This window comes from Notolabrus celidotus, chromosome 3 (assembly GCF_009762535.1).
Source record: "Notolabrus celidotus isolate fNotCel1 chromosome 3, fNotCel1.pri, whole genome shotgun sequence".
Taxonomy (NCBI): domain Eukaryota; kingdom Metazoa; phylum Chordata; class Actinopteri; order Labriformes; family Labridae; genus Notolabrus; species Notolabrus celidotus.
In genome coordinates, this window is record NC_048274.1 from 28443273 (window position 1) to 28656191 (window position 212919).

At 39.4% G+C, this 212919-nt stretch overlaps 11 protein-coding genes and 3 long non-coding RNA genes across 23 annotated transcripts; 7 read left to right on the forward strand and 7 right to left on the reverse strand.

The window, feature by feature from the left end:
• The first annotated feature begins 29963 nt into the window (after window positions 1–29963).
• LOC117810698 lies at window positions 29964–40381 on the forward strand. Its single transcript, XR_004630833.1, has 3 exons — window positions 29964–30103; window positions 33240–33395; window positions 40264–40381. It is a non-coding gene; the product is annotated as an uncharacterized LOC117810698 (long non-coding RNA).
• LOC117810697 lies at window positions 37578–39121 on the reverse strand. The gene is made up of 3 exons (XR_004630832.1): window positions 38793–39121; window positions 38505–38605; window positions 37578–37881 (listed from the first exon to the last, which is right to left on the reverse strand). It is a non-coding gene; the product is annotated as an uncharacterized LOC117810697 (long non-coding RNA).
• Window positions 40382–48740: 8359 nt separating the features above from the next.
• ube2q1 (ubiquitin-conjugating enzyme E2Q family member 1) lies at window positions 48741–69202 on the reverse strand. Of its 2 annotated transcripts, XM_034679688.1 has the most exons (13): window positions 68304–69202; window positions 67836–67940; window positions 65041–65163; window positions 62544–62597; window positions 62213–62353; window positions 61622–61706; window positions 59393–59453; window positions 59208–59298; window positions 59053–59111; window positions 58843–58891; window positions 58610–58705; window positions 55612–55678; window positions 48741–51899 (listed from the first exon to the last, which is right to left on the reverse strand). In XM_034679688.1, exons 1-13 carry the CDS (start codon window positions 68460–68462, stop codon window positions 51868–51870), a joined length of 1122 nt encoding a protein of 373 aa, XP_034535579.1. In that variant the 5' UTR covers window positions 68463–69202; the 3' UTR covers window positions 48741–51867. The 2 variants fall into 2 exon arrangements, 1 of the variants encoding a protein (XP_034535579.1); XR_004630694.1 differs by having other exon boundaries at window positions 55612–58705; window positions 68304–69035.
• A 19418-nt stretch (window positions 69203–88620) lies between these two features.
• LOC117810987 lies at window positions 88621–91737 on the reverse strand. Its single transcript, XR_004630896.1, has 2 exons — window positions 91436–91737; window positions 88621–90228 (listed from the first exon to the last, which is right to left on the reverse strand). It is a non-coding gene; the product is annotated as an uncharacterized LOC117810987 (long non-coding RNA).
• chrnb4 (cholinergic receptor, nicotinic, beta 4 (neuronal)) lies at window positions 91488–103751 on the forward strand. Of its 3 annotated transcripts, XM_034681009.1 has the most exons (7): window positions 91488–91856; window positions 96155–96300; window positions 98020–98064; window positions 98315–98424; window positions 99672–100459; window positions 100616–100722; window positions 103026–103751. In XM_034681009.1, the coding sequence occupies exons 1-7, from the start codon at window positions 91805–91807 to the stop codon at window positions 103188–103190; spliced, it is 1413 nt and encodes a 470-aa protein (XP_034536900.1). In that variant the 5' UTR covers window positions 91488–91804; the 3' UTR covers window positions 103191–103751. The 3 variants fall into 3 exon arrangements, with proteins under 3 accessions (XP_034536900.1, XP_034536899.1, XP_034536901.1); XM_034681008.1 differs by having other exon boundaries at window positions 99672–100722; XM_034681010.1 differs by lacking the exons at window positions 91488–91856; window positions 98315–98424 and having other exon boundaries at window positions 96189–96300; window positions 99672–100722.
• A 1486-nt stretch (window positions 103752–105237) lies between these two features.
• On the forward strand, window positions 105238–115898 carry chrna3 (cholinergic receptor, nicotinic, alpha 3). 2 transcript variants are annotated; one of them, XM_034681006.1, is made up of 7 exons: window positions 105238–105316; window positions 107321–107478; window positions 108224–108363; window positions 111225–111269; window positions 113640–113749; window positions 114068–115271; window positions 115354–115898. In XM_034681006.1, exons 2-7 carry the CDS (start codon window positions 107418–107420, stop codon window positions 115489–115491), a joined length of 1698 nt encoding a protein of 565 aa, XP_034536897.1. In that variant the 5' UTR covers window positions 105238–105316; window positions 107321–107417; the 3' UTR covers window positions 115492–115898. The 2 variants fall into 2 exon arrangements, with proteins under 2 accessions (XP_034536897.1, XP_034536898.1); XM_034681007.1 differs by having other exon boundaries at window positions 108276–108363.
• A 7830-nt stretch (window positions 115899–123728) lies between these two features.
• On the reverse strand, window positions 123729–136059 carry LOC117810577 (UDP-glucuronosyltransferase 2A3-like). Its single transcript, XM_034680478.1, has 8 exons — window positions 135903–136059; window positions 135447–135578; window positions 132484–132635; window positions 132270–132314; window positions 131211–131320; window positions 130907–131084; window positions 130133–130828; window positions 123729–129829 (listed from the first exon to the last, which is right to left on the reverse strand). The coding sequence occupies exon 8, from the start codon at window positions 125319–125321 to the stop codon at window positions 123729–123731; it is 1593 nt and encodes a 530-aa protein (XP_034536369.1). The 5' UTR covers window positions 125322–129829; window positions 130133–130828; window positions 130907–131084; window positions 131211–131320; window positions 132270–132314; window positions 132484–132635; window positions 135447–135578; window positions 135903–136059.
• On the reverse strand, window positions 125865–136056 carry LOC117810578 (neuronal acetylcholine receptor subunit alpha-5-like). Of its 2 annotated transcripts, none has more exons than XM_034680479.1 (8): window positions 135903–136056; window positions 135447–135578; window positions 132484–132635; window positions 132270–132314; window positions 131211–131320; window positions 130907–131084; window positions 130133–130828; window positions 125865–129829 (listed from the first exon to the last, which is right to left on the reverse strand). In XM_034680479.1, exon 8 carries the CDS (start codon window positions 127467–127469, stop codon window positions 125877–125879), a length of 1593 nt encoding a protein of 530 aa, XP_034536370.1. In that variant the 5' UTR covers window positions 127470–129829; window positions 130133–130828; window positions 130907–131084; window positions 131211–131320; window positions 132270–132314; window positions 132484–132635; window positions 135447–135578; window positions 135903–136056; the 3' UTR covers window positions 125865–125876. The 2 variants fall into 2 exon arrangements, with proteins under 2 accessions (XP_034536370.1, XP_034536372.1); XM_034680481.1 differs by having other exon boundaries at window positions 129335–129829; window positions 130142–130828.
• Window positions 136060–140314: 4255 nt separating the features above from the next.
• LOC117810579 (UDP-glucuronosyltransferase 2B31-like) lies at window positions 140315–143883 on the forward strand. The gene is made up of 2 exons (XM_034680482.1): window positions 140315–140582; window positions 142000–143883. The coding sequence occupies exon 2, from the start codon at window positions 142000–142002 to the stop codon at window positions 143581–143583; it is 1584 nt and encodes a 527-aa protein (XP_034536373.1). The 5' UTR covers window positions 140315–140582; the 3' UTR covers window positions 143584–143883.
• Window positions 141998–149376, forward strand: LOC117810580 (UDP-glucuronosyltransferase 2B20-like). 2 transcript variants are annotated; one of them, XM_034680484.1, is made up of 2 exons: window positions 141998–142104; window positions 147210–149376. In XM_034680484.1, the coding sequence occupies exon 2, from the start codon at window positions 147212–147214 to the stop codon at window positions 148784–148786; it is 1575 nt and encodes a 524-aa protein (XP_034536375.1). In that variant the 5' UTR covers window positions 141998–142104; window positions 147210–147211; the 3' UTR covers window positions 148787–149376. The 2 variants fall into 2 exon arrangements, with proteins under 2 accessions (XP_034536375.1, XP_034536374.1); XM_034680483.1 differs by lacking the exon at window positions 141998–142104 and adding an exon at window positions 144824–144935.
• Window positions 149377–155348: 5972 nt separating this feature from the next.
• On the forward strand, window positions 155349–161057 carry LOC117810233 (UDP-glucuronosyltransferase 2C1-like). Its single transcript, XM_034679936.1, is given in 4 exon segments — window positions 155349–155480; window positions 157384–157488; window positions 157927–158996; window positions 158999–161057. Coding segments are annotated over 3 exon segments (1608 nt in total). The 5' UTR covers window positions 155349–155480; window positions 157384–157477; the 3' UTR covers window positions 159526–161057.
• Window positions 161058–162480: 1423 nt separating this feature from the next.
• Window positions 162481–164601, reverse strand: LOC117810235 (calcium homeostasis modulator protein 6). The gene is made up of 2 exons (XM_034679939.1): window positions 164117–164601; window positions 162481–163899 (listed from the first exon to the last, which is right to left on the reverse strand). The coding sequence occupies exons 1-2, from the start codon at window positions 164576–164578 to the stop codon at window positions 163747–163749; spliced, it is 615 nt and encodes a 204-aa protein (XP_034535830.1). The 5' UTR covers window positions 164579–164601; the 3' UTR covers window positions 162481–163746.
• Window positions 164602–165960: 1359 nt separating this feature from the next.
• Window positions 165961–195356, forward strand: nptnb (neuroplastin b). The gene is given in 10 exon segments (XM_034679937.1): window positions 165961–166543; window positions 179351–179698; window positions 183981–184155; window positions 185990–186084; window positions 189255–189332; window positions 189335–189387; window positions 189566–189839; window positions 193977–193997; window positions 194089–194162; window positions 194256–195356. Coding segments are annotated over 9 exon segments (1122 nt in total). The 5' UTR covers window positions 165961–166467; the 3' UTR covers window positions 194091–194162; window positions 194256–195356.
• On the reverse strand, window positions 195357–208850 carry rec114 (REC114 meiotic recombination protein). Of its 4 annotated transcripts, none has more exons than XM_034679942.1 (6): window positions 208740–208850; window positions 203954–204042; window positions 198802–198885; window positions 198238–198411; window positions 195962–196036; window positions 195357–195770 (listed from the first exon to the last, which is right to left on the reverse strand). In XM_034679942.1, the coding sequence occupies exons 2-6, from the start codon at window positions 204014–204016 to the stop codon at window positions 195606–195608; spliced, it is 561 nt and encodes a 186-aa protein (XP_034535833.1). In that variant the 5' UTR covers window positions 204017–204042; window positions 208740–208850; the 3' UTR covers window positions 195357–195605. The 4 variants fall into 4 exon arrangements, with proteins under 4 accessions (XP_034535833.1, XP_034535831.1, XP_034535832.1 ...); XM_034679940.1 differs by having other exon boundaries at window positions 195962–196039; XM_034679941.1 differs by lacking the exon at window positions 208740–208850 and adding an exon at window positions 208350–208468 and having other exon boundaries at window positions 195962–196039.
• Window positions 208851–212919: the final 4069 nt, after the last annotated feature.

A 212919-nucleotide genomic window follows, 5' to 3' on the forward strand; every position in this document is an offset into this window, starting at 1 on the left:
TAAGATACTAACTTATTTCAATTTAAACCCAATATTTAAGTACAACTGCTATTACCAAAGTTTTGTTATGCTTTGTCACACTCATATTTTGGGGCCTGGTTGTATTCTCATGGAGATGTGATGCCTCTAAGTTTCACAATAATTCGTCAGAATTGAACAAAACAGTATTCCTGTATTTGAATGAGAAGGTGTCTGCTGAGTTTTGAGAAGAAGCAATGTCCCGGATTTATCGTTGTTCTATCAACTCACGCTACAGATTAACCCAGAACAAGGTGATGCACAGACTGCACTTTTTAAAGACAAAACTACATCACATCTTTCCTTCAGTGTCTTCTGAATGCGATAGATGCTGTTCTGCCGAGGGTCTCCGGCACATCTTTTCTGGTTTTGCCCTGTACTGCACAAGTTCTAGACCTCAATTTTTGAGGTTTTCTCGAAAGCCTTTACTAGAGACATTCAACCAGGCCACAACCTGTCCATCTTTGGATGCTCTATTTCAACTGGTCGTATGATATGCAGATTTCTCTGCATTTAGGCATGGTGGTTGCTAAAAAACGTATTCTCCTCACATGGAAGTCTACCTCACTACCCTGCTTCTTGCATTGGCTCAAAGACATGCTGTATGTTTTACAAATGGAAAAATTGCGTCTGCATAAACCCAACACACGGAGTAAATTTGAATGAGTTTGGGGACCTTTTTGGCGCAATTTCACATCAACCCGTAGTCATAGGAGGGATTTGGGGAGCCTAAATTTAGACCTCTTTACACAAAGTATTCATGTCACCATACCTCATTCCTGAGTTGTTACTTTGGTGATAACAATTTTGAAACATTATTTATGTATCTCTATGAACTGGCAGCAATGTTTTTGTTTATTTGGTTGTATATGTTTGTTTGTTTGTTTGTTTGTTTGTTTGTTTGTTTGTTTGTTTGTTTGTTTGTTCATTTTTCTCTCTGCTAATACTTATCTGTATTAGTTTGTTTAATTAAGTGTGTTTCAATTAGTAATGCATGGTGCTCTGTTTTCAACATATTTGACTTTGTAAAATTGAAAAACTATAAATAAAATATTTATAAAAAAAAAACAGTATCCATGTGCTGTATTGTTGCATTACAACAATGCAAGGCTATAGTAAAAGTGCCACCTGACTCTTTATTTTCTATTTTGTATCTTCGTTTCTTTTTGTGAATATGTGTGTACATGTTATGTTGGTCCAAATCGATGTCAGACAGGAGAGACTGAATAACGAGTGAACAATAATTTGTTTAACAAGATTAGGAATAGGATTCTAAATGGGGAATGTCGTGGTGATTAGACCCTGTCGAGATTTCTTCATTTTCAAATGGGTGATGAGGCCAATGCAGGACAGAATAACCCACGTATGGAGCCTGGACACTGGTGTTGGAGGTGAAGGAAGGATGTGGAATGTGATGAAGGGTGGACATTTGAAGAATTAAACCCAGGCCCTGTTAAGGAATGGAGTTAATTAGGGTGGAATAGGGTTCCAATAACCCATGATAAAATGGCAAACTGATGGAGCCAAGTGGAAAAAAAGTTAAAGTTTGGCAGCAGCAGCAGGATGATTGGTTGATAGAGGTTAGAGGAGACAGACAAAGTAATAGATATGAAGTGATAAGACTGAATGATGAATCAACAGAACAGAATAGAACAGAAATGAATAGAACAGTATTCCTGTTTGAACAGGCGCTAAACTTCACTCCTTAAGATATCCAGAGAAACCTTGAATTATGAATCAATAGAAACAAAAGAGGATGTTTTAAAAGGAAAGTATGTAAGAGGGCTCGGAGTTCAAATCTGCTGTCTGGGTACTTTCTTCTGAATTATAATTATGCGAAAAAAAAACTTATATGCTCTCTAAATTGATTTTTCTCATGCTACATTTTTGTTCATTCAGTGCTGTAATTGGTAACCTATAAATAAAATCACACTGATTAAATTTACATTAAAAGCAATTAGTTTTACAAGTCATACATCCAAAGACAACATTTCATACACAGCCGGTTAAATATTTATAAATGTATAAATGTGGTTTCGTACTATGCAGCCATAATATCAAACAGTGTGTGGTAGCATCTCTCTTTTTTCTTCTCGTTCATCTCTCCCCTGGGCACACGTTAACATAAACTTTTACATATTTTCTGAGCATCACGAATTGTTCTGAGTATTTAATTATTTATTCATTTTATTTTCAATTTAACTTATTTATATTACCTTAATGTGGGACAACTTAAACTTTCTTCCACATTGATTAATTCCCTGAACCATTTATGCCTTTTGTTTGGTAAACAAACTGTACATGCACAGTCCAGTGGTCACCATGGAAACATACTCAAGTAATTAAAGTAGCAGCTGGACATTTGAAGCCAATGCTATGAAATATATATTCTCTGCATCTGATTTTTTTTTCCTGTAATCTGAGCAGGTGTTTTTTACAAACTGGTTTTTCAGCCTTGGGACTGGAACACCTGTGAAGGTGTAACTATCTCCTGTCAGTCATCAACAGTATCACCAAGGTTCACAGGCAAGGAAATCAATATGTAATTGCTCAAGTAGACGGAGGAAGTCTGCCATCGCACTGTGAAGCTCCCACTGTGAATGTAGTGGAGGGAGTAGTATGAACATTAGGTGAGGCAGTACTGATAAACAACAGGACAATTTCCTGTGTTAATGAAGGCTAAATGAAGAATAATTTCCCATCTACTCGGTCAGTGTTGCTTCAGATGAGTATTGAATCTGGGGGAAAAAAGCCACATCTCTCAATTCCTCTCAAGAGCTAATTTTAAGTCAGTTTTGCTCTTGGTAAAAAAAAGGGTTGTTAGCCTGATGTTAGCTTTTATCATTTAGCATAGTCACGCGTCCAGTCAGCCTGGAAAACAATTGGAAAACCCTTATTAACCTTCCTTTTTTGGGTTCCACATTTGTCGATTTAATGGATTTTCTAAGCGTTAAGTTGTCTTCTAAAATGGCCTGAACAGATTTCAGACACACAGAGAGAAGCTCATGGCTCAAGCTAACAGGGGAAGTCAATATAATGTTCTTCAAACAAAACGTACACAGTATAGGTTTCAGTACTGTGTAATATGTTGCCTGCTGGTCCCTAATAAAGCCATGTCACCTCAGAGGGGTTCCATCCCTTGTGTCTGAGCCTGTGCATGGATCAATCCTCCCCATTTCTCCAGCCTGACCGCATAGCTTTGTTTGCTTTCCCATGCCTGTCAGTCAAAGTGCAGGCTGGGATCTTAAGGGCTATACCTCTTTTAGCTTCTCGGCTAGCGACTGTGCTGCTGTCACCTTTGGTTGTCCCAGAAATGCTGCCACTGCAGAGATGAAATGAAGTATTAATGGGCGCCTGTGCTGTGAAGGAGGACAAGGACAGATTACTAATCTGATTTATGTGTGTGGTCTCCCCCGTCTGCCCGGATGCAGGTGCGCATAGATATGAGCAAAACGTACAGTCACTGTTTTATTACAGACTTTGATGGCCACAGTGGAAACAGGTGTAGTATATTGCAGTGAAGTGAAGCCTGACCTTTGTCTGGGGAGCCCTGGATGCGTCTCTTCCCTTAATTTGTTGTAATATTTAGTCAAGGAACTCATTAAACAACACTACTAGTACTTCTTGCTGTCAGTCAGGGGGGGAGAATTACTTTGATGTATGACTTAATAAAAATTCATCAGATTATAATGTTATGTAAATGCCTTTTGTAAAATATTAAAAACGTCATCTAAATAGTAGCATAAATCATTATCTGTTAAAATATCCATATAACATGTATATTCCCACTTTTTTTTCATGTTGATGAAAGATGAGAGTACATGTGTTTTGGATCTGACCTACATAAGGATGGTTCCATTTTTTGTACCTGGATTCGATCTTAATGGCAGTAGAACTCATTTTCAGATCAGTAGTAGTCACAGTTTTGATGTTCATCCACCCACCTAAACAGTAATGATTGCACGTTTGCTGATCCAAGCAGGGGAGTAAACATGTTGTGCTTTTATTGCGTCTATGTCATCATAAATTGTTGGTTTTATTTGCTTGTGGAAAGAACATTTTCATGAAGCTTTCATAGATTTATACCGTCCAAAAAACTATCCTTCCTGATTTTATACTTTGGTTGATAAAGTTTGCATTCAAACTCAGCAAAGGTTGTAGTGATTAATCGTTTTCCAGTACGTGACTGAGATATCATGTATTCTTGAGCTTTTATATATGATATCAGCAGCAGCATGAGATTTTTCTCCTGCTGCTTTGTAAGCCAGGAGCTGCAGCAGCTTGAAATTACTTGGATATTTATTTTTGATTTGTATGTCAGACCTATAGCACGGAGCGAGGCTGAGATGTCTCACTTTTTTTAACGGGATTATTCAAGGGTTTTCTCTGGTGCTCCTAAAATATCAGTTCTTGCACTTTTGTACAAATCATGAAATGTATCCACAGGCTGGCTCAGTGAGGGGGGGGCAGATCTAATCCCAGGTGTTTGATCCTGGCTGAGTGTGACCCTTCCTCTGCGGCAGATTCACCATCTTTTGGGATTCTCATCTCCGGCTGTATTATCATACGATCACGTCTCACTGGACTCTCTCTCTCGTGTATCCTTTTTGCAGATCTAACAGCATGTAATAGTAAAAATTTCAGTCTTTTCAATAATTTAGGGTTCCATCTCTGAATCTTCCTAAATATTTTCTGCTGGTTTTCAGTTTAATGATTCCTCTGTCAGTCAGCAGAAGCCTAAACTTTGTTGGCAAGAGAAAAACTCCAGCAGACATGTTACCTTTTGAACCCGGCTAAGTATGTCACCCAGTTTTGATATAAAACCACACGGTCCAAGCGTGCGAATGAAGGATTTACTGCCTATTAACTGGAATCCAAGTGTGTAGCTTGAACGCATAAGATACTGCAAACCTTTCTTGGAATTTTAAGCAGAAAATGTAGCGTATCATGAGTGATTAATGAAAAACATAAACAGAGGGCTTGAATGCAACACTGATGCGCATTTATTAAGGATTAAATTGCACATGTGTACGAAAATTAATCTGCAGTTTATCACAAACAATTCTGCAGAGGAAGTGAAACAACTCTACTTGGTCGTCTGCATACATTAAAGTTGGATTCTTGCAGAGGACTTTTTGTGGGTGTAAAAACGACAGTTTTATTTCACACCATGTCAGGGATGTGATTGTATTGTTTGGGACTGTGATGTATCAAAGCAGCACGGTTCACAAGCCTGCCTCTTCACTCAGTGTGAAGCAGTCAATGGCCTCTGACGAGTCAAAATCCACAGATGGTCCTCATCTTTTCTCACTGTCTCTTTGTAATGCACTGTTGGTATGCAATGCCATGTTTGGACACCCTGTGGAGAGTTTAAAAATCCTCTGAAGCTTATTACAGAGGGCTTTCACTTGATTTAGATTATGCTTTTATAAGAGGAAAAAACCCTCCAGTCAAATTTAGGTTTTTCCAATTTTAAATGAAAGTTGACATTGTAATTGTAGGGTCATTAAGGCTTTTGCAAAGTGTCATGTAATTTAAAAAACCCTGGGAAGCCTTTTTTAATTTTGAAAACTGTTATGTTCCTTTAATGTGAGAATTTACCCACATACTAATAATCCTCTACATGTGCTGTTTTGCCCTCAGGATATTGCATCAACAAAATGATTATTATGTCGGTCATGCTTCACCTTGAATACGATTTCATTATTCCGAAATACAATTACTTAAATGAGTATTGCCAACAGTTAAACTCATATTGATTGCTTTGCTGCAGGGAACTGTGGCAGGATCCCCAATCCATCCATCCTCGTTCGGTTTTTCATCTTCATTTTCATTTTTAATGCACCTCTCCGACAGCTTAAGTCTCCAACTGTGCAGGTAAACTGTGGCGGGTGTACGATAAGGTGGATCTGGCAATCTTAAAAGCTGCTCCGTTGGCTCCAGTGTTGTGGTTGATGGGGAAACAGGCTCCAGGCTCTGGGTGTGTGTCGGGGGGGATTTCGCTGAATGGAAGAGCTGCATAGAGGTGTAAAGAGTCTCTGGGGTGTTTCTTGGTGAAATACTCTGCGCAGCCATTTTTTGGGGGGGGGTCTGAAGAAGATGAGAAATGTTACCCAGAGGCTTCTTGCATTACTGCTTTTGTCATGCTAATGCAGCCATCATGACTGACAGTGCACGTGTCATCACCAATAACAAAATGATTAGGGTTTCCATGCCATGGATGATGAGTGTGCCCCCAATTCTGCCTTGACTGACATCTTTACACCCCCAACAGCTGCCTTTTTTCCCCTCTATGTAGTAAAAAGTGCACAACTCCCAACAGAAAACTCAGTGGCGAATGCGATATGTGCTCCTCCCCTGCTCTCCCTGAACATGGAGGCAGGCTGCCAAGAACAAATTGAAGGGAACAAACATTGACAGGTCTGCTTGATAATTAATTGTCAGGCAGTTTTTCAGATTGCTTGACTGTGATTCTGTCTGTGCGGCTACATGCTAAACTAGGAAACATTTTCACAGTGACAACAAGCTGATAATGGCTGTAATCTGCTGCAGCTCTATTTTGCAGAATATTACATTTATTACAAATTAAGCCTTTATCTTAACATACAGTTCTATTGTGGTAATGCATACAGGCTGACACTGAAACTGTGATAGTTTATTATCAATAACAGCTGAAAAAAATATGAGCTTTAATAAAAGTACACTTCATATAGAATACATAAAATTGTGCTCTCATTGTATTAATTATTTATTGATGTCTGGCCTGTGTTTTAATGTCGTGGTCGGCTTGCTCCCTTGAATCTTTAATTTATCAATAACCCGTTTGTCTTGTAATTGCATATCGATTCAGCACATTCAATTTGGCTGTTGGTGTAACTTTTTTTGCAGTAAATTCCAACAAAGAAAGAAGAAATCCCTGCAGCCTGATACAATCTTCATTCTCTTGGAGTAAACATTTATTTGCTTTCCAGGTGCACAATAACTATCATTAGCATAACTAAAGACTTTGTCAAGCACCCAGAGACAAAGGCAGTTTACTGTTTACACACAAAAACAACGGCCGAGTTGTGGAGAGAAGCAACTGCTGAGAAATACAAATCTGCTGTGAGATTTCACATGCCACTAAACATGAACATCCAACATTCTTGAGTACCTCTCTAACACCTTCCCAGACAAATTAGACACAGCTCAGTAGCACTCAATGGGCTTCACCCTCGGGAAATTATCACCAGACAATGGGCTTCTCATCTACCTTTTATGTTCAGACGGGGAAAATAGATAGGAAAAGAAGAGTTTTGAGACTCCCTTCAAAGGAAAAAAAAAAGCACAGGAGAGACTGACAGTATATGACAATCACAGAGCTGTGGATGATGAGTAATTTCCTCGCGGGTTTGTCAATGCACAGGAGTGGATCCCTGAGACTCCATAGAAGTGCTGTTTTCAGAGGGATGATTACATCCTGAGGATGATGGATGTGTGGTGGGTAATGTGGGAGACGGGAGAATGTCCAGGCTGCTCAATGGCTGATGACTCGCCACTGGCAGCCATAACCGCAGCCTCATTTAACACATAGCACCAGCTAAACTCTTAATACAGGAGACAGGTGATGTCAATAAACCTGCTCAATTAAGCAGCATGCAATTTTCACACCCCTTTCTTTAAGGCTGGAGTCCATTAAATATAATAAAAGAAAATATAATGAAATCCACACTGTAGCTTACCCCACATGGCAAAAAGGATGAACTTGTCTCTTGGAAAATGTCAAAATGATGTAATGATATTCAACACATCTAGGGATGAGACTTCTTACTTTGGTGGATCTTCTTCTGCAGCTCATCCCCAGGGTGAGCTTACAAAGGTCTTATTTGCATAGGATTTTGGAGTCGAGGAGGCAGTTGAAGTCGAACCCTGTTATCCAGGTGCACTGACCTGTTTCAAGCTGTTGACCCAAACGATCCAGAGCACATTTTCTCAGATACCACCTTTCAGTGACAGGATGAGGAGGAGTGCTGACTCAAAGAAAGCCAGTAAGATAGAGAATATTCAAGAATTTAGAATGTGTTGTATGAAGTATACCAGAATACAAACGGGATGAAGTTTGTTTGACTTGTTTGTTGAACAATATAAAAACATAACTAAGGCACTTTTCTCCAATATGTGCAACAGAAACATAAAAAGAGTCTACATGATGTTGTTGCTGTTTCATGTTTAAATCAAAGACAGAACAGGTTCCCCTGCAGTGAGCCCAAACATTCAGTGCCCCCCCTGGTGACTGGCTGCAGCATAGGTCTTAAAGCCTGCCTCCCCTATTAAAACAGAAGGAACACAGGTCAAGAGAGAATCAAAATACACATTAAATAGAGTTTTCTCAAACATACTTCTTGCCATAACAGTAGTTCTTATCATGTTAATTTATGTCCAAGGTTTCCTTTTTCACAGACGTTTAGTTTGAATTTCTAAACTGATGTTAAAATGTTGACTGATTGACTGCTCTTTTGACAAATTAGGCTCTTGCAGTATTCTTTACCACTTTACCAGAGTAGAGGACAAACGGAGAGACAAAACATAATAACACAAACACAGGAGTCATTGAACTTTCCACAACCATAAGTGTCCTTCAAATGAACACAAGAAACTGTCCTACTGTGGATTGCACCCACATGAGAGATCTTTGACTTCTTATCAGTAAGTCCCATGTTCCATAGCTCCACCAGCCAGATTAGTTATGCACATGCCTTGGCTCCACTAGCGCAACTTGCCAATGCCCATTGGGGCAGTAGTTTGGATTCACCTCCCACAATGGGAGGGGATTGAGGGGCCAGGACCTTATCAGTGTAGAGCCAGTGATTCAAATTAATATTTGTCTTTGTGTGGGCAAAACCAGCTTTAGAAAAAACCCTACTGTTATTCATTTTACAAAGTTTATTCTGATATCTTATAAATAACAATGATAACAATAATTCATAATTTGCCTTTCAAAACTGAGGTCATATGATGCCTAGAAAAAATGTATTGACTCCATGGTGGATCTTGGACACAAAAGTCAGAGTCTACACATGGGCAAAGCTGTGGTTTAGGTTAACATGCTAACGGTAACATTGTAAACTTGCTAAGGTTCAGCTGGTTACCTGTTAATCATGTTTGCAACCTTAACATAGTGTGTTGGCTTGATACATTTTCTAATAAGCACAAAAACAAAAACGACATCTCAGGTTGATGCAGATGCCATTTGTCTTGCAGGTGTTTGGTTCTGTATCAAAGAACTTTTACAAAATAAAACTTGTTGGTAACAAATGATGGAAAAGTCATGGGGTCAACATAATGAATGCAACTGAGAGGTAAGTCTGGGTCAAAGTGTTGACAAGACCAACAGACCACACTGTTGTCAACACGCAAAGATTTGCACAATTTGCAGATCTGTACCGTATCCAAACCTCTCTGCGGTAAGATGCACTCATCGTTATTTGGTATCTACGGTTTGTTCAGTGAGTGTGTAGAAAATTAAACAAACACTGGCTGGGCTGTGAGTTTGTCCTCTCTTGGGGGTCATATAGTTAAATGTAGACTCATAGAATAATGCACGTGTATGACATTCAGTATCTACACACACCACCCAAGAGACCACCGATCCACTGATTAAATCAGTGAGTCTGTTAACCTGATAGCACACACTAGACAAACATAGATTTTCCATTGAAAGGGCCACACTTGTTTTCTCTGGGAAATAGCCACCTTGGCAATAACCCGCAGCAGTTTGTTAGATATATCTTTATGTGCTGTGAACGCTGGGAGAGCTCCAGGTAGTTGTCTTCCTTTTTTTTCTCTGACAATTGTCTCGAAGCAGCTGTAATTCTAGGCCTGTTAGGCTGATAGCAGCCTTCTGGAAACCTCACATTTTACATGTAAGTCGGAGCAATGAAAGAAAAAGGAAACCAATTTCAGTTGTATACCTCTGACAGGTGTAGAACTCATCTGCCCCATGTTATGCATGATGATGCTGTTATATATATATATGAAAGAATGCAGTAGATCATGCATCTTTGTGTGGCATGAAATGTTCTTTTAACAACTCATGCTTATAGCTGCATGTTTGTTTCCCACACTTTACAACATCATCACGTGTATATGTTCTACATCTCATAAAGTATGAATTATGTGAAGGATTCAAACCCAATATGTACTTTTCAGCATGGTGTATGCGCTATCTTTGGACAACATGGAAAAGTGCCTAGAATTCAGAATGAGTTTCCAAAGACATAAACCAAACTTGGCCATGCAACATGGCTTGTATTCATGGACTGGAAAGTAAGCAAACAACTAACTCTTGCTCTGGCAGAATGTTGGTGAAATTGCCTTATTTCAACAAGTTATATTGTAATAAAGAAAAAGACATATTGAACAGCAGAATCCCATTTTGAGTTCCCAAACAACCGTTGCACAGAATAGACTTGGGGTGTTTTGTTTTTGGAACACAATATCTTATCTCTTCAGGGAAAGTGTCCTGATAATGACATTTAAAAAGCTTTTTCCCTGAAGATTTTTTCTTTGCAGAAATAACTCAAACCCCCAACAGCCCACATCCAGCACATGTCTGGCATGGCTGCACACCAGTGTCAGATTAAAGCTTTAATCAGATTGAGTGTTGTGGTACTATGCTGATGATAATACAGCTGTCGGAGACCAGAAGTTCACTGAGCTTAGGTGGACTGGTAAAAATGAATGAGTGATACTTATGACAAAAAAGTAATGCTAACACAACCGTTATGTAAGTGTAACAATTTTTTCTTGCTCAAAAAAGTACAGGTTTTGGTGCCGTTGGACTAGCAGTTTAAGTGCACCCCATAAACAGAGGCGGTAAGTCCTCAACACAGCAGTCGCAGCTTTGACTCCAGGCCTCTAACATTTGCTGCATGTCTTCCCCCACTCTCTGCTCCCCACATTTCCTGTCTCTCTCCAGCTTTCCTGTCCAATAAAGGCAAAAATGCCCAATCACATAACTTAAAAAAAACAAACAAAAACATTGATGTCTTAAATGTTTGAACACTGGTTGCTTTCAGACAGAAAATGAAAGGTGTCCCGGTCATTTAACATCTTTACAGCTGCTGTAAAATGACCTTACAGTGACATCATTCTCCATCATCAAACACAGAGGATCTCTACAGGAAAAAGTAGGAAATCATTGAACCCAGCAGTGCTCTGTGTTCAAATATCTGGGAGTTATTTTGAATTTGTGTTGACTTGTTTAAGCACAACTGATATTGAGTTCTAAATAGAGCAGTGCACACCTATTCTGTTTACTTCTGGGTACAACCAATGTGACAGCTCCCCCCGCGAGAGGATAGTCTATATCTTCACAGCGAGAAAGTTCCGTGAACACTACAGAGACAGAGAAGACGAGTCTCAGAGAAAACCAGGTTCCCTTGTACTAAGAATATCTGTATGCAACAAGGTAAACCACAGTGCTACAAGTTCATGACCTTTGTGTTTTCTTTCATGGATTGAATTAGAAACATGTCAGGCATATCAGCTGTGTGCAAAAAAAAAAACCCTCAAGCATATTGTAGTCTGTAACAGCTTCTAAAAAATGACATATTTTACATCAAGATAGGTAGAGGAGTTACCTTTTTATGCAAGTAGCTAATTTCTTCTTTGTTCCGTCGTAATTAAGTTGTAAATCAGTGACACCTATTCCCATTCCCAAGAGATGACGTGCTGCAGACCGACATGTGACCAGACAGTAACCCACATTATAGGACTTGAGCCAACGCACAAATTGGGGGTTACATGGACAAACCTATTCTTCCCTGAGTCTCGTTTTATCATTTCCTGGGATGGATGCAAGTCGTGTCCCATCTGAGTGAGCATAATTAACACCCGGTGATAAAACCGGGCCCTGAGGGAGCTGTCCACTCACAATATATTTAATTGAAGTAAATGATATAAAAGGATAAATTGTGAGTTATATGGAGCTGCTTTGAGCAAAGGGTTCAACCATAAACTATTATACAAGGCAGAGTCATTTTCTGTGCAACGTTCATTAAATCAAATGGTTCCAGGCAGTGAAAACCAGACGAGGATCCTGGGTTGCTCACTCCTTCCATGCTTCTCCTTTTCTTAATGTGTGTGTCAGAGTGTGTGTTTTTGAGTGCCCGTGCATGGTTATTGCGTACAGCTTGATGTGTGTGTGCATTTCTACATGCTAATCAGCCACCCATGACAGCTCATACTCACCTTTCTGCAGGTCTGTTTGACCTCTGATGGCTCATCACAGGGGTTAAGGCCTCTCCAGATGGACCAAGTGGTTCCTAATCCTCTGACTCTATCAGCATACATTCACAAGTGCATACTAACTAAGTGAAAACTACACACACACATTTGCAGAGCAACACATAAAAGATGTGAACCTGAAGGTGATTGGCACATACACACCCACATTCACCAAACAAATGCATGCACTCAAACACACGCCTCCATGTGTTTTGAATGCTCTTTCAAAACTCAAACCATATTTAGACCGATTACATCCAATCACCATGCAAGGAGGAGGTTTGCAGATGTATCACATTTAGATTCCCTTAGATTCTCTGACAAACATTTTCCTTCTGCAGGTGACATATCCAGACACAGCTTGCATTTTAATACCAGGTAAACAAGGTTTCTGTCAGCAATCACAGTGACAAAACAAAAGCAGAGTGGGAACATGTCCCAATTGCTTTCCCTGGCTCTAGATCATTGTGAGTATTTGATTTTGTTGAGAGATTTGTTTCAACTTCTCATTGCAGTATTTTTTTTTTATGAAAGTTAAAAAGGAAAGACAACCTGGAATAAAAATTAGTGTGTTAGGCATAAATCAATATTCCAGGCTCTCTACCCTGTTACATTTCTGTACGCATTTCTATCTGGCATCTTACTTATTACCAGAATGTTCCAAATTCTTGATTTTGATTGGTCAAAACCGCATAACAATTGCGATTAATTGTTAGCAACAAAAGCAATGCTCGGGAGAACCTGATCACATTATATCAAATCAGTTCTCAGAAAAGAGATTCGGCATATTTCACCTCTGCTTGTTGACACTGTGGCAAAAAAGTTTGTTACTGGGCACAAAGGTGAGAACAGCCTGACAAGTTACTAAGCCATGACCATCTCTGACAGGGAAAAGTAGAGCAAGATCCTGTCCTGCAATCCAGTAGAAGAGTTGGTAATTGGATCTATAAGTTGATAAGTAATTTGGACAGTAGGTGTGTGATAATAGCAAGCAACATTGTTAAAAGCTGAGGCATTTGCCTCATTTTTTTAAAGGTGCATCTACTGCAAAGCTCTAAGAGGAACTGGATTAAGACAGAGATGTCAAGATTCAAGATCCAAAGGTTTTTATTGTCAATTTTCACTGTATATACGAGACATATAGGAAAAACGAGAAGCTGTTTCTCTCTTCCAGCTTATAAAATATCTAAAATTTAAATATAAAATATAATAAAATACATTTCTATAAAACATCCTATGTACACATTGCAGGTCAACATTAACATTCCTTCAGAATTTCACCTTGTCTAATGTTCCCGTCAAAGGAAATGTTCAGTTAAACGTAGCTTTAGTGGGCTAATGATTTAACTTACTGTGAATTGAAATGTTCAGTTTAATATTAATTTGTTCCTCAAGGAAGCTGAAAATAATCTCTCGCCATTGAAGTGTTACCAACTGGGAATTAATTTTTTGTTTGTTTGTTTATTTTTTTGATGTTTACACACAAAAAAACATCTTCAGTATTCTGAAGTATTTTGTGCCAACTTGGAAATTTCTTTAGCTGGTATTGGGATATTACCACCCTTCCAAGTTGAGTCAATACCTCTCTACTTCCATCACTTGACCACCTATTCAGTATACATTATCCCTTAAACGTTATGCAACAAATTTCTCTGCCAGGAAGAAATTAAAACCTTTGCACTTGGACTTTTTAACATGCAGCCAATATTCAAGCTTTAGAGAACAAACCATGAACTTTGAAGAGAAGGTAGAGCAACAAAATGAGGGAATATAAAATAATTCACAAAAGCCAAGAATATCCTCTGACTTATTCAAATTCACAGTGGGATTTCATTATAATGTGGAACTCAGCTGTCTGCCTTGTCAAGTCTGACATACAAAGAGTGACCAGGTAAAGGGTCAGTGGTGTGTTAAAGGCCACTTTGACGCTTGGCTCCTATCTGTCACTTGTGACCTTTTGATGACAGCAAAACTTGGAGCTTCCCTCCTGCCTAAACAGAACTACAGTTTGCACAGCTTGAGTCATCTGCATTTTCTTCATGCTGTCCAGTGATATCCTCAGTTCAGAGCAGGTTTCTTAGAATTCAACCAGGACTTGCTACTGGGGCTGCAAGTATAATAATTTCCATTAACAACTGATGTAACCAGTCTAATTTTAGCCATACTGCACTGCACAAAAAGGGTGACACTTTTGTTTTTTAGGTGACATTATCTCCTGTGTGTTTCATTTGTCTGCAGGATGAATTTTGAATGACAGTTAGGATTTAAGGTATCATTTTGTCATTCACTTTGGTTTGCAAAGACCTGCTGAACTTTCTGTTTATTGTGCTAATAAGAAAACGTAAGCATGCCAAATATCCTAGCTTCAAAATTAGTATGTTAGCAATGCTTTTGTGGGCATGGTAGCATACTGCCATTAGCGATGCGCCCATTGCAAATCTATGCCTTCCAGCCTTTCTAGTCTGTTTTATTATGTAAAGCTAGACAGTAATATAACACAGACTAAATTCAAGTAAATAAACCCTCACATTTGACCATCAATGTTAAAACCTCTGATCAAAGAAAGGAATCATAAACAACCAATACTAAAAGTAAAATGTCAGCTGTTTTCTGTTAATTGAGTGATTCATCCTAAAATCTTCAAGCCAAATGAAATTATGGATCATCTGTGATCAAGTTACCAGTTAACCCTCAACTAACAACTCTGTTAGTGACACATGATCTCAAAGTCTGTTATGTGTGCTGTATCTGCATCATTCTTTTTTAAAAATAAATCTGTGCATGAGTGCATGTGTTTGTATGATGAAAAATGCACACTCAGAAAAGGCCATTACGTGTACTAATGGCAAAATGATGTCAGGGAGGCTTTTTGAGCCACTTAGCTCTGCTGTCGGATCAATAGTGCAGCTTTGGGATTATTTACACTGGCCACATCTCAATTTACTGTAAGGACTTGGTCATCATTCACACATGAATGTATGTCTATGTATCGGGCAGATGTATAGGGCAGTTGTTTGGGTCAAAGACTTGGAAGAACCTGATTAGGTATAGTGGATGTCTATTAGAGTATTGATTTTTGTGCCATTCTGGTTGAGATCATCAGCTAAGTGGGGTGACACATGGACTGGATGTTGACCTGAATCTGTGGGGAATTTATTAAACATGGGAGATGATGAGATATGTTTGCTGACATACAGAGCATAGCTCTGTTAGGTCCAGCTGGTGTCAACCCAAATCATTTATACCAATCATATTTCTGTGAAATACTCAAAACACAGAGGCCCTTTTCTAATCGATCTCTGATCAACAACTGACCTGCGACAGCCAAAATGGTCTTAACTAGGAGAAAGGCACTGGAAATCAAGACATGATGCAAATTCATAAGCACATGCAAAGGTCGAAAAATAAATTAATTCAAATGAAAAAAAGAACAAAACAGCTGTATTAACAGCAAGTGCTTTGCAAATACTCATCCATTTCCATTGTTAATGTTTGATTTGCAATGCAAATATGGAAACACACAAACACAGAAAACAAATGCAAAAGATAAACATTACAAATAGGAAAATTATAACTCAAGTGCTCCAGGCCTGCAGGGGTGCTTCACAGAATAGTTTATGGTATCATATTATTGAAGACTGGATTAGAGTTACAATCATAGCTTTGTTTGTGGTCTAAAACATGTGTGATAGTTGCAAAGATAAATATAACATAGAAAAAGTATTTGATTTGGAATGCAACCAGAAATTGAAATGTCACTGACTAAATATTCCACTGAGCACCCGTAGCGCCTTCCGTTGTCATGTCTCGATTTGCAGTGTTTTCTTTTGCATGTGTTGTCTGTGTTTGTGTGTTTTAGGTTGTGTATGTTGTGTTGCTATGTTGTGTACATGTATGTTTTTGCAGTACATTTGTCGTCTTGCACTTGTTTGGGCTTTTTGCAGAACTCTTCATTTCATTTGCAACAATTGTTGCATTTCGATTGGACTTTTGAGTTTTAGAGCTTGAATGAGATTGTCTGTGCCACTATAATTCTATTTAGGCTGTGTTTGTCTTTAACACGTTGTTTTGGTTAAATCACATTATTATAATGTCTTTGAATATTTGTATGCTTTGTATATTATTAATTGTATTGTTCAGCATGGTGTTTTTCAAGATATTCATCTTTTCATCAGGTACCTTTTAATAAAATGTTTGAAATAAGAAAATAAAATAAAAAACACACATGCAGTATGACAGAAAACAAAATTTAGTTATGCCAAGAGAAAACTCTAAAAAGTGTTATCTTATAAGATTGCAGGTCATATGAGTGCATGATGGTGAGTCGCAAGTTATTGATTGTTTACAAGTTTAGAGTTACAACACACAGGATTACAAATGTGACATCAGAGAGGTGTGATTGATTTTTTGCCAAACCAATAGAGATATAAAAATCCAATGTTAGTTAGATAGATAGATTGGTTCTATCTCTGTGCAGTGATCTAAAAATATCTGCTTTACAAAACAATCCAGGAGGGATCTCCAGTGTGTGTTTACTTCTCCTTTCATTTCAGCAGTCCTTCTGTTTGAATCTGACATCTCATTGTTTATTTCAGCATCTCTTTTCCAGCCCTCAGAGGCCAAGCAGAGCGATGTGACGGTGAGATCTTGTTACATTGCATCTTTGATTCCTGAACCTCTGCCACAGTCCTGCCAAAGCCCCCGCTGCGCTGCGCTGTGCTCCTGTGCCTCCCCACCATTCTCCCTCCCCGTCACACATGAGAGAGGAATACAAATGCCTGCAGTCCCTGAAGCCCAGCCCCCTCCTCCTCCTCCTCCAGCTACACCACCCTCTGCCTGCCTCCCTCCATCCCTGACTGCTCTCCTCCAAGGACAGCCAAAGACATTCTCCTGAGTGAGATAAGAGTGATTTCAGCCAACATGGCAGCACTCACGCAGCCGTCTCCGGCGGGCCGTCGCCTGTAGACATAACTGTTGGAGCCTTAGTGAGAGTGAGACTTTGAATGCATATGTTTGACATGCTGTTGAACCACCAGTGATGTGTCGCACTGCGAAGCCATCAATATTTATCTTTCTTTATCAGGGACAGGGAAGACATCAAAGAAAAAGAACAACATTTCACAGCATACAGCACTTGTCATGTTATAGATCCCGACATACGACCTGGGTTAAGAAGCCAGGGCCTGCAGCATGAATGATGAATGAATGGGACATATTCTCAGTGGTATGCAAACACACCAGATGTCATATGATGCACATTTTGTGTGAACTTCTACTAAGTTTGGACCCTGATATTGGTACAACTGGATCAAGAAGCTGTGCTAACATAACCACTGTGGTTAAGTGATGCTGCCATTAGCGTAAAATCTTCGTTAGCCCTAAAGATAGCTGTACTTACAACTGATTTTGCCCAGTGTGGTATCTCTGAGCGCTGAGGAGTGTTGGTTTTTCACTCAATTTTGCACAGGACCTGAATAATTCAATCAGCCAATGAATTCATCTAGCTAATCAATTAGGTTTGTAAATGTGACAATTTAAAACCCTGTGCTATAAGAGGTAGAGATATTGTTCAGATGCAGCAGGTGACACGTATACTCCAAGACCATGAATTTGTGTTTGTGCCCGTGTGCAGTTCTTGACAGGAAATGTATGAGTTTTATGACCGTCATCTATGAAGTTATTTGCTCCTGGAAGGACAAAGCAGAGAGAGGTGATTAAAAAGCAGAATGAAATGTCACACCTAATAGATACAGAGCCACTCAGAGGAAATGGGAAAGGAGGGCGGAAGGAGGAAGGAAAGGCAAAGAGGAGAGAAGACAAAATGCAAAGAAAAAAGGTCTATACAAAAGTTTAGGTGAGCGCAACTGTGCCTGACAGAGCTTATCAATGCGTGTGCATGTATACTGTGTGTCTCTGTGTGTGTTTGTGTTTGTGTGTGTCCACATGAAGAGCCAAGAGAAATTGGAGAGTGTGACTGAAGGTGTTCTAGGCTCCAGCAATTTCAGGTGTAATTACCCGCACAGAAAATAAGAGGTAAGTGGACTAGACAGAGCCACCTTGAGTCCTCCTTTCCTAACATGCCTCCGCTCCTCTCCTGCTCTGTGCAATACTGTGAGGAAAACATTTACAGCCCTAGAAAATGGAGTATGTGCCACCTTAGCGGGGAGATTTTGGTAGAGTTGCTAACATTTGAAGCCTATTATTGAAAGCCAGTCCTTGAAAACATGTGGAGTTTGCAATGTTATAATACTACCCTACTGTGTGGTTATAGGAGCATTAAATACATTAAAAGTCTACAGGGTGTGTCCAGACTTTTGTGACATGGGTGGCCCAATCAGGGCTCTGACTCACAAAGGGCTAGCATGAATTATGAATGAATGTGCGAACACGCATCTCTGAATTCACCATTTCCATCTCCACTAATTGTGTTTACTTTAACTTCTAACATGGAGGTTTTACACAAGTATGAACATAATCTGAAACATGGTTAGTTCTTTAAAGACCAACCACGTAAAAGTTGGTTCACTGGAATGCTAAAAAGCAATTAAATGGTAAATGGACTTGTACTTATATAGTGCTTTTCTTGTCTGTCTGTTTACTCAAAGTGCTTTTACATACTACTCGTCGCATTCACCCATTCATACCCATTCACTCACTGATGGTAGAGGCTTCTAATGAAAGGGACCATCAGTATTAGCTGATCTCATTCGTACACATTCACACACCACTGAACAACAGCGGGAGCAATTTGGGGTTCAGTGTCTTGCTCAAGGACACTTCAACATGTGACTGCCGGAGCTGGGATCGAACCGCCAACCTTTCGATGGTAAAACGACCGACTCTACCCACTGAGCCAAGCCTTTTTCAACACAGCTCAGTGAGTTAATTCCTAACATAAGTCCTGCCCCTTATTGGGCAAATAACCAATCGTTGTTTAGGGTTCTAGGATGGTACTTGGGATGTCCAATCAGATAATTGTTTGGAAAACACAACATCCTTGATGATGCAACTGCAAATTAAATAACTTGTCTTAGTTTGAAGAGATGAGAAGAAACCAAGGCCAAGAAACTTGTAAATGCTTACGTAGGTGGTAAATATGCTGAGGATCATCAAAAGCTTGTATTTCTTTGGGTTCACTAGTTTCCCATTGCTCACTGTAAGCCTACTGACCCAGTAAAGGCTGTGTTTTTCACCACACCTGTTCTGCTTCCTGATTTTGCTTTTGGGCACAAGATCTATGATCCAATGTTACAAATATTGTCAGGGCGACACGCTGCCAAGGAGCTCAGGTATTGGAAGCAGCCCAGTCCTCCCACTCTTTCCTACCGCATTTGGCTGCTGAGCCTCACTGAAGCTGTTCCAGGTTAAGAAAGTGTATGGTCCAGGAACCTTGACACTGGCTCTTCAATGTGCTTCCTCCGCAGTATTTATACCCCATACCTTTTGTGCTGTTGGACAGTGTAAAACTGGCAAACATCATCAACTCAAAAGCTTTTCAGGAAGAATAGGATCTAAACCTGCCACCTGTCCTGGGCTGGGGAAGAAGGTAACATTGGCATCATGCCTCTTCGGTGGCAAAGCTGGTAACCATCTGTGATATCTTTGAAGTATGAGTTCAGGCTCACAATTTTATCAACAAGACTGCTAGCCGAGCTGGAGAAGAAAAAGTATGTCTTTTCCAAAGCTTGTCTTGTACTGAATCAATGTTTGCCTCTGTAATGTAAAAGTTTTCACAGGATTACGAAGATGTCAAAACTCACCCTGTGAAATCTCTTGTTGATCAGGACCTGTTTTTTTTTTTACACTGCTTGGTAAAATGTAATCAGATCTTCTGCAATAAATTCTTCTTTTTCATTTATCACTTGGGGCATACTTGAAACAGTTTATCAGGATCAGTCAGTACAGGGAGGTATGGGTGTGTATCAATGTAGGTTTTTGAAATGTGTCTGATGGCTCTTTGTTTTGCTGTTGTCATGTTGAGCCTGTAATATTGAGGTCCATGGCATTTGTGTGGAATGAGGTGTCAATGCAAGGAGACATCTTTTAAAGTGTGACCTTCTCAGCAGACACCCCTCCTCTCTCTCCACCTCCTGTGTCTCTTCTTCCTCCTGCATTCCTGCTTTGCCCTTGTTTGTAACTTTTTTTTTTCCTACTGGCCATATGGGCAATGTCGTTTATACAAGGTTTATTGGAGTGCTACTGCTTTCATCAGCCGAATAAATTGTGGGTTGAGAATTCCCTTTAGGGACTGAAACCTGATCAAAGTCATACATATTTCTATTCTCATTTAAGAAAAAAGAAAACAAAAAAAATGGAAGTTTGGACGTATAATATAACAGATACAGATTGTCTTTCATATTCTATAATCACTCTCTTTTTTGTGGTATTAATCACACAACTAATACGTTTTTGTTTTTCCTATCCTCTCTTTTTGTTGGTCGTTTGAAAACTGAATTATGGAACAAGTCAAATCAGAGAAAAGATTCACCCTATGGCAAGGTGAATGAGCTGGCAGGTGATGTGTGTGTGTGTGTGTGTGTGTGTGTGTGTGTGTGTGTGTGTGTGTGTGTGTGTGTGTGTGTGTGTGTGTGTGTGTGTGTGTGTGTGTGTGTGTGAAAACAGTTAATTTTGCCTTGAAATGCCAACTGTCAACTAGTGACATGCTTCAGAGGAACAATTCATATCTGCCTAGCCTACAAACGTCCAATCTCACAATTAACTCAGCTCCCTTCTGAGTTGATGTAAAGGTTAGATATTGAGTAAATCACTGTCTGTGCTTACTCATTGTATGCCTATGAACTGTGTGTAGGATGAACAAGCATATACATATCATTATTAAAGTATTATCCTACTTTTTTATGATAATTGTGCAGTGTACTGTGGGCTACTTTAGTGCTTAAGTGTGACTGACTACAAAATAATTTATTTCTTTGTGGCTGGTAGAGAACAGAATAAAAAAGATGTCCCACCCCTCCTGCAGAAAATGACTAAAACTCCAACTCAAAATAAGGAAAGCATCAGCGTTGAATGTTAGGCTTGTTAGTGCACTTGCTGTAGCACCACTGATGCATGTTAACAAGAAACCTTTTCCAAGGCTGAGTATTTTTTTGCAAAGGTCACACCAGCATCGGGCATGATCACTGCACAATTCTTGATATTCATATGAGTTAACAGAAAAAAGCACAGTTTTTTCCATTAGAGGCTTATTGTGCTTGTCTTTTTAAAAAATATATATATGATGAGTTATTTTACCTTGAGGAAAATATAAATCATGCATCAGTACACTTCCTTTATATTTTAATGATTTCATTACTGATCCTAACTTGGCTCAGGGTTAGATGTCTGGGGGTATCTCATGGGCCCGTCTCAGCCCTCTGTGTTTCCTCATTTTTCTTAATGATTGATTTGGTTTGTTATACTTTCTATTCACTATGCATGAAGCACAGGTGTCACCAGCTGGAACAACATAAGTGTTGCCTCTATAATATGTCAAATGTGTGTGCACTTTGTGGAATTAAAGGCCATCAGTCCCAGCTGTTTCGTAATCTGTTTTGCTTGTGCTCTCTCTCCCTCTCTCACATACACACGCACACATTCTCAGACACTTGCACATACAGTATATTCAGCCTCACTGATGTGTCAGTGTCAGCAGAATGCAGTTTTGTAATCAATTTGGACTCAGGGGCGGAGTGGGTTGATGTTCCTTACTGCAAAGTAAATCCCAGAGTGACTGTTGCTCATATAGTGCAAGCAGGACAATCAATTTCTTCAGTGTGGCCACTGGAGAGCTTGCTGTGTGAAAAATATGAGCTGAGCCAGAGTTCAGGCTGAGAGCGGCACTTTACTCATGTCCTCCTAGAGTAGAGTATACTTAGTTCCCCTGTCCTCATGCAGATGTTTTTTGATTTAACACCACTTCTCAGCCTCATTGAGGTTTCGTTTATACCGCTATTAAATCATAACAGTCCATGACGGCATATTTTCCAATGTAGCACTGTACTTATGCAAATTTAGGACTAACTAGGCGGTAAGAAATATAAATAATACCTTATCATGAACTTAAATTCACATACACAACAGGCCTGACAAATAATTCGATATCTATGGGTTTCGGTCACTATTTTGTAAAAATTAGGTCAGTAGCAGCCTAATTCTTCAAGAATTTAAGAAATTCAGCTCCTTCACTGAATTCAGCATACATTAATATTGCCAGGTGCATGTTTTAGGGCATAACCAACCAAAAAAAATACCACAAATCGTTTGTGATATGCTCAGTGCCAGGCATATTGAGGAAAACCTTCAGTTGCAAGGAAAAACTTTCTTTTAACAGGCAGAAACCTCAAGCAGAACTAGACACGTTAGACAGTCATCTGCCTAGACCAAGTTGGGGTTGGAAAGAGGGATAAAGGAGATTGAGAGAGAGAGAGAGAAAGAGAGAGAGAGAGATAGATAGAGAGAGAGAGAGAGAGAGAGAGAGAGAGAGAGAGAGAGAGAGAGAGAGAGTGAGAGAGAGAGAGAGAGAGAGAGAGAGAGAGAGAGAGAGAGAGAGAGAGAGAGAGAGAGAGATAGTAGTAGTAGTAGTAGTAGTAGTAGTAGTAGTAGTAGTAGTAGTAGCAGTAGTAGTAGCTGTTGCCGCTGGAGTCCGGCATGCCTGTAGTAGCTAGAGTCTGGGACGTCCACACACAGCAGTAGGCCGTCTACAGGAATAATCACCTCTATTCTGTCTCATTTCTTACAGTTTTTCTCAGTTGCTTACACACAAATACTGGTACTTGAGACACAATGATCATAACATGTGACCCATGCACCAATCCCCTGAACCAGTCCTGCAAAACTACAAGCACAATTCCTGCTTTACACTTAAATTGCAGTTCTAAAACCCACTTTTTTTTCAAAACACTACAAACAATTATCTGCATTTGGCACAATTTTCATGAAGAAAATCTCTTGTTTTCACAAGGAACACACTGTCATTCAAAATTCTAAAGTGAATTGCCCTACTATGCACACTGACTGGGCAAACACCTGTCACACAGTTTTACAATTAGCAATCAGAGCTATATTTCCGTCTGCTGCTTGGCCAGGAAAAACATTGCTGGTGATGTGGATGAGGTGTTGTGGCCAGACCAAAACAGAAGAGAGGATGAAGCATAGTTTCTTTATATTTACTGTAACTGTATACAGTAAATTGTTCTGTTGTTTTGTGTGTAGACCACTGTATGATCAACTTTGTGTTGTTTGGGATGCACACTGTGTACACTTTTTTTGGGGGGGGAACAAATAAAATATATTTGTTACTGTGTATTTCTGTGTTTTGAGTATAATTCAATATTCTAAGATATTTCATATCACACTTATCTATGTACTGTCTGTAGTAAGTGTAACACTGAACATAAAAAAGGCCTGTCTCAATATGATGAATGGAGAAGAAGTGTTTTACATTGAGCACATCTTATAAATGTCTATTCATATGGTGGTTCGTGTGCGTGTGTCATTTGAAAACAAAATACAATGTTGAGAAAAAATAACATTGTTTCGAATGCAAAGTTTCACTTTGCAGGAGAATTGAGGGGTTTTGCCCATCCTGTGTGTGTTTTTGATTTGTGTGTAGAGCTCTGTGAGTATGAGGCATGCTTTCAGAAAATGTGTGTAAACAATCGAGAAAAACTTTAAAACATCCCTTTTGAATGTGCTGTTCTCTAGAAACAAATCTGATTCTGAAGATGAAAAATAAATAATCAAAGCTTTCTGGTACACCCCCAAATGACTGATACATACTGCCCGTAAACAAAGTGAAAACTAATGTTATTTCACAGATGAGTCTACAGGTTAACTCACTAAGACAAAGATCAGAAATGACAAATACATCCAGGAAAGAGAAGCGCTCATTACCTATAAAGTTATGTACTCTAACAGGACATGCCAATTTGATGTAGATTCGTCAGAGTCATCTGTATTCCTTTGACGTCTACAGGTTTTATTGGCAATCTCGTAAATGTGATTCTCTGAAATTATGGGCTGCTTTAACAGTGGGGGCATCAGGTTTTTAATCTGGCTTAAAAGCCCATTAAAATCCATGAATCAGTTGGCACGATAAGAAACTGCGGAGGACATTGTCGCCTTTCCCCCTTTAAGAACTGTGTAATTACTTCTCTCGTGTTTTATATAGATTAATGAGGACCCGATTTCCTGGGAATCACTCGTGAGCTATATCTTGTCCATAGAGATGAGGGCAAACATCGTCTTTGTTGACCTAAATCTATATCTATCTAAGAAATTGTGACTTTGGAAAGTTAGTTCCAGGTTGTCCACTTTGTAATTTATTACTCTGGGGGTTTCCATGAGTTTCAAGGACCTCACAAAACTGATGGATTTGCTTCCCAAAAAGGAACCAAGTGTTCCCCAGAAAACTGCTCATCGTCCCAGTGGTCTAATGGATCCATGTCTGTGTAGATCCTTAAAGGGACCAAGGCTGGGTCAGTCAGGACTCAAGAAGATACAGACAAACATATCTATTTTGCAGCCACTGTGGTAAAGTTATTACCCTGTATAGCCTCCACTTGTAGCCCACCACAGTAATCCACATGCTCAGACTCCCATGGGTGCTATAAGGGGTTTGAATTGGACCTATTGCCAGCCCATCATTAGCCTTTGTTAGACACATGGACACACTTCATGACAACAATATTTGCAGCCCATGACTCATCCTGTGGAAGATATATCTGACATTGGGTTTTAAATCAAACTTAGAGTACTGCTTCCTTACAAACCACAGGTATGTTTGTATCTGTGAGGTCGAACACTTTGAGTGCATGACTTTCCTTAAACATCTTATAAAACATTTCTTTGATTATTACAGAGTTTGAATCAATGTTTGCTCAATGTCAGTATTATTCATTACTGCTTTTAGTGGTGCATTTGTCAGCTATTATCATCACCATCTGTCATTCAGAGTAACATAAAAAGCAGCAACCTGTGCTGCTGAGGGATAAAATCAATAGTGGAAAGCTAAAAGCTGCAGTTTCTTGAGTGGCCACTTGGTGCTTGGTCCAACTGCAAGTCAACCCCGTAGACTGTATAAAACATAGACAATAAAGGCAGATTTATACTTCTGCGTTGAATCTACCGCACTTCCTAAGTCGGATCCCCACTCATTGGTTGCACATTAGCCGTGTATTTCATCTCCTCTCTATTCTTCCCTGTAATCATGTTTGTATGATAAACAGCAACATGTATCAGCTGTAGATTAACATAACGTGCTCTGAATCGCTGTGGAAAAGTAAACAGAGATCGTAGCGGGGCCGTAAGCAGGCGACCGGCGATCAGAGAGACTCTACTGCCCTCAAGCATTTCGGCGGAGAGTTGCTGCACGACATGGACACATCGACGCACAAGTATATGGTGCTCATGTCCGCATCAGCCCCTGCTGCGTGGGGGCGATGCAGAAGTATAAATCAACCTTAAAACAACAGTTTCATAACCATGAGTGTTTGTTTCAAATCAGCTCATGGATGTGTTCTGCTGTGGACTGTACCGACCTGAGGGATTGTTGATAATTTGCTTTGGTTGGCAGAAGGGGTGGGACATCAGTCCTGTGGCTCCACCAGCAACATATCACATACAGCTTACTGTATATTAAATACAAACTTCCTTTAAAGTAGCAGCTTTTCCCTACAGTTTATTTACTACTGCTGAACAGTATTTTCAGAGCTGTTGTGAAATATGTAAATCCTCGGCAGTAACATAAAGCAAACCTGTTGAAGCCTACTGGTCCCCTACATCTACATCCTCAAAGCATTAGGGGAAACAGTTGGACATTCAGCATCCTCTGCTCTCATAGCAGCACTCAGGCCCACACACAACTGTTCCTGTTCTCTAATTTATGATTCATATCAAATAAATGCATGGCTAAACTACAAATTATTATCATGCAGTTTGATTCTGGATATTACCTGGATACGTTCCATGGACTGGAAATTATGGCAGAAATCAGTGTGTGTGTGTGTGTGTGTGTGTGTGTGTGTGTGTGTGTGTGTGTGTGTGTGTGTGTGTGTGTGTGTGTGCGTGTGTGTTTGTGTGTGTTTGTGTGTGTAGGAGGGAGGGGGGGGGGGGGGGGGGGGGGGTGGTGTACTATGATTTTTCCTTTCTCTATGCACAGTTACTAATGAGGCACGACAGTCTTCTTTTATACCATCTGTTCCCTCAGCTTTAGTGGAACAGTTGTCAGTCACTCTTCTTTATCAAACCTTAGAGATTCATATAATGGATCTTAAAAATCACAGTGTAGTACAAAAAACAAAAGCCTCTATTCACCCTTGTTGCTAATCACCTTTATTTAATCATACACCTCATGTCCTCAACAGTCTAATAATCAGGACTTTGTATATCAGAAATTTAAGAACTGACATTTTTTTTACAAGAGTATTAGCTATTATTAAAGCTATGTACGGCTTTAGTAGTGTACTTGAGCTCTATCAGGATCTAAAGATGTATCTTTCAAGCAGGGGTGAACAGTAATGAAGTAAATTGTTTTAGTTAATGTTTATATATTCAACAATGTATATCTATTATTGTGGGAAAATTAACTACTTCTACTTCACTACATCTGAAAGACAAATATCATACTTATGTCTCCACCACATTTTTATGAATATTCTTGTTATTCAGTCAGCTGATTTATTATATTTTCTCGTCTAACACCCCGTCCAAAAGACAATAAACTGTGTTTGTGTAGTTCTGCGTGTACTTTGTGAATGAGTGTCTACATCTTGAGCCCATGTTTGAGGTTTCTGAAATGAGGAATGAATTGGATCATTTCAAATGTTTGCACACAAACTTTCTCACAGCCTACAATAATTTGCCATGCAACCTGAGAAAGCATGTGGATGGATGTATAGCTCAACATTTGTTTAATTACAGATTAACATTTTAAAGAAAGTTACCTATGCTTGTAGTGACTTGGTTGCAAAGATGTGGAAAAAAAAACAAAGGGAGCTTTAGCAGCACCAGGAATGTAACTGCAACATTTATCTGGGGGTTAGCTTCAGTGAGGTGGTGCTAATTTTAATGTAAGGTAGCTGGTAGCTTAGTTTACTACACTTTACAAGTAGTTTGCCTATTCCTGACTACATCAGTCAGTAATGGGCAAGAAGCAACTTTGTTCTCAATTGAAATCTACAGCTCAAAAAGAGAAAAATACTATAAAAGGTTTGTAATTACTCACTTGGTATGTCTATCAATTTCTCAATCTCCACTCTCTTTCAATTTCTGCTCCCATTTCCACAGCTCCATCTATCACCGGCCCTTCTACCCTATCTATTTTTATCTCTTGTCTTTCTCAGCTCACTCATTTGTCTCTCAACCTCCCTTTTTCTTGCCCTCTCTCATCCTTTCTGTCTCTTCTTCGTCTTTTCCTGCCTTTTATCAGTGTTATCACACCACCCCTCGGCCTCACTGATGTAAACTGACAAGTGAAATATAGCTAATTGGAAAATCTTGCGCTACTTAATCCCATCTGACAAAAAATCTATTTCCCTTCCCCCCTTCATGGGAACATTCATCAAGTCAGAAACAAACTTGTTGCTGGAGGTAAGTAAGGATCAATCATAAATGAGTCATGAGCTTCCTCTTTGAAAAGAAGGATGACAGTATATTTCCTACAGTGATTTTAAGACTCGGGCAACATTGGTCCTGACACGTGACTGATGGCCATGAGTAAGTTTTATTGATGTGAGGTAAAAATAAACCTTTTTACTGTGTATGTAGAAACATCATTGACTCCTACTTTTTACACATTTTGTTAAGATGTCGAATCTTCAAATGTGAAAACATATATTGCCTATCTTGTGAACAGTTTTTTTAAAATACCAAAATCATCAAAACAAAACCTTTACTTTGAAAAAAAAAAGTGACACCTGCTTTTTTAAGATTTGTGATCATACGTCATTTGCGTTTTACAAACATATTGCTGCAGTTTTCCTATTACCTACCTTACTTTGTGTTGATTCTTGTAAACCCAGAGGCAGAAATATGTGCAATGTCACGCATTAGCAGGTACTTTTGTTTCCTTTGCTGGTACACAAGGATTAATTAAAGATGAATCACCTAATGAAAACATGCTCCAAAGCACAGGTGTACGGTCGCCCTGAAGGGCAACACAACAACATTTCACAAAACACAACGTTTCACAAAAAGACTTCATTTCAATCTTCCATGGACAGTCCTCACCAGGATTCAAACATGGGACCCTTGGATTAAGAGTCAGCATTCACACCACACCAGAGAGCAACTCTGAAATTATTGGCTCTTAAGGTGTTTTCATTTAAAAAATGTTTTGTTGTAGTTTAAAAGTACAGATTATCCACATTGTGAGGAAAGTGTTTAATTTCCACCTCACATTGTAAACCCATGGTGGGATTTGAACCCAGAACCATCACACTGAAAGGAAGCAGGGCTATCCTCAACACCAGGGGGCTGCAGCAATGAGCTCCCTTTTAATACCACCTTCACTAGCAAGGACCACACCAACAACAGAATGAGATTTGAAAGATAGTTTATTGATTACGGATTATTGTATCAATCAACTTTTGAACTCGTAGTCGCTTTGGGGAAGCTTCGTAGGGGATCCGCCGTAGCACCCGAGCACGACGAACCCCCTCAGGGCCCTATGGATAAGCAGGAGAGGAGGAGAGGAGCAGAAGGAGAAAGGGAAGGGAGGGAGGGATGTGGAAATGAGAGCAAGAAAGGAGGAAATGGTCAGGTTTAAATTTATGGGAAAACGGAAGAGGCGTGGTTGAGGTGCAGCCCTGCTCCTAAAATGTTGCTATAATCACCATTTATACCACCTTATACCAACTTATACCACCATCTCCTCTTCCATTCTTTCCAATTTAAAGTTTAAAATTTGTGCAAGGACTCATCTGAGTAGTAGTAATAGAAATATCAGGGGTGACTACCTGCATAAATTGTAATCCCAGATTATTCAATCTGGGATTGAATAAAGGCAGATTGGGTTCCAGCCCAAGATTTTTTGGCCTTACAGCCTTATTTAGAGCTATGGCAGTAGATGGAGTAGGAAACTGAGAAGAAAGAGTGGGGAATAACATGCAGCCCTTCGGCTCGCCACACATGCTGTAAAAGTGCTGGTGGTGAATACTAAAGAAAGAAAGGAAAGGTACTTTATTGATCCCCTTGGGGGAAATTCAATTTTTTCCACTCATGCTATTTTTGGACATGCTACATGACAGTTTTTTTGGTATATACATACAAATGTACACACATGCAGTGAACATGCTCAGGGAGAGCTGTCAGAGTGAGGATACTGCCATCAACCAGCACGCCCCAAGCAGTTGGGGGTTTGGTGCCTTGCTCAAGGGCACCTCGGCAGTGCCCAGACAAGTGAACCAGCACCTCTCCAGCCACCAGTCCACTTGCCAAGCTTCGTCCATACTGGGACTCGAACCGGCGACCCTTCGGTTCCCAAGCCAAGTCCATATGGACTGAGCTACTGCCTACTACAAATGAACCAAAACACTTATTTGTATCTGAAATCTGTAAATAGAGATTGCTGCTGTAGGTTGCTGTTCTTCCTATATGTGTTTTCTCACCTGAGCGATTGTGCGTCAAGCCCTCACTGTTTGCAGCTGTGTCCTAATTGTCTCACCTGTTCCTGAATACCACAATTAACTGACCCTTTTTTTCTTGTGTGGATGTGTTCATGGTTTTTCTGACACAGACTTCCTCTGCTTATTTCTGTTATTTTTTGGACATTGTCACCTTATTTTTGGATATTCTACTCTACCGGCTCCTGACTGATTCAGTAAGTGTTTTCTTCATTAAATCTTAAAGTCTGCCATTAGGTCCCCTCTTTTTGTGATAGTACAAAAAATACAAAAACGTGAGTCTTTGAAGGGGTATAGATATTTTGTTTTGACATGAACTTTAAAAAAAAAGGTACATAATGCAGAATTTTAGTTATACTACAAATATTATCTAAATAATCAAAATGTTATCAAAATGTTACAAGTTTATGAATACATACAGTGGAAGTACGCAGACACATTCTAACTGATCTAGATGGGTTGTCCATGCTTTCACTCATTTTATTAAAACAGAAAACTTTTTTTTTCGAAAATTCAAAGAGCTCTTTGCTTTTCTGGGTCATTTTGCCAAAAGAGCAAGTGTAGCTTTTGATACATTAAGGACCTTTGTTCAATAATACTTCTGTTCTTCTTCTAAAGTACAACATTCAATTAATCCTAATCCAATCCCTAACCCTAATCCAAACCCTTACCCTAATCTAACCACTAACCCTAATTTAAACCCTGATCATAACCCCAATTCGAACCCTACCCTGAACCCTAATCATAACCCTAATCCAAACCCTAACCCTTATCATAACTCTAATCATAACCCTAACCCTTATCATAACCCTAATCCAAACCCTAACCCTAGTTCAAACCCTAAGACTAACCCTAATAATATTCCAAACTCTGATCATAACCCTAACCCTAATCATAACTATAATCATAACCCTAACTCTAACCCTAATCATAACCCAAACCCAAATCATAACCCTAACCTTAAGTTATAGCCTTAACCCTTTTCATAACTATAATCATAACCCTAACTCTAAACCAAATCACAATCCTGACCCTAATAATAACCTCTATCCGTTCACTGGATCGTCCCACCTGCAATATCACAACTCATCCATTAAAACAACCAAGCACTCACACACTGGCACCCCGTCCAGCCCCAACATTTGCCAGGAACACAAACGCATCATCAGTACATTGAGTGATTGCAAACACATAGTTATTAAGCCAGCAGATAAGGGGGGCCAAATAGTCATCCAAGATAGGGACAATTACATCTTAGAGAAACACAGACAGTTAATTAACAGCACATACTATAAACCATTACAGCACTCATTACAATTAGAAACACAAACACTGGTCAGGCAGATTACAGGCACACTTTACAGACAAAAATAATCACAGCCATCATAACCCAAATCATAACTCTAACCCAAATCATAATACTAACCCTAATCCTAACCTCAACCCTAACCCAAATCATAACCCTAACCCAAATCATAATACTAACCCTAATCCTAACCTCAACCCTAAATCTAATAGTAACCTTAATCATAACCTTGACCCTAACAGTAACCCTAACCCTAAGCATAACCTTATTCATAACCCTTACACTAATCACAACCTTAACCCTAGCCCTAACAGTAACCCTAACCCTAATCATAACCTTAAAGGGATATTTCAGTTTTTTTTAAGTGGGGATGTATGAGTTACAGCACAATATTGCTCGTTAGCCACAATGTGTGCCGGTGAGCTCTTCCCCTTTAATGAGAAAAATCCCAGAGGACCGGCAGGTAAGCTAGGCTATTGTCTCTGTGGACGGGGCCTCCTATTTCGTGTAATTTCACCAAAGTTAAGAAAATATGGTCCAGGCACTCATCACGGTGCAAATGCATGCACCAGTAAAAAAAATTGGAGCTATTCAGTTTGCTGTCAGAAACCCCCTTTGTTTTGGACCCACCTGGCAGACTGGTGTTCTTCCGCTGCATGAGCATGAATACATGCCGATAAACTGTTTGGATCAACAAGCACGTAGCATTTTTAGCAGACACTTTTAGGAACAAAAACTACAAACTGCAGAAATGAGTGATTCTGACAGCGACTATGACATGCTGTTCACTGTGGACACAAGATGATTTCTCTATGAACCAGAGTTTACAGAGGAAGAACTCCAGATGCAGACCCAATGTGCCAAAGAAGAAGAGAGGGGAGAAAGTTCTGTGGTAACGAGTGAGCAGGAGAGATCCCACGTTACCTGGTCGTGCCGGTGTGTAAACTGTGAGCCCATGCCAACGAACCCAGAGAGCTTCTGCTGTTGGGAGAGGGACTTATTGTCAATACTTCAGGACCTTTCTGAATTAGAGGATATCAACTGCTCACATACGGCTCCAGTCTGCATCACTCATCATCCAGAGTTCCCTGCATTACAGGAGGTTTGCTTGTTTGAACAGCCGGGATAAAAACAGGTATGTACCATCTTTCAAATTTGCAGAAAAGTGAGTTTAATTCACTCTAAAGACCGACACCGCTTGATCCTGCTATGTGCTTGTTGATCCAAACAGCTGATCGGCGTGTATCATGCACAGATACTGACGGCAAACTGAATAGCTCCAATTTTTTTTTACTGGTGCATACATTTGCACTGTGATGAGTGCCTGGACCATATTTTCTTAACTTTGGCGAAATTACGCGAAATAGGCGGCCCCGTCAGCAGAGAATTGTAGCCTAGCTTACCTGCCAGTCCTCTGGGAATTTTCTCATTAAAGGGGAAGAGCTCACCGGCACACATTGTGGCTAACAGGAGCACTAATGTACTGTAACTCATACTACCCCACTTAAAAAAAAACTGAAATATCCCTTTAACCCTAGCCCTAACAGTAACCCTAACCCTAATCATAACCTTAACCCTAACCCTATACCTAATCTTAACCTTAATCCTAATCCTAACCTTAACCCTAGCCCTAATCATAACCCTAACCTTAAGATTATTTTATATAACAGAGCATTTTGTCTTTCCTATCAAAGCTGGTCATTCTCAATGCCTTATCCCAAAAAAAGTGAATTATTCCTTTACCACTAAAATGTTTACCCTTTGCCCTTAACTTTTCGGGTAATCCCCTTATGACTGCCTAGAAAAAATGTTCTTGTAATAAGAGCAAAGGCACTTTGAGGCTCTTCCTAGCATGTCATTTAGTCATCCACCGCTGTATAATCCCACTCTATCTCCACAGAACGGGCCAGGGCAGCGAATTAATAATACTCTCTGAGGGATGCAGCTCAAACCCTCTCTCAAAAATGAGGTCTGACAAAGTCACTGCTGTAATTGTATAAGCATTGCCACTTTTTGTTCACTTCCAGGCACATCAGTGGGAGTGAGGCTTGCAAGAGCTGCCCTCTTGGCCTTGGAGCTGCTGTCATATCTCTGGCCTGCCAGCTAACCCCTCAGCGGGAAATCAAATACACTTAATGGAGAGAGGAAACATTACCACTGTAATCGAACCTGGAATGAGATAAGTGTGTCACCAGTCACCACCACCTTCCTGAATATCTTTGCTGTGATAGAAAAGCCTTTTAATGTAACTCCAGTGTCAGCGGTCTTCATGCTTTTACTTGAATGGTAGGATGACAAGGCGCTTGTGTGCTGAATGTATTCAGCGACCTTCAGGTGCACCAATGAAGAATGTTAGTGCCAGCAAATTCTGAAAAAATACATTTAAAAATGAATAGTTATAGTACTCCAGTAACTGTATTAAATAATGTGAGTAGACAGAAAAAGGGAAAGAACAGTCATTGACTAATTTCATACAGCTGCCATTTTCCTCTGAAGTCACAGTCATGATTGGGAACTAAAATTCTGTCATTATGTATGATAGCATAATGCATAATGTTTGATCAGCAATAAAAAGAAACACCGAAAAATTTTGAGGGACAATAAATGGCAGATATTTTAAGTTAAAATAACATATTTTAGCTAAAGTCTAGCAACAGCTGATATTAACATTCAGGCACTTCTAAGAAATGTTGAAAGCTGGTATTTGCTGTGGTCTAGCTCATAGGTTTTAAAACATTTTGAGTTGAAACATAGACTGATATCACTCAAAATGTTCTCTTCAATTTTCTTTCTGTGGTTTAATAACCAAGAAACTGACATACCTATTGTTACTCAACCAACAATACGACATAAAACCAAGAACAAAATAGTTTAACACTAAATTAGAATGTGAGCTTCTCACCCTGAGTGTGACAACAAGGCAGCTGTGTGATTATGGTGAAATGCCAAATATGAGCTGTTTTCCCATGTTTCATGATTTTAGTGTTACTTAAAGGGTCACTCAGATACACACACATACACACACATTGGGCCATTTGTCCATTCACAATGGCCCTTAACAGCTCCTGGTGGTGGGCGGCCAGTGGATCAAGTTCTCCCTTTGATTAAGGTCAGTGTTTCTGAGAGCAGAGGCTCAGTGGTGCCGGGCTCACCACAAACCAGCTCCTGTTTCAGGGGAAATGGGCAGAGCTCAGAGGGCAACCTCAAGGTGAAAGACTTAAGAAGTGCTGGGTTGTAGTGGAGGATGATACTGAGTTCACGGCAGAGATCTGTGTTTTTCCTGTTGAGTCAGAGGAATGAGGTTTCCGAGAAATGCTGACAACCTTTGAACGTGAAGTTAGACGTGTGTTTCATTAAAGTTGTTTTAAGTTTTTGTATCTTAGACCTCTTTTTATTAAAATGTGCTTGGCAAATGATAACAGCTATCAAATACCCCAATGGCAGTATTTTTTAACAAATCTGATATTATGTAGGAGCATTATTTTAAAACATTTATATTTATTAGCACCAAGCAGCCATTTTACATGAGTTCTCCAGTCAAAGGAAAAAAATATTCTCTTCCTTTAAAGCTTCTTAAAACTTTTGTACTGAATACTCACTTCTTTGTGAGCAAATATTTAATCCCTCAGCTTTGATGAAAACTGGCAAAGGGGTCGAAATCAATCTGCCGAACACGGTGAGCCATGAGGAGTTCAATTAAGCTGATAAAATACAATTACACAGAATGTCAACGGTTGCCTCTTTTCATACCAGATGCAAATCTAATTTGATTGTTTCTCCTTCCCTAAACAGCCACATTTATATCAATCAGTTGTTACACTAGTAATTTGAAGATTACTTAATTGCTTCATAAGTTTTGATTTTGTTTATTCTGTATTGTGCCAAATGACACTATGGGGGTCTCTCTGTAATACCTGTAATAATATCAGTGCTGAAAAGGCATTTTGTTTTGTGCATATGGTGCACTAACTTAGTGTGCTTATTTTGAACACAAAATTGCAACAACAGGTAATGTCTTAAACATCATATCATATCCTTCAGAAATGCCATCATTGTAATGAAGTCAATTTCTGCAATGGGATGGTAAGACAAATACCCCCCTCTAAATACTGCATTACATCCCAGTCCAAAGATCTGCCTTGGAATTCATTTGTCCTCTTGTCCTGAATGTCAAGCCAACTTACATTGTGTCACACTTCCACAAAGCAATATGGAAGAGAACCAACAGCTTTCTCTCCTCATCTGGAGATACAGTGAAACATTAACAATTAATAATGAAGAAATTCATCAGAAGAGACTATGCATATAGATAGCCTACTTAAGCCGGAAGCCACCATTCACATAACTTGCAGGGAGTGGTGGATAATTAAAGTGGCTCTCCTTCTTTCCTTCCCTTTCTGTGACTAATAGAGAGGCCATGGTGACAGAAGGAGGACACAGCTCTCACAGGACTGTGGTTCATCTATAATAATAGTTACCAAACTCTTTATGAAGTAGGAAGACCCTGAAAGACTGCAGACCTGAATGGCGCATGAAGTCAAAAGTCCTTAAAGTAAAACTCTGTGGTTTCTGCTATGGACTGCAGACTACCTGATTAAAATTTGGGAACTCTTTCAACAGAGATTTAGCGAGCTAAAACAGCCTTAACAGAATCCCCTAAGATGTCTTGAGGCGTATCCCCCTATTACGCCAAAGTTATGTTATTTTTCCTTTAGGTTAAAGTCACTTGGCTGACTCTTTGCCTGACTATTTACCCATCCTTGTCCAATGCTGTGACCTTAACCTGTGGCCAGGCGTAAGTGCCCCTGCAGACAACCCTAGTGTCCCACTGGTTTGATTTTGGCCCAGAAATCCCTGCTAATCCCTAACCTGCATATGAAAAAGTTATCCCTGTGTGATTACATGTTAGCTAAGACAGTTTCATGTTCATCCATGGGCTTCTGTAGTTGGGACCATGACCACCTGTGGACCTACTAATCCTAACCTGACAGATAAAGTGCTCACCTCTGCTAGATCTCAGCCTGAAGTCACCTAATTATACAAATCTCTGGGAATAGGTCATACAGGATTTATTAAATATCATGAGGATTTAGTCCACACTGATCAAATATTCACCCTTCAGCAGGATGGCTCTCATGCAAATCAATCAGAGCTGGGTTCATACAGAACTGTGTTTTTGCACTATTCCTCAGAGTCCTGGAGTTGTAGTGTACACTGGAAACTATTAATGTTGACAGCACGAAAACAATTGTTAATGTGCATACACTGTTTACCTCATAACCTTTCCGATCTGCCATTCCCCTGCTGTTTAAAGCTTCTCACTGGCATTTGTGACCTTAGCTGTTATGGAAACCTTTGCTTGCCGGGGGTGTTAATACTCTAAAACCTAGTTTAAACACATACTCCTGATAAAATACTACTCTAATTTCCTTCTCTCAATTTACTGGAAAAACAAAGAGGAAGACAGACATGACTTATAGCTTTTGTGGCTTGGCTTAGGTTCTGATGATGTTGCAAACTAGAGAATGCAAGACGTCGAAAATCTGCTGAGGCATTATTATGATGATGCATGAAACTTTCCTAAGGGCACCACCTGCAGTTAGATGTGATATTTAAACAGCAGGAGATTCTTCTGCAGCTTTATTACATGATTTTTCATTACTCTTGATGGCAGTTGCAAAATAACACTTTTCCCATGATCCCCATAACCAGAAAAAAAACAGCAGGCATGCTTCGAAAAGGTGTTGAAAAATGAACTTCTGGTATATTGTTAAGAAACATAGTAATTCTCCTACAATGTGTTCAAGGTTCAACAAATAACAACAAATAATACCGATACGCTGTACTACTTTTTAGCCAGGAGTCAATCAATCAATCAATCAATCTTTATTTGTATAGCGCCAAATCACAACAAACGTTATCTCAAGACGCTTTTACAAACATAGGAGGTCTAGACCACACTATGTCAAATTATGAACAGAGACCCAACACCAAGACAGGGTAAGACTCAGTCTGACCCCACCTTAATCCATCATGAGCATTGCACATCGCAGTATTTAGCTAGTTACAGTGGTGAGGAAAAACTTCCTTTTAACAGGCAGAAACCTCAGGCAGAACCAGACTCATGTTAGACAGCCATCATGCCTCGACTGAGTTGGGTCTGGAAAGACAGATAGAGGGGAGTAAGAGAGAGAGGTGATAGTGATGAGACGAGTCGTAGAAGCTGTTGCCGCTGGAGTCCAGCACGTCCGTATCAGCTGGAGTCCAGATCGTCCACAGCAGGAGGACGTCTACGGCAGCTCAGAGGAATCTACGAGACAATGGAGCTCAGGGACTCCAGAAAGGTCTATGGTTAGTAACTTTAATGGGACAGGCAGAGTTAAAGTAAGTGATGAAGGGGTTGGGGGGAAGGAGTATAATCAAAATTTTAATATTTTGATATTTTAATATTATATTGTTTCGTAGTCAGTTTATTTGACTTCACAGTCAAAGCATGAGGTTTATGTCTGTGGTGCAGCCCATTTATTTGAAGAGTGTCATGTCAGGGACATTGAAATTGATTCAAGGGTGTGACAGAGCCCATGTGTTTACTCACATACATGACTGCTGCTCTGTAAATGTCTGCTCGAGGCTGCCAGTCGCATACAAGGGTAATAGAGAGATGTCAGGCTGTGAAAATAACACATTGATACAAAAATAATTCCAATACTTTACACCTTAAAAAATGACATGTGATGGCCAGAGACTTTGATTAGTCATTCATTACATTCATGTTGCCTACATCTTTTTATTTGCCTGTCATGTGTGGCAGGCAGATTTGATTTATTTGGTTAAAATGCTCAAGGTTAGTGTCAAAAATGTAAAGACTGACATATTATAATGTTGTTGTGTTTTTTTTTTTTACAATGGCAAACAATATGTTGCTAAATTGTTTGGAGGCATCCCTGATTTAAACCAGAGATCCTCAAAAACAAATTGAATAAATACAACTTGTGCTGTTTGTAAAATATTGTAAAGATGTAAACCAGAAGCTGATATATGCACATTAAGCTAGGAGATGTTTATCACATTTTAGTGTTAAGAAAAATGAACTGCATTTTCCAACAGCATCAGCAACTCGTATATAAATTGATTCAAAAGCAGAGTCAGGCTAGCTCATTTAAATAGAATCTGTAAAGAGCAGTCAGGCTAGCTAGCACACAATTAAGTATTCAGTAGAAATGCAGAGTCAAGCTAGATAGCTCACATCCTCACACAAATGTTTAATCAGTTCATGAGTCATGCTAGCTTACTTGTGAACTTTAGAAAAAACAGAGCCAAGCTAGCTAGCTCACATATTGTTGTATCTGTCATCTGGAAAAAGGCAGAGGTATCCATTTCACATTTGTGTGATCTGAGAAAAAAAAACACACTAATGTTAGCTGAATTGCACATTTATGCAGTCAATTTTACAGCAAAGTCATGAGTCATGCTGGCTAATACACATTGATGTTATTTGTACAAAAGCAGAGTCATGCTAGCTTTTTCCACCTGTTTCCAGCTTTTATGCTAAGCTATGCTAACCAGTCACCAACTCTAACCTCATGAGGACAACCAAGGAGGGAAGAGAGAAGATGAAGTGCTTCAGCAGGTGTTCTTCCGTCCTCCTCATGGTTGAGTTACTGCAGCCCTCCTTGGGCTGTTGGCCTCTGATAAACCCGCTTTTCTGAGGCCTATGGTGGAAGCCCAGTTTAATGGAATTGCTCTCACCCGGGTAGCGCTGGTCTATTGACTACTCTCTCTGTGAATGAGGACCTCCCTTGGTGAACTGAATGAACCGAAAGATTGATGAGGCTCCACTGTGTGAAATCGGCCTGGCCTCATATCCTATCCAGCCTGAAGGCTCCAAAAGATGTCTATTTAGAGAGTATAATTCATATGTATGTGAAAATGAAATGCCTCCGCTAGTTTGTTGGAAAAGCGATGTAAGCCAACATATGTCACACTAAAGTGAAACTGTCTGGAGGTCCTCAGTGTAATTGGCACAATGTTATAAATATGTCAGTCTCAGTGTTGTGCATTGGCCTCTAAAAATGCAGAGGACAGAAAATGAAAAATTGTTGTAATATAATGTTATAGTACAGAAATAGATGGCTCTGCATAAACTCTCAGCGTGACCCATTTTAAGCCTGAGAGAAATGGTTCATGAGTTTATTAATATATGCTACTTCTCCTAAGTGTATGCTGTTAAAGTTACAAAGACTGAGCGGTCTGTTGTCAGCAGGTAGCAGTGGATGTCTAACATTATGTTATACAACAGATATCTTCTGAGAGTTCAAGAGGCAGGCGACAGGCTGATAAGATGCTTATCACTGCTGAGGCTCTACATCCTTATCTCTCTTATAGAGACTCCTAGCTTTTGGCTCTAAAACACACAGACAATGATCCATTCTCAACAGGAATTCAAACTGTGTGTGGGGATAAAACGAAGTGTTTTCTTGATGTCTTTCTGTTTTTGGTAGCTTGGAAGTTGTGTGAGAAGCTTTTTTTTTTACTTCATATATGTCTAAAAAACTAATTTTGGTAAGGAAGGGTGTTCATCATCATATCTGGAGGACGCAGTCAGGATTAGCAGCTGCATTAGTCTTGAAGATGCACTATCATTTTGTGCAAATAGCAATTCAAGTATTGCTTATGGCAAAAAGCCAATTCTGTTAATGCAATTGTCCCCAAGTAATGGAGAGTCTTTTGTCTTCTCTGTTGGCCCCTGTTTCTTTTGCGGTGGTTGAGCCATTTAGCCAATTTAGCGATCCCATTCATCAGGTCTGTGAGTGCCCCCGTGTCTGATCGTTTGTCACAGGCTTTCATGCGTCTTCGACATCCCTCCTGCTGCTTCTCAAAATAGCGCAGGAGATTAAGAAGAGGAAAGCATTTTAGCCAAGTCCCAGGAGGTCTGTCATGTCATCCCCCTCATCCCTCCCTCAAACCCTCCCATTTTCCACCCCAGTCCCTCCTTTAACATCCACCTTTTCCGTTCCTCCTCTTTCTCCTTCTCCTCTCCATTTCCTCCAGTACTTTCACCTTATGGAGCCATCAAGGGAAATCATTGTCCAGAAGATGTGCTGTGTTGCACCATCAGTTTCAGGCAGACGCATTAGACCAGATGTGGACACATACTGCTGGGGCAGAAGGATACATTTTGACAGCAGATTCTGATGTGAAGTAAAGGTTTATTTATTGCAAATGTTCAAAAATTGAGAGTTTTTTTTTAAATCTACAACTAAGTTCAACAAAAGTGGAAATCAAACCACTGTGGCTACAAACTTTTTCTTTTCCCAGACGATTCTGACAGTTCATAGCAAGAAAAGAACATGTGTAATTAATAACCTCAGCAGTCTCAGTTGCCTGTGTCAGTGAATAATTATGCACGGTTAAATAACCATGGAAAAGGGGCAATTAAATGGCAAAAGGACGTGACTTATTTCAATAATTATACCTGTGTTTTTCCTGCAATCACATGTCTAAAGGTGTTCTGTAAACATTTTAGTAAGTTCCAGAGTCAAACAAGAGGAACTGTTACTTCCTGGAAACATGTAGAAATAATAAACAGCTGCTTTTATCACTGAATATCATATTACAGTTCAAAAACACATCAGATGATACTTTAAAGATAACCCTAGCTTTAGGATGTATGCCCTGTCTTTGCCCTGCAGTTAGTCGCACATCAAGAATACCATTAGAGATTTTCAGTATAGCGCTGCATGGCTCTGCATAAGAATAACTGTTGTGGCCTTACCAGCAGCAACAAGGAACAAACAAAACATTATCTGGCTTAACCTGATGTAATGAAAAAATAATAAGCAGCTTGACCTTGCATTAAATAGTATGAACTGGACGGGGCTCCGCACACACACATACACTTGTCATGGAAACACAGTAGGTAAGGTGACTCATTTATTCAGATGCAAAATAACAAAAGATAGATCTGAAGATCACCCCTGCAACAATAGAGAAATCATAGTAGGCACTCATTATTACAGAATGTTGAGCTTATTGATGGTAAAAAAAAAAGTGATGAGGATTTATAGAGCTCCAATTATGGGGGAAGGATCCATAAAAATAAACTGAGGTTAACATAGAAGAAAACAAAAAGCAATTGAATTTTTAATTAACTCTTTATTCTTCCACTTTTTCTTCTGATCTGCAGCTTTTTAAAGACCCTAGTTTGAGTTCTAAGTATACTGACATGGTATTTTTTATCTACTTATCTTCTGTAGATTTTTTGAATTAGCTATTTTCATTAAGATGCCTCAGAACTTCTACAGAGAGAAGAGAGAGCTTTGAATCGATGCTCAGACAATAATTCAGTTCCATCTCGCCTCCTCAGTGGAGGAGCTGCATGAGGGTTAGATAGATGGTCCATTTCACTGAGATCATTGCTTTTCCTATTGATCGTCCAGTGCAGGTTTAGCCTGAGTCCAAATACGCTGCTGTAGAGATGTATACATAGCAGAGGAGGAACACAACATGCACTTACTGCCCTGAGCTCCCACACCATCATAGCACAATAGGCGATTTGAAGGGCCAAGGATGCATTTTTAACTTAACTGCTTCCCATACAGACCATCCATATGAGTAACTTTGAGGAGCAAGTTACTTTTCTGTCATGTTTTCTTTTGTGATTCACTTGAATGCTTGACATACAGTTTAATCACAGCCTTCGCTGTTGTCACAAGTTATACAAAAGGTACACGACACAATCCTTTCTGGACATTATCTCCCACATGAATGTTTGCTTTTGTCGTCCCTTTTTGTTCCTTCTGGAGGAAACTTTCTGCTACAGTGCCCAAACAGTATTGAGTAAGCATCTGGAATGAGTCATAGCCCCTCTAATGGAAATCCATTTAGCTTTGTCTGAAGTATAAGTCTGCGCAGGGAAGCATATCGCCACGCTGAACTGAACCCTGGGCTATCTTTCAGGAAAGGGAGGACAAGCCGTCAACGTTCAAGGTGAAATCACCTCCGAAACTATCAACAGAAAAAAGAAAAGGATTACTGGGTCATTCTGAGACAAAACAATGAAAAGACATTATGTGCTTGCAACTGATTGCATCTTTATCAAACTATTTCTCTTGTTTTAACTGTTTTCTCACTGGAGAGAGGAGTAATGATCGTATTTCTATGCAGTCAGGTGTAAACACAGAGTCTCAGCTGATTGAAAAGCGAGTGTCCTCACTGAAAGGATTATCTGATCTGTATGAAAGAGCCACAAAGGCTCGGGAATATGAAGCAAAATGCAGATCCATGGATCATTAATATTTACATATACTTTGAGCCCGGGAGAATTGGATTTTGAGGCAGGCCTTTTAGTGTAATGTATGCGTTCTGGCTCTTGATTGTGACGTGTCTGCAGCCTGAGAGGCGAACTGTGAATACATTTGAAGTGAATCGTTTTAATGGAGACATGAAAGAAGGCCTGTGAAGGTCAGTCTCTCATTGCTGCTGTGAGCAAACGTGCTCTCTTCAAGTCTTTGGGTTACCCAACATTAAAAAAGACTGGCTTCCTTTCCAAAGTGGAAGTACTGTAAGTTTTCTCTTTTACCAGTGGATTTATGGGGCTTAGTGGTGATCAGTATTTTAAAGCTGCTGCTGATCAAGAAAAGAACTTCATCTCTAGAAGCTTTTTTACGCAAAAGAAATATATATTCAAACAAGTTTGAACACCAACACTATCACTGGATCCATGAAACCCTTTATTTCACATAACCAGTCGAGTAAAACACGAAGTGTGAAGTTATAAGTTTGTGTACGCCATCATTTGAAATTCCATTTTCTCAAGCAGTAGAAGTGTGAGTGCCTCTATTAAAGTGAAAACACAACTCCTGAATGAGCGATGAGATCCACCACTTTTTTTTTTAATCTCTTTGATCTTGCCCTCTTCTTGTTTTATCATCATCCTGCTCTCTCTTTCTCTTTCAATTTGTGTGTGTGTTTAAAAGAACACAGTATGCGTTGGTTCAAAATATTTTGTGATCACTTGACAATTCTTTGCCCTTTCTCACTACAAATGTTGATGTCCTTGATGAGAGATCTTACTGCTACTTTTTCATGGACAGACATGCTAGATAGATAGATAGATAGATAGATAGATAGATAGATAGATAGATAGATAGATAGATAGATAGATAGATAGATAGATAGATAGATAGGTAGATAGATAGATAGATAGATAGATAGATAGATAGATAGATAGATAGATAGATAGATAGATAGATAGATAGATAGATAGATAGATAGATAGACTTACATCCAAATATACAGCAAAACATTGATGCATCTGCAGGCACTGTCAGCCTAGCGGTCTAAGCAAATGCCCCATTTACAGAGGCTACAGTCCTCATCGCAGCGGTCGCAGGTTAACTTCCGGCTTCGACCATTCGCTTCACGTATCCCCCCACTCTCTGCTCCCCAGATTTCCTGTCTGTCTTTGGCTGTCTTATCCATTAAAGGCAAAAATGCCCCAAAAATATAACTTTAAAACACATTGATCCATACACACATACTGTACATACTTACACACACAGTAGGTACATACATACATACCACAACACATACCAACAAACTTACAGAACATGCAAACATACATAAGGACCTTAAGTAGTCCAAAACACAAAAATTCAGCTTGCATAAGGGCTGACCCCCCGAAAGCTTTTATTAGTCCATCCAGAAACACACACACGCACGCACACACAGGAGGTGTGGGGGGACAAGACTCTTTCATGAGAATGATTAAACTTCCACAATTTTGTTCACCACTGACAGATAATCAGAATGTATTATCTCTTCTTTAGAAAACCTGATTACCCATTTATCCGCCTCTGCAGCCTGATTTTCAAAACTTTTCTACCTCTGATACTGTAGCTACACTTCCAACTCCACTTTTATAATTTATGGGGTAAAAAGGTCACCTAATTTGGTTTGGCAGTGAAATGAAGAATAGCACAAAGTGTTCTCTTCCAACAACAACACAGACAAAGTGTGATCACTGGAGACTTTTATGGCTGTGTATTAACAGTGTGTGTGGGACTGACACCTGTCTTATTGCTCTCCAGATGCTCCGCTCTAACATCAGGTCATTCAGAGTCATGGGGAGATTGGTCCTCGTCCAGCCACTGATTCAGCCTCGTCTTTTAAAGCCAGATGACATTACTGCAGCTCTGTGCCTGTGTCCTCAATTTACTCTAACAAGGCTCACACAGACAACTATAAAAGTGTTGGCTGTCTATTAATACCAGGAATCACCTGCTGTCTGGGAAACCATCTGCTTTTGTTACTGTGACTGTTTAAAGCATCTTTGGGGCTCTGACTGGAGGAGTTGGCAGATGCAGATTGTATTAATTAAATGAGTCGTGAAAAGATTACTGCAGGCTCTTTCAGATATAGTATTGAGACTGTATAGTGAGTATGATTTCCTGTTTCTCCAAGCTTCCTATAGAGGATGCAACATTTTGATCACAAAATAATGAATACAAATTCACATATCTTTAACATCTAAGCTGTTCTACCTTATACTGTATGCAGAACAGTATAGGCCCATAGTATTAGGAGTGCTTTAACAGTAGAAAAGGCTTCTTCTTTGTTCCATTATTATACTGATGGTGTGTTTTTGAGTTTCTAAATATAATCTTTAACCCTCCTGTTATGTTCTTTTCTCTGGAACAGCAATGATGTTCCTGGGTCAATTTTACCCGGGGCATATTCAATTATCCAACAGTGTCATACCCCAAAAAATCCTTTTACACTTTTTTTTTTAATCTAATTTTCTAACTCCATTACTAACCATTCAAATCAAGAGTTAGTGCATTGGTGTTCTTTAATTCTCACAGATCATGGTTCAATGAGGATAACTCACTCATTTTTTCATTCAAATTAATGTTAATACTTTTTTTAATATACATTGGAAAGCCCTAAATATAAATGCAATAGGTTTGTATGACATAGATTTTTGTTTATTTTATTGTATTTATTTTTTTATGTAGTGATGTTGTAGTGACGAGACACCTCTTCTGTCACATGCTGCCCAGATTTTTATGCTGCATTAAGCTGGTGTGGAAGGCATCTACTGCCTAAAATAGACTTTAAAAAGGGTCAATTTGACCCGCAACATAACAGGAGGGTTAAAAATGTAATAGTCTGTGTAAAGATTCAGATAAGAGTATCTTTATCATTCTTGAGTCTTTATGTAGCGTTGCACAGTATAGTTAGCTTAACTCAGGACAAAGACCAGAAAAATCTAAAGCAGCAGGTTTCAGTTTTAATATTTAATATATTCAAACGTGTTCAGGGATTTAGCATTGAAGATCTAGCATTATGTTGAGATTATTGAGCCTGGATGAGCTAGTGAGGTTTTCATTACAAGCTATCTCCTCCTTATTTCAGTCTATATGCTACGTGAACTGGCTGCTAGCTAACTGATAAGTAGATCTAAAGTGGTGTCAGTATTCTCATGTAACTCTCAGCTCAAGTCAATGACCCACTTCCCAAGATGTCCATCCATCCTTCAACACAGCAACAAAACTTAGCAATCAAACACTGTGTACAAAGATACATGTGTCATTAGATGCTATAAGGTATGCCACATGGTAGATCAGTCAGCAAAATCATTGCACCATAACCGTGAATTCAGCGTGAATCTGTGTTTTTACACTTGAGCTGAAGCTGAAGTGAACTGAAGGCAAAGTGGGAAAATTCAAGCTCTGATGGATGCAACCGCTAAGCCTCCGGCTATCAATCAACTCCAGCTGATTCTGAATGCTGCCCACCATGTGCTGTGCTCTGTCCTGGGGTGAAGGAGGAAAAAGTCAGTTATTTCTCGCTGTCTTAGTGTGGGCACCAGCAACTTAATCACAGAGATTCTCCATCTCAGTCCTCTGGGCCCAGAGCTTCAACTCGACTCTTCACAATGTTGTGTCTGAGGCAAGTGACAGGCTGGACGAACAGATTGGCTGAAGCCGGATAATGAGGTCTGGTACTTTTCAGCCAGGAGAGAAGAAAAAAAAAACACACATAGTTCTGTAATAATAGCCAATTAGCCTTTAAATTTGTGGACTGTAGAGTCACACTTGTACGGCTCATCCTCCCCACTACAATCTGCTCTTTTACTTCCTCCTTTACATTCCTGATATCATGAAAAACTACTTTGTGCTTCTTGGTTTGAGTGATTTCTAATATCCATAATTTCCCGGGCAGCAACAGCGTGATCGACCACACTCTCAATAGGTCACGCAGTTATCTGCTTCAGCCCTCCTCCTCATAAAACTGGGATTGATTCAGATATTTATCACAAACCTGACATCTATTAGAGCAGCGCTTCCCAGAGCACCAGGGCCGGCTATAGCCACTGTGGTGCCCATGGCAAGATGAGGACCCAGCCACCCTTACCCCACCCCACCCCAATAGTTCATCCACAAATTTGAGATAAGTTACAACACAACTATATTATAAATTAATTGTTTGATTAAGTCTTACTATAAACTATCACTAAATTATTCCCACTTGTGTTTTGTTCAACAGAAAAGCTCCTCTTGTGCTGCTTTATGCACTCGGAGGACCTTATTTTTAATCTATGTAGCATCTTAATAGTTGAAAATTGTACCTCAACTTTATTTAACTGCATTGAATAATAATTCAACATGTATTGATTTGAGTTGGGAAAAAAAGGGAAATTATCCATTGTGGTGAGGTTTTTCCTTCATATGAGTCGGGCAGAGAAGAGGGTTGACAGTGAAAGCATCAATATGAGGGTTGGCAATGAAAGTGTCCTTCAAATGTTAGATGGAAATGAAACAATGTAAGGTGGTGTAAGGTGGGGGTGTCAGGTGGTGTAAGGTGAAGATGAGCACCAAAGATTAGATCAGGAGTGCATGTAATAATTAGGCATCAGCTACTATAAAGCTACAAGCAGGAATTCTTGATTGTCACCACTGACTCAGACACAGTAGCCCGTAGTTACAAGAGTGCTCTGATGCCATCTGGTGGTAACTTCAAGCACACACACACATACAAACACACATATACACACAACATGGGAAGCTTGAGTAATAGGTGGGGAATGACAAAAAGAAATCTATTTGTACAAAAGCAGAGAGGATAAAATCTGTTCATCCCACTCATCCAGCACACCACCACCTGTTCCAGTCGTTACCTTCAGGAGACTGCTATAAATCACCGCCCACCAAGACAAACTGCCTCAAACACACATTTATACACACTGTGAGTCTTTTCAGATTTACCCTCCACAACCTCCTGGGAAAACTACACTGCTGTCGTGTTGTCACGTGTTGGTAATATTGTGATATATCGTATTGTTGTAGTCCAATCAGGAGTAGAAAAATCTGCTATCATGCCTTTCCTTGAATATCGTTGACATAAACTTGACTTGTGTATTCATTGCATGTTTGTGTGATGTTTTCCTCTGTCACTCTGTACAGTGTGCCATGTGTTGGCTTGTTTACTTAGTGCTATCTTATAAACCATGTAGATACTTCAATTGTGATTTAATAAGAGACTGCAAATTCATGTTTGCTGACAGATAACTTGTGTAGGGCATCAAATTGATGTTAGATATTGCCCACAGTTTCTGAGAAATTGTATTCCCTATTTGTCGTTGAAAATGGGTGATGATGTTGAATGAAGACATTGACTACAACTGCCTTGCTGTTCAGGATTCAAATCAAACTAATTAGACCCCTCATTCAGGAATCAAGGTGTGACTACAGGGTCAAACAAAGAAGGACATCAGAGAGGCACTGATTCGGTTCCTTGGGCAATACGTGGAGGGTGGTTGTGGATGCTACAGCAGCTCTGAACGAAAAAATGCAGCAGGAATGCTTTGATGAAGAACATCCTCTGTTGGGAGACAAGATAAATACATTTTCTTGTGTGCCTTGCCTCATGGAGGAACCTGTAGCTCATCAATAGAGCTCTACTTATTAGTTGAAGGTAATGTAGGGTCTTTTAGCCCCCAGAACTAATTTCCCTAGACAGAAGGGTTCCTGTGCCCCCATTGATGTCTGCGTTTCGACCACGGGCTGAAGTCCCAGGTAGATTGTGCAAATCAGGCCAGTGACGTATGGAGAAAAACATTTTTATTAAATAATATTTTGAAATCTTAATAAAAAACTAAACTAGTATGCATTCCCAGGAACTCCCTCTGTGTTTCAACAACTGTATAAATTCTATAACGTTCAACCGAAAATGTCCCAGGACCTTTGAAAAGTACTACCCCCCAAGCAGGGGCTTTTCAGATGAACTACCCCTGAACTAAATTTAGACCCTGGTTCCTCCGGTCGAAACGCACGCAGTTCAGGGGTAAAGTCCCTAGTTCCGGGGTAAAGTTCCTGCGGTCGAAAAATGCCTATACATTACGTGCCCAGATTGTCCTATTAGTGTGTTTAATTGCAAAAATAAGACAGATATGTGAACTGTTCCTGTAAAAAAAGGGTGATTCATATTCATTCAGTGTTTACAATACAAATAGACAATGGAGATATTTCATAAAATTCTTTATTCATAAACTTGATGCAAGTTTACAAATTACTTTACATGGTCAAAATCACCCTTGCAATGGAAAAAAATGAAACCAAACCAAAGCATGCTAACAGTGCATAACTTTATAACCCGGCCACTGCAGTTAATGAAGCACGGTAAAGAACCCAGAATCAGGCTAATTCAGACCTCAGACCAATGTGTGACTCACCAAAGCAGAGAAGTTAGTCAGATGACATGTGACGGTGTAAGAGACGCTGTTATTCAGTGCACAACAGACTTAAATACACCATTATCCCAAAGGTCAGGTTATAAATGTAGGCTTACAATTGGTCTAATGGCACACAAATCTGCAATGCTACTCAACATGGGAATCCTGGCATCTTTTGGAGGGACTCTAAGCAGGTAGGATGTCCTGCTAGTCCACGTGTCTCGTATATTACCTGACCTGGTTCATTAGAACACAGGGAGAAGTTTTCCTGTGCACTGATGTAGGATATTAGGTAAGCAAATTATTAAAATTTGATAGATCTAGTCATTTTACCACCCCACCCAACCACTCTTTACCTTCAGTAGCTTGGGGAAAAACACCCATTGATATATTGACATGCAAAATACAGCAATATCAAAGAAACAGGGTAGAATGTGGTCTGAACACTTTGTAAAGCGCAGGATAATCATCGGATTATTCCAGGTATTTATGCTTGGTAATTATTTATCAACCTCAAAAAACTCAAGTGTGACAATTTGACAGCAAACCTCACTGCAATGCCTCTTCCTTAAGACTGAGGCATCATTTTTAAAATGGCCCAACAAAATATTGACTTGTCCAATCTTGCATTTCATGACAATATTCTAAAGCAATCTTTTGCAAAGTGTGCAGTATGAATTCCTGAGTTTGCTTCTCCAGAGAATGCAGGGGTGGGCTCGACAATGTGACCGGAATGAAGTGATTAGTAAATTACCAATGGCATCACAACAACTAACAACCATGCCAGAGACCAAAAGTCATGTTGAGATTTTGCTCGTGGTGAAACATGAAAGCAGGGTGAAACCTGTTATACACATCCAGCTAGTCCAAACAAAGTTCAGAAGAAGCTGATGTTTTATACCCATCTCTACCTGTTCTGAAGATATTGGTGGCTGAGGTTAGTATCACTGAGAAAATATACTTAAAATCAACTCAAAATTGAGGAATGCCTGTATGAATTAGCATAACTAAGCTTTCTATGCTGGTTTTTCAGGACAATATACTTAAAACAATGCAAGTAACCACACAATAGAACACCCACAACAAACGTGTAACTGCATTAATTGGAATGATCCACACAGTTTTCTGCATATTATTCACATTACATCAAAGACCCAGCACGCTGAGAGGGGCAGCAGTGCTGAGAGTGGTTATGAATAGTAACCAGAGAGGTGATCATGGGAAGAGCTGGGTCCTTTCCTGTGGCAAATCTGAACAAATATTTATCAAACCGACAGAAATATTCTGGAAATGGAATAGACTCCAGTCGATCTCCCCAGGTGTGAAGCCAGAAGGTATACGGTCGAGACTATTGCTGTGAATTTGAAACTCTGGCTGCATTTTAAAAAACCAGCCGTGAGGTCAAAGAAAGTCAGAAGGCAAAGGTCACTTTTTTCCCTCCCAGACTGTTGGTTATGACTGCCAGGTTGGCAAAGTGCTCAGGATGTGAACCAGCTACAAGAACTAAGCAGGTGACTACACTTTTAAGCTGTTAAGACTTATTTTCTTCAGTACGACAAAACTCCACAAGACTGTGTCTTCACTGCATAGCCTTACTGAGGTTCATCCGGTTTCAGTGATTCGATATGAAAAGCCAAACGTCTGGAATGCCAGAAAACACCTGTATCTGTGCCATTATTGTTACGGCCATTGTAGTTAAGAGGTGCCATTAAAAATGAGGGGAATGGTTTTGTAAATGTTGCCAATAACATGAGGATTACAAATCAATATTTGAAATAAAAACAAAACAAAAACAAAACCGCAGTAGTCATTAAGCTTACATAAGAACATGGCGTACTTTTGTTTCCGTCTGCAAGAGTATCCATGAAGCAACTTTTTCTTATTCTAAATGGGTCTTGAGAAGTTGCAGTTCCCCTGCTGTTAATAGTCAAGGGTATATAGTAATACAGTCTCTGCTAAGCCAAAGACCCAGACAATGTTACATTATAAACAATTAAATCCTTTTGCAGAAATACAAATTTACATGTTTACACATGGAGTTAAAATCAACTACATTACAGTGTGATCATATCCAAACACGCCCCTGCTTTGCCTGCTCTTGTTTCTAGCCACACACTGAACCCATCCTGCAGGGAGAAGTCCCATTGCTGGTTCTGATGATGACAGCAGGATGTTGTTCTTCATTTGGCCTGTCCAACCCAGGCTGGAAAAGTCCTTTGATTCAACCCCCCTACAACCTCAGAGCTTCAAGCTTTAAAAGATAAGAGGTTTGGAAGCGAGCAAGCCTCAGAAGCACATTATTCCAGAGGAGGGATCTTGGCATTTTCAAAGATAATACATGAGCACAATATTACAGAGGCTGTCCATGGAAAGAACAGGCAGCGGTTTTTCCCACTGCCCACATTTAAATATCTTCCCAGCCATCATCGCATCCCATCAGGGAATGTCACATGCCATTCTCAGATCCAGTTTGTGGCCAGGGAGGCAGAGTCCAGCGACTGCAGCATCACACTGCTGGATAAAGCCATGCCACACCTTTCAATTTACAGCCAGCAGGTAACCTCGGCATGCTCAACGCCAAAACCAGAAGGGTGACTTTACGCAATATGAAGTCCACCTGTGCCCTAGAATAAGGATGATTTTTGCTATGAAAACTTAGATCGTAGAAGACAAAAGATGTACAGAGAGATAAATATCTGAAGAGACAACACCCTTGCGAGTAGCTGATGAGAATGTCAGGTGGGGGTGTGTGTTTATGAGCTTGTTTCTGGGTGGTCGCTGAAAGACAAATTTGCTTTGGAGTTCAAACTCTCTTGAAGAGAACAAAATGGTTTGCAGGATTTAAAAAAATTATATTGGTCTCAAGGAAGAAAGAATCAAAGACATGTGGTCCCAGTGCAGGAAAGGCAAGAGTCTGTTTAGCCGTCCTCCTTTGGGGGTGTGTACCAGCCTAGGGGTAAAAAAACAAACACAGTGCATAATTACAAACAGACACAAAGACAACCATTTAGTTTCACCAGCCACTAATATATGATGGTTTATATGATTTCTGCCTCGGGGGCTTATACCACCGTTTACAAGTATGTCAGCCATATTTAGTGCAGACACCCAAAACAACAAGGGGCACAAATGGTCAAGAATTTTAAAAAGCAATGCTTTCAGATGTCCATATTTATAGTCTACTAAAACTAAATGTAGCTCCATGTAGCCTGGCTGAGAAACTCATTTGCATATCTTCTTCTAAATTGAAAGTTCATATGTAGTGTGGTGCTTCCATAGGGCTCAAGAACAAACAACAAAAACTGACCAAACACAAATCCCATTAATGATCCTCCTTGAGTAAGAGATCTGCTTGTGCAATGTTTTCAGTTCTTATCTTGTTGATTCTATTATCAGTTTTGTGTTCATCTGCAACGTACACTCAATACTGCAAAACAACCAAGTGAGAAGCTTTATCAAGAAAGTTTACAAATTTGAACTGCTAATTGAAAGCTGAAAACATGCCCTTGACACGTGTTTTGAACTAGTGTTGTGCGTGAACACGCTCGTACTTTAGTGAATGGTTGAATTGAACGGCTCAGTTTGCAACTCATGAATGGGAAAGTGTAGCTCGCTCTGGAGACCGTGGACGAGTGAATTGAACTGTATTTGGTTTGACTGGTAAAGGAGGGGCTGCCAGCTTGTTAGTGGACACAGGCCCTTAATCATTTAGTCGATTAAATGTGCACATCCCTTACTTTTTGTGTTTGACTGTTCAGTGTTTCCTTTATCTTCAGCCGTTCTGTTTCAGTGGATCTTCACTATCTCACCTACATGGTTATTTACAAAGCAGATTTTCCCTGTGTGTTTGGGTGTTAGAGTCTTGAGCGACTTCTTAGAAACTTTAACCAAATATTAAGCCAATAAATTAGAGTTATATGTGTTTTTCTACGTTTCCAGAACTGTAGTTCTTGTCTTAGGGTAGTCAACAGGGGAGAGGGCAGAAAATCAAGCTGAATAAAAATAAACTTACTTAATGTTTACTCTAATTTTAACTGTTTACTCTAGAAGATGTAAAAATATGCAGGCTGAATGTTGCACTATGAAGGTTTGGCTTAAGCCTCAGACTTTTACACCCAAAACAAGAAGATAAATTATATGTTGTTTAAAGAAAGTATGTGGGTCATGAGCTGAATGGTTGGTTCTTAGTTTTCAGAGCTTTGCACATGATAAACATTCTAAATAATGTCTTTCTTTAAACTGATCCGTTTTGAGTTGTGCTGCTCTATGGCACGTTTAACTGGTAAAGCATACTCTGGGGTTTTCTTGGCTTTAAACTTGGTGTCTGTCTAAGACTCTGCAGTAGCTGACAGTAATTCATTAAGTATGGGAAATGTCAGAAACTGAAGGCGAGGGATTGAAGCATTAGAGGCTGTACAGAAAACGAGAAGCTAGGTGCAGCAAAAAATCAAGAAAAAAAAGAAAATGAATGTGAACTAGTTGATTTTATGGGCAGTGACTTGGTTCTATTTTAATCTGATGAACTATGAACATGAAATAGTTTATTTTAATCTGTGTGAACTGAACTTTGAGCTCGCTAATTTTTAGCGTTAACGTTCACAACACTGTTCAGGAGCGAGCCTTAGTAAATAACCTTTGGTTGATATCACAGCTTTTTCTCTTATTCATTAAGATGCTGCTCAAGTTTTGATGTCTCCATTTGTGAGTTTTTCCATCCATCCATTATCTTGACCGCTTATCCCATTAGGGGTCGCGGGGGGCTGGAGCCTATCCCAGCTGGCTTCGGGCGGAAGGCAGGTTACACCCTTGACAGGTCGCCAACCTATCACAGGGCTAACACAGAGAGACAGACAACCATTCACATACACACTCACACCTATGGGCAATTTAGAGTGACCAATTAACCTGGTAAGCATGTTTTTGGACTGTGGGAGGAAGCCGGAGTACCCGGAGAGAACCCACGCATGCACGGGGAGAACATGTAAACTCCACACAGAAAGGCACCTGCCCGGCCAGGGATTCGAACCAGGAACCTTCTGGCTGTGAGGCAACAGCGCTACCCACTGAACCACCGTGCAGCCCTTTGAGAGTTTTTATACATGTAAAATGTATAATATGACGCCTAATCACATGAAAGTACGTTTAAATTCAAGCTGGAAATCAACCTTATGTCATCATGCCTCCACATCACTCACTCTGTCTCTTCTTCTTCACTTTTATGACAATATCGATCAGACAATCATCCTGCTTCAGTCCTCCTAACAGTTATCATTTCAGTGTTGAATGTTACGACTGTCCTCTGCCCCACTTACTTCTAACTCATTATGTCCTGCATCCTTCCACTGACATCAGCGTCTAAATCCACATTCCTTTGCTAATCAAAACACGACTGAAGATATATGATGATGTAGCGATGGATACTTTCAAAGATTCCTTCTACTGAACACCTGGCATTTAAATCTGTGTTAACTTGTAATGAGGTCTGTTGTAACTGGATTGAATCAACTGCTGGGTTTGTTTAGAAACAGAAATGGGAGACAGCTGTGCAACATTTTATTTGTTATGAATGAAGTATTTCGGTTAATATTCGACTCAAAACTAAAAGATGTGAAAACCCTAACATCTGATGGGCTCGATCTTTTGAGATATTCATTTTAAGAATGTACTGATGAGGGAAACATTTAGTTCTTACAACTTAAGAATAAATGTATCAATAAAATGCTGAGTCATTCATCACAGGACCTTAATATGACATCTGCAAGAGCCAACAGCGTGTAGACTCACTGTCAGCATCACTATGTATGACATTTTTCTATAACAATGGACGGAATGTATTCTATGCAGTATTTCTCGGACTGCAGAACCAACATTTCTATGCCTTTCATATCAGGCATATTCATTTCAGATGTCTGTGCAGTCTTTATAAAGCATTCATGTTGGCAGAAATTACCTTGAAATGTAAAATATACAAACACATTAGGGTAAAAAGTGTCTTCTTGTCTTTCCTCCAGACTCCAGTTACTCCTAATAAAACACCAAGTTTCTCAAAATGTCAGAATAATGCTGATTTTTTTATTTGATTTGATTTTTTAAAAGCGTTCATCTTAAACCAGAAGTTGCGGTGTCCAAAAGATATTTCCAGCTGTCTTTTTCCATTTGCTTTGGATGCTCATCCTTTTCCTTTCACTTTGGTTTGCTGGAAATTCAATTAGTCTTCACGCTAGCTTCGATCATTTTGCTCTAAGGCTCACATAAGCACAACTAAGACCCCTAAAATAAACTGTGGCCTAGTCTTAGTTCATTTTGAAATGAAAATAAAACTATAAATCCTTGATAGTCATGTTGACCACACAGTCAAAGTGACTTCTATTTCAAGACATGACTCTAAAGTGAATATAGAGCATTGAGGATTGATTGCGATGTACTTACAGTTTCTTTGTGTGTTACAGTTATCTATATCCTGCTTTCCTAAATCCTTAAATCCATCAGTGATACCAGCTGAGTGTAATGATGTGGACTAAATTGATGTAAATGTTGTCCCCGTTTGGTACATACACACAGTACAAGCACTAATTTCAGCTTTGAAGCATGGGAGGGATTTGGTTTCAGTAAACGAGGTCAGTTATGCACTCGGTATGAAACTGGAGACAAAAAACACTCACCGTTCTTTTCATGGATCTGAACCAGGGATTTGTAGGACTGCTGTGCTCTGGCGAGATTGTACTGGTTCTGCATTGAAGAAGAAAGTGGAAATCAACCTTAAGAGTCTGCATTGGAAATATGAGGACAGCACAGAATACAAAACAACAATGACAGCTCTTTTCAACAAGCAAAAAAATAAATAAAAGAAGCTTATCTCTCCATCTCCAATTTCAAGAACAAAACTGTGTGTGCTGCAGGATGAGCACCCGTTATCTCCTTGTTTGACCACTCAGAGTTTTTCCACACACACTTGTCATCATTCACATCCGATTTGCTTTTGCACCTGTCGTTCCATGACTGCGAAACCACCAAACCACCCAAGACTCAGACTCGGCCTGTGTTATTTGGTAAGAGTGAAGTGGTTTCATAACAGCCCATTTCCCAGAATTGAAACTATGGCTTTGGTAACCCAAATGTCAGACTTCAAATTTACATCTAAATGACTCATGCTATGCTAGGTAGGACTCATTTGCCATGCATGCTGGGAGACTTAAGACACTATTCTAAACTTAATATTCAAGGCACATCCTTCCTCTTTACCTTTTTTTCCTTGCTGAAGAATTCAGTTCACACACAAAGGTGTTTCACGGAGTAAAAGTCAGCTGAGAATGAAACAATCAAATAAAACAGAATCTCTGCCTGTAGAAGTAGTTTACTTTTAAATAATGCATCTGAAATAAAAAAACTTCTATCTTAATCCACACTACAGGCCACATTATGGCCTGTTTCTCACCCCCGCTACAGGCCATGACACTACAGACCACGTCAGGTCATTTTTTTCTGTTTATATAGGTACATTAAGCTGTTGTGCATTGGGCTCAGCGCAGTGAAATAACCTACCCTCAACGTGCCGCCTGACCACATCCTGTGTTGAATAGAAAACTGAATGAACAACAAAACTACTCTGCTTTAGCAATTCTTTTTCCCCATAAAGATTGAGAGTGACCCTTTAATAATTCTGATTGTCACAGCAGGAACTCAAGCTTCTCTAACGTGTGTGAGCCAATTCACATCAGCCTGGAATTTATTGCAAAATGGCTTGAAACTCAAGGAGCTGGTGTCACTGAATGTTTTAAATATGAAATGAAAGACCTTGAAGCTGAATCTTTAGAATGTTGTTGTTTTTAGTGTATCTTGTTACAACTGCCTCCTAGGTAACAGCTCTTTCTGCGACAAACGTTGTGCTTGTAAAGTGTACTTCGGTTCTCTGTGTGTCTATGTCTGTAACCTGTGGTTTTTTTTGCTGCTGGCAGTCTTGGCCAGGTCTCCCTTGGAAAAAAAATATTTGATCTCAATGGGACCAACCTGGTTAAATAAAGGTTAAATAAAAAAATAAAATAAAACATTCAGAGCATACAGTGTTTTTCTTTCCCTCTGCAAATAAATCAGATGTACTTTCTGAGCATGCTCCTTTAAAAAACAGCCTCTTGATCATCTCTTCCATCTCTGCTGTCCAAGTTCATGACACTGGTTGACAAAAATATACAGATTACTTCCTGATGAAAATTACTCTGCATGCTCAGTCATTATACAATGGGGGTCTAATCAAAGCTTTGATACAAGCCAAAGTCACACTACTGCTCTGTGAAAGTATGCCTCCGAAAAATCAGGCATGTTGCAGTAAACATCCATCCACAAAGCAGAAGCATAACTGCACAAGAATGTTGTTGCACAAGAAGCATAAGCAGGCCTTCATTACAAAGGAACACACGAAAATTGTTTACTAGGAAAGATGAAGTCTCTCAGATAGGTACAAGAGGGCAGACTGTCCACTAATTGATCTCAGATGGCCCCATTGCCTCAGACTGATGAATAACAACTATACACCACGTGTCATTAAATCCCCTCAAGGATTTTCCAAGAGACAGTGACCTCTGCTTTGACAACCAAAGTCTTTAAATTCATCATAAATTCCAAAGTGATGTTGTGCGAAGTAGTGTTCATGAGATATTGCATTCATTATGAGGGGTAAGACAAACAGACATTTTATGACAACTCCAAACACAACTGATAACATTTGAAGGCAAAAAAACAAACAAACAATGTGGAACATTTCAACACATTTCAATCTGCATGATGCGCCAAAATGGGATTTGCATTCATGAGACTCAGTTTGTGAGAGGAATATCTATGCCTCCATGGTATTAATCTAATCTTGTTACAGGCTGCAGGCTCGTCTGAGGGTTTTATAAGTTGTTATTAAGAGGACATAATAAGTACACACGACAACAACTGCAAAGTGCTGAACAAAGAGATCAGAACGTACTCTGCCTAACCCAGCTGTGACACACTGCATCTCACCTTTACGACAAGCGCAAACCTGGTTGTAATCCCAGCCTGGTGCTCATGCTGGTTCGGAGCTGTTTCAACTTGCGAACCAACTCGGCACCAGTTTGTTTTTCCACCTGCTCAAGCCCGTGGAAGAGCCATGTCATGACGTCACTTCTACGTGACCGCTTTTCCCAGCAGCGCTAGTGCAAACTTTCCCTCACAATAACAACGATGGCGGACAACGTAGTGTGCTTGCTGGTGTTCCTCCTGGCTTTTCATAACCACATGAGGTCTCAAAGAGAACTTATCCAACTTAACCAATACTTCTGTGCTACTCATCATGCTTTACATGGACGGCGACTTCACCCCTCGCCCCTGACGTAAGCGGTGTGCGGTTCTAGACCAGCAAAGACTTGGTGCTGCTCTGGAACCTGTTTTCCTGACCGGGAGCCGGTTCTCTTGCAGTCGAAACACAATAAACTGGTTCTCTACTGAGCACCGTCTCTGAACCGGCCTTGAAACTGCCTCGGTGGAAAAGGGGTATTACTGCAGTAGAAGACTCAAACAGCCCACTGCTAAGAGTCAGACAACTAGGCCCAGACCACAACAGTCAGAATATGTGAGGCCAACATTCTCAAAAAACATTTTCTGATCTTGAAGTGAAACCTTGAGTGCTTCCTCACTTACTTTATTGGCTCCGAACTGCACTCTGGCTTTTCCTTTGACTAAAGTGGCATTGATCTGCATGATGACAGACTCAATGGAATAGGCACTGCTCCAACCCTGCAAACAAGAAAGTAAATGTCACTGAAAGGAGGGTTTAAAGAACTGTGAGGTAGATACAAACACACTCCAGAGTTTGACTTCGTGCAGTGCAAATTCACAGACATCTCAGGCTTTAATGAACACATATGAGATACCTGTTTGGTGAGAAGCTCCATGCACAGGGCACCTCCTCCGAGAACATACCTAAAAGCAAGGACAGAAAAAAAGAGTGCTTTTAGTACACTACAATGCAGAGCTCTCTCATAATAAAAGGTAATAATTGAACCTCTTTTCCACTAACTCAGCTTCATGTGAAAAGTGAAAGGATGAAAGACACTTTAAAGTGTACCGCTTAATGAACTCACCCTCCAGAAAGCACAGGCGAAACCACCCGGACAAACGGGGGATCAAAGGGGAAATTATCCTATGGGGACAATACGAAAGAAAATGTGAGTTTTTCAAACTTCAAAGAAACTAAATGATGTTCCAATTCCTTTAATGAAGAGTCAGTTTTACTCACTTTATACGAGAAGTTTAGTAAAATGTAGTCCATTCCTTCCTTTTCCTTTAGAACTTGTAAATCACTGTGTAAGGGGCTATCTGGATCCACCCTGTTGGACATGAAATCATGTAATTAGTCATAGTTTACGCTTGAAGAGAGGGGACTAAAACAGCAGCAATAGGCAAGACCTCAAAGGTACTTACGTCCTTAGTTTGACATGCCATTCATACAGGCTGTCATTAACCAGCTCCACTGAATAGATGCCTGCAAAAGAGTTTCATTAAAGAAGAGTTATCAGATGTTTCCCAATGCCCTGGTTAGATAAACTGTATGGATTAATTCAACCTTCATACTGTGAATAGCAAAGCAATGCAGTGACGTTAGGCTTCAAACCCAGTGTAACTGATTTGTTTGAGATACCTTTATACATACTTTTATCGCAGAGCCGTTACTGATTTTACCTGAACTTTATCTTATTTCATTTATTTATTTTCACTTTGAAAAATATATCATATTTGGAAATAATATTATTCCTTTGGAGTCCTTTTGAAGCAACTTTATGTCTTTTAAAAAAATTGTATTTCTTGATCTTATGACCCCCTTATTTTATTGTATTACTATTATTGTCATTATTATCAATTATGTTATTATTATTATTAGTAGTATTATTATTGTAATTGTTATTATCATTATCATTGTTGTTATTATTATTATTATTATGATGATTATTATTATAAGTAGTATTATTGTCAATGTTATTGTCATAACTATTATCATTATAGTTGTAATTATTATTGTTATTATTATTATTTGGTAAAGTCAGTCACATACAAATGTCAGTTAATTCTGCAACAATGATCTAATACCATGTAAAAGGGTGAGGAGCATCGCAAAAGCCAGGAGGACTGTGGCCAAACAAGGTGAAGCAGGTAGTCTACAGGTTGAAGGAGGAATTATCATTATTATTATATTATCATCATTATTGCTATTATCATTGATAGTAATAATAATGATAATAATATTTACTCATATAGTGCTTTTCAAAACAAGTTACAAAGCACTTTACATTTTATAAATCCAACACAAGTTTTAAAACAAGCATCAAATCAATAAAAAGCTCATCTAAAACAGTGAGATTTCAAAAGTGACTCAATAGATGACAGTGTGTTGGCTTCCCTGATTTCCTCCGAAAGGTCATTCCACAACTTAGAGGCCCAAACACAAAATAATTGATCACCTTTAGTTTTACGGTTTGAGCAAGAAATACTTTATAATGACTCACTGGAGGATCGAAGGCTCGTTGGAGGCCAGCAGTGTATTCTGGTGCTGACCCCCTACGAGCTTTAAAAGTTAACATCACATTTTTTAAATCTGTTCTAAAATCAACAGGGATTTAAAAGGGGTGTGATGTGTTCTCTCTTGCTGGACCTAGTTATGAGTCTGGCTGCAGCATTCTGGATCAGCTGAAGTTTATTGAGGTTGTTTATGTGTGAGACAAGAGAGCAGTGAATTGCAGAAATCTAACCTAGAATAAATAAATGAAAGAGTTTTAACTGATAAAAATTACCTAATTTTTTGAGTGTTTTTGTAATGGTGGACTGGAGTTATGTGTTATGAGGTGAGAGTCGAGAGATGATACCAAGGTTTCTACATGATTCAGTGATGGTAAATGACAGGCGTTTAATGTATTATAAAGACATTATTTTGGTGTAAGTCTGGAGGTAAGGCTGTTCAAATCCTGGCCCTGTCAAAGCATCATAGTCACTGAACCTCAAATGTATTTATGTACTCCCAGGACCCTAATGCCTCAATGGCTGGACGCGCAACAACCATGGGACTCACTTTGGATAAAGTCACGATATAAATGTAAGAATTTCACGTGAAAAAAAAAGATGTCAAAATGAGTCACGTTACATCTGTGGTGTGGCGTTGATAGAAGATATTTTAATCCACAGAATGCACGGCAGGAACTTTCTGCTAAAATTCTGATGAGCTAAAAGGATGAGCAAAGCAGTCTCCCAGGTGTGACGCTTTAGAGACATGACCTTTAGAAATCCCACTGTAGTTTTTTTTTATTCTGTTTGTGCTTCAGATTTCAAAGAAGAAGATTTTGCCTTTTTAGGCTGCAAAGACAGCATGTTCACGAAGTTACAGCCACATAAAAGATGTGTTAAAGTCACAGTTAGGGTGTAGTCACACACTGTACTCCCACCACACCTACAAGAGTGCGGATATGACCACATAAAAACATGCCATACAGAATTAAGTCACTGTTTGTGTCTGCACTAAAATCTAATCGATCAAATGGATATCATTGATCATGGTTCTTGTGCTACAATGCCTTTTTAGGTTTGAACTAATGATTGTTGTTTGCAAGGGTTCTTTTCACTCAGATCTGGAACAAAGAGCAGACCATTGTTCAGTGTGCATACCTGTCTTGTAACTCTGAGACCTGTAGATCTCTCTAAGCTCCTTCATCAGGCGGTCAGAAGCTTGCACTGAACCAGACACAGCCCCCTGCAAACACACAAAACAATGGTAACAATGAAGACTAACAACACAGTGCTTTGCAATTCACCTTGACGTTAAACCTATCATCTGTACTCATCATGTGCCAACATCAAAGAGAACGCACGAGAAAAAAATCACTGCGCCTCCAAAATTTCAAAAACTGTTGAAATGTGTGCAAGAAAAGCATGTCAAATTCATAGTTATTATATAATTATATTTTAAACATATGCAGTAAATCAAGACAGAAAATAGGATGAGAGAGCTAAGAGTCCCTCCAGAACAAAAAGACAGCTGACACCAAGAGACAGCTGAAGACATATGAGGAAAACAAATCACATTTTGTGCTGTCAGTTTTTCTTTTTAAAATTTGTTTCCCTATAACGTTACAATGTCATTTAGCAGACGCTTTGCTATAAGCATTAACAGTGTACCAGTACTGAGAACATACATTAAAAGTGGGCTGTAACATCAATTTTTTGATAAAGCATGTCTTTCATAAACTGAACACTTACATTCAGGTGGTCCTGCCTCTGGTTCTTCCGGATCTTCTCCAGGATGGCCAGATTCTCCTTCTCGATGCCATCATCCTCGGATTTCTTCCCATCTACAGGCTCTTCTTCTTTCATTTCATAGTGGTCCAGATCCTCGATGTCCTGTTGGTGCAGATTTTATATTTTAGAAATTTTGAAGGTGTCCACATGCATTAATGAAAAAAAGACAACACATGGATCATACAAGTCAAGAGATGCGGGGAAACGTGTTCAGCAGTTTATTTTCCTGTGTATGTGCAATCGTGTAAAACAGAGAAGCGACTGTGTGTTAAGACTTAGGCCGAAAACTTACCTCTCCCATCTCCTCCTCTTCCTCTTCCTCAGATGTGACCTCCTCTGTCCCATGCTAGACAAACACAATATACAAAGCATTAACTCAGTCTGAATTATGCAGTCTAACAGAGACTCAATGCATTTTCTGATCTTTTTATGCTATAACCAACTTTTGCTGACCATGACCAAAGCCATCACAGTGAGATTGACTACCCAGGTCCCTGAAGGAGGAAGGGGCCCTTGATGAGGCAGAAATGAAAAACACTTTCGGTTTGCCTTATATTTTCTAAGTTATAGCTGTTGGAAGTTAGTTCAAATGAATACAACAAATGGTCAGAATTCTTAACTCTTCTACTGGGAAAAAAAAGTGGGGTCTCTCTCTGAGGTTCAAGCCATCCCTACTGTATGCGCAAAATGGTTTAGTCCACCCACCAAGAGTGAGTCGACAGGACTGATATGACTGCTGTCAATCTAACCAAGTGAGTGATGCTGCAGCACCATCCCCCCAAAGAAAGACAAATCAAGATATCAAGAGGAAAAGTAAGAAAAGAGAGAGAGAGCGAACACAAGCTGTGTGAAACTGTTTTTAGATAGTCTGTAGGAGCCGTATTATTTGAAAGGTGTTTGTTGTATCTACTTTAGAAGTTTAGTAAGGTAATTGTTTGTATATTGTGTGGTGTTATTTTTTGTTGTTTGTTTATATGGTTCATCGTGTGGTCAACTGATAGGTAAAGCAGGTCATATGTTAGAGGCAGGGATATTCTATTCATTTAAGCCGCTTTGTGCATGTTATCGTGAGTTGATGATCTTTTTTCATTCATTTAAAGTTATAAATAAAAACATCTCTTTTGGGATATCAGTGATTATTTGCTTTAGAGCATCAGACAAGTCAGTAGGCCCAACCTCAGCGAGTTTTGGATCTGTAAATCGCTACGTTGTCTTCCCCCTGAGGGGTCGCAAGACACTAATTGGGGGTTGCGAGATGTCATCCAGAATGTTTTTGTTTTTTTTGTTCAAGTAATCTCAAATTGCATATTCTACCCATTATTGTAAAAATATAGACAAAAAATAATAGTTAAATTTAAAATAAAACCTTGCAAATAAAAAATATTTATTTGTTTTCTGCCTTTCTTTGTTGCCTGATGATTCCTGAGGTTAGGGTTATTTAATAGTTAGCATCAGGGTCATTCATAACAGCACAGGAAACACAGCCACGTGTGAATGTTGGTAGGCTAATTTTCTGTAGACCGGCTAAATGAAGTATGAAGCAACATTTGATCACTTGGAGGGACAGGGGGGGGGTCACAGGCATATTTTGGGGGTCGTGGGCTGAAAGGTTTGGAAACCCCTGCACCAATGAGAAAGTGTAGCTTCTCTACCAGTGAGCTAGCCTTGCTGATGGTTATCAATGGATTGAGTACAATCAGTAGACTAGGTGATATCACTGGTGTTGCACTAGCTTCAAATGTTTTAAATGTATATTTATTGTCAGAAATCATTAATATCAGTAGATTTGTATTCAAAAATCTATCAGGTCATTGAATTTCTTTTCAAGAGGATATTATTGTTGCTCTGTACGGTGTGATCAAATGTAAGCTGTAGTGACTATTATAGTGACATGTTTAAATTGAGTAACTGCAAAGTAAAATAAGTTCATGGTCTGAATAATTTGCAGATTATGAATATAAACCTATGATGACTGATTTAAACCCTAAATGATTGAAAAAAGGGGTGAAAAAAAACTTACAGGTACTTGAAAGTGGTTGAAATGTTGCATATTTTACATGTGTAGTTTATTCTTTGTTTTTTCCTATAGGTGCTACAACTTTTTTAATTCATGCTCCATATTTTTTAAGTATTGTCGACTTTTAACAGAATCATTTAGACGTAATAAGTTGCTTTAATATCAGGAGTGACGACAGAGTTATTGTAACTTTTGTGAGTGGGTTTAGTTCAGCAGAGCATAAAGCAGTCTATTAGTTGACTTTTACTGAAGTAGTGTACTCATCTGCACTTCCCTTTACATACAATGAAGTGTAAAATAGATGTTTATGAAAACATATATAGCAGATGTTGAATTTTCATAAGTTCCGTTTTGTGATTATTTACCCCAATGTTGTTTTGTAACACAAAGTGTTAGTTATTTCATGCTTTTCATGGGTGATTTGCACAACAGAGGTGTGATCATAATGTTGTGCAGGGTTGGCCTGGATTGTGATGATAGGGCCCAATGTGATATCTTTGCATGGGGCCCAGAATTATGAGCGATACCCCTGACCGTGACCACAGGAAGAGCCTCAGGGAACAACTTGATATAAAACACCAAGGCCCTCTGTGATGTAGGCTGCTATGTCATGACTGAGCAAAAGTGGGTTTGAGTGTGCATAATGAAATATTCTCATTTCAATAAGCATGGCATATGCATTTAGAGTAACTAAGTATTGGTCATGTCCTGGCTGTGCTAGTCGATGCAATGCCCCAAGATGTTTTTGACGAGATTAAACAAGACTGCTTGCCTTTCGGTCTTGTCCCACGGGGCCTGCGGGCAGAGGTTGGTCCAGCATCTCCACATCTGGATGTTGGGGAAGGTTGTACAGCCGGCAAAGGTCACAAATGAGTTTCTTCAACTGCTGCAAAAGCTAAAAAAAGGCAAAGCAAAAGAGAAGAGGGGAAACAGATACGCCAAATGAATCAACATTGTGAATGCAGCTATACAACTATGCCACAGGGGAAGCATGTGACAGAAACATTATCACTGGCATGAACAGTAGTTGATTATTACTGTGCCAGCAGATTATAAAAAAAACTGCATGGACGTCGCTAAAATTGTGTTTTGAATATCTCAGGTCCCTTTAAGCAAAACAAGCAATTCATAGATGTGAGAAAAAGACAAAGAATGAATACATTGTTCACTTGGCATTGGTTGCAGGACTTTTTAACTGCAGCACTAGAAAAATGTTAAATCTTGCAATCTTTAAGTACAGTGATAAAATTTAAGCTAATTACCCACTCATGAGCATTTAAACAGAACGATGCATTCCTGCAGAACAACAAACAAATGCAGGAATGCAGGGCTGAGGTTGTTTTCACTGAAGAGAGATAGGCAACATTAGTCATCGAGTCAATGACATTAGTCATTGAGCTGTGTTGTGCCTTTGCAAATTTGGTGCACATCAAATATGGGGTAGCACCAAAACATTTGTGCTCAGTGAGAAAATGATCTAATCTTTCCACAGGAAGACAAGCCATGTCTTTTTTTATCTCACACAACATGAACATTAACTTTCTTAATTATTGTCCAAAATGATGACTCGCTTACGGCGCACGCACACAAAAAGAAAACCTTTGAACGACAAACTAACAGCACTTCTATAAAAAGCATATTTTGTGTCCTACAGACAGTGCTGCATGAATAAGTAGGCTAACTAAGCTCAGGATGTCACACTGCACGAAGGGTTACATAAGAACCTGCTTGTCACACACATTTGACCTCAAATGTTGTCCCAATGATCTAGTGACATGGCCTTTTGGACTGTTGAGAACCTGCTTGTCTGTACTTGCCAGATATACAAGTTCACCCCATTTCCTATTAAGTACAAACACACACACTCATCTATGCAGAACATGTAAGCTGTTTGTTTATGCTTTGCCACCAATACAATGGAAGGAAATTTTAAAAGTATGTTTCTTAGGTGAAAACTCTTTGACTACATGAACAAAGCAAATACCTTGCATCAATGTTGTCAAAACATATTGACATGCACTTTATGGATTTGATGCTGAAACATTGATGAAAAAACATCTCTTTGTGGCCTTCATGATTAATTTATCTGAATAACAGCTACTGAGAAAAAGTTGAGAACAAAATGACACAAAAATATCCTTTATCTATGTCATTTGCCTTTTTTGATGAAGAGCAACACAGAAAGTGGGCATAATGTCACAACAACATAAAGACTAGATTATTGTAACTCACTCTACACCTGCCTAAGCAAACACAACCTTTCAAAACTCCAGTTAGTCCAAAACACTGCTGCCAGACTCCTCACACACACCAAGACAAGGGAACACATCACACCAATGTTTGCCTCTCTTCCCTGGTTGCCTGTGGGTTTTAGAATTGATTTTAAGATTTTAACACTCACTTTTAAAGCAACAATAAATGGACTGGCCCCCGAATACTTAAGCAAATGCCTTAAAATATATGTCCCCAACTACTGCTTGAGATCCTCCAGCAGGTCCCTCTTGGAACTTCCAAGGGCGAAGTTAAAAACCAGAGGCGACCGGGCCTTTGCAGTCAGGGCCCCGTCACTCTGGAATGACCTGCCGGAGGAGATCAGGCAAGCCACATCCTTGTCCTCTTTTAAAAACACACTTTTTTAAATGTGCTTTTACTTCTTAACTCATCACTGACTTCTTAATTTCTGCATGGTTTTTATTATTGTCTTTTACTTAACTAAATTTAGCTCTCCTTACCTTTGTCGTGTGCTTTTGTGTTTTATCTCCCTATGTATTGCACTCTGTAAAGCACTTTGTAAACATGTTTTTAAAAGGTGCTATATAAATAAAATGTATTATTATTATTATTATTATTATTATTATTATCAAGTACAGGCTCATGCTGGGGTATATACCTGGTCAATACTCGTTTAGCAAAGCAATTTAGTAATATGACATCAAGTGTGATCTTTTCTTTCAGTCATATACCTAAAAACATACAATGAATGCATTTTGGCACTAGTAAAGTCAACTCTGTTGTCAACAGCAGGATGCTTTAAGGATAAATTGTCTGATCGTATCTCACTTGATGCCTTTGGCTCCATCTTAAAAGAAAAACAGACCACAGAACAGTGCCTGTGTTTTTAAATGCCGCTTTTGTGATCACAGATTGCACTTTATTGGTAAATTAGTTGCACTTTTAAATTATTGATTGTTTCTACATACTGTCTGTATATATGATCCACGCTGTTGAGTTGTGCTATTTATTTTGACGTGTGCTGCTGACCTCTTGGCCAGGTTGCCATCGTAAATGAGGTCTAGATCTCAATGGGTGTCATCTGGTTAAATAAAGGTTAAATTAAAAAAGAATAAATAAGTAAGCAGTGCATTAAAATGGTTTGCTTGTTCATCTCTGTTGACTTCATTGCTGCATTCAAAGACAGTGGGCTGTCTTGCGGTTCCACGACACCTAATGCGTGTTTGCAGGTAGAGTATTAGATGGCAATCGATGTGATTGAAAAGACAATGTCAGCAGAATCTCAAAGAATTTTACAAAATGGTCACATTAAAAATCAGAAGTCAGGATCATTACCAGGGTGCTTCCTTTTCTCACATCATCCAGCCTCTCCAAAACTTGCGCCAAGCTCGGGTCATCAGAGTCCACAAACCATAATGGCGGCGTAGATGGATACGATTCCTGAATACAGTGGAGAAAACCCGGGACATTACATCATGTCATTTGACACACTTGTGTGTCGCAGGGTTAAACACAGAGTCAGTAAACAACGTCCGATTTGAGTTTGACGACATTAGCATTCAGGGTGCAGTGTTAGCTTACAGCTGTGGTCGGTTGTGAAGAATATTACTATTAAACTGTCACACAAATAGACATCCTAACACTGCGTAGCTACCATTGACTACAATTTACGAAACAACACTTAACCTGCCCTGCATAGCATCAGATTATACAGCTGTGCGTGTAACCTGCTGCGAAGCTAGCAAGTAACCCAGCTAATTTAGCTCGCTAACAACAGAAGAGTATGAATCTCTGCCCCCTCACCGTTATGTTACAGTGGATAATTAACAGCTTTTCTCCAGTTACATTAAACTGGCAGCTCAGCTCGTCAGGTTTCCAGTCGATGATCCTGAAGCGTTCGTGGTTTGGATCAAAAATGGATTCCAAAAACTTCAGTTCGGCCTTCAGCCCCGACACCGACATCTTCCACGCATCTCCGGCCGGGCCGCTGGGGAGGGGGAGAAGTCGGGACTTAGCTGTTAGCTAACTAATGCCACTACACAATCTTTGGTGCTAAATTGGGTCTTAAAAGTGGCACAGAAATGACAGACGGTCCGGATGAAAGATGCTGGGTGTCCACTGCCAGCCTTAACCCGCGTGTGGTGAGATTTCAGCTCAGCCGAAGAGATTTTCTGATGAAGGATTCGCGTTATTTAGCCTTCAAGCTAGCATCTGAAAACAGCGCAGCGCTTTGGCAAGAAGCTAGCTAGCGAGTTAGCCAGCTAGTCCGTTGTTGTTGTCTTTCCGTCTATTGTTATTGTCTGTCTATGACAACAACAGCTTAAGGCTCCCGCGGTGTCCTGTGACCATCTTCTTACAGTCCCATCGTACACTTCCTCATTGGTTATTTAAAGGTGGGGGAACCATGCCAGCTCCACGATCTGAACTTATATTCCGCGGTATGGATCGGGTTTTTCATCCCGGTATACAACTGTAGCTGGCCTCTTGTGGGGTTTAAAGATGGCGTTCTGCAATCTACCCGTTCCCGCAGAGTCCCAGCATTCAGCGCGTCGTCGATATATTTAAGAGTAAAAAAAAAAAAAGCAAAGTTTATAACAGTACATCTTATGTCAATCTTTTATTTTATTTGTGACATAAAAAATATATTATCAATGAACACAACTTAAGTGAGATTGGCCCTTTCCAATAAATAAATTGAAGATGCATGACTTTATTAAAGCTCCTGTGATGAGTTATTATCTGGTTATGACACAACCTGAAATTAACAATGACACCTCTAAATGAGCTATAAGAGCAAAAAAAAAAAGACTATTGACATAAAAACTGACAATTTCTGTTTGATTCAAGCGGCAACCTCCGGTCTCTAAATATGAAGCCCATGCAGAAATGTTATAAACTGCAATTCATCGAGAATCCATTTGAGGCTGGCTGCAGAAACACCGGAAACCACATAGACACCAATTCAAAAAAGACAATCTTTGCAGCATTAATAAAGGCAACGGTTCAGAAGATATTAAGATTACGAGTATTTGGCCTAAAAGAACACATAGCTGTTGGCTAGGAGGATCAAACCCCGCCTCTTTACGTCACAGTATACCTGGTTGAGTTCCGCATTTCCGATATGGCTGCCGCCATCGATTGGCTTCAAAACAGCACTCAGGAGCAGATGGGTGACGTCACGGATGCTACGTCAATTATTTATACAGTCTATGGTTAGGACACAAACTGAAATTAATAGTAGTATCTCTAAATGAGCTACAAGAGCAAAAAAAAAAAAAGACCATTGACATAAAAACTGACAAATTCTGTTTAATTACTTTTAATGCCTAAAGTATTTTCTGCATGGTAGGTGTCAAACAAGGTGATTATTAGAGTGCTAATGAAAAACACTTTTTTTTTCACAGATTCAGGATCATTTCTATATTTGCCTGTTAAAAGGAGGCATGAGGGGTGTTTTTTTTTTTCCTGTAATACACTTTTCATTCTTGTACAAGAAAATAATGGCATCGAAATCAGAGCTGTCTAGAGGGGTCACCAAAGTCTGCACATAAAGTTCCCAATGGAAGCTTTAAGATAGTGTTAAAATGGAAATCATGGTTTGTGAAGTGTTTATGGCTAAAGTTTGTCTCACCAGAAATATGAATATAATATAATATAATATAATAACAATGAACAATGCTAGTGCCCCTACTATACAGTCATTGTTTGATGTGTAGTCTTAACACGGATAAATGATGGAAAAGAGGCTGTTCTGGAACACTCGTACTCGTAACAACCAGACAGTAAGGACACAACCAGACAGTAAGGACACAACAAGACAGTAAGGACAATAAATATAGAGACCTAAAATCTAATCTAAAAATTCTAAATCAAAGTGAATATACTATCTGTACAAAGAAAAGTATATAAATACTTTCAAATACATGCATAAGTTAAATTAGCCTAAGCCAAAGTGCACATTTAGGAGATGAATATAATAAAATATGTTCTGGAATAAATTACAATATTACACGTGGTTATTGAGGTATTGCACCGGAAATCAAAGTATTGCACTTGTATGTGATGTATCACAGGAGTCTTTAGTGGTTTACAGTTTGATTGTTCATGAGGGAAACAGCCTGAGGGTAGAAGTTGCTTGGGTGCCAGGATGTTCTGGTGCTCAGAGCTCTGAAGTGCCGGCTGGAGGGCAGCAGGTCAAAGAGGTGGTGACCCGGGTGAGAGGGGTCTGTGAAGATTTTTTTTTGCCCTTTTCCTCATCCTGGAGGGAAGGCAGGGGGGCACCAATGATCCTCTCTGCAGTCCTGACTGTCCATTGCAGTCTCCTCATGTCTGATTTGGTAGCAGAACCGGACCAGACAGTGAGGGAAGAGCACAGGACAGACTCACTGACTAAGGGTAGAACTGTTTCAGCAGCTCCTATGGTAGGTTGAACTTCTTCAGCTGGCGGAGGAAGTACAGTCTCTGCTGGGCCTTTTTCACTACAGAGTCTATATGGGTCTCCCACTTCAAGTCCTGGGAGATCAATCAATCAATCAACCTTTATTTGTATAGCGCCAAATCACAACAAACGTTATCTCAAGACGCTTTTACAAACATAGGAGGTCTAGACCACTCTATGTCAAATTGTGAATAGAGACCCAACTTCAAGACAGGGTAAGACTCAGTCTGACCCCACCTTAATATATCATCAGCATTGCACATCGCAGTATTTAGCTAGTTACAGTGGCAGAAACCTCAGGCAGAACCAGACTCATGTTAGACAGCCATCATGCTGTGGGGAGTAAGAGAGAGAGATGATAGTGATGAGACGAGTAGTAGAGGCTGTTGCCGCTGGAGTCCAGCAAGTCCGTATAAGCTGGAGTCCAGAACGTCAGCAGCAGGAGGATGCCTACGGCAACTCGGAGGAACCTACGAGACAATGGAGCTCAGGGACTCCAGAAAGGTCTATGATTAGTAACTTTCAATGAGACAGGCAGAGTTAAAGTAAGTGATGAGGGAGTTGGGGGGAAGGGGGTGAGCTAGGATCCCAGTGTGTCAGTGCGCCAGTTCCCCCAGCAGTCTAGGCCTATAGCAGCAATAACAAAAGCTGGTCCAAGCCTGAGCCAGCTCTAACTATAAGCTTTATCAAAAAGGAAGATGAGGGTGCCCAGGAACCTGAGGGACTCCACAGCGGTCACAGTGCTATTCATAAATATAATGCTTTGCTATGCTGTTCAAAGAATCATACATCAAGTACATCATCATCATCTCCTACAAACTTTGTAACTTTCTGTAATATTTGGATTATATGTTGGCACAGTAGTCCGTCTGACCTGAATACAGGCAACACTATTCCAGCCCAATTATTAAAGTCAAATGAAATCAGAGCTGTTTAGTCTTTTCTTGTACCGGTGACCTACCAATTCGGCCTTAATTGTTTTGTCCACATATGCTTTTACTAGAAGTGAGCTGAAATTGTATTTTCCCTCTACCTGAGGCACTGTGGGGTGTAATTCATGTCTGCTCACAAGAAATCAGAATAACAACATTTTGCAGCTTGTGTGCTCTTTATCTTCCCTCAACAGAAAACATGGGCAGTGTACTTCTGTATCAAATAGAGTCCGTAGTATTGCCTGATGTCCACTAGGGGGTAGTGTCTGCTCAGGTTTGTAACAGTAGGTATCAGGGTTGAAGTGGGGTAACATAGGAACACAATGCTCTGGCGTTTGTCCTAATATCTACTGACTTGGGGGTTACTGTGTTTCAAGCTATGAATTTCTATTCTATTTGTATTTCTTGTTCTATGTTGCAAATGTTAACATAACTGAAATTGTAAACAAAAATGTCATGACAGTATGCACCTTGGCACAGGGACTATCCTTTAATTACTATCTTTGGGTAATAGAACTTGGATTCATTTTGACTTTCAGGTTGAGAGCCAAAAAGGTTAAATACCAGGAAGCTGGCAGGGACTCTTCAGAAAGCATTTGTTTTAGTCAATGAATTCAATTAGATAGATAGTGGGGTTTTGTTTGGGAGCACAGCAAACCTTAAAAGCAGAGTTTAAAAGCAATTTCCGTTTGTGTGTAAGCCTGTATCAGGAGAGATTTGGGAGTAGCTAACTGGCCCAGAGTAGTGCTTTCCTGTCACCTATAATTATTCTATCATGATGTTTCCCCTTTCACTAGGAAAATGCTTTCTTTCACTTGTCCCCATCCACTAAGTACTCTTGGGTAAAGATTGGTGGACAAAGGCAATTCACTGAAACAAGCTGCTTTGAGGCAATTCAGTTTAGCACAATTTGTTTTATTGTTGCTTTTAGAGTTAAACCTTTCTTTGAGTCATTGGAGACTAATGCATAGAAGGGTCATGTGTTGCCACTCTGTAGTTTTATTTTTTTTTAATACAAACAACATATATCAACTCTATGATACTTAAATGTTATTAGGTCAAGTAAATCGAACAAATGGAGACTAAATAAAGGCAATTAGAGGTATGTATGAATGCTATGCCACCCCTGCATCAGTCAGTGCCTCAGTTTGGCTACCTCAGTCAAAAAAAAAATGCTGGACACTCCCCTATCTCTGATCTGTCACATGAATATGTAGCAAGAACTCACAAGAACCACAGTACTTTCAGCTCTCCAAGCTAGATATGTCAGGGTTTTAAGTTTCAGCGTTGAGGAACAACATATTGATTTGCCATTTATAAGGACCATAAATTAAAGGACAGGGTTGCTTGACACTTATGTCCAAGGCTATGTGGGCCACTGGTAATATGTATGAACCTACAGCTGCAGACCTGTGAGTAGTGATGATCAGGGATTACCCATGAATCTATTTTCAGGGGTCAAACACAGCACATTTTGTCTTCAGACACACTCAGCCACAATGCCCCACATATTCATCCACATATGTGTGTTAACAAATTTGTTAGTTTTCTGAAGAATATTGTAACTGCATTGCAATAAACTAACAATCTACCTGAACTCGCTGTGTGCAGTGAGGTCAGGGTCTTTCCTAATGTAATGTTTTCTTGTAAAAGGTCAAGGTTCCAGTCTATCAAACACTGTAATCTTTTTATTTTCAGTCGGGAGAGCATAGGTGGTGGTGTACAATCATCGAGGGTAAGTGGAAAACACTTTTCAGGGTGATTGTCAAGGTGTTAAAGCTGAAAACAGGACTTTTCAATGGATTGCAAAAAATACATACAGTACATGGAATTGAAGTAATGACATACACTTAAAATAGGTGTGTTGCTTGCATTCATTCTGTAGTTCTGTTATTGGGATTACTGCATTTTGCACCTATGTGGTCTTTTCAGCAGCAGGTTAAATCAATTAGTGTATGTTCTTGATTTGTAATTACACTGCAATGCTTGCTTATTGATGACAGTATTGAAGCACTTGCCCTCAACATGGATGTACCATTGCAGTGTTATGTTAAAGAAGACAGCAGCTGTAAAATACTCGTCTAAATGCAATTAGACCTCGAGTTGTCACCAGACATATTAATTACCCCGGAGCATGTCCTCTTAAATTTTAACCAGTCATTCATGAAATTCCTGAACAAAATACACAGCGCATTAATATGTCATGTTGTTTTTCACATGTGTAAATTAGATGGCACAGGGACAGATATTATATGTGTGAAGAAGGAGGCATGTATATGAATGGGAGGAGATGGACAAATGAGAAATGCATACAAACCTGAATGCGTGAATAACATTTCATTTATTTTAGGGTCATTAAACGTTACCTACTTCTTAGAGAGCATACCCTAAGGCTACCACAAAGCTTGTCAAAGGTCAGAGGAATCTAAAATAAACATCTTTGGTTGAATCCCGATGGTCTTCTCAGCCTTGTTTTATGATTGAGCAGCTGGCGTGTAGTTTGTCACAGCGGGCTTGTGTACGCACTAATAAAGAGGCAGATTGCTGTTGTCCTCCGTGATTTATCCTGCTCTTCTGCCCTCCATCTGCACTAGACCAAAAGTTAATTAAAACCCTGCCTTGTCTTCTCATTCCATCCCAGACAGCAAGAGCAAATCATCTCCCACCATTCACAGTCTTTATTATTTCTTTATGAACAACGCCAGAGCTGAAGTCAAAGGGTGAAGCATGACGTCTTTACTACCTTTATTTTAGCTGAACTTCATTATAAGATGTAAATGCTTGCATGTTTTATTTCTGTCGTCCCATACGGATACTCTATTACAAATTGTTGTGTGTGAATAACAGATAGCACAATCCCTATTCAACTTTATACTGCCTGGCCTGTCTATGAACAGTAGGAACATAACATTAACAACACAGCAGAAACAAAACTGAACCAACTGATACTTCCTGCCCTTTATTCTAAATGTTTCCCTTCATAGATGAGTATATTTCACTGATAAGCTCAGTTCATTAGCTCACTAAAACTGTCTTTATCATCAGCATTAGTTAGGAAGAAGTGCTTAAAACAACATTTGCATCAAAGGCACTGCTGTGTTTAACCTCTGTCCTGTGCATGGCATAGGAGGTGTTTAGAATGTTTAGCTTTGGATACCTGAAGCCATTCCTCACCCAGTCCTGCTGCTGATTCACCACATACAGCAGGGCCGTTTGTCAGAGGAAACAGCACCATTCCCACCATCCAGGAGTGATAGTCAATTTTCTCCAAGGGAACAGTGAGTTATGGAGGAGAGACTGAGGAGAAGACAGTTCACATCCAGGACACAGGGCCCTCATAGTGAGGGTGTCAAATGTCATTGCATCATCCGAACACCTGAAAGAGATAGTTGGTTATTAAAAGAGAGTCTTCTCAAAACCGTAGCTGGACACAAGTACTTAACAGCTTTAAGACTCTACGGTTCATCAGTCAAGCCTTTTTGCAAGCATACTTCTTTTTTTGTTGCCATTTGTTACCATTGCTTCAGAGTTATTCACAATGCAATTTCAGAAAACACGCATGAATCGTCAAAACCAAGCACAATCATTTTGAGCTGTCGATTTGCACTGGATCGGTGGCTGTGAATAGGAATCATAAACACAATACAGCATCACCAATTTATCAATACCTAAAATAAAAACTTGACATCAACCTCACACAAATAATACTGAGCAAGGCCCAGCAGCATCAGCTGCAGTCTTTGCGGTCCACACTCTTAGTGACAGAAGTGATTACACTAGGGAGTAACACCTGTGCACAGCCCTTCACACTTATTTCCAATATGTAATGGAAGGCTTACCCTTAAACTGACAAGCATCTTGGGAAAGTGGCCTCCAGAGGACAATGATAGGTTTCTGTGGTTCTCTCGATACCTTGCAAATATCCTGCACCCAGAACACTTGCTTGAAAATGAACTGAAATACTGATAAGATGAGACAGCAGGCAATGTGGGGTAATGTACAAAACTGGACAATAGAAATGATTCTGGGCCAAAAAGTTTGAATCTATGTACTGACAGGACAAAAAAAAGCACTCAATCTTTCTTTTGAGAAGGAAATAAAAGAAAAGAATACATAAAAAAGATGAGGTATATTGTGGCATAGCAATACAGTGGATAGCAGCTGGTTTCACAACATTTTTTACCCCATTGCCTGTCCAATCATAATTACATTAAAGAGACACTTGTCATTTTAATGGGTCTTAGTCAATCTAAGTATTTCCTCAATGAGTCCATGGGGAGCCATTATTTTTAAATGTACTGAATAAAGAGCAAATGTAACCTTGAACAGAAGTCAAACAGACGTGTCTCTGCAGTCCCTTTATTTTAATGCTAAAATAGTAGAACTTTAAATGGCGTTATATTTTAAGGCAGTTTTGGATAGTCACAGGTGCTACATTGATTATTGTTTCTTTTAAGTCACCATCATGTTTTGTTGATTCTGATGACCCTTTCGGACAGAATCAGTGTTGTTTTTCTGGGCTTAAGATTGCTTTTCACATGAACATTATCACCCACTGTTGTAAAGGCCTGGCTCCTGCAAAAGCATACATTTGATGTTCAAACAAATAAATGAAAAACAGATCATTTGTCGATACACTTTTATACTACTTTTCTTTGTTCAGGACAACTTTCTACATGAGGCAGAGTCATCAGACAATGTATTTATTTGTAGCTCCTTAAATTGATTAACTGTAACATAACAACAACAAAACTTTGAGGACCCTACCTGATTTTGCTTACAAAAGGGGATTGAGCATAACAGTTAACATTACTTGTCATAGCTTTGGTTTCATGATATGTGCTCTGGTGCCCCTCTGAATGTCAGAATAACGTATATATGCCCACAGTTTAACTCTTTGGCTCTCGAAGAGCAGGGAAGGCATGTGTTGGCATAAACATTGAATCCTGTTTATAGCCATTTTGCTCTTTTAAAGTTCTATTTTTGGACCTTTTTTTTGCCTTTATTCAATAAGACAGCTGAAGAGAGACAGGAAAAGTGGGGAGCAGTGAGTCGGGGAAGACATGCAGCAAATAGCCGGGGCCTGGATTCTGCAACAAGGACTACAGCCTCCATAAACGGGGCACATGCTTAAACCGCTCGGACAACAGTGCCCTGAACATGGTCTCTCTTGAATGAGTACCAAATATTGACTCTGCATTCTTCACAGAAAATACACAATTGAATGCAGGCATGGAAATTCAGCGTAAATGAACAACAACGATCTTGTTGCTGATAATCTAATTTTACAGTGTAGTTCATGAAGAGGCCTCAGGACTGACACTATTTCAATTATCATGGTTAGGGCAGATTACCAAATAACACAGGACCTTCCACTGGGAGAATAGTTTTGAGTGGAAAGAAAAGTTCATCTCGGGCTTTTTGAAACTACCCCAAGATAATGTCCCTTAACTTTACCATCTAGTTAAACTTAACATGGACATATAGTAAGATGAGAACCATGTGGAGAGAAGTAGACCTACCACATGCTTCTGTAGGACTCTCAACCAACACTGCCATGAGATGCTAAAGATGCCTTATGCACCTGATGCCATCTTAATGTGACAAAGCATGAGTATATCAGACAACCTGGGATGAGAATGGGTTACAGCGGCAATAAGAGCAGAACAACATGACACTCAAAATTCCTTCAACATGAATAATGTAGAATGTCTCATCAATGATGCTGCATGCTGGTTTTGATATAGCTTGAGTCCAGGATCATGTGCTGTTCATGCCTTGCAGCTTTTAAACGTATTGCCAAACATAAATTCATATTAAAGCCAAGACATACATTGATGTAGAGTAAAGGTCTGGTCTAACACTCAGGGATATATAGAGTAGGGGTCTGTAAAAACAAGCACTTTATGGTGAAAGGGGAAAGCATGAACCAGTGCACATAGAAATAGTTTGATGGCTGCTCTTATGCCTTGTAAAGCCATGTATTTTTCATAAGTTTTACAGTGTAATGGATAAATGGACTGTGTTGTGTCAATCTAATTGGATAAAGGTTATCTGTGGGACATCGCTGCTCAGTGGGATCTGTGGTTCCTCATGTGGTCTAACCAAGTAAGCTGCAGCTTAATCACATTCAAGCCAAAGTCTGTTTACTTTCTGGGGCACTGCTGCTCTGGCAGCGAAGTGGGCTGGTGGAAGGACTCTCGTAAATGAGCACACCAATGCCAATCTAGCCCTCATAATGCTAATACAGAGTATAAGGCCAGTGAGAGGCATTGACAGGCTGGCAGCAAGGGGAAGGAGACCATGCTAAAATCAATTAGCTAAGAGGACAAATATAATCTAAATCATATCGTGTCTGGCCCTGGGCAACGTGCCTAAAGAGGACGCACATGCAGGCAGAGATTAACATTTGTTTTCTATGGGCCAGGGCTCTGACTGAGGTGCTGACTGTGGAGCATACACATATTGTATCATTAGCTAAGCAGGCACCACACTGAAATTGCAGATCAAACATCAAATACATCATCAGCTTCATCAGGACACAGTATATTTCTGCTGCATAAGATTGAGCGTAAGGTCAATCCACTACACCAGCAAACATTGGGAAACTGTAGCAAGAGAAATACGCTTTTCTGGGATTGGCCAGATATGGAGAAGTGAAAGTAAAATAGGCATTTTCGAATGTATTTCCAAAGCTCTATTTTTTTCATCACACAGCTATTCCTAATCTATATGTCTATCTATCTTAAATCCAGTGTTCTGAGGGAGAACTGTGACTGAGGAGAAAACAAACTTGGAAAGTTTTGAAGTTGCCTTTTACCTGTCCACCTGTTAAGTGTCTTCCTGTTCAGTCCTCTGAGTGCAGCCAAGGTGTGGAGAACAGGGAGTGGTATCAAACAATGAGAGTAAAGCTGGGACATATGGTGTCTATGCTGAGAAGCTGTATGTGGCAGATAACATTTTCCACCTATGATTATGATCACTGTGGAGATTTCAAGAAGGAGAGGGTCTCAAAGGGTGCAACATACCATCTGGATTCCTGCGGGCTGTGACACATCCAATTTACCTCTGCCTGTGGACCAGTCAGTTACCTCTCTGTAGAGCTCACCAGGCCAACAGCCAGAGAGATTAGATGAAGTTAGACCCAACAACAAGCACTTTTCTGAGAGGTCAAACTGCTCTCTGCAGTGAGGAAATGCAGTGTTTTTGCCATAAAACTGAGAGCAAATTGTGTAAGACACTACTGTGTTGCTATCTGCATATAGCAGTGAATAGATGTAGATGGGAAAACCTTACAAAAGCTTAAAATAGAGAGCAGCATTTTTTTTTTTTACAAATGTTCTTATAAGCCTGATGTGCTGTAAAACTTTTCCTTCAGATGTCCCCTATAACAGCCATTACACTGTAAATGAACTTAATGCGTTTTGAGGATTAGCAGTCCATAACTAAGTTTTGCTATGCTAGGAGAACAACACACATCTCATCAAAGCAAGGACATTGCCCAAACCTCTTTCTCTGGTCTAATGCCAAGGACAGTCTTTCATTTAGATAATCATCACAACTTGATCATTAAGCTCAGGATGAAAAGTCATAAGTCACATTTCATGGAACAAAGATCTCTCTCTGATAAATCACTGAGCTTTCTTTATAGACTAATGTCTTCATATCATACAAACAAAGGGATATCGAAGCAATACAATGCCACACTGAAGAAATAAATCATCCTCTAATTAGATTAGATAACTCAAATATCTAATTAACACTCAAGGGCATGAGGCATTCAATTAATTTTCTTATGACTAGCTAATATCAGTATATGAACGGAATAGCTAGCTGTCTGTTTATCTCTGCTTCATGTTTCAGTCAACCTAAAGATTTTTCAGCATTGTCATATACACAGTTTTTGTTCTCCTGCACTTTAAAAGAACACTGCAGTGTTGTTAGAATGTTACTAAGTTATGAGTTGCTGTAACTTCACTATTATTTGCAGGAACTAGTACAGTATGTAGTTACTTTTCAAATAAATAAATAAAGCAACAATTTAAATTGACTCATTTGTTACTACACGTGAAATAGCCAAAAACTATACATACGATTACAGTAATTATCCGACTTGAGGACTGAGGTCACGCTTAATCTCAAAAAGCACTGAACCAAGCAACACGCTGCTACTTAGCTAGCTAGCTGCTAAAGAGCCACAAGTGACTCGGGTGTAGCTCACGTCAGCTTGGCAGAGCAAGGAGGAGCTGCCCCTTCTAAACAGCCTAAATCTTGATTTTAAAGCACAGCTAGCTCCACCATCTCTGGCCAGGATGGAATAAAAGTACTGATTACAAGGTATTTTGTTGAAGGCATGCTTCCCATATCAACTGTTGAGTCCATTGCTGTCAGAGAACTCATCAGTGAGGCAAGAGGCCATGTACGTTAAGACGCCGTGTACGTTAAGAGCACTGAGGCAAAAAGAAGTAACACTAAAGTTAGTAACTAATCACTCTTACAATGCAGTAACTCAGTTAGCAATTCAGTTATTTTGATAGAAGAAAACAGTAATTGTAACTATTTATTAATTTTCAGTACCTTGCAAAACACTGTTGAAAGGTAAATATAAAGTAACAACCATCTAGCATGTATTGGCGCAAAAACTGCAAGCACCATTCAAGCCTACTGCTCTACATTATTCTGAACACAATTCACTTGTCATGTAAAGCAATGCTTGTGTCTAAGAGTCCAAGCTAGCATTCTGTTCATTATGGTGAAACAGTATGTAATACTTTTAGCATGTTCAAAACCTTCTATTAACCCAAGTACTTGAAATGGAAAGCGATTTCAGGGATACTTTGATGTATGCGCTGTATGATTTGATGTATTAAGTGCACACTTATATATACTGTTCAGATACAGCATATTTCTTTGATTTAACAATTTTCTTTTCCAGCTGTCTGTCAACAGCTTGCCAAAAAGTGTGGGCTCCCTGTTTTGAGAGTTTGGTATAAATAAGCCATCTGATTACAGCTTTGCATTAAATAAACATGCTTCGAGTGGTATCATCTTTATTATCTGAGGCTTCAACAGAAAGTAGGTGAGTGCGTAGCCCCCCAAAAGTGACCACAAGTTTTGCATAAAAGGCACTTTTTTTAGAATGATTTTTTTGTGGAATTAAAGTAAATTATGTCTTTCATCACTGCAATCTTTCATCATGGTTATGTTCAAGCACTGGGAGGGTAGATGGGGATTAGATACTGTATTTAGTTGTTACTGACTGACTGTTCAGTAAGTGCATAAATCTTTTTCAGGGACAGCCTAAACTTTGATTTCCTGAATTACGTAATAATTCATGATAGCACCATCTGGAGGAATATGCAAGACAGCCACAGGATGGGAAGCATCTTTTTTGAGTACACCCCCAAAGGTAACACACTACCCTCTTCACCTGGGGGTGTTTGCTCTTAGCTAATTGATGAATGGTTGGATTTACAAGTGGACAACACAGCCTCTCATCCAATTTGTTTCACTTATTTTGGAGTAACTACCAGCCAGGCTGCCTGTGGTTAGTTGATTATCTCGACCCAGCATCATTAGCAGCCCGTCCAGACAGACACTCAGCAATCAGTCACATCGCCATCTGAGCCCGGCCCACCATGATGAGCTCTCTGTGATGATGAGGCTCTTTGTGGTCTCCTGGGTACCCTGTATGACAGAAAGGCTTCATCCTCTCCATCCCTCTCCCTGGAGAGTTGCTTTGATGGTAACTCGGATACAGAATTGAATCACAGAGACATAACACTGGCCAAATGTACAGATGTCATTAACTCAAGATGCTGTATCCAGTTCACCACAGTAAAAGGATTTAGTTGCATCATGAAAGCTGCAGTCACACACAGGTCAGTAATATGAAACACAAAATGTTGTCCTATAATGAAGGTACTTCATTTCCAGGTACTCCTGATGACTTCATCTTAACTTTTTATGTAGCTGCAATGTTTATAAGTTACCACATCATGGATTTTCCTAAATAAACTCATACAATTTTGAATTAAAGTATTTTTATTGGAGAGCTGAGGGATCATTTTTATTAAAAACTAACACATCTTTATATGAGTAAGACTCCCACCTCATCTTACCATGGACTTAATTTTGTTCTACTTTTGTGAAGATGCATCCTCCCACTGGGACCCATCCTGGTGTATTACCCATCTCACACTGCTGGTCAGGCCCAGGCGGGTCATTTCCATGTCCAGCACTGATAGGCATTGATTTAATCCACATTACTTTGACCCCACATATGAGCCACAGGAGAGGAGTTCAGCTCTCATTGTCCAATACTATCAGAGTTGCAATGTCAGTCTCACTTCATCATAATTATGGTATCTTCCAGCTATGACCAACATCTCCTTTCTTTTCTTTGTTCAGCACAGGTTAGTTCAGAAGAATAAAAGTAGCATGAGTATATTTAATGTAACAATTTCAATGTCAGACAGGCTATTTTATTTCCAAAACAAACAGATAAAAACATGATTATGTGCAGTGTATTACCGTAATGGACGTCTCCTAAAATGAAATATTACTGTAATATATTTTTATGAAAAAATGAATGTCAAAATTTAGATGAAAACTTCCAATTTTTGCTCTAATGTTAGAGGTTTAGTGGCATTTAAATTTACAGTGTACTCATATTTTTCAAGGGGTTATGTTAATGGTGAGAATAGACTACAATTTGGGATTTCATTACTTGTCGTTTTTTGTGCATAAACTAAGCAACAATCAATATTCTACATCTGTCTCATAAAACAGCATTTCACCACATTCCTAACCTCTCACCAAGTAACATGTTTGCTTCTCTGCCCAACTAGCTCAAGCAAATTCAACAACAGAATGCTGAAAGATCAAGTGACTTATCTAATATTTGCTGGAATTACCTTGCATGAGTAAATAACTAACATTTTGTAACACAGCTGGAACATTGTGTTTGTTTTGTGCCATACTTGGCTTTCTTTTTAAAGCATGGCAGTCTTTGCCTTAAGTGTCAGATGTTTTCTGCTGCCATGATTCAGTCTTCAACTCACACTCTGAGGACAATGGCAGTGAGGATTTGAAATCATTTGGATTTTATTAAGAGGCAGTCAATTTTCATTAGACAGCTCAGATAATGAAGTGATGACCTAGTTTCTTTATCAGCACCTGAAAGCACATCTGTCTACCTAATAACAACAACATTTTATATCAAACACTTTCAAATGCCTTGACTCTGTTTATCATTCTGCACTGACATTTGTTACCAGTGACCCATGATTGCATGGTATATTCTAAGAGTTGGATGGTGACATTCAGTGACATCCCTTCATATATGAAGCTCATACAAGAATATCACCCCACTGTTCTTCTTCACCACCACCGCCTTAAACCGAGGGTCCGTTTTTCTTTCTATACTTTTCCCATTGCTTTTTTCCCCTTGTTATGGTGATTTTAATTGTTCAGCATTTCTGTTGCCTTTGATCCTGCTCTTCCCTGCCTCAATCTTCTTCTGTCCCTTCCTCCTTCTTCTTCAAATTTCCCTGCCTCAATCTTGTGCTGACCCTACCTCAACTTTCTACTTTCCCTCCACTGGACTTGAACCTGGATCCATCAGACTGTCCACAACACCACTGAGCTGCTTGGCAGTGCATGCTTTTTTTTTGTTTGTTTCATTCCACCACTTTGTTGTAATATTACTCAACCACATTGTGAGGAAACTGTTTAATTTCCATCTCACATTGGAAGCCTGTTGTGGGATTTAAACTCAGAACCATCAGATTGAAAGGTAGCAGGCCTATCCTTAACACCACAGGTCTTGCCAGAAGAGCTATCTTTTGTAGGTCTTTTCATTCCACGATTTGGATGTTGTACTTCAAAAGCACAGTTCAAACTACAGTGCAAGGAAAGTGTTTTATTTCCATCTCTCATGGACAGTCCATCTCAGGGATTCGAACCCAGGATACATGCATGGAAAGGCATATGCCCTGTTCACCACTCCACAGAGATGCATGGTTTCATTTAATGGTGCCTCAAAAGCACAACTCATCTCCATTGTGATGAAAACATTTCATGTCTACCACACAATAGGCCTCTGTCCAGAATTTGAACCGTAAACTATATCACTGAAAGCACACAGTACCAATCACCTCATCACAGGCCTGCCTGGCAGTGCTTACCTATTCTGTGTTTTCATTTAAACATGTTATTGGGATACTTTAAAGCACATGTTAGACAGTGTGAAAGAAATGCTCCTCACATGGAAAGCCTCAGTCCAGGATGTAAACCCAGAATTGTGAAATGCTGTTTTGTGAAATGCTGTTTTCTGTAATGTCGTCATGTTTCCTAAAATGCTGTTGTTATTTGCCTTTCAGGGACACCGTACCTTTCACTTTAATATAAGAATGCATCCCATTTGGTTACTTTAATGGCCAGCAATCAATCTTTCTTCTTCTCTTTATAACTGCTTAGTTGTCTGTCTTTTAACTGCCTCTGTAATTGACTCGATATCCTTGTAAATGAGAGTTGACTCTAAATGATCTCTTGGGTATAAATAAAGGTTGATTGATCGATTGATTGTCTATGTAAGGGATAATGTTAAGTGAGCAGGTAGTTATGCGAATTAAAATGAGTAAATAAAATGGTGAGTGAGACCCAAACCCCAAGTGGAGGGTTCTTGTCTCACCCTTGAGGGATTCTAATTTGCAAAACCACCCCTCATTATAACATGTTTAATGCCCAGCTACTAACTAAAGACATACATGTTTTCATACATTGATTTAAAGATGATTTTACTGGCATATAGATTAACTACTTATACATCTTAAAAGATAATCCCCCTTATTCCAAGGTCTGTAAAGCTTCCAGCTATGGATGCAACAGTATTGTCAATTTCACAATGTTGTGAAAACAAAAAAATCTTGATATTGTCGTTGACCTGTGAGTATGAAACATTGGTGGGAACTACAAGGACCATCATCCCATGTTTGCCCATCATTTTTGCTTTCTGACTCAGATCTAGCACAGTAAAAGTAGCTAACACCAATGTTAGTGGGGAGGGAGAACAGAGAAACAATTTAAAAAATGTGGATGATCCAGCTGCTTTTAAATCTGACTTGTACAAGCATTTTTTTAACTGTATCAAGAAATGAGAGAGGATAAAAAGTGATAGGTAACTTTTCTCAATCAGAGATGGTTTGGGCCCAGTAGCTCCTCAGGCTGCTCTCACATCTGCGCCTGTTAACTGTCATTATTTCCCAATTGCGAAGACCAGCCTGGAAACTAATTTTCTTACCACAATGTTTACTCATTTATAATGCTAACAAAAGCTAAAATTTTGCCACAGCATCATCAGACAGAGGTGAAATGTGCCTGAGTCCTTTCCAATCCCTGTGTACATTTGCTGTTAAGAATTACTCATGTTGTTATTGGGTTTTGACCAATCCGAACTAAGAAACAGTAACACAGTAATTCTTTCACTTTTTTCTTTACCAGCTCTTGTTTCTACACCATTAAGTGTCAATTTTTTTGCCTTATCTTGTAATGAAAGTAGAAAAGAAAGATGGACAGAATGTGCATTGCATTGCTTCAAACCTGCTCTTGTCCCAGACACACCTCTCCAAGCACATTAAGATCTCATCCAGGGCAGAAAGAATCGATTCCAGTCAGCGGTGATTGTGAGGAAGCATGTCAGTAAATAGTGCCTATGTAAGAGACCTCACAGTGACAAATGGGATGAGTTGTAACAGTTAACACAGAGGCATATAGAGGTGCTTTGATGGAATTTTCAAAGCTGCAGAAATTCTTGCAGTCAGACAAAATTACGCATGCTAATACAAAAATGTCTGCACATGCACTGCAAATACACAAACACATGTACTCTCAAATAATTCAACACATAAAAACAGACTTTTGAGTGTACACAAAGATCTATTGCCCCCCAGTTTTGTATTCTATCTATTTTTAAAGATGTATACTGTTACCAGAGAACCATTTAAACCCAACAGAGAGCAAATCCAGACAGTCTTTTATTCCAGTTTCTGCTCTGTCAGCCTCGGAAGTTCCTACTTATGACATACAATTTGCTAAACTCTTTCAACTTTCAGTTCACTCCAAAAAAGCTTGGCTGGCTGAATCCACCCCACAAGCCCCTTGACTATGGACCTGAGGAGAAGGCCACCTGTAAATCAGACCTCTGGGTGAATCAGGGATGGCCCAGACCAATTAATCTCATAAGGATTTGTGGGGCAGCACCTTAAGACAGGTGTGGTTTATAACCTGAACTGAGCTGTAAAAAATATCACCATGGAGTACATTCAGGAGGTCACATTAAGTCCTGCTCTATCTGCAGGTGTCACGTAAGATAATTTATCTTCCTCACTCTTGCTGTATGACATATTGGACAGTACTCTGGGAGCAGCCTCACCTTCCTGTCTATCATTGAGAGGCTGAATGCATTAATGCATTAACCGGCTAATCTACCTTCACCAGAGACTTTCTATAACTGACCGCTCAGTCTGACAACAGATATGGACTGCTCAGATAAATCCTTTCAGTGGCCAATGACTGTGTTCTAAATTCACCATCTTTCCCCACAATTTTATCATTTTTCAAAGAAAGAGCCAACCAAAAACAAAATTCCAAATGGCCCCTCAATGCTTCTTAATAACAGGGACATGTCCAGATATTTTAGACAACCTGGGGATCTGACTTATGCAGGGGTGGCATGTACTATGGGGGCAGCAGTAGCTCAATCCATAGGGACTTGGCTTGGGAACCCGGTGTGGACCAAGTTTGGAAAAGGGCTGTAAGCTGGAGAGGTGCTAGTTAATTTCCTGTGCACTGCAGGTGTACCTTTGAGCAAGGCACAGGGATTTATATAGTATAGTTTATCTTCTTCTATGATTACACACACACAAATGTATTCATTCACAACTGAACATGGACTTTAGGACAATAAAATCTCCAAGTTTTATCAATAGGTTTTATGAATAGAATATCTTGCACGAACAAATAAGAAGAAGTTCACTCCCCCTGCAAGCAGTGGCTGTTGGGGAATCGATATCCTGACATGAGGCTAAGACTCTCTGGTACAGAAGCCAAGCACTCCAGGTAATGAGCTGCCTGCATGATATATTTCCCTCACAGGGTGAAATTGCAGTGGTGCAACATGGTACTGCAACAGCAGCAATTCTTTAATTAGCCATTTCTCTTCCATCACGCTTCCCTGGCATAGAGAGAAATCTCTCACACACATGCACTGAACAGTCTGTCAACATGTCAGCATCTCCACTGTGTCACACTGTCACATGGTTCACAACACTTTCCGACTGTATAGTGAGAAAAGTCAAATAACCCTTTTAGAGTGTAGCACCATTTCACATAACCCAACATGAGGGAAGTGATAATGACATTCTCAACTGTCTGGATCGTAATAGATAACCAATGAACAGTTAAATATTATTTTCAAGTTGTCTTTCATATATATATAAAACTCTGTGACTCTACTAAATTGTTATGTACACTATTTGGTCCCAAAACTCTGACAGTCTGCAGAATGGCTGCCGAATGTTTGGGAGCTGTTTCCTGTTTTTATGGTGTCCAGTGAGAGTTAAGAGAGGCTTCCCTCCAGGCTGAACTTGATTAAGATGATTTACAGATGTGAGCTAGAGGCTGTTTAGGCTGATAACAGAACACTTTATATCCAGAACAAAACAACAGGGCCTCTGCAGACACATACAGACATACTCTTTGAGGATGAATACTGCAACCCACCAACTTGTCAGTGACTTCATACTTTATAGCTGAGTAGTAAGTTAAAGAATTGTTTACTAAAGATATGAACCTCTGGATCAAGGGGTTTGAAAAGATATCTTCAACATTTTGTTCTAACACTGATTGAGATTTCTTGCACTCACTGTGTGACTAAATATAGGAAGACCTACCAACTTGCAAAGTTAAAGCACAGAATCAATTACTTCAACTTACAATCATGTCAAGCTTATTTTTTTCTATTTGGCTGCACTTATGGATGGCAACCATATTCACTTTTCTTTTCTCACTTATTGTATTAGCAACCAGTGCCATGATAGCGCTAGCAAATCTTTAACGCTATCATTTACACAGAAACAAATCATAGTAAGTAGTAAGTTAGCTGATGGATATGTCATTAGATTTAGATGTATTAAGACATACATTTTGTTGAACCCAAAAACTAACAGACATATGAGGATGTGATACAAACATATCTATAAACTGTAAATAATGATTACTTTGGTGACAATCCTTTTTTGTGGCTGAGATTTTACTTGGCAGCACTAAAACCTTAAATGAAAGTTTGAATGACCTTCAAGAGTTTGAATGCTTACATCCAGATGCAAGACATTGTATTAAAATACAAGGAATAGAAGATACTTGGGATTGGAAGATACAAGAGAAAACTTGTTGCATTACATTTTTTTTTCATACCATGTTTAAGAATGCCCGACTGATTTCAACAAATGTCTTGTTTCATGTTTTAATACATGAGGGTGGCTTACAGTATTTCACATGCACTTGGTTGTTGATATAACAACCTAATCTTCTCTCTCCAATGAAACTGACTATCATTCTCATTCAAAAAGGGAAAAAGGGAAACTTAGATTGACAATGAGCTGCCACACAGATTGTCAGCAAACCCCTCCCCTCTCTTTATAAGCATTGATACATTTATCAATTGAAATATTAGGAATGGCACCCGGTCTATGATGAAATCATTGGCTTTATTCCAAAGTCCAAACAACCTTCCTGCTCTCCATCCAGAAATAATATTGTAGATATTGGGTATTTCACAGAACGTGTCTCTGTACATTTTTTTATTACTATGTAATATGAAGAAGCAGACAGCCATTTACAAAATTACTGGTTTATTCCTGATACCATGGGGGTTCATGTCTCACCACTTATGATTGTACTGCAGTTTATTGTATATAAGAAGTTTACTATCACTGCTGCAGCATAGGATCAATTCCAGGCATTATGCCCCTTCTTCACACTCTGGTTTGCTGTAATAAGAACAGAGAGTGATAAAAAAGGATGACTCAGATATGTATAGGGTGTAACACATTTGAATGTAACTTATCAGCATTCATTGCTGGCATTTTCTTCCATTTCTCAAGTTGCAAAGAACACAATATCTATTTTCCTCACAATACAATACACAAGACAATACAATTAGTCCCGAGGATGTACCATTCTGCCTTTAAAGAGACAGTTTTGCATTACTTCGCTTTCCATTGAGGGTTTTGAAAAGTAATCGTGTAGCATTCATATATTATGCCCTAACAAGCAAATCACTGCTGCTTCCGTGCATTGGTCATGAGTTTGGATCTTTTCTCATCCAAAGAAAGTCCAAAAACTTTTTGAAAGCAGAAAATGTGGACGGCCTTCAAGTTGGTAATGGGTCATTTGTATCAGGTCCCTGATTCTGCCCCAGGGTGGTGACACAACTCTGTGGTTTAATATCTTGGTGCTGTCCTTCAGGGCTTTGTTTTAAAAACCTTCTGTACAGGTGATCGTTGGCTGTCGAGGCCTTGTTAATGCATTTGTCTGTTTCAGTGTCAGGGATGAAGTCTGAGGTAAGTGTTGATCAAAGATTTGTCAATTGGCACACTATTTTGAAAGGAACACCATTCCTGAAAGATGGAGTTGAGGGATGTGTTTGAGGTTAGAGTTAAAGGTTAAGGGACTGGTAGAAGGCCAGCAATTGTTGTCAGAGGATATTGTGTGGACCTTGAGCATAGTGCAAAGATACAATTCTCCTCTTGGCAACATCTGTAAAGTACTTCTTGAGGTCAACAGAGATTGAGATCCTTGGTTTGCTCTCTGCTCTTCTCTAATAGCTGTTTAACAATGACAGTTATATCCAGAGTGGATGTAGACCTCCGGAAACCATATTGTGTTTCAGAAAGAGCCCTTGTGCTCCACCAGTCTGATCATTACCAGCACTTTTCCCACCACAGATAGTCTCTATGGTCATTTGTATCAGTAGTAGAATTGTGTTACCATTAACTGCTGTGTACAACCATGTGAGGAGACATTTCCCCATTGCATCAGCTTGGAGCCAATCGTTTTTTAGCTCTGGGGAGGTGTTATCGAAGCCCAGGTTGCTCCAGCTGGTCTGTATGTTTGGTTGGGTGTTTCTCATCTTCCTCTTGACAATCATGCTACTGATTCTCTATGGGTTTCAGGTTGGGTTAATCTGCTGGCCAGTCAGGTGCAGCAGTATCATTGTCAGCAAACCATTTGATAGTTGTTTTGGCGCTGTGGGCAGATAACTTTGACTTCCTGAAGTGTCACAGTGGGCCAACACCTGCAGATGACATGGCACAACAAATCATGACAGACTATGGAAACTAAAGTCTAAAAAAAGGACTTTGGACCATTGAGCAACATTCCAGTTTTTTTTTCTTCTTTGCCTTTTTAAGATGCTTCTGATGTTGTCTCTGGTTCAGGAGTTGCTTGATATTAAGGCTGATCATTGCTGATCTAAAAACATGAAAGCTTGACACTCGATCTGGAACGAGGTAATACAGGTAGAGATGCATGACAGGATGGCCCTTCAGTATATTGAGAAAACAGGGATTGCATGGAAGTCAGTAAAACACAGTCTTATATGCTTCGAAATGTCTGAAGTAATTTAAATTGTTTCATATAGTTAACAGACCAAATTAAAAAACACACCAGTATAGTCCTCTATTTAAAAATGACCATGAAACTGGTTTTCTTTAAAATTAATTCCTATAACTGACGCATATGATTCCACAAACAGAACAGAAAACAGTGCAGTCCATGGCCCTGTCCAATTCAAGCTGATAAAAGACAAGCAAGAGTCCAAATCTAATCAGTTCCCATTGATCTGCTCTCAGTGATCCAGAAAAGAAGCCTTTGGATTTCAAATTTATAACCCCACGTGAGTCCTTGGGGCTTTTCCTCATGCCTGATACAGTTCGTTTACTTGCCATTATAATGAGGCTTTAAGCAGCGTGGTGACTGTAAATCTGCTGCGCTAAGATTGCACTGCTCCTGGTCTGACTGGACCTCAGCACACTAAATCTCACATCCTGGACCAGAGAATAATTTACTGTCCTCCTCTGGCAAGTGGGCCAAAGCAGTGTGAAGTCAGCAAATGATCGCAAGTCAAAAGGAGATGTCAATGAATGTTTGTTGGTGGGAAAACAATTAGGTCCACATGTGTAGATCAGCATGTGTACTGAAGTGTCTGGGTTGTATAGGTTTGTAGGTCCTGTTTTGTTACTTCCTGAGTATAGGAGCTAATGATTTTAACACGAAGGAATTAAAGGATATAGAGGATAAATACTTCCTTGATATTGCACAAAACCATGACATATTACTTTTTAATAAACTCATCCAGGTTTGGGGGAAACACCGGTTACTTCCCTAACACGAAGGCGTGTCATTACCAAATCTCAAAAGTGCCAAAATATGCTAACAAATAAAAACATTTCAATAATAAAACAAAGCCCATAGAGAGTATGGTGAGATGCAGCAAAACCTACCACCGAAACTGCTGCTATGGCAGTGCAAACTTGCAGTATCTGATCTGAGGCCGGCCACAGGACCTGCAGGACTTGCTTGGGGACGCAGAAAGCAGCGCGCGGGGGCAGACTGCTGCGCATCGGCGGTGCGTAAAGACTCGTTTGTCTCCTGCAGACTCTGGGACGAATCGCTGGATGATTAAGTATCCACCCAGCACGGCAACTGATATCGCTATTCGGTCCATGAACTCTTTTTTTATACATTAGCAGAAAGCTGGTTAAGTGCCCAAACTGTGAGGAGTCAGGCATGTCCGAGGGGAAGAGCGCGGAACACCGCAGCTTTGAGGATTCATCACAGACAACTCCTGCTGAGCGGATGATGCCGAAAAAATGACTCGGGCTCTCCCCCTACTACTCGCTTACTTGTTGTCTTTGCTTCATAGTAAGTGTATCTTTCTTTATGTTTTGTGACTGTCTGTGCTTCCGTGTGCCTGAACCAAATGTATTTGGAGGAAAATCCCTCTGCTTTGGGAAGTGAGGGTCTTTCATTTAATGTTTGCTGCTAAGTTCTCTGCTGCATCACGGATGCCCCAAATTGTGTGCTTTACTTTTTATTCTATACAGGATACTAAAATGTGAACATGCCTTTACTTGGATTGAGTTATTCACACATGCTTGCATGGCATATATGAGCTATAATATGACAGTCTTGTATTTTCCCAGAGACAACTTGATGCGTCAGTTCGGCTATTTACTCTTACTGTGGCCTTAAGTGATCATAAAAGCACACATGGCAAAGTTTAATATTTTCAGAGTGGGATGAAAACCAACAGGCAGCTATAATCTGTACCACTGAAAGAGCTACAACATATCAGACACAGCTTTTTAAACCTACCAAGTTAATCTAAAGTAACTTGTACCTATCATTCTTTTCTTTACCCCTTTCACCTGACCTTTCGACATGACCTGCACACCTTTGCTTGATGCGATGAATGTGAATCAAACTTCAAACTTTGTCATACTACATTTCTTCCTAGGAGTATTTACACAGTTTTTAAATTTTGATTACAGACCTTAAATGTAACATTCTGACATTTCATTCTGATTTTTTAATCAATGAAAGAGTGAGGAAGAGAAAGACACATTTAATATTTTATCTACTGGTTGATGCTAAGAGTTATCATAACACCAAGAAGTGTAATGAAATTGTGTACAAGAGAAAAACATCTGTATTCATGCTTTGAATCCGCTCACTCAACCTTTGCCCTGTTTTGGTTCACTCACTTACCTCATTATGCTCCCTGGACTCCAACTGGATTAGATTTTTGTAAAATCATGTTTTCAGTGTACTGTGTCGAGTCGACCTTATCAACTCCACAATGGCTTACTCTGGCATCATATTAACACGCCTGACCTCTCTCTCAATCAACATAATGTCAACACAACACTCATTTTACACAATCACCCTACACTCAAACACACACAAATATCCACCAGTGGCAGCTCACAGCAGGTTATCACAAATTTGGATGGTTTGCAAGTGGCCTTCACCCCAGGGTAGGGCAGATTTTGTATGACTCTGGTCTCCAAGGGATTTGACAACACACCATCTGTTAGAAAGTGCAGTGAAGATCAGATTGTGTCAGGATGGGACGTCAGCCAAATGACTTACAAGGCACAGTCATGACAGCATGCTCCGACCCACTGGGCAAAACAACGCCTTGCACAGCACCAAGAGTCTTTGGGACGATAATGACAAATGCAGTTTGGAACCCAGCAAGAGGAAAAACACTCGGGATATAAGTCTCACTCTGGTCTAGCTTGTACTGCAGCATCTCATAGCTTTGCATAATGCACATGATTCTCTGAGCTTCTATAGTAATAAAATAGTAATAAAACTCACCCTGTTGAATACTGACAACAGCTGCGATTCTTCTTCAGCAGGTCCATCTGTAAGTCTCACCTCATTTGGGTGCTTTCCATGAGTAAGTTGACTCAGCTACTCTGGGCCATGTGGGGACATTAATAACCAGATGCATGGAAGGAAAATGGAAGAGGTAGTGCTGCATGTATTCATTCTGCTCCAGATGAGAAGAACTGATCATCAGTTTCAATCAGGCTTGTCTTCAACCCTGACGTGAGCATCATTTATCTGGAAGGGAGATAAAAAAAGGCGGAGTTTGCGTGTTTTTATCCTTGGCTTATTCTTGTTCAAACTGTACCCCCTAAAGTTTACTTTAAAACAAAAGCAAAATCCTTAAAATCCAAACCAATCATCTACTCTCCCCCAGAATTTAATTACTTTAAAATGTTTCTTCAACATTTCAGTGTAATTTCCACCACGCAATCATGCCTGGCTCTTCTAATTAACAGCTGCTGTTCTCAAAGACCTTGAAAGTTATACATGCAGTCTGTGGGATTCAGGTGTGTAGCAAAAGGAGGAAAGATACTTTGTCAAGCAGATTTTATCACTTCTTTTTCTGTGGTGTTTTCACATAGAGAGAGTTAATACTTTGTTTGCAAGGTTGATTTTGGTTAGTTGGACTGTTTTGCAGTAATTAATTCACATGCTCTCATTTAGAGTCACTCTTTACTGTCAGAGCAACAGTCCTCTAGAGGTAGAGATGACATCATGCATAGGTTTCTCCACTGGGAATATAGCAGAGCCTTGAGTTTGACAGCTGGCTGCGTGTTTTTTCAAGGCTAGGGTGGTCATGTATGAAGGAAAGGAGGAAGGGGTTAGTCAACAGGAAGTAATGACAGTCAACACCTGTGGATACTTTATTAGTGAATGTGCTAGTTTACCCCAAGCGGCAACCTCCGGTTTTAAAACACAAGTCCAATGCGGAAGTGCTAAAAACTACAGTTCATCGAGGATCCACTTGAAAAAAAAAAAGCAGATCTTTACAGCAGAAATAAACACGTTTACATCCTGGTACAAAAAAACAAGTGTAGTCTGGATAGCTCATTTCTCGATCGGCACACACTGTACGGGGGGTGAATTTTTTTCTAACACAGCAATTTCGAAGATATTGAGATTACGAGTCTTCCAATGAGAGGCACAGCTGACTTGATTGACAGGCGGGAACACTGTAGCTGTTGGCTAGGAGGCTCAAAGCCCGCCTCTTTACGTCACAATCGCTCGACAGCAGCAATATGGCTCCCGCCGATGATTGGCCTCAAAACAGCTCTTTAGAAACAGATGGGTGACGTCACGGAAACTACATCCATATTTTATACAGTCTATGGTTCACCCTAATGTTTCTCACAGGACAGGATTCTGTTTGTGATGGTGGCTGACTGTAGTCGTTTATTTAGCAGACTTGAGAAATTATGAGAAGAGCTTGAGGAACATTCTATTTACACACCTTAAACTCTGGTGAGAGAGCCATGGTTGAAGACACGTACAGCATAACTTAATGTCATTTGCCTACAACAATCACTGGGGAAGGCCAACTATAATCCTGACACAAAAATAGCAAGCAGACAATTAAATCACACAGAAGGCCATATTATTTGTCTGTTTTGTATATGAAAATATCACTAAAACCACAAACCCAGCCAAGCTTGACTCAACTGACTGTATTGATGTTAAACAAAAAGCCAGCAGGAGGCTTCATATAATTACAGAAGGTGAGTTATTGAAAAAATCATCCCCTGAACAGTTCAATCAGGAGGGACAAGGTAGTGAAGAAAAAAAAAAATCTATTTTACAAAGCTTTGGTGATATTGAATTATGAAGTTGCATACGATGCCAAAATTTGTTCAGGATTTATTGTCAGAGTTTCTTTGGCGCTTGAACTCTAGAAGGGAGATAGGGTGATCGAAAGGTGTCTGTCCGGAGCGACCCCATAGAGTAAAGACACTGGTGGTGGAAGTCTGAGGCTGATCACATGAAGGAGCTGATCAAAACTGAAAAGACTTGGTGGTAATGATGAGATGGTTGACGATGTCATCTAAAGTTGATGAAGCTGCAAAATCTGGGCGGTGATTGGAGAGGTGGAGGGTCGCACGCATCAAATGAATGAATGACTGAAGGAGAGAGGGACATTTAAAATGGGCAGCAGCAAAATGATAGGCTAACAATACGGGTGTGTTGCAGTGCTATTGGATAGATGTGACCAGAGGAAGACAACAACTGCTGACCACATGAGAGTGAGGATGCAGTAAGGAGTGAGCATAATGAATGAAGTGAAATGAAGAATGAAATAGCATGCAGGGTATAATCTACCTGACTGAACTTACGCTAGAGCTTCGTGTTTCACCAATAGAGAAATGGTCTATAAAGAACAAACAGTTGTACCAGCCTGTAAACATGTGCAGTTCTATTGTAAAACTGACATATTAATATAGGCTCCAACGGTGATTGTTTTTGCTTTGGGAGCGAGCTATGCTTGAGGAACTGAAGTTTTTTGCATTCAGCATCGGCATCATTTTTCAAAACTGGAGGTTGCAGCTTGCTTGGAACAGCCAATTCAGAAGTACAGAGCTATGAAATTAAGTATAGGAAATCTGTTATCGTTTGTCCAATTAGATCCAAAATATAGAGGAAAATATCAAGATATTGTATAGAAGCAAAAGGTGTGAATGTTTCATGTCAACCATATTTCTACACCGCAGTAACTTCCTGGGTGGATCAGCTTTGTCAGTGCATATGTTCTCTCTAGAACACTAGGTCTAGAAATCTTGTATACTGCACCTGTGCATACAAATAATCATTGAACTCCATTTTGTCTGCAGGTAGCAGTGGAGCAGACTCAGAGGAGCGTCTCATGAACTGGCTGCTGGGGAAGAATCGCTACAATCCGCTGATCCGCCCGGCTGTCAACAGGAGCGCCAGAGTCACAGTGAAGCTGCAAGTGTCTCTGGCTCAGCTCATCAGTGTGGTAAGACATCAAATACTCCTGCCCACCATGAGGATAAATGTGTATTTGTTTATGTGTGTGTGTGCTTGGGAGACAGAATAAGAAAGACAGAGTGAAGGGAAGAGGATGATAGAAAAGACAGAGCAGGAGCCACAAAGCATTGAAAAAACAGTTAATTACACAGCAGCCTGTGCGGAGAGGCTGTAGCTCTAAACAAATGGATGAAGTCGAGGATAGATGTGGTCAGCTGTGATCTCTGCCTCTGTCATGACCAGATTGAAACTTCAGCACATTGGATTAAAAGGGGCCATAAAGCTGTTTTAGCCACAGTGATAGAGGCTCTCCTTTGATTTACAGTGGACACCCCTCCCAGCTGCAGATCAGGGCAGCAGGGTTCATGCACAGCCTCAGTGTGTGTGTTTGTATTGCATTGTGTTGTGTGAGGTTGATTGGCATTTGATTTCAATGTATTGAAATATAAGCATGTCAGGGCATTGTGATGACAATGTGATCAATAAACATGTGAAGCACTACGAGAACACATGAGGGTTCAAATACTGTTTGTTTCAAACGTTACATAAAAATAGTTGCTAGACTCGAGATGACAGTCAACAGGCTTCTTTGATCATTTTGCTTCGGAATAATATTCTGCTTTTATACTTGGTACCTGGTTCTGCTTTAGGGTTGAAGGTGGAATCAAAACACTGCAAACTGCCTTCATTCTGACTGACTTCTGATAAGTCAGACAGAATGTTCAAAAGAATCATCACCTGTGAAGTGAAGAATATCCAACAAGGACACCTTGTGGCAACAGACCCGGCCGGGCTGGGACTGCTAATCTGGCAATTCTTGCAAATTCAATGCGGTCCACCTAGTGGGGCGTAAGGTTATCAACAAAATGCCAACAAAAAAAGTGTACTGGTGCAGAACCAGGGTTACTGGAAAGTGTGTATTCACTTTCAAGTAGACTGCTTTTGCAATTCAATGCATTGGGGGGAAAAAGTGTCAAAAATGGTAATTGACAATTTTGTGCAGGAATGTGGAAAAACTTAAAGAGTGAATGTGTAAAAGTTCACAATGTGGTCTTAAAAGAATATATTTGCAGATTGCAAGAAAATAATGTAAAATACATGAATTTACTTTATACATTGAAAACTGAGACAGATGTTTTGACATTACATTGATTTCATATGTAGTGTCTATGAGATATTTAAGAGTCAGTGTCGTATATGTAGTCATGTTTTTGTTTTGTTTTCTTCTTCATGGGGCGGCTGTGGCTGCGTGGATAGAGTCTGTTATTTCTCAATCAGAGGGTTGCCAGTTTAAACTTGGCTCCTGCAGTCACATGCGGAAGCGTCCTTGGGCAAGACACTGAACACCAATTTAATCCTGCTGTTGTTCAGCGGTGTGTGAATGTGTATGAATGAGATTAGCTTATACTGATGGTCCCTTACTATAGCAGCCTCTACCATCAGTGTGTGAATGTGGTGTGAATGGATGAATGCGACAGGTAGTGTAGCGCTTTGAGTGGTCAGAAGGACTATAAAAGAGCTGTATTTACCATGTTACAGAATTGTTTGGATATTTGTCTTCAATCAGCAGTAAGAGTCAGCATATGTGTAGCCATGTTTTAGAAGATAAATGGCATGATCTCTTTATTGTTATCTTTTAGTCTTCCATCTGAAGAAGTTGTATTTGCTCATAAAACTCTTCATTCTTATCTCACTCGTGCATTTTCAGAATGAAAGAGAGCAGATCATGACGACAAATGTCTGGCTCACTCAGGTAAGTTTGATGAAGCTCAGTATCATAATCTCTGTCAGCATGCGTCTTGTTAAATGTTCTTCAATCTGAACCTGATTTAAAGCATGTCCTTTCTTCCTCTTTAAATGTGGAACAAACTGCTTCTGTGATTGTGCTTTTAATATTGATTACCTCTGATAATGAAGCATGTAATGAGAATTAAGTTGGTCCTACGGGGGTGTGTATCAGACTTGACAGCAAGGTCCCTCTCTCTCTTTCTCTCTCTCTTCAGCACTGGGAGGATTATAGGTTATCATGGGACCCTGCTAAGTATGAAGGGATCGACAAGCTGCGTATTCCCTCCAGACACATCTGGCTCCCGGATATTGTTCTGTACAACAAGTAAGCGTCACAGAAAAGCTTTTGTGCTGTCTTAAAGATATATTTGTAAGATTTGTGTTAAGAATTAAACAGATGATCATTCTTTTGCAGAATCTTTTCCTATGTGGTCATCAAGTTTAGCATTGATTTGACTGTCTAAATGAAGCTTGAGACAACCTGTCTTTACTTGTTCTGTTATATAAAATTTGAAAAATTGGCGGTGACATCTTGTTCTAGTGTCAACATTTAGATCCAGAGTATGCGTGGTAAAGATTGGCTGGTGGAGCTGTTAAATGAAACCTTGTTGCTTCCAAACAAATCATTACCTCATTGGTGTAATAGCAAAGATCCCTTAGGGCAGGCTCCCATGGTTACTGTTACTCCTTTACTCTGCTGCACACAGAACAGCTAGAGTCATATTTGTTAAAAGAGCTGTCAACCATGGTGTCATATCCTGTTTTATAGTGAAAAAAAAAAAGCACTTGCAAATACATCATCATGACAAGAACCAACTATTATAAAAGAAACCATGTTTGTGGACAGGTAGTTTGGCCCATATCTCATTTGCTAACATTGAGGAGGGAGGCTTATGCCTTATGCTTTTGGATCTGTGATGTAATCCATCTTTTTATACAGTCTTTGGTGTGGTACAAACCTGTTATTGGATAACATAAAACCCAAAACAAAAGTTTATGCAAAGGGAGCACCAGTTTGGCTCAGTGGTTTAAGTGTCATGACCAGGGTCCTTGTCACAGCAATAGCTGGTTCGACTCCCGGCCTCAACTCTTTTGGAACATGTCTTCCCCTGCTTTCTGCTCCCTAAGTTTCTTGTCCCTCTTCAGCTGTCATATCTACTAAAGACTAAAAAGCACAGAAGGATAACTTTCAATAGTCATACATATTAGTTCAAACATACAAAATCACCAAAAATAGTTGATAACTGATTTCTGAATCCTCGTCAGTCGTTGACACATATGCCTGATCCTGTGAGCTTGTATCTGATGTAGGATTTCTGTATTATTTATGTATGTGTTATGTGTTATTGTTGGAATTATTTATCATGACATATCTCGCTGCAACAGGTCTGTTGTCACTGACATGTCTTAATGCAACTGTTGACTGTGTTTGAGTGTTTGTTTTCTTGTTTTTGATTGGTAGGCTGCAAAACTGAACTACCGTTCTGGGATGAATAAAGCTGTTTGAATCTTTGAACAACACAATCCTAGAGTTATCTCTCTATCTCTTCTTCCTTCTTCTTCCTCTCACAGTGCTGACGGTACCTATGAGGTCACCGTCTTCACCAATGCTATAGTCCTCTTCAATGGCAGTATCAACTGGCTTCCTCCAGCCATCTACAAAAGCGCCTGTAAGATTGAAGTCAAGCACTTCCCCTTCGACCAGCAGAACTGCACCCTCAAGTTCCGCTCCTGGACGTACGACCACACGGAGATAGACCTCATCTTGAAGTCTGAGGTGGCCAGCATGGATGACTTCACACCCAGTGGGGAGTGGGATATCTTGGCGCTGCCTGGCAGACGAACTGTCAACCCTCTTGATCCCACCTATGTGGACCTCACCTATGACTTCATCATCAAGAGGAAGCCGCTTTTCTACACCATAAACCTGATCATTCCCTGTGTGTTGATCACCTCTTTAGCTATGATGGTTTTTTACTTACCTTCAGATTGTGGAGAGAAGATGACCCTCTGCATCTCCGTCCTTCTGGCTCTCACTGTGTTCCTGCTTTTAATCTCAAAGATTGTCCCCCCCACCTCGCTGGATGTGCCCCTGATCGGCAAGTACCTGATGTTCACCATGGTGCTGGTGACCTTCTCCATCATCACAAGCGTGTGTGTGCTCAACGTGCACCACCGCTCTCCCAGCACCCACACCATGCCCTCCTGGGTGAAGCTGATATTTCTCGATAAACTGCCCGCCTTACTCTTCATGAGACGCCCTCACAATAACTCAGCACGCCAGAGACTCCGCCAGCAGCGATGTCTGAGGGCAAGGAGAGCCCTTTTGGGCGTGAGTTACCCAGTGGCATCCAAAGCAGGTATCACAATGTCGTCTGCTGCTCTGCTGACCTCAGAGTCTGCCTTCTCCCCGCCAGGACACAAAAATATAGCTTCTTCACTGAGCCACAACACCTACAGGACAGGAGAGCTGCGTCACAATGATTACCTTCCAAACTGTTTCACTTCTTCACCAGACCTGCAGCAGAGCAGAAGCTCGGACTGGGCCGCTGATGTCCAGGAGGCAGTAAACGGGGTTCGCTTTGTGGCTGAGCACATGATGGGAGACGATGATGATCAAAGTGTAAGTATGCAAGTTTTCACTGATATATTTTATTGAACCTACTCAGTGCTTCAAAAACATTTAAATTAACTGCTTATTCCAAAACAAATCTGGATTTAAGCGCACAAGAGGCATATGTTGTGTGTGAAGAATTACTTTTAAAAGTTATGACATTGAAATAGATTTTAAGTTTGAGGTGCACACAAGCTATTTTTTTCTTAGATGTGTAACTGACCAAAAAGTCAAACAATTTCAATGTACTTTAGTTCAAATATATTCATACCAAGAACACAATAGTCAAAAATCAATGTACTACTTATACCAACCCACTAGTGACCCTCTCTTTATGCATTACAAAATTTCTTGATCAATCGTTAATGTAGTGCTAATTTACTTATGTAAAGGTTTTGTCCAAGCATACCACCTCTTACCCTTTGATATAAAACCATATATTTATTTATGTGAAGTGTAATGTCCACAGCAGGCTCTTCAAATATTTCAGAAATTGACCTGAATTTATAGAAATGGTTCACTTTTCCTTTCTAAGAGTATAGACTGCCAATCTTGCATATTTCTGTATTGGTGTAGAGTCTCATTAAGTACAGTACATCCATTGCACATGTGAAAACCACTGCATGAAGCTTGATAAGATTCTAGAGGTCTGAAATTTGGGGTTGTGGAGTAGAGGTAATATCATGGCCCCATCCCAGGGTAACGCTGTAATTCTGGTGTGACTCTAGTTGTTAGTCTAACACTGTGTTGTCTCAGCATTAGCTACAAATTAAACACATATAACTGAAGTTCCCTTTGGGGTGTAAGTAAAGGGAGGGTACAAGAACAACTTCTGCTGCAAAGTCCGTCATAGTTATAGTTCACTGACCGTGTAGAACTACACCTACTGATACATCACTTCACTGTGGTAAACAATACTGCTTCTTGGTAACCATTAGTGACCTTAAAGGCAGAGAGCTTATGCTGCTTTATTCTTACGTTTGCTTCTGCTTGTTTGTCAAAGCACTCTGTAAATCCTTGTGTTTAAAGATGATATATAAATTATTTATATAAGTTATTATTCCAAATAGTTATCTTCTAAACTCATTATCAGTATACAACTTAAATATATATTTTAATTATTACATCAAGTCATGCAAATTATCTCAAATTGAGAAAAATAAGAATCAACAAACTAAAACTTCTCAAACGGATATAATTAATATTACCATAGCATAGCAGTGCATCGCTAAAGACTGAAGTATGGAGCTGGATGTTGAAGGTTAAGGTTGCAAGGTATGCCATCTTTAAATCTGCAAATAAAGTTATAAACTTAAACTCAAAGCACACATTGATAAATATGTGTGTTTTCTATAATTATGTGGTAAACAAGAAAAGATATTAACTTGTGGTAGATGTAGAGGTGGGTGGATTTCTGAAACTTGCCTTGCGTCCCTCCACTTACAGTCTTTGTGTTCACATATAGCATTTAAAAAAAAACTGCTAAGTTTAAAGTTGATTTATTTTCCATCAAAGCTTTTCCAAGAATTCAAATAATCAGGCTCCAAGGTCAGTGCAATCCTTCTTCATCTCTCCTTGACCCAATAAACTGGATCAGTGCTGTTTGTATTGACATAGTAACATTTACTGTAAAATCTGTGACCTCTGAGGCACATGAAGGAATACCACTAACCTTAAGTAGTGTCTGCAACCCAGGAAATTGATGGCAGACTCTAGGTAATCCATTGCTTTCTCGGATAAATCAATACAAAAAGGAGGAAACCAGAAATGAGGAATTACTTGTTTAAACAACTTCCAAGGACAACACTGGAAATGGGGTTAAAGGGTCAATTACTATTTTAGTGTAGGTCTCTGCAATATGGAAATAGATCTTACATAAATTAACACTAGTCACATTAAGGATGTACCAAGTCCACCTGCTCAGCAGAAGCTTGCATATACTCAGCATTACTATTGATAGTTGAAATGGGAATTAAAAGTTGCACGTGCTCCTTTTCAAGAGCTATAGCAAACTCAGTAGACTATGTATGATGCATGTAAGATGTGTCGCAAAGGTTTTACTGTTTGTTAGGTTGCAAAAATCCTAGATTCAGAAATCCCTGTCACACATATTCACTCACTCATTCACTCAGTGACACTCTCTGCCCCCTAGAGGCTCATCAGAGGCATGGTGGCATCAAAATCAGAGCACACACTATAGCTAAATGATGTGGTCATTTCACCCTTCTGTCATACTTTTGTTTTGATTCTATGTATGCCTGAGCACAGCTTCCACATTCACTGATTTAAATGTGATTTCTGTCTGCTTGCAGGTGATAGAGGATTGGAAGTATGTGGCCATGGTGGTGGACCGGATGTTCCTGTGGATCTTTGTGACAGTGTGTGTCGTGGGAACGCTAGGATTATTCCTTCAGCCTGTCTTCCAGAGTCAGATTATTCCAAGTCAAGGGACGAGCTCAGAAACACCTCGCATATGATGAGCAGCGTCAGCCATGATTCAATTTATTTACTTAAACAGTCTTATGAGCAGATGCGGGTCAGGAGTAGTTGCAGAGTATATGTGTTGTTAGTTTAAAGCCTGTGATACAATATTGGTGCGCTGCAAAAGGATTTAGTGTAACATTGCCTGTGCCAAACCTCACCAATAAGGCACCTGAAAGGGTTAAAGCAGACTGAAAAGTAATTGAAATCTTTCATCAGGGGAACAGTATGGATGCTTGTGGAAATGGAACCTGGATGAAATGTCTACTTATAATGACAACACATGATCTGCAGCAATACATCCCTCGACACCATTTGATATATTAAAAAAATGTTGCATCCCTTAAAGGGACTTAATGTGACATAAAGCGCTGATGTTATTTCCCCGTGTGCAGAACAGGGCTATAGGTATCATACACTGAACTGATTTATCGTTGACCATTGCAGAAATACAGAAATATGCAAACGATCTGTCAGCTGTCAGATGATGTTTGACTCCCCATTTGTTTTCAAGTTAAAATGTGATGTGTGATTAAAGAATGGATAATAAAGGTAAACTGTGTCCTCTTTCAGTTTGATTAAATCTATGAAATCACCAATAAGGTCTTTAAATTGTCAGGGTCCTGCCAAAGTGCTTAGTTAATCTTTGTTGCCAGTGATAAAGTTTATACCCAGAGCCAATACGATGGCTGAAGATGTGCCAATAAGAACATTTCATCAAATAGGTAAGACAGCTGTTCACTTGAAAATGTGTGACCAGGCAAAAAATAAAAAATGTTGATACAACAAACAGCTTGGGAAGAAGCTGATTCAATAATATCATCTGGTTTGTTGCCCATAGTTACAGCCACAGATCTGTTTTGTACAGCAAAATAAACAAACAATTTCTATTCAGAGCTTGAAAATGAATTACATTGTTAAACTAATGTGATCTGATGGGCACTTATGTATTCTTTTACACCAGAGTTGATCTCTGCTAAGTGCTTATTTGCACAAGGGGGGGAGTGCAGTACATATAAATGATGCTTCACAATACACACAAACTCATGCTGGACGAGACCTTCAAACACACACACATTTACAGCTCGGTAAACAGAGCTGAGTGAGCTTGTTACAAATTCTGCCGACTGTTGGCTGTTTTGTAAATTTAAATCAAGAGATACCAACAGGCATGTGTGATACTGAATGCACTCGCTTCAATTTAATCTCTGCTCCCCTCTTTCAAGATCATTCATGATTTTTATCCTTTAATTCACCTGTTCGCTTCCTATCATTAGTAAAGAGAGAGACAGCAATTAATCATCTGTTTCAATCCAAACAAAGCGGGAGGAGTCGTCATTCAACGCTCACTGAGAGGGCCCATAAATCATGAACCTCGTGTCAGCAGTCTTGTGTCATTAGTCTCTAATAAGATATGCATGGAAACATTGCTTTCAGAATTGCCCTTTCACACAGGCAGGCAAGGCAAGCAGTTTATGGTACAAACACTGATCCACCACAACACAGTTCATGTAAATAAATAAGGGTAAGATTAACATTTATTTCTATATACATGTGGTCTTTTTACACAAACTCCTCTTAGGTGTAATTCTCTTTTCACTTACCCCACCTGAGGCAGTTTACAGGATCAGAAACAATACAGCATCTCTGGTTCTGGAGGGGACGTATCCTTTGAGGGCTCTTCTGTAGGGCTGCGGCCCTTGGACTACTTCGTTATTCAGCTGAAGGACAGAAGAAAAATAATATAATAAAATGATTCAACAGAAAAAAAAGAAAGAAAGAAAGAAAGAAAGAAAGAGTAAAAGACAGAGTATATTCATGTTAGAAGTGACCTTACTAGGAAGTGACACATTAAATAACAGTTCATAATATGAAAAAATAAATAAAAGCCAAAAAACCTAACAAAGAATTTCGTTTTTAGGCTTCCTCTGAAGGACACTCAAAACTGAATCCAACAGCGCACAGAGACTATTGATTATTTTTCTGATGAACTGAGGGCTTTGAGGTGATTCAATAAGGGTGTTTTCACCAGAAGGGGAAAATCTCTGCCACAACCACCTGGGTCCATTTTCACTGTCCACAAGAAATGATGGTTTACCAACATCCAAAATCCTGCCCTGAGGTAAACGACTAAAACATTGAAAATCTATGAGTTAATAAACAAAGTACATCTGCATTTATTATTGTTAAGTGTTTACAGTTGAAGTACTCAGCTAATCTGCTTCATCAACAGCCCACTTGCTACAGTCAGATCCTTATCAGTGAGTAGTCAAGTGGATTTAGAGAATTGCACAGACTTATGTTCACTGTATCCTTAGTGATTTAGTGGTTGGAGTGTACTCTTAGCATAGCTTGTTCTGGTGCAGATTCAGAGTTGTTAATTTACAGAGTTTAGGAAGTGAATTAGCAGTTTCAGGCAGTTGTTAGTTAGGTTTAGTTGTAGGTTAGCTTTAGCTTGTAGTGTTTATTAGGAACCTTAGCTACTGAGTATTTGTTAGTATCCAGTATGGGCCGGCACTGTTACTCTGAGAAAGACTCAGCTGTGTACCTCTCAGGACTGTTATTCAGCGTTGCTCTGAAAAAGCTTAATGGACACAGTAGTGAGCGAGTTAACCTCAGCTAACATTAGTGGGCTACCATTAATAAACGATCACTTCACCCACTCTCTGCTACAAGCACATTCACTAACCTGAAACTAATGCCCCAGTTTCACTGGCTGCTGATGCTGCTGATGCACTTTCTGTGGATACCGACTGATGAGGTTTTGCAGTGTAAAAACTGAATGTTTATTTCATTGGTCCACAAGCTAACTAGCTAGCTAGCTCACATGCTCAATGGGGTAATAGATGATATGAACATGAACACAAACAACAAAAACAGCTCGCCCCAGGTGATCCTCTGGTAGTTTGTACAGAACAACAAATGGCAATATTTCTTCATTATAAAACTTGATTTGTCTATCTTGAACAAGCGGCAACCTCCGACCGCGAGATTTGAAGCCAATGCGGAAGTGCTGAAAACTGCAGTTCATCGAGGATCCACTTGAGGCTAGCGCCATAAGTACCAGAAACCACACCACCAATTCAAAAAAGACGATACTTACAGCAGAAATAAACATGTTTACAGCCTGGCACAAAAAACGAAAGTAGTCTGGATAGCTCATTTCTTGATCGGCACACACTGTATAGGGGTTCAATTTTTTCATAACGCTGCAATTTTAAAGATATTGAGATTACGAGTTTTCCATTATGAGAGGCACAGCTGACTTGATTGACAGGCGGGGACACTGTAGCTGTTGGTTAGGAGGGTCAAAGCCCACCTCTTTACCCCCCACTAGCTCGATAGCAGTTAGGTTGACTTCAGCATTTACAATATGGCTCCCACTGACGATTGGCTTCAAAACAGATGGGTACCGTCACGGATACTATGTTCATTATTTATACAGTCTATGATCGTGACATAACCTGACACTCCTCGTTTTTGGCAGATGACATAATAATTGATTGTGATCATGGTATAACAGTTAAAAAATTGATAAGTCAAATATAATATATTATATAACATATTGGATTGTATATTACTGTATGTCACATTAAATGCTGCTAAATGTAGATTGAATCATTGAATCACATAAATACGTGACATCATATAAAACATGTGACATCATTTTCATAGCTCCGCCCAGTTAAGATCACTTGTAGAGGGAAAAAGTGAAAGGAATCATGTCAAATAGCCTACCCATAAATTGATCAAATTTGGGAAATTAAGTAAATCATGCTGAATCTAAAAACCCACTTAATGATCGAAGAATGGGCCTCAAAAAGTTCAGGATTTCCTCTTTCCCTGATTGCTTTAATTCAAGAAACGTAAAAGCTGCAAAAGAAAGCAGAAACATTCTGTCATGGGAGACAAAAGACATTTGTTAAAATCAATTATAAAGCTGACATGCAGCTACAGGGAGCCAGCTGTGATGAAGTGAAGTGATCCTTTCCTTTAATTTGTTTGATCAGATTATGTCGCTGTAGGCAGCATATACTGTGCAGTATGTTTCCTCTCCGTTACATATCTCTCTCTCTCTCTCTCTCTCTCTCTCTCTCTCTCTCTCTCTGCTGCTCTCTCTCTGGAGCTGCTTTCACTCTCACACTTTCTGCTGCTATCCACTCGGAGGAGCTGCTGCCTGTGACCCTGCGTGGATTAATACTCAAGTCGCCTTTTAAAACACGATGAAAGTCACTTTTTGCTTCCTTTTGCCCTCGTGTTCCCTTCTACTATTTATTCTACAAGGTAAGATACAAGCTACTCAAACTACTGAGATACGACGAAGATAATATTACTTACTTGTTGCTTTGCAAAAACGTGTTTGATAATTTTTACAGAACTAATTGCAGATAATTTTGCAGACTAGTAAAAACTTTTTTTTATATATTTGTAAAAGAATACCTTTTTTTAGAATAACTTCAAAATATGCATATGTAGGCTTCCTTTATTTAGTGGAAGGCAAACATTTTGAGAAACCATAAATCAGTTTCATCATATTATTTTAGCCTGTACATATTAGTCATGCCTATTTGTTGTTCTTTTGAATTTATAGCTGATGTTATTGTTATTATTTTTATTTTATTTTTATTTGTATGCCTTATTCTTATGCCTTGTACAAAGAGAGAACAGTTTACCTAAGTCAAATTCCTTGTGTGTTCAAGCATACCTGGCCAATAAAGCTGATTCTGATTCTGATTCTGATTCTGATTCTGATCAGTGATAACTCCACATTATACTGTTATTTCAATGGATTCATTTAATTATTTGTTTCTATATAAAAGAAAACCTCTAAATGAATGGACCAAAACACAAAGCATGTTAATTGTCACACTGTAAGATGATCAAAAAATGCGTTATTAATTTAAATATTTTTCCTATGATTAAACTGCTCCTTCAAACTGATTAGAATGAACTATCATCTTGCTGTTAGTCACCTTGTAAGCAGCCTGTATAGTGACAGTAAGATGTGTGACCATTTGCTGTTCCTCAGGTGTGTCCTGTTCAGACGGAGAGCACAAGCTTTTCTCTGTGATCTTCTCTAGATACAACCAGTACATACGACCGGTGGAAAATGTGTCTGACCCGGTCATTGTACAGTTCGAGGTGTCCATGTCACAGCTGGTTAAAGTGGTAAGTAAAATATGTTTTTCACTGTTTGTGTGACTAGTGCTGACGCCTGTAGTACCTGTGAGTTATGGGCAGCTACCTCGACATGGTCAGACATTTATCACTCTGCTGCATGAGCAGTAAGGACCTTAAGGGGGAAAAAAACAAGGAATAACATAAAGCCAACATCAAATATAGAAGGGCTGAGCATGTGAAGAAATGTGAGGACTTTGCACAACAAAGTTTTACCTATGAGGGGAACTTGTGATGCCAACGGAGAGGCTTGAATTACACCCTGCCAGCACACTGTAGCCCTTGGTATATAATCCTGAGGAGGGAACCAGATGAAAAAAGGTAGTGTGGCTGTTCGTCTGGACAGGACAAGATGGAAAGTGTCAGCTGTCTGAGTGCCTTTCAGTTTAGGAAAGCCTCTATCACTCTATCACTGCCACTTCACATGAGCACCCTTGGATTCAGAAGCGGGTGGAGCTGGAGCTTGTTGACTGCAGGCTGTGGGGCAGACAGACGCCTCTCTTTGACTCAGACAGCTCAAGAGCGGATGTCGATAATTAAGCAAAAAGGCTTGCGTCGGACGGGGAAGACAGCCCTATTTACAGAATCAACAGCTCTGGGCACATTGTACCTCATCACATTAGTCCGTCTGTGTCTCTTGAGTGACAAGAGGAGAGTCTCATCAGCTCTTTTTTTCTGCCTGAGACTTAGGTGAAACTACAAAGGACTTGTTACTTTATTTTAGCAGAAGCATTGAAAAGTTGTGGAAGAGCTGTAGAGACATTACTCTATGAAAAGATAAACCTCATACACTATCAATCTGATATCTATTTTCATTTTCATTGTCCATTTTTAAACTGTCACTGCACTACCTGCACTGTGTACATAGGATGTTTTTATAGAACTGTATTTTATTATATTTTATTGTATTTTATATTTAAATTTTAGATATTTAAAAGCTGGAAGAGAGAAACAGCATCTCGTTTTTCCTGTATGTCTCGTATATACAGTGAAAATTGACAATACAAACCTTTGAATCTTTGAATCTTTGAATCAATCCCTCTCACACAACCAAAAGACTGCAAATATTGCATAGAACGTTAAGGCTAATCCATTCTGATGCCTCTTTATTCCATGTAAATAGAACAAAAAAATTTTTTAAAAGAAAGAAGACTTTTTGTCATAATAAGTGCCTAAATACAGTATGCATAGAGTATAATTAACAAAGAGATAAATTGCTTTGCTATGTCCACAGGGGGCGCCAAACTTTAAGATTTTTGTATAAATTAGATAGATTAAATGTAATCATGCAGTCAACAAGTCCATCGAGAGGCGGACTTTACCTTTTGACACACCCAAACCAGCAGTTTCCCCCCTGTTCTCGGTCTTTGTTCTAAGCTAGGCTAACAGACAAAATATTGGTGTTGTTCTCCATCTAACTGTTGGAAAGAAAAAGAGGTATTTTTGGAAACTTGGTATTCAATCAAAAAATGTGTCAGCAAATAGTGGCCAATAGTAAAAACAATGACAATATGCATGACCTACACACACAAAGTTGCATACATATAGTTTTAATAAACATTGGCTTGGTCACATTGGATCTTTCCTCAATCTGTTTTCCTTTACCTGTGTACAGGCAACCTCATGTTGATGGATGACCATTATTCCCTCCCTACACCTGCTGCTTCAAACACAGATGCAATTGGTTATTGGTCAGCCCACACCAATTACAGCGCGGCTGTATGAGCTCATTTAGACCATCAATAGCTCATTGAGTTTGTTGGGTCGGTCATCACCACACAATCAGAGTTCATGTGACAAGCTCTCTGCTTCAGGGTTTAAGAACAGGAGGCAATGTGTTTATCATAGAGACTGTTCTTTAAAATGGAGTTTGACATTTCAGGGATGGGTTCAGTCACTTTGTTTTTTTAAAGAGCTGCATGACAACATTAATCCCAATCTTGCATCAATCCATTAAATACAAAGCTATTGCCAGGATCAGTTAGATTAGCTTAGCAGAATTACTGGAAACAAGGGAAAACAGCTAACCTGGCTTCATCCAAATGTAACACAATTTACCTTTAAAAACCACTGAAACATAACTTTGTTGAACAAAGAAGTATCAGGCCAGCTGTCTTTGTGCTAAGCAAGCTATGCTGGCTGCATATTTACACCACTTATTAGACCACTGCAAATCCAAACACAGCATCTAAAACAGTTACGGAACTAAATTGGAATAATCATGCTGCATTAAAAACCATCCAAGCTCTCTGGTGAAAGAAAAACACAGTATACTAAGAGAGTCCTTATCTGATCTGGATCCAAATATTTCCTTTGTGTCTCTGCTCTCTGATTTGGCAATAAGATACAGGATGTTCTCCTCTGCTATCAAAGTGCTACAAATTCAACATTTTCCGAAAGAAAATCCAATAAGGTTTCCCCAACGGCTCGGTTTCCACCAGTGCTTTCAGGGCATGTACAACCTCGTCTGAATACGACATGTTAACATAAATGCTTAATGCTATGCACTGGGTCATGAGATTTGTTCATTCACGGTCTAGGTCACACACACATTCGCCCCACCCTTTCCGTCCCTCTGCTTCAGCTTTAGTACTGGCTTGTCATGATCAAAGTAAACACTGCGCTGTGACCCCAGAGCTGTCATGAGGGGTTACGCTTCAGGCATGGAGGACTCAGGTGTGCTTCTCTTAATCCTCTTGTCTAAGATCAGCAGAGGTCTGACCCTCTGTGTAGACAAACAGTCCGAACAATGTGAATTGCTGTGGCGTTATTCTTCCTGTTGTAACTCTAATATGTTAAACCTAATTGCTTTTCTTAAATGTTTCTGTCATTTAATTCTGCTATGTTTCCAGGACGAAATCAATCAAATCATGGAGACAAATCTGTGGCTGAGACATGTAAGTTTATGGTGCCTGACTGTGCAAATAGACCTTGAGCAAGGACATCAAGTATGGATCCAGCCTTCTGTCATACATGATTCTTGATGGCGAGACTGACAAGATGAATTATTCATTGGGGAGCTTTTTAAACACATTGATCTCTCCCCCTTTTTTTGGTGGGAAAAAATCCTATAAACTAAATGAACCCAGATCCAATGATAAATATTATGTGTTTATACTTCAGCAAAATATTGACAATGGTCTGTGATTTATCATATTTGCCAATATTCACAATTTTGTCTTCGACGTTGAGACAGAAAACAACCTCAGCAGTTGTTTTCCATAATCATACAGAAGAAATGTACAACATGAATAAGTCAGTCTCTGTGTATATACTTGGTCCCACTTGGTGTCTCCTCTGCCATGCAACATCGTGCAGTCCAACAGTTTGTATCAAATGAGGCAGGGCAGGTCTCCAGGTCCCATATTACAAGTGCTGAGCAAATACCCATCTGTGCTGGAGCCATGCTCGTGCTGTAATTGCTCTTTGGTGCTACACTGTTATACTCACTTTAATGTCATCTGTTGTTTTAGAGTCTCTAAAAGCTATGTAACAACACTGCCATGAGGTACGTTTCCCTCACTGGCCACTTAAACCTCACAGCACACTGTAGAAACGGTTTCTTGATAAAGTGAGATTTCTACAGCTCTCTGGGGAAGCTTTACATTGTTGCTTTGTGAGTCTCAAGAGGATCACTTTCTGTCCTCAAGAGGGGGTGAAAAACAGTGGCCAAAGGGTCCATAAAACACATTTTTAACTGGTCCAATTCTCTCAGTTTACATCCTGTGAACTTTGTTTATGTGCCACAGCTGCAGATGACAACTTCTCATTATTTTACGAGGGACATTATACAAGTGAATACATTAAAATCACTCAGTGTACCTTCAAAAAGTAAAGGATGGGCACCAGGACAAAACCCCTGGTACCCTTTAGCTTTTAAATGAATCCATTTTGGAGGTTAATAAAGCTGTTTTTGACAAACTTGTTTTGCCTGCTACATGCCTACTAACACTACACTAACCCTCCTGTTTTGTTGCGGGTCAAATTGACCTATTTAAAAGTCTATTTTAGGCAATATATGCCTTCCAAACCAGCTAAATGCAGCATAAAAATATGGGCATCATGTGACAGAAGATGTGTTGTGTTGATTTCAGTCGGACAACTCATGTTTACTTAAGATACATTTATTGCAGCATACAGTATGGTGTTTGGCGTATGGGCTCCGAACTTCATTACTCCTCGTAGATTATTTAAATGCAGACATTTAGGAGTAATGACATAGGACTAACCCCCTCGGAGCCCGCAGGTGGAAGCAGGGGAGGAAGTGGGTACGAACTTTCACACAGCACTGAGCAGGACAGTAGGAGCACTGGCAAAGCAGAGGCAGAGACAGGGAGACTTGCAGTTTAAATAGACCGCCGAATGAGGATGTTGAGAGCAGCTGATAGAGAGGTGATGATGTGTCAGTATGAATGAGCGCAGCTCGAGTTGTCTGCTTGAACTAACTTGCAGGAGGCGCTCCATTTATCAACATAACTTCATAAAAATAAAAAAAATACAAATTTAAAATAAAATAAACAAAAATCTTTGTCAAGTAAAACTACTGTATTTATATTTAGGGCTTTCGAATGTAAATTAAAAAAAAATTAACATGAATTTTAATGTAAAACGAGTGAGTTATCCTCATTGAACCATTATCTGTGAGAATTAAAGAACACCAATGGAGTGAATCTTGATTTAAATGGTTAGTAATGGAGTTAAAAATTAGATTTAAAAAAATGTGTATTGGGATTTTTTGGGCTTCTGAAACTTTTGGATAATTGAATATGCCCCGGGTCAAATTGACCCAGAAACATTATTGCTGTTCCAGAGAAAGGAACGTAACAGGAGGGCTAAGGTGCATATTAGCATGCTGATATTAGCAGCAGGTTTAAGCACAACAATTACAAAGTGTAGACCTACATAGTGGGTGGCTAGCATGGTCTTAGTGTACTTTGTAAAGGACTGCTGTTTTATACATTGTAACATATTTTTGTCACAGCAGTTAGGTGTTTGTATCTTTATGTCTTTGAATAGAATACGGCACCTCCACTGAGCTGTAAAATTCCTGTTGAATTTCAAGATTAACCAACTTGATTTCTGAGCTTAATTCATATAAAACAGAGTGTTGAATAATCAATTATCAGTTTTGTCAGGTTTTCTTTTCTGCCCTAAATTGATTGTAAAAAAGCAGACTTTTCATATTGCTAATTTTTGTCTGACATTTTTATTCTTCTTGTTTGTTTGTTTTTTTAATATAATTAAATTATTCTGTTTTGTTTTTTAAGATCTGGAATGATTACAAACTAAGATGGAATCCAAAAGAATATTCAGGTGTTGAGTTTATCCGAGTCCCGTCCAACAGGATATGGAAGCCAGACATTGTATTGTACAACAAGTGAGTATGACAATTAATTAAAAACCTGGCCTAAGATCTGCATTGATTATCTGGTCTCTTTGCTCAGAATGATTACTGACAATGACAAAGTATAGAGGTTTCCAATGCATATTTTGCTCGGGTCATCTTTGGTTTTGAGTATCTCAAAGGAGTATTTAGGAACGTCAGATTGTGTAGTATAATAAATACTTTGGTATGCAGTACTTAAATTATTTCTTGAAATGACAGAAGACTTTATATCTTTTAATTTGACCTCCAATGACTCATTGCTTCTCAGCCCTCACTTTTACTCTTCTCTGTCTATGTCTATCTCTACAGTGCAGTGGGAGATTTTCAGGTGGATGACAAAACAAAAGCCCTGCTACGTTACAATGGCGATGTCACCTGGATCCCTCCAGCCATATTTAAGAGCTCCTGCAAGATTGATGTCACCTACTTCCCCTTTGACTACCAAAACTGCACCATGAAGTTTGGCTCCTGGACGTATGACAAGGCCAAGATTGATCTGGTGCTAATTGGCTCCACTATCAACCTCAAAGACTTCTGGGAAAGTGGGGAGTGGACAATCATCGATGCCCCGGGTTACAAACATGACATTAAGTACAACTGCTGTGAGGAAATCTACACAGACATCACCTACTCTTTGTACATTCGCCGTCTGCCGCTGTTTTACACCATTAACATGATCATCCCCTGCCTCCTCATCTCCTTCCTCACTGTGCTTGTTTTCTATCTTCCATCTGATTGTGGTGAGAAAGTCACACTCTGTATTTCGGTCCTGCTGTCTTTGACGGTTTTCCTTCTTGTCATAACTGAAACAATCCCCTCCACCTCGCTCGTCATTCCCCTGATAGGCGAGTATCTCCTCTTCACCATGATCTTTGTCACACTCTCTATTGTCATCACTGTTTTTGTTTTGAACGTGCACTACCGCACACCAAAGACCCACACGATGCCTTGCTGGGTGCGGACAGTTTTCCTTGGACTGCTGCCCAAAGTGATGTTCATGACCAGGCCAGAGAGGGACCCTGAGGGGATGGCAATGTCTGACAGTGTTCAGACGGTGCATTCAAGGCCCTGTGCCATCCATTCCTCTGCTACCTTGCAGAAGCAGCACAAACCTCAGGCTCTTGCCTCTAGCGTTGTTTCCAGCCTGACGAACCGGCATCGGCCATTTAACAACACTGAGCTCTCCAATCTCAATAACTTAAGTGGAGACCCGGCCAAAAGTGCAGGCTCTGCATTCCTGTGTCGTGAGGGCCGCTGCAACTGCTGCTGGCACCAAAGATCCAGCAAATTGCCTGCAGACTCCGGGGGAGGAAGTGGAGGGCTGGGCAGCCTGGGTGTGCTAACCGGAGGGGGCAGTGCTGGAGGAGTTGGAGGAGGGAGTCAGTGCTCCAGCTCTGAGTCTTTGGATGTAGGAATAATGTCGCTTTTACCACTCTCACCTGAGGTCAGGGAGGCCATTGAGAGTGTCAAATACATCGCAGAGAACATGAGGCTGCAGAATGAAGCAAAGGAGGTAAGTGTATTTTCAACTATACCTTTTTAAACCTTAACAGAAAACTTCATCTAAAATTTCTTTCACTGTGATCCACTTACAGGTTAAGGATGACTGGAAGTACGTTGCTATGGTTATTGACAGGATCTTCCTCTGGGTTTTTGTCCTCGTGTGCATCTTGGGAACAGCTGGCCTCTTCCTGCAGCCTCTCTTGCTTGCAGACGACATTGAATCAGTTTGACTAAACTAATCCTCCAGACTGTTGAACTAGACGGCTTTTGTTCCATGTAAAACTCTCAACCTGACTCAGAGAAAGAGAAAACAAAGAGTGGATCCAAAGTCAAGCAGTAAAAATGACTGTGTCCGCCAAATGTTGATAAAAAAAAGCATAGCTAATCCTTTTGGTTTCATTTTCACATTGTTAAGCGTCAGGACTGGTACGCCTTATCGGTGAGTAAACTGGCAGTGCTGATGTTTCAAATGAGAACTAATGTAAACTTATGTTGGGTCATTTTGAGTTGTGTTTTGTGCTTTTATTGTAGGTTTACAACCTAAAAAAGAGTCCAAATAACTTCGAACCATCAAGTGTCGGTAGGCAAGTGGGCGTTTGTTGTGTATGCGTGTGCAATAAACAGAAAAATAAGGAGACTCGAGTTGTGTCCGCCGTATCTGTTCTGACAACCCTTCCAGGGTGGAGATTATTAAACTACAGTAGGTAGATTAGTAAAAATCTGGACAACATATTTCTGCTGTGGAGGCCAGTATAACCTTTAATGCCAAGATAACTACCTTGAAGATTCAAATATCTTTAGTAAGTGTTCAATGAGAATAAAATCTGCTTAATGTACTGAAATTAAAGCTCCTGCAAGATTTTTTTGTGCTAATTTTGGTGCCCTTTGTGGATAAAATTATATTGTCCTAAACCATGCAACTTAAAAAGCCAATATCAGGATTACCATTATGTTCAATAACATTAAAGTATAAAACAAAGTCAAAGCAAATATATTTGCTCATGGAGATAGCAGTACAGTGAGTGTGACACTGAGCCCAGCGAGGGACTTAGGCTGTGTTCAAACAGTGACATCATGTGGTATTTTTTTGCTACTACATTTGATAACAATACTTTTTGCACAATTAAAGGGAAAGTGTGACAAAATATTTGATGTCGGCTCTTCAGAGAGGTAAGATTATGTGGAAAAGTTGTACTGGTATTTTATTTCATGCATTAAATGTGCAAAGAGAGCTGCTGTTTGACTTGTAGAGCATGATTGTCTAGACAGGATGACAGCACACTGTGTCATTTAAGTTTTTATATCAATGTCAATTGGCTGTATGTTATGCCCAGAAGGTATTCAATTTGCTGGTGGAAAAGATAAACTGTAGCACAGATTTTAGCACAATTTAATTCAACATTTGTGTGAATAGATATTTAAAAATGTGCACGATTGTGCAGGATGGACCAATTTCAATGACTTTCTGAACTGGGATGTATGTATAATTTTCTCATCTTATCATTTCACAATCAATACAGAGAGTAATTGATGTAAGATTTCACTCTTTCCTTCATCTAACCACACTTTAGGCTGCTCTTACTATGCACGGCCTGCAAGCTAACTCATGTCAGGGGTAAGGGGGGCAAATATTTTTGGATGTAATGATGGACAAAACACCTTAATAAAAGTTTTCATGGTCATAAAGCGCCAAAACAGAATTTCCACTTGAAAAAACTGTGTTAATATGACAGTAACACAAATATAGGACAATTTATTAATCTTATCTTATTTATTTTTATTTTATTTTATTATTATTATTATCATTATTATTTGTAATCCAGTAGGTTTAAGGAACTGCTTTCTTCTTTTTGAAAAGAAAAAACATGAACATAGAAGAAGATTGATATAGGACACAAATATAAGAGCAATAAAACTAAACATAAATAATATAAAAATAAAAAAAACATTCTTCAAAACACATAGAACCTGTATGTATTTGATGTGTTAAGATAGTTGTATGCGCTCTGTCTATCACTATGTCAGGATCTAAAACTCAGAACAGATGGGATGCTTTGAGATTACAACAAAATCCAGCCCATGATAATGGAAAGCTGGCAGGGAGGCACAGACAGATAGTGCAATCGCTATCTGTCACATCTGATAAGAAATCTGGCTAATGAATTTAATTAAAGCTCACTCAGAACTTATGTGTGGCTGATGTGCAGGAGGGCAGCAGATCTGTCAAAAAGATACTGGGAGATGTCAGAAATAAAGACGCCTCTTACTCTAAAATTCAAAAACTGCTTCTGGTTACAGAGGCAAAAGAAGAAAAGTGAAAGAGATTTGAAAACACATTAACCAGCTTTCAGAAGGTGGGGTTTCAATTTGGACAAGTCAAATGACACTACAGACCATTGAACACACAGGAAGTTGATAATTATAGTTTCTGCATGTTATCTCTTTCAGTTGTCTGTAGTCAAAGACAAGAACCTGGTTCTCAGAGCGCTGCAGAGACGGTCCATAGTCCTCAATTAGCTTGTTATGAATTTAATCGCCATTCTTCTGTGTAAGTACATTCGCAGTCTATTCATTCAACAACCTGACTGAATGAACTTTTGCATGCAAGTAGAGCAAAATAAGGATCATTTTTCTTATTAATTTATTTAAAGGTTGTCTCACAAACCATGTCAGAAGCCAAACCAATGGTAAGCTGTTTATGAAGTTCTTTCTTAATATTTTTTTTGCATCATGTGATTGAACAATATATCTGTCTGTGTGTCAAATACAAGATGGGAAAGATTTTTTACCTGCGAGGATCCTGGCCCAGCAGAAGACCATCAGCGAGAACAGTGACTTGTATTTAACCTGCAGCACATTTGGGAAGGGAAAAAGCCAGGTTTTTGTTTATTTATGCAATAATGACATTGGATTTGAAAGAAAATCTCAGAAGCAAGATCAACATGACACCACCTTCACCATACACAAAGTTGCTCTTCGTAACAGTGGGAATTACAGCTGTGTTTACTCTTTGAGGGGAGAATCAGTGTCCAGAGTGACCGGGAGAGGACACAACATCATTCAGATTCTGGTCATAGGTCAGAATTTGTCATTGTTAATCGAGCACTATGTCAGGGTTATTTACCTCCACTCACTTTGTCCTTTTGCTGCACAGCCAATTTTCTCCCTGCAGTTATTTCAATCACCGAGCCATCTACTGTCACAGAGGGTGCTGATGTTGAGTTGGGGTGCACCGTTTCTAAACCCCTGCAAACACTTGGAGAATGTCAGCTCATCCAATCGTATCTGCAGAGGAATGACACCATCCTGCAGGTGAGGCCATTCAATGTAGCACAGAAGAAGGCGACGTTCACCATCGAGGGAGCCGTCATGAGGGATTCGGGTCATTACAGCTGCGTGGTGCTACCTTCTAAATGCATCCAGGAGCATGAAGACATGGTGTATGGGGAAAATACAGTAGTTCTAAAGGTCACAGGTCAGGGAGTCAGATTATTTTTTCAAGTGATGAAAAATACAATCCTCGAAACACATGTTTGTTCATTGTGTTTACATGTCTATTGCTTTTCAGAAGGGTTCCTCCTTCGCTTGGGTATCTTTGGTGGAGTATTAATCCTTGTGATATTGATGGGGCTGTGTATGTTCTGGATCTGGAAACAGGGTAAGATGCTGTGAAACAAACTGAAAACTTAATTTTAGAGATCATTCTGACAAATTTCTACTCATGTGAATAAAGCTTCAAACTTAAAATATCAACCTTTTAGAATCAAAGAAAAAAGCATGCTTGGTTTGCTTACTGCAGACATATGTGATTTGCCTCTTTGACAGAATTACTCACAGACTGCTGCAACTCAAGGTGAGCGCTACTTCAGTTTGATTAAATCTGTGTAATATTACAGTATTAACAGACTTATAAAAATAAAATACAACATGGGCAGTCATGGAATTTTCCTCAATTGTATGTTTTTTAGATGCAGAGTTTTCCTCTTAGGACTAAAATAAACCTGAAAAACAAAATAATCTGTCTCTGATGTTTGTGTTCAACAATCCTGCGCTGATTAAAGAGCTTGTTCATACCACAGATTGTATTTTCTTCACAGTGAGAGTCAGAAGGCAGAATCAGACATGTTGGAGGAACAGCAGGAGCAGAGGCAGGCAGAGGACGGGGATCTGGAAACACAGGATGGTATGTTGAAAATAGAATTACAGTAAAGACATACTCTGGGGAGCTCGTAATGAAATTACCTTTGATGACCAGCAAACATAATCTAGCTACTTTCTGCTCTCCTGAATGCTGACCAGGAGAAAGCATTGTATAAAACTCTGGGGATATTCTCTTTTTTATATATTTTAAATTAAAGGCTCATTTTAAAAAATGAAGTATCAATTCATTAAGGCTTTGACAGGTACTTATTGGTTATCATAGTTACTGCAATAACTCCCGAAATGGGATTATTTTGTTATCTGAAAGTCACTTAAATAATTGATCACTATTTTAATTCAGTTTAAAGGTAAAACTAGGTTTGTACCTTAAAATCACACTCTGACAATATTTTGAATCAGCCACTTTTACACCTGTGCTGCATCATGGTGATATCTTGAATTTGCATGCATCCTCTCAGAACTTACAAGCTCTAGACTATGCGTATCATGGTGCAGTGAGGTTCCCACACATTTAAAACTCTCACTCATCACTGTTTGCTTTATGAGCTTCAAATCCACATCAGTCAGGAAATTATAATATTACAGTCCCAGGAAATGTTCTTACAGTCTGTTCCCAAGGTCAGAACTGAACTGGGGGAAAAGGCCTGTAAGTTTGCTGCCCCGGTTTACTTGGAATGAATTAAAAAGAACACTTGAGTCTTGTTGGATGCTTTCAGGGTGTTTATGAATGGCTTGGAGACAGACACATCTGGCTGTAGATCTTTTATTTGTATTTATGTCTGCTCTTGGTTTGTTTGAAACTTTGTTAACTATGCTGCTGCCTGTCTTGGCCAGAACTCTTAAAAATTATTTTAATCTTGATTTTTTCCAGTTTAACTGAAGGTTGAATACAGTAAAAATATATGTATTTTTGTCTTTGTGATTTTCTTATGAAAGTGTTTTTTATATATATAGCTATTCCTATTCCTGTCTTTATGCATTTAAGATAAGATAAAATAAGATAAACTTTATTGTCCGGGGGGGAAATTTGTCGTGGACATAAGTGCAGTGCTGCTCACAAACAATACATTCATTCAACATACCAACATACAATAACATGCGCACTGTTAAGATAAGAAACCATGTCACTGAGGCATATCAATGATACAATAAATAACAATAAGATACCAATGTGGCAGTAAAAAAGCAATATCATATGAACATTAGTGCAGAGTAACTGAACCCTCATACTCATACTCATACAAGAGCGTTATGTTGGTGCAGATTGTTTGTTGAGTAGAGAGATGGAAGTAGGGAGGAAGGAGAGCTTGAAGCGATTACTTTTATATCTGCTCGCTCTGAACCGTCTGCAAGAGGGCAATAATTCATATTCTGAATAAAGAACATGAGAAGAGTCCTTTAAGATTTTTTATGCCTGATTGAGAACAGTATTTTCAAAGATGGTTTGAAGGGACAGGTCATTTTTAATACCAGTCACTTTCATGGCACATTTAAGAAGTTTTTCTATCATCCATTTAACTCTTTTTGTACTTTTTAGGAGAATCTTCCAGCTTTGAAGAGGAAGAAGAGTACGTACAATCCTCATTGACCAAAATGATACAGTTTAAATTGTTGTTGTTTTTTTAAAGAAATGTAGCAATACATTAAATATGGTCTAAAGTGCCTTAGAATAAAACATTTTGATTATAATTATGATTACTTCATTTGCAGATATCAGAATGGCATGGTTGCTGTGGACGACGACAGCTCGAACAATTCAGACATTGAAGGATTGTACAGTGTTGCCGGTAAGAGTTGACCTGCTTGTGTCGAAAGTTGTTTTTTGACTTACAATTAAAGGTCAAATACTAACTTTAATCTTTAACATGTGTGACATGTCTATGAGATGTACAGAATGTGTGCATGCTGACTACTTTTAAAAGTTTAACATACTGTAAAATATTTATTTAGCATCTTAAAACAGTATTCTACAGTAAACAACAACAGAGATGTTGTAAATGTGAAATGCTGAGCAGCATGTCGAATGTAGTATTAGCTTTATTTTATATTTCTTTGCTTACACTGCTAAAAAAAGAGCAACATGGACAGGAAAAGAGAACAAATAAAAACACAACGCTTATCAAGGCTTTCCTAGCTTATGAGTTTCATGCCTTCCGATAACTGATCATAATTGTGGGTTGGTTAGCTCAGTGTATGGTACAGGAAAACCACAGCTATATTTTGCAGACTTTTATAGCAAGCTTTCTGACCCTCAAGAGCTAATTCTGTCGCCTTGGTCATAAACAGTGAAAAAAACAAGAACAAATCTTCAGATGCAAGCAACAGAGAACTTTTCTGAACTGTGAACTTCTCTACCACAGATGAACTTACCACCATCGGTGTACCAGGGCCTCTGTACGCCAAGTCCATCAAAAGGAAAGTACGTCAGCTGTGATGATTGTATTTTTTAATTAAGATATTCTTAGAACACCTGCCTGTGTTACAAGTCTGATTTAGTTAGATATGTGTCACATTTCTGTTGGTGAAGCTATCTTATGTATTGCGTTAAATAGATGATGAAGTGGATGTGGAACATCTGATCACATTGTCACAGTCTACCTGAACAAAGAATGTAGTTGGAGGAGAATCTGCCATCACATGTTACATCATAACACGGGATCTTTCTTTGATTGTGAGAAGTTAAATAATGTTTATTATTTGAATGAAAAGATAGTTGTTTTTTTCCATTTTGAACGACCAGAGCTTTATAAAGAGTTTGAAAGACAATGAATAGAAGAAAATGGACAGAGGGATTGATTTGACTTTGTAATGAACAGTGTGGGAACAGATTCTTTTTCCTATCACATTCATTCAGACACATTTGTTGTTTTCTTTGTTCAATCATGTACAGCATATGTCAGTGGAAAATAAAACACTTTTTTCTCATGGTTCATTACGATGCAGAATGGTTTCATTAAACTGCAATTACTTTTCTCAAGGTTAAACAATTATTCTAAACATGGCATTCTTCATTCAAAAAAGATTATTAAAACTGAAATAAATGGCTTTTCAAACTAAGATTATTCTAGAAAGAAAGAAAGAAATTTCCATACAAATCATACTACTACTCTATCACAAAATTGGTTCTGGGCCTCGTAAAAAGACTCTCTTGATAAATGTGCTGCATGATAATAATTAACAGGGGATTGAATGAAACTGAACCCCCTATAAGGCCCCTCAACAGGTTAGATATTAAGAGGGGAAACACTCAGGTAGACTGAAAGTTGAAAAAAAGGACCCTATTTGTGTTTTGGTCTTTTATTCTGAAAGCTAACTCCACTCAATTAGTAAGAGAATAGAAAAGAACATTTAACTCTCCGAAGTATTTAATGTATTGCACTTAACTTCATGCATCTTCAGAGTCAGTAATCAACAATCTACAGTAACGTCATATATACTTGTACATACTCGTGTACCCTTATGAAAGCTCAACCAAAGAGGTCAAAGACCTGATCTGATAAGAAAAGCACTCCATCAGAAGCACTTATTCCTCAGCTGATGAGCTGCCAATCTCAAGAGAATGCATGCAGCTCCACCTCTCCTTCTTTACTGCTGCAACTCTTGTGAGAAAAGCAGTGATGGTACTGACAGAAAGAATGAAGTAACTGCTCATTAGACACAGGGGAAAGCTGTGAGCACGTCTGTGAATAACTTGTAAACAAAGAGGCTTAACTCTGAAGTAATTAACAGTTTTGCTTGTATGAGCTGGGATTTTGCATACCTTTTTCACACAAGTTTTTCTTTTTGGGATTTTTCAGTCTGAACATGTGAGATCATGTTACATAATGAGTGAGGGCAGATTTAGCAGCCTGCGCTGAAAACACTCTTATCATCATAGGTGAACTCTGAATAAACATTTCTGCCTGGCTTAGCCCGCTAAAACTGAATCTGGATTGTGTAACAGCATTTCCTCTGATCTGTGCAACAAGCTGCCTAATTGTCAGTGTAACAATAATTTGGAAACAGCAGCACCAAATCAAACATTTTCTTGCATACCTGTTGCTTTCAGAAGTCTTACATATGCAATCTAAACATGTTTCCCCTGCTGCACCTATAGCCAGTGGTGATACATGTAGAAACCTTCATTATTGGTATAGGTTTGCAATGAAATAGGATTCTTAACATCATGGTGTAAATTAAGAAAAGACTAGGACACAGCTTTGGTGCATAAATTAGCAGTCAAATGTGTAATATAAGCCTTGATTTATCTCTCCTCATGTATTTTGTTTTAACAAATTTAACACACAAATTAATATTCCTTTAAAGTTTACTCGTGTTTGACTTTATTTTTTCTCACTGTAATGCATAAACACTTAATCAACATGAAAGCAGTGAGTAGTACAAGAAGCAAAGCTCCAGCCAGGAACAACACAATGTCAACTGAGTGGTAGGAGTACCAGGGCATCTTGTAGGACTCCGTTCTCAGGTGAGCTGCACCTTTGTGTCTTATGACAAACTCTATCCAGAAGAGGGCGCTGTCCAGGGGCTTCATGGGAGTATCTCTGTGCAGCCTGGAGAGTCTCTGCATGTTGGTCCTGTAAGACGGTTCATTCAGGACTGTCTGTATGGCGTTCAGGAAGATGTTATCTTTGTCCACTGTAGCCAAAGTCAGAATCTGGGCAGCTCCTCTCTCTTCTAGACGAAGCAGGTTGTCGTATTGGTCAAAAAACACAGGTAGACCCACAACTGGGACTCCGTGATAAATAGCTTCTTGAACTCCGTTTGTTCCTCCATGAGCCACGAAAAGTTTAATCTTGGGATGTCCCAACAGATCATTCTGTGGCATCCAGTCCACCAGCAATGTGTTGTTGCCCAGAGTTGCTGGTTTGCTGCCTTTGTGTCTCCAGATGACTTTCTGAGGTAATTTTGCAAAAGCTGCGGCGATCTCATTTGTAATGTCGGCAGGAAGTTCACTCACAAATGTCCCAAGAGACATAATGATGACTCCATGCTCCCCAGAACTCTGCACAAACACCTCCAGGTCTTCAGGGAGTGGATTTGCAGGTTTACATTGGAATCCTCCAATATAAATAACATTTGGCATAGTGGGACGAGGAAATTCAAACACAAAGTCTGCTCTCATTAGCCAAATATCTGCTCCCTGTAATAATTCTCTATATCTTACCTCTGAGCCAAAGACCTCATCACACACAGCCTGATACTGATGGTTGATAAAGACTCCATCCTGAAACTGCCAAATTAAATAGAAAAGGAGGTTTTTAAATCTTTGAGTGAAAGTCATTTTGTCCGACAGGCCTGATCCGGTCATTGGGATGTAAGATAAAGGAGAAGGTACAATGGCCATATGTCCCTCTCCACTTGTTATCCAGCGCACATTATAAACCAGAGGAAGTTTCAGAGCATGAGCTAGCAAGACACCTGCCCCCCAAGCTGGATCAGTGAACACAAAGTCATACTGGCGCTCTTTTAACATATCCATAAAGTCTTTATCTTTTAACATGCTGCGAGCCATTGTGCTAATTATCCTATGTATGTTAAACATGGCATCAAACATCTCAACCTGCAAACTAGCAAAGCTGAGAAATGAGCTCTCTCCCCTCTCGATTTCAATGATCTTCTTGAGGATCGGGTTGACAAAGTCAAGGTTGAAGGCTTCGACGACAGGAACTGTGATCGTCTTGTAGTGCGGGAAACCGTCCAGGATGTACCAGCTTTGATTGGTTCGGATCACGTCCACAGAGTGTCCGTCAGAGTGCAGCGCCTTGATCATGATGTCCATGTTCACCCAGTGGCTTCCTTCTAGGGGAACTATCAAAATCTTGCCTCCTTGACATATCCTCCACGACAGAAACACAATACACAGGAGAAGAAGTGTTGCATTTCTGTTCTGGGACATCATTAGCCTGGAAGAGAGGAAAACAACCTAAATCACCTTGGATGAGGAACAGGCCTACTTTTTAAATTCCATAAAACTTGTCAAATCCGACGTACCTGATTTACACGAGGTTGCTCCAGACTGCATGCGCACAGATTTTTGAGTGGACCACCAAAGGTACCTCTGAATACATATAGCTTCAAATTCCAGGAAAAGCTTATGTAACTGGACTTTGGATTAGCCGTTCTTTGATGTATTTCCCCAGGAATGTACCTCACTGTGTGGCTTTTGTTGAAGCTTTTTAGTAACCCCTTGACACCAGATTTATTTTACAGGTAGCACTATGCTTCTGTGTTTAAAAAAATAATACATTTCATTCTTAAAATCTGAATGATTCTCAGTAGGATTTTTGAAACTATTCTAGCTATTATTCATAACTCTTTAAGAAATTGAGCCTCTGATCCTCTGGGAACAAGACAGAATTATCTTAATAATATTCTATTCCCAACAGACAGCAGAGCCCTCCTCATGTATTTTGTTTTAACAAATTTAACACACAAATTAATATTCCTTTAAAGTTTACTCACCTTTGACTTTATTTTTTCTCACTGTAATGCATAAACACTTAATCAACATGAAAGCCGTGAGTAGTACAAGAAGCAAAGCTCCAGCCAGGAACAACACAATGTCAACTGAGTGGTAGGAGTACCAGGGCATCTTGTAGGACTCCGTTCTCAGGTGAGCTGCACCTTTGTGTCTTATGACAAACTCTATCCAGAAGAGGGCGCTGTCCAGGGGCTTCATGGGAGTATCTCTGTGCAGCCTGGAGAGTCTCTGCATGTTGGTCCTGTAAGACGGTTCATTCAGGACTGTCTGTATGGCGTTCAGGAAGATGTTATCTTTGTCCACTGTAGCCAAAGTCAGAATCTGGGCAGCTCCTCTCTCTTCTAGACGAAGCAGGTTGTCGTATTGGTCAAAAAACACAGGTAGACCCACAACTGGGACTCCGTGATAAATAGCTTCTTGAACTCCATTTGTTCCTCCATGAGCCACGAAAAGTTTAATCTTGGGATGTCCCAACAGATCATTCTGTGGCATCCAGTCCACCAGCAATGTGTTGTTGCCCAGAGTTGCTGGTTTGCTGCCTTTGTGTCTCCAGATGACTTTCTGAGGTAATTTTGCAAAAGCTGCGGCAATCTCATTTGTAATGTCGGCAGGAAGTTCACTCACAAATGTCCCAAGAGACATAATGATGACTCCATGCTCCCCAGAACTCTGCACAAACTCCTCCAGGTCTTCAGGGAGTGGTTTTGCAGGTTTACATTGGAATCCTCCAATATAAATAACATTTGGCATAGTGGGACGAGGAAATTCAAACACAAAGTCTGCTCTCATTAGCCAAATATCTGCTCCCTGTAATAATTCTCTATATCTTACCTCTGAGCCAAAGACCTCATCACACACAGCCTGATACTGATGGTTGATAAAGACTCCATCCTGAAACTGCCAAATTAAATAGAAAAGGAGGTTTTTAAATCTTTGAGTGAAAGTCATTTTGTCCGACAGGCCTGATCCGGTCATTGGGATGTAAGATAAAGGAGAAGGTACAATGGCCATATGTCCCTCTCCACTTGTTATCCAGCGCACATTATAAACCAGAGGAAGTTTCAGAGCATGAGCTAGCAAGACACCTGCCCCCCAAGCTGGATCAGTGAACACAAAGTCATACTGGCGCTCTTTTAACATATCCATAAAGTCTTTATCTTTTAACATGCTGCGAGCCATTGTGCTAATTATCCTATGCATGTTAAACATGGCATCAAACATCTCAACCTGCAAACTAGCAAAGCTGAGAAATGAGCTCTCTCCCCTCTCGATTTCAATGATCTTCTTGAGGATTGGGTTGATGAAGTCATGGTTGAAGGCTTCGACGACAGGAACTGTGATCGTCTTGTAGTGCGGGAAACCGTCCAGGATGTACCAGCTTTGATTGGTTCGGATCACGTCCACAGAGTGTCCGTCAGAGTGCAGCGCCTTGATCATGATGTCCATGTTCACCCAGTGGCTTCCTTCTAGGGGAACTATCAAAATCTTGCCTCCTTGACATATCCTCCACGACAGAAACACAATACACAGGAGAAGAAGTGTTGCATTTCTGTTCTGGGACATCATTAGCCTGGAAGAGAGGAAAACAACCTAAATCACCTTGGATGAGGAACAGGCCTACTTTTTAAATTCCATAAAACTTGTCAAATCCGACGTACCTGATTTACACGAGGTTGCTCCAGACTGCATGCGCACAGATTTTTGAGTGGACCACCAAAGGTACCTCTGAATACATATAGCTTCAAATTCCAGGAAAGCTTACGTAACTGGACTTTGGATTAGCCGTCTTTGATATTTTTCCCCTGGCATGTACCTCACTGTGTGGCTTTGATGAAGCTTTTTAGTAACCCCTTGACACCAGATTTTTTTACAGGTAGCACTATGCTTCTGTGTTTAAAAAAATAATACATTTCATTCTTAAAATCTGAATAATTCTCAGTAGGATTTTTGAAACTATTCTAGCAAACTCTAAGAAATTGAGCCTCTGATCCTCTGGGAACGAGACAAGATGGTCTAAATAATATTTTATTCCCAACAGACAGCAGAGCAGTTACTCTGAACTGTCTACCTTATGTAATTTCCTTGATGAAAGTCAATGTCAGGTGGGTTTATATTGAATTTTCTCATGTTTTCCATCCTGCCTTGGTATTGACTTATAGAGCAAAGAAAAGATCCCATCAACTTATTCCCACAATGTGCAATTCAAGGCTTAAACAGATGGATCATCAAAGAACCCATGCTCGAATAGATTCATCAGATGTATACTGTGTGGCTTAATTTTATCTCAGCCTTTCTTGCACCAAAATGTATTATTAGGCAACACCCCTTTATTTTCAGCTCTTATAAAAAGGTTGAGTTGACTGCTAAGAGGTCATTTAGAAAGTCTTTGGTGGAATAATGCCCACAAACCCTCCCTTTCTCATCTCCTTTTCAATTCTTAATTCCATCTATCTTAATAGCTCAATAAAACAAAAAAAACATGTGTCCCATTCTGTACTTGTAATGACTTTTAATTAACATTCTCTACATTTAATGTAGCAGCAACTCACACAAGTATGTTGCAGATATAACCACCTCATCGTCTTCATGCCTTTGTTGCTTCTTATTTTTATTTTTAGCTGTAGTGTCATGACACAGCCATGCGGTGGCAGTGCAGGCTCAACAAAGGCTGAAAGCTTCTTCCTGGTCCTTCAACATGATGATATTGAAAAGAACCAAAGATCATTTGTTACATGTCTTTAAATGATATCATCTGAGGTATCTGCATGCAACATCAATCAAACAACAAGAACTCTTATCATTGTCACATGATGCAAGGTCTTGTTACTAAGCTACAGTAGGCTAAAAAACATCCAAGAGCCACATTATCTTTGCACTGATCTCCTACAAAGGATAGAATTACAGTCATCAGAAAGAATGTGTCCTCAGGCTGAAAGGAAGCCGTGCCTGAGAAATTCAAGTCTTGGCAAGAAAGTCCGCCGCCTTCATCCCACGGACAGTCAAGTGGAATAAATAGACTATTAATCCATTTGGGTCTCTAAGAGGGAGTGCTTGACCTGCTACACTCTGAATAATCATCTGAATATTCTACCGATTGTTTTTCCGGATGTGTACAGAGGTTCACAGAAATCAGAGCTACAGATAGAGAATACAGTATATAGGTTTGGAAATGTGTGGCTCTGTGCTCTCTCTTGTTCATGCCCTTTTATCACATTTACGATGTTTACCTTTAAAAATACTATGAGGGAAATTAAATATGTTCATGATTAGGTTGCTTAGTTCAGGGTGTGTAAGGGTGACTTCTAAGATTAGATGTCCAACCTTCTTATTTATTAGAAGTATGTTCCACTAATAAAGTGGTCAGCTTATCAAACAGATGGCAATATAAAGTGCAAATAGGCCAACATAAATCAGTAAATCAAATGAGAGTAAATGGTTTTGTTTGTATTTGTTGATCTCAGTGATAAGCCGAGTTAGAGACAGAATCGTACTGAAATGAACTGATTTCAACAACTTTTTTTTTATCACTTTCCTAACAAGTACAGATCCCTAAATCCCTCTCAAACTCTAAACATGTTTCTGTGAGATAACCTCAGCAAACAGCAGCTGGATCTCTGGCAAAGCTGCAGCTCACAGAATGACTGCGGATAAACAGAGTAGTGAGCTCTAATCTCAGTATCTCAGTCTTTCAATCCCAAATATGACCCATAACAAACTGTCCAATGTGCTTTGCCTCCATTTGTTCACTGTTTGTTTGACTGTGTTTATTAGAGCATGCTTCCAGCGTGGTTCGGGACGATGATGTTGGCCCATTTGTAAATGACTGGAATGAAGAGGAGCGCTGTGCCCAGAATGGACACCAAGAGGAAGGCCCAGAGAAACATTCGATCCAGGACCTGGGCTACAAACTTCCAGTCTTGAACTACCTGAAACAAAAAAGGAAGAAAAAGTCATTCTCTACATTCTCAGGTGTAATAAAAATGTATACAGACATATTTGTACAACCTCTGTGGCAAATGGCTACAATACTCTAGTGAGTTTCTTTTTATAATCTTTCTTAAAAGCTTGTTTTGTTTTCATATGATTGCTATTGTTGCTGTTTGGCCTTGCCCAGTGCACTGAGGCATTATAATCCCTAAAGCAAGCCATGCACCAGCTACTTGCTAAGCTAAACTTAGCAGCAGCAGCAGCTATATGAGAAACACACACCCACAATCCCATGTACTCACCTCTCTGACCTCGTTTTCTTTGACCACATGCATGGTTATGTAGCGGATAGAATCTAGAGCTGCCTCTAGACTGTGTCTGGTGTAGAGAAGTGGTGTCAGCTCAGGTGCGGGGTCCTTCATCAAACCCAGCCCCACTGCTCTTCTGGCTCTGGCTGTTCCAGCTGTGGCATAACGATCTGCATGGCTGCGCATGCAGAGCAGTTTAGGCAGCCGGTGCAGGAAAATTCTCCTCACCCAGGGTGCCATGCCATGGTGTGTAGAAGAAGAGCGATGGTGGATGTTGATGGCAAAGACAGTGATGATGATGGAGAGCGTGACAAAGATCATAGTGAAGACCAAGTACTCCCCGATGAGAGGGATAGCCTTGGAAGAGGAGGGGATGATTTCCTCGATGACCAGAAGGAAAACTGTGAGCGACACCAGGACTGAGGTGCAGAGAGAGATCTTCTCTCCGCCATTTGAGGGCAGATAGAAAACAAGGATGGTGAGGAAAGACAGGCCAATGCAGGGGATGATAAGAAAGAGGGTGTAGAAAAGAGGGAGCCTGCGAATGATGAAAAAGTAGGTGATGGTGGGATAGGAAGAACTGCTGTCTGTCCTGACACCTCGGCTGCCTGTTGCTTTCACTATCTCCCATTCACCGTTGTCAAAATAGTCCTGCTTGTCCACATGAAAGTCCTCCAAGGTGATGTCCACCTGTTAAACACAGGGATAACCTCATGCCAATCACTGGTCATGATTTACTCTAGTAAACCACTTGAGAAATGGACTCACCTGGGAGCCATCATATGTCCAGGATCCAAACTTCATAGAACAGTTCTGAAGATCAAAAGGGAAGAAGGTGACATCAATGGTGCAGGCCGACTTGTAGTTAGCTGGTGGTGTCCATGATATGGTCCCATCATACTTAACAACAGCCTTGGTGACTGTACCTTCAAAACGCCCATCTGAACTGTTGAAAGGAAAGACATTAATACATCTAAGATATGAGACAGTACCCACAACACAGATGCTTATTTAATTGTGAGCTATTGTTAGAACCAGGTTGTTTCCTTCCATATATATAGATGACACATACTTATCATAAAGTACAACGTCAGGGAGCCAGATCCTGTCAGAGGGGACTCGTATTATTGTTATCCCCAAATAGTCATTAGGGTTCCATCTCAGTTTCATGTCAACCCACTCCTGCATTGGAGAGAAAACAGAAAGTAAGAATCACAGATTGAAGACATGGAGGCTTTGAAGAAAAGGTTTGACATTTTGAGAAATATGCTACTCTGCTGTCTTGCCATGCTTGACGAAAATGTTTAGAACACCCACGTCTTTGTGCTTAGGAGCTAAAACCAGCAGCCTGAATATAATGGAAAAAAGAAGCTTTGCTTGTTGCTACTATGTGTGTATGTATACTTTATCATCACTTTACAGTAAAAACAGAATCACTCTTCCAATCTAACTTTCATCAAGAAAGCAATGAAACCTATTTTGCATGTCAAACATTCTTTCACTTGATTGGTAGATTTTATACACTATAGCATTTATCAAGCTTAGGGCAGCTGAAAGCCAAATAGCAAAGGTTTCTGTGATTGGCGTACTAACTAGCCGATCTGAATTAAATAAGTATGGACTTACTAAACATGATAAGTGCCTCGTTATATATAATCATATGAAGTCTAAGCCATGCTATCCACTTCACAAATGACAATGACAGATAGACATGCCTGGGGTCAGTACAGTACAGTTCTATCCATCACTGTGAAAGGAAGCTGCTGACCTGCATGGCAGAGCCTGGTCTGCGGGGATAATTCATAAAATGCATGACAGATATGACACCCATAGCCATGAATAATAAGGGTGACAGGAGAAGGAGCGGGGGAGGGCAGGGCTTTTGATGAGAGGTGCGTGGGCAGCGAGCACTGGAAGGGCTCATCGAGATAAGGGGAGTCAGTGAAATGCCACCTGACCAGAATAAAAGAGGGTGTGGAGAGGCTGACCGGCTCTCTCTAAGTGCTATATAAACAAGAGGCTGTAGGAGAACATTTCACAGCAAGAGCCATACCCTAACAAATGTAACTGTATATTAACTGACAATGTTAAATGCAATACTGGATCTAGTATTTAGGCCAGCTGGACTTGCCTGTTTCATCCACACATTGGTTGTCATTCGCTGATTTTTCTCATCCTAGAAACAAAAAAAAAGCAGCTCAATTTCAAATAAGTAGCTGAGTGGAAGTGTTTCAATAAAGCACCAGTTTGAACAGCACTCTGTCCTTCAACCCCGTTTTGTTTTACATGAACTCAGTGCAGTCTTTGACACACAGTCATAAACAGTATCAATAATCTGTGCTCACCACATCAACCAGCTGGGAGATGGCAAGTCCAAACTTCACACGTATAGTCTGGTTTAAATATTCTACCGGACGAACCCATTTCTGGTAGTTTCCAAAGAGGTATTTGAACAGCTTATCCTCTGCTTTCGCATAGGAGGAGAGTTTTGGAACCCCTAGAAGGTGTAAGAAAGAAAATGTTTAGTTTTACATGAAATTTTAGATCATTCAGAGAATATGAAAGCACCTTTGACTTGTTCACTAGTCCCATAAAGATCCTGCTTTTGATAAAAGTTAGAATACCAGCATTGCTCTCAAACAGCATTTCATTAAACTCCCTGACCTTTCAAGAGTGTATATTCAAGTGTTTCTGGATGCAGCCTTCGTGTTAGCAATCTAGTTTGAATTCAGACTGCAATGACATTTAACATAGTTAGTAATCAGTGATACTTCAAATGAATGAAAGCCTGAACATAACTATCAGAATGAGTAGATTCAACTATTGAATTAGTGATTAGAAGGCACTCAATGTGACAGTGCTTCCTGTAGTTTGCTTATCATAAGGTTTTTTACTTCATTTGCTTGCCTTTGTGTCCAGGAGAAACTCAAGGGATTTCCAATCTCGGTTTGTGCCACTGATTATAATTCCACATTAAAGCGACATAAACAAAATACACATTAATGTTTTCAGAGGGGTTATATACCACCGAAACAATTTCCACTTTGATCAGAGAAAGCAGTGCAGTTTTTGTTGATTCTCTTCTTGCCTGCTGCATTTCTTCATTCGCCACAGTAAGAAAGCAATTGCCTATTTACCTGTTTTACTAGGTGACTCATATGCGTGGTGATTATAAATAATGCAGGCACTCTGATTTCTGAGGGCATCTTTAAAAGAATCACTGCTATTACCAATGAAATCAGTGCAATTTGTAGGTTCATTTGGGATTGATGAAGTGTTTGTGTCCACAAGGTCAAGGCTACAGGTCAGAAGTTTGGACTTACATTAAATAATGTACACTCGCCGTTTGATGTGTATTCGCAAATGCTCCTTGAACTGAACTGTTGTCCAAAGCGATGTACATTTGAGAGTAAGTACGATCTAAATACAGGAAACAGCATGACATAGTGCCACAGGTGTCTGACACATGTGCTAATATGTAGTGCTGCACCAATGAGGCAATGCAAAGGGTGTTTTTCTTTTTGTACATCACAAGAATTGTACACCATTTTAGCTGCAGTCAAGCTAGTGTATTGTTTTGCTGAAGCAGGGCTCCTCCACACTGCAGAACACATCGATTACATTGTGAACTACACACAATTTCTTTCATCTTGCTCCTTAAATCATTCACAAAGCGGTAATATACTCAATTTATGGACCCAGACCGCGGCTGGAAATCTACCACAAGACTGAGCACAAATGTACGGTGTCACCATTTCAGTGCGTGCAGATCAATAAAGACTAGGCTGTAACACCCTGAATCAATGGCTGCTTGATATGAAAATTCATCATTTCTGCAGCGTCTCCCACACTATCACCATCATCTTTCTCCAATAAACAGCCCGCTGCAGACTCTGCTGGATACTACTTAAAGCTGTATGATGAACTGAATGTGTAAAATCATTAATATACAAACACACAAATCAATTGAGTGTGCTGTGAGGTCACAGTTGGGTTCATTTTCATCCCATGCTGATTAATATTTAACATTAAATGATTTCTGAATTTTGACAGGGAGCTGAGTCAGTGCTGCGTCTGCTAGGTGCTGGAGAAGACATGAATAAAGTTCATAAACACTAAGTATAAACTGAATATATAATGAATGTATGAGTCTCTACAACATGGACAGCTTCAATTACCTTGACACCAAGTTAGAGGAGACTGTGACAGGCAGCAAAATATGCAAAGCATTAGTAACAGACTGAAAAATCAATACAATGTATGGAGGAAGGTATTTAATTATACTATTAATACAAATATGAACAGACACTGTCATGTCAACTCTTCCCTATGGTCCTGCTATCTATTATACGTTTAAAGGATGATTTACGAACTCAGTTCATCACCTGACCCTGTCATCCGTCCATCCAGCTGGGATGTGATCACCTCAGTATGAAGGACAGCTACTGTATATTTTGTACATAGTCTAACTTGTTGTTATGACTGCTGTGGTGGCTGTTTTGGCTACCTTTTCTCTAATACCTGCATGCTTAATGCGAAGTTTCAGTACAATTAGAGTCGTCTAAAAGACAATTATCTAGCTTGTAGATGTTGGCCAAGTTGACATTGAGGTTGTCAATTCAACAAGGAAAGTCAGATTACACTGAAAGCTCAGAAACATCTGGTTTTATAATAAGGTGCCTTGTAACCAAACAAACACTGACATTCAACAAAAGCCCCCAAAAAGGCAATAAAATGAAACAATGCGGTAAATATGTTGTTAATGTCTTTTTAACACTGTCACTGCAGCATTGTTAATTGTTTTCACCTGTAATTGATCTAGCATTTTGTTGCTAGGTAACTTTAAATGAGTCACATAATTAGGTTCAGTTGTTGCACTAATGGATTTGGGAAAAGAGTGTATATGTTTAGAGTAAAAGAGTAAGTGTTTTTAACATATATATTAATTGTAGATAGGGTATTGCTTTCCCATTTACTGGTATGATTACTTACTACTTATATAATGCACTGATCCCAGTAACAAGGATTCCATGCAGCTGAAATCATTAACCGCAGAGAAATGATAATCAGGCAACCTGACAAACTGAAATAATATGATATTGAAAGGTAAAGGGACTCAATGACACATTTGGCTCTGAATTTTTCATGCTTCGTTCCTCCCTCTCTGACCATCTGCCAATATTTTTTCCCCTCCTCAGTTTCAGTATATCCACTTGAGTCCAGCCTATCTTCATCTATACCATCTGTCACACTTAGGCTATCACCATAATTTGATGGGGCATTTATTTCCAGCATGTTGGCAACTTACGCAGAGAGTGGCACAGGTGGCAACAGCACAGCAACGGCAGCAGCAACAGCAGCGCGAGAGAGGTGGCTGCCCCTCCTGCTCTCAGCATTGTATCAGAGGTGGCACGCAGATGGTCCCTCTGGCATCATAGAGCTAGAAGTAAATAAATAAATAAGTACACAAATAGATAGATAAATAAATAAAACTGGCTATTGTACACATCAAGCAAAGTGTGACTTGGGTTGAGGGTTCAAATCTAAAGGTAACCTGTACAATGTACCTCTGGTAGATCTACAAGCAATCACAGTTATAGATCTCATTGAATTGGCAATGGAAACCTATGAAAGACAAGATGATGCACAGAAAATACTAATCTACCTCTGACAGACAGCATCCTACACAAGCCAAAAATGCACTCTACCCTCACCTTGCTACCTGACCCTCTCTAAGGTAACACAGTAAATGCTGCACACATACCTGCTCTGGGTCTCTCCCATTAACACACAATCCAGAGTGCTGGTGGTCTAGGTACTGACGATTGCGCCGGCACTGCTCTAGCTCTCCTCCATTCCACGCAGGTTCCTTCTCTTGCCTCATACAGATGCTGCCTCACTTCCTGCTGCCTCCAATTGTACAAAGACAACGCGTCCTCCCTCATCTCTTCTCTCCTCCTCCCCCCCCTCCTCCTCCTCCTCCTCCTCATCACCCACACAGAGCCCGCCCCTTTTCGCCACCACCACAACAACCCCCACCTCCCCTTTTCCTTTCATCCTCATGGTCACTAATCACAGATGGGAATAATCGCCATACTCTCCATTCTGCCGGCTCTTGACAGCAGCATTAGGGCTATGGAAGGAAGAGTCTGCCACTGAGAAACCTGCGTCACATTTTCATGACATTTTTCTGTTTGTTTACCTGATGAAATATGTGATGCAACATGTTTTCCTTCAGTCACTGTCAATCTCTCTGTATGAGTGTATGTCTGTGTGCTGCCATGGCGACAGTGTATTGTGGGGGACTCAGAGATGTTATATGAGATTGGGAAAAAAAAATCAATATCTAGTCCTTAGTGAAAAACAGTCAGTGCTGAATGCTGAATGTTTAGCATTTGCACTAATAATCCACTGATGTAATCAATCCGGTTTACCTTGGGGCTATGAGAGTCAAACGCATATTTTCACTCATGCAAAGTCCTGCTCCTTTTATTTAGACTTGGAAAATAGAGAATATCTTTGTAGTGTTATCACATGCTATGTGAGTGTAATGTCCAGCCTATCATAGTCCTGTATTTCTAATGACAGGAGAGCTGAAAAACCAAAAAAGTTAAAAATGATTAACCAAACTCAAAGTTGTAATATGTGCTAAAAGCTTTAAAGAATCATTTACTCAGCATCTATTAGGAAATAAAAGATCATTCCATGACAAATTGTTCTGTTGGCTTTGAATCAGAGGCCTTGTAAAACAAATCTTATTAAATCAGTACAACAAGCTGTCATTATCAAATAGAATGAAAGGAGATAAAAGCTCAATTCTACCTCGCTTCTTTAAATAAAAATGGCAAACTAGTTTTGCTGCAAAGATTTTAATTCACTCTTCTGTTATTTTTTTAATAATTAGGGCAGAGATTACACAAATTCAACTATGAAACATATCCAGACTATTAGCTTCATCCACAACATTACACATTCAAAAGTAAAAACATAGTTCAGCTACAGGTTATACTTGATGTAAACATCTGAAAAACATACTGTATGACACATAATGGAATATATAGAAAGTGCAACTAAAATCAAATTTCTATCAGTAACTAAAGTAAGCTTTATAAGCCTGCACCTGCAAGAAAACTCCCCCTATTTCTTTCAACAGACTGATCTATTTTCACTTTTTGAAATGGGACTTCTGAAGCCTGCACAAATGAACCTGTTTGCTAATTATATGGTTATATCACTCCAGTTTCATGAAATAGCCTGTAAAGTCTTCATCGAGTGGATCTTACAGAAAGTAGGATTAACATCTTGATACTGTGATGACTCATGAGTCCCTCAGAATTGGACCTAAAGCAATGTACAAAAATAGTGCTGGTAGTATGATCTAAATGAAATGAAATTACACCTGCAGTCAGGGGTCTACGACTTAAATCCCCTTCAAATGAATGTAAACAGACCGTCTTGTGGGAACCCTTACGGAAACAGTGCAGGTTCAAGACCGTCTCGAACTTAATCCATCACAATACATCCTCCTCATGAAATTGTTTTTACTAGCTGGAAGGTGAATTTTGTTTCAATGGATTAAAGACAAACCACCAACAGTAACACAGTAGTACAGAGAACTATACAAGGTTATACCAATGGAAAGCCTCTCTGCGAAGTTAAAAGGGAACAACAGATATTTTTTTGAAATTTGGCAACCAGTCTTAGTTTATTTACCTCATGAAATTACAGACTTGTCACAAAAAGGTGGAGTGCCTCCCGATTTGAACCTTATTTCATAAAAAATAATTTGATTTTCCTATCTCCTTTTCCTGTTTTGGCGGGATGTTGTTTGCCCTCTCCTTCTCTTAGGAGGGTTTGTGGCATGATGCCATATATCTGTTGACCTCTTTACCAATGTGTGTTTTACTACTTAAGCAGCATATGCTATGAGAAATTATTATCTGGTTGCGAGTCTTGATCTGGGGGCTGTTGCGTCATTATCTTCTTGTTTTGTTTTGTTTTTGTCTTGTAAATTATTTTAATGCTTGTCTTTGTCTTCTTTATAATGCCTCACACCCTCTGCAGTGATTTCCAGCTTCTTCACTCTGGACGACAGTTTTTAGTCCCAAGGTGCAGGACACAGCGTCACAAGAAAAGCTTTGTTCCTGCTGCTATTACTGAGCTGAACAAGCAATAGCTTTTATTTTCTCACACAGTCAGCCTCCAATTTTAAGATTGAGCCCAGATTGTCTTATTTATTCATATGATTCTATCGTTTTTATTGGTTGACTGTTTTCTGATATGCGTTTTAAATGGAACCTTTAGCACTTTTATCATTTTATCATGTCTGTTCATTTTACAATTTTTAGTGTTAGATTAGTTTTAGGATATTTTTGTATGTTTTGCACATTAAGTAGTTTGTTCTGTCTGACATCTATCTTGTAATTTTGAATTGACCTAGCATATCACTGGCTGCAAAACAGGTTTACCTACGGGTGCAAATAAAGTAACTTGAACCTGAACCTGAACCTTTCTCTTGTACTGATTTGTATTGTTTCTTTTCTGTTTTTTTTTGTTGATGTCCACTTTGGAAATTAATAAAATATACATATACAAATGGATGTAAACAGTAATCTTGTTCACTTCTGTTTGGTTGGTCTAGTAAGGTTCAAACTAGAGGTTAGATCAGGCTTGTCCAAAGTACGGCCTGGGGGCCAGCTGCGGCCCAAGGTCCATTTATTTATGGCCCGTATATTTGCAGTTTCTTTCAAGCGCACAAACAAAACTAAAGTCAATCCAGAAAGGTCTCAAAAAGCTTCATATGAACTACTTGTATAAAAGCCAAAGCACTGGGAATTCTGAAAGACAGCAATAAAAATGAAACACAAGAACTCTTAAAGCTGACAGGTTTTCAAATTAATGTTTTTATCATGAAGTGAAAATGTTCTTGATGAACACTAAAAGTTCAGAAGACACAAAAGAGGACACAATATTGATTCAAATTATGAAACTGTACAGAAAAGGTCAAATTTGATGCAGAAAAATTGTTCAGAAAGCAGGAAAATAATTATTTTGTTGTGAAATGTTGTCTGCTGGTCAGAAAGGTCTTAAAAACAACATGAAAAAGAAAGGTGTTGAAATCCAGATTGTGATCCTACCATAGGAAAATAATGAGACAATATTTTTACCAAATTGCCTGACCCTAATGAAAAACATTTTCCTCCAGAAGAAGATAAAGTTTGCTAATGTTTACGTGGCTTGTGGAGAACTGAGAACTACCTATTTTATTGAGAAAAAAATGTGAAATAATTACAGTTATTACATAGAGATTTTATATATAACTTTCATGATTCCTAAGTCTCAGTAGGAGCCACTGGCCCTGAGGTATTCTGACAACATCAAATGTGGCCCTCTTTGAAAAAAGTTTGGACACCAATGGGTTAGATAAACAGTAAAATTACCGTAATGATAAACAAAGAACGCGGGGAAAAAACAACAACACCACTGTACTCAAAAGGCTAGGTGTGCAGATTTAGTATACACGCATTAGCTGATAATTTCCTGATTTATAGTGACGTTTCATTGTATAAAAGTTAATTGGCGGAGCCTATTAATGTGTAACTACCTTATCACTGATGTTTCTACAAAGACACTCTTCCTGTTATAGTGATGGGAATTCCGGCTCTTTTTAGAGAGCCGGTTCTTTTGGATCGGATCACTGCAAAGAGCCGGCTCGTTCGGCTCCCAAGTGGCTCCTCAGATTTTTTCTTGTTTAAATTAATGTATTAACTAAAACAATGTAAAATTATATGTAAAATGAGTAACTAATGTAAAAACTTACATTATATCAAATGAGTATTATTATTTATATACTCAACATGGAGCAGAGTGCTACAAAAATGTATTATAAAGTACAAAAACAAGACCCATCACAATTAGACAAAAAGGTCCTATCTCTAATTGCATGTATATTATTTATAAACTTTTAAACACCTTTACTAACAGCAGGTTCCCTTGACTGTCTTTATTCTTCACTTATTGCACTGATGGATAAACAGTTCTATTGTCCATCTGTTTGGTTGGTCTTGTGAGGTTCAAATTAGAAGTTAGATAAACAGTAAAATTACCGTAATGATAAACAAAGAACGCAGTGTAAAAAACAACAACACCACTGTACTCAAAAGGCTGGGTGTGCAGATTTAGTATACACGCCTTAGCGGATAATTTCATGACTTATAGTGACGTTTCGTTGTATAAAAGTTCATTAGGGTAAACTATCAATGTGTAACTACCTTATCACAGATGTTTCTACAAAGAGACTCTTCCTGTTTACAACTCTCACTATCTGGGGCGGCTCTGAACATCGATAAATTCACTTTTCCGGATTATTTCTCTGGACCCGCTCGGTTCAGCAGACCGGCACTGTAAAAACTGTTTTTCCAACATCGTACTACTTTACACAAAGGTAAGTAAGCGCGCCTCGTGTTATGTAGCCTATGTATTAACTAGGATATGTAGCTCGGTTCACATTACGTGACATGTAGATTCTTGCTGCACAGGTAACGTTACCGCGGAGCAAAAAGTGCTGCTCGAAGTCCTTCTGCAGAGTAAAACCAACACTACTCTTGTAGTGTGAGAGCAACTACAAGAGGGAAAATCAAACGCCTGATGAAACAGCTGTTGTCGATTGGACGGACTTTTGCATCAAAACAACTGAACTGTGTTTTGTTCAATAAAAAAAAGATGTTTGCAAATGATTAAAACCCGGAAATGTACATTGAAATGGCAAAAGATTAATATTCACAAATTATAATTATAATTATGAAAAATAATCAAGTTATCTATTTAAGAGGCTTGTGCTTTGAGCATCACATACATGAAAAATGTTTGTGTCTTAGTGTATTAATTATACACTGCCAAAACAGTCTTTGTTTACAGGTACATTTCACCACTAAAAGAGAGCAGGGTGCAATGTTGCATTTGTAAATACAACTCACGCATATACAGGATAAAATCTGCAAAGAGATGAGAAGCACCAGTTTGTTCATGGTGAGAGCCAAAATAAATGCAAATCAAAGGAGCTTAAAAAAAAAGTAAAAAAACTCACACTACATTTTAAGTTAAATGTGCAGTTGGTAGGAATGGGGTAAAAATATATTCCTTTTTTTCAGCTCAGTTTGGAATAAAAGTCATAATACCAATCAGTACCTATCTGTAATTGAAGTTATTTGAGATTATGGCCAAATCTCTGTGTTTTTCATTGTATCAAGCAATGTTATTATTCCCCTTCATTCCCATTATCACAAACCAATCAGAGCTACTCTTCGACCCTCTGTCCCGATTGGTTGAGTGGTGGCCACTACTAGGTTGTCCTGATTGTCCAGGAAGCCGGCACTACTTTCTCATAGAACAAGCACAAGAAGTAGGGTAATCTGGTGAGGTTGGGGTAGTGTTGACATTCGAAATCTCTCTCCAAACTGATGTTTATATCACAACTACCAACAGCAGCTTTAAAACTCCTGTAAGGAATTTTAACCAGGTATTGAAACATACTGTAATCATTATTGATGTCTCTGTGTGACTTAATAAAGCTAACAAGACAAGTTGTCTTTTTTGTTAAGTACTTTTTAAGTTGCAACCACTGTCGCTGGCAAAGTCTCAAACAAAGCAACTTTTAGCATGCTACAGAAAGAGACTTTGTTTACCTTTACCAATGCAAAGATTCACTGTGAGTAATCCGGTCGACTTCAGGAGGTACCACTTTGTCCACAGGTGTTATCAGAAATGGCGCAAACCAAAAGTTGCTTGCAGGAGATTTAAATGTTTCTTTTTTTTATCAACTTTTCCAACTTTTTCATCCACTGTTCATGTTTTTGTTTCAGATGAGGCTGCTCTGTAGCTGCAGTGTTCTGCTACTGCTCGTCCTCATCCCAAGGGAATGTGAAAGTGGAAACATCTTGGTCCTTCCTACAGAAGGCAGCCATTGGGTAAACATGGATGTTATACTTCAAGCTTTGCATGCAAGAGGACACAGTCTCACAATCCTGCGTTCCAGCAAAAGCTGGTACATCAAGGAGAAGTCCTCCTATTACCGCACCTACACAGTCGAAACAGAGAGAAGCTTGGATCAGAAATTTATAACAAAAATCATTAGAGATACCCTTGAATTTGAGAGGGGGGCTCTTCCTTTGACCAGTTTTCTCCACACAACCTTTGGAATGATTGGTGTGTTTTTAGATGCCCACACTGCTGTGGCTGAGGCAGTAACAGGGATCCTAGATGACAAAGCACTGATGAAAACCCTGAATGAAAGTAAGTTTGACTTGGTGCTCACTGACCCCTGCTGGGGTGGAGGATCTATATTGGCCAAATATTTGAACCTTCCTTTGGTTTATAATGTGCGTTGGCTGATAGGTGAGGAGGCTCACATGGCTATTGCTCCTTCTCCTCTATCATATATTCCTATAACAGGAACCGGCAACACTAACAAGATGACCTTCATGCAGAGAGTCAAAAACATGCTTATGTATATAGCAACCAGAGCACAAAATGAAATGGTTGCTCAGCGAATATATCAGAAAATCTGTGACAAATATCTTGGGCCTGGTATTGATTATACAGAGTTAATGCTTGATGCAGATATTTGGCTCATGAGAGCTGATTTTGTTTTTGAATTTCCTCGTCCCACCATGCCCAATGCCATCTATATGGGAGGATTTCAATGTAAACCTGCAAAAGCACTTCCTGCAGACCTGGAGGAATTTGTGCAGAGTTCTGGAGAGCATGGATTCATCCTCATGTCTCTGGGGACTTTTGTGAGCGAACTCCCCGCCGACATAACAAATGAGATTGCTGCAGCTTTTGCTAAAGTACCTCAAAAAGTCATCTGGAGACACAAAGGTGACAAACCAACTACTCTGGGAAACAACACATTGCTGGTGGACTGGATGCCACAAAATGATCTGTTGGGACATCCCAAGATTAAACTTTTTGTGGCTCATGGGGGAACCAACGGAGCTCAAGAAGCCATGTATCATGGAGTTCCAGTTGTGGGTCTACCCTTATTTTTCGACCAATATGACAACTTGCTGCGACTGAAAGAGAGAGGAGGGGCTGAGATCTTGAGCGTTCAAACAGTAGACAAAGATGACAACTTCCTGAAAGCCATACAGGCAGTCCTGAACGAGCCGTCTTACAGGACCAACATGCAGAAACTCTCCAGGCTTCACAGAGACACTCCCATGAAGCCCATGGATAGCGCCCTCTTCTGGATAGAGTTTGTCATGAGACACAAAGGTGCAGGTCACCTGAAAGCACAGTCCTATAAGATGCCCTGGTACTCCTACCACTCGGTTGACGTCTTTTTATTCATGGGTTGCGTCGTGCTTCTTTTGCTTTTAACTACTGTCATGCTGCTAAGATGTTTATGCACTAAAATGTGCAGGAAAAAAGTGAAACATGAGTAATCATTCAAGAGAAATCCATTTACACATTTGACGAATAGATGATACATGAAGTCAAATTTTTAGGATAGTTTTATGTGATGTTTAGATTTATCAGACATCTGACTGATAATACTTAATCTCAACTGTATGAAAAATTACATAAGGTTTGGCGCCATTCATTCAACTCTGATGCTGTTTGATAAGGGAAAATCTTAAGTGGGATATTTTGGTTGATCATAATATATGTGGTGTTTGTATGCAATTAATGAATGTTGTGACCTTTGTCACAAGCAATATTGTCTGAATAAAATACTGAATTGAGTCATTTTGTTTTATTGTTTCAACTGATCGCATCATTTCCATTCAACCTATATACATACAGTTCATACATATATATTTCTGTTTGAACAACTTTACATCTTTTTTACTGCTGTACTCTTGTGGTTTCATGATATTTTAATTCAACTTTAATGTGAAATTTAAGCTTTTTATGGTTAATAACTGCTTTTATATGTCTTAATTTTTCACTAATGTATTACATTTTTGAACACAGCTGTCTCAGGGTTAATCAAATTTTGATGAGAAAAAAAAGACTTGGTTCCTAGCTCTAAGTTAATGACTCCCAGCTGTGCACAGACCATCTTCAATGATATAAAGTAGTAATTTACGGACATTAAATGTGAGAAAAAAAACTTTCATTGATATTTATTGTCTTCTATTCTTCTCAGCGGTCAGTGATTCTGTTATAAGTTATAAGATTAGACTGAAGGTACGCTGATACTGAAAATATCTTTGAGTATTATTGCACTATTAGGGGGTTAGTTACTTTTCCATGCCTTTTTTTCTCCAGAGTTAATTTTCCTAAAATAAATGTGAGGATTTAGTTGTAAGGGTTTATTTGAGAATGCTCAATCAGTTATTCATTTAAAACCTTTCTAATTTTTAAATTAGAGCCACAAATCTTGCTGCCAAAATGAATGAAACATATCTTTTTGACATGGAGTACTTACATTTCATGAGTCCCACTGAATTTAAAAAACTTTACACTGACTGCATGAGAGGTTTATATGAAGATGACCACATATTAACATTAGACAGTGAGTCTGCCCCGCTGATAACACTGCAGCCCTAACGTGTTGCATAATGAGGACTGAGCATGTTGAGCTGTTTCCTGGTCAGACACAGGAATCTCCTGTGGGTGGGGCGAAAGAAACCTGGAAGTGTTCACATTGCCGTCATTTAGTCCCTAACTGATCTGCTCTGCTTTGTTTGGGTCGAAACTATTTGGCTAGAGAGTTTGTTGACACGAATACTGGGGAAGTTTCCACTGCATGCTCGAAGTTAGAAGACTGCTCTCAGTTTACGAGCAGAGAGTAAGTGATCTTCAGTAATGTTAGCAGCTGGAACACATTTCATTTAGCTTTCACTGGCTAATGTTACAGAGTGAAAAGGGGACATTAAATCAAAGCTATTGTTAAAGGATTAGGTGTTTCATGAATAGGAAAATAAGTGCATGGGATTTGTTGCGCAGGGATAATGTGTTTTCTGAGATAGAAGCTCTTCAATTTTTCTTTTATGCAGAATCAACTCACTTGTGGTTTTAAAACACTGTTGCTCAGGGAGCTGGGGGAACACAAGTTGCATTCAAAGCTTTTGGCACAAAACAGCACTCTCATTTCCTGAAGTAGGCCCCATGTGCATTTCAACGTGAGGGTGGTCAGGGGGGATGTTTTTTTAACACAAATGGGGAGACAGCTGATAGGAGCAGCACTGCAACTTTCTGTTGCGTCAACCTGGGATATCCTTTATTTTTCTGCACACACTTCCTGGAGCTCTTCATTAAGAATAACATCCTATTTTTGCGTTTTCCACCACTCTTCTGTTTGAGAAGATTTAAATATGCTTTGTGTTAGTTACCATAACCTCTCTTATGTTGTTACAATCCCTTATTTTAGTTTCCCACAGTCAGAGTAGTTTGGACTTTCTCATAATAAGAGCTATATAAGGGTAAGTTGAGGGTATATTATTCAGAAGCTGTTTGCAGTGAGACTCACTGTGACTGTCATTCAGGCTGCAGGCAGCTGGTATGTCAGTGGAATGCCTCCACATCGTCATTCTGTCACAGGGGAATTACTAAGATGGATAGTGAGCCCTCCTAGTAATGGGTTGCAAGGGGCTTGCATGTAATGGTTTAGCTGTTTATATGAAGCTTAAAAAAGTCTGTCAAGTGGTCATGCACATATTATTAAAGAAAAAGCTCAAGAGCTTTTTTTGCTTGAACATTCCACTTGCACCTTTAGAGATTACAGATGTAATCAAGATGTAATGTTAGTCCAGCTGTTTCTCCTGCAACGAGCTGCAGAACTGTTTGAATTCCCTTGCTTCACTGTGCCTAAAGTTATCTCAGGATCTTAGACCAGCCACATCTAAAATAACATTCTCCTAGCTGAGTGTTTGCCAAAGAATGACCTCCCTGAATGAAAAGCCTAACTATCATAAGACCAGGGGACTAACTGACTAAGAAAAGCTTAGATACTGTTTACTGTAGACTTTGGAAAAGAACACCCTAGGAAGGATCCCAAATAAAACATGAAATAAAGACAAAACAATATCACTTGATCTTTTTAACCTTTCCAGTAGCAGTTTCCCTGGCTGAGAGACACACCTCTAGGTTTTTAAACCTTAATTTTTATTTCTGTAACTACAAACTTTTAATTTCTTTTAAAAACTGAGTTTCGTAACTAATTTAACTTTTTTTCCTTTCTTGATCTTAGATTTTAAAATATTTTATGTTTTCATGCTGATGTTTGTTTAATGTCATATTTTAAATTGGGTATTTTCTGACAAGGTATGGCGTTATGGAATGAACCTGATATTGGATGTTGGGAATACGGGCACCCTGCAGGGGTGTCAAGAGGTCTGAGCCAGCTTCGGGCTGCGACTCGACACAGAAAAGATTCAATGTGTGAGTCTTAATCCTTGGGAAGAAGTTCTGAGATGAATCGATTAGGTTAATTTCGGTTAAGACAAGACCAGTTGTGATTCTGTGTCTGGTGGGACAGTAAGACTCTGCAAGTTACGCCTTCAGAGCAGTGAAGGGGGGTTGATTATTTATGATAATCCCTTCGAATTTAAAGACATAATAAGACCCAACACTATTTACGATGTACGTTAAGTTACATAAGTACAGAGAGAGAGAGAGAGAGAGAGAGAGAGAGAGAGAGAGAGAGAGAGAGAGAGAGAGAGAGAGAGAGAGAGAGAGTAGATCAAACATAAGTGGCCGCATATAAAATTGCTTTTAACTCCGTAAAGCACTTTCAATTGCTCTTTGTATGAATGGTGCTTTATAAATAAACTTGCATTGCCTTGCCTTGCCTTGCCTTGCCTTGCCTTGCCTAGGTTTGTTGAAAGATACAGATGAAAAATGGTTTCTGAATTGACCTTTATGAGGGTTTGTTCTTCATTTATAAGCTAGCAGGTGATGTTCATCATCCAGGTACGGAAGTTTCCAAACAACACACCATGAAATGGTGAAAAAACTCAGGTAGCACAGGGAAGTAATTCACCTGTTTTAAACTTTATTCTGTGTACCTGTCTAGTTAATTTGATGTTGATGCAATTCATGATTTTGTACTTTCTTCAAACAGAAATGCTTTCACCCTGGATCTGGATTGTTCTCTGCGGGCTCTGTCCAACCATGGTGTTTGGAGGGAAGGTTCTTGTTTTCCCTGCCGACGGGAGTCACTGGGTGAACATGAACGTCATCATTGAGGCACTGCATTCAAGAAGTCACCAGGTTGTGGTTGTGCGATCAACAGACAGCTGGTACATCAAGGAAACCTCTCCATATTATTCCTCGGTTACACTCCAAACGGAGTCTGGATTTGATAAAAACTTTGTGAAAGAGTTTACGTCAAAGCTGCTGGAGCTCCAAAGGAAGGGGGCGTCTGCCTGGGCACGTCTAAAGCTACAGATGGAACAAGTACAGGTGGCCAGCAAGATGCATGAGAAAACATCCAAATTGCTTGAGCTGCTTTTTGAAAACAAAGATCTGATACAGTCGCTTCAAGATGCCAAATACGACCTTGTCCTAACAGACCCTGTTCTTCCAGCAGGTGTTTTACTTGCCCACTACCTCAGGTTGCCTCTTGTGTTTAATGTCAGATGGACCAGTCACGGAGAAGGCCACTTTTTAATCGCACCCTCTCCTTTGTCTTATGTTCCAATTCCAGGAACAGAGTTATCAGACGAGATGAGCTTCCTTCAGAGAGTTCTTAATGTGCTTGTATCTGTCTTCTCTAAACTTCATGTTGTACAACATATTTTACCATATTATGATGCCTTAATTAGAAAATATTTAGGGCCAGATGCAGACTACCAGTCCCTGTTTCAGGCTGCTGATCTGTGGCTCATGAGAGTGGACTTTGTCTTTGAATTTCCTCGTCCCACCATGCCTAATGTCATCTACATGGGAGGGTTCCAGTGTAAACCTGCAAAACCACTTCCTGCAGACCTGGAGGAGTTTGTGCAGAACTCTGGGGAGCATGGATTCATCTTCATGTCTCTGGGAACAATAATTGGAGAGCTCCCCTCTGACTTTGCTGATGCTATTGCTGCAGCTTTTGCTCGAGTACCTCAAAAAGTCATCTGGAGATTTAAAGGCAACAAACCAGCCGCTCTGGGCAACAACACTTTGCTGGTGGACTGGATGCCACAAAATGATCTGTTGGGACATCCCAAGATTAAACTTTTTGTGGCTCATGGAGGAACAAATGGCATTCATGAAGCAATTTATCATGGAGTTCCCATCTTAGGAATTCCACTGATTTTTGATCAACGTGATAATCTGTTTAAAATTGAAACAAAAGGAGCGGGGAAGATAATTGATATCTTTACTATGAATGAAGAAATCTTCTATCAGGGAATTCAGGAAGTCCTGAATGAGCCCTCATACAGGATGAACATGCAGAGACTCTCCAGGCTGCTCAGAGATAAGCCCATGAAGCCCATGGACAGTGCCCTCTTCTGGATAGAGTTTGTCATGAGACACAAAGGTGCAGCTCACCTAAGAACACAGTCCTACAAGCTGCCCTGGTACTCCTACCACTCGGTTGACGTCTTCTTGTTCCTCGCTGGAGCTTTGCTTCTCGTACTACTCACTGCTTTCATGTTGATCAGGTGTTTGTTCACTAGAATGTGCAAGAGAAAAGTGAAAAGGGAGTGACTTTTTAAAGGCTGCAAATTTTTTTACAAGCTATAAAATGAAAAACATTAAGTCTCATTATTTGGAGGGAATGTTTGCTGCATCTCTCCAACTGAAATGAAAAAAGAAAATTAATGACACTGTCAAGGTAAATCTTTGTGATACGCTGTTCTGTTTTTTTGTATGAAATTAATAAGTAGCGCAATCTTTATCATAAGCAAAATTGTATAAATAAATTACATGGAATTGATGTAAATTAGGTTGTTCTTTAATTTTTCAATTGGAGACATTTACACCTCATGCTTGAAAATGTGATGCACTGAATAACGTATCACGGACAGGAGCAGCTATGCCTCCAATATTTGCTATATATACAATATGTGCTGAGCTGTTTACCCTTGAAGTACACATCTGTGTTTTCTTGTCGATATCTCCTACTAACCAGCAAGTGGTGCATCTTTTTATCATTACCTATGTGTTGGAAGAGAAGAAGCATAATTAGTTTCAACATGCCGCAACCTTTTTTGTGCATTTGGTACTCCGTAATGTAAATGTAAAATATTTTAAAAATGCTAATGTTGGGCTATCAAAACATTTTTCAATAAATACTGTCTCTCAGTCTTTTTAAGAATTTATGAGAGGAAGTAACCTTTGTTATGTCTCTTCTTTACAACAGCATGTTTGACTTTCTTTGACATGACTCATTTAATAATAATAATAATGATAATAATTATACATTTTATTCAATGTCGCCTTTCAACACACTCAAGGTCACCTTAATGCAACAACAATAAAACCGATTTAAAACAAGAGAAGACAGTATGCGATTAACCCAAGTAATAATCTAATGGAACAATTTCCACTTGTATTGGATTAATATTTGACCAGGAGGAGTCTTTCTGTGTGGAGTTTGCATGTTCTCCCCGTGCATGCGTGGGTTCTCTCCAGGTACTCCGGCTTCCTCCCAGAGTCCAAAAACATGCACTCCAGGTTAATTAGTTACACTAAATTGCCCTTAGGTGTGAGTGTGTGTGTGAATGGTTGTCTGTCTTTGAATGGTTGCCCCTGTGATTGGTTGGCGACCTGTCCAGGGTGTAACCTGCCTTGCGCCCAAAGTCAGCTGGGATATGCTCCAGCCCCCCGTGACCCAAAACGTGATAAGCGGTCAAGATAATGGATGGGTGGTCTACAAACACAATTGCTTACCAACAAGGCTAATAAATCAAAATAAGTAAATGAGTGTTACTGTATCAGTGAAATATCAAGATGAATGGAACACCCACATCAACACATTATATAAGAAGGTTCAAGGTTCAAGGGCCTGAATTCAAACCCTGATATTTTAACTGTCACAAATATGAGCAGTTTAGTGTCCTGAGGAAGAAGCAGGATCGCTTTAAGAAAACTGCTGTGAAACCAAACAACGCTGTCTGCTGTTTGACCTCTGGAGCCAGATTTAGTTTTTGACCATTTGATTTTTGCATTTAGTCAGCAAAGACTTGTTGATAATCAGTTACTAAAGATTATATCTATTAACATTACTTAAGGTTATTATTTATTACCAGGGAGGCAGGTTGCAAGGAACCACTCTGGAAGTGAGTTTTAAATGTAGGCCTAATTATTTTATTTTTGAAACACGAAGAGTTGACTTGTGTTGGGTGTAAAGAGTTACTAGCCCTTTGAGAAGAACACAGACCCATAAGATGATGTGAGTTGGACCTTGACATTTAGCTGCCATACAACATAAATCCTTGACTTCAATGATGCATTTAAACACATTTTATTGCAACACATTCACAACAACTACAACAACTTAATGCTGGCAAAAGCCAAATTTTATTTTGCAGTGAGCCACAGCTGTTGATGCTTGGGCTTATTGTCTTTGTTTTTTGTTCTATTTATTTTTCTTGAAAGGTTTACAGAACCAAGAGATGAACCTGTTGATCTTGGTTTCCTCTTTATTGACCTTCTCTCTGGTTCCTGCCTGCTGCTCCTGCGCATGCAGCTCCAGCTGGGTCAGCTCTCTGCCTGGTTCTGTCGTTTCCCTCTTGATGGGGATGTTGAGGCTGTATGGGGTCTCGTCTCCTGGCTTTGTGTCAGGCGCAAAACTCACAGATGGCTTGAGATAGTTCATGATCTCTGAAGATTTGAGACTGCAGGCTGACAAAGCAGCCTGAGCGTCCTCCATGAGGTCATCTCTCTTCAGGCGGGTGTTCGGCAAAACATCTCTCAGTCTGGCTTTGATTGGCCGATGCAGTTTCCGGCTAATTTTGACCTCTTCTTTCGGGTCTTTGAGGCGGTTGAGGTGTTTAAGAAAGATTCGGTTCTTCCTGTACTTCTTAGCCTCCTTTTGGAGCAACATGTGGATGTGCTCCACCATCTCATCATCAAAGTCCTGTCTCCTCTGGCTCCTCGGTGTGCAGAAGTTTGGGGGTTCTAAGAGCTTCAACAGGACTTGTTTGATAGTGGATTGCTCCACCACAGCTCTGTTAGTCTGCAGATTTTGTTCTGCAGTTTCGTCATCATCAGTCATAAGCTGGTCAACAGACAGTTCAGGTAGTTTTAGGTCTTGGGCTCCATCATCAGATTGTTGTTCTTCAGAGTCAGAGACTTGTTTGTGGTCCTCACTGCAAGGTTCTTGCTGCAGGCAGCAGGTATCATCTGCAGTTTTCTCTTCCTCTTCAGAATCAACCACAAAGTCCTTTTCATCCCCAGACTCAATGTCCTGGATGGACTTAACAGGCTCAATAAGAGGTTTCTGGTTCTCCAGGATCTCATTGTCAGATGTTTTTGGGACAGTGACCACAGCAGGGACAGAAAGGCTGGAAACATCTTCCACAGGGGAAGTGTTGAAGCTGTCGCAGCTCTGAGCCTCAGCTCTCTGCATACTGGAGTCCGTGATCTCAAGGATCTCCTCGTCAGATGTTTTTGGGAACGCTATCTAGAAGATCTTCATGCGTCTTATCCAGGGTCCATACTGCTCCAACATTTCCTCCTTGATGTTCTCAGGAAGAAACTGGGAGAATAGCAGGCTGTCTTCATCAAAGGGTATCTGTGGGGGAATCCACACAGCTTCAGACTGGTCCTTGTAGATTTGAAGGACAGACTCAATGATTTGGTCCGGGATGAAGCTCAGGAGTGCCGGGTCTTTGTTCCGGTTTTGAAGTTTTGAATATAAATTTGTGATGAGCTGATTTCTTGCGTGTTTTTTGTTTTTGTAATGTGTTTTTGTAATCTTTTGTTACTTGGAGCAAAAACAACCAAACAAACAGAAAAGTAATTACTTAAAGCTCCTGTGAGGAGTTTTTAACTGGTTGTAAAACAGACTGTAATCTATATCAATGACTCTTTATGAGTTACTGAGCCGTACATCTTACAGCCTGAATATATTACACCTAAGTACTGACATATCCATAGTCCTTTACGTTTTCTTTTAAAATAGTTTGCACTGACTGTGTGAAAGGTGAATATGACACTGACCAAGTATTGACATCCATTATACAGTAACTCTGCTCGGCTGATAACACTGCAGCTCTGACTTATTACATAATGGGGACTGCGTAAAGGGCAGGATTCTCCTGTGAGGAGTGTTGTGTTTGGAAATAAAGAAACCTGGGAGTGTTTATGGTCCCACAGTGTAGCTCTTCACTGATCTGCTATACTTTGTCTGGATCAAAACTTTGGTAAGAGAGTTTGAGGACATGGGGGCCCAGAAAAGTTTCCACTATATGCTTGACATTTACATAATTACTTTGTATGAAAAGAGTACGTGACTTTGTGTGTCGTTAGCAGCTGTTAGGTTCTGAAAGGAGAACGTTTGTTTCAAGCTATCACCAGCTCATTTTACAGAAGGGAAGGGAGACTTTATTGAATCAAGCCTCATCAAAGGTACTAGTCTTTATTGCCCAGTCCATTGTTTATGGTCCTGTTATTGCCGGCATTCTTCTTGTGTTTATCAAGCAGACAACATCTCCAGAGCGAGAGCAAAGGGAGCTGAAAAGGTCATTGATGTTTCTGAATTGAATTGAAAAATACAAAAGAAGGCCAAACAGAAGTCCTGAATGATCCCACCTACAGAATGGACATGCAAAGACTTTTCAGTGTGCGCAGAGGTCAGCTAATGAAGCTACTCGACTGTGCTCTCTTCTGAAGATATGAGGTTGAGCAACAAGCAACCTACGATATTGAAAAATGAAGCCAACTTGGAAGTGCAAAAAAACTGCAGTTCCATTGGTGTCCACTTGAGGCTTGCTTCAAAGACAATACATTTCTGCTAGGCCCCTAGGAAAACGCCCATTTTACAGCAGAAGTAAACATGTTTACAGCCTGGTACAAAGAAGGGTTTTGGTCTTATAGAAAAAAGAAAGAGGGGGTGGGCTGGGGTAGTTACTTATTTGCATTGATCATATTAAGGCATAGGGTTATGCCATATTAGGGAGACGCAGATTTGACAAGCCATCTTGAATCATTATTGTCTAGTTGTGAAAAGAAAGAAAAAAATATGCTGAATATGCTGAATTTGCCAATGCAACTTGTCAGTGATGTTCGAATGTAACTGCGAATTGTTTAACATAACCAGTATCACAGAATAAAGCTATCTTACACCTATATCTTACCTACTTACCTATATACTATTTTTCTCAAACACATATGTGGCTGATGGTCAAGTGTTAATCTATTTCTCTATGTGAAATGTGGTTGGGCTTTAGTTGTTACCAATGCCCATTATATACACTTTGGGTTGCTAATGCAGTAATGGCAGCTGCGGAAGATGGCACACCCACAAATTGCTTACCTGATTAATTAATGCCACATTATACTCATCTTGTTAAGGAAGAAAGTATTATGTCATGTTATCTTCTACCACAGCCCTAGCAAAGATGAACCTCTGGGTTTGTTGAAATAGATACATAAAATATCATTTTTTTCCTGATCTTTATGAAGCTTGTCTGATTTTCATTTATCAGCCAGCAGGCAATGTTCTTCATTCATTTACATTATTTTCCAAGTGTGTCAAAAATACTTCAGTGATGATCTGAAATGTTAATATTATTGTTAGCACAGGACTCCCCTTTGAACTTCTTTATCACCTGTGAGTTGTAGAATTCGTAACAACTGAATTTCCCCCCCGGGGGATCAATAAAGTAATATCTTATCTTATCTTATCTTATCTTATCTTAATTGTAGTAGCAAAGTCCTTCTCAGCTGAAACATGAGGAGTGTCACGTCTGTTGCTCTGTGGACAAGGAGAAATATTCAGAAAAGTACACTGTATAACTTTTCTAAAACAAATGGCTCGCTTTTTCAGTTATGATTTCTCAGGTTCATGTCTTTTTTGATTAATAAGATGTACTTGTAATTGTAAAAGTCCATAATAGAGGGTCAGTAGAGGGATATTCATTGACAAATAGGTGGTCATTTATGTCCTCTGTGTGAAAGCCAATGCAGTTCTTTGGGGAAAAAAGGCTAGTTGCAATGTTAATACATTAGATATGATTTATTTCTATTATGTTTTCTTTCCAACTTCAGAATAAAAATGCATTCACAATGGATCTGGATTGTTCTGTCTAACTATGGTGTAAGGAGGAAAAATCTAATTTTCCCTGTTGATGGGAGTCACTGGGTGGACATGAGTGTCATCAATGAGACACTGCGCTCAAGAGGTCACCTGGTTTTTGTTTTGGATCATCAGACAGCTGGTATATTAGAGACAACTCCTCTTACTATACTTCAGTAACATTTGAATTAGAATCTGGATTTTATGATGACTTTGCTCACACCCTAGCAGACAAGCTGCTGAAAGTCCGGAGGGAGGGGGATCTGCCTGGGCAGGTTTTAAGCTAGCAATGGAACACGGAAATGCATCCTCAGAAATTCCTGAGAAAAAATCCAAAATGATCTAGCCTTCTCTTCTGTCTTATATTCTGCTGCTTCCTGATCAGATGAGCTTCCTTCAGAGAGTTCTTTATGTTATTGTCTTTGATTGATTGCATTCCATTTCAAGCTGCTGATCTGTGGCACATGAGAGCAACCTTTCTTTAAGCTAAGATTTGTAGGCCATAAAGTTCTGTACATTTGTATGGTTTTCAGATTTCTTCAGTTTTAACAGAATGAGTACAAAAAGCTAATTTTCAGTGTGAACCTGTAAAAATGTGCAAAAGTAAATCTATTGCAACATAAATGAGCCACAAACCCTCAGAATCAGAAAGAGATTAGTTGCCAAGAAAACAATATAAATATAAAAAGACTATTTAATAAGAGTTTTAAAAAATGTGTTTTGTGTGTGAAGAGAGCTGTTTGTGTCTTATGGCATAAATTGACTGAAACATGTTATTTGTCTGTCTTCTGAAAAAATAAGAAGATGATGAACATGGTGCCATTTTGACTTAAGATAGAAGCACTGATTGTCTCAGAGGTGAAAATATCACAGACCCATAATAAGGTAACTTGGCTGTGTTACCTGGAGCTCTGACTCTTTGCACAATGAGGACTGAGCACATGGAGATTTTTCCGGGTAGTGCCCAGGAATCCCATGTGGGTGGGACTAAAGAAACCTGGAAGTGTTTAAGTTTGCAGAATTTACCCCCTCGCTGATCTGCTCTGCTTTGTTTTGGTCGAAACTATTTGGAGGGAGAGCTTTTTGACATAAGCTCCAGGAAAGTTTTCACTGTAAGCTTGACATCCAAAGACTTTGGTTTTGGCTCATCAGAAAAGAGTAAGTGATCTACAGTGTTGTTCGCAGCTGTTCTCTACTGAAAAGGAACACTTTTGTTTTTGGCTTTCACCAGCTAATGTTGCAGAGAAAGTGGGATATTATTAAATCAAGCCCATTGTTAAAGGATTAGGTGTTTCATGAATAGGAAAATGAGTGCATGGGATTTGTTACACAGGGACTGTGTTTTCTGGGGTAGAAGCTTTTCAATTTTTCTTTAATGCAGAATCAACACACTTGTGGTTTTAAAACATTGTTGCTCAGGGAGCTTGGGGAACACAAATTGCATTCAGAGCTTTTGGCACAAAACACTAATTTCCTGAAGTGGGCCCCATGTGCATTTCCACGTGAGGGTGGTCAAGATTTTTTTAAAACAAATTGAGAGACTGTAGGAGCAACACTGCTGCTTTCTGTTTGATCATTCCTAGATACCCTCTACTTGTGTCTGCACAGTTCTCAGAATATTTTGGTAACAATGACCTGTGCCTTTTCTCCCCTGCCACACACACACACACACACACACACACACACACGCACACGCACACGCACACGAACACGCACACGCACACGCACATGCACTATTTCCTTTTTTGGAAAGATTTGAAGATGTTTTTGGTGTCAGGTTAACATCACCTCTTTTTTGGTATTAAATGAGTTTTTTTTCAACATTCTGTATTTCTACATGATGAGGGTGAACACAAGGGCGACCTGTTTGGAGGCCACTTTTAAGGGGGCACACTGTGACTGTCATCTGGGCTGCAGACAGCTGGTGCATTGAGTAAATCCATCAGTCTCTGTATGGGCATATTGGGCTGCTGACATGAGGGAAAAAATTATCATACTATTTCAATTTCCCACGGAAGTCTGAAGTGATCATGTACATATTAAAAAAAAATTAGAGGTAATGAAATCTTATCAGGATGCCAAGTATTTCTCCAATCTGGTGATCCACTTCTACCTTAAGAGATAACAGATCGGATGACTTTTGCAGAAAGGATTAACTGCATCCTTTTTAAACCATTGAGATGCATCAGTAAACGCAAGTATTTGGCCATATCATTCTGCATTGTCCAGTCATTTCTTTGGCCCTGATGTAATCTAGAATCTGCTGTTACAAGCTGCAGACCTGTGTTTGAATTTCCCTGCCCCATCATGTCTGATGTTGTCTTTAGGTTTCGACCTGTCAAAATAATGAAGTATTTGCATGTCAAGGAGGAAACTTCTAGAGCTATATATCATGCAGATAAAACTGTGTTTGAATGTAATAGCCATACAGTGAGACTGGAGTGAGCCCTCCTACATTGTGAATGTGAATGACCTGTCAGTGTGCACAGAGATCAGCAAATGGAGGCACGTGACTGTGGACAAAGTTGCAGCTCAGCTGAGATCAGAGTCCTTTAGACTACCTGGTGCTTCATCACTGTGTTAGTCTCTTATCATTCTGTTTGGCCATGCGTTATATTTGTATTGTAAAACAAAACTGATGTCTGACCAACCAGGATAGCAAGACCATTGCTATCCTAAAAAAATGATTTTTCTGTTTTTGTCAATCTGGCAGTGATCATTTTGGTGTTTGATTCTTAACTTTAACACATTTTGTTTGCTGTTGTTTGGGTTAATGTTAGGTTTGTCAATGGTCTGTTTGAATACTTGATCCAGATTTAGGAAATGTATAAGGATGCATCCATACATTTTCATATATCTGCCAGCAGATTATGTTCTTCATTTACAATCCAAATTTGAGATTGCACCAAATGTCCATTTTGAAACACTGGTAAAATTCTGGAAGTGATCACTTTACAACACAGGGACGTCATGCAACGGTTTTTTCCTTTGATTTTGTAAATTATTTACATCAACAGGTTGACTCCCCTTTGTACTTTTTTTATCACCTTTCTGTTTGCAGAAATTGCAGTACCAAAGTCCTTCTGGAGTTGAAGCCTGAGAAGACCAACGTGTGTATACCTCTCTAGGAAAGCTCATTTGAAGAAATACACTGGATGAAAAACAGGTAATTTCAGCATTTTCAACCTTGTAAATAAGAATAATTGTTTTCTTGTAGTTTGAGATGCCATATTTCCTAAAGTCAACATTAAGTTTTCTTGTTGTAGGTGAATATTTTTTTCCAATTAGTTTTTGAAATGCATGTTTTAAGTATTCCACACAGAAACTTGTTCATTTAAACTGCATCAAACATCAACAATTCATGTGAATAATAGTGTTTGGACCATTTTGAACTCAATAATCCTACATTTAGTTTTCTGTACTGAAACTAGCTTCACAGTGGAAAAACTGTAAAACACAGGAAATGCAGCTAATACATGTAGCTATTGATTGACAATGAAGTGAAAAATTAAATCCTCTTTGTGTATGTTGTTTGATAAAACTTGTAGCAGATCTGAAAATGATGTATTTCACAAGACATGTTCATTTTTTTTCCACATTTTAGAATAAAAATGCATTCGCAATGGATCTGGATCTCTCTGTTCTTGCTCTGTCCGGCAATGGTCTATGGAGGAAAGATTCTTGTATTCCCCATGGATGGGAGTCACTGGGTGAACATGAACGTCATCATTGAGGCCCTGCATTCAAGGGGCCACCAGATTACTGTTGTACGAGCACCAGACAGCTGGTACATCAAGGACATATCCCCTTATTATTCTTCAATTACACTTGAAATGGGGGTTGGATTTGATGAAGACTTTACTACTGCTTTAGCAGCTAAGCTGCTGCAGCTCCAGAGGGAGGGGAGGTCTGCCTGGGCACGTTTTAAGCTGGAGTCGGAACAGGTACAGGTGGCCTCCCAGCTGCATGAGAATACATCCAATATGCTTGAGCAGCTTTTTGAAAACAAAGATCTGATACAGTCGCTACAAGATGCCAAATATGATCTTGTCCTAACAGATCCTGTTTTTCCAATAGGTGTTTTACTTGCCCACTACCTCGAGTTGCCTCTTGTGTTTAATGTCAGATGGACTTGTTTTGGTGAAGCACATTTTTCAATCGCACCCTCTCCTTTGTCTTATGTTCCGCTGCCAGGGACTGAGTTATCAGACAAGATGAGCTTCCTTCAGAGAGTTCTTAATGTACTTATTTATGTTATGGCACAATATTCAATGGAGAATTGTGTGTCAAGACATTATAAAGACCTTATTAAAAAACATATAAGTCCAGATGCAGACTTACACTCCCTGATTCAGGCTGCTGATCTGTGGCTCATGAGAGTGGACTTTGTCTTTGAATTTCCTCGTCCCACTATGCCTAATGTCATCTACATGGGAGGGTTCCAGTGTAAACCTGCAAAACCACTTCCCACAGACCTGGAGGAGTTTGTGCAGAGTTCTGGGGAGCATGGAGTCATCATTATGTCTCTGGGAACAATAATTGGAGAGCTCCCCTCTGACTTTGCTGATGCTATTGCTGCAGCTTTTGCTCGAGTACCTCAAAAAGTCATCTGGAGACATAACGGCAACAAACCAGCCGCTCTGGGCAACAACACATTGCTGGTGGACTGGATGCCACAAATGATCTGTTAGGACATCCCAAGATTAAACTTTTCGTGGCTCATGGAGGAACAAATGGCGTTATAGAGGCTATATATCATGGAGTTCCCATCTTAGGCATTCCACTGATTTTTGATCAACGTGATAATCTGTTTAAAATTGAAACAAAAGGAGCAGGGAAGATATTAGATATCATCACCATAAATGAAGAAATCTTCTATCAGGGAATTCAGGAAGTGCTGAATGAGCCCTCATACAGGATGAACATGCAGAGACTCTCCAGGCTGCAGAGAGATACTCCCATGAAGCCCCTGGACAGCGCCCTCTTCTGGATAGAGTTTGTCATGAGACACAAAGGTGCAGCTCACCTGAGAACACAGTCCTACAAGCTGCCCTGGTACTCCTACCACTCAATTGATGTGATGTTATTTTTATTAACTATCATCCTACTGATGTTGTTGTGTTTTGCTGGGTTCGTATGGTCATGCTATAAAATGTGTCTAAAAAGGAAAGTGAAATCTGACTTAAAAGGGAAGAAAGATTGATGAAATTCCTACGGGATAATATGTGATTATACTTCTGACAATCGTCCAATCACTACCAAAAAATGTGACTATGCTTTTATTTGAATGGGGGATTTTTTTGCCTGTTTTTTTGCCAAAGTGGCGAAGTAGTAATCCAACTGGAATCTAAGCAAAGAAAAAATAATAATATATTAATATTTTTCTCAGGTATGTGTAATTTAAATTGTGTGGGATAAAAAAAAGCTCTAGTATTCAATCAGCGTGTTGGATTGTATATTGGGTTAGAGCTAGAGCTACAGTTAGAGTTAGGGTAAGGGTTTTAGACTGTATTTGAATCTCTTTTTAAACTTTGGTTACTTCACAAAAAAAAAAAATCCAGACAAAAAAAATAACATGCCTCATAGTTTTAATTGTTTATTTTTAGGTTGTTATTCAGAAAACCTTCAACATGTGACCTCTTGATATATGTACCTTCAGGCCAGAGAGAGATCTTAAAGATCAGAAAAGAAAAGCTTGAAAATATATACGGTAGCATTTCAGTTTAAGAGGAAATTAAATTTAAACACTAGGCACAGCTAATGCGTTTTTCTTCTTGAAATAGTGTTCCTAAAAAGAACAAGCTTTGCTCTTTTCTCTCAAAGCTTTAATTTATTTTCTTCCTGGCACATAAACTCAGATTTATTACTTTAAAAGACTTTTCTAAATGGTGCATAGTATTGAGGATTCATGTTCTCCTTCTCATCCAAGCCTAGTGTAGGATTGTACTGATTTAACATCCAATTCACACATTTTAAATAAGAGTGACACTCCAATGCTACATTCAATCCTTGCATGCTAGTAAGTCTTGAGTTGTGGTTTTTGATTTGGTATAATGGACTACTTTTTGATTTCTCAGTCTTAGATTTTTATGGAATAGTAAGTTTGAGAGGGCCCTCTAATATATGTATGATCATCTCACTTGGATTTCATTCTAGGAATCAAACCAATTGAAACGATTACATTCGCTGAGATAGTGAGTGCTGAAAATCTAAGAATGACCGTATTCATGTAAAACAAATAAAGTGACTGAATTCAATTCACAAATATGGGACAGCAATTTTTCTTCCACCTTTGGTTGGGACTACCAAGGACACCATGAAAAGTGAACATTAAGCTTACATAGAATGTTTTCATGCCTCTTGCACTACACCGTTTTGTCATCAAAGTTCTCCACTGTAAAGACCATTATTGCAATGTTTTAAAACTTCCTTCAATTGAAACGATTATCTTAGATGTCATGCATGTAAAAAAAAACAACACAGTTAGAGCATATCTCAGTAATAATGTGCAAGTCCACAGTGGGGATGTTAACTTGCATTTTTCATAGTGACCTGTCTTAAGGACAGTCAACATGCTGGTCTTTACTTAACCAGTAGGAGGTATAGATGTGAGATTATATATAATAAAACCTTTAGTGTATTTTGTCAGCAAAGAAACCACGGGCTGCAGAATGATTTTTACACATTGTTTAAAAAGTGCTTTTATATAATGGGGGGAGGGCTTAACTATGTAACAAGTACCAAAGACACTGAGCCTTGTATTAAACAGTTGTGTCAGTGGCTTAATCATGGTATGTTTAAGTCTGACTATCCATAGCCAAACAAGGTAAAAATAAAACATGCAAAAAAGTAGTCTAAGACTCTGTTGAGTCCTTGTCTGGGGGTCTACATTGTCTGCCAATGAATTTGACACCCTGTTGTGCCTAAGAGTGAAGGGTGCTTAGTGGATAAAGACAACAACTTCCTCAGGGCGATCTGTGAAATTCTGAATAAGCTCCCCCACAGGATGAACATGCAGCGTCTGCTCCAATTTCTACACTTAATAGGCTTAACTAGCACTCAGCAATGTTGTAAATAACAAGAAATACAAGTCAGAAGTCTACTTCTGCTGCACTTGTCAATGCTACAAAACCTGCGAAGACTCTCCAGGCTACAGCACTAAAGCCATGAAACAACAGTCTATCCTGGATTAAAGGCATCCATAGACATGAAGGAGCTGCGTACCTGAGAATCTAAAGAAAATATCCTGCTTAAAAACACTCATTTCTGCTCCACAAGTTCAGATAGTAAAAGAGAAAGCCTGCTAAAAAGGACAGAAATGAATATTGTACACATGTTTTTGTGACTATAACAAAACAGGAGTGTGAGTAACGTGAAAACGCAGTGCATTTAAAGTTTGAGAAAGACTCCTATTCTTGACTGAGACTGTTGGTCTGTAAGGATTGTGATATGTACACTACCAGTCAAAAGTTTGGAAACACCTTCTCATTCATTGGTTTGCATTTATTTTAATTATTTTAAATTATTTAGATTAATACCAAAGATATCAAAAAAATGACAGAACATATATGGAGTTATTCAAATAACAAAAAAGTGTTAAACAAATGAGAATATATTTTATATTTTAAGTTCTGTAAAGTAGCCCCCTTTTTCCTTCATGACAGCTTTGCACACTCTTGGTATTCTCTCAGTCTGCTTCATGAAGTGGTCTCCTGGAATGGTTTCTAATTAACATGAGCCTTGTCAAGAGTTCATTTGTAGAATGACTTTCCTTCTGAATGTGTTTGAGACATCAGTTGTGTTGTTCAGGGGTAGGGTTAGTACACAATGGATAGCCCTATTTGAATACTGTTGTAATCCATATTATGGCAAAACCAGATTATTTCATATTTTTGATGTCTTCAGCATTAATCTACAATGTTGAAAATAGTTAAAATAAATAAAAACATTGAATGAGATGGTGTGTCCAAACTTTTGACTGGTAGTATATATATATATATATATATATATATATATATATATATATATATATATATATATATATATATATATATATATTATGATATAAAAGTACAACATCCTTGATTGTTTTACTTAAATAAATAAATTCATTTATTACAAATTATTAAAAAAACATAATATTAAGGCTGTTAAAGAATTTATGTTTACATCATACTGTTAGCTGGTTGCAGCCATGATACAAATCAGGACATACCTGACTTTACATTTCTGGATGTCATATGGGTACATAACTAAAAATTCAGGTTAACCTGAATTTTCACTGTTGGGTGGGATTGGACATGTGGAGGGATCTGACTTTGTGGAAGTCTGGAGAGGTTTGCAACCAAGGTGGGAAAAAAAACAAACATTATATATTATTACACGTGAAAGTTAGCTTTAAATATGTTTGGGACACACACAAAGGTAAAAATTAACAAATATTAGTCAAGATATTAGCTGCCGGGGGAATTCCAATCATCAATTTTGAGTTTACAAAAGGCACAAAAAACTTCCAGAATAAAAAATAACGTACTATTTAAAGGTACAACATTTGAAAAAAACAATAACAGAGAAGCAGTTTCTCAGAGCTAAAAGCTGATTAATCATGTTAACAAGTGATTCAAAACCTGTCCCGTCCAGGTTGAATATCACTTTTAATTTTTCTGACCTAATAGGAGATAGCTCATTTGTCTCTTTGCTAAGATTTGGATGTATAGAGAACCAACGTCAAGCTCATATCTGCCACTTAAAGATGACACAACAGTAAAGTCTGTAGCCAATTAGCTGACCTTGGCTTCAAGACCTGTAAAGGGAGGGGACTCAGCACTTCAAGCAGGGAGCTTTTACTCACTTTCTAATACAACCACCTTTGAAATGAGTCATTTTAAAACCCATGAGCTTTTCTGAGGACTAAACAAATAATAGAACACTGCAGTTTCATGTAAGAGGTGCTGGTGAGCTGATTTTGTTATCTTTGGAAAGAAATAGGCTGGCTGTGTTCGCCTTTCTTCTTTCTTCATGCTATGCTAAGCTAACCAGCTGCTGGCTCCAGCTTCAAATTCACCAGACAGATGAGAGTGGTGCTGTTTTCATCCAACCACATGCAAGTAAATGAATTAGCATGTTCCCCAAAGAACCTTACTTGTCCTTTAAGATAGATAAGAATGATGAAGTTGGTGCACTTAAGTATGAGTGAGATGAACACAGGCACAACACTAGTTATATATTCACTGATAATATAAAAAACAAAACAGAAACACTTATCAATGAGATCCATATTTACATTATCTTCATGTGGCAGCATTTTTGACCGTTCAGGACCTATCTCCATAGGGGGAAACAGTTTTAACGGCACTAATGGTAAAGTCTGTTCAAAGTATTTACAAAGTTTCCATGCCAGGTGTGGGAGGGGCTTTGAGACCTCTCATGATGTCCTGGTCCGTAGAGAGCTCATCCTGAGCACAGTGAGCTCGGCTACGTCTGAATCCTCCATCTCCATCTCTTGTCGGCAACTTTCTCTTATTACATACACTACTAGACCCACACAGATGAAAATGAGGAGGATTATGCCTATAACCTGGGGTACAAAGGAGTAAAGCAACACTTTGTTTAGTAATTATTCACAGATAATGTCTAAGTTTGGTTAAAAAGTTTACAGAGCTATATTAATAGTTTACAATAGGTCATGGTATTAACATATTGACATATCCTCCTTTGTGCAAACTGTAAAGCAGAGGTTTTAGCAATCAAAATAAGCAAAACAACCTTCAAGAAACTGAAAATAATGGACTCACCTGAGAAAAGACAAACAGCTGCTGTGAGCGAAGCATCAGTTCTTGTAAGGCATCTCCCTCACTAATTGGCTCGCACCACTTCTGCGGAGCCGCCTTGTCAACTATTACAAATCTGCCCTCCCAGTCTGTCATAGCACAAGCAAAGTATTGGCCATCCAGGAACAACAAGATCAGCCACACGATAGCAGGAACAAAACTGGAGAGGGAAACGGATTTCCTGCACCACACATCACATCTGCATCCTTGAATGATCAGCATCAAAGTGAAGGCCATGACGGCAGGAATGATGAAGAAGGCTGATGAAAACACTCCGTTCCATGTAGGGTTGCAAGGACACTCAAACTCCAGTTCCACCAGCTTCTCTAGTCCCATGAGGATAAAGCCAAACGCCACATTTGATACCAGAGGACTGTTGCTAAGTTCATTTTTCAGCCTGGTAAGCCATTGTTGTCTACTTTCCATACTAGATTGACCGAAGAATGAAGACAATCGTTGTAAAAAGCCCAAAAGAGGGTCCACCGTTGTGAACACATTGGCAACAGCTAAGTGATGCGTAATTAACTCATCCAGGGGTAAGTTTTCCCCTCGGGCAAAATGCCACACTTCCACTCTGATTGGTTTCGAACAAAGGAGGGTGTGCCGTCTGCTCTGACATTTCTCCAGCTGATTGGCCTGCGAGAGGTTTCAGGTGGGGTTACATTTTAAATGTGGTCTCTCATGGACAAACTGGAGGGAGGGCTATAAAGTGGAGGGAAGTTTGTTCTCCAGTTGAACACAGACTGAACCCTTTTGCAAAAGCGTTGCAAAAAAAAACATGCAAAGAGGTGTAGACATCTAAAAAGGGGGACATATTTAACATGAAGAAACAAGTTACAGGTCAAAATGTTCTCTTGAACTGGAATGTTGCAATTTAACAGATACCTAGCAACAACAAAGTCTCTTAATATATCCCATAATACAACTAGAGTAATTAATATGTTGAGATAAAAGTACTCAGTTCTTTCTTTGGTTCATTTGTTGCAATTGCCTGCAATCAAAAAATAAGATGCATGCAGACTTGTTTTAGTTTACAGCAGGAGCCACATGAGGGCGCCCATGCAGCAGCACAGATTAAGGATAGAGAGGATTACAGGAGGCCATGTTGAACTTTCAAGGGGATGTGGTTCATACAGCTTGAGAACAGCCAGGCCACTGATGTGATGACATAATTTATAAATGACCTCACTGAGCTCAAGAGCATCACCATAATCTGCTCACATTAAAACCTGACAGGAGCAAGTATTTGGGCTCTGTGAAATAGGATTGGAAAGATGGGACTGTTGAAAAGGGAGGTTTGCTTTCATTTCATCTGCAGAATCATTTCAACTTTTTAAATTCCACCGCCCAAATCATGCCTGTTTAAAATATTCCCTTTCTACAGGTTTTATAAGGAATCTGACTTTCTTGCTGCTGCAACACGGGATGTGAATTTATAGTGACATTAATATTGCAAGAGCTGCTGAAAAGAGGAAACCATATGGGCCATGCTGCTGCTGCTGCTGCTGCTGCTGTAGCCGTGGTCACTTCAGCAAATGCTGTATGAGCAGGAACACCATCCTCCAAATGGAAGATGATGAAATGCGCACCTGTCATCACGTATAGAGGAGCTAATCTGTATATATGAGAGCGGAGGCTGGGGAGGTGCAGTATAAGTGCCCGAGTTCACAAACAAAATCAATTACATACGTGATCTCGGCTGTGTGTGTATACGTGTGTGTGTGTGTGTGTGTGTGTATACGTGTGTGTGTGTGTGTGTGTGTGTGTGTCCGTGTGTTTTTATCCACGGTCATGAGCGCATAGGGCACGCGCAGCTTGTCGTTGCTGCCGTCGGTGTCCTACCAGCATCTGTTCCTCTTTTTTGGAGCAGACTTATATTTCGGCTATATCAGGCTCCTATCGGGAATAATTTGTGCGCTACTTTCATTTTACTCACCGCAACGTTACCGCGAGAGCGTAAATGCGCATCGCTCTGCGCATCTTTGAATCTTCAGAACTACACTGTGGACAATCTCCCTGACATCCAAAGACCTCTCCTCCGCAATCCGACGAGGCTTCTTCACCGCCTATGGCCGCACATCGGCATCCCTGAGCCGCTGGCCTCGTCCCCGGACCTTTCACCCATCTCTGTCCTCAAAAGCTCTCACAATCAGGAAGACATCTACACACAATTTTGTGTCATCATCCTCGGCGTAGTATTTTTAAAGAACCCGGTGCTATGCTGGGCCCATCTCTCTAGATCTTGTGATTAAAACACGATCTCTCCTCCCACATTCGTCCGACCGAGACCCTGGTACTCTCGTCGAGCCCCGACAATGCATCCTAACGCAGTGATGCTGGCGGTGGTCCTCCTAGGGAACTTGATGCTGCCTTTCGTCTCGGCGCAAAACGGTAAGAAAGCAGATGTGACCATGGCATGATTGTAAACAGCGCGGTGAGGGGAAAGTGACTTGACGTGTGTGAAGACGCCCGTGCGGAATGTTTTCCAAGGAGGATTTGGAGTGTGACTGCATTAAAGCTACTACCACAGTTTCATGCATCCCGACAACAAGGCCAGAGTTAGACATCAACAAATCTGATTCAGTTACTGACCGCAGGATGGAACTCTTAACTGAGAAACCAGACGACACGGTGACATTAATACAAGGTTGTTTACTGTCAACTGAGAGCACTGTAGGTGTGTCTGTAGGAGGAATAAACTGACACTTTGAAGCAAGTCGAACATATTGTCTAATTAGTTTTAAAATAATCAATTAGTGGCATTATTTGACCAAACTAAGCCTCGTGCATGCATGAAATTAATTTTTAATATTTACAGCAAGTAGTCTATGGTGGCCCAAGGGGTCCAGTGTGTGGTTTGTTCAGTCAAATGGGGTAGGGGACAGTGTGTCAAGCAAGACTAACCTGCTCTGCTTGCTGATCTAGTAACATACAATCAACACCACACACATGCTGAAGGCTTGCCCAGTGTGTGCTGTAAATACAGTTAACACAAGGCCCTTCTATACCACAGTTGCAGAGCTGATGCACCTACTATATTGACAAAGCCCTATTACAACACATTCCCTGTCTTGCAGTCATAGTGGATACACAAATAACATCCTTATTTCTTTTCTTTTATCATATTTGTGCAGCAGATGTCCCTTTTCCCCCAACTATTCAAACAGTGAGTAAGGGGTTTGCCTTAGAGCTGCAGAGGATTGTCATTTGTTACTATAATTTCAAAAGTTCACCATGCATTAATCATAAAAAAGCTGACATGATGTTGTTTAAGTAAATGTCAGCAACATGCTGTTGGGTGTTCCAGGCTGTCCTCCTCTGAAACAGCACATCCTGACTTCAAATTCTGTTGAATCACGTCTCCCAGAGGGGCACACAAGTCAGCAGCCATTCACGACACTAAAGTGGAATCTTTTCACTTTTTGTTTTTTTCATTTTTATAACATGAACTTGGTCCTTTTTGCAGCCGTGACATGTTTGGAAAGACTTTGTAGCTTTAATAAACAAGACACTCAATCTATTTTATTGAAAATAAAAAAAATCACATGTGCCTGTGTTCATTTCATTCAGGAGGCATCCATGTCCACCTGTCACAGCCCCTGTGCATACCAAATCAACATCACTGACATGATCTAATCCCCTGTCAGTGAATAATAAAGCAGAGAATTACCCTGCATACTTATAATCTTGATGCCTAATGTCCACCTCCTCCTCTCTGTGGGATAATTGGACACCCACCATGCAAGACTTAAGGACACATGTACTTTGATGAGGGGATGAGGAGGATGTAAAATAACTCACTCAAGTACTCTCATACCCTTTAAGGGTGTATTTTTAAAAAACCCTGAAATGTTTCTCATTATTTATGTCTCTTATCTAAAGAAGTGTCATATACTGGTAAGGTTTGTGCTATTCTCGTGTTCTACTGCAACACAATATGCAGAAATATTTCAAGCACAGTAAGTGAAATCTAGATAATTTGACAAAAAGCACAAGGAAAACTTACACCTTCTGCGTGCGAGGAGACAAAACAAGCTAAAACACCACAGTAGTTACATAACCAAATATTATTTCTTGAATTATGTTCTTTTTTTCTTCCTTTGTTAATTTTGCCAAGGTGCTTAAAGTGCGTGTGCACACAGCGAGGAATTCTCTGATCTTGCTATTTGGAAAATCAAATACCCAATAATCCCTCTATTGTTTGATAGAGCTCAAGCAAAGGCATTCCAAACACTTCCTGTGGTCTTTACCCAGTGTTAGTGCCCACTCACTGAGGCCCAGTTCACACCACAGAACCACACACACACACCGACAGACAGACAGACAGACAGACAGACAGACAGACAGACAGACAGACAGACAGACAGACACACACACACACACACACACACACACACACACACACACACACATACATACATACATACATACATACAGCCAGGGGTCAGTGGAAGACAGACTGGTGGCATCCAGTCACTTAACGTGTACGAGCTTTAACTGCTTCATGTAGACATCCTTAATTCATGCTAATCCAGAGACAGCCTACATTCATTACAGCTTTGATCACAGTTACATGAAGGTAATGTTAGGTTGCAACACTGCTGGTTATTTTCTGATATATGCTCACGTTGCATGCTCCCAAAAGCCATTTCATCTCTCTCACAGTTCAGATTAAGAGCAATCGGTGCATGGCTCCTTATGCAATCCTAGATTTTCCTGTGATATTACAGTTGCTGCTGTCTGCGGAATAATAATTATAAGTGCACGAGATGTAATCACTGTATGTGGGAAGCAGAGGGAATTCATGCGTTTTTTTCCCTCATGCTCAGGGAAAAGTAGGGCTACTATAGGTGGCCGCTTTCTGCGACAGATATTCGGAGGACTGTAAATAGCATCCGTCCATTCTGCCTCGTTTCTATTTTTACCTCCGAGACACAGCGCTGAGAACTGTGGCTTTAAGGTCCTTTTGTGAAAGTGAATTCATTAACTCTTAATGGACGGCCTCCTTGTGCACAGCTGCACAGCCTTCTAAAGGCTCGCTAGGTGGCTGTGTGAACTATTTAAGCTGAGAGATGATGGGATCGCTATGCAAAGAAAATAAAGAGCTGTTGAGAAGGTGGCTGGGGCCGACCTTAGGAAGTGCATTTCTATCTTACATAATTTCCCCCTACAAAGCGTGCAGCCTGCTCCTGCTGCCAACTTTGTTGTTGTTTTACGGCTGCCTGTGTAAATCAAAACAATTAGATCACATTAGAGTAACCTTTAGAATCATTTGTGGATAATATCACTGCCATTTTAAAAGAAATAACAGCTTGTGTTACATGTTACTGGTTACAGCACCTAGTTTAGCTATTGCTTAAGACTGAGAACACAACAGCAAAGATTGCTTCTTGTCAAGGTTACACAATTCAAGAACACACACATGATGTAGAGCAAGCCTGCCCACGCATATTGCAATATGTACTGCAATTACAATATTCTGTTTCATCAATACAGGGCCCTATAATTCTTCTCTCTTCCACTGGTGCATTATCATCAACGGAGGCCAACATAGCGTTTTATGACAAGCATTTAAAGCTACATACCATCCGATCAATAGGCCTACATGATGCAGCAGCATGTCCATTATCATGTTTCTGTCCGGACTCTGGACAAAGGTTCATTTGTTAGTGTGAGAGCTGCCTTTGGTCCTACAGCATATTTTCCAGACTGAGTCATTCCTCCCCACTGTGAAATCTGATACAGAATGCACTGATTGGGAGAAACATCACACACTATAAAACACACTGCAGATATATACACTGATGCACAACTACACGGTGGTACAGATTTATTTTACTGGTGATTTGTCCAGGGGATATTTCGCTGAGTGTGCATGCATGCTGTGTTTCTCTCCTGCTTCACGTTTATACAGCTACTCATAATCAGTGCTGGAAACTCCCCAATTTAGCCACAGCCTTGTACTACTGCCCGTTCTGCAGGGGGAAGCTCATGTCAAGTGTGCTGTAGACAAAACACTCTGAGGTTACACTCAGGTGCACCTGTCCCGACTTTTCAATGAGTTGGAGAATAATGACCTAGAATAAATAATATTGCTGTTTCCTTGACTTGAGGGCTCATACTAGCTGGTATTCAGAGCACTTCAAGTTAACAAATAATGATAATTGTTCGTCTGTCTGAGGTCTGTGAAAAGCATTCCTGCTGAAAAAAAAGCACAAGCTGAAGAGACACTCCAAGAGATGTGATTCTTCTAATTTTAGAGTTAGCTTGTTATTTCAACGAAGAGAATCAGAGTCCCATGATGCTTCTCTGTGTCTCTCAAGCTTTACACCAAATCACTTGAATTTCCTTGTTTTGACCCCTGACGGAGAAATAGGAAGTTCTCCCTGGATGTGATTAAAGGCTGGGATTAGAGTATTTCTACCCCTGCACAAGGGGTTATTGGGATTTAGATCATAAAACGTCTCCCTCTCCTCTGTGATCTGAATGACAGACTGTAGTATTACAAGTGAAAAAGGGAGACTGTCGGCCCCAAGTCTACTCTCTCTGGAAATTCAACTTTGCATATAATGGCTATACTTTGCACTGTCACTGTGACATCAGATAATCAGTGATGTGATAAAGTCGGTACATCCAGTGGCATACATCTTTACAGGCTCTCAGACACAAATGCAGCTCAATGTGACATATCACGGCTACAGTTTTACATCTAAATCAAGCTGTTTACATTATATTACACAGTATGCCCATTTGATTGATTCTACTATATCTACATCCACTTGTGGGGATAGGAAATGGCCTTTTTAAACAAATGTTACACGTATAAACTTTTTCAGGAAAATTATGGCATAGACTTAAAATTCCTCTCAGTTCACACATATAATCCATTAATCAAAATAAACATTTGTACAATTTATTCCAGGGTTTCTTGATAAAGTTGTTCTGGTAGTTTGATAAAAAGCAGTATATGTTTTAGCTGTGGGACTGCTATCATTTGCACAACTATCTAGTAGAATACAGAGTACAGGGGAGTACTTTGGCTTCCAGGTTTGATTTTCCAGCAACAAGGCTTGTAAATTATGTTTTTTTTCTCTAAAACTCTTAAACCTGTTTTGTGTGTTGACAAACCAGAGAACCTGAAAAAGGCTTTCAAACAAATGTTACAGCTCAGCTGCAAGTCAAAGATGTTTCTAGTTTCAGTGGGAACATTTTCATACTTAAAAATAAGTACTCGAATGAATAGAAACTGCTGCATGTTATTAATGCGTGAAAATGGCCGACTTAAAGGCAAAGAAGGCCAAAATGTTACAAACTTGGAATAAATGCTACATCAAAGTTGTCATAAGCTAAAGGTAGATAAACAATAAGAGTAATGGGTAAGTAAAGTAAACACAAATTTGTGTTGGTCATTTTTTTTTCATATTTTCAGTATGTGTATATGCTGTGAAAAATAGCCAAGCACCGTGGCTGAAAGAGACACACATAATACATTCACATGGGGGTTCTCACTTATGCCAAATTTGACCTTTTCTCAGTAGTGTGTGGGTGTGCAAAGACTGACAACTCCCTGATACACCTTATCATTTCTTTTGGCACCAGTTAGGGCAGGAAAGGTTACACCTTTACGGTTGTATTAGGAATTATGAGATTGGTGACAGCGACACCTTCTTAGGGAAGCTTTACCCAACTTCATAAATGAGGCTGGATTCAGCTGGAATAACTGAAAACACTTGTTGGTAGGATTAATCACAATTATTTGATATTGTTTTAAGATGAAGTATACGAGTTAATGCTTTTACTATGTAATGAACGGGGCTGTGAAAAGTATTGGTTGTATCGAAACACGAATTCTACCAATGTCCTCATCTATCAACAATGAGTCAAAGATACAAAAATATAAACAATCACCATGACTAAGATCTATTGCGTCATAAAAATGACCTGTAATGGCACACAAGACTGTCAAGAGCACCATACAGGTGCAACAAAGATTCACCTGCACCCACAAACTCAAACACACACACACACACACACACACACACACACACACACACACACACACACACACACACACACACACACACACACACACACACACACACACACACACACACACACACACTGTATAAAACATAACCAGTTCAGTGTCCCCAGGGGGGTTTCCTACTCGCTGCTTTCTCTGTCTGTGTTGTGGGATGTGGATGGGGATCCAGGTTGTAGGAAGGCAGCTGACTCACTCTCAGGCTGCTTGGTGGTGGTGTGTGGCTTGCTGTCAGTCCTCAGGGGAGCACTCCTCTCTAACTCCATCAGTGGAGGATGTAGGCTGTAATGACTGTGACTTCCATGCAGCCTGAGACAGAGCTTGTCACTGAGAACTACAGGTTATTTTGGATGCTATTGTGCACATGTCATTTGGGAGTAAAGTGAGCTGTGGCGTGTAAGTAAGAAATGGCACTGTGAAGGACTTCATTATTTTGTGTTGGGTAATTTGTGTAGAACCCTGTTCTGGTGTAGACGTTTGAGCTTATTGGTTGGATTGTGTGTATGTGCACTGTCGCAACTACGCATCTGTTCACATCAAATTGTACATTTGAATTCAAGTTAAATCCATAAGAGAGGAACACTATGTCTCTCCTTGCCGTAAAGATCTGATTTGTTTCAACCGTCCAACAATATTATTTTAAGAATGCTGCATTTAGTGATGTAACAAGCCCCGCTTTAATGCGACACTGAACAGTCAGAAATGGAAATCATAGCAGGGTCTGCCCGGCTCATATTTAGTTTGATTCATTTGTGTTAATTTCAGAAATGTGCAAGTGAAATTACGATACATAGCTACGAAAGCAGCCAAAAGGGAGGATAAGCTGGAACACAATATTTAAAAGCTAGCTCCACAAGAATTAGCAGTTAGTTGCTTGAAGTTGACTTTCAAGCTTTGCATACCACAAGTATTTGACTTAAAAAATAAGGAAAAAATGTTAGATTTTTGGTGCATTTTTGGGCACCATTTTGAATCCTGTAGTCTTCACAGAGCTCTAAGGAGCAGTTTCACGACATTTCACTGATTTAACTTGGGATGCTTCGAAGTGACTAATATCCTTGTTGTTTAAACGCTATATAAAATTCTGACCAGCCGACCAGTGTAATGGTTAAAATAAACAGTCAGAATTGAGCACTTTTACATTTAACACAGCTTAACACTAGAACACAAAGTCAACAGTGTCAAATTGGTTTTATGAGTGTGGCTAATAGCTAGCACCACAAGTCTTTGGTCTCTATGCAGGTTCATGTCCACATGCCTGTTAGGGATGGGCATTTCAAGCCAAAACACTGTTTGATAATCATTGGCATCTATTTGACGATTATTTGAATAATCACCCCCCCCTCCCTCACACACACACACACACACACACACACACACACACACACACACACACACACACACACACACACACACACACACACACACACACACACACACACACGTCCCATTAACAGCCTGTTTGTGTGGCAGTCATGTTAGCCAGTAGTACGACGAGGTGCTGCTCGTAGCAGGCACTGACAGCATCTGTCTCGATCGTTACGTTGGTGTTTCTGTGACACATGGAAATACGTGTAGTAGTGTGAGATTCAGAAAAGGAGACAATTGCCTGGCGCAAATGTTTTCTTCTTCTTTTGCTATTTAATGCAGTTAGCATTCTTCTTCTGTAACTTAATGCGGTTAGCAAACAGCTTTAAGACGCTCTATAGCCACTGCAGGAATGCCGTATTACAACCAGGCACCGGTAAAAAGATGATAAATTGTACTTTAAAAATTAGAAAATATACAAAATAACTCTTTGATTTTGACAAAGTGAATATTCGTAAATCATTGCCCATCCCTAATGCCTGTGCAAGTGCACACAACTTTATTTACATTTCTGGATCAAAATAATGCCAAACCACACTGCGAGATGTTATCTATCATCTGTGCTTGTTTACATCCGGGTGGTAGATTATGATATCATTGCAGTAGCCATTAACCGGAGCTACAGTCCCTGCTAATGGTGAGTTGATGTGCGACAGCTTAGACACTAAATATGACCGGCATTTCAGGCCTACAATAATTAAAATATTGATCATTTGTTCGACTGGTAACTCTGTTGCCAGCTGGCCAGGGGGGACTTAAACTTTAGTGCATTTTGAAGCACATATTTTCTAAGTTGTTCATGAACCCGGTCACCACATATAGAGTATATGCAAACAGAAACAGACTTTGTCATATTCTTTAAGTGTATAAAGTTAGACAGCCAGTCTAGCTGTTGTTGCTTGTAGCCACTGCTGTCAATACTGCCAGTGTCCCACTGCAGGGATTGGCTATCAAACTTGTGAATGTGATGTAGTTTTAAGGGGAAGCTGGTATCTCAAATAGTCAGACAGAGACTCCAGAATACTGAGGAAGACCCGAGACTGGGTTCAAGAGTTAAATGGGGCAGCGTTGAGCAACTTTTAGCCCTATATCACCCCTTTATCGACAAACTCAATTCAGTTCAAGCCAAATCCATTGAGTTATCTTAAGTAGTTACATTAATAAAATAATAATTAAATTCAGCATGAAGTGGTTTAATGAAAAACATTAACTTAGACATTTAATCAGTCTATTCAAGTTTAGCAGTTGGCATAATGTGGGTACAATTTAATTAAAAAATATATAGTTTTTCCATTAACTTATTAAACTAAAATGTTCTATTAATGCCAAATAATTCCATTTAGGCAGCTGTTTCACAGACAGGACCAGCTAAAAAACAGTTCAGATAGCTGAGTGTATAATGTATTTCTATGTAATGCTTAATGTTGTGCTGTTAGAAACACAGTGAAACTAGAGAAGCCTTATCCACTGATTCTGGTAATAGACATAAGAAAAATCTCTCTGTAACAAGAGCATTCAAATATGGAAAAATACAAGAACAAAGGAACAGAAACTTCACTGCCAAAAATATGAGCCAAGAGAAGACACCCATGTGTGCCTTCTTTTAGTAAAAGTGTTCTTTGAAAAAAAATAATGGAATGTCCAAATACAAAGTTAGTTCAATCAGACAGCACATACAACGCACATGAAACGTGCGATAAAAGACACCTATTTTTTTTTTTATTTGACTCAAAGGGCCTTACATATGTTTTGATTTGGTATGAGGCACACAATTCAAAAGGCAGTGATGTCATTACACATCATGCTACACAAGAGGTTTCGCACAGCAGGAGCTGTAATTCAGGTGCTTTATATTTCACCAGGACTGCCCATATATACGTACAGTATGTTTGCTTCCTTGCTAAACTGTAATGGCTCACACAAGTCCATAGAGTCAACACAGATGGTGTTCTGCTTTGGAGCTGCTACTGTCAGTGCAATCACTCTAATCAAGTTGTCTTTAATAATTGCTGTCAATTATCAAATTTGTCATTTCATTATGAATTCAGATTTCTAAATTGAGTTTAGACAGACATTTTTTTGTGTGTCTGGGACAGATTTGTCGAAATATAATTTTCCCTCTTACACAACCTGTTCAAGATGGAACTGTAATCTTTCTATTTTGCCTCACCTTACAAAGTGTGCAGGAAGTTGTATTAGAAGCTTAACAGAGGTAAAACAGAATCTGCCTAAATGCCAGAGTCAGCGGGGCAGAAAAGTGATGCACGAACTCCATAAAGCTGTGTAGGATCACACTCGAGGACAGCAATGATATGGGCCTGTTTGATTCAGTGTAGAAGTACAATATGGCATAATGGCAGCTTCATTACGGTGCTCTGTGAAATGGGCTATTCAAACTGTAGACAAAGGTGAGATATCTCTTGAATGATGTCTTTGTGACTATCCATAGAAAATTGTCACAGTGTGTGCCAAGACATGCACGCAAATAAGCTGCAGCCATGCCTGAGCTGTGCTGAACTCAGCTGATCTTTCTTTTGCTACCAGGTTGATGAGATCCGTCCACCATCCACTGCTTGTCTCGTTGTCACTTCTCGTCTCCGAGCACGCCTTTGAAATGAATGAGAATGAGCTGGCTGCTTTGTGTTTTGTTTTCACTCTGAGTATAAGCTCCCTGTTTAAACAACACACAAATTGATGTGCTCATTGGCCGAGAGTTGTCAGTCGTTTGTGCTATGGGTTTTTTTCTCCACAGTGCCTCCCTGAGCCTGAATACAAATCAAGTCATCTGTTCCCTTTTTATTTAAATTGCTGTTACCTTGGAGGACGCTCATTATGATGTTCAAGCAGATACTATACTGTGATTATGAGAACTTATGCATGGCTGACCATAGTCATCTGTGCCATGTGCTAAGCATTTTTTTTGCCCTCATACCCATTGCCACAGCAAAGAATGCCATAGTAAATGTGTCAGATTGAAATACTGCTTTAACAGTGTAGGCGGATAGGCTTGGATTCACCCTCTGGGATTATGGTGAGCTTGATGGGCCCAGATGTTTCCAGAGAAGAGAAACAAATGCTAATTACTCTGCATATCTTTAGGCATAGTGCATAGAAACACAAGTTGTGAGTGGCAAATATCCTCAGTCACATCTCCTCGCAGGAACACTGCAAGTTGTATTAATTCATTTCTTGCTGAATTCTGTTCACAATCCATCGCTGCTATCGTCTCATTTGTTTTCATATGGCTGTGAGTCACAAACGGGTGTCGGGCAACAGACTTGTTACCATGGTAGTGACTGAAATTTATGTATTGTTAAGTTTGAAATATTTGGCTGTACTTTGACTGCAGTTTGAGTCAGGGGAACAGAGAATAATGTTCTCAAGCTTCACAAACATCATGCATTGTGGCGTTGCAGAGAGGGACTACATGAGCAATGCAAACCCTGTGAAAGGGATTCAGTTTCGCCTGCATGTTAGACTTAGAATAAAATTCTTGAAATGAAATGTAACTGGCTTTATTGTGAAGATTAACTGAATAGCATGGATGTTAACTCTTCTTCCTCAGGCTTTCACAGGCTTATCTGTTTATGTGCTTATGGTACATTACTTTGAACAGGGCAGACAGATCTGAGAGGGGCTGTAAGCTGTTGTATTTAGACACAACACACACAGTCGAACACTCAAGAGACCACAGGCTCTTTGTTCCCATTTCCTCTACAACATTTCAGGGCAGAGTTAAGGGCAGTTTTTTTCCACTAATTTACTTAAGCTCATGTGGTTTACAGCTGACAGGCTGCAGGGGCGGCAGAGAACAGTGTCTGTGGTCCAGGTGATTTGTCATTAGTTGAGGTTCATTAGGGCTGACAGTGTATTGTTGGGCTAACTACTGATGTGAAACAAGGACATGAATCAGGCAAATACACAGCATGGCACACTCACAGTGGTGATGATAATGCACATAGATCTTATATTATAAACTCCACTGCATTCCAGATTGGGAATGTGCCTGTTATTTAATACGGTGATGAGATATTTATGAAAAACACTGATTTTCCCTCCAACTGTATATGACTGAATGTCAGTAGTATGATGTATTTGAGATATAGGTGCGTAGTCTAAGGGAAGTCAATTTTGCCTTAGAGTCACAAAGTAGCTTGGTGTGATTCTGAAATGAGGGTTAATCAATGTTTATTGAAAGGCTGTTTAACTATCATATCCCAGTATGACCATGACAGAATTATGAAATCCAGCTCTTAAGATGTAGCTTATCCAAAATGACAGCTGGCTGACCTCATTTCAGGCGCCACCAGCAAGAGCTGATATGGATGAAAAGATTAGGTACAAGCATACAGGTATATGTATTGATGGTTGTTTAGAACGTTTCAGGCTTTGCTTCAATTCAGCTTTAGTGTGTTTTCAGCCATATTCCGTTTTGTTCTATTAAAACATTTGTATAACCACAACACAGAATAAAGTCTTCTGAATCTAACTTGTGCCTTCTCTCAGTATGCTTAGGATAGAGCCAGCATTAGTTAATTTGATACACGTTCATGAGTCATAATCAATGGTGCAAAAGCGGTGGATTATCTGCACACATTTGCTTCAGGAGCTCCACTCCAGTGTCATGCAGGTTATGTGAAACAGTCAGTCTATGAATTGGTCGCAGGTGTGAATTTGAGGGTTGATTTCCATCCGTCTGTTAGCCTTGTGACGGGGTGTATCCTTCATTCAAGTCTATGTGTGCTGGGATAGGCTCCAGATACCTGTGATATTGAATAGGACAACAGAATGTTGAATGGATTGATGGATTTCGGAGAATTTGTGAAGCATATTTTAGCCTGTTAGATCACGTGACAAATTTGTAGTACTTGAATCATAATCTATCAATGGGATATTCTTCCAATTTCTTACATCTTTAGTGCGGGAAATAACCTTATAGTCTTCTGACTGATGAAGCTCACTATGCTCAGAAATCCACGTTTGTATCTTTTTAATTTCAGACGGTTTAATGACTCATAGTGACATTCATTTCTCTGACAGCGTGGGTCATGGAGACTTACGCTCAAGGGTGAGCATTTCCAAGCTCCTGATTTTGACAAACGACACGATTTCTGTCCAGTGTTATTATTCATGAATGACAAATGCAGTTCTGCATATGAACGGGGTGAAGTATGTGTGGTGTCACTGATTGTGGCTGTTGAGTGGGTGTAGAAGCAAGTGTGATTGTTCACCTACTTGACAGGGCTCTCTCGTAAACAAACCTTAAGGAAACTGATTGATCTCAGTGGGAATGAGCAAAGAGGTTCCCCGAGTTCACTATTTAGTTTGTGTTCTATGATGTTTTAAGAGGTATGCTTTATGTGTGCTGAATTTAATGTGTTGTCACAAATGTTAATAATGTTTGCCGAAGCATAAAAATAGGAATGATACACTGAAAGAATGATTGTGCACTTGTCTTAAAAAGTTAAATGTGAGAAAGAAATGGACAAAAAGAAAGACAAAAGACTCTGGACTGGTTTACCATGACTGTGACTGACAGCTTCATCGCCTTGCTGGGCCGGGGATCCCTGATGTTCAACGAATAATCATTAACCTTTTCTTTTTCACCTGTCAATGATTAAGGGCTTGCTTCTTTTTCTTTTACCTTTAATCACCCTCTCTTTGCCTTTATGTATACTGATCTTATTTAATTTCCTTCTCCATCCCTGGGCCTTTCCTCACCTTCCTACTGCTCTAACCCTCTTCTACCCTTTCCTTCCCTGCCATCCCGACACACTTTTCCTCTCCAGCTGGGTTTGTGAAGTCGCCAATGTCTGAGACAAAGCTCACGGGGGACACCTTTGAGCTGTACTGCGACGTGGTCGGTAACCCCACCCCAGAGATCCAGTGGTGGTATGCTGAGATCAACCGAGCTGACTCCTTCAAGCAGCTGTGGGACGGAGCCCGCAAGCGCCGGGTATCAATCAACACCGCCTACGGCACCAATGGGGTCAGTGTGCTCGGCATCACGCGCCTCACACTGGAGGACTCTGGGACCTATGAGTGTCGGGCCAGCAACGACCCAAGGCGCAATGACCTCCGACAAAACCCTGCCATCACCTGGATCCGCGCCCAGGCGACCATTTCGGTGCTACAGAGTGAGTGGTCTATGTCCCGTTCGACCTAATACCTTTCACACTAAGGAATATTCAAATATCAGAATATAAAAAAAAAAAAAATTGTCTAATTATCTAAACTATTTATGCACGCGTTTTCTTTTTTGTTTTGTTTTTACCTCCTTGTCTCCTCCAAAATCCCTTGAGCATCTTGTCATGAATGACCACAAACCCAGGAATGTTCAAGTCTCTATCTACGTCTCCCTCTCTCCGCCCACACCAAACTTTTGCTCTTACTGTCTCAATTCTGATCATTATCTTTTTTCTCTGTATCCTAATTTCATCCATTTTCTTTTCTTAGATTTAAATGTGGTACTAACTCCTATGTTATCTCTTGCATTGCGTGAATTGTTTTATTTACTTCAAAGCCTTGCTTGCTCAAAATTCAGCGGAAACCCAGCGGTGCTTTGAAGTAATATTGCCTTTGATTTGGCTTTCTGACTGGGCACAGTGTAAATGGCACTGCTAGAAGACACAAGGAGGGATCCGTAAGATGTGAAGGAGTGATTCCTGCTGTCAACTCCATTCTGATAAAAGCAAATATTTTTTCCCATTTGTGTGTGGCAATCCAATAAAGGTTGAGACCACGTGAGAGCTATGAGTGTCTCATTTTGAGTGAAGATGAGGCAAAGAAATCACTTATTTCAAACAGTCTCTACAGGCATGCCTTGCACTGTGTAACCTTGTGCCTTCTCAGCCATTCAGCGTGTGAGTGTGAATCAGTAATGACATTATATCTTTCAACCCTCTGCTCTATGCACACAAACATTCAAACAAACTGAATTTCAACTGGACCCTTGTAATCTATACATGCTTCAGTGCTCTGCCCACTGGAGCACAGGAAGATGTGGAATGTTGTTAGTCATAGTGAAGCTCTCTGAGAAGCTTAGAGGAGTTAGATCCTTTCTGGCTCTTCTGATTGGACTGACAAATTTTCATTTCTGTGTGAGCTCCATGTGGTTTTATGTTTATCTATTATGAGAAGTGCAAAAGACAGCAAGGTCACTTATATGTACTTGCTCTCCACTTGGCTGTCAGTGTCTCTCTTCATATATATTCTGTCATTACTGAGAAGTGAAATGTTCTTCCATATACATGTAATGTTCAAGTGCTTACATGTATATAACAGGCTAATCAAAATAGCCTTTTTTATTAATGCTCAGTTGGAGCTGGGGAAAGTTTAAATGTCTTGTTTGGCATTTTGCTTACTTTAGTTTGTGTATGTGAAGTGCTTAGAGTGAATATCTGCAGGATCAGCATATTTCTAAAGGAAATCATATTTTCAGTAATCTAAAGTTGAATTCCCTTCCCCTTCCCAATTCCAGAGCATGCATGCATGGATCAAATCTACTGAAGATGTATCTTATTGTGTTTTCTGCATGTGCTTTAAGTGAGACCCAAAGAAATCCAACATTTAAGTTGGACCTTGTAAATTATAGGAACGGTTAGACATTTTGTGAAGAAGACTTATTGCTTATTTTTTGTCGATAAATACAAGAATATGATCATGGTATTGATATGGGAAGTATGGTAAGCTTAGCATTACGACTGAAAAGTTACAGAAACAGCTAGCCTAGCTGTGTTTTAAATTAAAATAATCACCTCTAAAGCTCATTCATTCACAAAATAATGGAGAGGCTATTTCCTGGGTTGGAGCAGTGAGTTCCCAGAAGCCTGCTGACTGTTTTCCTGTTTTAAGTCTTAATGCTAATCTTAACTTCTATGCTGCTGACTGTGGCGTCGTCATTATTGTACACAAATGAAAGTGTTATTGATCGTCTCTAAATTCAAGCCAGAAAAACACATTTGCATGTTTTTAAAATGTTGCAGCAGCTGTGGTCAGCTGCAATTAATCTTACCTAATCTAATGATAAAAAGTCTTAATGCGATATAAATCCAGAAGTCTGTAAAATAACTTTTATCGTTGTTGATTTTTGCATAAAAATATGGCTTCAACAATGCTTTAGCTGCACCTTCTTTTAATGAGGGTTCTTGAAACTCACAGGTTTTCACAGAAGTATAGTTTGTTGAGATGTAGAGTGGGTCCCTCAGTGTCACTGAACATACAAATGGACATCAAAGTAGTAAATTATGTTATATGAGTAGTTTCCAAGGTGCCTGTGTGGATTATGTTCAGCTTTATCACACATGAAACACTCTCTGCCTTTGGAATTCATTGAGGCCAACAGGAATTGGAGCTAAACACAGCTGGTTTCTCTGTGAAAGTATAACCAGCAACTCCTCAGCCACTTTTCAGGCCTACAATTGGTGAGTGTTTCATACCTAAATACATATATTTTGCATATAGCATCACTTAAAGTAATTACATAGATCTCAATGGATCATGAGTACAGATAACCATACACTTAAAAGCAAAAAGCTGAGAGCACTTTTGTGCCACTTTCGGTCAAAACAGTATGTTTCAGATCAGCTATTTGCATTGTAATGTACTACAAAAGAGTGTTGTTCATTCTGCAATTATTATTTCAAACTGCAAATCATTTTTAAAAAATGCATGATTCAAAATAATTCAGCTTGTGCTCAGGAGCTCCACTGTTTTATTCCAGAGACATGGCTGAGGGGTGCTCCACCTTTTCTATTGTATTGTGCAACAATATCCTTGTTTTAGTCTTGCCTTGCCTTCAAAAGTATATAATTCTCCCTGAATAAAGACCCTGCCAGGTTGGTTAGTATGTCTCAGCTACTTAGCTTAATTGATTTAATACGTCTTGGCAAAGTGAAGCAGCATGCAGCTTAACAAAAACAAAACTGGCACTCTAATAAGAACCAGATGATGTAAAGATGAAAAAACATATTTATGCTTATAATGAAATACCCCCTTAACAATACTATCTGACAGAGAATTGGACGGGGTAACATTCGTACTACATCATCGTATTAGCGCACCAGTAATAGAAAATTGGTGATAAGGTTTCACTACATCTTGTGTCATTTAGAACAGATTTATATCTGGTTACACTCTGATCCGGTAATACATTATTTAGCAATGACCACATTTTAGGTGTGACAAGGTGTCCTACAAACAACCTTCTGGTTAAATTGCCCGTGGACCACTGTGCCGTGTTAGCTAAATGTTAATTTATGTACCTCATGTTGTGTGGGTATGCATGTCTCAAAGATACTATTAATAGTACATGTAGTTCTGCTTAGTGGGGGAGAGAGAGATGTCAGGGGGAAGGGAGAGATATCCCTTTAGCTACTGAGTATACAAAAGTGCAAGGAGGAGGTGCCATCAATGCAAAAATATAGTCCCATTCAGCGTCAGCAACCCTGCTTTTCCCTTGCCTCCCTTTTGCTTTCCTAGTGGCCTTGTAGCAGCCAGTAGTAGGATTATGATGCGTCTCCTCTCTGCTCCTCCCCTCGGGGGCTCTATCGTTGCCATGGTTGGCCCGCCCTGGAGGAGGAGGAGGAGGAGGAGAAGAAGAGGGAGAGGGGGAGGGAGAGGGGGGCAGGGCAGAGAGGCCTTCCTGCTCACAACTCAAGGCAGAGCAAAGGGCGCCTCACTCTCAGATGACACCTCCTGCTTCCCCAAACGTCCTTGAGAAATGGACCTTGGTATTGTGCAGTAGCCAGTGGATTTAGCATTTTAGTGGCTGAAGTAATTCAGGCAGTCACTCAACAGTAATGTAAAATGTCAAAAGACTGTTGGGTGTCATATAAATCTTCAGGTCTTTAAGTACATGGCTTTTTTTACTTCAGTATTCTGATGACATTTACAAGGAAGCTTGGATGTGAGAGCCCATCCATTTTCCTGTTACTGCTGAACATTCAAATAACTGATGTAATCATCTGTAGTTTATCCTCTGTCAAATATCCTTATGAACACAGTGTGAATGTACCTCAGGAGCACAGAGATAATCAAATTAAATATGATTACATATCACCTATTTGATATAAAATGCATGTTTTGGTAGAGGTTTTACTCAGGCTTCTAATGCTTATATATTTTTAAGTGTATACTGACATTCAGCTGGAAAATTAAGCATTTATCGTCAAATTATTGTAACTGATTGTAGCCATTCAAATTCCTACTCATACACTAAAACAAGGCACTCGAGCTGCCTCATGTACTTAATGTGCTTTTTATCTATTGGTTGTTTCATTTATGTCTTCCTCGACATCCTCCCACACAGGGTGTATAAAAGCAGCATACAGCCCATAGCTATTACAACAAGGGAGGAAGCATTTAGACAGCATTGAGCCCCCCGTTCTGTGATCAGGTTTGACTGTCTCTGTCTTCCAGAACCAAAGATCAATGCCTCTGATCAGATCATCCTGTCAGCGGACAGCTCTAGCAAGCCAGTCATCCTGCAGTGTAACCTCACCACTGCTCACACTCCGCACAAGGAAAGCTTCTGGATGAAGAACGGACAGGAGATCCCCAACACACGGACAGAGCTGAGGCACACGATATACAGGTGACAATATACAGGTGGCTTTGCTTCTATGCAGTAAGTAGAACATAATCTGGGAAGGAGGTCAATGCAGACACAAAATTCCATCAGTGGAGACTGATTGAGAATTGAGCTCAAATGTATCTAAAATTTTCATATAAATAGAAGCGGTTTTATAAGAAATGTTCAAAGGAGGTCTGGAGTTATTACCACAAGAAAATATGACTGTGACTAGACTGAGATAAAGTCAGACCATAGTGCTGCCTACATTTTGTATACTCCAAAAAGTCATCAATATACTTCTTATGTGCATTTTTCCATTCACGTGGGAGAGACATCAAAGCAGCACTTACTCGAGTCATCTTCCAGCTATTAAAGCTTGGATTGGTAGTCAGATTAAGATACACTTATTGTAATACTGGTTAAAATGATCTTTATATCCCGATGGCAATCAATACATAATGTGTTCTTAAAAAAGAGCTGGAGTAAACCTGGGAAAACACCAACCAATGAGCCGGGGCGTCGTTTTGGAGGAGCTCCAATGGGAGGGGGGGGAGGGGTTAGACGGAGTGCTGAGGAAATGCTACATTCAAATTCATGCTAGTTTTCTGTGACTACCAACCCTAGCTTTAATAAATAACATTTTTAAAGTCTGACAGCAGGTTTTTTACTTTAGGTTTACTTTAGGGTTGTGCTCCCAATCACACGAACACTTGATTTACAGTAAAATGCAATACTTAGAAAACATAGGTTTTGTGTTAGGAAGTACAAATTGCCAATACAGGACATAAGACAAGTCTACTTGTGAGGCAAATTTCATTATGCTAAGTTGCTAGGTTTACTAGCCACTATTGTGTGTTTTAAAGCTGCCTGCCTTTTTAGAAGTTGAAAAAGTATTCATCTGGCTATATAATGTCACCCTGAATTATGTAATATAATTATCATATTGTTTGTGCCAAATATCTATATTTTTAAAAATAAAACCCTCTCTCAACAGATTTCCCTTACAATTTGACTCACCGTGTCGCTACTCATTAACTCTTCATAGCGACGCTGACTTTAATCTTTCCCTTTTCCCTTTAATGGGTGTTTTGTATTCTGATCAAATATCATGATGCGTCATTTTTTGATTATCTTGCAGTTTGTGCATTGCAGAATAGCTGTATCATGATATTACTGTTAAAGTGGGTCATGCATCAAGTATTGTATCATGTCAGGATACTCTGTGATTTCAGAGTATGTATGATGCAGTGCTCTTTAATTGTGATGCTGAATTTGCTGTTCATTTTAAACATCTCCTAACCCCCATATATTGGGATTAACGCTAAGGCAACTACTCGCTTCTCCGGCCATTTGATTTCCAAAAAAAATGACACAGCACTTCTCTGCCTAAAGCCAAGAATAGAAATATACCTATGCACCCAATTAGAAAAAGAATGGCCATAGCCTAAGGTATCAACTAGTCGTTAGTTCCTGCTGTCACACAGTATAAGCATTGGAGCACAAAGTTACTGTCACCCCCGTAGACATACCACAGACTCTCCCTCGCCACAAGATAAGACCAATTGGTCACTTCCTTGTCACATTACATCAGTGATACTCTGAAGATTACAGCTAAAATGCCTGTGGTGCCCTTTCCTGCAGAATCCAGAGCTGCTGTTCCGTAATATAACAACATTATGCCAGCGTTTGTCTCCCATGGCCTTGAATGCCCCTCAAGCCTTCACTGCTGTAGTCGAAAGTAATTACTAGAGTTAAACTGAAATTAGTTGACTTTATTTACTTGAGTACTTTCACTGTAAGTGACTGGTAATTTAGAGTTTTGGAATAAGTTGGTGTTTTTATTGTTTTTTTGCAGAATCACTAAACCACGGGCAGATGACTCTGGGGAATACATGTGTGTTTACACGTTTACCATGGCACCAAATGCAAATGCAACAATTGAAGTAAAAGGTAAGTTTCATTTGAAATCTGTTCTAAATTAACCTTTCCTACAAGATGGGAACAAATGCTGTTGTTATTGTTGTTTCTTTTTAGATGAATCCATTAAAAAGCGACAGCCTCAGTTTGAGACTTAACAGTGTCATGTGTGGTTCCCTCTTGGGAGATGGAGGGATAAAGGTATCCTGGAAAAGTTAACCACCCAAAGCTGTGTGAAGAGAGTCCTTGTTGACAAAGATGTTGAGATCATCCAGTGCAGCAGTGATGACAGGGCAATCCGGGGGCTGTTGTCACTCTTGGCTTTCACTGAGACAACAGTCTAGTAAAATAGACAAGCACTGCACGTGTTCACCAAAACGTGCAAACATTAAGCTCACTAGGAGCATCATTAAACCCTTTCAAACAAGGATACAATTGACAATGTAAGGCTGTAAAGAGTTTTATATTTCTGAGAAGAATCATGATTTAAGTAGAGAGTTCACAAGAATTATCTATGGCTCAAAAATCTGACCAAAGATGTACTGTGTTGGTTTCATTCAAGCTGACAGGGAAGGCATCCACTTGAATAAGGAATCTTCTCTGACAAGGGCAAGTGAAACCCTGTTCAAGAGAAGCTTGCCCGTTTGTAGTGCTTAAGCCAATTTGCTGTGGCATGGCTGCGGTGCATACTGAGCATGCCCTGCCTCTTATTCCCTGGCTGTCTTAAAGCACTGCCTGATTGCATAACATGGGTGATGACCGTGTGTGCAATGCTTTCACTGGATTGTGAGATGATGGGACTCATCGCCATTCAAACTGAAGTGTCCTAGCCATCACTAGACTGCAGGCCTGTGACTGTTGGCGCTTGCCCTCTGTCCCCTGGAGAAAGAAGTCAGTCTTTTAACTAAACTGATGATGCATGGTTTTGTCCTTTAAAAAAGCCTACATTAAATATTGTCTTAAAAATTAAAGCAACAGAATGTTTGATGTCAAAATTGGGAACCACTGGTGGACCTAAACATTTTCTTCAGTTCTTGAAAGCTAATGTCATTTTTTAAACTATTTTAAAGGTGTCAGGGATCTTTTTTTGACCCAGGTAGCGAGCCCACTGTTATACTAGCCAGCTTTGCAATGCGCTTCTGGCAGCAGTTCACTGAGATCCCTCGCCTACAGTGTCCTTGGCACACTCATCCTTGCAGGACTCGGCTCAGAGGCAACAGATGGAGGGTTCTGTGATGTTGTAGGATTAAGGCTCTGAATCCAGTCCCCGCCATCTCTGTGGCAGGCAGTGGACTTTATTGTCTGTGATACTAAGCTTACCACAGATACATATTTGGTGCCCAATTTTTCTCTAATGTTAGGGAGTGTCATGTCCATTTCTCTAAGACAATGTTTAATATGCGCACCGATAATTTAATTTTATGCTTTGTACATTTAACAACATTCATCGAAATCCAAACATGTGGCTGTATATAAAATATGGCACTTAATGTCTTTTACATCTCATGTCATCTTAATCAGCGCTTTTCTTCTCTCTCTGGCAGCTTTGACCTTGCTCCTCCTCTCACACGTTCCTCTCACACTCATGTGTCACCTCACCTCTGTCTAGCACAGTGGGATTAGTGATCATTGTAAGAGTAGTTGGGAGATTGAAATGAAGGTTTCCGCCTGTTTTAGCACCCCTCTGAGGGCTGCCTCTGCGCTGTCAGTCACTGGCATAATACAGTCTTGATAAGCACAAACGAGCTTGGCCACGCCCCGCTCAGAGAGCACGTGTGCACCATAATTAGAGCAGGGTGATGTCATCAAAGGGCTCAGACCCCTCCAGCTCCATTATCCTTGCGCAGCTGAAAAATGCTCACCCCAGGCCTCCACCTTATCCTGCTTAATTGCATGGAAGGAATTATTGTAATTTTGAGGATTAGCGGGAAAAGAAGGAACTGTTATCTTCTTGATGCTGTGCACAGTTACACAGCGTGCCTGTCTCACCTTTGGGAACAACTCTGTTCAATTGATGGATCAGTTTGACTTGGCATCTGTTGCAGTGCTCCATGGCATACAGCTGAATTTATTTAACTCATAACCTTTGAGTTCATTTTTCACTGTCACTTTTTTCATTAATCAGGGTCAATTCTCACTCCCTTTCTTCGCTCAAAATCTCTTTTGTGGAATTCACTGTGGAATTATTTTGAATGGGAACATCTGGAAGCTCAAATAACATACTGATCCCCCCTCTTTCATGACCTCATTATGTATTGTACTGAAATGCTTTATCTCTTCCAGAGTATTAGTATGCTTCTCTGGGGTTTGATGGTAATTGTGGTGGTGGGGTGGCGGGGATGGGGGGTGGGGGGACATGCCAAAACAATAACTACAAATCCAAAGAGCTAAAAAAGAGCTGTTTTATTAAGAACTGTCCTCCACTAGTCCACGCCTACATTTGTGCAAGTCTGTGTTCAGACATGGTGGAGGCTTGAAATGGATTATTTTTCTCTAATCTCAGCCAAACAGAAATCTACTGTAAACCAATAAAACCAATAATCTTTATCTAGTACCAAAAAAATACCTTTTCTTCTAAAAACATCACTCCAAAGTTACAAGCCTCATGAAGTTTTAACAGCACACCAACGTTTTTGGAGCTGTAGTCAAAAAAAAAACAAAAAAAATTGGTGCAAAATAATAAGCACAACAGAAACCCCTCTTTAATACAAGCTAAATCCCCCATCTGTCGTGTTTTAGCTTTTATTGAACGAGACTGAAAAAGGAAAACATGAGATGACTGCTAAGTAAGTGAAGAAGGGTCTAGACTGAAAATGTAGGAAATTTGAAACAAAACAAATCCAGTGAGCTTTGTGTGAGACACTAAATAGAGTTCTGATGCCACTGAAACTTAATGATGAATTGTGATGCATTCAAATTTTGAAAAAGTCTGAAAAGAGCTTGTTAACGCAGCTTTTTCTCAAAGTGATGGGAAATTCAAAGAAAACCAAGCAGCTTCAGTGAATCAAGCCTTCTATAGAGGCTCTTAATTACACTCCTCTCAGACATCTGAATATAACGTACTATTACTATAGTCAGAATAGCCAATCATGCTTGCCTTATTCATGCCATCTGTTAGGAGTTACCCCAGTCCTTTGTGGGTCTTACTTCTACCAACTCAGCTAATGATCGACTTTATTTATTATTTTATTTCACCTGTCCAGCAAAACCTGATGTCACTGGCCACAAGCGGAGTGAAAATAAAAACGAAGGAGAAGATGCAATGATGTACTGCAAGTCTGTTGGTACCCACATCCCACCTGGACATGGCGTAAAGCAGACGGCACATCCTATACGGTACGAGTAAATACACCCAAGGTTTACAAATGGATATATAGAACTATGAGACAGAAAGCTAGAAAGGCAGATAGATATCTCGGCACAGTGGAGCTCATGCTATACATCTGCTCTTATTGAAGCAGCCTCAACATGTTTTCAATGTAATTAACTTTGCAGAATGATCATTTTGTTTCAGGAAATTGACAACTCCACTGGACGCTTTTTCATCACCAACAGAGACAACTACACAGAGCTCAACATAATAAACCTGGATATAAAAACAGACCCTGGAGTATACCAATGTAATGCTAGTAACGTGATTGGAAACACTGCTGAGACCACTATACTACGAGTGCGCAGCAACCTTGCACCACTTTGGCCTTTCCTGGGTGTGCTTGCAGAAATATTAATCCTAGTAGTCATCATCGTTGTGTACGAGAAACGCAAGAAGCCAGACGACTTCATCGATGGTGAGCAAACATTTTGACTGTTACTATTAGAAGGAACTTAGAACTAATGAGTAAAGATTTCACTGTTAATGATTAAATTTATGTCATGCAATTCAAACCTTTCAGGTGTTAAAGTTTTTGTGAAGCTTTCTGCAAACAACTAACCAACTTGTGTGCTGTTCTAATGGCAATGGGAGCAGCACATTTGTTTCTGTGTTTGGAGAAGACTTAATAAACATGTGGGGGTATCAAGCTGCAGCCTGTAGCCGACTACATAACTTGATTAGTTACTATTCTTTTCACTCCTCCCTTCTTTCCAAATGGCAAACATTATCTTAACGGGTGGTAAGTGAGAGATCCTGCATGATTCTGGAGATTGTTTTATCTTTTCGTCAGTTTGTATGTTTCCACGAGTCATTCAGAAACATTACGATCTTTGCTGAAATATTGACACTGAAAATTACGGCCATTTAATCGATTAGCTTGACCCATAATATTCAACATGTTGTCACAGGTGGTATGAATTGATTTGAGACTCTGCGTTTTATCTAATCCAAATTTTAAAAAGGAATGTATTTAGACCAAATTATCTACTTTGAATACATTGGCAGAATATTAGGCAAAAACAGACAACTGATGAAATTTGATTTACAGTTAATTTGACTTCTTTATGTTTTAATTAAAACTACCAGCATGCTTTCATTCAGTTTTACACCTATTTGGCAGATGATGATGTCCTTGCTTGCTGAATACACCCAGTTTATTTTTATTTTATTCTGTAATGGGCTGAAATACAATTCTAAAAAGAAATGCAGGACACCAATCATGACTATCATAAATTTGTGAGGATGAGGAAACACTGGAGGTAAGATTAAAGTGTTTAAAGTCAAGATAGCAAAAGGGAGAATAAGATAAATTGGAGGTAATTAATAAGATAATAAAACACTAAAAGGAAAACAATTAATGTTCACCCACAAAAAAAATGGAAATACCAAAAGATAATTAAAAATGATGAATTAAAGTAAGATTAATGATTCAGTATCAATCTGAAATACAGTAAGACCCATGTTTTACATTTTAACTACAGAATGAAGGGAAACCTGTAGTCTGATGATACAGTAGTAGCATGACAGATCTACTTTACTGTTAGTATCCAAAAATAAAATAAATAAAATAAAATAATTTTGGAAATTCTTCCAAAGGTACACCAAAAGTTACACCTCAGCAATTCTGATCTGAACACATGCAATAACATTAACTTTATGTTATTGCATGTGTTCAGATCAGAATTGCTGAGGTGTCATACTATATGTATGAAAAGAAAAGGACAATTAAATACATTTCTTAAATCCTGAATCAATTTCCTGTATTGACATTTTGCCGGTATTTTTATATTGTATTTCAACATACTACGTTTTTGTTTGTCTAGCATTCCTTCCTATAAAACAAAATAAAAGGCCCTTCAAATGGCGGTTGAAATGGCAAGATAAGAATGTGACAAGATCAAAATGTCTACAAAGCCCAAAGGCATTTCCAGCAATCACGAAAGGTTTTGTCTGACCTCTACTCGTGTGCCTTTGTCTCCTTTTCATTTGGGATATAATGTGAACACACGCAAGACACAAAACCACAACAGACACCCTGCTGACAATGAATGAATTACTCCTGGTGGGAAACTGCTGTACGCCATAATATACACAGAGTAAATAAATAGAGCTTCAGGGTACATCCTGCACTTCATTTACCTAGTCCAAGAGGAAAACATTTACTCAGTCAAATATGAAAACAGTAAGGTACACAGACCTGTTTGAGACTTCAGGGGTTCAACAGATGCAAACAGTTTCAGTCCCCTGCTTTCTTTCCGAAATTCAGCATACACAAATATCTCAGAGCTACTGAACTATAAATACATCAAATGAGGAATTGACTGGTTTCAAGTGAATGAATTACACATAAGTGCAATTACATGATATCAACATTATAACTGATGATAAAAAATATTTGTATGGCTACCAAACCCATTTGTTAAGTTAAAAGTTTTCTATTAAATACTAACCAGTATTTAAAAGTAGAAAATTCTTCACACTGATCCATTGTTATCTCTTTATACCTAAATAGTAGTATGAATGTATTGGGTTTTTATCAAAGCAACAGAAGTGCATGGAACAAAATCATTGTGATGTGATGAAATAGTCAATAACCTTCTAAGTTATAAAACAATAGACGTACAACATTTTGACAAAAGCTTCAGCACAAACACACACGCTCCTACTGAAACACACGTGCACACAAACGAATCAACTCAAGTAAGCTCTGTGCATGGACGGCCTCGTCGTTTGGTTTCATCTACCGGAAAAATGAAGCGATTAAGTTGGATTATATTTGCCATGTTTATGCCATTCAAATCAGGAATGAGGACTCCCTGCTCACGATGCTCAGCCTCTCTAAAATCTCCTTTTAGCATCCCGAATTCCCAGCGGTCTTTGCCCCTGTCTGCGTGCATTATGAATTTGGTCTCTTGACGGCTTAGCTATTTGAAACACTTCTATTCTTCACAGCCAAGGGCTCTGAGGCAGCGACTGACATTTCTATCCAGTGTTTTCAAAAAACCAGATGCTAAAATGACTGATTTTGTTGTGTGTTCCTCAGCTGAATAAAGCTCATTTCATGTAATAGCACACATTGTAAGCTCAAAGAACTGAAACCGTGTACTGTATTTTTAAGTTACATAAACAGCTTACTAAAAAACAGTGACATCAGATGTAATACAATACTATGATTATCATCAACTGTCAACCCCCACATAGTAAAAAGTCTGTTATCTGTTATGTGATTTCAAGGCCATCATAGCACAAACAGTATGTGGTTGTTTAGATATAAGGTGTGAAACACTGGTATACGCTGACAGATGTTCCTCCTACAAATGATCACAGACCCATTTTTTTTGTGTAACATTATTATTTATTGCCATAATCTACTCCATATAATGCCAGGGAATGCTGCTATGCTGCTAATCTTAGACTTATACTGCATGTAAAATACCTCACTGTGACCGTTACTTACTGGTTGACACATTTTCATCTTTATGCAAAACACCAACCACCATGTCAACCCCAAGGCTGTTGATTCTTGAACTAACTGTCACTCACTGCAACTATTCACCAGTCTCTCTCCTTCAGTGTTTCTTACTGTAACATCGTAATGGTGTTGACATTGCTCTATTTTAATGTTGAGAAAATGGCAAGTGCATACTGAGGTCCCTCTTAGAAAACTATCGTGAAAAATGTGCATTATTATTATTAACTGTAGATTTTAATTAGCTTTTAATAAAATAGACATTAACGACTGTGGGCTTCAGAAATTTATATAATGTCTAGATATTAGGAGAGAGCATTTTAGAGACTCATGTTTCTATGCCATGTCAGTCACAGTATCACACCCAAGTACAGGCTCAGGCGAAGCTATTATGAAATTACTGAGTGTAATTAAATGATGGCTTTAAGTGAGCCATCTGTAACCCTCCTACACATATGCTCAGTCTGAAATGAATAGAAAGCCCATGAGAATCAGCTGGCATGGGAGGTTAAGTTACAACGCAAGGCGTAAAGATGTGGTTACATTGAGACCCTACCACATGTTCTTTTTTTAACATTTCATGCCTTCTAATACAATAAACACTACTGACCACTTCCAGGAAAATGTAGCTGTGTTTTCCTGATGAGGTTTTAATCACATCTCAGGGAGACTTTATGTTTCATATACATTTTTATTGCACTAAATTCACCCTGCAATGTTTGCTCACTGTGTTCCTTCAGTGTCTGTTTATCAGACACAAAGCCTGTGCATATAAAGCTGCTCAGCAGCTGACTCCCATGTCTGTGATGTCAGCGCTTCCCACTAGTGCACGACTATGCTGCACCAGTATTCAAGGGCAATCTGTGCTTTCAGCTGCATAATCACAAAATATTAATGTTTCACTGACAAATATCAAAACCCATCTCTAGTAGTTAAAGAATAGGCCACCTGGGACAAAGGTGTAGAAAATGTCATCAAATAAAAGACATTCTTTTAGACTAAATGTCTGAAACATGAAACTTGAGTGTTAATCTAACGCCTCTGTGTTCTACTTCTGTCCTCTTTTTCTTCTCATGCCAAAAGATGATGAACCATTGGACCAATGTAAGTACATACTCACCTATTTGTATTCTTACATTTAAATTATTCTTACCTGTAGGTCACTTAATCCTAACTCCAGTACCTCTTTCCCTAGGAAAACAAATTCAACAAACAACCACAAGGACAAAAACATTCGCCAGAGGAATACAAAATAAGCAATTTACTCAAGTAAGACGCTGTTGTAGAGGATGGGGGGCTAAATATAGAACTCTCTGGAGGATTATCCATAGTCACCGCCTTCTCTTGATTTTCTCTTCACAGACGAGATGGCTAAACTGCGTTTTGGACTACAAGAAGGTGTCAGAGGTGGATGGAGCTCCAGGCAGTTTTGAAAAAAGCATATCTTGTCTCATTTTATGAGAAACAATATCAGCATAACACTGGCAACAAAAAGAACATAACGGCTGTCTTAAGCATGCCTTATTCAGTCTTAATGTGGAGATTTCAGGATGACGAATAATGACTAAAACCACCACAAAGGTGTACACATTTTAATGTGCTGTTTGTGTCTCCTTTATTGATTTCATCATATCCTCAGATGAGGTGATACCTTTTGTAGTACATATCATGTACAATGCATGCAAGATGATAACGCAATAGGATACTCAGAATAGACATTTTCTGTTGTTATCCCTCGTGTGGCTTTTTTTGCATCTGAAATGACCTATGTTTTTTATGGAGTCATCCCTATTTAATATATATGTATATTTATATATACATATATATGTATAGTTAGTTTTATTCTTGAAAATTTGTACAGCATATCATGGTCAGTTAACTCTGTTTGATTTTGTGAAGCCCACTTTTAACAGAACTTTATTGTGAAGCAAGGGCTTCAATGACTGGCAGTATTTAAATTTAATTGAGAGTGATTACAGAAAATGACTACTGTGTGTTTAACTATCTAAACAAAAATGATATGTGTATTATTTTTCTTTTCTTTCCAGAGTAACTTAGGTGTCTTGTATATGTTTAAGTATGAGTGTTCAAATGATAGGAAATCTGTAAAAAGATATTTTTTTATATTTCCCTATTTCATTTATTGATTTTTATTTTTATTGTTTCTCTCTCTAACTGTATAGCATGGCTATAATCCTATGCAATATGTATTCTTAAATAGATATAAGGAGGGCAGTTTGTTTTACTCAGTGAAGCTTTAATATTGTGGGAATCACTTGGAGGCGGGCATAGCAAAATTCACTGCTGTAGCTGCATGACTCCTGTTTCAATACAATGTATCCATGTGTGTTGAGGTGGAAATGGACCTGCATCAAGGTTGGAACAGAGGGACCAGAGTATATAGCCACGATCAAACATATGAGTGAGACCAATATTTTTTTCTGAATAAAAAGTTTGAAATTCTTTTATGGTTGAGATTGTTTTATTTTGCAAGTTGCAGCTGGACAGCCTGATTTAAAAGCCCTTCAAAGCTCCCTCTTCAGGCTCTATACCATAACAGCTAATGTGTAAAAACTATTCGAAAAAAACATCAGCAGAGCAAAAGAGCAAGAAACACTCCACCACCACCAGGCACTGCCTACACAAACTGTATAAGAAAGAACATATTGCACTGACTTGACCTTTTCCGCCTTCAGCTGTGGTTCAGATGCTTCACTCTTCAAGCATTTTCCTCAGCTCCCCCTCCACATTCTCCACAAATGCAGGAAAGCTGGGATCAAGAAGGCACAATCGCAGGAACGACTCCAGGTCAACGTGCGCCAAAGCACTGTGGTGATACACTTGAGGCAGTGCCACAGCGGTCCCTCCCATGAAGTGCTGTGGAAGGTCAACAAATGTATCAGTATAGCTGAAGACGAAATAGCTGATGATGTTAGCATTAGAAATTTGAAGGAAGTGACTTCACTGAGCAACATGCACCTCTTACTAAATTTAGAACGCTGAAATGACTAATCTGTGGTGTGGATGTTGCATGCTGTTTGATATCTCTCACTCGTAAACAGCGATACCTGGGTTAGACGTCCGATTGACAACGATCCTTTGACAACCTCAGGTTCAGCTCCCACAGCCTTCCCTTTCAAAGTCTGCTGACACAGAAAAGAAGAGAAAAGATATGATGAACATGGCATGACACCTCAGGGTTAAGAGGCCAATCTATGGCTTCATTACTAATTGAAAGATATCCAGCCCTCAAAGCCCTTTCATCTCCACTGTGAACTCCTTCAGTGTGTCTGTTCATGAAAGGTCACATTCAGACCCGCGGCAGGGTCCGGTCCTTTCTCAGTCCTTCATGTTGAATGCTGGTAGCTAGGTGGTTGGATCTGAGTTTTATGCAGGATCCTTTTTAGAATGAATCATGTGCTTTGAGTCTAAATGCAACATGAAATAAATCAGAAGCACACAACACAGCGCTGACACTCTCTTAGTATGTCATTCATGTTGGATTTACTTTCATAAATTATTATTATCATAGTATTACATTCCTATTACAATCCTTGTGTTTATGAGGTATAACGTTTCTACACTAAATAACATGTTATGATTGGTTATTGATTCCAGTGCAGCACATACTGTATCTCAGTCCACCTGCTGTAGCCTCAGTGTCACCCTCTAAGAATAACACAGTATTGTAAACAGCACCACCTAGTGTGCATAATATTGTCACGTTGGGAGAGCTGACCACAGTGGTGTGCAGCGCTGTTGATCAAACATGAATACTAACCTACATGATATGGAACATGACATAGATCCAGACAATAACTTCTTCTCTTCAATAATATTTGCTGCTACTGCACATCTGAACAGTACAATCGGAGCATTAATACAGTGGCAAATGATCAATTATCCACTTCAATAGCAGAAAGCCTGTTTGCAAATTTCAATAACATTGAGGAACATTGAATTTTCACAACCATTTAGCATAGTTACCATATCTGAGACCTGGATTAATGAAGATAAAGGAATGTACTTTGAGCTGGAAGGTTATGAATTCAGGTATATTAATAGAAAAAACAAAGCTGGAGGAGGAGTAGCCATATATGTGGATAAAATTCTGGACTATACCGTATAGTGTAGTGAAACATGCTTGAATGTGTAACTATTGAAATTCAAAAAGAAAAAAGTAAAAATGTCATTGGTAGCTGTGTATATAGAACCCCAGGTTCTAGGGACTGAATGGAAGAGATTTTCTCAAAATAAGTCATAAAACAATTTTTGCCTGTGGAGATTTTAATATTGACCTGTTAAATCTTGATAAACACAGAATGACCTATTCAGTATTAGCCTGTATCCAAAAAATCACCAGACCCAGCAGAATAACAGCCCCCTGTGCCAATTTTAACATATAATATAGTCACTAATCACATTGACAACAATACAGTAAGCTTGTTACTTATCAGTGACCACTAACCACTGTTTACAGGTATGTGGTTGTAATAGACTTGTGTACAATTACAAGTATATGTTTTTGTATGGATACTTGTGAATTAGTGGGGATGTAGGTTGTTTGTGTGTGTGTGTGTGTGTGTGTGTGTGTGTGTGTGTGGTGTGTGTGTGTGTGTGTGTGTGTGTGTGTGTGTGTGTGTATGTGTGTGTGTATGTCCTTATGTTTCCATGTGTATGGGTGTATACATGTTTGTATATGTGTATGCATATGTATGTATGTCTGTATGTATGTTAATTTATAGGTATATACAAAAAAAAAGAAAAGAAGTATAGACAACCTTTAAAAAGTAATGAATGTTGGACATGTTGGTATATAAAAGGGAAGCTTACTTGACCATTAATTACTTATTCATTTTAGAGAAGGGGTGGGATTTAATAAATGTTACTTCTTCCCACTCCTTTTTGGACATGTAATATAATTCATATTAGTGATGAAACAGTTTTGTTTAGATTTTTTTTTGTATTGTTTGTAACATTTCCTTTTTTTTGGCATGTCTTTTTGTTTGTTGTTGGTTGTCATTTATTTCTATATTTTTACATGTTCGAAATAAACACTTTCAAATCAAATCAAATGATACACAAAGACATCTGGATGGTGTATTTATTGGGGTTTAAGAAACACTTCGATCTTCAGTGTCACTGTTAATCCCAGTGTCTAATTCACTAAATACGGAAGATGCCAGGAGAAGAGATGACCCTTTCACACTGCATACACCTTTTTAAGAGGCATATTTTCAGGATTCCTATGGACTATACATTAAATATGTATAACACTTGATCCATGCATCAACGCTGGATTAATATTATGTTTTTTTATGTTCTGAATAATAAAATAGGCAACCTGTTTCACTGGTGCAGACTCCCCAACAGGGGTCTGATTAGAGGGCGACAAGGTGTCTTTCTGCGTAGAGACAGGTATGTACTCCATCAGTTTTTCCACAGCACTCGAACACTCCTTGATAGCCTCTGCCTTGCTGCTTCCATCAAACTGCATCCTCATCATGCGGCTCTCTCCCTGCAGGAATCCACAAATACATTCCGTCTGTTTCTGTCAATCTAAATTGTGCTAATGACGACACTCGCAGCTTTTCAAGTCGCATTTGGGAGTGAGGATGTCAGTAAGATGAAGAAAAATAAACAGGGTTGAGGAAACTAGAGTGTTGGATTTAATTTCTTGTAAGTCAGGTCAGAACATTGATTACATTTTCTGAAAAAGAAGGTGACAACACAAATTAATATCACATTTATAAATTAATAACGCAAACCTGCAGTATCACATTTTAAAAGGGTTTTCTCTCTATTTAAAAAATGATAACCTTCATCTTTAAATTCAGAATTCAGCTATAGCCACACACCTTTAAAAAATACTACCCTTTGTGGGAGTTTGATGCATATCATGACTCACCCTCACAGTAAATCGAAACATGAGGTTATCAGATCTCTGGTGTACTTTGAGAGAATCTGAGGCACAGAGCAAAGGCATCGTATCCTAAGGAAACACACCAACAAACAAACAAACAAACAAACAAAGAAACAAAATCATTAACAGACAGAAAAAACAACCTTTTCAGCCACGGGGTAAACTAACTCATTGATTACATACAAAATAATATTTCAGTTGAACTTAAAAATTGTAATTATTCTCTTTTGAACCACCAAGTTAAGCTTAAATAAGGAATTGCTTGATTTCTACTCATTCACCCATGAAAAAAAATAAACAAAGGTATTATAGTTTCATTAAGCTGACAGGGGGAAGAAAAACAGTTACCTAAAACTGTCTGCAGGGGTCTCTGTTTACCCAGTAACATCAGTGCTGTGAAGCTCTGGATAGGCTCTTAAATGTAAATAATCAAAAGGAGATGTGGAACAAAAGCTTAACATTGTGACCCGCCTGTTTGTTGAAAGTGCTTTAAAATTAAATTTGCTCTAGCTTTTAAAACTGCAAGCTCAGCATAAAAACATAGTCAACCTTCAAACAACGACTGCAAAGAGCATAAACATTTTTAAATGCAAACTCAAGACCTACCTTTTTAGTCTCGCTTTTAACTGAGTTTTATTCATAGAACAGTTTGATTTACCTTACTTTATTTAATTATTCATTATCTACTTCAAATTTTAGTCACCTTTTATTTTATTTTATTTTATTTATCTATTTTAAGTATAGCATCTTATTTTATTTAATGGTTTAATATTTTAGTGTTTTATTTTCTTAGAAATTTATCATACCTCCCTGTTTCCTCATTAAAATATCATGAGAGCGTTTCCTGAGTTCGTTCAGCAACTTCTTATTTATTTTTTCATTTATTTAATTTGTATTGTTTTTTTGCTATAGTGCCTCACTATCAGTTTCTACACCTAATCGAGTCACATTATTCTAACTTACAGCTAATCAAAGGATACAGTTACACATACAGATGTTTCCATACCACACCAAGGAGTTATCAATCATAATCATAGTCTATGGCCTGTAAATCATCCAGATACCAACTTAGTTCAAGATGTGATATATTTTTGGCAGGCACTGACACAGTGCTCATCATCATGTCAGATGGGAGAATAACTTTTCACAGAATGCTGTCTTTCTTTCAGTGTCCCATAAATTGGACTTGAATCTTCGCCAAGAACAAGTAAAGCTGCTCTGGTAGTTTGTGGTGTGCCAACATTTTTCTACGTTATTGGTTGGTTTCCCTTTAAACGCTCACCATCTGTTGCATGTTCAACTTGAATGAATGCCAGATACATATGCACTTACAGATGACTGAATTCATTTGTCGGATCGTGCCTGTTAAATCATAATATCCAACGTTTAGGCAGAATGTTGAAGCTTAGCAGAAACCCTCCTAATTCTTCTGACGCAGGAAACTTCCTGTTTTGTTCAAAGAACATTTCCAAAAGTTTCCTTCTGACCTTATGATTAACCTATAGGCCGAAGCTCTCTGCATTGGAAGTGGAGTATTCACTGCACCAATCTACAATAGACCGGTCCATCATCCTTGGAGAAAGCTCTCTGCAGCCTGACCTGAATATCTATCTGGGCTCTGCACCCTGGCACGGCAAGCATAGCTGTGTCACCTGCCAGAGCTCCATTAATAAGACACTGAATAGCCCTCAAATGTCTCTTGTCTGCAGCTCAGGTAGTTAACTTCTTGTCGTAGGGCCACAATAACTGTCAAGCCTTGTGTTAGTACTTCTCTTTAGCAGAATTTGGGTGTAACACACTTACAGGTTGGCAGAAGGAAAAGTTAGTTGAACCACAGTGTGCTGTTGAATTTATTCATTCTCAGGCCTGGTTTTACATAAATGGTATGTACCTACTTACTAAATTAAGATTAAGATCATCTGTTGGATTCATACCAATGCATGAACAGAAACAAATATTGAGTCCAAGTTAACTGTGGCTTATAAATGTTGATTCAATGTGTAGGAGCCATAAAGGATTTGACTGTTTATAGTATCTTATTTAGATAGGTTTAGAGTGGGTTATTGTCTGTATATGTTTTGTGTGTTATTTTTGTTGTTTGTTTATGATATGGTTTATTGTGGGAACAGGGAATTAGGTTATTTACAGGTTGTGTGTTAGGGGCGGGGATATTTAGTTCATTTAGGCCGCCTGTTTTCTTTTGTTTGGAGTGGAAGAGAGGGGGTGAGCTGGGTCTCCGTACTTTTAGTTGACCACTATTTTCTTTGATCACTTAATCATCTGTTTGTGCACTTCATCATGAGTTGATTATGCTTTTCATTAATAAAAGGTTAAACTTACTTTTTGTACATCAGTGATTTTTGCTTCTAGCGCAGCAGACACTTAACTAGGCCCAACCTCAGTTTCTCAGTGGCTTTTGGCTCTTAGGCTATGTTCACAATGCTGGCAAATCTGTCCCAAATCAGATTTTTTCAAATCAGATTTAGACCACTTCCATATGTGGTCCTGAATCAGATACAGATCTGATTTTGTTCAATGCGACCTCAGTGTGAAAGGCCAAGGCGGTCACTTTATAGCCACACACGTCACAATTCTGCGCGGCGGTAGCCTTGCAAAAATGGAGGACAGCAATGATGGAGCGCCTAAATTGAGTGTCTGCCGAAGGAGTCTTGGGAGAGCCGCTGACAGATGTAATTGAAAGTTCCCTCGACATCCGGAAGTTTTGAATAAACTCTGTCTCTGTGAAACTATTAACGTCACAGACCCACCACTCCTGACTCCGTGTCCGCATCCACATAGACCTTTCAATCGTATTTGCGGCCACAGCTCCGCAAAAAGCCAAAACAAGCCATTTTGCTCTCTTTTTTCTTCATACTTGACCTCCTCCACACCTGGTCATTCATTCTCCGGCGCCCACTGCACAAAAACTTTGTAACAAAGGCGAAAATGCTGACTTCCTCCATGTTTCGTTTGCAAAACAGCTGCATGTGGCGTCATTGTTACTGTTCTTTTGGGCTTACAGGGCAGTTCGGAGCCGCAAACAGTTCCCACTGGAATCAGATACAGGTCACATTATAGATGGTAATGTGAACAGGCAAACAAAAAAATCAGATCTGAGCAAAAAAATCAGATTTGAGCATTAAGCCTTGCAGTGTGAACGTAGCCTTAGTAGTCCCTACACAAGGAGCGTAAGTTCTGGAGCCAACCTGAGTACCATCTAAAAATCGCTCAAACCCTGAACAAGTCTGGAGTGAGTTACTTCATGTGAGCCTGAACCCCTCCAATTTTCACCCAAATAATATTTGATCATACAAAATCTCTCAGAATATTTGACTCAAACCAGCCAAAACAATCCAGTCACATCTCATCAGATTTGAGCTGAAAATGTCAAGCTCTTCAGCAGAATTTTTATATGGCCTTCCCTGAGGCTTTTAATCTAGAAGAGCAGATTCTGTTTTAATACATTGAAATAAAATCTCAGGTCTTCCTCATATTAAAAACAAACTAATTTCATTCTTGTGCAGCTTGTGCAGTAAGATGGACTTCAAAAACAACTTGCAGTTCAATCTTAAACCCAGTGTTGTGAAGAGAAACATAAATGAACCCTAAGAGCATGTGTCGAGAGAGTGGTACACTTTTTCTACTACGCTATTTTCTAAAAGTTGTATTTCTGTCTGAATGTTAGAACACATTATAAAGTACTGTTTATTTTTTTGGATTCAAAGGGTATAAACACAAAATCTATTGCTATGATAGTTTATGAGTTTACAGACATTACTTACATGTACACTCTTTAAATAGAGACAGAGGAGTCATGTCATTAAAGGAAGTCTCTATCCAAGATGTATCTAATAATAATATTATCTTTTCACTGTTTCCTCCACTGTTTTGAATTGATGACTACCAGTACAAACAGATTACAGATTGATAACTGCAGCTGTAACCTTCAATTTAAAGTAATTCCGTCCAGACAAATTATTTTTATCAAAAATAGAGCTTCAAGCTAAAGGCCATTGCAACAGAGAATGGAAGACTGACACTTGCAGAAGAGTCCAGAGTAAAGATGATGAAGGCATATATTTAAATCAACTCATATAATCTGTATCATAATTTCTTCTTATGTATTGAAGACTGAATTCTCCACTGAGGGATACTATTTTGGGCATTTTGCCTGTATTGATAGGATAATTGAGAGGGACAGAAATGTGGGGAAGACATGCAGCAATGGGCGTGGCCAGGAGTGGAACCGGCAACCTCTTGCGACAAGGACTGTATAGCCTCTGTATGTGGGGCGCTTAGACCGCGAGGCCACCAGTTGCCCAATCCAATCTTTAATTCGAATCAGTCTGCGCATTACATATATAAACCCAGAAATAGCTAAGATGAATTAGTGAGGAGTTAAATTAAGTTGGGGGGGTAAAATCACATCACAACAATGAAAAACCTGTAAGAAACACGTTTCTCACCGGTCAGAGAGCTTTCTGTTTATGCCCCTAAGCTATGGAACTCTCTGCCTCAGGGCATTAAAACAGCAGCTCTCTGAGTGTTTTTAAAAAGTAAAATTAAGACTTACCCTTTTTAATCTAGCTTTTAAAATTTGGAGACATTTATTTTTAGCCCTGGACTGCATTATTATTTTAATTATTATTTTAATCATTATTATTTTAATCATTGCTTTAACACTATTTATCCTATTTATCTAATTATCTATGTATTTCTTGTGTTCATCTGATCTGATTAACGCAACCTTATTTTTAACTTTTCTTTCCACTATTACCTATTTTATTAATTTTACTTTAGTGATTTGATTGATTTTATGTATTTTATTTATAATAATGTATTTATACTTTTACCATTGCTGTTGGTTTCTGTCTCTGTTATTCTGTGAAGCGCTTGGCTGCATGTTTTTATGTAAGAGAATGTGCTATATAAATAAAGTTGAGTGTGTTTGTGCAATAGATTGTCACATTACAAATAAACATGACCTCAAGGCTGAAAACTGAATACACAGACAGTATACCCATGTTTAAAAAAATAGGCTTTAGCCTCAGATGTTGTCTCAGCATCATCTGTGACGATACATAAAAACACAAAACAATAAAACCTTTCAATGTAAGTAGCCACACAGTCACCTTACCAAGCTTTCCTGTCCCTGCACACCAGCAAGTATCCAGATTCCAAAATCTGGAGGAAAATTCATGGTTTACTGCCATCAGCCTCAAACACCTGGTAAAGAATGACCAGAGAGATTTTGAGTGCAGTGCATCTGGTAAAGCACAGCGTCACATTGATAGTTTTGTTTTAAGATTTTGGTGAATGCGTTCTTTAAAAAATGGGACTGCCAAACCTAATCTTAACATATCAACATATCACAATCGCATTCAGTGTGGTAGAGTCCCTCCTCAGTATACAGTGCAATAACAACCTGATCTCACAACCATTCAGCCCTGTCAACACACAGCTCCAGCATGCCACCTAGAGTCTGATGCAGTTAAAGACAAAACCCAAAAACCTTTAATCTACACTTCTTGATGTTTCAAGTCTGTGTAACCGGTTGTTTTTTTGCACATATCGAGAAATCCAGATGCCTGTCTCCATTGATATTTCCAAATCTAACACACACAGGCATCAAGAAACATGAGGAAATAAATAGAAAACTGTAAAACTATGACACCTGACCCGAGTCTGTGTGAGAGGAGCAGGTATAGCTGGGCAATAAAACACTGTGTAATCTATTCTAATATATGAAGAAGGCCTTATTAAAATTTAAAACAGATTTTTTACTTTACAGTAGAGCTGAAACTGCTCCCTGAGCTCCTGCAGTATGCAGAAACACGAGATTCTGTAGTTAGAAGTTCTCTCTCAGTCACATAAATAAAATATGAGTGCATTCACTTGTGCTTTTAAAAATAAAGACTTATCACACAGGCAAAGGTGTACATAGTGAAGTTATTGATGAGTGAATCAAACATCCTACTTGTGCGTATCTGCTCCATTACCCCATCTTCACCCACTTCTTCGTCATCTACTCCATATCTTTCGTAACATGTCTCTTTTCACAAATCATTGCTGAGCTGTTAAACTTGAGTGTAAGAGTTCAAACAAAGGTGTATTTAGTCACCTAAATAATCTACAACAAAATTGATAACACTTAAAATATTAAATAGCTTCCAGAATGAAATTCGTACACGTAAATGTTCTTGTCTCTACTTCATATTGTGGTTAACTGTAAAACCAACACACTATTTCGTCCCTTGATCATGATTACTCAAAACCTAGAGAAATAGCCAGATTAACCTTTAAATATCTACTACCCATTTAGCTCCATAAAAATGATGAATTATTTGGACTGATTTAACACTCAAAACAAACAAAAAAAACTTCCACGTAGTGCTAAAGATAAGTCACAAACCTTGCACAACAACCAAACATACATAAAAAAGTTCATATTGACAATATAGTTTACCAGCTTTTATTCTGTCCCTTGGTCTAGATGGATGTGTTGTTTGGCTACAGTGCTGGTGCTTAATATAAATATCAGTATTTTCCCGATTTTTTCTAAATCAGTGCATCCCTATCATCTATGATATTTCAAATGAAAGGGTTAACTGAAAATAAAGAACTGATATTAACTTGAAGCTGCAACAAACCTTTGAGAGACAATCAAGGAAACAGTTACCAGTCAAAGTTTGGACACACCTTCTTATTCAATGTTTTGTTATTTATTGTAATTATTTCAACATTGTAGATTAATACTGAAGTCATCAAAACTATAAATAATATGGTTTAGCCATAATATAGATTACAACAGTAGTCAAATAGGCGCTATCTATGTGTACTAACCCTACCCTGAAACAACACAACTGATGGTCTCAAACACATTAAGAAGGCTGTCCATTCTACCAATGAACGGGTTAGGGTAAGGGTTAGGGTTTATAGTTAGGGTAGGGTTGGGTTCGATTAGGTTTAGGATAGGGTTAGGGTTTATGATTAGGGTGGGGTTAGGGTTAGGGTTAGGGTTATGATTAGGGTTAGTGTTTAGGGTTAGTGTTAGGGTTAGGGTTAGGGTTAGGGTTAGGGTTAAGCTTATGATTAGGGTTAGGGTTATGATTAGGGTTAGGGTTAGGTTATGATTAGGGTTAGGGTTAGTGTTAGGGTAATGATTAGGGTTAGGGTTAGGGTTAGGGTTAGTGTTAGGGTTAGGGTTAGTGTTAGGGTAGGGTTATGATTAGGGTTAGAGTTAGTGTTAGTGTTAGTGTTAGGGTTAGGGTTAAGCTTATGATTAGGGTTAGGGTTATGATTAGGGTTAGGGTTAGTGTTAGGGTTATGATTAGGGTTAGGGTTATGATTAGGGTTAGGGTTATGATTAGGGTTAGGGTTAGGGTAAGCATAGGGGTAGGGTTAGGGTTAGGTTAGGATTAGGGTTAGGGTTAGGGTTATGATTAGGGTTAGGGTTATGATTAGGGTAAGCATAGGGTTAGGGTTAGGGTTATGATTAGGGTTAGGGTTAGGGTTAGGGTTATGATTAGGGTTAGGGTTAGTGTTAGGGTTATGATTAGGGTTAGAGTTAGGGTTAGGGTTATGATTAGGGTTAGGGTTAGGGTTTATGATTAGGGTTAGGGTTAGGGTTAGGGTTATGATCAGGGTTAGGGTTAGGGTTATGATTAGGTAGGTTAGGGTTATGATTAGGGTTGGGTTATGATAGGGTTAGGTTAGGGTAAGCAAGGGTTAGGTTAGGGTTAGGGTTAGGATTAGGGTTAGGGTTAGGGTTAGGGTTAGTGTTAGGGTTAGGGTTAGCATAGGGTTAGGGTTAGGGTTATGATTAGGGTTAGGGTTAGGGTTAGGGTTAGTTTTAGGGTTAGGGTTATGATAGGGTTAGGGTTATGATTAGGGTTACTCATGCAAACAGAACCAGAACCGAACTCAAGCAAAACAGAGCCAGAACCAAACTCAAGCAAACAGAACCAGAACCAAACTCAAGCAAACAGAACCAGAACCAACTAAAGCAAACAGAACCAGAACTGAACCAGAAACCAAACCAAACAGAACCAGAACCAAACTCACTGAACCGAACCAAACTGAACCAGAACCGAACTCAAGCAAACAGAACCAGGACCAAACTCAAGCAAACAGAACCAGAACCAAACTCAAGCAAACAGAACCCGACGCCGAATCAAACCGAACCAAACAGAACCAGAACCAAGCTCAAGCAAACCAAACCAGTACCGAACCAGAACCAAACTCAAGCAACCAGAACCAAACTCAAGCAACCAGAACCAACTCAAGCAACGAACCAAACGAACCAGAACCTAACCAACAGAACCAGAACCAAACTCAAACCAAACAGAACCAGAACCAAGCTCAAGCAAACCAAACCAGAACCTAACAAGAACCGAACCAGAACCAAACAGAACCAAACCAGAACCAAACCAGAACCGAACCAGAGCTGAACTGGAACCGAACCAAACAGCACCAGAACCAAACGCAAACCAGAACCGAACCCAAACCAAACTCAAGCAAACAGAACAGAACCGAACAAGAACCAAACGCAAGCCAACCAAACCACAACCAAACCAGAACCGAACCAGAACAAACTCAATTAAACCGAACCAGAACTGAACCAGAACCGAACTCAAGCAAACAGAACCAGGACCACACTCAAGCAAACAGAACCAGAACGAATCTCAAGCAAACAGAACCCGAACCAGAATCAGAACCGAACCAGAACCGAACCAAACAGAACCAAGCTCAAGCAAACCAAACCAGAACCGAACCAGAACCAAACTCAAGCAAAAAGAGCCGAACCAGAACCGAATCGACCAGAACCGAACCCGAACCAGCTCAAGCAAACACAACCAACCAAATTCAAGCAAACAGAAACAGGACCAAACTCAAGCAAACATTACAGAATGTCCCAGTGCAGGTTGGCAATTAGAAAAAATCAGATGTCTCAGCTTGGATGGGCTGATTCCGATTTCTCCTCTCAGTGAGATTGGCCCTGTCTTTGAGAAGAACCCTAACCCTAACCCTCTCAGAAGGAACAGATGAAGCCACGATACACAGCCTCCCCTCCATCACCTGTATCCTATATCCTCACGTGTGATTGGCTGCATGGCCGCCATGCTGACCAATCAAAACAAAGCTCTGCTGTGAGCAGAGCTGGGTCTGAGGTCTGAGCACTGTGAGAGCTAAGCAGCGAAAGGAGATAACTGGGAGCCGGTTCTCTCTCGATGCGAGCCGGCTCTTCTGATTCACTATAAAGTATCGGCTCTCAGAGCCGCAGCTTTTAATCATGACACATCACTACTGTCTGCAGTCTCTTGGCCACTGAAACGCCATATGTGGAGACTGAGCGTGACACCTTTTAATGAAAGATGTGCCTATAATGTTAATCGATAAACTACTTCAAAAGCTAGCTCGCTAGCAAGATTGCTCAAAGAAGTAACGTGGCTTGTTCACAAAAAGTCACACACACAATGTCCAAGCAGGTGCCGCGAATACAGTGACTACAGAGAAGAGATGATAACATTTACCAAGAAAGGAACACATTTCTTCTTTAACCGAAAGAGACTCGGGTAAAGTTATTTTAACAAGCTGACCGCAGGGTTCCTCAGAAAATTCTCAGCTGGAACTCAACAAGCCCCCCCCCGGCTCCCGCTCCGCCCAGTGGGCGAGTATCTCAGGTACTGTGGCTGTCAGGTTAGGACTCTAGAATCACGAATTACAATGTTTTGATCCAGTGTAATACATGTTTAACGTGAAGATTGCACAATAAATCATAACTACCCCCAGGCAGCCAAAAAAAAACGATTATCGATGTATATTTAGAACCAATACAACTTAAGCTAGCTTAATGTGGAAACAGTTCACTGTTAGCTAGCTAACAAACACGAGCCTGCTTCTTAAATATGTATTTTGTTAACCTCCGTTATCTTCCACGGGTTGTCTCCTGTTCTCCTGAGCCGGGAACGAAACGACCATAGCGTTTCAATCGCCACTCTGGACAAGTTGCCATTTCCAGCTGTGAAGTATTGTTTGTGTCGATATATTCCGATTTATTTTCAACATCCGGAGTTTGAGTTGGCGTCCTGTGGGCGTGTTTGCGCGCGATGTGAATCACTGATTTCTATTGGAAATGCACATCGACAGCCAGAGGGAAAGACAGACCTTCCCAATTACTTCATTTGAATTATGGTAAGTAATCAATGTTTTATTTTGGGGGTTTTTAACACACATTGCGTGAGTAACACATGGCAAGTTGTGATCCTACATGAAAGATGATAAAACTGGTCTTATACCTTTGCTTCAAATGCTTCTAAAACACGCAAAAAAAACTGTTTTGTTTTACATTTCCATGTTTTACAGCTTATGGATATCACAAATATTGCCAGGCCAATGTCCTAGTTAATTTATCTATCATTTCTGCTATGTCTGATACTTTATTATAAAGTCTATAGTCTGAACGCAGTTCCCTTATCAACATCCAGTCACTGATCTCCCAATGTAATTTCTCTCTCCAGGTCCAGCTGCTAACTTTGTGAACAAGAGGCATGCAACACAAGGCCGGTAAGACATATCAGTCCACAAATAATATGTTGAATTTGTGATCATTCAATACCCTAAACCAAGGGTTCCCAAAGTAGGGGCCGGGAACCCCTGGGGGTCGCAAGACACAAATGGGGGGTCGTGAGATCTTAAGTTATCTAAAATAGTACATTTAACCCATTATAGTAAAAAATATCGAGAAAAAATAGTAACTAACCTTGAAATAAAACCTTGAAAATAGAAAATGTGATGAGTTTTCTGCCATTCTTTTTGCCAGATGACTGTATGACAGTCATCTGGCAAAAAGATACCTATATGACATTGTCATATAGGTAGGTTGATTTTCTGCAGACCAGCTAAATGAAGCCACATCAAAACTTTTTTTAGCACTTGTATTTTGGAGGTTGTGGGATGAAAAGTTTGCCCTAAACCACACTCTCGCTGAATCTTTAATACAAACTTCTATACGTTCAGATGTATAACAAGATAATACTACAGTGGTTGTCTAGTGCAGACAGTCTGCACTGGCCTTCATCATTTAGAATGTGCTACAAATGAGAAGAATGTGCTGCAAATTGCTGAAACACCTGCTTTAACAGAAGACACACTGCAAGAACATGAACGATGCAAAGCCAAAAACAATCACATGTGCAACACTTAACAACTGCTAAAGATAAATGCTGTAAATCAAGAATGTTTACAGAAGTGCTCCAAGCCTGTAGGACTAAGTGAAACAGCTTTTTTGTTGATGGGGCAGAGAGAAGACAACACTGATCTATGTTTAACCTTTTAATGATGATGCAATCAGAGTAGAGTGTGTATGGCGACCATGTCCAAAGGTCTGCTGTTCCTAAACACTACTGGTTGAGAAGTAGTTTTTGGTGGACATAAGGCTTTGCTAAGGTAACAGCTGTTAAGTTTATCCTTAATCAGCTGTGGTTCTCAGTTACCTGTGTAGCTAGTGCTACTTTTAGCTACCTGGTGTTAGGTTCCAAGTGGGAACGTTTGGAGGATGTGTTGGGGTTTACTTCGGTAACAAACAGCTTCAGACCCCTGAAAAACAGGGCTATTGGGCCCGGGTCATGAGGTGTTGGTTGAAAAGCAGCATAATTTAACATTAGGGAGTTAGTTCAAGTTAGTTTGGAGGAAAGTTATTTGTCTGGATCTCTTCTCTGTCTGGTCAGTAATGTAACTGTTTCACTTAGTCTGGAGCACTTATATTAAAAAGTCTTAATTTGTAGCTGTTTTCTGCTTTTATGTGTTTTGAATTTTGCATCTTTTGTGCAGCATATTCTTGCCATTTGCAGCGTGTGTCGGCTGTTGCATTTGTGTCAGACTTTGGCATGTATTTTTAAATTTGCTTCATTTGAGCATTTGCAGCAAGCTTTTCCAAATGCAGATCATTTTGGCCATCAGAGATCGTCTGCCCTTCTCTGCCACCATATAATACAGATGTAGGGCATTTTTAAGAATCAATATGAATGTGTTAAGGCTTGTGGATGCCATTACCGACATGTTAGACAATATAACTCTCTGACCACGGTTACAGCTGAGATATGGTCACTGTGTGAGAAAATGAAGCATTCATTTATTATTATTTAATCTGTTTGTGTGATAGGTACAAACAGACACATGTCTCTCACTCTCTGTCAAAGAAGCTGGTAGGTCTGAAAGATGTGTGTGTAACAAGGACCTCCACAATAATATAAAATCAAAGTTTAAACTTGTTGAAAATAAATAAATAAAATAGAAATAAATTAATAAATGATATTACTACTACTTCTGCCAATAATAATAATAGTGATAATAATAATGATAATGATAGTAATAGTAATGATTTTTATTTTTAAATGTTCAGCTTTGATATTGTGTAACCTGACTATATTAACAAGCACTGTATTGTTTAGTAATCTCAATAATTTTGGGCTAATCAACCAAGATGTGCATCAAGCAAAACAGTTTGAATGTATAAAGAAGAACAACAATTGTTGGGTTCTTTGATGGAGATTTTTTAAGGACTAACTATTCACGCACTAACAATATCTTGTACAGCATGGTCCAATAAATTGTTATCTCGTTAAATCAGGGGTTGGTAGTCAGATTAGATCCACTTTTTGTTTACTGGATAAAATGATCTTAATGTGTTCTTGAAAAAGAGCGAAAAAAGCTGCTATCTACAGCCAGAGTAAACCTGGGAAAACACCAACCAATCCCTGCCTTCAGAAGCCAAATTATGAAACCAATCAAATCCTGTCCTGCCGTTCTGGCCCGCCTCCTGCGCGTACGTTTCATGTTGTTTGTGTTTTTAACTTTCACTATGATAATGTTTTGGTGTTTTCTTACCACTGAGTGAGACATGAGTTGACATAGTGCAAAACACAAACGATGTTCTGAGGAACAGTTTTGAATCAGTCACGATCATATGGTCGCGAAGCAGCGACGCTCCTGTATGTGAGCGGGGGCGTCGTTTTGAAAGAGCTCTGAGGGGAGTGGGGGGAGGGGTTAGACAGAGTCCTGACGAAATGCTACACTCAAATTCATGCTAGTTTTCTGTGTCTACCAACCCTAGCTTTAAGTCATAGTAATCAAGGTAATCAAAGGAATAACAGGCTCGGTAGTTTGCTTCTCTCTCTTCCTTGACATTGCAGTGAGCTAACAGCTTTATAACTAAAAATCAAAGGGCTGTACTTGAATTGTTTGCTTGATTCAAATCAAACAACTGTGAAGACTTAGGGTATGTTTGTGGTTAGATTTCAATACATATCATTCATTTTTAAATAGTAGGACAGAGTGCAAATGTGCAAACCATGTAAATTTGCTAACAAGCTAAAGACCAGCAAGACCTCGGACAAAGCATCCATATTTCACTCAATTTTATAATGTGCATTGCATTAAATTGATGTAAATATTTCATATAATATAATATAATATTGTAAATTACATAAAATCAATGTAGCCTAAATGTTTCATTTACTGTAATATTGTATACTGTCATAGAATATGTTTGTCCTGTTATCATCTGTCAGTGAAAAGCTTTCATGATTTGTTCAAAGTGAAATTTGCCTTGTTAGGTTAGATTGCTTTTGCCACTCGCTCATGTTTTCCTGTAAAAAGTATTAATAACATCTTTTAAGGATATTTGCCATGAAGAGCATTAACTAAATGAGCCTTGAAATTTCAACAGATAATCTGGAAACTTGTTTAATGCTATGGGGCACATTTTTCGTCTGCTAAAATTTAAAGGGTCTTCAAACACTGAAACTGTTTTGTCCACAAAGAAGGCAATTCGTTTTCACATACATACAGGTGGTACATTTATTTGACAAAATGATAGGACATTCATGACTATTAATGGTAATGTAACAGAATACACTGATTTTAGTCATGTAATAGCTTGCTAGATGATGTTTTAGTTGGCCTGGATTTTGCTTAAATGTGGAATGAATATTCTTACAATAGACTAGTTTTTTTTTTTTTAAAAAAAACACCTTTTGGAAGGACCTATTTCAGTCGTTTTTGTGAGCGTGTATTACGCAGAGGATCGGGTAAGGGATAGCG

Bases quoted from the DNA above. Each gene is read 5' to 3' on its own strand.
- ube2q1 (XM_034679688.1), bottom strand. From the start codon at position 68,462: ATGTCGGTGTCGGGGCTGAAGGCCGAACTGAAGTTTTTGGAATCCATT. The intron at 59,112-59,207 runs GTGAGTAAAACT...TTGTCCCCATAG, and splicing joins TACTAAACTTCTCGTATAAA to GATAATTTCCCCTTTGATCC. The intron at 58,706-58,842 runs GTATCTCATATG...TCTTGTTTGCAG, and splicing joins TGGAGCTTCTCACCAAACAG to GGTTGGAGCAGTGCCTATTC.
- chrnb4 (XM_034681008.1), top strand. From the start codon at position 91,805: ATGACTCGGGCTCTCCCCCTACTACTCGCTTACTTGTTGTCTTTGCTT. The intron at 98,065-98,314 runs GTAAGTTTGATG...CTCTCTCTTCAG, and splicing joins CAAATGTCTGGCTCACTCAG to CACTGGGAGGATTATAGGTT. The intron at 100,723-103,025 runs GTAAGTATGCAA...GTCTGCTTGCAG, and splicing joins GAGACGATGATGATCAAAGT to GTGATAGAGGATTGGAAGTA.
- chrna3 (XM_034681006.1), top strand. From the start codon at position 107,418: ATGAAAGTCACTTTTTGCTTCCTTTTGCCCTCGTGTTCCCTTCTACTA. The intron at 107,479-108,223 runs GTAAGATACAAG...GCTGTTCCTCAG, and splicing joins TCTACTATTTATTCTACAAG to GTGTGTCCTGTTCAGACGGA. The intron at 113,750-114,067 runs GTGAGTATGACA...CTATCTCTACAG, and splicing joins GACATTGTATTGTACAACAA to TGCAGTGGGAGATTTTCAGG.
- LOC117810577 (XM_034680478.1), bottom strand. From the start codon at position 125,321: ATGATGTCCCAGAACAGAAATGCAACACTTCTTCTCCTGTGTATTGTG.
- LOC117810578 (XM_034680479.1), bottom strand. From the start codon at position 127,469: ATGATGTCCCAGAACAGAAATGCAACACTTCTTCTCCTGTGTATTGTG.
- LOC117810579 (XM_034680482.1), top strand. From the start codon at position 142,000: ATGAGGCTGCTCTGTAGCTGCAGTGTTCTGCTACTGCTCGTCCTCATC.
- LOC117810580 (XM_034680484.1), top strand. From the start codon at position 147,212: ATGCTTTCACCCTGGATCTGGATTGTTCTCTGCGGGCTCTGTCCAACC.
- LOC117810235 (XM_034679939.1), bottom strand. From the start codon at position 164,578: ATGGAAAGTAGACAACAATGGCTTACCAGGCTGAAAAATGAACTTAGC. The intron at 163,900-164,116 runs GTGAGTCCATTA...TTTGTACCCCAG, and splicing joins AGCTGTTTGTCTTTTCTCAG to GTTATAGGCATAATCCTCCT.
- rec114 (XM_034679940.1), bottom strand. From the start codon at position 204,016: ATGAATTTTCCTCCAGATTTTGGAATCTGGATACTTGCTGGTGTGCAG. The intron at 198,886-203,953 runs GTAAGGTGACTG...GTGTTTCCTTAG, and splicing joins TGCAGGGACAGGAAAGCTTG to GATACGATGCCTTTGCTCTG. The intron at 198,412-198,801 runs GTGAGTCATGAT...GGATTCCTGCAG, and splicing joins TGTTTCGATTTACTGTGAGG to GGAGAGAGCCGCATGATGAG.